General features: G+C 39.3%; 1 protein-coding gene across 1 annotated transcript; it reads left to right on the top strand.

The window, feature by feature from the left end:
- The first annotated feature begins 52,549 nt into the window (after window positions 1-52,549).
- On the top strand, window positions 52,550-286,569 carry LOC149184180 (Alkaline-phosphatase-like family protein). Its single transcript, XM_089417414.1, is given in 17 exon segments — window positions 52,550-52,895; window positions 52,977-53,061; window positions 98,893-98,937; window positions 99,077-99,244; window positions 99,378-99,462; window positions 99,588-99,694; window positions 116,419-116,499; window positions 180,213-180,265; window positions 180,392-180,494; window positions 201,911-202,057; window positions 231,742-231,838; window positions 248,267-248,498; window positions 248,658-248,757; window positions 248,916-250,055; window positions 285,102-285,194; window positions 285,360-285,649; window positions 286,059-286,569. Coding segments are annotated over 17 exon segments (3,084 nt in total). The 5' UTR covers window positions 52,550-52,773; the 3' UTR covers window positions 286,195-286,569.
- The last annotated feature ends 1,789 nt before the right edge of the window (window positions 286,570-288,358 follow it).

Raw genomic sequence — 288,358 nt, 5'->3', positions numbered from 1 at the left:
CTAAGTTTTGGTCCAAGTTATTTGGTCCATGGTATTTTGATCCATGGTATTGGTCCAAGGTATCTGGTCCGAGGTATTGACCCCAGGTATTGGGTCCAAGGTATTAGTCCTAAGTGTTTTGTTCCATGGTATTGAGTAATGTCTAAGACTATAAAAGGAAGGGAAGATCATTAGGCCAAGGCACTCAAGTATTGAATATCTGATGAAGAGTAATATCTAGTATACAAGTTATTGGGTTATGGTGCATAGCTGGATCTGAATTGAGGATGAACCTTAGCGCTTGATGAAGGATAAGATCTAATGATGGGTGAAGATCTTAAGGCTTGAAGTGAATTATCTTTATGTGGTTTGATCATTTATCTGAATAATTGGCGCATGTTGTAGTCTGTAAATATGATGATCTAGGTATAACTGAAGTCTGGAATTGTTGTAATGTTTAAATCATCATTTACATATATGTACGCAGGTTCACTTTATAAAAGGCGCATATACACGCTGGTTTTGCATATCAAAATAGTGTATACATCATAAATTTGATTTACAGATCTATATGCAAGTTTGCCTTGAGGAAAGCGCGTATGCACGCAGGTTCAACACATGGAAGTAGCGTATACCTTCTAAAATATGTTTTAGTTGTTTCTGTTTGTTGCTGCAGTATTCTGGGTTCTGGCTTGGGTTCTGGTTACTGTATTCTGGTTACAGTATTCTAAAAGATCAGATTGAAGGGTTGCCAAAGTGATTGATTGATTCAGTTGTGGTTGGTGCAAAGGAGATTGGTTTATGCAGATATATTTGATGATTTAATGATGGATCCAGTCTGAAAATTTATGAAACTTGGTCCTTGGAAGAAAAGACAAGGTTGTAGTCTTATGTAGGCTGGCACCTACGTACTAATAAATATATCAGCTAGTACACGAGCTAGGGGGTTGTAGCTCCCTTCCAGTAGAAGTTAGAGAATGAGAGAAGGTTGTAGCCTTCTGCAAGTAGAAGCTTGCATACTGGTATAAGACTGCACCAGTACAAAAATTGTAAACAGAATTTTCTTATTACTAAAAGAAGATAGAGACGATTGCAGCAGGTGGTTTTCACCCACATTGGGTTTCCACCTTATATCTTGTGTTCATGTGTGTGATTGTTTGTTATGTTTTTACTGCACCTGGTTACTGTTATATGGTTCTGATGCACTGATTAAAGATCAACATATGATGAATTAACTGAATCATAAGTTTGCTGGATATATGCCAGTTGCCTTGAACACAGTTGCGTATACACGCGAATTCCATTAACTGAAGTAGCATATATGAATCTAATTATGGAAATGAAAAATTATTGACTTGCTAATACTGATTCACCCCCCCTCTCAGTATTATTTCCAAAAATACATATATAATTCTTCAAAACAAGCCTTTATTATGCTTCAGATCTTCAATTACAGTTCTTTCCAACCCTACACACATAATTGCAAGAGCCTTCCCCTTTTCCCAAGTACAAAATAGATAAAACAGACTCAGATCATGCACTATGCTTCTATGCTTCTTCTATGACTCCTCTATGACTTCCTTTTATATTCTTCTTCATTATAATACCATGGTCCGCGAACCATGGGCGGGTCTCAAAACATCTTGACTCTTAAACAACTAGGGGAATTTGACCTTCTAAAAGCCCCTTTGACTCCTATTGACCTACGCTACTCACGCTCCACTCCCCAAAATGTAGAGACTTTACAATATTTAACAAAACTTTACAGAATTTGACCTTGGCGACCCTGTCCCAACAGTTTCCTTAACCTTTGACATCAAACTAATAGATCCTCATGCAAGAGTAATACATAACTTGAAATAGACCTACTCTTGTCCAAATCACCTCCAAAATATGAATCAACATAACCGCATACAAAATCACTACTAATGTTAAAGGTGACGAAATAGTCATTTTGCCTCTAAGATGTCGAAGCAACCATTTCACTGTATCATAATGTTCTCTTCCTAGATTTTCCATTTACTTATTGACAACACACATTACAAGTGAAATATTTGGTATGGTATATCACATGCATCAAACTTTTTACTGCATTAGCATATGTTACACTAGACATATAATCATTTTCTTCCTCACAACTATAAACATGAAGAAATACTATCAACCCTGTGGAGGAAATTTTGCTGACAAATGAATTGCATATAAATTATTTCTTTTGGGATATTATTGGCCTTCTCTTTTCAAAGATGTCAAAGAATATGTCAAGAGATGTGATAGTTGTCAAATGATGGGAAAACTTATGCAATATTATGAAGTGCCTCTACAACCACAGGTATTAATAGAGCTTTTTGAGAAACGGGTTCTAGGTTTTGTTGGATCCATTAATCCTCCATCCAAGAAAAAGAGGTACATACTAGTTTGCACTGATTATGCTACTAAATGGGTAGAGACTAAGCCACTAAATTTTGTTATTGAGAATTTTGCTTTTACATTTCTTTTTTAGAATATTTTCACTCGTTTTGGTGTACCATGAGAAATTGTGGCAGATAAGGTTGCACAATTTACATCTAATATTGTGTAGAAGATCATTGAGCAATAAGACACTAGGAATTGCATATCCACTCCAGATCATCCACAAGCTAATGGACAAGTGGAATCCATAAATAAAGTTCTTGAAGCCATTCTAAGCTAGACCATGCATCTACATAGAAGAAATTGAGTAGATAGACTTCCAGGATCACTTTGGGCATACAATACTACATGCAGAAATACCACTGGACATACTCCTTATGAACTTGTTTATGAAAAGCATTTTACCTCCTATTGAATTCCAAGTGGAAACATACAAAACAACAACAAATCGAGGTTAGATCTCTCTTAAGCTCAAAAGAAAAGATTGGCACAGTTAAATGATTTGGACAATATTAGACAAGATGCCATTTAAAAGTCAAGCATAATTCAGCAACAAAGGACAAGATGGGATGACAAGTTTATCGAGGTCAAAAAGTTCAAACCACGTGATTGGGCCCTTCTCTCTGATTCCAAATTTAAATATTTTCAAGAGAAATTCCAAACACATTAGTTAGGCCTTTATGAGATAAAAAAATAAAATAAGAAATATTTTGATAAGGATCAAGACCATTGATGAAGAATGAACCACTTTTCTAGTTAACAGGCATAGATTCAAACTCTATCAAAAGCTCTTGACAAGAGAAGAATTTGTTCAAAATTTGCAAAAAAAGTTATGACTTGAAATTGGTAGAATAAGGGGATTTTTATCTTATACCAACAAAAGATATTTAACTTCTTTTATATTAAAAAAATGACAAAATTGATAAAAACACGATGATTAAAAAAAAATGAAGATAAAAATGAAAATGCATAGTTATGAAAACCAACAATGTTCACATAAACTATGCAAGAAATCCTTGTTGAAAACCAAGACTCTTGGCAACTTGGATTTCCCCTTTGCAAATAAAATTATAGTTCAAACTAATTAATTTGAAGACTTTGTTTCTCTTTTAATAAGATTTCATCAGCATCAAGTTTCCCTGAAGAATTTGAAGCAAATCTCAAATACTGGTAACATTTCGTAGCCAGGGAAACATTATGTAGTTGATTCATTCTAAGGACAAGATAAGAATTATCTTTAGACCCGAAAGCAAATAAATTTCAAAGGCACAGTGTGAGGTAACCTGAAAGGTAATATCATGTATCATTGGTCAATTTATTAAAGTTGAACTAGAGGCCTTGAGATGTATACATGGACTAATTTACCAATATTTTTCATAAAATCTTAAAGAGAAGGTTTATGAGAAGCCTCAAATCCTAATGATGTCTTAAATAAATTCACATTTCACCGTCGTATTCCATAAATCCTAAAGACTCCTTATCCCATTCGAAAATTACAAGATCAAGCCTATATCACAACTCAAAGAAGTTTTAATAAAGTGACTATGGGTAATTAATATGGGAGAGTCCTATTTTATTACTTCCACACAATCTTATCATAACCCTTTCTCCAATATTATCTATCATGCTTTGTGTTCATCTTAATAAACCATTTTGGCTCTCACCATTCCTTGCAACAACTCTTGAAGTGTGATTCTGAGGTAAAGCTTACCTTATAGCCATGGGTGTCATAATTTATCATGAACATGAAGGAGTGAAGTTTTGGGTTGCTTATCCAATGGTTAGAAAGCAATTGTAGAAAGTTGGTTGGTTGAATTTATTTGAGAATTTCAAAGGTCATGATACAAAGGTCACAAGAGTATTCACAGGGGGGTTGGATGGAGTTGAGGCCGAAATTGGGGAAATAAGATTGAAGGTGATAGAATTATTCTTAGTAGAGGCTACAAGGCTCTCAAGAATCAGAGAAAACTTATTAAATGCCAAAAACTTAAAGAATAGACATGGAAGTCCTTCCTGCAAAATCCAAACATGGATGTCTCGACATTTAGAAAAGGTATTGTAGTATTTGCATTCAAAAGAAAATGGTGTTATTTGTTACTTTTTCTGCAAAAAAATATTACATGTAAAGGCATACATGGAGTCATCTTATTTTATTGTGCTCGATTGATGATGCATTTTATAAAGGGTAAAGAGTTAAATTTTCCATATTATATGTTGAGTAGTTTGAGGAAAATGGCCTTCAATATTCAAAGAAACTCAAGAAATGTTGATAGGGTTCTTTATCATCATGGACTAATCAAAATTATTGTGGAAGTAGAAATGAAGGCTCGAAATGACAAATGGAAAGAGTTTTTGGTGAGAAATCACTTTGTCAATGTCTCAGATGAAGAAATTGGTCCAAAAACAAGAAAAATGAGAACTAGGGTTTCTCCAAACCCTAACCCTCAGAAGGAAAATCCAAGAAATGAATAAATTCCAGTATAAGAGACATAAAACATTGATGTAGTAGAGACATGGGATATCCATACTAAATAAACAAAGAAATTTTCCACACGAGGAAGTCCACTAAAAGGGAATTCATATATAGTTGAACCGAAAAAGAATTCAAAAATGCCAGATACTCTAGTGAAACCGAAAAGAGGGAGGCCTGAGAAGAAGCAGGATGTAAAGAAACAAAATGAATATGTACCAAAACTAACCAAAGAAGTTAAAGAAAATAAATCAAACATCATTGTTTAGCCCAATCTCGAAAGTGAAATATCAAGAGAAAAAAAGTTCAAGAACCAAAAGAGTCAGAGCATGGAAAAAAGTGTCGAAGAATTACAAAGAGTATGTTGAAACAAAATGTTTTCTCTTCATCAGAGGTTATCGACCTCTAGGAGTCAGAATCACTAGAGCCACTAGTTCCAAAAGAAAAAATTCGAGAGGTACATATCATTCAACAACAGACACACGATAATTTTGACTCTTTGGAGAAGCAACCACATCAAGATAATGTAAATCCTTCTTTTGAACATAATTTCAATGGAGTGACGTTCCAATATTCAATAACCCTATACAAGATGATAATATTCCTTTTCATATGGAGCAAGAAAATATTAAAATGCTAGAGAGGAGATAATTGAGCTTGAATTACTAAAAAATCATGTAAAAGGAGAGAATCAATTGCTCAAAGAGAAGAATGATAGATTTATCAAACACCTATATCATTGGTATCGAAAGAATGTAAAACTTAAGAAATCCAACAAGTTGCTCCAACATAAAGTTAAAGGATTGAAGGCCATAATATTGATGAGGAAACCCAAGTGGTCATTTTCCATGTAGAGGAAAGGAGTTCATATTAACTTGGACATCTTAATCCAAGCCTTTGAAACAATTCTTTGAAGATCAATGCTATTACAATTTTGAAATTTTGCTACCAATAGGTGCATGCGAACATACAATACCCTAAGTGTGGGGGAATGTTGGGTCATGGGAGTTGCATATTTTTTATGCCCTTCCCTTTCACTCATTTTCCACTTATACTTACATCACTACACTACTATTTTGAAATAAAAATCCATCGAAACCCCATAAACAAGCAATATAATAAAGGTCCATTATTCTCTCAATTATGTATGTTTTGCTTTATAAACTTGACTCACTTTGCATGAGTTACATAATTTGAGACATTTTGTATCCTTGATAACATTTTGTAGTTGAATCCAAGGTTTGAATAAATCTCATGGAAGACATACCATCCAAAGCACATGGCAAGATGTCAAATTGTGCCTACATGGATTTCCACCTATTGGGTGCAACCAGTAGAATCTTAGTTTACCACAATATCAAAGTCAAACTTTCGATCAAATAATGACATGGCGCATTCGAAATACACCAGGCAATAACAGAGTATCAAGCAAGCGAGATCACAAAGGATTTGAAGGATGGTGATGTGTTTCTCACATGATTCACTTCCTTGATAGTGAATAACGTGAATTAGAATTTTAATGGAAATCGAAGTTTGAGATGTCGATTCATAGATCTAGTTTTTAGCAATCAGTTTCTCGTGGTAGTTATTTTAAAAACGCTATAAAATGCTTCACTAAGAAGTGAACCATATGTTGGATATGTTCATTAAGCTCATATGCTATTGTTTTTGAATACTAAGTAAAGTTCACGCACTTCTGAGTTAATATAATCATTTTTTATGGTTGCACCTTCATGAAATGATTTGGTGTTTTATCAGTAGATTCACTACGTTTTTCCACTTCTTGTGCACCTTAGGAGGGTCCCTTGTTGAGTACAAGTATATATTAGTTTTCCTTGTGTTTCATTTTTGCAAAATAGATTAGTGTCCTTTATGCTTATTTTCTGCAAGGTTTATTCTATGTATTTAATTTGAATGATTTGTTTTGCTTTGTTCGTTACACGTTGTCTTTTACTTATCCAATTCTTGTTCTTCTGCAAATACAAGTGTTGAATAAACCTCTGAAAACAACAAAAACATTTATCAATTGTTTCTTGTTAATAGTCTTTTACCTATGTATTTAACTTAGTCTCATATTTATAGATATTATGCAGACATGAATGAGCCCTAAACTTTGAACACGCACACCAGTGAATTTAAGCTTACTTTGATCTTGTAGATATATTTGATTACAACTTTATTTCTTAGAAAAACATCCGCTCATTTTTATAGGATGAGTTGTCTTTATTTCCCTAACATAGAGTTCAATTGCTTCTTAAAAAAGAAAACGTTTAAATTCTTTCCTAGAACAGAGTTTTCAATTAAGTTTCATAAAATAGATTATGTTTGCTTTCATAAGTAGATCTACTTTCATGTTCATCAGAATAGAATATGAGAGTTTGCATAGAGTAGACTTAAGAACATATTTTTAATGCTTTCGTAAAAATAGAAATTAGAAGTATTTCATAGAGTAAAGTTTGACTGCTTTCATAGCATAAGAATCTAGTTTACGAGAGATTTTTCGGCGTAAATAACAAGATCTATCATTTATCGACGCGTTTCGACCAACTAGTGTGGTTCATCGTCAGGACAAGTTGAAGAACCAGATCCAGCTTTGCATGTTAAATAGCTTGAGCAGAGCCTCCAACGGCTAACTAGGCCAACGACTAAATTGGACTAGGGACCTTATATAAATAATCTAAATTAATAAGGGACTTTGCCTCTAAATAAAAATATAAATAATTTAATTTAATTGGTTGTTAATTTAATAAATATATAAATAATTTAATTTCATTGGTTAATAATTTAATAGTTAGTTAAAGGGGGATTAACTAATAAATACAAAGATACTTTTTATTTTTATTTTTAATATTTATTTTCTTTGTATTTATTAGTCCATTCCCCTTTAACTAACTATTAAATTATTAACCAATGAAATTAAATTATTTATATATTTATTAAATTAACAACCAATTAAATTAAATTATTTATATATTTATTTAGAGGCAAAGTCCTTTATTAATTTAGATTATTTATATAAGGTCCCTAGTCCAATTTAGCCGTTGGCCTAGTTAGCCGTTGGTGGCTCTGCTCAAGTTATTTAACATGCAAAGCTGGATCTGGCTCTTCAACTTGTCCCAACGATGAACCACAGTAGTTGGTTCGAAACGCGTCGATAAATGATAAATCTTGTGATTTACGCCGAAAAATCTCTCGTAAACCTGATATGGATCACAGAAGCCTCAATTCAACAAAAGAATCTAGTTGTCTTTTAGAGCATAAAATTGGTTTCGTAGAATAGAATCATGTATATTCTTCACAAATCAAAATTGTACTTTCATTTTATTTAGATTAAATTTTCATTGCTTTCTAATGTATTGCTTTCTTTAGATCAAATTTCATTGGATCCCTCGAATAATTTGCATTTTGCTTTCATAGAATAAATTTCTAATTTTCATAAGAAAGTGTGTGTGTGTGTGCTCATTTTGGACATCATTTCATGAGTAAGATTTTCAATAGATTATTTCCTTATTATTTTAGTCTTTCAATTTCTTTCAATAGACTAGATTTCCTTTTAAAAATTGAAAGTTAATTTCCTAGCATATATTGTGCAAGTGTGCTTTGCAAGTGTACGAACTTGGATTGAAAATTTAATGTTAAGTAATTTACCTCACAATTAAATTACCCAATAGTTTTCAAAAAGTGATAAGTAATGTCTTGGTCATCCCTTCCAAAGAACAACTTTTCGCTCTTGCATCAATCAAATCAACTAGCAAGTCTTTGAATAATTTATTAAAGTCGTGATTGATCCTTTCTTAAAAAAGGAAAGGGATATCTTTTAAAGGGAAATTTTTCAAAGTCGGATATAAGTGTTTCCCCTGTAACTTTACCAAATGTTTTAATTTTTTTAATTAGTGATTTTATTTTTAATTGAAACATGAAAAACTACAAACCTTGATGCTATATTAACGTGGTGCAAATAGACTTTAATATGAAAACAAATTCAACTATTACATCTCTCCCAAACAAAAACAATATATTTACCCTTACCTATTCACCATAAAGTAATTTGAACCAAAGTTCCCATCAACTCAACTTTAGATGCCCATCAACCTAATTTTATACTTTTGCAATAAGTTTATGTTGTAGTAAATTGATCCTCTATCAATGTAATGTTATTGTGTCAACAAACACTCTACAACCTAGTATGGGGTATCTATGTAGACGTTAAATGTAATGTAAGAAAGATTGTATGTCAACATTTTTAATGTCGTTTATACTATAACTAATAATAATAATAACTTAAAAAAAACAACACAATTTAATATTGGTTTCAATATAAAAAACTAAATATATAAATATAAACCATACAACAATCTCTCAATCACTTAATCGTTTGTCTATGCACAAGAGTAGGTGATAAATAGTTGCAAGGGCTCATTACTAGGCACACACAATCTAAGCAATCTTTTTTGTTAACTCTACTAGGTCAAATGTCTTGACAGAGTTTGCAGCAGTTTGCTGCCACTGCGGTTTTTTTGGGGCAATATTGAAATTAAACCAAAATTTAGTTTTGCATTTTGAATGGTTAGATTCAAGTGAACAGATTGAATATTATTTCACTCTTTCCATTTCTTATGCCTTTACCGATTTCACAACCATTTCAAATCATTTTGACGAGCCATACACAAAAGTGCAATCCCGATTTTAAATTTATTTTTTCCGTAACCATTTAAATAATTTTTATGAGTCATCTGAAAAAGTGTGATTATGTTTTTTAAATTTATTTATATTTTTATTTTGAAGGTTGTTCATCAAATCTAATGACAACGTAATGATTGCTACTCATTAAGAAGTGATTACAACCACAAAATTCGACCCACACAACGAGCTCGCCCATCTCTCCTCTGCAACTCACACAAAACATAAAAAGAAAGAAGTGAGAGCTCTCTGATTGCAGAAACCCAAGTAAGTGGCTTATATAATGGGCACCAACAAATGCAATCTATGAACCTAAAAGGCAAAAATAATGTATGAAGAGGTCGAATAGGTGAATTTAATAATGGAGTATCTTACTAAAAACAGAGAGTAATGGAATGAAATTTCTGTGACAGTGGGTACATTGTTTTTAGTTGAGAAAATAATTGAAAACATTTGCACAATAGAGCGGTTAAATTAGGATTAGCCATGAATTCCAACATTTTATTTATGTGTAGCGCATATTCACTTCCATAGCGATACCTTAGAACCTTTGGATCTTTATGTGGAAACCATAATTTATTCCAATGTAAGGTTGTTTTGATTATGTATCACCAATTAGAGCGATCTGGTGAAGCTCAAAATATATAGTTATGGTCTTAATTTAAAGAAATCAATGATAACTGCATTACATCTTTTTAAGGATGAAGGTTATGTATGACGCTCTCTTCGGATAGAAAAGGAAACATTATATATATATATATATATATAAAATGTTATTTTTTTTTAATATTTTTTTGGTGTATATTAGGATATATATGGGAGGGAAGAACAAAGGCATAGAGAGATAGAGGTGGAGAGAGAGGGAGTAACAAGGTAGAGATGTAGAGGGAGTGAGGGAGAGAGGAGAAGAGAGAAGAGAGAGAGGAGAGGAGAGAGAGAGGGAGAGAAGGGGAAGAGATAGAGGGGGGAGAGAAGGAAAAAGGGAGGGAGATAGTGACATAGTTGGGGAGAGAGGGGGGGGAGGAGAGATGGAGTTGGAGGGAAAGAGAGAGGGAGGGAAGAAGAAGGACATAGAGAAAGAAAGGTGGAAAGAGAGAGAGAGGAAGTGACAACGAAGAGATGGAGAGAGAGAGTGTATGTATTGGGGGTGAGATAGAGAGAGGGAGGAGAGGGGAGGGGAGATAGTGCTAGAGTCGGAGAGAGTGTGTGCGTGTGTGGTGGGGGGAGAGATAAAGTGAGGTGGGAGAGGAAGGGAGAGAGATGAAGGAAAAGAGAGAGGAATTAAGAGAGGGAAGGAGAGAGATGGAGTTAAGAGGGAAAAAGGGAGGGAAGTAAGAATAAAGATGTACACAGAGAAATGTGGAGAGAGAGAAGGAGAGAGAGGGAGAGAAGGGGAAGATTGAAAGCGACGCATAAAGATGGAGGGGGGAGAGAAGGAGAGAGGGAGGGGGATAGTGACATAGTTGGAGGGTGGAGAGGGAGAGAGAGAGAGGGGGAGGTAGGAGAGAAAGGGGGAGAGAGAAAGTAAGAGAGAGAGAAAGAGAGAGGGAGATAGAGAAAGATATGGAGTTGCAGGGGAAGAAAGAGGGAGGGAAGAAGAAAGAAATCAAGAGAGAATGGTGGAGAGAGAGAGAGAGGAAATGACAAGGGAGAGATGGAGAGAGAGTGTATATGTATGAGGGGTGAGTGAGAGAGAGATAGAAATGGGGGGAGAGATAGAGGGAAGTGGGAGACAAAGGGAGAGAGATGAAGAGAGAGAGATGGAGTTGGAGGGGAAGAGGGGGGAGAAAGAAATATGTACATAGATAAATGTGGAGATAGAGAGAGAGACAAACATAAGGGAGAGATGGAGAGAGTGTGAGGGAGAGAGGAGAATGGGAGGGAGAGAGAGAGAGAGAGGAAATCACAAGGGAGAGATGGAGAGAGAGCGAGGGAGAGAGGATAGTGGGAGGGAAGAGAGAGAGGGAGATAAGGGGAAGGTAGAGAGAGAGAGAGGGGAAGGTAGAGGGAGGGAGAGAGAGATGGATAAATATGGAGAGAGAGAGAGAGAGAGAGAGAGAGAGAGATTGCAAAAGAAGTCGGATCTAAAAATCCATGATTTTTTGGGTTTTTAATCGAAATAGATACATTGATTGTAGTGTGGATGTTGATTCCTAATCCTATTTGATTGATTGAACTGGATGCATTGATTTTAGTGTAGTTGTTAATTTCTAACCCTATTTGATTTCTTGCACTGGATGCATTCTTTGCAGTGTAGATGTTGGTTTCTAATCCTATTTGATTGCTTGCACTAAATGCATTGATTTCAATGTAGATATTGATTTGTAATCCTATTCGCTTTGTTGCACTAGATGCATTGATTTGAGTGTAGATGTTGTTTTCTAATCCTATTTGATTGCTTGCACTAGCTGCATTGATGTCAGTGTAGATGTATTTCTAATCCTATTATATTTCTTGATTTCTAATTTGATGTGACTAGATGTATGATGTACATTAATTATAGAGTAATTAGATTAATTGTGTGCATTGATTTTAGTGTAAGTACAAAAAAGATTGACAACATGGACTAAATTATGTGTTACAATAATTCAATCATAAATAAAATACTTGAATTTTGATATTAAACAAAATGTTCACTTACCGGAAATATTTGGTTCTTGAAACTATAAACTATTTATAATTGACTATATCCTTATTATTCTCATTTTCCATCATTCAACATTGATAGTAACTTTGCATTCAAACAAGGTAATAGAAAACAACCACCATTAAAACTTACTTGGGGCTTAACACTCCATACATCACAATGGTAGACTTTGGAGAAAGCTACTATTAAAATTGGAGAGCAAGAGAGACAAGGTATGATGTTTACTACGATAGCTCAAGTTAAAGATTTGAATGGTTTACAATTTCAACTACCCTTTTCATATGATCGATACGAAAAGATGGAAAAACTAATAAGTGTGATAATAGAAATAGAAGAAAATAATTGAGATTGATAACAATGAAGACTAATTGTAATTGACTATATTCTTTTTAGTAACAGTTTCTATCATTCAATGTTGTTACATTGTAGCTTTGCATTCAAATTTTTTATTTCATAATTTTTCATCATTCAAGTTATTAACAATCTATTTCATCTCAACAAACTTAGGTAACTAAGCAAATTTAAATAAAATGACTAGATTAATCTTAGATATATTTAGTGTATTTAAATTGATCAGAATAATTAGATGTTCAATAAATTTTCTGTGATTGTGCATGACTGAAACCAACCTAGATCCATCTTAACCCCAAATCTATCAAGCAGTAAGAGGGATCAAATATCTCTAGGTGTAAACATTTCCTCAAATTTTTCACTCAAAAAAAAAGTTTGCACCTCGAGAGATTTGATCCCTCTCAACACTTGATAAATCTGAGCTTAAAATAGATCTAGACTAATATTATACATCTCAATGTAATGTTATGTTATACATTTCATCAACATTAAAATGTAAAATACAACTTGTTTTTCTCAATACAAAAATCACCAATAAAATATTGGTTCAAAGGGTAAAGAGGGTGTTACCTACCTCTACCACGTTTTAAATCTCTTAGTAATATGATTTGCCCCTTGTGGGTCATCTCACATATGTAAATAGGTTATGTTACCTACCTCTACCACGTTTTAAATCTCTTAGTAATATGATTTGCCCCTTGTGGGTCATCTCACATATGTAAATAGGTTATCTCGCAACTTTGTACGAGGATGGTGTTAATTGTAATTTTTAAATAAATTTGAAAAAAAAATATAAACTTAGTTGTGATTATTATACACATGATATACAATTATATGATAAAAAGGGTCAATGAACAAGCATAGTCCTCTGGGTAGTTTGTTAATTGCGAGGACACTAATATGGAGACCCATTACTTTATGTATTATCTAATATATGAGAAACTAATGAATAAGCTGGTAACGTCTTGTTTATTTAATAGATTTTTTCCACAAATATGACAAAGATTTTCTCCACAATTTTAGACTTAGAAAAATTACAATATTGAGATGTCCAAATGGGGATTAAGTATTTTATTTATAATATTTTTATCTTTTGATATTTTTTTAAATGAAGAGCAATAAATCTTTTAATATTTTTAATTTTTTAATTTTTCACGCAACAATTCTTGCTTAAATTAGAATTTTTGATTGGATGAAATTGGTGTTCCTTATGTATAAATAGATTTAGCATAAATATAATCAATAGCCTTGAACACCCTTACTGCAATTGGTTATTATTTTTTTTTCTTTTGTAAGTTGGGTGAAGACTTTATATGGATTATCACAAAAAAAAAAGATAGATCTTTTGTGGTTACTAACTTTCAATTTGTGAAACTAAATGTAAAATCTTTTTTTTCTAGACAAGCAACTCAACCAAAATACCCAAAACAAAATATCGCAACAAATGTATTTAATCAATATAACATATATATTTATTAATACCACTGTAAAATTTCTTCTCTCTAAACAAATAACTCAACCATCATACCATAAGCAAAAATACCACCACAAACTAACTCAACTAATATATTGTGATCTATTTTATTAACCTAACTTGGAATTACATGTCGAAGCAAGCTTTCGAGTTACAAACATAGATTTATGAAAGCCCATAAATAGTCATGGTTAATGGCATGATGTTTTAGGAAAATACAAGATGATGACAATGTTGGATTGTCCTATTACACGACTGAAATTACTATTGGAGTAGATTTGATGGTTGGTTCAACCCTTCCTTTTGATGTCGTGACCTAGCAAATGATGCCTCAAACTGCTGAGAATATATAAACTGCAGATGGAAAATATGACCAAGCAAGAACAGAGTATCAAGCAAGCGAGATCACAAAGGATTTGAAGGATGATTATGTGTTTCTCACATGATTCACTTCCTTGATAGTGAATCATGTGAATTAGAATTTTAATGGAAATCGAAGTTTGAGATGTCGATTCATAGATCTAGTTTTTAGCATTTAGTTTCTCGTGGTAGTTATTTTAAAAACGCTATAAAATGCTTCACTAAGAAGTGAACCATATGTGGGATATGTTCATTAAGCTCATATGTTATTATTTTTGAATACTAAGTAAAGTTCACGCACTTCTGAGTTAATATAATCATTTTTTATGTTTGCACTTTCATGAAAGGATTTGGTGTTTTATCAATAGATTCACTATGTTTTTCCACTTCTTGTGCACCTTAGGAGGGTCCCCTGTTGAGTACAAGTATATATTAGTTTTCCTTGTGTTTCATTTTTGCAAAATACCTTAGTGTCCTTTATGCTTATTTTCTGCAAGGTTTATTCTATGTATTTAATTTGAATGATTTGTTTTGCTTTGTTCATTACACGTTGTCTTTTACTTATTCAATTCTCATTCTTCTGCAAATACAAGTGTTGAATAAACCTCTGAAAACAACAAAAATATTTATCTATTGTTTCTTGTTAATAGTCTTTTACCTATGTATTTAACTTAGTCTCATATTTATAAATATTACGCAGACATGAATGAGCCCTGAACTTTGAACACGCACACCAGTGAATTTAAGCTTATTTTGATCTTGTAGATATATTCTATTACAACTTTATTTCTTAGAAAAACATCCGCTCATTTTTATACGATAAGTTGTCTTTATTTCCCTAACATAGAGTTCAATTGCTTCTTAAAAAAAAAACGTTTAAATTCTTTCCTAGAACAGAGTTTTCAATTAAGTTTCATAAAATAGATTACGTTTGCTTTCATAAAGTAGATCTACTTTCATGTTCATCAGAATAGAATCTAAGAGTTTGCAATAGAGTAGACTTAAGAACATATTTTTAATGCTTTCGTAAAAATAGAAATTAGAAGTATTTCATAGAGTAAAGTTTGACTGCTTTCATAGCATAAGAATCTAGTTTACGAGAGATTTTTCGGTGTAAATCACAAGATCTATCATTTATCGACGCGTTTCGAACCAACTAGTCTGGTTCATTGACGGAACAAGTTGAAGAGCCAGATCCAGCTTTGCATGTTAAATAGCTTGAGCTGAGCCTCCAACGGCTAACTAGGCCAACGACTAAATTGGACTAGGCACCTTATATAAATAATCTATATTAATAAGGGACTTTGCCTTTAAATAAATATATAAATAATTTAATTAAATTGGTTGTTAATTTAATAAATATATAAATAATTTAATTTCATTAGTTAATAATTTAATAGTTAGTTAAAAGGGGATTGACTAATAAATACAAGTATCTTTATATTTATTCTTTACAAATCAAAATTGTACTTTCATTTTATTTAGATTAAATTTTCATTGCTTTCTAATGTATTGCTTTCTTTAGATCAAATTTCATTGGATCCCTCGAATAATTTGCATTTTGCTTTCATAGAATAAATTTCTAATTTTCATAAGAAAGTGTGTGTGTGTGCTCATTTTGGACATCATTTCATGAGTAAGATTTTCAATAGATTATATTTCCTTATTATTTTAGTCTTCCAATTTCTTTCAATAGACTAGATTTCCTTTTAAAAATTGAAAGTTAATTTCCTAACATATATTGTGCAAGTGTGCTTTGCAAGTGTACGAACTTGGATTGAAAATTTAATGTTAAGTAATTTACCTCACAATTAAATTACCCAATAGTTTTCAAAAAGTGATAAGTAATGTCTTGGTCATCCCTTCCAAAGAACAACTTTTCACTCTTGCATCAATCAAATCAAATAGCAAGTCTTTGAATAATTTATTAAAGTCGTGATTGATCCTTTCTTTAAAAAGGAAAGGGATATCTTTTAAAGGGAAATTTTTCAAAGTGGGATATAAGTGTTCCCCTGTAACTTTACCAAATGTTTTAATTTTTTTACCCCCTGTAACTTTACCAAATGTTTTAATTTTTTTAATTAGTGATTTTATTTTTAATTGAAACATGAGAAACTACAAACCTTGATGCTATATTAACGTGGTGCAAATAGACTTTAATATGAAAACAAATTCAACTATTACATCTCTCTCAAACAAAAACAATATATTTACCCTTACCTATTCACCATAAAGTATTTTGAACCAAAGTTTCCATCAACTCAACTTTAGATGCCCATCAATCTAATTTTATACTTTTGCAATAAGTTTATGTTGTAGTAAATTGATCCTCTATCAATGTAATGTTATTGTGTCAACAAACACTCTACAACTTAGTATGAGGTATCTATGTAGACGTTAAATGTAATGTAAGAAAGATTGTATGTCAACATTTTTAATGTCGTTTATACTATAACTAATAATAATAATAACTTAAAAAAAAAACAACACAATTTAATATTGGTTTCAATATAAAAAACTAAATATATAAATATAAACCATACAACAATCTCTCAATCACTTAATCGTTTGTCTGTGCACAAGAGTAGATGATAAATAGTTGCAAGGGCTCATTGCTAAGCACACAAAATCTAAGCAATCTTTTTTGTTAACTTTACTAGCTCAAATGTCTTGACAGAGTTTGCAAGCAGTTTGTTGCCACTGCGGTTTTTTTGGGGGCAATATTGAGATTAAACCAAAATTTAGTTTTACATTTTGAATGGTTAGATTCAACTGAACAGATGGAATATTATTTCACTCTTTCCATTTCTTATGTATTTACCGATTTCACAACCATTTCAAATAATTTTGACGAGCCATACACAGTGCAATCCCGATTTTAAAATTATTTTTTCTGCAACCATTTTAATAATTTTTATAAGTCACTGAAAAAGTGTGATTATGTTTTTTAAATTTATTTATATTTTTATTTTGAAGGTTGTTCATCAAATCTGATGAAAACGTAATGATTTCTACTCATTAAGAAGTGATTCCAACCACAAAATTCGACCCACACAACGAGCTCGCCCATCTCTCCTCTGCAACTCACACAAAACATAAAAAGAAAGAAGTGAGAGCTCTCTGATTGCGGAAACCCAAGTAAGTGGCTTATATAATGGGCACCAACAAATGCAATCTATGAACTTAAAAGGCAAAAATAATGTATGAAGAGGTCGAATAGGTGAATTTAATAGGAGTATTTTACTAAAGACAGAGAATAATGGAATGAAATTTTTTGGGGCATTGGGTACATTGTTTTTAGTTGAGAAAATAATTGAAAACATTTGCACAATGGAGCGGTTAAATTAGGGTTAGCCAGGAATTCCAACATTTTATTTATGTGTAGCGCATATTCACTTCCATAGCGATACCTTAGAACCTTTGGATCTTTATGTGGAAACCATAATTTATTCCAATGTAAGGTTGTTTCGATTACGTATCACCAGTTAAAGCAATCTGGTGAAGCTCAAAATATATTGTTATGGTCTTAATTTAAAGAAATCAATGATAACTGCATTACATCTTTGTAAGGATGAAGGTTATGTATGACGCTATCTTCGGATAGAAAAGGAAACATTATATATATATTTATATTTATATTTATAGTATGTTATTTTTTTAATATTTTTTTGGTGTATATTAGGATATATATGGGAGGGAAGAACAAATGCATAGAGAGATAGAGGTGGAGAGAGAGGGAGTAACAAGGTAGAGATGTAGAGGGAGTGAGGGAGAGAGGAGAGGAGAGAAAAGAGAGAGAAGGAGAGGAGAGAGAGAGGGAGAGAAGGGGAAGAGATAAGGGGGGAGAGAAGGAAAAAGGGAGGGAGATAGTGACATAGTTGGGGAGAGAGAGGGGGGGCGGGAGCGGAGGGGGGAGAGAGATGGAGTTGGAGGGAAAGAGAGAGGGAGGGAAGAAGAAGAAGGACATAGAGAAAGAAAGGTGGAAAGAAAGAGAGAGGAAGTGACAACGAAGAGATGGAGAGAGAGAGAGAGTGTGTGTATGGGGGGTGAGATAGAGAGAGGGAGGAGAGGGGGCGGGAGAGAGAGAGGGAAGGGAGGAGAGGGGGGGGGGGAGAGAGAGATGAAGGAAAAGAGAGAGGAATTGAGAGAGGGAAGGAGAGAGATGGAGTTAAGAGGGAAAAAGGGAGGGAAGTAAGAAGAAAGATGTACACAGAGAAATGTGGAGAGAGAGAAGGAGAGAGAGGGAGAGAAGGGGAAGAGAGAAAGTGACACATAAAGATGGAGGGGGGAGAGAGAGGGAGAGAAGGGGAAGAGAGAAAGTGACACATAAAGATGGAGGGGGATAGTGACACAGTTGGAGGGTGGAGAGAGAGAGAGAGATGAGGAGAGAGATAGAGGGAGGTAGGAGAGAAAGGGGTAGAGATAAAGTAAGAGAGAGAGAAAGAGAGAGGGAGATAGAGAAAGATATGGAGTTGCAGGGGAAGAAAGAGGGAGGGAAGAAGAAAGAAATCAAGAGAGAATGGTGGAGAGAGAGAGAGAGAGGAAATGACAAGGGAGAGATGGAGAGAGAGTGTGTATGTATGAGGGGTGAGTGAGAGAGAGATAGAAATGGGGGGAGAGACAGAGGGAAGTGGGAGGCAAAGGGAGAGAGATGAAGAGAGAGAGAGGAATTGAGAGAGGGAAGGAGAGAGAGAGAGATGGAGTTGGAGGGGAAGAGAGGGGGAGAAAGAAATATGTACATAGATAAATGTGGAGATAGAGAGAGAGACAAACACAAGGGAGAGATGGAGAGAGTGTGAGGGAGAGAGGAGAATGGGAGGGAGAGGGAGAGAGAGGAAATCACAAGGGAGAGATGGAGAGAGAGTGAGGGAGAGAGGATAGTGGGAGAGAAGAGAGAGAGGGAGATAAGGGGAAGGTAGAGAGAGAGGGGGAAGGTAGACGGAGGGAGAGAGAGAGAGAGATTGCAAAAGAAGTTGGATCTAAAAATCCATGATTTTTTGGGTTTTTAATCGAAATAGATACATTGATTGTAGTGTCGATGTTGATTCCTAATCCTATTTGATTGATTGCACTGGATGCATTGATTTATTGTAGTTGTTAATTTCTAACCCTATTTGATTTCTTGCACTTGATGCATTGATTGCAGTGTAGATGTTGATTTCTAATCCTATTTGATTGCTTGCACTAGATGCATTGATTTCAATGTAGACGTTGATTTGTAATCCTATTCGCTTTGTTGCACTAGATGCATTGATTTGAGTGCAGATCTTGATTTCTAATCCTATTTGATTGCTTGCACTAGCTGCATTGATGTCAGTGTAGATGTATTTCTAATCCTATTATATTTCTTGATTTCTAATTTGATGTGACTAGATGTATGATGTACATTAATTACAGAGTAATTAGATTAATTGTGTGCATTGATTTTAGTGTAAGTACAAAAAAGATTGACAACATGGACTAATTTATGTGTTACAATAATTCAATCATAAATAAAATACTTGAATTTTGATATTAAACAAAATGTTCACTTACATGAAATGTTTGGTTCTTGAAACTATAAACTATTGACTATATTCTTATTATTCTCATTTTCCATCATTCAACATTGATAGTAACTTTGCATTCAAACAAGGTAATAGAAAACAACTACCATTGAAACTTACTTGGGGCTTAACACTCCATACATCACAATGATAGACTTTGGAGAAAGCCACTATTAAAATTGGAGAGCAAGAGAGACAAGGTATGATGTTTACTACGATAGCTCAAGTTAAAGATTTTAATGGTTTACAATTTCAACTACCCTTTTCATATCATCGATACGAAAAGATGGAAAAACCAATAAGTGTGATAATAGAAATAGAAGAAAATAATTGAGATTGATCACAATGAGGACTAATTGTAAATGACTATATTCTTTTTAGTAGCATTTTCTATCATTCAACATTGTTACATTGTAGCTTTGCATTCAAATTTTTTATTTCATAATTTTTCATCATTCAAGTTATTAACAATCTATTTCATCTCAATAAACTTAGGTAAATAAGCAAATTTAAATTAAAATGACATTTGTTAAAGAGAAGTTCCATCAAGTATCGCTCTGCACAAGCTGCTGAGGATCGGATCGAACCCTGCAGAGGGCTTCCTTCGCGCCTATAGGTTGGGCGCTGGCCATTGTCGCAGAGGTTAAGAAGGCGTTGAACCCTCAGGGTGAGGTTACTGTAAATCTCACGCAGGAAGACATCGGCAGGAAAAATAGTAATTGGGTCAGGTCAAAATTATATTTGGTTGGATCCGCACCCCCGCATGGAGGCGCTGCTACTGACCTAGCAGCGCCAAGCTAGCCTTTCTAACTTCGAGAGCTTTAGACATGGATCCTGGTGGGGGCTCTGTGGCTACCCCCCCATTACCTCCAGAACTAGAAGCGTTCAGATCCCTAGTTGCAGCATCTGGGAAACGGACGACTGGCTCTCAGTCCAAGTTTGTCAAAAAACTAGGAAGTATTCCCACGGTGACATTGCCGGTGGAAGAAACATGTAGAACAGCGCTGAATCTCGCCGAAAGAGGCCTCATCGGTCAGTTCACAGGGTTATGGCCATCCCCGAAAGCTGTTGAGGAATGGGTAAGGCGAAACTGGACACCCCTGGTCAGAGAAGGTATAAAAAGTCATTTCGTTGGCAAGGGTTTCTTTGTGTTTGTGTTCGAAAATGCGGAGGACAGAAGCCTGATATTTAGAAACGGACCATACTTCATGGGTCCTCAAGGGCTCTATCTGAACAAATGGTCTCCTGACTTTGATCCAGCTCAGGATGTGCCCACGGCGGTACCTGTGTGGGTACGCCTTCCACATCTCCCCCTCCACTGCTGGAGCCAGAACTCACTGCAATCCATAGGTAACGCCCTTGGCAGATACATAGACCAGGCGCCGAGGAAGGATCAATACTCCTGTGCCCGCATCTGCGTTGAGGTCGATCTTGAAGTTGGATTACCAGAAGCCATAAAACTCTCAGTAGCGGACTGGACCCATATCCAAGAGCTTGATTATGAGCAGTTGCCTTTTAAGTGCCGGCACTGCCATGAATATGGGCACTTTGCAAGATATTGCAAGAAAAAAAACGAGGAAACTGCAGAGAAAGAAAAAGGAGAGCAATGGAAACAGGTAAAGAAACCAGCAAATAACAGGCAAAACAATAAAAACAAAGGCAAGGAGACAGGAAACAAAGCAGGGCAAGAAAATGGAAGCACACAAAATGCTGGAAGCAAGGAAACCATCAGCATAGAGGAGGACAAAAACCCTTTTGAATCTCTCATTCCATCCTCAGATCCTCCAGAGGCAGAAAGGGAAGAACCTCCCCAGCAGAACAACACCGAGCCATCAGATCCAGGTAACACCTCAAATCCGAACCCATGCAATATTTCATCCCCCTCATATGCTGATATAATCAAACAAAAGAAGAAGAATGTCGAAAACGAGGGCTCATCGGATGAAGAAACCCTAGAAAGGACATCAAAGCGAGCGGGAAGGAAATCAAACAGAGAAGCTAGGGAGGAAGAATCAGAAAGACAAAAAACCCTGGGAAGTCAAGCCACCATAGAAATGTCTCTTGGAAGGAACACCAGACCAAGGGTCCCTAAGGGAGGTGGACCTACCCCAACAAGTCATAAATGATGCAGCTGGTCTCTTGGAACTGCAGGGGTCTGGGGAATCCCAATAAGGCAGAGGCTATTAGAGATTTACTGAAGATGGAAACCACATACATACTTATGCTCCAAGAGACAAAAATAGAAGGGGAAACCCTTCTTAACACAAGCAATACAAGATGGAAATTTGATTCAGGAAAGGTAGTCAGCGCAAGAGGTTCGGCGGGAGGAATAGGCACATTCTAGTCCAAAAACTTCTTCTCTTTAGAGAGCTCCCATGTGACCCAGCACTGGATATATACAGAACTGCGCCACATAGCAAGTAATTTCAAGCTAGCCCTGTTTAATATGTATGTACCTGTGCATTATGATGAGAAGAAAGATTGCTGGAAAACTCTCTTGGACTACTTGGAATTGCATAACCCTTTGAATATAGTCATAGGGGGAGATCTGAATATAATCTTAGACCCCAAAGAAAAGAGAGGAGGGACCAATCTGAGAGATCCCTTCCTCACCACAGTGGAAAATCTCATCCAACAATGGGACTTAGTAGATTTCAAACCTGTAAAAGGAGAATACACCTGGACTAATAATAGAACAGGGGAACAGCACATCTCAGCAAGGCTGGACAGATTTCTCACCAGCAGTTCTATTATGCTGAATAAAAGAATTGTTTTCTCTAAGATTCTTCCGAAATTAACCTCAGATCATAAACCAATCTTACTATGTCTAAAGGAAGAAGAAGACCTCGGCCCTCTCCCATTCCGTTTCAGCCCTCTTTGGACAGAAAGGGAAGGGTTCCACGAAACGGTCCAAACAGCATGGAGAACAGAAGTATCAGGCTCCCCAAGTTACGTTTGGGAACAAAAAATGAAAAACACAAAGAAGGCTTTAAAAGAATGGATAAAGAAAGTCACAGTCACTCCCACTAGTCAGAGAAAAGATGCAGTCAATCAGCTGGAAGATCTCCAAGTGGAAATGGAAGAGAAAGATATCTCAGCTATGGATCTAGATAATGAAAAAATTGCACAGAGGAAAACATACAATTCTTTTAGAATCGAGGAAGAATATTGGCGCATCAAGTCACGCAGCTTGTGGCTCAAAGCTGGGGACAGAAATACTAAGTATTTCCACAGACAATACAGGGCTCGTCTGTCGAGAAATCACATTGCAGAAATCATCACAACTAGGGGCCAGGTATGCAGAGGATTTGATCAAATCAAGGAGGCCGCTGTGAACCACTTTCAAAACCTACTCAGCGCAGAAAAGGACGGGAGTGAGGAGGATGTTGAAGAATTCCTCACAAACATTCCACAGCTTGTCAGCGCAGAGGACAATAACATTCTTTTGAGCCCCGCCACAGAGGAGGAGATTGCTAATATTGTCTGGTCCATGGAGCCAGATAAAGCACCTGGGCCAGATGGGTTTTCAATCCACTTCTACAGAAAATGCTGGGATCTAATTAAAACTGATCTCATCAGAATGGTTCACGGTTTCATGAGGAAGGCAAAGATTGGAGGAGGCATAAATTCTACCTTCCTTGCACTAATTCCAAAGGAAGCAAGCCCAAGCTCTTTTGACAGATACAGGCCAATCTCCCTGTGTAATTCGTCCTACAAGATTGTGGCCAAACTGTTGGCAAATAGAATCAAACCTCTTCTGCAAAAATTAATTTCTCCCGCCCAAGGGGGGTTTGTGAAAGGAAGGCACATTCTGGACAATGTCATTCAAGTCCAGGAAGCTCTACACTCTAGCCACTCACGCAAAGAACAAGGTATGCTCATAAAACTTGATATGTGCAATGCATTTGATAGAGTAAATCGTTCCTATTTGTACATGGCACTTTCATCATTTGGCTTTAGTCAGGACTTCATCAATCTTATCAAGGCATGCCTGGAGAAGATGTGGATCGCGCCCATGATAAATGGTAGACCTGCTAACTTCTTCATGGCCACCAGGGATTTGAGACAGGGTTGCCCCCTCTCACCATTTCTCTACATTTTGATGGCAGATTCCCTGAGCAGAAAATCAGAATTGTGAAAGGCATAGACCCGGTGAATCATGCCCTTTTCGCCGACGATTCACTATTGCTTGGAGGGGCCTCTCCAAGAATAGCTAAATCTTTCAAAAGCATACTTCAGAAATATTGCAGCATATCAGGAGCACTGGTAAGTGAGAGGAAAAGTGTTGTATATGGGTGGAACACTGAGCAGCACAAGATTGAGACAATTGCAAACGAGTTGGGGTACACAGGACATGCAGATTGGGAAAAAATAAAATATTTGGGCCTCCCAATAACACTGGGATCCAACAGAAACCAACTATGGGAGGAAGTTATCTCGAAATTCAAAAGGAAGATCACTGCGTGGGGAGGCTTTTGGCTAACCACAGGGGGAAAATTGACGCTCATCAAATCAGTTCTCTCTGCTCTGCCCACGTTCCAAGCGTCTCTCATGCTGGCTCCAAAACTAATTTCAGACCAAATTTCCAGACTTATGCGCAATTTCTTATGGAATGGTGGAAGAGGAAACACAAATAGATTTCATTTAGTAAGCTGGGATTTGGTGAAACGGCCGCTGGCAGAAGGCGGACTTCAAATCCGCGACCCAGTCCATGCAAATTTAGCTTTGGGATGTAAGCTGTTATGGCAGCTCCACGCAGAGCCGTCTCATCCAGTGAGTCAGATCTTCAAACTGAAATACCTGAACAATCAGCCATTAAAAACACACAATATTGAGAAATCCCCAAAAGGAACGCAGGTCTGGAAGCTGTGTAACAGAAGCATCGAATTTTTCAGATCCCACTTGTACCGAATCCCTGGTAATGGTAAAAACACAAAACTTTGGAGAGACAGCGTTATGGGACATCGCCCTCTAGCAGAAAATCACGAGATTGCAGAAATAAGAGTCTGGCTACAGTCGAAAGGTATAAGGAAACTAGAGGATATCTCCAGTTGGGACAGAAAAGGGAACTGGCAATGTTGGACTTTTCCCAGAATTCCAGAACATCTAAACACTCAGCTAGACGCTCTTCAAGCCGCAATCTCTGATTTTGGCCCAGTTCACAAAGAAGACGAAGATGTTTGGGGCTGGGGTAAGACCGGGGAATACATAGCTAGTCAAGGATATTATCAGATGCAGAGCAAAAAGGATTCGCCACACCTGGAATCCGTGTGGAAGCAGATTTGGGACAGCTTCAGCATCCCCAAAATCAACTTCTTTTTCTGGACATTGTTCCACAATAAAATTTTGACAGGAGATAATCTGTGTAAAAGGAACATAGCTGGACCACATAGATGCGTCCTCTGCAAAAGAGACTCGGAAACAACAAATCATCTGTTTTTAACCTGCGAATTTGCAAAAGCGGTCTGGTCATTCTTTTTCACCGGGCTGAGTGTGCCTCCTCCAACTCAAAACTCGATTGACACCATGTTCTCCTCCTGGAATGACAGTTATCCCTACAGCATAGTAAGCAAATCACTTTGGCAAAAGGTGTGGATAGTTGTACCAAAGTATGTTTGCTGGAAACTTTGGTTAGCACGGAATGAAACAATATTTAACAACACTGAATTGCCCGCAGCAAAAGTGGCGGAACAGGCAAAGAACCTCCTCTTAGAAACATTGAACCACTCCTCTGTCAAAGACGACAACTCCTTGCGAACCGAAGAGAGGGAGTGGTTGGATGCCTATACAGGAAAGGCTAACCTACCAGCACCCAACCGAATATTGCACAAAGGAAATTGGCAGATTCGAGAATCAGAGGACAGCTTTCAGCAATGGTGGAAATCACAGGCCAAGTGCACCATTTTTTCGATGGAGCCTCAAAAGGCAATCCAGGGAGGTCCGGAGCAGGAGGAGCGATCTTCTTCCAAGATGGGAAAAAAGACGACTTCAGCTGGGGCCTTGGAACGAAAACCAACAATCAAGCTGAAATTCTCAGCCTCTTGAAAGCCTGCCAAATGGCCAGAAAAGGAAATCCAGAAGAAATTCTAATCTTTGGCGATTCTGAATTGCTGATCAAAACGATGGTAGATAAGAAAAGACTCAAGGACCCAGTGCTAAACAAACAACTTTCAAGAGTGACCAGAACTCTGAAAGAATTTCAATCAGTGCAATTCTTCCACATTCTCAGAGGATTAAACAAGGAAGCAGACAGATTGGCAAATATTGGATGCACTTTACAGGAAGGAATGATCAGCATAAATGCAGAAACAACGATCATGGACATCATCCCTTAAGCAGAAAGAAAGTCAATGTAAACTCTGAATGTTGTAATGGTTGATTAGGCTCTGCCCAACCTGCTTTCTATCAATAAAACATAACCGTTTCAGTTAAAAAAAAAATGACTAGATTAATCTTAGATATATTTAGTGTATTTAAATTGATCAGAATAATTAGATGTTCAATAAATTTTCTGTGACTGTGCATGATTGAAACCAACCTAGATCCATCTTAACCCCAAATCTATCAAGCACTAAGAGGGATCAAATATCTCTAGATGTAAACATTTCCTCAAAATTTTCACTCAAAAAAAAAGTTTGCACCTCGAGAAATTTGATCCCTCTCGACACTTGATAAATCTGAGTGTAAAAATAGATCTAGACTAATATTATACATCTCAATGTAATGTTATGTTATACATTTCATCAACATTAAAGTGTAAAATACAACTTGTTTTTCTCAATACAAAAATCACCAATAAAATATTGGTTCAAAGGGTAAAGAGGGTGTTACCTACCTCTACCACGTTTTAAATCTCTTAGTAATATGATTTGCCCCTTGTGGGTCATCTCACATATGTAAATAGGTTATCTCGCAACTTTGTACGAGGATGGTGTTAATTGTAATTTTTAAATAAATTTGGAAAAAAAATATAAACTTAGTTGTGATTATTATACACATGCTATACAATTATATGCTAAAAAGGCTCAATGAACAAGCATAGTCCTCTGGATAGTTTGTTAATTGCGAGGACACTAATATGGAGACCCATTACTTTATGTATTATATAATATATGATAAACTAATGAATAAGCTGGTAACGTCTTGTTTGTTTAATAGATTTTTTCCACAAATATGACAAAGATTTTCTCCACAACTTTAGAGTTAGAAAAATTACAATATTGAGATGTCCAAATGGGAATTAAGTATTTCATTTATAATATTCTTATCTTTTTGATATTTTCCTTAAATGCAGAGCAATAAATCTTTTAATATCTTTAATTTTTTAATTTATCTTGCTTAAATTAGAATTTTTTATTTGATGAAATTGGTGTTTCTTATGTATAAATAGATTTAGCATAAATATAATCAATAGCTTTGAACACCCCTACTGCAATGGGTTATTAATTTTTTTTTGTAAGTTGGGTGAAGACTTTATATGGATTATCACAAAAAAAACAAATAGATCTTTGTGGTTACTAACTTTCAATTTGTGAAACCAAATGCAAAATCTTATTTTTATAGACAAGCAACTCAACCAAAATACCCAAAACAAAATATCGCAACAAACGAATTTAACCAATATAACATATATATTTATTAATACCACTGTAAAATTTCTTCTCTCTAAACAAATAACTCAACCATCACACCATAAGCAAAAATACCACCACAAACTAACTCAACTAATATATTGTGATCTATTTTATTAACCTAACTTGGAATTACATGTCGAAGCAAGCTTTCGAGTTACAAACATAGATTTATGAAAGCCCATAAATAGTCATGGTTAATGGCATGATGTTTTAGGAAAATACAAGATGATGACAATGCTGGATTGTCCCATTACACGACTGAAATTACTATTGGAGTAGATTTGATGGTTGGTTCAACCCTTCCTTTTGATGTCGTGACCTAGCAAATGATGCCTCAAACTGCTGAGAATATACAAACTGCAGATGGAAAATATGACTTCCGAAACATCCCACGACCTTTGGCTATCCCCGCGACCTAGAAATCAAATGAATCTTTAGTAATAAATACCTATGAAATATCTACGTGATCTTTCCTTTTGATCAGCTAGGGTGGAATTATTTCACCATCGAAACCATTTCTCCAAGGGTTTCACCCTTAGCATTCCAAAGCCACAAGAGCTCTCCAAATGGATACGAGGAAATGATTATGTCTACCGAAAGAGTGAGCTCCAATCTCTTCTTTATCATCATAATACTATGGGTCTCTCTTTTATAACTTTTTTCCCTTTTTTACTAAATCAGTGTCACATTGAATAGGACATTACAGTGCTCCCTTTTCGAGAATTATTTCCCTAAAGCAACTACAAACTAGGATGTTGCAAAATATTATCTCCTTCCCATGTATTGTCCTCTACTAGCAAGTCTTTCCACCTGATAAGATACTCTTTTTTATCACTTTGCTCCTCGGTTTCTAAAATATCCGTAGGGATCAATACCAAATACCTCTCCTCCTCTAGTGAAGGTAACTATGTGACGTAATAAACTACTATCCCAATGCATTTTTTAGGCATGATGCATGAAAAAAATTATGAATCTTGCTCCCTTTTGGCAACTCAAGCCCATAAGCTACTTCCCCAACTCTCTTGATTAATCTGTAGGGACCATAAAAGTGTGGTTTCATCTTTTATGTACCACTTTTCTTCAAAGAAGATTGTATGTATGGTTGCAACCTCAAGATAACCAAGTCTCTTACCTCAAAACTGCACTCAACCCTATGCATGTTTACATAAATATTTTGTTGGTTCTAGAAAATTTGTAAGTTTTTCTTGAGGATATTAAGGATACTTTGGCTTTCATGTATCCAATATTTGGCTCTAGGAGCCATGTTAAACCCAAACACCAAATCCACAAATAAGCAAGAAGCATATCCATTAAATGCTTGAAATCGGGTCATACCAATGGACATGTGGCATGTGGTGTTGGTATGTTCTCCTAGATGCAACCACTTAATCCAAGCCTTTTTTTGTCCTAATACATAATTATGTCGATATCCCTCAACTCATTTGTTCACGATATCTACCTAGCCATCTGCCTGAGGGATATAATCTATCCTAGGAGTCATCTTGGTGCTATCCAATATGAAGGACTCCTTCCAAAATGCATTAAGAAACTCGTTGTCCCAATCACTAATAATGTACTTAGGTAGTCCATGGAGCCTAAAAAACTCCCTAAATAACAACTTTACCACCTGAGTTGCCTTATACTCCGATAAAATCAAGAAGAAATGATCGAATTTGGTCAACCGATCAACAACTAGATAAATCCAATCTCGACGCTTCACTTTTGGTAGACTTGTGATGAAATCCATTAACACCCTTGCCCACTTATGTTCTAGAATAAGAAAAGGTTGTGATAAACCTATAAGATGAGCATGCTTTGAATTATTATGTCTACAAGTTGTACACTCCATCACATGTCGCAACATATTGTCCTTGACTCCCTTCCATGAGAACCTCTCTTTAATTTTCCTGTTTGTTTTGAAGTGTACACTTCAATAACCCTCATAATCTTCTCCTTAAGTGTGGACTCAGGGACTATATAGATTATGTCCTTGTAGAAGATAACATCATCCACCACTCTATACCTGTCATCCTAAATGTGATCGTCCAACAACTCACAAGAAAACTCATTCTTGGAATATTCCACCAGGAGGTGTGATTTCTAATTAGCTGAAATCTCCATAAGGGAACATGCTGTCAATTTCCTAGAAAGGGCATCAACAACAATATTTTTATTTCCCTTTGTATACTCAATGTCAAAATTATAAGCTTGTATGTTGCTTACCCAATTTTATTGTCTCTCATTTAGGTCCTTTTGTTCCAAGAAATACTGCAAACTATGGTGGTCAGTCCTAACCATAAATCTTCCATCGACCAAATAATGTTTAAACTTCACCAAAGCATGCATAATGGTGAGAATCTCCTTGTCATAGATGGAGTAGAGCCTCTCTGGTTCCCTAAAGTTATAACTCTCAAACACTATCAAATGTTTGTTCTACATCAACACAACTCCTATACCCTCTCTCAAAGCATCACACTCAAGCACAAAGGGTTGAGTGGAAGTGCTAATACTAAAGAAGTGCTCATCACCTTCTTGAGCTTGTTTAATGCCTTATGAGCTTCCTCTATCAACTTAAATGCACCTTTATTTGTAAGATCTGTTAAGGGTGCAACTAACTACAAAAACCCCTAAACAAAGCAGCTATAATAGCTACATAATCCAAAAAATCCTCGTAACTATGTAAGGGTCCAAAGTGTTGGTCAATCTAATATGGCTTAGATCTTCTCCTAATGTACTGACACCCCTTATGGACTTATCACATGGCCTAAATGTAACAAACCGAAATCACATTTGATGCCTTAGCATATAATGGTTGTTCCCCAATAATACCCAATATCTCATCTAAATGCCAAGAGATCCTCCCATGTCTTGTTGTGTATAAAGAGATCATCAATGAAAACGAACAAAACTTTCACAATTTCTTGTTAAAGATGTCGTTTATGCAGGACTAGAAAGTGGTAGGAGCATTGGTCAACCCAAATGGCATGACCAAAAACTTGTAGTGCCCATAATGACACCTAAAGGCAGTCTTGTGAACATCTTGTTCCCTAACCCTGATTTGGTGATATCCTCATCAAATTAATATCAATCTTTGAGAAGTAGACTTCCTCATGTAACTCGTCCAACAACTCGTCGATCTTGGGAATGGGATACTTGTTTTTTATTGTTTTCTTATTTAGAGCCTGATAAGCAATACACATCCGCATAGTGACATCCTTCTTATTAACCAAAACTACCAAAGAAGCAAATGGACTGGAGTCTAATATGTCCCATCTCTGACAAATCCTTGATTTTCTTCTCTTTCTCATCTTTGAACTCCTTCAAGTGCCCGCATGGAGTAGTTATTACAGGTTTGGACCCTTCTTCCAACTCAATGGTGTGTTTGAAGCCTATGTTAGGAGGCCTCCCTAGAGGAGTCTCCCTTAAACCCAACCATGTTTGTTGAACAATGATTGAATGTATATATGAAAAGGTTGGTAACCATATGAAGGTTTTAGTGTCGTAATCAAATAGTCTGCTACACAAGATACATCACCATGCCTTCATATGCTTTACATTTGCTTGGTTATAACAATATTAGGGGCACCAATGGACATGCCCCTCAAAATTACCCTCTTATCATCTACTATAGTGAATTCCATCTCTATTTTTCGGTAATTCTTCAAGTATTTCCCTATAGCATAAAGCCATTAAACACCCAATACAACATTTGTCTACCAACTCAAACACATAAAAGTCATCAGGGGCAGCGTAGTTACCCATCATCAACTCCAACCATAGAACCCTTTTTGTGCATGTCATATTGTACCCATCAAGTACCACAGCATTGAATCCTTGAAATTTCTCCATGGGAATGCCTCTCCTAGCCACCAGAGTTGTGTTAATGAAGTTGTGGGTTGCTCCACCATCGATCAAGACAATGACACGATGTCCTTGTACTACTACCCTAACCTTGAAAGTGTGATATCTAGGGGCACCTGATAGAGCGGCTATAGTTCCACCCTTAGTCTCCACACGTGGTTTCTCATCATTCATACGGCTATGCTCATGGCCCAGAGCTTGTCTTGCCTCCTCTTCCCCATCACTATATGAGAGCACCTCTATGTATTGCACCTTTTCTTTTCCCATGTACTTGTGACTCAATTACCAAGGTTCACAGCTAAAGTAGAGTTTCTTCCTTTTCAATTCCTTTCAAGTGTCATGATCCAATTTTTCTCTCCCAGTCCACTCATTCTAGAAGGGATTATTGTCTTTACTTTTATGAGGAAGAAAGGGTTTGGGAGAAAATTTATTCTTTGGTACTACATCTTCCATGTCTTGGGTTCTAATGATAACACCCTATATTGATTCTGGTTTGAATGTGTTAACCCAACCATGTAGGAGTTTGGATAATCCTTCAAAAAATAACATAATCATTTTGTGCTCCAACATATCTGTCAGCATGATTGCGAGTATATGAAATTATGAAATGTAAGCATATGATGTACATGTCTGTTTGAGCTCTGTTAATTCTCTAAAATGTATCTCTAGGTCCTTCTTATCAAATTGGGAAATTAGTCTTTGTGTGAAGTCCAAGTAAGAGGTAATTCCAACATGCCTCAAGGTGACTAACCCGTGATACCACCACTCATGAGCCTCTCCCTCCAAATGCAATTTAGCAAATTTTACAGCCTTTAGCCCCAACATAGGGTTGAGTTGGAAATATGCGTCCAACTTTTTGAACCCATTCTCTGATAGTTCATTTGAATGAACCATCAAAAGAAGGGATGGACAATTTTCCCAATTTTCATGGAAAATCATAATTTTGTGAGCCCTTGTTGTACTCTATTGTCTTGTTCCTATATTTAATGGTACACAAATCTTGTAAGGACATGGTTGCATGAAATTCTTCACTAAGAGCTTGATACTCCCTCAAATAATCAGAGAACCCTTCACCTTGTCCTTGATGTCCTTGATTTCTTGTTGGTTGTTCTTCCAAAAACTAAAATAAGATAGGTCTAGGAGTTACTCTACTCATTGTTTGAGGGTTATTCTAAGCTAGGATATGGGTGTTTCTCCCTTCAACATGGTTCCCATTGTTACCATTTGACCCTCTTGAACCATTGTTTCCAACATTGTTTTGATTCCCTTGATAATTTTCTATAAGTTGGGTGTTAAGCTAAACCAATTTTTGTTACCCCCTTGTAAGGTCATTTAGAATATTTATAATGCTTCCTCTAGATTGTTCATTCCTATCCCCTGCCTTTGCATCTTCTTTTGCTTCTAAGTGAATATTGTTATCACCCATCCTTTGTTTCCTATAGGTGATGTATTTCGTCCTTCAGAGACATCAAGATAACATCACTCACAATATAACAATAAAACCCTCACTCCGATACCGCTTCAAAATCCCCTATTTTTAGACAAGAAACTAAACCAATATACTCGAAACAAAATATCATGACAAATAAATTAAACCAAAATAAGATATATGTTTATTAATACCATTTGTAAAATCCCTTATTGCTAAGAAAATAACTCAATCATCATACCGCAAGGAAAAACAATACAACAAACAAACTCAACCAATATATTATGAGCTATTTTATTAACTTGACCTAGAATTACATGTTATAGTAACCTTTTGAGTTACAAAAATAGATTTTTGGAAGCCCATAAACACTCATGTCTAATGCTGTGATTTGATGGAAAAATAGGAGATGATGTTAGCGTTGGAATGCCTCCTTACACGTCTAAAGTTACTATACTATAGCATATTTGAAGGTTGGTTCGACCCTCCCTTTTTAAGCCATGACCCAACAAATGATAGCTCAAATTGCTAAGAAAGTATAAACTACAGATGGAAAATATGACCTCCCAAAAATCCCACGATCTTTGGCTGTACCCATGACCTCGCAATGAGATGAATTTGCTGGCATTATGACTAATGTTTTGTCCTCGATGGCAACCTACTTGATGAGTTGTCTTTTGATGGAAACCTACTTCATTAAGATGTCAACAAGATGTGTCTGCATGTGACAAAGAGTTTGGTCAAAGGAATAATAGTTTAGAGACATATGAATGATAAAGATGAAGTTTCAAGAAGTATACGAGGGTTTTGTGAAGAAAAGTTGTGTAGATACATGAGTATGAAGAAGAAAAGGGATGTATAGTTTCTGCACCATGGTATTCTAAATACCAAGGGTCTTTAACAAAATATTGACCCATGGTATTGAGCCCAACAACGGATATTTGATCCCATAAAATAATACCATTGGCATTAGCGTGGTTTTGACCCGTGGTATTGGATAAGGGCTAAGCTATATAAAGAGATGAAGATAAAAGTACTTGGAGTGTGTAAAGTGATGAATATTTCATGAATAGTTAGATTTGAAGCAAGTGTGCCTGTAATGGATAATAATGAATTATTTGATCTGAAACTAAGTATGCACCTGAGAATTTGATGATGGATCAGATCCAATAGATCTGAAATGACTACATTGATAATGGATTGATTTGATTTGTAACATTTATGTCTAATGCATGTTTTATTATGTATGCTAAGAGATGGCTTTTGTTCTGAAGGTCTGATGTGCAGCAAAGCTATAAGTTAATAATTGCATATATGTACGTGGGTTTGATAACCTTAAAGGAGAGTACATATGCAAGTTTAATGTTGGTAAGTCACTTATCTATTCAAATATGTACATGAGTTTGATTCCTAAAAAGCGCGTATAAAGCCACAAGTGTTTTGTGGAAAGCGCGTATAAAAGTTATGGTTTTGCTGAATAAGATTTTTGATCAGTCTAATCAGTCTTGTTGTGTTTCTGTTGTCTGTCAATAAAGTCTTACTTGATGATTTGGGCTTAATAGTGATGTTTGAAGATGAATTAATTGAGGATTGGTATGTTGAAAATTGATGATTCTACTAGTTATTTGTGAGTGAGGAAGTGATGGTTTTGTGATTATTTCATAATGATTTAGTGGTTTTGTGTGTGACTCAGTGTTTATTTTAGTATGACAATGATTCAGTTTTAGGGTTCAGTGTTTTGAGATTTGTACGTGAGTATGCTTTATGGAAAGCACATATATACGCGGATATGCTTAATAATAGTAGCGTATATTTTTTTATATATGGTTGATCAGGGTTTGCAGTGATAGAATCTGATTTCTGTAATGAACCAATATGTTGATTGGTATTCTAGTTACAATGATCTAACTGCTTTGGTTGTTTGAGAATAAGTTGATTGATTTAGGTCTCAATTGGTTCAGTGATTGGTTGATTCAGTTGGTTCAATGATTGAGTGATTTATTTCAGTGATCAGTTTTAGTTTTGATATTTGGTATTGGGCTTAAATTATGGTAGTGGTTCTAGTATGAAAATTTGATGAAACGTGACTTACAGATTTAATGTTTTTGTTCAGGTGGATCCAATGTGAAAATTTATGAAACGTGGTCCACATAGAAGTTGAAGGTTGGAGCCTTCAGTGAGGGTGTCAAAGCTTCCTTCCAATGGTAGTTGGTAAATCAGATGAGGGGGTAGGAGCTCTCTTCCGGTGGGTGTCTGGTAAATAAGATCAGGGGGTTGGAGCTCCCTTCCAGTGGGTGCTAGAAAACGAGAGAATATTGCAGCCTTCTATCAGTGGGTGTCTGCATGCTGCTATGAGTCTACGCCAGTACAAGATTGTAAGATGTTTTCTTTATAATAAAAGATAAAGATAAAGACGACGACAACGATAGTTTTTACCACATTGGGTTTCTACCTAAAAATCTTGGTGTTCATGTGTTTCTTATGTGTAATGGTTTATCGTGTTCTTACTGCACATGATTACTGTTTAATTAATGCCTAATGAAGTACTGATACATTGGTTCAAGTTAAACAGGTAATGGATTAACTGAAAAGTTAGTTAACTGGATATACTTTAGTTGTCTGCATAAAATTTGCATACATACGCAGGTTTCTTTTAGTAAAGTTGTGTATAAAAAAATGAGTAAGAAAAGAAAAAGTTTAAGTGATTTTTAAATATTGATTCACCCCCCCTCCCTCTCAGTATTTTTCCCAACAATTGCAATCAGAGCAGGTCCTTCGGAAGAAGCTTGACCGCTTGAAGGAAGTTTCATCAAGATGAGTAATCAAGAAGGGAGATAATCTATCAGGCCACCATTTTTCAACGAAACCAATCTAGCTCTAGAAGGTAAGAACAAGAGCTTACTTACAGTCACTTGGAGCGATGTGTGGGGAATCGTTGAAGGAAGCTATCAATATCCATCCTCCATTCCCACAAATGAAGCAAAAAAGAACAAATATGAGATAAATTCAAATGTCTTTCTACATGTGATTTACGCCGAAGTTATTCTTTCAACTATTATGGATCACAGAAGCCTCAATTCAACTATAAATTCAAAGGTTTTCAATGCTTTGTTAGGAAGCTTGACAGAATCAGAATTTGTCAAAGTCATGCAGTGGAATACGACAAAGGCTATATGGGACAAGATCATCCAAAGCATGAAGGTGACACCAAGGTAAAAAGTGCCAAACTTCAAACTCTCAAAATTCAGTATGAAACTCTCATAATGCACAATGATGAAAGTATTGCAAGTTTCTTTCTTAGGGTAGATGATATTGTGAATTCTATGAGAAATCTTGGTGAAGAAATAAAAGAATCATCCCTGGTTGAAAAAATATTAAGGTCTCTAACTCCTAAAATTGATTCAGAAGTTTCTTCCATTAGAACAAATGCAAGACTTGAAGAATCTTACTGTTGTTCAACTTCATGGGATTCTAACAGCCTATGAAATGAGAAAAGTGGGTCCCTCAGATATCAGAGAAGTTGCATTCAAAGCTATTGCAAAAGGAAAAGAAAAGGAAGAATCAACGTATGTATCAGAAGAAGAGGCAAACTTCGTAAAGAAACTCCAAGTGGGTATTGGAACATTCAGAGGTAAGCTTCCCTTCAAATGTTTTGCTTGTGGTAGAGTTGGTCATTATGCTGCTAAGTGTCCCTATAGAGAAAATCATGAGAAAGGGAAAGAAGCTGCAAAAATTAATAAGAGAAGGTTTGAAAACAAGAGAAGTTTTTATACACATGAAGATAGTGACAGTCTTTCAAATGATGAAGAAGGTGAGTGTGATCAAGAATGTCAATTACTTATGGCATTTGAAAATAGAAGTAGTGATGAGTCTGATGCCCTAGAAGAAAAGGGTATTTTATCGAAAACTTTGACAGTGATATATCATATGTAGTGAAAGTTATAGATGTCAGCAAATATTCAAGTTTGGGAGCACCCCGCTTTGTATTGATCAAAGAAGATGCTAACAAAGAATTATCAGGTATGGGATTTTGTTCTAACTGTGATACATTTCCTTGTCTATATAATAATGATAGGGATGATGACAATAAAACAACAAAACTTGCACTTATGGGTAAAAGTGAAAGTAAGCACTCTAAAGAGAAAGCAGATTAAAAAATGATTCCTGTAGAAGCAGAAAATCAAGGCAAGTTAGAAACAATGGACAATGTAGATGTGCCTATGCTGAGCAAAGATAACTATCATCAATGGAAAGAAAATATGAAGTTTGATCTAATGAATCTTGATGTTTGGTACTTAGTATGCAATGGCTACACCAATATTCCTCCATCAGAGGAGGAAGTGAAAAAGAACAGTGAGGCTTTGAGTGACATCTTTTGTAGCATACATGATTCAACATTAAATAAGGTTATGCATTATACAAATGAAAATCAATTGTGGGATAAGCTACAAGCAATCCATGAAGAAATCCCAAAGAAAGATTCCTCATCAAGGGAAATACCCGGTAATCCTATCCCTAACAATGTGTCCAAAATGTCAGATGCAGTTGCTTATTCAAAAGAAGACAGGATATAATTTTTTTTTTTTTGGTATCTTAGAACAAAATTTGATCTTGCTTTGAAAAATATTGTTAATCTTAAAGATAAGTTGCAAGCATATGATAACAAGGATCATATTAAATCAGTAAATGCTACTATGGAATATAAACAATATTGTGAATATCTTGAAGTTGAGATCATCTCCCTAAGAGCAGATCTTGAAAAGTCAGATAACCAAAATGAAGAACTATTTCATGCATTTGAAGAACGAGAAAATGGGTTGAAAGGTGAGATTCTCAAATTAAAGGAGCAAGTTGAAGAAGGAAGAAGGGTTGGAGAAGGTATGAGGAAGCATTATATATAAAAGGAAAATCAATTTCAAAGAATGGAGGTTGAGGTAAACATCCTAAAAGGTAAATTAGAAGAAACATATAAACATTTGAGATTTCAAGATAAGACTAAGATTTTGGAAAGTACTCTTAGTAGTCAAAGGTCTCCTGCCATCAAATCTAGTCTTGGTTTTAATGAAACTGTTGAAGGAGAATATAGTTCACAAGCTAATGCAAGGAATTTAAAGGGTAACAATGCAAAACCTGAAATGCTCAACAAAGAGATAAGAAGTCAACTTGATAAAAAATCAAGGAAAGTGAATCTTCAAAGAAAATCATTTACTCCTAATGTTAATCGATTCTCTCCTCTAATCAATAATGTTGAATGTTTTATATGTCATAATTATGGACATGTTGTAGCTAATTGCAGAAGTAGATTGCTTCAATCACAAGCAAATAACCGCTTCACAGAAAGATCATCAACTTCCTGGTACTCAATCTTCTTTAAAGGATATTATATTTCTTGCAATATGTATGGTCACAAAGCTATTGATTGCAATAGAGGGAATATGAAACATAAATATTATGATTCCTCTACTAACATAAGATGTTATGCTTGTAACAAGTATGGGCATGTAGCAAAAGAATGCAGGAACAAACCTATGTATCGCCTCAGACAACATGGAAAGCAACCATATAAGAATATTGATTTCAGAAGCCCTGAAAAAGTTGTATCCACAAAAATTTCTCATAACAAGCAGAAAAAAGAAGAACAGATAAGGAGCGGTCTTTCTCTCTCCTCATTTGAAGAAGAAGATTAATGGTAAATAGATAGCAGATGCTCTCATCACATGACTGGAGACAATAGTAAGATGGATTCTCTCAAGAAAAACCAATATGGTAAGGTTGTTCTTGGAAATAATGCTCCAGGAAAAGTTCTCGAAAAGGGTAGAGTGAGAATTAATAAATATAGAGGAGAAACTGATACTTTATTACTTCAAGGGCTAAAGAAATATATTCTAAGTGTAGATAAAATGGCAGATAAAAGAAATATAATTGTGTTTACATCAACCAAGTGCAAGGTTATGGATGAAGAAACTGGAAAAGTCATAGCAAGAGGATATAGAAACCCAAACAAATTATATGTGCTTGAAGAACATAATTCTCGCAGATATGAGGATTCAGACTCAGAATAAAAGAAGATGTTGCCCATTGCAATCCATTATTTTTATGAGAATAATTCTAATAGTGGCTATAAAAGTGACGTGAGGTACATGAACTCATAAGAACAAAAGATGATCATCAGGTCCTTAAGATCAGTGATGTGTAATCTCAGGGGGAGTAATACACATGTTTTCTCTTGATGATGATTCCCATGATTGTTTTGATATTCACATTGCTTATATTACCGACAGTGCATGGTGTAGTAACAGTGAACATGTACATACAATACAGGCTCAGGGGTAGCTGAAACTATGAGATATCAATATTTTACTTTTTGTACGTGGATCCTATGAAGACAAGTCGCGTATGTACGTGAGTTATGATCTGAATAGTCGTGTATGTTTTGCTATGATGAAGAAACAATGGGATAGATTCAGGAAAAGGCTCTAATATGCTTCAGACAATCATTATTTGGTTTTCATGTTCTAATGATTGATGGTTACAGTCCGTTGATGCTATTTAGAAGTGGTTTTGGCTTTTATAAGCTGTTGATGCCTTGATGGATAACCGATTGATGAATATGTTTTGATGTCCTAACTAATATATGAGATGATATGATCATACCTGACAGTGAACAGTTGGCATAGGTTCAGGGGAAGCATTTTCTATGCTTCCAATAATGCATTGTTGGCATTATGTTTGCTTTAGAATTCCACGGTACATAATGATGCTTATCAATGGTGTTGTTGTTTATGTTGCTAAATTTATTGAATCATGATGCATGAGTTGCTAATTATGGTTGATGCTTATCAGATGTGGAATGATAGAAAACTATCTAGTGATGATACATGTATGACATGTTGGGGATTGTTGTGGAAAGAACATGTAAACCTTGCTATGATTATTTGATGGTGATGCTATTGTCATGGATGATGCCTATGGTGCTTACACAAGCTGCATGTACATGATATGATGCAAATGGTTTTGTGAAGACATGGTTATTGATATTTTACGTCTATATCTGTTGGATGATACCTGGAGACATGAATGAAAATATATGTTGCTTTGATGAACAAGGACTGAGTCTCTTCCTACTAAGGGAAAGAGTAAGTTGGCCTTGATGAGGTCAAGAGGATGAGGTGATAGTAGATCTTTATGGAAAATATTATGATGCATACTTGGTCACAGGTTGATGATGTTAAAACTACGTTGTCTTATATTGCAAATTAATGATGAAAATGTGCATATTGCTGCTAACAGATGCTTATGGTGCATATCCTATATGGTGTATGATAGTTACTAATGACTATCATGGTCTTATTAAGGTCTCTTGTTTTGGTTATAAATGCCATATCTCTCTTTTGATGTAAAGGTCATGTAAATACCTATGTTATAAATGATTGTAAAACTCAGTCATTGTTCAAGTCATGTAATCACATCTTTCTGGTCAAGTGATGTAATTTGTAACCACATTGTGTTGGGTGATCTATGTAAGTTTGAGTCCTTGGTTTCAGGAGAAGGAATATTCAGTTGAGTCATAGAGTCATGTATTTCAATGCAAATCTTCTAGAATTTGCTAAGGTGGAGCATGATCAATATTCAGTATACATACTCAACAGATCAGATCTACAACGCTCATGTCAACAAAGGAAGAGAAGCCTTCATTCAACATTGGTAAGCCCTTTGCCCTTGATTTCAAAGAGGGAGAGAAGCTTTTGTGTTTGGAGAATGCTTGGTATATCTACATACGTGTTTACTCGTATCTACAAGTGGTGGTGACCAAACACCAACGTGGTTGCCACCAAGTCCAAAGGGGGAGATTTTTGGCATTGTGACTAATGTGTTGTCCTTGATGGAAACCTAATTGCTGAGTTATTTTTTTATGGAAACCTACTTGATGAATATGTCAACAGGATGTGTTTACATGTGATAGAGAGTTTGGTCAAAGGAATCACAGTTCAGAGACAGAGGAATGATAAAGATCAAGTTTCAAGAAGTATACGCGGGTTATGTGAAGCAAAGCCGCGTACATATGCGAGTATGAAGAAGAAAAGGCACATACAGTTTCCGCACCATGGTATTCTAAATACCAATGGTATTTACCATAGTATTGACCCATGGTATTGAGCCTAACAATAGATATTTGATCCTGTCAAATAATACCATCGACATTAGTGTGGTTTTAACCTGTGGTATTGGATAAGGGTTAATCTATATAAGGAGATGAAGATCAAAGTACTTGGAGTGTGCAAAGTGATGAATATTTCATGAATAGTTAGATCTGAAGCAAGTGTGCATGTAATGGGCTAGTAACAAATTATTTGATCCAAAACTAAGTATGCACCTGGGAATTTGATGAATGATCAGATCTAATAGATCTTAAATGACTACATTGATAGTGGATTGATTTGATCTGTAACATTTATGTCTGACACATTTTTTATTATGTATGCCTACAAATGGGTTTCGTTTTGAAGGTCTGATGTGCAACGAAGTTATAAGTCAACAATTGCAGATCTGTACGCGAGTTTGATAACCTAGAAGGTGCGTACATACACGATTTTAATGCTGGTAAGTCGCATATCTATTCAGATATGTACGTAGGTTTGATTCCTGAAAAGCGCATATACATGCGAAATTGTTTTGTGAAAATCATGTATAAAAACTAGGGTTTTGCTGAATAGGATGTTTGATTAGTCTAATCAGTCTTGTTGTGTTTCTGTTGTTTATTAATGAAGTCTTACTTGATGATCTAGGCTTAATAGTGATGTTTGAAGATGAATTAATTGAGGATTGGTATGTTGAAGAGTGATGATGCTACTAGCTGTTTGTGATTGAAGATCAATGATGGTTCTTTGATTATTTTAGAATGATTTAGTGGTTTTGTGTGTGACTCAGTGTTTATTTCAGTATGACAATGATTCAGTTTCAGGGTTCAGTGTTTTGAGATTTGTATGTGAGTATGCTTTATGGAAAGCATGCATATGCACGGATATGCTTGATAACAGTAGCACATATATTTTGATATATGGTTGATCAGGGTTTGCAGTGACAGAATCTAGTTTCTGTAATGAAAAATGTTGATTGGTATTCTAGTTACAATGATCTAACTGCTTTGGTTGTTTGAGAATAAGTTGATTAACTTAGGTCTCAGTTGGTTCAGTGATTGGTTGATTCAGTTGGTTCAATGATTGAATGATTTGTTGCAGTGATCAGTTTTAGTTTTGATATTTGGTATTTGGCTTAAATGATGGTAATGGGTCCAGTATGAAAATTTGATGAAACATGGCCTAAATATTTGATGTTTTGGTTCAGGTGGATCCAATGTGAAAAATTATGAAACGTGGTCCACAAAGATGTTGAAGGTTGGAGCTTTCAATGAGGGAGTCGAAGCTTCCTTCCAGTGGTAATTGGTAAATTAGATCAGGGGGTAGGAGTTCCCTTCTGGTGGGTGTCGGTAAACAATATCAGGGGGTTGGAGCTCCCTTATAGTGGGTGTTGGAAATGAGAGAAGGTTGTAGCCTTTTGTAGGTCGGTGTCTGCATGTTGGCATGAGTCTGCACTAGTACAAAATTGTAAGATGTTTTCTTTATAATAAAATAAAAATACAGAGACGACAACAATGATGGTTTTTTGCCACATTGGGTTTCCACCTAAAACTCCTAGTGTTTATGTGTGTTGATGTGTTGCCTATGTGTAATGGTTTATTCTGTTTTACTGCACATTGTTAATGTTTAACTAATGCCTAATGAGGTATTGATACACTGGTTCAAGTTAAATAGACGATGGATTAACTGAAAAGTTATTTAACTGGATATATGCTAGTTGTCTGCATAACAGTATCATACATAAGCCTCTTTCAGTAAAGATGCGTAGAGAAATATAAGTAAGAAAATAAAAGTTTAAGTGAGTTTTAAATACTAATTCACCCCCCTAGTATTTTTCCCAACAAAATCTTCAACAATAAATACTTGTGAAAGATCTTGGTGATCTTTCCTTCTGATCAACTAAGGTGGATTTGTTTCATCACCGCAACTAATTCGCTCAAGGGTTTCACTCTTAACACTCTAAAGCCACAAGAGCTCTCCAAATCAATATGAGGAAATGATTATGCATGCCAAAAGAGTGAGCTTCAATTTTTTTACCAATAGAGAGTTACAAAGGATTTTGCATTCATTTGATCCCTTAACAAGGGCTGTATGTGGTGGCCATGACCAGAATGACCCCGACCATGACCAAATTTGGCGCTTGGGTAGGGCGCGCTAAATGACAAGGCAAAAATATAAGAAAGGTGGTGACGACAATTGAGAAGGACATGCCTCAGAATCACTGGGGTTACCTAGAAGATTAGAGGTAATGGACAAATACAATGAAAGGGGAGAATGAATGACAGGTTTAGGGGGAGAGTAACCAAGGAAAGTAAATTGGGATGACAAAGGAGAGGGGGTTGCCTTAAGCTCACAGCTAGAGAAGCCCCCACACAAAAGCTATAACAACAATATGTGTTAGGCAAGGATAGGGTAGTAAACTTACCTAATACATAAATAAATATGAGTGGCAAGCCAAACAATTGAGGTTCTTATAACCAATGACCTCAGTAGCTTTTTTCGTCGCTATCATGTTAACACCATGCAAAGAGGTTGATCTACAATAATGACGGTAGTCGAAGAAAACAATAATTGAACTAGCCTAAACATAAACTAAAAACCATCACCCCTCTTCATTGTACGTAAACTACACTATCACAAGGACTGATTAAGGCACACAATAGCATTAAGATGATGATGTGTGAGAGCTTTGGTGTACTCAACGACCATTATTTAATTATATCATTTCATTAATTTAAAATAGTTCATTGTAAATTTCAAATTGAAAATATTTATTTCCCTTTCCATTATTGAGCCGAGAGGCTCATTCTACAATGCAATAGGAGGTGGATGTGTAAGTTTATCCGTCCGTTTGTGCCCCTTTAAAATACAAATAAAAATTATGTTCTAACTAGAAAAATAATCTTGTCCTGACGATGAACCACACTAGATGGTTCAAAATGCGTCGACAAAACTTTCATGATGTGATTTTTATCGAAAGTTTTCTTACTTTAGAAAAATAATGTCGACTATAATAATAAAAAAATGAATATGCTATAAAGTAATTAGAAGTAAAAAATGTGTGAGTAAAATGTTTAAATCTTATGCTTTTCAAAAATATTTCAGCACTCGATTTAGATAAACTATTTGAAGATCTATGTTAACTAATTTATGTCGATATCAACTTCATGTATATCTATATATAGAAAATAAATAAATTGTTAAAATAAAATATTTTAATGTTGTATATAAAAAAAATACTCAAAGTGGGTTATCAATAAAATATTTTAATATGAATTAATATTGACATATTAATAATAAAATCTATTTTAATTTGCACTATAAAATGTCTCGATATAAATGTTATGTAAAATACTTTAATGTTAATTATGTATATTTTATATATCATTTAAAAAAACTATGTATAAATGAAAAAATTAAGTTTTTTTTTGGTTAAAATGTATATTTGGTCCTATATATACTCTATATAGCATTCAAAAATACAATTTAAACAATGAAAACTAACACTATTTTTTTTACACTCTAAAAAAGTTTGTAAATGAAGAAATTTGATCCCTCGCCTTATATTAGATCCATACTTAAGATGGACCTATCATGGTTAGTATAAAAGCTCCATTTCATAACATTTTTTTTAACTATTTAAAGAATGACATGAAGATAGGGTATTCTTCTTTTTCATATTCTTTATTATTTTGAAAGATTACCGAAAAAATGATATAGAAACCTAATTCAAAAATTAAAAAGAAAGAAAAATAATGATTTTTGTCGATATAGAAGTTAGTTTGCAAAAAAGAGTTAGGCAACTTACAAGCTAATAATTAAGAAGGCCGCATAGTTAGCGTTCCCTGCAACTTAGTTTAATTATTGAACTTTGAAAGGTATAACCTAAAAATAAATAAAGACATGCATGAATGGATAAACAAAGTGTTTTTCAGCAACCATACAATATTGCTAATGACCTCGAACTTATAGTATGTAGACCATGGAATGAAAATCCTAGAACCAAAAAATGTTTTTACCTTATTACAGTAAGAGAATATTGAAAAAGTGGCAAAAAAATATTGTTATGTTGCATTCAAAATCTAACAACTAGAATTTCAAACAAACAAACATATATTTATAGACACATACATATTACTTCTCATCAAATTCTATTTTTGCACAATATTACATATGCATGAATACATAAACATAAATATCACAAATATATAATAATCATAAAGATAAATATAATTTCGTTTGTTTTGTAAGCGAGGAGAAAATAAAAACAAGAGAAATATGTAATGTTAATTTAAAATTAATGAAAAGTCAGATACCCATGACTTCAACGTATAATATTTATTGATTTTTTTGTTAAAAATTATGTTTAACCAACTTCAATTATATTAAAAAACAATATATAAATATATACGTTGTAGTAATTAATTATAAATGGTTTTAGTTATTATTTTAAAAGTGATGAATATATAATTTTGTTTTCAATAATAAAAAGTTCTATTCAATTATGTTTAACCAACTTATTTAATAATTTATTAAAATTTAATTGCCAATTTAATATTGAAAATAGTTATTATTGATTTCTAATTATTAGTTATAAACTATAAATTATAACAATTATATAATGAAATTGTAATGGTCATTATTTAAAAATAAATAAAATCAAAGTTTAATACCTTTATCAATATGCTTTGCATACATTGAATTTATGAAATGAAATATAAAACTAAATAAACAACGAAAGATTGATGTTCCATTTTTTTATGTAAAGTTGTCATGAACATCTTGTATGTTAATGGGATGACCAACTTGAACCAATTATTTCCACTAGGAAATCGTGACCATTCATTCTATTGCTAGGAGAGTACGATGGGTTTTGCGATAGTGGGAAATTTGGAATACATCGGTAAACTAGATACGCCCATGTTTTATTGATTTGATTTGAATGATTTGAGTGGGTCATAGATCTAAGGTTTGTTCTTCATTGAGAGGGTCCAAAACGATCGAACTATAATAAGGTAATGATCCTTTTTTACTTGGTTTTGTTCAGAAAACGCACAATACGCAAAAATTTCAAATAATTATGTCGACGATCAAAATAATTCAGACGAATTCAAATCTAAGTATGAAACTTGTACATATCTTAAATCAAATCCTATATGTAATCCTATATGTAATGCAACACTGTAGGTTATTGAAAATTTAATTATAGATATGACCCATAGACTGCTCAGTGTGGACGATAATATACTTTTTTTCACGCCACCTCAGTTACCTAACATAAGTCCGCTGTGAGCACAACAAATAGAGTTATATAATATATATATATATATATATATATATATATATATATATATATAGAGAGAGAGAGAGAGAGAGAGAGAGAGAGAGAGAGAGAGAGATTTGCTCGTACGATCTTCATTAAATTTTATGACTGCTGGTGAAAAATTCAATAATTGCATAATAAAACCCAATTGCTCTTATAACCAATAGAAATGGAAATAAATAAATTAAATTAACAATAAACAAAATAAAACAAAATACTATAATGTTAACTTTGTTAAATTTCGTTTAATTTTTGGTCAGCCACGAAACTAATTGAAATTCAACTCAAAATCAATTGCGTTACTACATGGTCAATGGTTAGAAGTAATTTGAGTGGTGTGTTTGGTTTAATGTGGGGATTTTTTTCATTAATTATTTGAGAAAAATTGAAATATAATCAAAATATAATATTTGAATTGAATTAATGACCAACACAATTATATAAATTAAATGATTAATAAATTTCAATAAGCATTTATTCATGATAAACATAAAAACAATTCATAATACATCTCAAATTGTTAAAATTTTTAAAAAATCATAAAATTAACTAAATTATAACTTTATTTCATATGGATTCTATGAGGCACACCAAATGATGACAAGTAATTTGAATAATGTGTCTCACCAGATAATGATAAGTAATTTGAATAGTGTGTCTCCTTTAATGTGGAGATTTTTTTCATAAATTATTAATTTTGGGAAAAATTGAAATATCATAAAAATATAATATTTGAATTAATGACTAACTCATTCACATAAATTAAATGGTTAGTAAATGTCAATAAACATCAATCCATGGTAAACATCAAAACACTTCATAATACATTTTAAAATTTAAAAAAGCGTAAAATTAACTAAATTATAGTTTTATTTTAAATTACTATTACTTTTATTAATTATAAAAATAATAATATATAAGTTAAACATATATACATTTTGAAGAATCATGGAATAAGATTCTTATTTATGGAGATTACCCCTACTTTATCATTGAGATACTTAATCTATAAATAAGCTTTCTTACAATGTCATGGACCAATACCAAGTCATATCAATATTACGTGAAAACCATAATTTATTTAATATGAAATGATTTTATTTTAAATCAATTACTTTAATTAAAAGACATAACTACTTTGGAAATTAATCATAATATTTCATTTGTGTATACTATTTAAAAAATATTCTAAAATATTTGATGAAATTAAATCTTTATTATCCATCTAACACTTATGGATAATTAAATTAAAATTTTAAAATTTTTATTCCAAATATTCCAAAATAAACATGCCTATGAATATAATTAAGCAAAAACTGACCCAAAATAAAATTAATTAAACCCTAAAAAAAACTCCACCCAAAATACTTGAATCAAATCGTATGATGTGAGAGCAACAACAAACTCATACTGCTACCATTTTCGTATTTACCATGGAAAGGGAAGCCTCCAACAGAGTTCTAGGACCCATGATGGCTGTGATAGTTGGGAGTTGTCTTTAGTAAGACTTTTTGGAAGCTTTTCCGTTAGGTTTTTCTAGTCTAATTTTTCTAAAATCCGGCAGAAATTTACTGAAATCACAAGTTTGATGGGTAACCATGCACAATCGAAGTGCCCTTGGGGTTTTGTAGGGTGCTGAATCCATATATACAATGAAAAAACTAGTTTAAATAACACAAATCAAGATTTCACCTCAATTTTTTCCGTCAGATTGGCACCAGAAAGTCCAAAAAATCACACTAAAGACAACTCTCGGTAGTTGTGCCACCCATTAGAAAACCACACATTCACCAAACGCAAATCGATGAATACGCTTGTGATCAAACCAGAAAAACGCGATTGAATGACTGATATGAAAATTGAACAAATAAAAGATCATAAGCATGTGTTGATGATGAAGATAGATTTTGGATAATTGAATAGAGACTAGATAAATCAAGATACATATAAAAATTTAAAATATAAAATAGTTAAATTTGATATGTCTGTGGAATTTCAAAACAGATGATTGTAAGATCTTCATTAAATTTTATAATGACTATTATAAAGAACAATAATAACATAATAAGACTCAATTGCTCTTAACTAATAAAAAAAATTAATAATAAACAAAAATAAAACAAAATATTATAATTTTAACTTTATCAAATTTCATTTAATTTTGGTCAGCAGCGACGGAACTAATCACTGATTGAAATTTAACCGCAAAATCAATTAAATATTTTTTTTAACAATAAACGAAAATAAAACAAAATACTATAATGTTAACTTTATTAAATTTAGTTTAGTTTTTTGTCAGAGGCGGAACTAATTGAAATTCAACCGCAAAATCGATTTCGTTACTAATGCATGCGGCAGGGTAATAACAAATATCATAATTTAGTCCAAGCGGAACTTGGAAGGTCTTATATAGTCCTATAGTGTTAACTTTACTATTTAGTTTAATTTTTTTTTTTGGTCAGAGGTGGAACTAATTGAAATTCAATCGCAAAGTCGATCTCGTTACTAATGCATGCGGCAGGGTAATAACAAATATCATAATTTAGTCCAAGCGGAACTTGGAAGGTCTTATATAGTTCTAGTAATTAATGATCAAATTTGAAGGCCTGCTCTTAATTTCATCTAACTGTTCAAGGATGAAAGGTTATAAAAAAAATTCATTTCTACTGAAAAGTATATATTAAATGAACCCCTAAAAATTATTCCACAATGAAATAGTGCCATTATAAATCCTTAAAATCTTTAAAATTTAAAGAGTGGCTTCAATAAAACACTATAAAACGTTAATATAACTAGTAAATGAACAAAAAAATTCTCAAATTCCATTAAAAAAAGGTAAACATATGTTTCTTCTATTCATTGGATGATCTTCAAAAGTATTTGGATTTACATAATTGAAAATATAAATATATTTTCCCAATGGAAATGGATTTCTAGTTTTCATTTATTTCCATACATCATAAGTAGCATTCCAATCTACCTCATTTAGAGCATGATGTGCATTTAGAGATAGAAACATTAACATATGTAGTGTCTCCAATAAAATTCTTTATCTATCATCATTTTTTATCCTGTTTATTTTTCAAAAGCCTCTTTCACACACTGATGTGGTTGTTGGGATAGCAAGAATAGTTTTCCATAATTGCATCAAATATGGAAAGTCTTCAAACCATGCATATTCATCTCCACATAGGCCTCATGCCATACATATGATTTTTATGGTATGATTTACAATTAGCACAAATAAATTCATTCATTTCACCCAAATATCTAGCAATGTCCACAATAGATGATTCCCCAATGCTAAATTTTTTCACATAAACATTTCAACTATTTTTTTATTGGACAGTGTATATCACTCAATTTTTCATAATAATGTTGAGAATTGAAAAACTTAGCCACATTAAATACATGTAAATCTATGAATCTCCTATCTAAAGATTTAGTCACTTTTACAATAAAACATTTTCCCAAAAGAATACAATCATATAATAGCCCCGAATATTTTCATCTTTGGAAAACTTTCAAACCTCAATGGATGTAAATGTACCATACCTGTGCTATCTGCAAATTCAAGGGTTCCTCTTTATGCTTTAACTAAAAAAGAAGACATATGCACTACATCTACACCAAAAATGCTTTCCAAAAATCGTTTACAAAGCATGCTAATAAAAACATCTAAGGTAGTGTCAATATATGTAATATCAACATGATCCTCTTCGAAGTTTTGATTCAACTTATTTAATTCAATGAGCATGTCTGCAAGTATATGGATGCAAATTTGCACTTGAAATATTGTTGCCAACTCATACAATTTTTTCTCCCCTAACTCCCAATCCTAACAAATAATGCATGAGTTTAACAAGTTCGTCCATGACCTTTCCACTTGAGAGCCGCCTAATTTGATGAATTTGTAAGACCACTAGCTTAGTGATTTAAAATGTATACATCAACTATCTCAATTTTCCATGTCCTTTAGTTGATTTTCCAAGCCATGAATAAACTTTGTTTCAAATTTGTTAATATATTGCAACTCTAGAAAATGAGATGAAGCCTCATTGATTGTCAATGCTTCCCTGTGAGCTATGCAATGGATAACTAATAAATCAGGAGCATACGAAGCTTAGGAGATAAACCTTCATGAATACCTCTCATGGAAGATGCACCATATGAACCAAAACCAACAAAATTAATCAAATATAAATCCATTTATGCTAAAAGAGTTCTCACTAGATCATACATACATTGAGCTATTCCATCCTTTATTTGAAGTAAACATATAAACTTTGTTAAACATTGACCTCTTCCTCCATTCGTCAATTATGTAATATAAAAAATCAATTGGTGTTCCATAATTTGATGAGTGTTTTCATCAACTGAAATTGAGTAAAATGACCTATGTAAAATCTTCTCTTTTAGATTGTTCCAATACACATCTTTAACAACTTGAAGAAAATATTTTCTTGGTGTAGTATTTGTGTATGCAGAAAATTCATCTGTTAGAAGCGTGGAGTGAATTTATACCAATTCAAGTCACATATTGACTTATACATTTCTAAAGATAAATCATGTATAGTAACAAAATACATGTTTTCAATCATTGATATAATTTTCTCCTCCCTAACATTTACCATTAGTTCTACATGTTTAGTGATTGGAATATTGATTCAATCACTTTTTCCCTCCAAAAGTTGTAAAACAAAAATTGAGCTTTTGATTTTGCATGGCCACTTATACCACTAACTTGAAGAGTGGCAGTTCCGTCTTTTGAAAATGGAGTCTCACTTTTAAATTTAACATGTCAAGAACATTTTACCCTTTCATTACTAGTAGATGTTTTAAAACATAAGCCCATGGAAACCTTGTATTTCATTTAGATTTGAATATTATTTTGTTTTTCTTTGATGGGTTTTCTATTTCAATAAGCTCTAGAGTATTTGATTCATCATATTCATGTAGATCAACGCCAACTTCATTTTGAATATTATATGGTTGATTAGAATGTTGCATAAGACCAAATGATTCAACAATTGACAATTGTATTTTATCCTTCTTAGGATGACCAATAGGAGACATTTTTCAAGATTTACACTATTAAATAATTAAAAAAATTGAATAAGTAAATGCATAAATTAAAAATCCCTTAGCAAGATTGAGATAGAAAAAATTCAACCTTAGCAAGATGCCATAGGATTTGACTATAGATTTCTTGATAGGTTATTCATTGATTAGTTGAATTATGTTTGGTAACATTCAAGGAAACTTGTAGCTTTATGATAGAGAATAAACACTTCATGAAAAATGGTACTTGGATAAGAAATCTATATGGATTTAAGCAACGAAGCAAAATAAGCAAGAGTTTGAATGAGAGCATTATAGTTGTGGAATCCCCCTCGATATACAATAAATATTCTTTCCATAGTTGGTAGATTCATATAATTATGACAATAGAAATTTGCACCATTAACAATGTAGAAAACAACTCAACCACCCATGCATGGAATGGAAGGATGACAAGCAGTTGCATTCAGGGTATCTAGCCATAATGTTGATTTCCTAGGGTGTGGATTCTATGGTGCCTAGGATACATTGGGTGACCACGAAGGCTGCCATTACTTTGAAGAGTGTTGCATTAAAGAATCCACAGAATGAAAAACCAAATGTTAATGAAGATACGAGGAGGATAATGAAAAATGCCTTATAGTCTAGTGTCGAACGATAACTTTACTTCTGTGGATGATGAGTTCCCATTCAAATGAAAATGGAAAAAATGGACGCAGGGAAAGCGCACTCGAGGATAATCACAGAGGAGCGAGAGAGTGTGCATAGTTGCTGAATGGTTATTCAATGTGCTATGCTCCCTGTGCTAGGTGTAATAGTACCATCACTGTTGCATGTCTTATTTTTGCAAGTTGCATCATGTTAGCGTAAGTTGGGGGCCTCAAGGAAACGTCCCCAAACCATGACATAACTATTAAATTGTATGAGGTCATTTGGACTTTGGTTGGTCTCTTATACGAAACTATCACTAGTCACAATGATTTATGCACTAGTACAAACTCAAAATTATTGTAAACATAAAAAAATATTGACAGGTTATTAGAAATATTTCCTTTCTTTTGAAATTTAAAAATTTAATCTAACTTTTGTAATTGACTTTGAGTGATTTTGATATTTGAGTGGTTTTGATATTTTAAATTTTTTTGGAAGTGTAATTTTTTTTAGACTTCGAGGAAGAAGAAGGGCTAGGAAGGGTTGAATTTTGAACGCTGTAGTAACCTTCCTTCTGCTGTTTCAGGGCAGACCCGGTACGTAATACAGTTGACATTGACCGTCATCTTAACTGTCTCGGATCCGGGGAGTACCACCGGGAGTGATTGAATCCTCTGCCGCCGAGCTTCCAGAGTTCAAATAATCACAGTTTTCTTTCTTTATTTATGCAATCAGTTTGAACGGAGAACGGTTCAGAATGAGCTTAACGTGGCAGAGAGTCGCAGGGATCACGTTACTTGCAGTCCTGATGCAATCTGTTGGCCTTTCTCTGTTCGTGATCGGCTTTTTTCCCGTCAAACCTGCTCTCAGAGGTGTAGGGTGGGTTAATTACCCAGCGGAGGCATGAAATTTAACAACCTCGGCCATGCATTTGATTAACTGTGCTTTTTGCCTTTGCAGTGGCGTGGAGAGCTACGAATCTGGCTGTAATTCGAACGAAGAAATGGAAAACATGCCGCCGGATCGGCTGCGTTCACTCTATGCCGTAAGTAGTCACCTTAAATATTGCACTCTAAGTTCTTGGGATTTGAACTTGCGACCGTAACTTTGTGATTAGAATGCCGGATTAGAAGTCCCAAAAGCTAAAAGGTCCAAAAGATTTATTTACATGATGAGGATAACAGGTTTCTGAAGCCGGCAATGCAAGCTTAATGTTGCTCTTTTTATTCTCTAAACAGGGTGTTCTCTTCCTTAAATGAAAGTAATTTCTTCCTTTAACAAATGCATTCTTTCAATCCGTGCACTGGGCGGTGGTTTAGCCTTAAACTGATTGGGAATTTACAGAATTAGTCCAATCTCTGTTCTCGGCGCATTCTTGTATAGACTTTCTCTGAGAATCTTCGAAATCACATTTTTAGGAGTTTTAATAACACTCCCGCCAAAATTTGGGTGGGAAAAGCACGTTCTTTCTATCGTGGCTTCAGGGTTATTATGTTACAATTCATTCTAATGGTCACTAGCCAAAATTATTGCTTAGTATACGTTAAGATATTCACCAAAAGGTAGATATCTCTGACTGTTGTTTCTCCTGGTTAGGGCTCTAATTAAGAGTTGTACTTGATAGAGCAAGCGGCAAGACAGTAGTGAGCGTGGTTTTTCTAATTAGGAGAGCTACCCAATAAAGTAAGCATTATATATATATATTGAGAAATGCAGGCCAACTTGAATTTAGGTGGAATGTAAACCTACATTTAAATGGACACGTTCACGGCTTTGCCACCCATCTTTCTCGGGGTTGGAGATGTGCATTCATAGCGATACATACACAAATGAATGAAGTGTTGTCTGATCTCTATGTGCTTGTACTTGTCATGAAACATTGGATTCTTAGTGAGTTTGATACAACTCTGATCATTAGAGTAAATCATTCTGGGATTCAATCCCTCATCAAATAAACTTGCAATCAACTTGTAAAGCCAAATTGCCTCACAACTCATTGTACTAGCTTCCATATGCTCTACCTCTGTTGAGCTAAGTGCCATGGAAGTCTGCTTCTTGCTGAACTAGGATATCACCACTTATCCCAAGTTAAAGCAACACCCTGAGGTGCTCTCCCTATTTGCTGCACTACCTACCCAATCTGATTTGTATACCCTTGCAACTTCACTTCACCATCTCCAAGATATCTTAGATCATATTCCATTATGCCCCTCAAATATTTGAGCACATGTTTTGCTGCTACTCAATGGTCCTACCTTGGCTCCACCATGAACTGACTCAAGGTGTTCACTACAAAACATATATCTGGTTCGGTGTTGACCAAATAAATTAAGGAACCTATCAATTGCCTATACAACATGGGATCCATTGATTCTGAATCTAAAGCTATCACCTTCTTCATATTGGTGATCATGGGTGTGGCCATAGATCTGCAGTCCACCATACAAAATATCTTTAGGATCTCAAGTGCATACTTACCCTACCCAAGGAATATCTCCCTTGGTTTTTGCCAAACCTGCAAATCCAAGAAGCATTGCATCAAGTCAATTCCTTCATCTCAAACTCAACTGCCATATTTGCTTTGCACCTTGCAATGAGCTTCTTTACACCTATAAGAAATGAGTCATCTACATACAACACTAAAATAAGTAGATCGGTGCCAACAAATATATAATATAATTTAGGATTTTCTTCACTTTTGAGGAAGCCCATACTTAGCAAATATCCATTGATCTTGGAATACCATGCTCTTGATGCTTGCTTGAGTCCATGTAAGACTTTCTTAAGCCTACACACATGGGTCTCCTTCTCATTTACCTCAAAACCCCAAGGCTACTCTGTATACTTATTCCTCAATAATTCAATTAAGGAAAGTTGTCTTCACATCCATTTGACATATCCTCCATCTCATAAATGAAGCTAAAGATATAATGTCGTTGTTCTTCTAAGTTCTCCACCATGGCAACCCACCATACTTGCTGGGTTGCTACCTCCTGAAAAATGGAAGGCTTGGAATGAATAATGCTACGTATCAGTGCTTTGTAAGTAGGAAACTTCTTCAGAGGCCTATTTTCCCTAAATATGTTAGACATACGCTTGAGCATCCTTCCATGTTTGTGTGAACCATCAAGGTCTCATAATAGAATTGGAAGGGGCTAATATCTCCCCCTCCTCACTTGAAGGTTGTCATCTTGAATTGCAAATTGTTGGTGTCTTTGGTGACCTTGGCTTAACCTTTGAAGCTTCCTTCTCCTCATCATCTATCATTTGAATGGGCTCATATGACTTCATGAATGCAAAGTATTCCTCAAACTTTACATCCCTGCTCACAGTTGAATTTTCATCTAGGGCAAAACTTAGAATAATTTTCATGTTTTTCACAACATCAAAACATTATTAGCATTATCTAATTACTTCTTCATACAATTATAAGGAAATTATTCATAAGCATGGAAGAACAGTAGAAAATCACAGTAGAGATATCAAAAAATCATGAGACACAAGACATAAATTAGGCACACAACTAGGGCAAAACCCGTAAGGGGAAAGCCCAAAAAAGTCTTTCCTTATGCGAGAGAGAGTTCCAAATTCATCAATACATCAGAAAATAATGATAGCAAGATAATAACCAAACTAGTAACCAAAATCATGATCAAGTGCCATTTCAAAATCCAAGTCCCTGAAATTTCGGCCCTCCCTAGAATTTTGTCCTCCTCTTGAATTTTTGGCCTTCTCCTAAAATTGCGGCCCCCCTATAATTTCGCTGGATCAAAGATGCATGAGACCAACTTGATGTGTCCAAATGATCCCCTTTATACAACCTTCATGTGGGGGTCAAATGGGAGCCTCTTAGGGGCCCAGTCGACCTAATAAATTTGGAGGCAAATTTAAAAAAAAAAATCAAGTTTCCATTTCCTTTTCAAGATGAAAATACCGACCATGACTACCATTCCAACACTCCCTCTTAGCCTGGGAGGTACTTTTCATTCTCTCTCCCAAGATCAATCTTCTTGATCAATCTTAGGTCTCATAGCCCACAACCCATGGAAGAGATCACAAATAAAAATCTCTCTTTGTCAGGATCAATCTCCCCAACCAATCATAGGTCTCACAACCCACAACCTAAGGGAGAGATCATCAGTCTCATCATAAGGAAAGATACATAGCATCCATCTCAAATCATCTCCCTGACCATGAGGTCTCACAACACACAACCTAAGGGAGGAACCAACAATACATCTCTCGAACCACAAGGTCTCATGACACACAACCTACAGGAGGAATCAACAATACATCTCCTGGACCACAAGGTCACACACAACCTACAAGAGGAATCAACAATACATCTCCCGGACCACAAGGTCTCACGACACACAACCTACAAGAGGAATCAACAATACATCTCTTGGACCACAATGTCTCATGACACAACCTACAAGAGGAATCAACAATACATCTCTCGGACCACAAGGTCTCATGACACAACCTACAGGAGGAATCAACAATACATCTTTCAGACCACAAGGTCTCATGACACAACCTACAGGAGGAACCAACAATACATCTCCCGGACCACAAGGTCTCATGGCACACAACCTACTGGAGGAATAAACGATACATCTCCCAGACCATAAGGTTTCACGGCACAAACTACATGAGATGGTCCATAATATGATGCTATGTAATGCTCCCTCTTCAAGGGGATTTTTAGTATTCTAGTTTCTTCTCATAAGCAATCAATTCAACATCAGAAATGTAGCCATGGTGGATCTCAAATATTTCAACAAACAATATTCAACTTGTTCATTCAACTTTCGTTGGGGCTTCTCTTAGAAACAAACATCAACAACTAATGGTAGACTTCAACAGTGGCTTCTCATAGAAGCAATCATTGGCAACCATAGTAGAGTCCAACAGACAATAAGTGGCTTCTCACAAAAGCAAATATCAATATCCATAGTCGAATCCAACCGATAATAAGTGGTTTCTCACAAAAGCGAATATCAGTATCCATAGTTGAATCGAGCAGAGAATAAGCATGCATCAACAACCATAGTAGAATCCAACAGACCATATTTGAGTCCAGCAGGTAATAATAGATTTCAACGGAAACAAAACATCATTAGATAGATCAACAAACCAATAAGAGAATCAACCAAGTCAATATCAGAGTCTTGCAACTTCTTCAAATCATTCATTGGGGAAATGTTGATGGACCTGCGGTCCATTGTGCCAAAGATATCACCAGGCTCATGCCTCAAAGGGCAACTCCCTCTTAGACAAAAATCCTCTACATAGTAGAAAAATCATGGGCTCATCTCTAGCATATGTAGATCAACATCAATCTTCAAAACTTCTAGCCACCTTCATGGAAATGTGCTTCAATCAGGATGATCTTGTTTGCTTCCTCTGAGTACAAAGCTCATCACTAATCTTCTAGTCACATTGTTCTTTCATCATATCCAATGATTGCCACACCTTGGCAGTCTTCACTATGTACATGCAATCCTCACTAGGAGGCTACGGGAGAACAAGAACGACCAAGCAAGCCAAGAGACTAATAATGAAATAATCAAGATAATACTTATCTTTTAAGAGTGTGACAACTCCCTCTTGATCTTAGCCTTCTTCCGATTCAATCTCATCACATCATTAAGGAGTCCATACCATCATCAAAGAGTTGACATCATTAAGGAGTCCACGTCATGAAGGAATCCACATCATCATTAAGGAGTTCTCATTATCAACAAAGAGTCCACAGAGTCATATCTTCATCATCATCATATCATCACGAAGTTCTTGTCATCATCAAGAAGTTGACCATATCATGATTCATCACCATATCATCATCAAGAAGTTGACCTTGTCCATATCACCAAAGAGTGCACATAAGTAGTACATATTATTCATATTATCAGGGAGTCCATATCATCATCAAGTAAAAATCATTATCATCAATATCATTAACGAGTCCACATCATCATCATCATCAAGGAGTCTCGTCCAATTCATCATCGATGAGTCCACATTATCATCATCAACATCATTAACGAGTCCACATTATCATTATCAACATCATCAATGAGTCCACATCATCATCATCATCAAAGAGTAAGCATCAAGGAGTTCAGATCACCATCAAGGAGTCCAATCACATCATCCATGTCATCAATGAGTCATACATCATTGTCAGCAAGGAGTACTTATCATCATCAACAAGGAATACACATCGTCAACATCATAGAGTACACATCATTTATCATTATGGAGTCCACATCAACATCCTCAAGGAGTCCATACCAGCATCAAAGAATTCACATCATCAAGGAGTCTGTAATCCACATCTTCAAGGAGTTTACATCAACATTAATAAAGAGTTCACATCCACATCATCAAGAAGTCTATGTCATTAACGAATCCACATCATTAACAAGTCCACATCATGAGTTCACATCATCAACAAACCTACATCGTCATCATTATCAATAAGCCCATATTATCAACAAGTCCATATCATTATCGTCAAGTTCATATCATCATCATGAAGTCCACATCATCATCATCAAGGAGTCTTTTGAAAACATGCCAGCTCCCTCTTAAACTTTAGTCCTACAAATCAAACTCATAAAGATGTTAGATCTTCTAAGATGTAAGGTTCCTCTTTTAAGCGGAAGCAATCAGGTCAAGGGTTTGATCTATAATCCCTAGGCTTTCTTTTCCAAACCCTGCCTAGGGTTTACAAACGCTAAGCAAGTCAATTCTTGAAGCTGGATAGGATTTTCAAATTCGTCAATACTCATTGTTATAATATTTCCATATCTGGAATTCTTTTTAAGAAAATCTACCACTCAAGTAACATCCTTAAGATCAGGACCCTTTAGTAAAATTATGATTTTGACTTGATATTCAGGACTAGTCTTAGACAATCTTACTTATGAATCATGGTTTCTTCACAATTTGAACCTTCAATAAATGAATGATACCCTTTAGATTCTTTAAGAGATCTTCCTTCAGATTTAGATATAACCATAGAAGGGCAACAGATCAATCTTTTAGGAGGGACCTTTTGCGATCAATCCTTTGTGTAAGGAACAAAACTTCTTAGATCAATCTTATATCTTTTTCTAAAATCTTCAGGATCATGAAACAATAGCATATGGAGTAATCTTGGCATCTTTGCAACTATTTCCAATGAACTCCTTTAGTTTAAGAAACTTTCTCATCATAAAGAATTGTCTTTGCTGTAAATTTCATCATAAAGACCAAATATTCATGCCAGCACTGACTTGGTTCAAACACCAATTCTATGCAACTGATTGCTGTAAAGAACAATACTCAAAAGGAGGATCATCAAACATATGTTAGTGCCTTTAAAAATATTTTACACAATCCGGATTTGCAATAATATAGAGAAGACAGGTGAGGGTGAATCAGTAGTGTTACGAAATTATACAACTCTTCACAATTCATAATCGTCAATCACATTGGAAAAAACAAATTCCTATGAATTCAAGTCCACAACAAATTGCTCTGCCCATGAATCTGAATCAACAACTTTGTTCTGCGTATTAGTTAAACGCTGCCACCAGATTAGTTTAGTTTCCTTGCTTATACGTTATTATTTTGATTATAGTTCTTTTATGAATAGAAGGGAGTTCATCAATTATCAATTAAAAAACAAGCTCAGTTCAAGCTTTAGAGACGCAAATCATAAAAATCACAGTAGTATCAGATTCCACAGGTATTCTTATCATGTTCCAACACTTGTTAGTTATATTCATTAAGCGTATGCCTTCAAGCTTTAGATGTTTTTCAAAGATTAAAAAGAAAATAGTAAGATTGGACTGGAAATTTCTTATCTCTGAGGAGTAATAATAGTCTCCCTTCATGAAAACATTTTTGGTATTACTGAGAAATGTTAGACAGAATCATGGTCTTGAAGGATCAAACCAGAACATAATAAGCTTGGGTCTCCCCTCCTTTGCTCTGACTATGGACTAGAACATCTCAATCTTCGGGCATCACCATATACTTATGCACAGAGAACAAGCAGGTCTCTTGTTATAAAACTAGGCCTCAAACATCATATTGGATCTAAGTTGCATGGAACGCCAAAACGGCGACGACCCGAAACGCGACCAAAACGTCGTATATCTATATATATATAAAATAAATTATAACACATTATTTTGCAAGACAAGAAGTAATGAGAAATATAAATGGCATTTTAGAAGGAAATCCAAATTTATATTAACTCCAACAGATGATTACATGATGCAAATATCCAAAATTAGCCTTTATAGATGAGGCTTTACATTCAAGACTCCAAAATCAGCCTTTATATGTGAGGCTATATGTGCTAAAACTGAAATAAAACATGAACTAAAGACAATCATGGCTACATTAACATATCATTACTAATAAAACTCCTCATCCTCATCAACAAAGATAGAACAAGATGCTTGTTCAGCAGAAGAGGCAACTCTACTAGTGCTTCCAGTTGCACTTGCATCACCACTGGCACAAATATCAAGAGCAGAAAGAGAGAGCTCTAAATTTGGGCATTCTGCATCCACATCCCATTCTTTATGAGGTCCACAATGTGTGAGAAATGAGTGAATGAAGTGTTTTTAAAAAAAAAGAAGAGGCTCATAGGGTTTCTAGAGAATTCAATTCTTCTCATCTTCTAGAGAATTCCATTTGTAATTTTTTTTTTACTAAATTTAGCTAACAGCCACATAAAAATTAGTTTATTAGTGTGTTTTGGTGTTAGATGGAGCCCATGCCCTCTTTCCACTCCTTGAGATGGCAAAAAGAGGCCCAAAAAAATTTCTATTTTTCTTTTTGGTCACTGAAACTTGGCCTGTTGCGGCCGAAACTCTGCTGAAACATCGTCGGCCATATCGTCCGACGTTTCAAGATCCCGAAATGACTTACGGTACGACCGGCGGCGTTTCAATCAAGTTTCGGCGTTTCGGGCCGTCTCGAGTACTGGTACGCCACTAACTCTGGCATTTCCTGCAACATAGTATTGGATACATGTCAAATGCAATAATACAATCGAGTTCATATATAACATGAATTTCACAGAAGAAAGAGAACTCAGATCACCGGACTTTCCACAGAGGCTCTGAATCCTATATTAGGATCACCGAACTTTCCGCAGATGCTCCAGATACTATATTAGGACTTGACATATTGCCAGGATTGGTAATAAAATTACCACAAATGGTTCAAATTACGTCTGTATGTCTGTATAATGATACAATACCTCTGGTCTGCAAGGATTCACAGAAAGATGGGTGCCTTAGCTTCACCAATTTTTCCACAAAAATTAGGTGATCCAAGGTTTGCAAGAAAATGGATGATTTCCATAGGATTGAAAGGAAGACTTCTTTAATGATCTTCCGTGTAGGCCTTCGCATAGAATTCTGTCAGAGAGGTAAAATTCCTTAGGAACTTTGCATATCAACCAAGAGACTATGCCTATTTCTATAGAGAATTCATGTTCTGTTAGTCCTAGAGGCAACTAGGCCTTAATATTACCAAGGGTCTTGACCTCGGATCATCGCCAAATAGCTTCAGATTATACCTCAGATCAATGGATCAATGCAGCAAAACTAGGTTGAATGATATAGAGCCCGGACTAGACCTCAGATCAATACCTTATAGCTCAGATCAGTGCAATAGACTCTGATCAAGCCTCAAAACTTCTGCAAACGAGGTGTTGCAATTTCAAAAGGATAATATAAGACGCTCACAAGAATGCTCACATGATAGAAAAATATTTGCATGAAATGAAACGTACCTCAAAGAATTTTTGGTCTTTTATCTCAACAGTCAATTACAGGACTAGACTTTAGATTTTGTCTACCTTACTGAATGCCCAGAGCTTGCAATAAATTCAGCCTGTCCTTCTCTTCAAACTGTTCTTTATGCCCCCTAGCTCTGAAACCATGTTGAATTCTCATGTAGGGCATCACTTAGAATATTTTTCATGCTTTTCACAACATCAAAACATTATTAGCATTATTTAATTACTTCTTCATACAATTATAAGATTTTTTTTTTTTTTTTTTTTGAATGCGACTAATTCTATTATCATACAAAACAGAGATACATATAGAATACAGTGGGCAAGGCTAAGAAGTTTTGCCTATCAGCTCTTTCCTTGCCCTGCTTCCAGCTCCAAAATTGAGCAGATTCAAAATTGGAATTTGTTGCTTGACCACTGAAGACACATTAACAAAACCCATAGTAGCTGAACAGACACCCGGGCCATGGACTGACCCGTACAAAGACAGACAGACATCTGGACTATTACAGCCGACACAAGAACAATTACATCCGACACCTGAACAATTACAGCCGACACATGGACAAAGATGTAGAAAACACTTGGCCGAGCCATACATTGAGAACCCAAAAAACCAGCAGAGGTTACCGGGGGCGAGTTCATTCGTCATCGGTGGTCTGGGGCGCCTCTTCAATTCGACACCCGAAATGGAGAGAGTCTTCGGAGTCAGAGAGCTGGATGACCGCGTCAGGGCTTCCTTCCGGCGCTGGCTTGCTTGGACCAGCCAACGTTGAAGGGCCGGCAGCATGGTCACAATTTGAAGCTGGGCGCGCCGTGTCAGATCCAAGCTCACGTCCAGGGGCCAACCAACTTGTTCCTACCCCAACCGGAAGGCACGCAATAGGGGATTCCTCTCTGCTAGAGCGATGCCCCTCCTGTAAAGGCTCTGCCTCTGTGTTCTGAGAAACATCCGGCTCAATCGTAATAGAAACAACCAGAGTAGAATTAGCTTGAGGGCAGGGGAGCCGATACCTGAGCGTTGGGATCTCCATCTGACCCTCCTCTGAACGTGGGCTTCTGCCATTAAAACCACCATCCTCCTCATTGCTGCCTTGGTACCTCTGAGGTATTGATGTTACTTCGATGGAGGAGGAGGGCGAATTGTAGTCTTGCTGCTGCGCGAGGGCCCTGCCTCTTGTTCCCCCACGTCTGCTGCCCATCCGCGGCCTCTCCCTTGGCATTTCTGAGTTTTCTAAATGCTGCCTTACCCAAGCACCCTGAGCTCCTTCCGCTATGAAGACCAGCACAATCCCAACACAGTTGCAAGGTGTGCTCTTTCCTGACCCGAAAACCAGCGAAATGCACCTCAAATCCTTACTCTCATTTCCGTCTGAGCGTAGCAGGGCCTCAACACATTGCTTGCCCATATTCCTCTGCACATCAAACACTCTCTCATTTAAACGCTCCATTGCCTCGATCTCCATCCTCCTCCCGCGAGCAGAGAAGACAGGCATTAATGCCTTCAGTTGTCTTAGTTCATGCGGATTAATATCCCGCTTAGCGTGGTACCTCTTGACCACGCGGGCCTGCCACCTGCCCACGTGATGGCTCACGCCATTACCATGTTGCAACCGCACCCGCATCCGAGACAATTATAAGAAAATTATTCATAATCATAAAAGAACAATAGAAAATCACAGTAGAGATATCAAGAAATCATGAGACACAAGACACGAAAATTAGGCACATAGCCAGCGCAAAACCCACAAGGGGAAAACCCAAAAAAGTCTTTCCTTATGCGAGAGAGAGTTCCAAATTCATCAACACATTAGAAAATAGTGATAGCAAGATAATGACCAAACTAATAACCGAAGTCATGATCAAGTGCCATGTTAAAATCCAAGTCCCTGAAATTTCGGCCCTCCCTAGAATTTCAGCCTCCTAAAAATCGTGGCCCTCCTGTAATTTCACTAGATAATAGATGCATGAGACCAATTTGATGTGTCCAAATGTGGAGAAATTATTTTCTTTATATAGCCTTCAAGTGGTGGTCGAATGGGTGCCTCTTAGGTGCCCAGCCTATCTAATAAATTTGGAGGCAAATTTAAAAAATTCAAATTTCCATTTCTTTTTCAAGATGAAAATACTGACCATGGCTACCATATTTTTTGACACTCACGAATGTCTTCCTTTGCTTTGGATTATAGTCCCTATATGCCTTTGAAGTCTCACAATAACCCACAAATAAACCCTTCCTGCTGGAGTGTTCCAACTTGGTCCTCTTTTCTATAGGTACATGGATATAGACTAGACAACCAAAGATGAGGAAATGTATTGTAGACCTAGGGTTGAAGCAACCCTATTTTCATGAATTATGGCCTTAACAACCTGTTGACCACTACCGGTCAACTCCCCATGCAGTACACCCCCTCTTTTCTTGGCAGAAAGGGGCAGCACTTGATCGACGTGTCCGTGCCATCCTGCAGTCATCAGCAGCTTGATCAAGTTAATTGTAAACCCAGTCTGCATGTATTAATTGTAAATAATCTTAGCAGATATGAGTCGTGTATGTGAATTGCCTAGGTGGACCTAACTTTCTAGTGGTAATCTACGTCCTGGAAGGTTTTTCGTCTCACTGATCCATGGATCGGCAGACTTTTCCTTCAAACCTGACCCCGAAGCCGGGATGGATTTTGTCATTGGAATTTTAGGAGAATCCTAGTGTGTTGATCTGCTAGATTATAGTTGTGTCGCAGAACTGGGTGATTTGTGAGGGTCTATGTTAAAGGGGTTTTCTCCCTTAAGATGTAAATTGTAAAAGTCATGATGTAATGTGTCCTGAGGGTCGAAAAATGTTTTAAATCCCCTCATGAGTCCTAAGTCCTAGGTCCTAGGTGATGTTTCCGAAGGCTTAGTTCGATGATCCATTTTAAAATAAATTAAGAAATTAAAAAATGAATAAAAATAATAAAATAAATAAAAATTAAAAAATGAAATAAATAAAAAAATAATAAAAAAATTAAAAAAATAGAGCAAAAACCCTAACTAATAAAATAATAATATTTTAAGTGAATAAATCGACGGATGAGATCAAGAGATGTCTTGATCCTCATCAACGATTGAGATCATTTCTACATGGATCACTCGAACTAGCCGTTGGGATCATTTCCTTTAAATAGGGTGCTAGGGGTCATTTTCAGTTCATGGGATCTGTGAATCTGATACTGAAGAAGCTCTCTTGTAAATCTGTTCCTGGTTAATAAAAGAAGACTTTGGGGTCCATATCTGGCTGGTGTTACTCTCTTGGAATGCTGTGAGATTGTTTAAATTTTCTGCATATGTTATTTTCAGCCGTTAATAATAGTTTTTTGTAGAGTATTGTGAGCACAGGTATCTTGCTCACTTGCTAGGGTTTGAGTGCTGTTAGGATTTCTGAAGTAATGGCAGGTATCTCCATTACTTTCTGAGATCTAGCAGCATTTTTGCCCTCTTTACTGATGGTTGTTTTGAGTTGTGCAGAAAATTTGTGGGCGTTCGGGGAAGTTCTCGGCTGAACCAGCCAACGCCCGCAAGCATTTTTTGCTGAGCCCAGTTGGATTTGATCCTGGGTCTATCATTCGGTTTATTTTTCTAAGTTTGCATGAGAGATTTTCTGAAGTTCTTCACAGTGACAATCTGAAATTTCTGTTCTTTAAAATGTTTTCCGTGCTTATTGCTAAATCTGGCTGTTAAAGGGGCCAAATTTGTACATTAATCAGTTGTCTTAGGGTTTCAAATTTTTCTGATCTAGGGTTTTGTATGTTTACTTTACACAGATTTTTCATTAGGGTTTTGTTTTCTTGTGTTTGCAGGTATAAGGTTTTGAGAAACTCTTCAGGGGTTTTCCGGAGCGGGAAAGATTGAGAATCTTGTGATCAAAGACAAACACGTTTACTCCACCAGCGTTAAGCAGCGTTGGGTATTTTATTCATGTGAAAAACGGCTGACGTGAGGGCATCGATTTATACTGATCGAATCCTTTGACTTTTTGAAATCGCATGAAATGTGGGCGTATCTCTCTCACTGTTCTGCCTTCAGAGATCAGCTGTCACACTCCCACTTCTATTCACCTCAGCGTGATCTTGTGTTAGCGTCGGCATAATTTCAGATGCATATTGCATAAAAGGAAAAAGAAAGAAGGAGACAACAAAAGCGCTCAGATTTCGCTCAAATTTTTCCATCGAAAGCAAAAGCAAAACCGATCGAAGCTTGCTGTCAAGACATAGTTGCTCAGCGTTTATCTGTCGTCAAAATCCTTTGCTGCGTTGTGCGTGGAGGTGGATCGAAATCGCCAGGGTTACGGTACGTCCTTTCTCCATGGGCTATGATCTTTCAACGCATTACTGTTACATTCGTAAACACTTCAGGTGAGCTTCTGCACTGTTTGATATTTGCCATTGTCGCTGCCTTCACGTGTGTTTGCAAGCTCAAATTGATTTTTTTTAAATCGCCGTCAGCTTCTCTCATTCACTCATCGATTTTTTCCTCATGGTTATGGTCCTGTCATCGCATTAAACATATTGCCTTACGCCATTCGATTTACGTGGTTTCTATTTGCGCATCTATTCCTTCGCTGAGTCAGGTTTATGGTTCAGTATATCAGCATATTGTGTCTGGCGTATTTCTTTAGGACGATTCGTTTTTACCCGTTCCCTCATTCGAAGCGTCCTCTGGTTTTGAGCCTGTCTTTTGATTACCGTGAGCATATCACATTACGCTCAGTGCATCGTATTTCAGTCTTTTCTGCCTCCGCTGTCTTCGTGTCTATCTTTCGGCGTGAATATGAGGGTATACGCAGTCGATTGTTTACATGGGTATTTATACAGCTATTCGATGCGTTCCTCAGGTGATTCTAGCGTAGTTTCGATTTAGGTTTTATGCGTTGATCCCTTTGCATATTTCGTTTTCCCTTTATAAAAAGAAAAATTCGATGCGTTTTGGTTTTTGTTATTTATCTCATGCTAATAGCGTAGGGTTTAGTTTCGGTTTTTTTTTTTGAATTTTATTATGGTTAGATTTTAATTGTATTGTAAAAAGGTCTGGGGCTATCATTTAATATTAAACTCATATAAAAAAAAAATGTCGTATTTTCATTTTAGGATTTAATTTTTTAGGTTTTATATTTTTATGTTAAAAGTTTTGTTTTAAGTTAGATTTCGATTTGTTCTTTTTTTTTTAAATTTAGAGTTTTACAAATTTAGATTTTTAAATTTTCATTTTTTATTTAAAAAATAAAAAATATAAAAATTTGGAAAATTTTCTTTTTTCGGATCCAGTTTCAGTTGTCTATCATGTTATATCTTTCATGCTGAATTTTCAAGTCGAGATGCGAAGTTGATATCTGGTTAATGGTTTATGATTCGTGGTGGTTTAAAGCATTCATCTTTTTAAATTTTCGGTTGCTGGATATCGTTTTGATCATTCTAAGAGCATTGTGATGACAAATGATTGCTGTTCACGGTTTATGTTTCTATGTCATCTAACAAGTAATCGTTCTAATAATAATCTCTTAAGGCACTGGTCTGCTAATTTAATCAAATCATTTTAGTGCTTATCTTAATCGTGTCTCGTGTCTCCCAACCAACTGGTCGACAGTTGGTCTCATCATCTCACAGGGACTACCCCCCTTAGCCGCGGGAGACAGGCTTAAACGGAGGGATCGGGGATCAGAGTGACAGCCCCCGGTCTGAGGGTTGTCGTGTCAATCCGCGCGACAACACAACCCATGATGGATTGATTCTTTTGCTATGTAACCCCATTCCATCGTGGGCTGTATGGAATTTTCAGCTCCCTTTTGATTCTCGCCTCCTTCTAGAAATCCTTGAGTTTGTTGTAGGTATGCTCAGTCTCATTATCCAATCTCAAAAGAGCAACAATTTATAACAGCAACAAAAGAGCCCTAACCAAAAAAGTCAACGCCGGTCAACAGGGCAGATTTGACCCTCAAAGATCCGGTCAACTTCAGTCAAATTCAGCCTCCAAACAACAAGATGAAACAACCCTCAAAACAACCGAAGTCTGCCTAGTCAAAGTCAGGTCAAACAGTCAACCTGCGGTTAGCCCTAACCACAGTCAACGCTGGTCAAACAATCAACTAATTGCCTTGATTTCCGTGCCTAGAAATGCGGCCTACCCAAACAGAAATTCCTCACACAAAACCGCAGTCAAAGATGGTCAACACATGGTCAATGCAGCCAAAACAACCTCCTGAAGTTTTCGGTCAAATTTGGTCAACACAGGGACAATAAGAAAACAATCTTTCCTTCGCACGTGTGGAGAGAGAGTGAAGCCCAGAAATCCGTACTCAATCATGTGAGGAGAGAGAGATGTGTGTATATGAAATGTGTCTAAATGAGGATGAGGCATCATGTATTTATAGTCAAACATTGAGGATGAATAGACGTGATTGTTGGGCTTCTGAGCCTACATGTGTTTGCTGGTCGACCTTGGCAATTTGCCCATAATCAAAATAAATTCATATCTTCATTTGTGCATGTCAGAATCGGATGATCTTTAGATCAATCCTACACCTCTCGGAGAGAGGAATCCAAGAAAAATATCAGCTGTCATAAATAAGATGACCCATGTGGAGTTTGGCCCTAGTTGCCAATTTTAACACTCCCTCTCAACTAGGGAGAACTCCATCTGCTAATCCATCTGCCAATCTGTACTATCTCTGCCATCAATGCACTGCTCTGCTCTGCTGAACTATGAAGAAGAAGAAGTGATCGAGAATGTATCATACCATTCTCTACTGACCCGAAGTCAGTCCCAATCAAAAGAGAGTGTCTCATACCACTCTTACTGACCCAAAGTTAGTTCCAATCAAAAGAGAGTGTCTCATACCACTCTTATTGACCCAAAGTCAGTTCCAATCAAAAGAGAGTATCTCATATCACTCTTACTAACCCGAAGTCAATTCCCATTGATCCCAGATCAATATTGGTCATCCTAGCATAGGGAGTAATGTAGTACACGATGTGTCCATCGGTAGTACTATGGTCCCTATCCTCATTTCCCTACTCATTGGCCAGATGAGAGGTACTTCCCATGAGTCCCAGACTGCATGGGTAGTGTTGGAATTTCTAAGTTTAATTCGTTAGAAATTCTTCCTGTACTATCTGGTTTATTTCTTCCTACTTGTTTAATTACTTAACAAGTTATTTACCATGTAAACACTGAAAATAAACACAAGTACAATATCAACATCTACAGATCATCAATTGAAAGAAAACAAGCACACAAGTGACACCGTTATTTTTGGACCAATGTCCTCGGAAAAACCCAATGCAGGAAAACCGGTGCAGCTATTTAGAGGGTTTTATTATTATGCAGTTTTTCAGAATACAACCAGGGTGCCAGAAATGGCTCACCCAACAAAGAATGCCCTCGGCAGTAGTACCTCTCCTCGGAGATAGATATTCCGGCTGATTAATCACCGGGTGAATGATCCCACAACAACAATTGCAGCTTCCACTGCTCTACGTCGCTCTGATAGGGACTGCGTCACCCTATCAGGCTCACCAACGCCTAGTCTGTCCCACGAAATCCTCCCAGCACTGCCTCTTGGCCCTGCGTCAACTCTGCTAGCCTCTGCGTAGCTTCTGCATCAGCCCTTAGACCCTCTGCATCACACACGTTGGTCTCTCATGGCCTTGCGCAGCTCCTGGCTGCCTCTGCGTAGCCCCCAGCGGCCTCTGCGTAGCCCCCAACTGCCTCTGGATCAATCTCTCCGGGCTCTGCGATGTCTCTCTGGTACCAACTTTGCCTCTTTGCTATGTATTCATTGCCCCTCGCTGCTGATCACTAATTCTATCTCTCTTAGCAAAACCTGCTCTAGAGAATATAATGACTGATCACTCTGGTGTGTTCTCCAACTGACCCTTAAGCCTCCTCTTATACTTTTCTCGTTGCTCCATCAACGACTAAGATTAAATCTCTAATCAACGACTAAGATTAGATTTGGCTTGATCCATGACTTTTGGAACCTTCTAACCCAGTTTTATATCAATAGCCATTAATATTTTATCTTTCCTAAGTTTAGACTTAGGAACCCCATTAAAAATATTAATTATTTTAATATCTCCCAAACTGGTTAGAATCTGCCCAAACCCTTTTTGGGTCTTGGAGATCTCATGTGCTTTAGCCTCTCCACCAATTTTCTTGGCTAGAGCACATCCGATGCTACCCCAAATTAACACTTCCTCTTAGCGAGGACTGTGCTCTAGTAATACTCCTCACTGAGTATCACCCTGATTATCCAGCACTGGTCCTTGTGCTGATGCTAGGCCTCCCTGCCTAACATCCTTTGCACTGCTGCATCTTGTACTGTTGCCCATGGCCCTGCCACTGCCATTACTGCATCCGTACGATAACTCCCTCTGCTTTCGTGCTGCTGCTGGTCCATCCTCCCAACACTGCATCTGCATTGCAATTTGCATCCCCTCTCATCATGCTGCATCGTGCTACTGCACTACAACTCATTTACTGAGAAGTAAGTAACTGATCCAACCAACTTCTAACATCCCTGTCAGGCTAGAAACACTCCCGATGCTGAAGCTCCCTCTGCCGCTAACAAGTGCTCCCTTTACTGACCTCTGTGCTGTTGCAACAACTCCTTGCATCTCACACTGTTGCACACCTCTCTATGCCATCCTGCACTGTTGCAACACTTCGTGCCTCGCACTATTGCAACCTGCTAGCCTCGCGCTGCCCGGGGACTCCTGCAATGTAACACTCTCTGCCGCTTCATCCGCATCCGTTTCTACCCATATCCGCCAGTCCTGCTACTCCTCTCGGGGCTCCTGTAGCCAGGTATAATCCAAGAGGTTGGGTAACTCAAGGATCCTGCCCCTCATCGCCTATAGTCTGTTTGACTACAGCTCGATGTCTCCCCACTTCTTCTCTTGTGGCACATGAGCACTCATGGCACAATCGTCATCCTCCTCGACTTCTTTCTCCGCCCTTGCTGGCGTTGCCTTGGTCTCAGAAGCCTCTCTCTTACTCTTCTTCCTCAAACACTGGTTCACAAAATGACCTAGTTCCCCACAATGGAAGCACTTGACCTTGGAGAGGTCCTTCTTCTTCTACTTCTCTTGCTTTCCTGCAGATGCTAGAGACACATCCTCTTCTTCCTCCTTCTTGCTTCTGACCCCTTTACTGCTACTCCTTGCCTTGGTCAGCCTTCTGATCTCTTCGTGACGAAGTGTCGCCCACAATTCTTCCCAATTTGGAAGCTTCGACTTGCCCAGTATGCTCTGGACAAATACTTCCCAATCCTTGGAGATTGCGTTCAGTGCGGTCCTCACCAACATCTACTCATCCGTCATGGCCCCTATGGAAGTTAGCTGGTCTCGGATCTCCTTCAATCGACCGAGGAAGACATCTATCTGCTCTCCCTTTTGCATATGGTATGACTGCAACTGATTTTTAAGTAACATCGTCCTCTGCACAGAAGTATGCTGGTACAATTTCTTTAGGGCCTCCCACATCTAATTTGCCGTGTCCTTCTCGACAATATGCAGCACCACATGATCCTTGACCCCATCAAGGATGATGCACTTTGCCCTAGCCATTGCCTCCTCGTACTTTTCATTTTCAGCTGGGTCAACTGGGATTGCTATTGTTTTCAAGGCGAAGTCCTTGATGTGATATCTGTCTAGAATGGACAAGATCCTGGCCTTCTAGACCACGAAGTTGGATGCTCTGTCCAACCTATCCTGATCTCTCAGTCCATTCATGGCCATTATGCTCCTCTTCTTTCGACTCCTCCGAGTCTCTCTACTTCCCTCCTAGAAGTCCTTTGTTCGACCCCTGCTGAGTCTCTCAACTTCCTATCTGGAAGTTCTTGGTTCGACTCACTCTGTGTCTCTATTTCCCTTCTAGAAATTCCTCTGCCAACGTGAAGTTGCCCCACTCCAATTGTCTGTGCAACGACACCACTGATTTGGATTCCTTGGTTAGAAATCCGTCTCGGCAGCAACTCCCTTCTCCTTGGTCTTGCCTTGTTAGGTACTGTCCTGACCACAGTACCCCACTAGCTTCGCTTCGCAAATTACCCACAACCTCACGCAGAGCCACTTGGCTCGGCGCGACCCCGACACCAACAAATAAGCTCCCCTAGCCAACTGCGTCAACCCTCCTAGCCTTTGCGTGGCTCTGCGTGAGCCTGATTCTGCCTCCCTTAGCCTCTATGCCGCCTTTCTGCACGGATCAACCCTGTCACTCATGACAACTGAATCTGCTTCTATTTTTCTACTAGTTGATGCCTTTAGTTATCCTGTGATCTGCAACCACGCTTTGATACCATGTTGGAATTTCTAAGTTTAACTCATTAGAAATTCTTCCTGTACTATCTGGTTTATTTCTTCCTACTTGTTTAATTACTTAACAAGTTACTTACCATGTAAATACTGAAAATAAACACAAGTACAATATCAACATCTATAGATCATCAACTGAAAGAAAACAAGCACACAATTGACACCGTTATTTTTGGACCAATGTCCCCGGAAAAACCCAATGCGGGAAAACTGGTGTAGCTATTCAGAGGTTTTTATTATTATGCAGTTTTTCAAAATACAACCAGGGTGCCAGAAATGGCTCACCCAACAGAGAATGCCCTTGGCAGTAGTACCTTTCCTCGTAGACAGATATTCCGACTAATTAATCACCGGATGAACGATCCCACAATGACAATTGCAGCTTCCATTGCTCTGCGTCACTCTGATAGGGACTGCGTCACCCTATCCGGCTCACCAGCTCCCAGTCTGTCCCACGAAATCCTCCTAGCGCTGCCTCTTGGCTCTGCGTCAGCTTTGCTAGCCTCTGCACAGCTTCTGGAGCTTCTGCGTCGGCCCTTAGACCCTCTGCATCACACATGCTGACCTCTCCTGGCTCTACGCAGCTCCTGGTTGCCTCTGTGTAGCCCCCAGCTGCCTCTGTGTCAACCTCCCCAAGCTCTGCGCTGTCTCTCTGGTACCAACTCTGCTTCTGCTATGTATTCATTGCCCCTCGCTGTTGATCACTGATTCTATCTCTCTTAGCAAACCCCGCTCTAGAGAATAGAATGACTGATCACTTTGGTGTGTTCTCCAACTGGCCTTCAAGCCTCCTCTTATAATTTTCTCGTTGGTCCATCAACGACTGAGATTAAATCTCTAATCGATGACTAAGATTAGATTTGGCTTGATCCATGACTTTTGGAACCTTCTATTCCAGTTTTATATAAATACCCATTAATATTTTATTTTTCCTAAGTTTAGACTTAGGAACTCCATTAAAAATATTAACTATTTTAATATCTCCTTATCTGGTTAGAATCTGTCCAAACCGTTTCTGGGTCTTGGAGATCTCATGTGTTTTAGCTTCTCCACCAATTTTCATGGCTAGAGCACATCTGATGCTACCCCAAATCAATAGGTAGGATGTCTCGGCAAGAGAAGGATGAACCACTCGTCCTGCCTACATGTCGCCAGGGGGTATCACAGGGGAAGGATGAACCATTCACCCTGTACACAAAAACCACTAGGGAAAGGCTGAAACACTCACCCCATGGTTGCTCATCGCTCCAAGAAGTACCCCAAGCCCCCCATGGCTCCCAAAGCTCAATGTCCATCTCATACAATATCCTCATAAGAGAGTATCTCCACGACTCCAAGTCGTTGTCGGAAGGCCAAGAATTTGACCTTTCCCAGGGGCTTTGTTAGAATATCGATGACTTGCTCATCAATCCCAATGTGATGGAGCCTTATTGCTCCTCGTTGTATCATGTCCTGGATAAAGTGATACTTGATATCTATTTTCTTGGAGCGATCATGAAACACGAGATTCTCTGATAATTGGATCCCACTCTGGTTGTCGCAGAGGATCACGGTGGTATCTAGCACATGTCCAAACAACTCACTGAAGAGCTTCCTCAACCAGACAACTTCACAGGAGGCCATACTAGCAGCTATGTATTCAGCCTTGGCGGTGCTCAAGGCAACCGATTTTTGATTCTTGCTCATCTAGGATATCAAAGTAGAACCCAAAGAAAAACAACATCTAGAAGTGCTCTTGCGATCCACCACACTGCTAGCCCAATCAGCATCAGAATAACCATGCAACCTCACATCTCCGTCAATGTATCTTAGTCCATGAGTGATTGTGCCCTGAAGATATCTCAGAAGATTCTTGGCGACAATCCAATGTATATGATGAGGCTCAACCATGTATTGGCTTAATGTGTTAACTTCAAAACATATGTCTAGATGGGAGTTCACCAAGAACATCAATGCTCCTATGAGTTGACGATACTCAGAAGCATTTCCCAATTCAGGTCTAGCAAAACTACCACATAACTTCTTAAAGTTAAGTTCCATCGGAGTAGTCACAAGCTTGCAGTCCACCATCCCAAATCTTTCCAATATCTTCACAACATATTTTTCTTGAGAGAGGAAAATTTCCCCTAGCTTTTGCCAAACCTCCAACCCTAGGAAATAGTGCACCGGTCCTAGGTCCTTCATCTCAAATTCAGAGGCCAACTCCCTCTTATATTTGTGAATGAGAGGGTCTGCACTTGTCAGAAAGAGGTCATCCAAATAAAGTACCAGAATGAGAGGTTTATCATTTTCAACCTTAAAGTAAAGGTTTGGATCGACTCTTCTAGTGAATCCCAACTTCATCAGATAGCTATCGATATTTTCATACCAAACCTGGGTGCTTGCTTCAATCCATAGAGATCTTTCTTCAACCTGCATACATGAGATTCCCGATCATGAACTTCAAACCCCTCAGGTTGTTCCACATAGACTTCCTGTTTGATTGAACCATGCAAGAAAGTGGTCTTGACATCCATCTGATGTAGGTTCCATCCTTGCGAGGCAGCAAGGGCTATGATCGAGCAGATGGTGGTGTATCGGGCAACAGGTGCAAATATCTCATCGTAATCTACACCTTCCTTTTGAGAGAAGCCTCAAGCAACAAAGCGAGCCTTGAACTTTTCTGCACTTCCATCAACTCCATGCTTGATTTTGTAGAGCCACTTAGAGGTGACAACTGATTTGTCTTAGGGTTTAGGGACCACATCCTAGACATCATTCTTCATAATTGACTCGTATTCTTCATTCATAGCATCCTTCCATACTTGTTGCTTCACGGCTTCTTCAAATGCTGAAGGCTCATTTTGAATGATAGTGCTCATGGCAGTGAAATATCCTTGATACCTGTTCAACTTCTTGCTTTCACAAAAAGTCCCCCTTGGTGCAATGTGTCTCTCGACATCTTCGAGAGTCTCCCTTAGCCATGAGGGTCTCGTCTTGGAGGAGGAAGGCTCATGAGGAGAAGGATCAATAGGATCCATAGTTTCATCAACATCAGGCATCGATTCGTCCTCTTTTTCACCTTGATTTCCTGTGTCAGCTTCTTTGCCCTTCCTCAGGATGGGAAGGTTGTTGATCTTCCTGAGGGCCATATCTTCGTCAAAGGTGACATCATGACTTATCTCAACTTCCTTTTGACCAGCCACATAAATTCTATATCTCTTAGAATTTTCACTATAGCCCACAAAGATTCCTTTCTTCCCAGATGCACCAAATTTGCTTCTTTTCTCTTTCGGCACAAGAAAATATACTGGGCTTCCAAAAATTCTAAAATGAGAGACATCAGGTTTCTTACCAGTGAACATTTCTTTGGGAGCCTTGGAGTCCAATGCTTGATGAGAGCATCAGTTTTGAACATACACGGTGGTATTTGCAGCTTCAACCCATAGAAACTTCGGAAGGCCTTGATCATGAAGCATGGCACATACAACTTCTACAATAGAGCGATTCTTCCTTTCAGCCACACCATTCTGCTTGGGAGTGTATGGCGTTGTAGTCTCCCTCTTAATGCCAACTTCTCTGCAATAATATTGGAATTCATTAGATTCGTACTCAGTCCCATTATCAGTCCTTAATATATTGATTTTCTTCTTGAATTGGTTTTCGATCAAGGCTTCGAAATGTCGGAACCAGGTGAACACTTCATTCTTCTTCTTCAAAAAGTAGATCCAGGTCCTGCGAGAATGATCATCCACAAAGGTGAGATAATATAGGTATCCTCCCAAGGAGTTTACGGGCATCATACCGGATATGTCAGAGTGGACCAATTGCAATATGTACGTGGTCTTGCTATTACTTGAGGGGAATGGTTCCCTTGTAAGTTTTCCTTCGGCACATCCCGGACATACACCTTCATGCTCTTCTTTGAACTCGGGCTTACCTGTCACCATCTGTCTCACATCAGGTAGGGCCTTATAATGAAGATGGGCGAACCTCCGGTGCCATAGTTTAGATTGTAGAGATGTGTCGCAAGACATGGCTCCCAATGGACTTCCTCCAACTTGATACAAAGTGTCAACCCTAAACCCAAGAGTAAAAGTATCTTTAAAATTTCTCTTCCAAACACGTACCTTTCAATCGATAAAAGCCACCTTGAATCCTTTATCTTCCATTGCTGAAATGGACACGAGGTTCTTCTTGAGATCGGGTACATATAGTACTTCTTGCAAATGAATAATGTTACCTTTATTCAATTGAAGGGTAACATTCCCTACTCCCTTCATAGGATAGGTGGCATTGTCTCCAAGGATGATCCCCAAGTTTGTCTCCTTTTCTATCAGATTAGAGAGGGCTTCCTTGTATCTAGTGAAGTGCCTTGAGGCACCACTATCAATTAGCAAATTTCCCAAAGTGTCCGGAGGAGAGGCAGTGGAGAGGGCCGATATAAGATAGTACTCTTTTTGCTTATTGTTAACAACATTGGATTCATCATACCTGGAGTTCCTTGATTTCTTGGAGGGTCGACCATTTCCTTGATGTCCCGCATTCCTTTTTCCTTTGCCATTGGTCTTGCTATTCCTTTGATCATTGTTGTTGCCCTTGGAATGATTGTGATCATCATCATGCGATGTGTCCCTTCTATTTGGACACTCCCTTGCATAGTGGCCAAACTTATTACAAACAAAGCATCTTCCCTTCCTTCCATTTTTGAATCCCGGTCTTCCTTGACTTTGCTTCTTTGAACTTGCATTGTTCTTCCTCTTGGCATGAGCGGAGAATGCAGTGGGGTTGCTTCTATTAGAAGGCATTTCTTGCTCCACCATTCTTGTTTCTTCTTGAATGCATCTTGACACCATTTCTTCAAACCCTGGAATTCGATCATTGTTGAGTATAGTGGTTCTAAATATACATACCACTCAGGTGGGAGTCCTCCAAGGGTAGTGAGAGTAAGTTTCTTGTCAGGAATGACTTCTCCAATCGAGAGTAGATTATTCTTGATCTCAGTAATCCTCAAGAAATAGGATTGGATGTCCTCGTCCTTGCCCTTCTTAATATCCTTCAACTTATTCTTGAGAAAGAGAATTTGATTAACATTACTAACCTTGAACATGCCAACCAACCTGTCGTAGATTTCCTTGGAGGTCTTCAATTTAGAGATATAGGCCACCAGATGCTTGTCAATGGAATCCCTGATAATCTTCTTCGTTTTGACTTCAGCCCTATTGTACTTGGTCTTCGCAGTAGCTGGTGCATTTGAAGGAGGTTCAGGGATTTTACCCTGCACATAATCCATCACTTCTTTTTCTTCCAAGGTCAAATCAAGAGACATCTTCCATTCATGATAGTCAAATTTATCATGGAGCTTGTCTTCAGCCAAGAAGTAGGATGTGGAACCCATTGAATCTTTTGTCCAACTGTCTTTAGTGATTGCTCTTTCACTCTTGCTTAGGCTTTGTCTTCACATCAGCTCTGATACCATGTTAATTTTAGGCAACAATGGTACTTTAATTTCTTTATTAGCCCAATATCAATATCCAGTTTAGCAATCACATCAACATGATAATAAAATGCAGATAGAACATAAACATAAACATAAACGAGAGAAGACAAACCAAGACAAGAGGACACAAGATGTGGCACTAGCCAGGGACAAACCCCATTGTGGGTAAACCCTTGATCAATTCTTCTTTTAGTCTTCAATAGTTCAACAGAGAGAGATAGTACAATTTATAAATTCTGACAATTTATAACAGCAACATAAGAGCCCTAACCAGAAAAGTCAACATTCATCAATAGATTTGACCCTCAAAGATTTAGTCAACTTTGGTCAACTTCAGCCTCCAAACACCAAGATGAAACAACCCTTAAAACAGAGAAATTCTGCCCAGTCAAAGTTTGGTCAAACAATCAACCTGTGGTCAGCCCTAATCTCAGTCAACGGATTGCCTCGATTTCTGTGCCCAAAAATGCGGCCTACCCAAACAGAAATTCCTCACACAAAATCGCAGTCAAATATGGTCAACGCAGCCAAAACAACCTCTTGAAGTTTTCGGTCAAATCTGGTCAACGCGGGGACAGCAAGAAAACAACCTTTCCTTCGCACGTGTGGAGAGAGAGAGAAGCCTAGAAATCCATATCTAATCATGTGAGAAGAGAGAGGTGTGTAGATGAAGTGTGTCCAAATGAGGATGGTGCACCATGTATTTATAGCCAAACGTTGAGGATGAATAGACGTGGCTGTTGGGCTTCTGAGCCTACATGAGTTTGCTGGCTGGCCTTGGCAATTTGTCCATAATCAAAATAAATTCATTGGCACAAACGCATTCAAATACTCAACAAATTCATATTTATTATTATTAAAAGATAGAAGATGATTACAATTTGTGGGAGGCCCTTGGCTTTATACTGCCTTGGGTGCCTCTTGGTGAATGGGCATGATCTTTGATCATGCCCTTTGCCTAATAACTACTAATTAATTATTTTTTTATATAACATTGCCTCCTTCCCAAAATGCTTTGTCCTCAAAGCATACGTAACGACGGATGTTGTTGACGAAATGCTTCAGTCTCCCAAGAAGCTTCTTCTTTTGGTAAGTCCTTCCACTTGATCAAGTATTCCTTGATTACACGAGATCGAAGCTTCTTTTCCCTGGTGGATATGATACCTTTTGGTTCTAAAATGACCCTTCCTTCATCATCTAAGGACGGAAGCGTTGTTTGTGCTGATTGATGGTCGCCTAGTGCCCTTTTAAGGCAGGATACATGGAAGACGTTGTGAACTCGACCTTCATCTAAAAGTCTTAAACTATATGCAACTTGGCTGATCTTTTTGTTGATCTAGTATGGTCCATAGAACTTTGGTGCTAATTTATTTTTTCCTTTTTGTTTCAAGGACAACTGTTTGTATGGCTGGAGCTTGACAAATACCCATTCTCCCGCTTCAAATTCTCTCTCGGTTCTGTTTCGGTCAGCTTGTTGCTTCATACGGTTTCTTGCATTATTTAAATTTTCTTTTAGGGTTTGGATGATTTTTTGGGTTTCTTCTAGTTGGTTTTTAACAGCTGGTAGATTTGTTTGGACGGTAGCTAGATCCTTCCATTTCAGAGGTTCGTACCCATACAAAGCTTGGAATGGAGTCATTTTTGCTGACGTATGATAAGTAGAATTATACCACCATTCAACAAGATGCAACCACTGAACCCACTTATTTTGTTTTTTTGTAGCGTAACAACGTAGGTAGGCTTCCAAACATTTATTGACAACCTCCGTTTGTCCATCTGTTTGAGGGTGGTAAGCGGAACTCATATTTAGGTAGGTTCCTATATGGTTGAACAATTCCTTCCAAAAATTACCCTTAAATTTGGCATCTCTATCACTCACAATGACTTTCGGAAAACTGTGTAATTTATAAATATTTGTGCAAAATATCTCAGTGATTTGTTTAGTTGAGTCTGATTTCTTCATTGTAATAAAGTGAGCATATTTGGTGAGTCTGTTGACTACTACGAAAATCTTATCCTTGCCTTCAGATGCAGGTAATCCCTCAATAACATCCATTGATATTTCTTCCCATTTTTGATTCGGAATGTTTAAAGTGTGAAGTAATCTAGGGGTCGTAATATTTTCACTTTTATTTCTTTGACATTTGTCACATTCTGCTACTACATATTTCTGAATATCGCGACTCATCTCCTTCCAAAAGAATGATTGACGTGCATTGTAGTAAGTTTTAAAGAATCTTACATGTCTGAATGACAGTGAATCATGTGACTCCTTGAGTATCTTGGATTTAAACTTGGAGTTTGAATTTAGATAAATTCTTCCTTTGTACCATAGAATATCATTCTTCCATTCAAATTTTGAGTTGTTTGGAAGTTTATTGATTATCTCAGTTATTTCTAGATCCTTGGCATACTCACTTCGAATCTCATTAAGCCATTCAGGAACAACAACCGAGACTGCAAGTAATGTTGGTTCTTTTTCCTTCCTGGACAAGGCATCTGCTACTACATTGTCTTTTCCCTTTTTATGTAGTATCTCCATGTCAAAGGCGACAATTTTTTCAATCCATTTTTGTTGTTCTTCGGAAAGTGTTTTTTGTTGAAGGAGGTGCTGGAGATTGTTATGGTCTGTTCGAATGGAGAACTTACTTCCCAAAAGATATTGTCTCCACTTGGCCAGTGCATGCATAATAGCGAGCATTTCCTTGTTGTATGTGGACTTAAGACGTTCTTGTTTATTGAGCTTCCTGCTTTCAAAAGCTATTGGATGCCCTTCTTGCATTAACATTGCACCTATACCAAACTCGGAAGAATCACACTCAATGATAAATGGTTTAGAGAAATCTGGAGTTGCCAATACCGAGGCGTTAGACATAACTTCCTTCAATTCTTCAAAACACCTTCCTGCTTCCTCATTCCATTGAAATGAATTCTTCTTTAAAAGGTTTGTTAGAGGTGCAGTTATATGTGCATAGTTTTTAATAAATCTTCAGTAATATCTAGTCAATCCTAAGAACTCTCTTGGCTTGGATATATTAATTAGGGTCCACTTTTACGCCTTCATGGGATATAATGTGTCCGAGATATTCTACTTCTTCCTTTCCAAAGGTGCATTTGGATTTTTTTTGCGTAGAACTGATACTCTTTCAGTAGTGTAAGAACTTTATCCAGATGTTGTAGGTGCCCCTTCCAAGTTTTACTGTAAATTAAAATATCATCAAAGAATACCAATACAAACTTCCTAAGATATGGAAGGAATAACTCGTTCATAGTGGCTTGGAATGTTGTTGGTGCATTGGTTAACCCAAATGGCATTACTTTAAATTCATAGTGACCTTCGTGTGTTCGGAACGCTGTTTTTGGTATGTCTTCCAACCTGATTCTGATTTGGTAATACCTTGACATTAAGTCCAATTTTGAGAAGTATTTTGCGCCATGTAGTTCATCCAGCATTTCATCGATAAAGGGAATTGGGAATTTGTTTTTAATCGTTTTGTTTAATCCTCTATAATAAATGCTTTGCTTGAATGATCCATCCTTCTTCCTTACCAATACCACTGGAGCAGCATACAGACTCTTACTTTTCGAGATGATCCCACATTTTAAAAGGTCTTGGATTAATCTCTCAATTTCGGTCTTTTGGTGATGTGGATATCGATACGACTTGATGTTGACGGGGTTTGATCCTGCTTTGACTTCTATTGTATGCTCGATTTCCCTGTTAGGAGGCATTTTCATGGGCAGGTCTTGGAATACCTTTTCATGCTTCTGAATTAGCTCTTGTACTTCTGGTGACTCTTCGTTGATCATGTTTGCAGATAACATTTCTAATTGGTGACATTGTACTACATAAGCTGGTGCTCCTTTTCAAATCATCTTCATCATCTGGGATGATGACACGATTTGATTTTCTGGTGCTTGGAATCCATATAACTTGTACCTCTGCCCTTCCCAGTTAAAGCTTATGAACTACTCTTGATGGTTGGCGGAGTACGTGCCTAAGGTTCATAGCCATTGGATACCTAAGACCACATCTACTCCTCCTAATGGTACAATGAAGAACAGGGATTCTAAATTAAAGTCTTGAATCTGCAATTTGACCTTATGGCATTTCCCTACCTTTTCAATCTTCTTACCGTTGGCTACCATCACCTTCATGTTGGGCAAGGGGAATGAGAAAATGTTGAGTCTCTTTGCCATGGTTGCATCTAAAAAATTGTGGGTGCTACCGAAGTCGATGAGAACCACTACGTTGTTCTTCTTTATATGTCCTTTCAATTTTAGAGTCTGGGGTTGTGATATATTTGTCATAGCTGATAGTGACACTTGCAGAATACTTCCGTCATCTAATTCTAAAGAGAATTCTGGGGCATCTTCTATTCCTTCTATGTTTGATTCTTCACTGTTTGAATCATTAGTTGTTTCACAATTATATAGGTTCTTTGATTCTTTTCCTTTAGCACATCTATGTTTAGGGTCCCACTTCTCGCCATAGCGTATGCATTTGCCTCCTTTTATCCTTTGCATTTCCACGTTAGATTTTTCGCCCTCATGAAGATGTGGTGGAACATATCTTGTATTATTCGTGTTGACCACTACGTGTCAACCACCCATAGCAGTACACCCCCTTTTTTTCGCAAAAGGGATAGCGCCTGATCAACGTATCCGTGCCGTTCAACTATCATCATCAGCCTGAGGATCATCTTATAATGTAAACCCAGTCTGCATGTGTATAATGTAAATAATCTTAACAGATCCGTGTTGTGTATGTAATCACCTAGGTGAACCTACTTTTCTGGTGACGATTTACATTCTGGGAGATTTTTTGTCTCGCCGATCCATTCTCGGATTGGCGGCAGAGTTTTCCTTTAGCTTTACCCCAAAGTCGGAATGGATTTTGTTACTGGCATCTTAGGGGAGTCCTAGTGTTCTAGATCGAGTCTATGTAAAAGTGATTTGGGAATAATCCTAACTATTTGTTTAGATTCTTTTATTACAAATTGATTGATTTGCTAGATTATATTTGTATCGTAAAACTAGGTAGTCTGTGAGGGTCTTTTTCAAACGGGTTTTTCCCCCTTGAGATGTAAAAAATGTAAAAATCGTGATGTAAAGTTTCTTGACGGTTAGAAAAATAATTTATCCCCTCATAGGTCCTAGGTCCTAGGTAAATTTAAATTTTCCAGTGGTAAATTTCATGGATCCTTAAAAAATTAAATCTTAACAGGTCCAGGGATTAAGGTTAATTGATTATTTTGCTAAATTTTATGCCTTGGGTCCCTAGGGTTAAGTCAAAGTCAAAATTTTGAGGAAATAAATGCAAAATTTTAATTTTTGAATTTATTAAAATGCATTTAATTGAAAAATTCGAAATTTCCTCAATATTTAAAATTTCAACGGATGAGATTAAAAGAAATTTTGATCCTCATCAACGATCGAGATCACTTTGACAAGGATCACTTGAACTAGCCGTTGGAAGATTTATCTTTAAATAGGAGGTCATTTGTCAGTCAATATTATCTGATCTTTTGATCGTGTACTAAGCGAAAAGCTCTCTTGTAATCTTTTTTATGAGCAATAAAGAAAGACTTTGGGGTTAATTTATGCTGGTGTTACTCTTCATGGAAATGCTGTAAGATGTATTATTTTCGTGCGTAATTTCTTTTTTGCCATTAATAATAGTTTCTGAAGAGCGATTTGAGTACAGGTATCTTGCTCAGTCGCTAGGGTTTGAACGATAATTTAAATTTTGAATATAATAACAGGTATCTCTATTAGATTTGAATTTTATTATTGTTTTCTCGCTATATGTTGACGGCTGAATCGAGTTTTGCAGGAAAATCCTTGATTATTAGTTCATTGGGCGTTCGGGGAAGTTCTCGGCTGAACCAGCCAACTCTCGATCCGTGTTTTCTGAAGAGCCCAGTTTGAATTTGACCCTGGGCTTATCATAAGATATTTTTATGGGTGATGCATGAAGGGTTTTGAGCTTAGTACCTCCTCTAAAATTAAAAAAAATTTATTTTTTTTGTGCTAAATCGTTAGATCTAGCTGTGAAGAGCCTCAGATCATCAGATCTGGGAGCGGAGTTAGACTCACACTCTCTAGATCTGATAGATCTGCCATTTATGTACATAGATCTGTAATTAATTTTAGTTGTCTAACTTAGGTTTTCGGGGTTTTAGTGTTTTTGGGTCATTGTGTATTTCGTTTGGGTGTTTTTTTTTTTTTCATTGTCTTGCAGCTACAGATCTGAAGCTGAAAGTTGTGTAGAGTCCACATCTAGGCCTTGGAGGGTAAGATATGGATTTCTGGTTTTCATCAGTATCATTCTAGCAGGTATTATGTCCAGATTCCGAAGTCCAAAGGTTTAAATTTAAATTCAGAGCTGGAAATTTCGTGAGGATTTCAGGGTCAAATCTGAAGCAGGTTGATTCAAATTTTAATTAAGATTTCTGCAAATTCTTTAAGAAAATCTGGTGGATTTAAAGAGGTTTTGGGCCCCCCCTTTTTGGTTTGTTGCCTGGGTTTTCAATTTTCTGCTGTATTCTTCTTTTCTAGAAAATTTCGAGGTCCTTTTTGAGGGTTTTTGGAAAATTTCAAAATTATTTTCTGAGTTTGGGTTTTAAATTAAAAAAAAAATCTGGAAAAAGCTTGGGTTTGTTCCTGAGTTTTCTGACCAGATCCTCGTTGTCCACCTTCGCTGCCTCCAGCTTCAAACCCTTATGCTCATCAACCCGCAACGTTGAGCCTCCATCCCTCTCATGTTGTCTCTAAACCCTCGCTGCTTAGTCTTTTCATCAGCTCCCCATCGAGCTCCCATCCTCACGCAGTCTTTCAAACCTACATTCTCCTCACTGCTGTCCGCAGCTCCAATGCTGCCATACCCCTCTCTTGGCTCTCTCCTTGCTGCTGCATATCCATCTCTGCTCCACACCTCTTCGCTACCATCCCTCTCCGTCCAGCTCGTTGCTTCCAAACTCCTCTCCACGCAAACCCGCAGAAGTCAACTCTCCTTCACGCAGTCCAAACTGCTACCACTCCGTAGCCATCTCCACCTTGCCCAGCCTTCCTCCGGCTGTTCTATCAAACCCACCTCGCTTCCTATCCGCAGACATCTCCCTTGACCTCTTATCTATGTCTATCCCTAACCCTCTCAATGCCATCTATCCTATGCTGTCGCAGCCCCCATCTCCTTCCTGCAGCGCCATCCACCTGCAAAACTTTCTAGCCTGCTCCATCTCGCTGCCTCTGTGGCCTCTTCTACTCCGTCCCTTCTTTCTATTGCCCATTGCTCAAACGTTGGGCTCCCTCGGCCTTCATTCCCGTGGCTCCATACGCTGCCTCATTCTGTTATCATTCCCACTCTGCCGAAGCTCTGTCCCTTCATCACTTCTCCATTCCTTTGCCATCTCCATTTGTTGCTCTAAAACCAACCGTCCCTGCATAAATCCGCGGACCTACAGCTCAGCTATCCTCTTTCCGCTACCATTGCAGTTCCCTTCTTCTCATGTTGCACTTCCCCTTGCTCCTCAATCCTTTCTGTGGACCTCATCTGCAAATCCAAACACAAAGCAGCATTTCGATGTTTTTTTTTTTATATATTGTATAGTCATATGATCAAAATTAGTTTCCTTACGGTGTTAGTGTTTGTGTATAGTTAGACTTAGGGTTAGGTTGGGTTTAGATAGATTTCGATTTTGGCTTGTATGGTTAGTTTAGTCAGCTCATTCAATTTTGTTTTATTTTGTGTATATATTTAGGTTAGTCGCATTCCCCTTTTATTTATTTATTTCACTCATATATTCGTTAGCTCTCATTTTTATTTAGTTAGCATATGATTTTTTCTCATTTAGTTTCATTCGATTTACTTTTTTTTTTATTTCATTTAAAAATGAAAATCTCAAAAAAAAAAAAACTTAAAAAACTCTAAAATCCTAAAAATTAAAATTTCTAAAAAATCCTAAAACATTAAAAATCCTCAAAATCCTAAAATTTTAAAAAAAAGTCTAAAAATTTTAAAATTTTGGTGTCGAATTTAAGAACGAAATAAATTAAAGGATTTACGCTTAGACATCAAAATTTTTAATTTGGCTCATGGCCCATTAAAAATTTCAATATTTTAACCCTTTGATTTGTTTTTCACATTAAATTAAGTTCCCAAGGAATAATTAAATTTTTTTAACCTAAAGTTCCTTTGTGTTATTTGGTCATTCAATGCATTTTTATGATTTTCCTATGGTCAAAGTACGATAAACGTTTTGAAGTTATAGTGATTATTGGAGAAAATTATGTTAATGTCCCAACCTAACCCCCTTATTTATGTAGTAGGATCGAGTCCTAGTTATAGTTAAGTAAAGAGTCAATAAAGCCCATATTAATAATTGTAAGCGGTTAACCCGCACTTAATGACGAGACCACAGTTAATTGCAAATGGGCCATGGTATTGGATAGATGGTATTAATAAGAACCATGGTATTAGATAGATGGTATTAATAAGAACCATGGTATTGATCCATGGTATTGCATGTATGAGTCATATATAAAGGATAGAGACTCCCTGCGAGGAGCATCGTGTCTTATTTTGTAATCAAACTCTGCTCTATTGGAGGTTGCCCCCTCGAAGAGGCAAGTGAACATTGCTTTTTGAATAATAAAATACTTGCTGTTGTTTCTCACTATTCTATGTTCTGGGTATATTTCTTCGCATATTCTGTATTCTGGTATCGTCTTGCAGGTTAAGAGCATAACAAGTGGTATCAGAACTCTTTCTAGGGCCGGTGGGATCTCCATTTCTTAGCAATTTTTTTTTGGCTAGAGACATGTTCCAGCGTCTTTAAACCACGGGATCTGTCGTTGAGCGCATAAACCTGCGGATTTGGGGAGGCATGCACGCAGGAAATACAAGAGGTGGTCACGCTTGTTGGACTCCCTTGTAACCCCTGTGGGTACCCCTTCGAGTAGTAGCGCATTAGACAGAACCGCGCACGGACTGTCTTCCAAGTACCCTCTAGGTATATCGGAAGCCCCCTAGCTCCCTTGAAACCTCGCCATAGATAAACCGTCGGCCGTCTTGCTGCTATAGTACACCGAGAACAACACTTGGAGAGATTACTCGCCCGTACGATAGGGTAGTCGGGTTGTACGACTAAGGGTACGGTTGATCCTCCTTAGTTAGAGCCTTGAAACATTGGGCCGAGTACTACTGTCAGACCCTTATGTATATTGCGATCTGTAGCACTTGACACTCCTCGAGACCATAGTTCCCTTTTCTATCTCGGGATCACGCATAATCTCTGCCAGATCAGATCTCGCAAGTGGGGTTGCAGCAGCAGCAGACATCAGTCCCGCAGTTTCGAGTTAACAGAACAGGCATTCCGATCTATTAGATCCATCAGATCCGCAACAACAATCTGTTCTGCCGCTCAGAGCTATCCGATCAGCCATTCAGATCTCTCAGATCCACTAGATCTGAGTAGTTGTGTGGGGTTCCTATACCGGGGCGTGATTTTCGCAGGACTTTTGGCAGCATTGACATTTTGGGGATTCAACTACTGCAGTATTCCTAAGTGTCTGAGACCCCTTGTGGCGCTTATTGGTGATCTAGCCCATAAGAATCAGGATGATGAGCTGAGCAAGGTGGTACCGTTCAGTTGTTAGTGAAAAAAAATTCGGGCGGTCCCAAATTTCAAGTACATCGGATCGGTGCATGGTAGAAACTAGAGCTCAAGCCATGGCTAGTGAGAAGATCGACAAACTGGAACAATCCTTGAAAGACATCCAAGATCAGCTCGACAAACTAACTAACGCACTCTCTAAGGGCAAGGCAGAAGCCTGCGAGGAGGCGTATATTGGCAATGAACACAGTGAGGGTGAGTCTAGCCACTCTCTTCACCTCTGGGGCACCCACCAACAATCCCGTCCGTGACCTCCCAAGCTGGATATGCATAAATTTGATGGTTCTCACCCAGCAGCATGGGTAGCACAAATGGAGCAGTATTTCAATCTGAATTACATCTTAGATAATGAGACTCAGCTTATGGTGGGGAGCATGTACTTGGACAATGAAAGATGGCAATGGTGGCAATGGCATCAACGTTGCAATGGAAGTTTTTTGACTTGGGACGCCTTCAAAAAAGCTCTTACAGAGCGCTTTGACCATGACTCTGCTTTTTTGGGTTGTCTCACTAAGCTCCGATAGACTAGCACAGTGGATGAATATGTTACAGCCTTTGAAGCCTTAGCTTTCCGCACTAGGGGTCTCCCAGATGCGTTCTACACGGAATGTTTTATCAGTGGTCTTAAAGAGGCCATACAAGCCCACGTCCGACTGCACCACCCTCCCACATGGTCGGAGGCTTGCAAGGTAGCTCGTAACGTGGAACGTGCGTTAGCGGCCCAGTCCATTCGCCCAAATTTCACCGCCAAGGGTCGTCCCCCACAGTCTCACAACACGACTCAAACACTTAAGGTTCAAAAGGTGTCACCTGCAGAAATGGCCGAAAGAAGAAAGCAGGGATTATGTTACTACTGTGATGAAAAATACTCCCCAGGTCATAAATGCAAGGAGCCCAAATTCTTTCAAATTGATGCCACTGATTACAGCTCATCGGAGGAAGCCCCACCACTTGAGGAACCTGAGGAGGCAGAAGAGGACAACCAAAAGGACAATGTCCCTGATGAATCAGTTATCTCGTTGCATGCTTTGGCAGGGATTTCTTAGCCTCAAACTCTCAAAATCAGAGGTTTCATCCATCAAAGAGTCGCGGAAGCAGTGCATTGTTTTGTACAAGCAGTTTCTAACTTACAAGTCCAAATTGCGGATGGGGGAACAATGAAATGTGAAGGCCGCTGTGAAAATGTCAAACTTCAAATGGGGGATTATCAGTGGAAGACCCACATGTTTGCCATACACATGGGAGGGTGCGACATTGTCCTCGGTGCTGAATGGCTTCGCACTCTTGGGCCAATCACAATGGATTTCCAGGAGTTATATATGAGCTTTAAGCAGAACAACACCACACATACCCTCCGCGGACTCCAGGCGGGAGCTCCCTCTATTTTCAGCTCACATAGGATGGAAAAATTGTTAAAAAAGGGCCATCAAGGAAGTCCTCGTCAAGTGGAAAGACACCTCTCCAGAAGATGCAACGTGGGAACCAACCATTATTCTTCAGCAGTTTCCGCAGCTTCAGCCTTGAGGACAAGGCTATTCTTAAGGGGGAGGGCATGTTAGGGTCCCACCCTAACCCCCTTATTTATGTAGTAGGATCGAGTCCTAGTTATAGTTAAGTAAAGAGTCAATAAAGCCCATATTAATAACTGTAAGCGGTTAACCCGCACTTAATGACGGGACCACAGTTAATTGCAAATGGGCCATGGTATTAATAAGAACCATGGTATTGATCCATGGTATTGCATATATGAGTCATATATAAAGGATAGAGACTCCTTGCAAGGAGCATCATGTCTTATTTTGTAATCGAGCTCTGCTCTATTAGAGGTTGCCCCCTCGAAGAGGCAAGTGAACATTGCTTTCTGAATAATAAAATACTTGCTGTTGTTTTTCACTATTCTATGTTCTGGGTATATTTCTTCGCATATTCTGTATTTTGGTATCGTCTTGCAGGTTAAGAGCATAACAAATTAATTCTAGATCTTGATCATTAACGATAATCATCTTAAATCTGGAATATCTTGCGTGATACAGTTTTGGGCATTTATTGATTATTCATGATTGTCATTATTCGTCACACATTGAAAATCGTTATGGACAACTTGTTTTATTTAGTTGATGGTTAATTCAAATATTAAAGGCACTGGTCTATAATTGTTTCTATCTTGTGATCGTGTCTTGTTTACGTTGTTGTTTAATCTATTCATCTGATTTAATCGTTTAGATTCATCAAGTTGTTTATCATTAAAATCTCCTAGAGCCCGTGATCCACAAGCTTTCTCATCTATTTACTTTAGGGACTACCCCCCTTGACTTGCCTAGGAGAGAGTCTAAATGGAGTGAGTAAGGATTAAGAGTAACAACGCTTACTCTGAGCGTTGTCGCGTTGCCTAGACACTTTGTGCGACAACAATCCGTATTCACAGACTGGGGCATTCTTCGTCTCGAATATTCTTTTTCCGATTTTGACCACAGTACCTGTTCAAATTTCTTTTCAATAGCTTTTGCTTTTTGTCTTGCTACTTCTATTGACGTAATGTCATGAAGCTCTAGTTCTACTCGTAGATGAGTTTTAAGTCCGGAGATGTATGATTGAATTATATGAGATTTTGATAACCTAGGTACTTGTGTTGCTAAGGTCTCCCATTCTCGAGTGTATTCATCCACATCTCCTTTTTGTTGCAATTTGATGAGTGTTGAAAAGAATTCTTCTTCCTTTACACCTTGGACTCTTTTAAAGAACGCATCCTTAAATTTTCTCCAACTGATAGCGAGTGTCGTTTTCTTCCACCACATATACCAATTATATGCTTTGCCTTCCATTTTCATGGAAGCGTGCCTAATCTTTTCGTCATCATTGTCAATATTGTAAATCTCGAAATATTCTTTAGCTTTATTCAGCCACACAACGCTGCATTTTTCGTTACCATTGAATTTGGGTAGCTTAATTTTTGCTGTTCGTTGATACATTGCTAATGGTGGAGTGAAAAGAGGGTATTGATTGGCGAATGAATTCTACCGCTGCTTATTTGAAAAAGTCACGTTACTATTTTCTTGACGGTGTGTGGATGATTCTTTTGGAGACAGTTTTTTCATGAGAATCTGCTGAATTTGTAGAATCTGATGAAGTGTGCGGTTGATTACCTCCATCATCCTGGAGTAGTTGTTCGGGTGTAAATTTTATTTTGTTACACAAAATGGTCAGAATTGCCATTGTCTAATTATGATTCATTTCGGATTTGATATGGTTCTGCCCAAGCTGTTGTTCTATCCAATTTGTCGTATCTTGAAGCTTCTTGATGTCGTCGGAATGTCCGGTAACCTTACTCTCGAGATCGACTAATTTTTGGTTAAAATCATCAGAATGGCTAGTAATCCTATTTTCAAGATCAATCAATTTTTTGCTGAAATTGGTCATTGTCATCGACGACATTGAACGGGTTTGTGGGGGTGTATATTTGTCTGCCAGCTTAACTTTCTTCCTTAATTCATTTTTTTAAAATAATATATATATATATATATATATAATTAATTAATTAAATTGTATTAAAGTTTATAATTAATATAACCTACTATATGACCCAGTCACTTATGCAAAGTCAAATTGAAATGTGCGTATGAAACCTTCCACAACGTTTGATTGGGTTACGTCGTTGATCGCCGGTTAAGACAACAGATGCTGGTAGCGGCTACGGATAGTGCGGATAACCAATAATACGCAGCAGATGCTGGTAGCGACTACGGACAATGTGGATAACCAAGAATACACAGTGGATTGCGCCAGGTTTACACGACACCAACGAGCACAGGCAGATCATGTGAATGGAACAGCGGACGCAGCGGAGGGATCGAGTAGGACGTGGGAGCACGCCAGCGTTCGAAGCAAGACGTGGAAGGTGTTCAAGTTTCTAAGTGTACTTAGTTAGAAACCCTCCATGCACTTTATCTGATTTATTGTTACCTGCTTGTTATTTTCCTTAACAAGTTATTTACAATGTAAACACTGAAAATAAACACTAGTGCATGCTCAACATGTTACAGATCAACAACTAAAAGAAACAAGAACAAACACACCACATGGCACCATTATTTTTGGACTAATGTCCCTGGAAAAACTCAATGTGGGAAAACCGGTGCAACTATTTGAGGGTTTTCTTATTAAGCAATATCAGAGTACAATTTGGGTGCCGAAACTGGCCTACCCAACAGAGAATTTCCTTAACAGTGATACCTCTCCGTTTCTAACAAATAGACTGGTTGAAGCCCCGTATAATCCTTCCGGCAGCTACTTAGCACCAATCTGCCCTAGAAACTCCAGCGTCTGCCCAATCTGGACTGCGTCAGCCTCTCCTAGCCCAGCGCTAGCCCTGCGTCAGCCTATCTTGGTCTACGTCAGCCCCAGGAGGCCCTATGTCAGCTACGCTGGCCCCTCTGGTGCTCTGCGCAATGTTTCGCTGCCTCTGCGTGGCCCTGCGTGAGTAGTGACTGCTCTGTTGCTATCCCGGCACTATCTCTGCTCTTCGTACTCAATGCCCCTCAACTGCTCTCCCGATCACTGATTCTATCTCTCTTAGCAAACCCCGCTCTAGAGAATAGAATGACTGATCACTCTAGTGTGTTCTCTAAGTGACCCTCAAGCCTCCTCTTATACTTTTCTTGTTGACATATCAACGGTCGAGATTAAGTCCCTAATCAACGGCTAAGATTAGATCTGGCTTGATCCATGTCTTTTGGACCATTCTAACACAGATTCATATTAATACACATTAATATTTTATTTTCCCTAAGTTTAGACTTAGGGACTCCATTAAAAATGTTAATTATTTTAATATCTCCTGATTTGTTTAGAATCTTCCCAAACCCTTTTTGGGTATTGGAGATCTCATGTGCTCCAACCTCCACCAAATTTTGTGGCTAGAGCACATCCGATGCTACCCCAAATCAACACTCCCTCTTAGCGAGGACTGTGCTCTAGCAATACTCCTCACTGAGTATTACTTTGAATCATCCGTCATCGGTACTTGTGTTGATGCTAGGCCTTCCTGCCCAATATCCTCTGCACGGCTGCCCATGGTTCTATCATTGCCACTACTGCATCTGTACAACAGCTCCCTCTGCATCCGTGTTGCTGCTAGTCCTTTCTCCCAGCACTGCATCCGCACTGCACCTCCTCTCATCATGCTGCCCACTGTTGCATTGCAACTCAGTTACTGAGAAGTAAGTAACTGATCTCCCAATTGACCTCTCCCTGTTGGGCTAGAGACACCTACTGATGTTGAAGCTCCCTTTGCTGCTGACAAGTGCTCCCTCTTTGACCTCTGTGCTGCTGCAACAACTCCCTGCATCTTGCACCGTTGCACACCTCTCTATGCCATCCTGCACTGGTCGACAGGTCAAAGTGTTGACCCAAGAAGCCCTGCAACACTCCTGTGCCTCTCGCACTGTTGCAGCCTGCTAGCCTCGCGCTGCCTCGGGACTTCTGCACTGTAGCTCTCTCTGCCGCTCCATTCGCATCTATCTCTACCCACTTAGCGAATCCTGCTACTCCTTGATGGCGCTCCTGTAGCAAGGTCTAATCCAAGAGGCTAGGTACCTCGAGGATCTTGCCCTTCATCGCCTGTAGTCCATCTGACTACAACTCGATGTCTCCCCACTTCCGCTCAAGTGGCGTTTGTGCACTCATGGCATAGTCATCGTTTGTCAAAACTTCCTTCCCTGCCCGTGCTGGCGCTGCCTTAGTCTCGGAAGACTCTCCCTTACTCTTCTTCCTTGGACACTGGGTCGCATAATGACCCAGCTCCCCATAGTGGAAGCACTTGATCTTGGAGAGATCCTTCTTCTTCCGCTTTTCCTGCTTTCCCTTAAATGTTAGGGCCACGTCTTCCTCCTCTTGCTTGGCTTTGATCCCCTTGCTGCTGTTGCCCATCTTTGACTGCCATCTGATCTCTTCCTGGTGAAGAGCTGCCCACATCTCGTCCCAAGGTGGAAGTGTCCCTCTCCCTAGTATACTCTGGACAAATACCTCCCAGTCTTCTGAGATAGCATTCAGGGCTGTCCTTACCATTAGCTCCTGATTCAGTGTCACCCCTGTAGTGTCAACTGATCTCGGATCTCATTCAGTCCTCCGAGGAAGGTGTCAATCGATTGTCCCTTCTTCATCTGATACGACCTCATCTGATTCTCGAGCAACATTCTTCTCTGCACAGAAGTATGCTGGTACAACTTCTTGAGAGCCTCCCACATCTCAAATGTCGTTTCCTTCTCGGCTATGTAGTACTACATGATCCTTGACCTCGTTAAGGATAATGCTCTTGGCCCTTGCCATCACCTCCTCGTACTTATGATTATCACTGGGGTTGACTGGGACAACTATTACCTTCAAGGCGAAGTTCTTGACATGATTTTCGTCAAGTGCGGATAAGATTCTGGCCTTCCAGATTGCGAAGTTTGATGCTCCGTCCAGTCTATCCTAGTCTCTTACTCCGTGTAGTGCCATGATGCTCCTCAACTTCCCTCTTGGAAGTTCTTTGTTCGACTCCTCTGAGTCTACTTCCCGTCTAGAATTGATCTTCTGGACTCCCTCTGAGTCCTGATTTCCCTCTTGGAAATCCTTCTGCCGCTTGTCGAGATGCCCCCTACTTTGATCGTCTTGTGCAATTGTACCACTGATTCTAGTTCCTTGGCTGGAAACCCTCGGTAGCAACTCCTCTGGCCTTGCTTTGTTAGGTACTGTTCTGACTACAGTACCTCACCAACTCCACTCTGCAATATTCCTGCAGCCTTCTAAACCCCAACAACTGCCTATCTGTGGACTGCGTCAGCCCCTCTCTGCCTCACGCTGGCCCTGTGTCACCCCGGATGGGTCTGCGTCAGCCCTGGGAGGCCTTTGCATCAACCCTCTGCGTCAGCAACGCTGGCCTCCCTGAGGCACTGCGCAGCTCCCGGTTGCCTCTACGTGGCCCTGTGTGAGCCCTGGCCGGCTCTGCGTCACACTCATTGGCTTCTGCACTGCTAGAAACAACTTTTGTCACCTCGAGACAACTATTTTCTGCTGCTATTGCTCTGCTCGGCTGATGTCTTTTAGTCCTCTTGTGATTTGCAATCATGCTCTGATACCATGTTGAAGTTTCTAAGTGTGCTTAGTTAGAAACCCTCCATGCACTTTATCTGATTGATTCCTACCTGCTTGTTATTTTTCTTAAGAAGTTATTTACAATGTAAATACTGAAAATCAACACTAGTGCATGCTCAACATATTACAAATCAGCACATCACATGACACCATTATTTTTGGACTAATGTCCCCGAAAAAACCCAATGTGGGAAAACCGGTTCAACTATTTGAGGGTTTTCTTATTAAGCAATATCAGAGTACAATCTGGGTGCCGAAATTGGCCTACCCAACAGAGAATTTCCTTAGCAGTAATACCTCTCAGTTTCTGACAAATCTACTGGTTGAAGCCTCGGATAATCCTTCCGACAGCTACTCAGCACCAATCTGCCCTAGAAACCCCAGCGTCTGCCCAATCTGGATTGCGTCAGCCTCTCCTAGCCCAGCGCTGGCCCTGCGTCAGCTCTCTGAGCCTCTGCATCAGCTACGCTGGCCCCTCTGGTGCTCTGCGCAGCACTTAGCTGCCTTTGCGTGGCCCTGCGTGAGCACTGGCTACTCCTACGTCTCTCTCTCTGGCTGCTCTGTTGCTATCCCGACACTATCTCTGCCTCTCTGTCTCTTTATACTCAATGCCCCTTAGCTACTCTCCCGATCATTGATTCTATCTCTCTTAGCAAACCCCGCTCTAGAGAATAGAATGACTGATCACTCTAGTGTGTTCTCCAAGTGACCCTCAAGCCTCCTCTTATACTTTTCTCGTTGACATATCAACGGTCGAGATTAAGTCCCTAATCAACGACTAAGATTAGATCTGACTTGATCCATGTCTTTTGGACCATTCTAACACAGATTCATATTAATACACATTAATATTTTATTTTCCCTAAGTTTAGACTTAGGGACTCCATTAAAAATATTAATTATTTTAATATCTCCTGATCTGTTTAGAATCTTCCCAAACCCTTTCTGGGTATTGGAAATCTCATGTGCCCCAACCTCTCCACCAAATTTTGTGGCTAGAGCACATCCGATGCTATACCCCAAATCAACAGAAGGATGCGGTGGAATACACAGTGGAATGCGGTTTGGTGAAAATGCAGCGGACTGCGCAGTGCAAAACACAGTGCGATGAGACAGTGGGATGCACAGTGGGAGTAACTGTGTGCAGAAAAGTAGTGAGGCTTTCCAGAGGCCCCAAGTGCTCTGATACCAGATGGCACAAACGCAGTCAAATACTCAGCAAATTCATATTTATTATTATTAAATGATAGAAGATGATTACAATTTGTGGGAGGCCCCTAAATTTATACTGCCTTGGGTGCCTCTTGGTGAATGGGCATGATCTTTGATCAGGCCCTTTGCCTAATAACTACTAATTAATTAATTTTTTATGTAACATTCATATCTTCATTTGTACATGTCAGAATCGGATGATCTTTAGATCAATCCGACACCTCTCGGAGAGAGAATATCAGCTGTCATAAATAAGATGACCCATGTGGAGTTTGGCCCTAGTTTCCAATTTTAACATTATATCTTTTTGTTGGACAACCAACGGCCTAGATTAACTCCTAATCAAAGGCTCAGATCGTTTTGGCTTGATCTCCGTCTTTTTCTAGAAGTTACACCCACAATTAGATTAATACCAATTAATATTTTAATTTTCCTAAGTTTAGACTTGGGAACTCCATTAAAAATATTAATTATTTTAATAAAATCGTCTCTGGGTGGAATTTCCCAAAACGCTTTCTGGGTTCTTTGGAATACATGTGCCCAAGCCTCCCTGCAAAATTTGAGGCCTAGAGCACATTTGGTGCTACCCCAAATCAACACAATGATCCTTTGGCAAAATAGCCACAATTGTAGGATATCTATTTTGCTAAAATTGCCTAGGACTTGCACTTGGCCATAATTGAAATAAATACCCCACTTACATAGGTGTGTTTGTCCACTAGCTGGAACATTCCACTTGGGGGATTTGAACCTAAGTGGGATGAATAGAAATTCCCTTCTTTCCCAATGAGCCAAGCCCCCGTTGACATCATTTACTATTCATTGATTGCATTGGTGTGAACAACCTCACAGTGGGCACCATGTTCAAGTGGTCAACAACATTCTCTATTCTGATTATATTAATGCTAATTACAGGAATGACAAGGCATTGAAGCTGCAAATTTAAGAGACAGGAGCGTGTGGGTTTTGGCCACACTATTTTGTATCTTGGTTGGGACATGAACATTGCCATGCTAACATTGCGACATCATTAGTGCCACGCAAATTTACCGTGTCAACATTGCCATGTCAATGTTGTGATGCCGACATTTGACACATGTACAGGTGGAAGATAACATTTAGAAAATTAGTTGAGTGGATCTAGTGTATGCGATCTTTGATGAAATATGATGTGCAGATGACCAGCATGATCTGCAATTAGTTAAGATAAGATTTTATACATGCAAACTAATTAAAAGCACATGCACAACAGTTGGTGAAGATTCTTTAGGTTTAGATTGTAAGGAAGAGAATTCAGTTTTGAAAACCTTTAAGCTGTGTTTTTTTTGGTAATTGTCTTAAAAATATAATATGGTTTCAGAGATGTCGTGAGCCTGTCATACTGTGAGGTAACTGTAGCCTTGTGTAAAGAAAATAATCAATCCTAGATGAGATAAGATAAGTATATTAATGCTCAGCAAGTGACCAAAAATCGGTCAGTGTGACTGCATAGTAAAAATGTGATGATGCAGACTGGGAGTGCTAAGGCCACTCCTATAAAAGCAAAAACATCACTAATCTATAAGAACTAAGCTCTAATATTGAAAAGTTGCAAACTAAAAGGAAATACAATGCTGTGGAAGATGGCGCAAGTAAAAGGGCCTCATGGTTCAATGACGCTGTCATGAGAAGAATAAAAAATCTTGCTTCACCCATGAGTGTTAAGACAACATGATGGAGAAAGGCTAGAAGTTGGGTTTAGAGAAGGAGAGTTGGACCATAAAGTCTATGAACTTCTTGTTTGAAAAACTTATTTAAGTCTAGGGGGAAGCTTTAGAACTAGGTCTGAACTAGTTTTAGAGCATCGTTAATATTTGAGGAATAGTTATCTTTCACATTATGAAGATCGAAGCCAGTTGCTATAGATCTAATCTTGTTTAAAAGATGGCGGGACTATTCAAAGTGCTATATGGCCAAACTTAAATTATCTTAATGGCGGAAGCCTTGTCATTGAAAATTCAAAAGAAACATTAGTATGGCTAGAAAACTGTGGAGCATTGTAGATGGAAAGAAATTGAGGCCAAATAATGAGGACAATGTGTCTTATTATGAAGCTGCACTCAATGTAGTTATGTTCCTGTTTGAGGGTTTAAAATTGTAATGATTTTCAAGGCCTAAATTGAAGCTGAGATCGTCAACAGTGATCAGCATGCATTTCAAGTATTATTTTGAGTTTTTCCAATTCTGGCACAATTTTATTTTAAACTATCATACTTATATAAATGGCTTGACATGAGTTGGATACCTTCAATTTCTTTGGCCATTCATTTCTACTTTCTCTTATGATTCCACAAACAATATGCGTTAATTAAAGCCATTTCGATCCATTTCTGTATTTAATGCATACTATGCATATTTTTCTTGACTTAGTTTTATAGTTCCAGCGAATCTATTAAAAGATATTTCACTTAACTGTAGGCCAATGACCTTATTTGATGACTATAAGTATAAACTGCAAGGGTTCATGTAAAAGAAATGAAAAGGAGGGTAATATAGAAAGAAACTTTTAGTGTCCTTGTAACTTAGAGAATTGTGGCATTAAGCAATATAGAGGATGCTTAAAATATAAGCCCTTGGAGGTTTGGACGAAAGACAAGGAGAGCCTCTCTCAGTTTGTTAACGGCTAATTCCTTTTATATATAGTTTAGTGCAAGTTTATATTACCCAAGAAACGTCTAGAAAGAAGATAAAGATGGCTGGCATTTGGAATTGGGAACGAATCTTACTATCTGCAAATGCATATCAATAAAACTTAGGAATCAAAATGCTTATAAATTTTCAATAGAACTTGGGAATCAAAGATGATTTTCAAGAAACAATGAAAAATATTATGAGGTCTTGATTTCAAATGAAAATACCTCAATTCCTTTTTAGATGCTTTAAATACTGTATGCTTGATCTATATCTTCCCTTAAACCTAGAAAATTTGTAAATTAACAACATTCTTCTTTCATTATTGGCTATCATTAAAATGTAATCTTGTTTACGTGATTGCCTTGGATACTTGTAGACCACTTATCTAGTTGGGAAGGGATGCTGATCTCAGCTTTGTAATCCCTGGAACATGATATTTCCAACACTTCTTCTAAGGTTTTCTGTTTTTAATGCATGTCATTCACATTTAGAGCAACGGTGTTAGTTTCATACATACATAATTTACAATTGTACCTGGTCTCTGCAGGAGAAATCAGGAATCCCCGTGCAGTTTGATCGGCTAATTTTTATGGTACTCTTTGATAACTTTGCTGAATGATGTATTTCCTATCTTGAATTTCCATGGTGTAAATTGATTTATTTTTTCCTTTAGAGAGTGTACCTGTATTGGAGAAAGAAAATGATTAGTTTATCATGGATTAATTGGACAGGTCATTGATGGTTTGCCAGCTGAGTTTGTGATAGGCAAGGGAAGGGCTCCCCCACCTGAGATGACGAGGGAAGCTATGCCATACACACAATTCTTGTTATCCAGTGGAAGGGCATTTGGATATCATTCAAGAGCCGCACCTCCAACAGTGACTATGCCTCGCCTTAAGGTGAAAAACTTGTATTATTCACTGTTGCTGTCAGTGGTTAGCCTTAAATATTGTTTCTGATTTTTCTTTTCATTTCATCTCTATAGCATTTCTTCTGTCTTATATTGCTAGTACTTTGGATGTGTCACTGAAGGCAATGACCTCGGGAGCGATTGCAGGTTTCCTTGATGTTGCATTCAACTTTAATACTCAAGCATTTTTAGATGACAATATTCTTGGTAAGTTTTAAAAAAGAATGTTCTGATGATGTCTGTAGGATTGTTTATCAAAATCTTTCCTGGGACATTCATTTTCTCTGTATATACTGGATTTGATGGGAACATTGTCTTTTTGGCTCTGTCAGGTCAGTTAGCTAGAGTAGGCTGGAAGATGGTAATGCTTGGGGATGAGACATGGCTTAGATTATTCCCTAGCCTGTTTATGCGCAAAGATGGTGTTAGCAGCTTCTATGTATGGCATTAATTTCTAATTTTTTGTTCCTAGATTTTTAGATAATGAATCAAAAGATGATCGTTTCTTTTCTTGCATTCTCTTATAACATAAGTTTATTTCACCCATATTACTATGGGAAAGAAACCTATCTCTAAACCCATATTAAGAGGAAGATTGCTATATTGTTTTTCCAAGGAAAATTTCACAGAGAAACCTGGAGGATGCTTCCCCACATTCATAGATGTCATTCCTAGTAAACCCATCGGTGCAGTCTAGTGCACTTAACCTAGGGGGATTCAAACTGGGCACTAGCTGGCATGGAACTAGCCAAATACCCAACAGCAATGGCAACAACTGGTTATGTTAACCCATTGGCTACTAAGAGAAAGATTGCTATTATTTGGAATAGTGAGAATTTAACTTTCAAATGGCTCAACATCATTTTACAATGTTTTATGCCATCCTAATCAAAACCCAGGTACACATATCTTTAGCATTAGCAATATTGGGCTGCAGTGTGTTGGGAAGCTAAATTTTCACTTATTGGATAAATAACTTGTATGTTTATAATATATAGTTTTTGAGAAATATGTCTTATACAGTCTCTTTGGCTAAGGCTGCCTTGCTATGAGGAGCTTATGTATGCCATAAAAGTTGCCCTTATCTGCACCCACTTGAGGGAGTTTTAAAGTTTATTTGGATCCCAGTTTACCCTTGGCATGGCTGCATTATTGTTATGGGTAGATTTAGGTGTTAGGTGACATTAATTGCTGCTGTTGGGTGGTTGGTGCTGTTATCACCCAAACCTGTGATGCACAATGTAAAGTCCCAAATGTCAGTCAGAGGAAGCTCGGTGCAACACTAGGGGTTGTTACCTAGCGTTTACCTCTATTGCCTTAGTTGGCACTTATCTAGCTGTGATTCCCTAGGTTTCTACTTTGAGCTGCAGGTCAAGCTTGGAAGCGGTAATACAAATCAGAGGACGGAGAAATTAATGAAAGTTAGGATGGATCAGCAACACTGCTGCCTCTACTATGGGCTGTGAAGTCAAATGCAAAATTGAAAAGTGGTCCAAGTGAGTGTGAAGAAGTCCAATAGGGCATTTGTCTGAGATGAATCCCAATGAATCAATACATAATACATATTGATCACCCTGTCAATGTTGGGCAGACAAATCTGGTTATCAAAGGAAAGAACTCTACAGACAATCCTGTGCATTTATTCAAACTCAAGTCAAAACCAAGAATTTCATCAAATCAAAGCTGCAGATTTAGCAAAGTCTGATTAATGACAGAACTCGATACAGCCTCTAATACCGTGAACCTTGGGGGATTTGAATCACAATTTGAGTTCAGAAGTACTTCATACAACTAGGGAAAGGTATATCCACTGTAGCATATGATCTAAAGTAGGTTTCCAAGGTACTTGGGTTTCCGAATGACACTCTTTGAAATAGGGCTTTTGGATTTGTCAGGGGTACACTGTGTCTACCTATCTATCTATCTATCTATGTGTGTGTGTGTGAAAACATTTATAAAATATATATTTTTTAAAACATACACGTTGCATAATATTATTTTTAGCAAGAAACTACAAAAACATGCACATTGCTGTATTGCATAATAATGATGTCTAATTCTATTAGGATTTATCACATTCATAATTCTAGTTCAAAATTGATTCGTTGAAGTTTTGAACAATCATAAATGATTAGAAAAACACTGAATAGTCGATTTGATCTGTATCATTTGAAAATTGATATCGAAATTAATAGGTCTCGAGTTTTAAAATGTGAAAGGAGTGGCAAGAAAAGATCTTTGAAATCATTTCTCTGTCTATTGCCATCCGCAAATTTTCAGCAAGAAAAGAACAATGGAATATCTGCAATGTGAAAATTTCACTACCGAAATTCTATTCCAGCAATTGGAATTAATTCTTCTAACTGTAAATTAATTTAGCAATTTATTGCTACAACAACAATGAATTAATCACACTGCAATCTTCACAAAAATAAATATTGTGGAAGACAAATTGGAAACTGAGAAAATACTAACACACGCAAAAATATAACACCGCTATTTTTGGACAAAAGTCCTCGGAAAAACCCAACTTGGGAAAACCTGTGTAGCAGCTGAGGGTTTTTATTATTAAGCAACAGTGAAAAATTAATTCTTCTAACTGTAAATTAATTTAGCAATTTATTGCCACGACAACAATGAATTAATCACACTGCAATCTTCACAAAAATAAATATTGTGGAAGACAAATTGGAAACTGAGAAAATACTAGCACACACAAAAATATAACACCGCTATTTTTGGACAAAAGTCCTCGGAAAAACCCAACTTGGGAAAACTTGTGCAGCAGCTGAGGGTTTTTATTATTAAGCAACAATGAAAAATTCTGAACAATCTGTGGATGCCCATCTGGTAATCCAATCAACAAAATAATCTGGCCAAAATATTTGCGAGGCAAATACCTCAACACTACGCCTGATCCAACTCCGATAACTGGCAGAACTAGCTAGTCGTACAACCTCTGCATGAACCTCTGCATAGTGCTTGCGCAAACTCTAACTCGCTAAGCCCCGAAACTACTGGAAAAGATGACATCTTGGCTGTCTCTGCCTCTGGAAGGAATTCACTTGGCCTCCTGGAGAATTTCCGGACCAACTATAACTGAATCACCCTTCCTTTCAGCAAAATCAATCTCCCTCTGAAGCTAACTGTGCTGGGTTTGCGCTGCCTCATTGGGAAATACGACCCTTCTGTTGTTGACTCTCCAAAACTGGAAAACTTCTTTTGGACTCACTGTCTATGCCCCTCTCTGTCTCTGCTTCCCTACTTTGGCTCAAACTCTTTTTGCAGAATGTTGATGCTCTCTGGAAAATCAAACTGCCCAAGGAAATAAATCTCAAGTGTGCTCCTCCATCTACCCATTGACTTCTTATAATCTCATTGTGGGGTTCCAACGACCAAGATTAAATCTTAATCAATGGTTTAGATTATTTCCTATTTGATTTGTGTGAGTTTCTAGAGAAATCTCACCTTCCTCAATTAATCATTGTTAATCAATCATTTTCCCTAAGTTAAACTTAGGAAAAATTTAATTTTTGATTAATTAACTTAATTAAGGCATTTGTAGGTGGATTTTCCTGAAACCTTTTTTGGGTTATGGAGTCCTAGTGTTTCTTAGCCTCTCTAACAACTGTCGAGACTAGAACACCATTCAATGCTACAGAAACTAACACTCCCTCATAGCAAGGAAGGTGTTCTAGTGTTGTACTGTTACAACACCCTGTCTCTGCATCATCCTCTATACAAATTGTCGATGTCTGGCCTCTGCCTACCAACCACTGCGCAACTCTGATGCTACATCTGTGCTGCTGCTGACACTGCGATACTGTTGCCAACTCTGCATCTGCACAAAAACTCCCTGTCAACTGTTGCTGCTGCTATCGCAACTACTCAACTAAGAAGCATCTGAAATACTGAATCAACTATGTCTCTGGGTTGCATCTGTCTCCTGAGAATATGACTGCGACAAGGCTCTGCACTATCCACTGGGGAATCTCCACTGCTACTGACTCTGCTACTAAGCCTCCTGCTCCGCTATCAACTTTGCTCCGTGCTCCTTAGCATCTGATTGCAACTAGTTTGCAACTGCCACTCTGGAATCTGATTGCATCACTGATACTGATTCTTCCTGCCACTGAATATTGTGGGCCCCTGTAGCAAAGTAACGATCTATGAGGACGACACCTTAATGGACCCTGCCCAAACCTCTATGCATCTCTAGGATTATAACTCTGTATCACCCCACCTTACTCCTGGAGGTATAGCTGCAAACATGGCAAAATCTTCCTCTGGCCTGGAGGACAACTTGTCTATCTTTGTGGATGCTGCCGCCTAGTCTTTCTTCTCCTGCTTGTCCTTCTCCCTTCGAGGACATTGAGTAGTGTAGTGGCCAAACTCGCTACACTTGAAGCACTTGACCTTAGATAGGGCCTTCTTTTTATTCTCCTCCCCCTGTCCTTGACTGGGACCCTCTGATGCAAGGGCCGCATGCTCTTCCTCTTCACCTTTTAGACCCTTGCTGCTGCTGCCACTAATGGAGATCCTTTTTAATGCTTGCCTCATCTCATCTTGCTGTAGGTCTGACCACACCCTGTCCCACCCTGGTAATGTGTCTCGTCCCAAAATGCCTTGGACAAAGACTTCCCATTCCTCTGAGACACTGTTTAGGGCCAAACACACAAGCTCTGTAGGTTGAGGTGCTTCCCCAATGGCTGCAAGCTGATCCCGGATTTCCTGAATTTTGGTGAGAAAGGGATCTATGCCTTCACCCTTCTCCTACCTGATGTTCTCAACTTCTCCTTCAAGAACATCTTTCGTTGCTCAAAAGGATTCTGAAACAACCCTGCGAGAGCATCCCACATCTCCTTGGTAGTGTTCTTGCCAAATATATGCGAGACTATATGGTCTCGAACTCCATCCAGGATCATCCGCTTCGCCTTGGCCATTTCTTTCCTATATTCCTTCAACTGATCTGCATCAGTTGGTACTGCCACAACATTTTCTGAATAGGTCTTCAAGCTGAATTCATCTAGCAAGGACATCCTGGCCTTCTAGATGACATAGTTGGAGGCTTCCTCCAACCTATCCTAATCTCTAACCCCAATTGTGGCCATCTCTGAAACTGGAACGAAAATCTCCCTCTTTCTCTTGCTCAGCTGCTGAATTTGCTAATTGCACTCCCTTTTGGTATGAGAAAATTTGTTTACATCTACTGTCGACGGCAACTAGAAATTTGGATTTTTGAACTAGAAACCCTCTAAGAGAAATTCCCATTGTGTGTGTGCACTTTCTCTTCAACCTGACAAGGATCTCGCTCTAGCAACTGCTGCAAAACTTTTTGTGGCCGGATCATGAATTTGCTTTGCGAAAATCAGAGCTACTCACCTCTACCTGTGTATGCACTCACGACTTTTTTGTCTGTACTCACCTGCCTCGTGACTATACAGAGAATTAACGCGCGACTCGTGCGGCTGTTCTGGGTGATCTTGCGCGAATCTCGTGGCTTGACTGAGCGAACCTGCACTGCCCTCCGAAAAAATCCTTTTCTGCAGGTTCCTCTGAGTCATGAATTTTACCCTTCACTTCTGAGTTTTGTGTCCATCAAATACGCTTTGATACCATGTGAAAATTTCACTACTGAAATTCTATTGCAACAATTGGAATTAATTCTTCTAACTGTAAATTAATTTAGCAGTTTATTGCTACGACAACAATGAATTAATCACACTACAATCTTCACAAAAATAAATATTGTGGAAGATAAACTAGAAACTGAGAAAATACTGGCACACACAAAAATATAACACAGTTATTTTTGGACAAAAGTCCCTGGAAAAACCCAACTTGGGAAAACCGGTGCAACAACTGAGGGTTTTTATTATTAAGCAGTAGTGAGAAATTCTGAGTACAATCTATGGATGCCCAACTGGCAATCCAATTAGCAAAATAATCAGGCCAAAATATATGTGAGGCAAATACCTCAACGCCATGCCTGATCCAACTCCGACAACTAGAAAAACTAGCTAGTCGTACAACCTTTGCATAAGCCACTGCGTAGTGCTTGCGTAGGCTCTAACTCGCTAAGCCCCAGAACTGCTGGAAAAGATGACATCCTGTCTGAAGGAATTTGCTTGGCCTCCTAGAGAATTTCCGGACCAACTGCAACTGAATCACCCTTCCCTTCAGCAAAATCGATCTGCCTTTGAAGCTATGTAAAATTGGCAACTAGGCCCAAATTCCTCCCTGGGACAACTCATTTGATGAAGATGATGATTGTATTGGATTCCTCTTTTTGAGAGGTCAAAGGTTGATATAAGATCATCTCATTCGGACAAGCAAAAGTGTGATTTTGAATTTATGCCCACACAAGTGCAAATTGTTCAGGTCAACCTCATCATCATGTAGGCTCAAGAAGCTCAATGGATGTGTGTCCACCCACAACGAATTGTCTAAATACAAGAGACCTCACACGTCATTTGGCACATTCATCACTCACACATTCTTCTCTCTCTTCATATGATTGGTTTGTACAACATTGGGTAGCTTCTCTCTCTCACACGTGTGGCAAGGAGGACGAGTTTCTGGGCAAAATCGCAAACCTAAATTTCAAAGTTATGGGATAGGTTTGACAAGCATTGACCAAGGACTTGCTCACTGAGTTTGACTGTGTTTTTGGGGTCAAAGGTTCAATTTTTCTACGCTGCATCTCTGGGCACAAAAATCGAGAAATTCTGACTGTTTAACCTGCGTTGACTTCAGGGTTGATTGCTGTTTGACCGCAGAAAAATTATAGCAGTTTTCTCTCTCCTTTGATTGAGTTTGACTGAGCTATTTTGTGTGAAAATTCTATCACTGCAACAACTGATTTATTTTACCTACTTATTTTCCATTAAGTTATTTACGAAAACTTTTCAGTAAATATTAAAAGAAATTCTATTGTAGATATCACACCATAATACAGAAACAAATACATGCACAAGAATCAAACACATCAACACATATATTTTTGGACAATTGTCCCCGGAAAAACCCAATGTGGGAAAACCGGTGCAACAGAGGAGGATTTTATTATTAAACAACTTTTCTGAGTACACTGGGTGCCAAACTGGCTCACCCAACTGAGATAAATTCTCCGGCACCTCTCCTAGGCTCAGCGTCAAACCAACTAGCCTTTGCACAGCTCCCAGACCCTCTGCGTCAGCACTGGGCCTCTCTGCGTCACCCACGCAGGCCCTCCAGTGACTGCGCAGTCTTGCTGCCTCTGCGTCTCCTTGAGTGGCTTTGCTTCTGCCTTTCTGACCTCTGCGCTGATCCTCTAGCACTGTCCCTGCCTCTCAGCTCCGTACTCACTACCTCTTGCTGCAATCCAGACCTCTAGTTCGAATTTCTTAGCAAATCCCGCTCCAGAAATCGAACTGACTGGTCTCCCTCAGTATATCTCTAACTGACCCTCAAGCCTCCTCTTATACTTTTCCTGTTGATAAATCAACGACCGAGATTATGTCCCTAATTAACGACTAAGATTAAAATAGACTTGATCTTCGTCTCTTAGAAGCTTCTCATCCTTATCCTTATTAATACCCATTAATATTTTTATTTTCCTAAGTTTAGACTTAGGAACTCATTAAAAATATTAATTATTTTAATAGCTCTTCTTTCGGATGGAATTTTCCAAAACGATTTCTAGGTTTTGGAGATCTCATGTGCTTTAGCCTCTCCAATTTTCATGGTTAGAGCACATCCGATGCTACCCGAAATCAACATTAGATTGAATTTATCCTCCTGATTAGGCTGAGTTTGACTAAGGAACACTGAGTTGCTTTGAGGATGATTTGGTGCTGTTTTTGACCAGTGTTGACTTTCTGGTTAGGGTTGAAGTTTGACTGCAGTTGATTGTAGAAATTTACAGGGTTGTTTTGACTTTGTATTGGGAAAGTCAATTTGACTTTTGTACTCTCTTTCTCTGCTGAAATTTTGATTTAATAATAAGAAGAATTGATCAAAGGGTTTTCCCCATATTGGGGTTTTCCCCTGGAATCTGCCAAATCTGGTGCCCTCTTGTTTTGACTTGTCTTCTGCATTTAATTTTATGTTCTATTTGCTTTTATTGTCAATGTGATAATTGTGATTGCTATTGAAATTGGAAATTGCTATTGGGCTAAGGAACATTGAAGTAAATTGTGCTAAGCATAGAACATACCATTGTTAACTAAAATTGACATGGTATCAGATCCCAGGTGAAGACAAAGCCCAAGCAAGAGTGAGAAAAGAAATCACTAAGGAAAGTTGTTGGACAAGAATATTGGTCTAGATTCAATGACGACCATCATACTTCAAATCCGAGGATAAGCTCAAGGACAAATCTAACTATCATGCATGGAAGATGACTTTGGAATTGAATTTGGAAGAGAATGATGCTACGGATTATGTAAAGGGAAGAGTAGTGGAGCCTCATTCAAATGCACCTGCTGTTGCAAAAACAAAGTACACGAAAGGTGAAGTCAAATCTAAGAAAATTATTGTAGACTCCATTCAAAAGCATTTGGTTGCCTATAATATCCGTTAATATTTTTATTTTCCTAAGTTTGGACTTAGGAACCCATTAAAAATATTAATTATTTTAATAACTCCTCATCCGGGTGGAATTTCTCAAAACGATTTTTGGGTCTTGGAGATCTCACGTGCCTTAACCTCTCCTCCAAATTTCAAGGCTAGAGCACATCCGATGCTACCAAAAATCAAAATTCCCTCTTAGTGAGGAATGTGCTCTAGCAATGTTTCACTATAGAAACATCACACTGATCTTCCGAATCGTTACCTATGCTGATGCTTGGTCTGGTGCCTCACATCCCTTGCACTGCTGCTTCCTGTACTGTTGCCCATGACACTGCCATTGCCGTACCTATATTGCAGCTCCCTCTCAACATGCTGCATCATGCTGCCCATAGCACTGCCACTGCTAACTGTTGCACTGCAACTCCTAACACTTATCCATTTCTGCTACTGAAATGGATTCTTTACCATCCCCATCTTCTCCCTGAAATAAACAAACTTTGTTCTTCCTAGAGCCTTAGTGAGGATGTCTGCCACCTGTTCTCATGTAGGAGTGTATCTCAACTGTACTGCCCCTCGTTGGACACAGTGTCTGACAAAGTGACACCTGATATCAATGTGCTTCGATCGATCATGAAATATTGGATTCTCAGAGAGCTTGATGCAACTCTGATTATCACACATGATCTTGGTTGATTCCATCCTTCTCCTGAATAGATTCACAAGCAATTTCCTAAGCCATATGGCTTTGCACGAAGCTGTGTTAGCTGCCATATATTCTGCTTCAGCTGAGCTCAGAGCCACAAATTTCAGTTTTCTACTGCACCAGGAGGTCATTCTTGATCCAATGTTGAAAAAATACCTAATTGTACTTTTCCGATCTACTGAACTTCCACCCTAACCTATGTTAGTGAACCCACTCAGCCTGATGTCATTGCCTTTGGTGTATAATAGTCCATGCTCGACTGTTCCTTGTATATACTTGAGAACATGTTTGGCTGCTGCTTAGTGCGCCCTCTTAGGTTCCACCATGAACTGACTGAGGGTGTTGATAGTGTAACAAATTTCTGGCTTGGTATTGACCAAATACATTAGGGACCCTATAAGCTGTTTGTACAAGGTGGGATTTACGTCTTTATCTTCGGATGCATCAATCTTCTTCCAGTTGGTGATCATTGGAGTAGCCATAGGTCTACAATCCTGCATCCTGAATCTCTTCAAGATTTCTGTAGCATATCTCCCTTATCCAAGGAAGATCTCACCCTTCTGCTGCCAAACTTCCAACCTCAGGAAATAATGCATCTACCCCAAATCCTTCATGTCGTATTCTGTGGCTAGGTTCTTCTTATAGTCTTTGATGAGCTTGGATGATCTTGTCAGGAAGAGATCATCCACATATAACACTAGGATTAGAGGCTCATTCTCTACAACCAAATAGTAGAGATTAGGGTCTGTGTCCCTCTTGACAAACCCCATCTTCTGCAAGTAGCCATCAATTCGACTGTACCATGCCCTAGGTGCCTACTTAAGCCCATACAAGGCTTTCTTTAATCTACATACATGAGATTTCTTCTCATGTGTCTCAAAACCTTATGGCTGTTCAATGTATACTTCCTCTTCTATTACCCCATTCATGAATGCCGTCTTGACATCCATTTGATGAATCTCCCACCCCATCTGTGCTGCGAGAGATATCACGGTTCTAATAGAAGTATACCTGGCTACTGGGGTGAAGGTTTCTTCGTAGTCTATCACTTCCTTATGAGCATACCCCTTAGCCACAAACCTAGCTTTGTATTTCTCCACACTGCCGTCTACAACATATTTGACCTTGTAGATCCATCTCGAACCTACCACTGATCTGTCCTAAGGCCTAGGTACCACTTCCTAGACATCATTGACCATTATAGAGCTGTATTCCTCCACCATAGCATCCACCCATACTTGATGCTGAATGACCTCCTGAAAACTAGAAGGTTCCCCAACCTGAGCTACTAAGGCCTGGTATCTGTCTGGCTGTCTTTGCTCCCTTTTACTATTCCTGGGTGCACCAATGAAGTCTTCTGCATCCCGTAGAATCTGTCAGAGTTCTCGGCTCGTTCTTCCACTGGTAGTAGGCACATCTATCAGCTCTTCCTCTTCCTGAGATTCCTCCTGTTCTGAAGCTTTGTCTTCAGGAGAATTTTTGGTACTAGTTTCCATTGGTTGAAGTGGTTTGACCAATGGCTCGTCTTTCGACTGCTCCTTGGAAGGCATTTCTCGGGATTTCCTGAAAGCTCTATCCTCCATGAAATTTACATCCCGCCGAATGACTACCTTCCTACTCCCTGGAAGATAGACTCTATATACCTTAGCATTCTCGCTATATAGTATATCCCACAAGATATCCTTTCTCAACAATTTGATCTAATTTCTCTCTTCTCTTCGGGTATACGACAATATGCTAAACTCCCAAAAACCCTGAAATGATTGACTTCAGGTGTCTTCCCGGTGAAGACCTTCTCCAGAGTGATTTTGCCCAATGCCCTGTGAGGAGTCATGTTCATGACATAAATTGCCGTGTTGCATGCTTTTTCCCACATGAATTTAGGCATATCTTGATCATACATTATTGCCCTAACTGCTTCCACAATAGTCATGTTTTTCCTTTCTGCTACTCCATTCTGCTCCAGATTGTAGGGAGTTGTCCACTCTCTTTTGATGCCTTCCTTAGCGCAAAAATCGGTGAAGTCCTTGTCAGCATACTCTCCACAATTTTCTGAGTGCAACACTTTTATCTTCTTTCTCGTCTGATTCTCCACTAGAGCCTTGAACTCTTTGAATCGACTGAAAACCTCATTCTTGGATTTCAGAAAGTAGATCCAAGTCTTCCTGGAATGGTCATCGATGAAGGTGACAAAGTATTCGGTACCACTAAGAGCTTTTGTGGACATCGGTCTGCAAATGTCTGAGTGTATCAATCCTAGCACACTCTTAGCCCTATTGTTACTTCTGGAAAACGCTGCTTTGGCATACTTGCCTAGAGCGCACCCTCTGTATACATCATATTGTTCAATACTTAGACAATGGTGGAGAGTATGATACTGTTTTCCTGAGAATTCTCAGAGCCCCATGGTGTAAGTGTCCCATCTTCCTGTGCCATAGTTCATTCAATCTTTGTCTCCATTACTGCCTATTAGTGCCATTGGTGTTACTAGCTGCAACTTGTACAACCTGTTATTTTTGATTCCAATTTCGGCCATTTTTTTCCAACTCGAGTGTTTGACACATACTTTCTCCTTAATGAAGACAATGTCATAGCCCTTGTTTTGAAGTTGAGATACAGAAAGTAAGTTCATCCCCAATCCTGGCACATGCAACACATTGGTTGATTGAAGCCACTCTCCTGCTTCGGTTTGAAAAACTATAATACCTCTTCCTACTGGAGTACATTTTGCCTTATTTCCCATGGTGATATGAAGATTCATTCTTTCTTCTTGATAATCCGAAAAGCATTCTCGGATTCCTGTCATATGCTAGGAAGCTCCACTATCTATATACCAAACCTCTGAGGAGGCAGAGCTTGCTAAGCAAGCGAATTCTTCTTCCAATCTGGAAGCTAACATAGAATAGTTGTAATTTATATCCCTTGTGCATTCTTCTGGAAATCTGTGCGAGTCCCCTTGAGTGGATGCCTCTGCATCATGCTCTTGACCCATAATTGATTTTCCTCTCCTGTTGCCGGATCTCTCCTTGATACCATGTGAATATTTCTAAACTGAAATTCTACTACTGTAGCAATTGATTTATTTCACCTACTTATTATTCACAACAAGTTATTTACGAAATCCCTTCAGTAAATATTAAAATAAATTCTACTGCAGTTATCACACGAAAAAATACACGCATAACAACCAATCACATCAACACAGTTCTTTTTGGACAATTGTCCTCGAAAAAACCCAATGTGGGAAAACCGGTGCAGTAGATGAGGGCTTTATTCATCTTCAACAACAATTGCTTTTACAAGGAATGATTTTACAGAGAAACTGAAAGGAAACACCTAAGACTTTTCCTTTGAGACATTCTGACACTTTGGAGACCCTGCTCCCACTTTTGTGTCACCCTTGCATCACTCTGCGTGGCCTAGCGTGGTTCTACTTGCCTCTGCGTCAGCCTGTGTAGGCTCTGAGTCTCTGTTAGGTCCCTATAATACTAGTGATTCCCCCATTACTATTGTCATTGTAGCCCTTATTTTTATTGTTGTGCCCTTATTGTCCCCATATTGTTATTATTGTGTTCCATAAAAGCCCACTATTGTTATTGTTGTGCGCTTATATTATCATTGTTATGTCGGCTTTGATTATATTGTGACCCCTTAGACTCCTATACATAGAAAGGAGGTTTTGTCATTTGTATCATCCAAGAATTATTCATTTGTGTAATGTAAAGGAGGTTGCCCCCTCGAAGAGGTGGATTTTGAAGTCGTTTATCTATCTTTTCTTCTATTTTGTGTGCTGGTTGCATAACATTTGGTATCAGAGGTTTGGATTCTAGGGTTTCACTGCTCCAAATAGGTCATTGCGGCATTTTCGCTATAACATTTTTTCTATGATGTTTCAGAAGCTAAAATTAAAACCAATTAGAGCCGAAATCTTGATGAATTGTGAGTCCGAATTCCAGATATTTTCTCGCTACATTTTCGGAGATATGATCCAAGGAAGTTAGGGTTTTTGCAGGCTCCCGAATTACATCCCAAACAGGTGACCTTGGGAAAATTGTCATAAATTTCTCTCTGAGTATTGGATTGAAATTTCGTAAGACGTTACAGAAAGAGGACGGACTATAGTTTTCCATGTATCATTTTCAGATCCGAAGGTCGAAGACTGACGCGTGGCACTTCGTACAAGTTCGCTCTACTGAAAAAGTATATAATCAAGTCATCTTGGGAGATTGGGCATAACTCTTTCTTGGAGAATCCAATTTCGATAAGATTGGTGGCATTGGAAAGAGGACTCAGAGGGCTACCGCAAGACGAAATTTTAGACCTTGGAGATCCGCAATTATAGAGATACAACAGATTCAATATCGAGCTCCTACAAAGCGAAAAAATGTGTGTAGTATTTTTAAAATTTTGCATAAGTTTGGGTTGAAAAATTAGTTTGAAGTGATTCAAAGGGCATAGTGAAGCATAATTATCATTAATTGATGCCACGAAGAAAGAAAATGGAAACACCTAATAAGCAACCTGAAAGCTCTAGCATGACTCATGAAGAAGATGAAGAAATGCAACATGATATATCAAAATTACGAGACCAAGTGCAACAAATTTCACTCTCACAAAAGGTAACAAAAGCTAATATGGATGGTTTAAAGAAAGGCGTGGAAGCTAAGATGGATGGTGTGGAAGTTAAGATGAATGGCGTGGACGCTAAGATGGATGGTATAAAAGAAAAACTAAAAGGCAACATGGAAAATTTGGAGATAGATTTGACAAAGTTGTTACAAGAAATGCTTACTAATGGCAAAAGGGTAGTAAAGGAAACTCATGATGATAACAAAAGAAATGTTAATCATGATTTCATAGACTCTAATGTTGGATTGAAGACCCACCATGTTCCAAAGATCGATATGAGGAAGTTTGATGGCAAGGATGCTGTAACATGGATACTACAGATGGAGTAATATTTCGATCTCCATAATGTGCAAAACACACAAAAGGTACGCATTGCAACATTATATTTGGAACCAAATGAGTTTGTATGGTATCGATGGCTTTGCTCTCGTAAACAAATTGTCACTTGGGCAATTTTTACGGAAGAAATGATAGCACATTACAAGGATACAAAAAGCAACACCTTTTTTAGCCAATTGATAAATCTCAAACAAAAGGGTTCAATGATGGAGCACATTGAGGACCTCCAAAAATTGAATATAAGGGTAAAAGATATTCTAGAGGAGCATAGGATTGATGTGTTCATAGGGACTTTAAAGGATAACATCCAACATGAGGTTCGCCTTTGGGAACCTGATTCATTGGAGAAGGCATTTAGGGTGGCGAGAAAAATGGAAAGCAAAATTATGGCAACAAGGAAGCTGACCACTCACAACTATAAAGATGGAAGTGTTGTTGCTCCTAGCCTTCCACAACCTACAAGTTTGATACCACAACAATTGAAAGAAAAAAGAGCAAAGGGCTTTGTTACAGTTGTGATAGCAAATACACTAAAGGTCATAAGTGTGCCGAGAAGAAATTATTTTACATAGATTGTGAAGAGGAGGAAGAAAAGGAACAAGAAACGTCAAAAGAAGAGGATATGCACCAGGAACAAACCCTAGAGAAAGAAGAAATGAATCCGACCATATCTTGTAATGCATTGGCCAGAATTACCACTCCTCAAACTATCAAGATAGGACATATCAAGAAGAAAAAGGTAATAGTGTTGATTGATTCGGGCAGTACCCATAATTTTATTCATTGTAAGATAGCCAAGGAATTGAATTGCTTCCTATATCCAACACCAGAGTGTCAAGTGATAGTTGCAAGTGGAGGAACCATAAATTGCTCTGGAAAGTGCCATAATATCAAGCTATCCATGGGAGAATATGTATTGAATAGCTTAATGCTTTCCATTCCAATGGGTGGTGCTGATGTTGTACTAGGAGTCCAATGGCTACAATCTTTGGGTACAATAACTTTTAATTTTCAAGAACTTTTCTTGAAATTTTTTTTCGGAAGGAAAGGAAGTTGAATTAAGGGGTATCGCAGGGAAACTGAGAACGATAATAAGCTCTAACAGAATGACAAAGCTTCTAATGAAAGAACAACGATGTGTAATTGCACAATTATGTTCGCTAGAGGTTCCCACATCGAAATCATCTATTTCTCTAGATCTCCAAAAAGTCTTGGACAATCATTTCAAGGTATTTGAGACTCTCAAAGGCCTCCCACCTATTCGTGATCATGATCATGCTATTCATTTGATTCCAGGAAGTGTTCCTCCAAACATCAGGCCTTATAGATATCCCTATCCCCAAAAGAGTGAAATTGAACGTATGGTTGCAGAAATGCTAGAGGCTGGTATAATTCAACCTAGTCAAAGTTCTTTCTTTGCTCTAGTAGTATTGGTGCACGAGAAGGATGGATCATGGCACATGTGTCTAGATTATAGGGAGCTCAACAAGCTTACTATTAAAGATAAATTTCCCATTCCTATCATTGATGAATTATTGGATGAATTGCATGGATCAATTTACTTCACCAAGTTGGATCTTCGTTTAGGATATCATTAAATCAGAATGAAGACTGAAGACATTCCGAAAACAACATTTAGAACTCATGAGGGTCATTATGAATTTTTGGTCATGCCTTTTGGCCTTATCAATGCACCTTCTACATTTCAAGGTTTGATGAATTCCATTTTCAAACCATTCCTTAGAAAATTTGTGTTAGTATTTTTTGATGGTACACTAATTTACAACAAGTCTTGGAAGGATCATGTTCAACATGTTGACAAGGTGCTCAAACTATTGGAGAAGAAACAATTATATGCAAAAATCTCCAAATGTTTCTTTGGAGTACAAGAGGTGGAATATCTGGGTCATATTGTATCTCATGAAGGTGTTAAGGTAGACCCTAGCAACATTAAAGCCACTAGGGAATGGAAAATTCCCACATCCATAAAGCATCTACGAGGATTTCTTGGGTTGACAGGGTATTATTGCAAGTTTGTTAAGAATTATGGGAGAATAGCAGCACCTCTAACAACATTATTGAAGAAAGATGCATTTTCATGGACTCTAGAGGCAATGCAGGGATGGTGTCTTTCATTCATATTAATCTCATATGGTGAATACATATGCATATCGATTCTAGAAGGAGAAGCTGTATTTCAATTTGTCATAAGGAATGAGTTGGAGAAGCTGTGTTTCAATTTTCGTGTAAGGAACAACTCATGTCTTATTGCATCATTATCACCTTGTCTTAACATCTCATTTAGTTTTCTCTAACTTTATTACATCACTAACTTTGTAACTTAACGCACTGGGCCCATATGACTTAGGTCTTACAAAATAAACACTATTAATTTTCTGACTGTCTCGTATCCCTATGTCCTTTGACATATGGAGGGTCTCTCTACTATCTAGTCTTCCCCAAAACCTGTCTAGCTCTCCACAAAAAACAAAACATGGGTGACAAATAGACTAATAGACATTCAATTACCATTTTTAAGGAGTGTGAGGATTTATTCATCCAATATGGCACAAGTATTCTGATAGAAAAAGAGAGTAATTGAATGAATGTGTAATGATCGTGCTTTGTAACACTTTTTATGATTCTAGAGAACGCTATGGTTATACATGGGATTGATGAATGATATATGCTTGGGCAACAATTTTTTACTGTTTTATATGTTGTAAATGATACATCAACATTCTACATAATAGTACTTAAGGTCTTAAGGGTGGGAAGTTTCTTTTGATTTTGTAGTATCTTATTATAAAATCCACATCTCTCTTTAGTTTTTCATATTCTGGTCACTTATTCCTCTTGTATCTATAATGGATTTCTTGCTTTATTTAAATTGCAATTTTAGATTTTCTTGAAAGTGAATGTATTATTTTGTGAAACAGGTAAAAGATACCGTTGAAGTAGATAGAAATGTTACTCGACATGTGGAGGATGAGTTAATTTCTACTGATTGGGACCTCTTGGTATGATTCAATCGACATACATTTGTTATCAACTTGTATATTTGTTTGTTTGGATTTGTACTTCATAGACAAGGCATTTGATATTTTCAAATAAATTTCATTTGCACAATATAGTAGTCACAATGGCTTATAAATTGATATTTATTTGTTTATTTGGAGTAATGTACTCTTTCTTTTCCAAGAAGATATTGTAATTTGAATTCAGGTATGCATAAAAATCACAGGCTTTAAAAACTACTTAATTCAATTCTTGGAAAACATGAAAAAAATAGAAGTTGAAAAGTTCTGGCAACCTCCAACAATAGATCACCTAGTGGCTTGAAATGTACATTATACAGAAATCCAGCACCTTTCATCTAGCCTATTGCTGGTGAGGAATTACATTAAACCCGTAGATGCTTAATCTTTTGATCCATGACACAATTTAATAAAAGATGGAGGACCTGAAATTTGGCAAATTTATTCGACCCTGGCCCTTATAAGATGAGAATAAGAGAAAAACAACACATCGCACTACAGGAATCAGAATTACACTGCCAAGCAGCATAAAAAACCTCCATGGATCAAACTTACAATTTGCAACACACCAACCTACCTAGCAGTCTCAGCTGTTGGATTTTCCTTAGGCCCTAGATCTGGTCTGAGGCTAATCACGCATACAAACACACTAGAAACCCTGAACTGACAAATAAGTTGCACAGCGAAAATATACAACAGTGAAATCAATAAAGGACACAGAGATATTGAGCCCAAAGCTCAATTTTTTATTAGTACATCAATAAAGGAATCATGGGGCTCTTGTACCATGGATCATGGCCCTCGATCACTATTACAACTAGTATACATAGCGTACAAAACTAGGGCTTGTGATCTGCTTCTTTAGTGTTAACTTTCCATGAAACTCTGCAACTACTTGGATGAATGATTGAAAACGGAAACTAGTTTACTTTCACCAAGATACAAAGTTTCTTAACAATTCATATGTAGCGGAATAAAAACAGAGATAAAAACACATCACACAAATTGACACACTTGTATTCTCAAGAAACCCAACAGGGAAAACCCTCTCCTTGATGTGGTATTTATTGACTGAGCAATTAGATCAAATACAAAGCAATCTGTCGCTTGAGAACAAAGTTGTTTTCCTGCTGATCTAGCCTAGACTTGGCCTGGAAAAAACTTGATCACAACTCCTGAATCCTAGCGCACTTGTGACCTCCTATCACTTAGGACACAAGTGTTAGAAAATGTAAATAGGTTCGGTCGTCATAATGATCTTTGTACTTATATCATTGTATATTTTATGTAAAAGAAAAAGAAAAAGAAGAATTTATTATTATTATTATTTTATTAGATAAGCATGTTCCTCATGCTTCTAGTTTTTTTTTTCCAAGTTGACCCTGACTGTCAAGTCGACCTTGCCCCAAAGGACATGTCTATTCACACCCTCTGGACAGTATAAATAGAGGATGATTTGAGCTTATTTGGACACACATTTTCGCTTGACTGGTTCTGAAATTTCGCAGAAGGAGGGCCGAAGTCTGAAAATGAAAAAGGGTTTATGGAAGTTCTGCCTCATCATATTTCTTGTTGAAGATTTGTTGTTGGTCTCTTGCTGTTGATGAATTTGTTGTGCAGAAGGAGGGTTTGACTTGGCATCTAGAAGGTTGGTCATGGGTCTTGGATATCTCACTTTGATTTGATTCTATAAGAAGAGAATTTTTCCGGGTTTTCCCCTTGGAGGGGTTTTGCCCTAGCTTGGAGCCTATATCTTGTGTTTCTTGTGTATTGTGATCTTGATGTTTTTACATTTGATAATTGTTTGATCAAGAAGAACATAATTAAATTAACTCTGTTACACGGGAACCGCTCCCAAGAGTTGGGAAACCAGTTCCAATGGTTCTTGCGCTCCCGGGAGCTTTGGAATTGTATGGGAACGTTCCCTTTCAATGGAAGTTGCAATGGGAGCTTGGGAAAGTTCCGAGAGCTTTGAAGACTGTTTGTTTTGGAGTTCCCACGTTCCCTGGGGTTGGTGAATACAAAGCCTGTAGAGAAATATGCTGAACTGCCCACAAACATGAGCCTAAGTTGAAACCTTCGCAGGAAGAAAGGCCAAAGACATCCTTAATACCGATATCCTTAATTGAGAAACTGGAGCAATCTCTTGATGAGTTAAGGAAGTGTGTGGCACCTCGATATAAGGGCGATATTTGGGATGTCATGCTGATGACTATTTCTTTTGTTGTTTATGTATATATATGGCAGAAGATTGTGTGTGCATATTGTATGTGCCAGTCAATCCTTAAAAATTAGAGTTTCCTTACTTTTTCTCTTAAGAATAACTAGAAAAACATACGTAAATTTGTTCCTTTGTATTTTTAAGCCAGATTGTTTCAAAGACTCGTCATATGTCATAATGAACTTAACATTTTAATATTTTATATATGTAAAAGGGAGAGACTCAGGGTGGGAGACACCCAAAGAAGAGAGATTATATATTTAAATTGATTTTAATATTTGAATATTTTGATTCAATATTAATTTTTATTTATTTATTTATTTATTTATTCTAAATAAGATTAATCTATTAACATAAAGGGAGTAAAATTACAACGTGACCGAAGTCAAAAACACTGCCCTGAAGAGAGGCAAGTTGTCAAGATAAGCATGGAATGAGACTGCCCCATTTCAGGGAGCTCAGTCTTGAACCATTTACTGAGTTTACAAAAATTCAAAAAAGAACTGAGAATCCATATAACAGTCTGAACAAAAACTTGCCCAATAGTATGGGCCGCATGGTGTACTAACATGTCAACAGAGAGCAGGCTAAACATCTGGAGGTTCTTCAACAATCCGGCACCAACCTGTATCAGGCATGTCCCCTTCAAGAGCTGTTGTAGAGCTGGAGGGACCAGGGTCAGCCGGTGCCATTACCACATTCTGAGCGTTGCGGGCTTGAGCATCTGGAATTTGCAAAGACGTGCTGCCAATCCCCATCTGGACGTTCGAAGCCGGAACAGAAACAGAGCCCGGGCCCTCCTGAAAAGAGCTAGACTCTCCCTCTTGGGCTTCCTCATGGAAAACCACCGAAATGTGAGCGGTGATCCTAGGGCGGTTCAGAGAGCTGCAGAAGGTGAAGAGCGCAGAGCCATACATGGGGCGCCCTCTCCCACTTCGAGTGCGCGGATAGTGCCCAATGGAGAAATCACTTGAAAGGGAGGGCGACTCGGAGGAAGGGCTGGAAGGCACCCGCCTAGGCTGACCTCGGCGAGACCTCATTCTGTGGCGACGGCGAGGCATTGGGTAGACCGAAGCAACGGGAGGAGAGCGTGGCGGGGCAGCAACAATAATCAGGCCAGAGGAAATCAGGAAAACGACCATGCGCAGGCCTGATGCCCAGGATAAGAAACAAAAGGAAGACGGAGGCAGCTCTCCCGAAAGACAAGATCCAGGTTTCAGAGCAGCCTCCCCGTTCAATCTACCAGAGACATCAGAGAGGATGAGACCCACATGATAAATACAGAGAACAGAGCTACGTCCAGACTCTGGATAATTCTGCATAAGAATCGACGGACTTTGCTCCCCCGCTAGCTCATAACTGAGCCTTAAAGCTTCAACCTCCTTCAGGCCTCGAGATACATCCATCATAACTGCAGCAATGAATGGAGCCGAGGTCTGAGATGAGCCGGAGCGTGCGAGAGCATAGACCAGGGTGCCGGACAAGGTGGGGGATTCAGAGCCGCTTAACATCGAGCAAATGAACTCTGCACATTCCAAATTCCGAGAGCCTCCATTCATAAACCTTTTAATTATACTGTACTGGGTGGGCAGGTGTCGTCCCTCCTCGCGCCACCCCTGTCCCATCCTAATTGAAACTTGTTTAAGCACCCGCATCTGGGGATTCAATATTAATTTTGATTATTATATAAATTATATAATTAAAATATTTTATTTTTTTATTTTTTTATTATATAATATTACTGCTCCGAATAGCCATTTCATGTAAATTTGGGGAAACCTTTAGCCGTTCCCGACACCCGTACCCAAGTTCCCAACGTTCCAGAAACTCATGCAACATAGGAAATTAATAAGAAGCCAACAAAATTTCACAAGCAATTATCAAAGAAAGAGAAATCTATTTTTATATGCAAGCCTCCCGATTTCTCAACATGGTTTAAGAGCTAAGGTTTGAAGTAAGAGGCAATTTGAGGATCACTCCAGTTGAAATTCGTTGGCACTGAAACAAAGCACGAAGGTCAATTTCCCTGTGAAGTTTCTGTGGAGGTCTCGATCCGAGATACCTTTCTATTCCTGCGGGTTAATCTTAGCATGAATGTGCATAATACAAGTTTCTGCTTGCCAAACAATGATATATAAAGTGAGTTTTTGTGACTAATTGAAACTTGTGATACATAATCCATAAGTTCTGTGATCCGAAGGCTTATGTGGTCCATCCAAGCTGAGTCTCTTCTGCTGGTTGATGTGAGCTCATACAAAGGAATTTGAGTCATCTCTCAAAAAGGAATGATTGTAATGAAGTTGTTAATACAAGTTTTTCTTGTGACTACAATTCTGAGGAAGTAATGTGAATATATACTACTAGATGATGCGATTCCCTATGGAGACATAACGAGGGATTTTGCGAAGGCATAACTATAATTCGAGTCATATCAATTGTAGTTCGAGTTATCGCTTCTATGACAGTAATATGAGTTTATTAAACATGGATGCGAGTTTCTTACTGAACAAATAATATGGGTCTCTTTTCGATCTGTAATGCGATGATGCCTCTCTGTGATATGATGAATCCTTGAACCTAGATGAGAGACACTTCATAATATTGTGATAGGTACTTCTACAATGATATGATTATAATGCAACTTCTGTAAATGATGCGTGTTGAATTTCCATGACCTTGGGTCTAGGATAGAGTCTTGAAATCTTTGACGCTACCAAACCAAGAATCTCAACCATAAACTTCTTTGCACAGTGGAATAAAATAGCAGTAAATCACACATGCATAGAACATAGACAACTTTTTGATTTTTCAACCCAACTTCGTTATATTAACAACATATAATACAACAGTCTAGGGCTCTCGTACTATGGATAATTGCCCTCAATACAAGATACAAAACTGGGAGTTGCTGTCAGTCCATCAACAACCAATCTGTCCTCAAAAAGATACTTTGACCATCTGGCTGTCACATGCTCTCTTAGCTCCTCTCGGTCATACCCTGTACTTGCCCAGTCCTGCGGCTCCCGATCTGTAGCTCCTGCCTCTATTAATGCTCCAAGTTCATCTGGCCAGTGAATCTCGGCTATCCAATTTGCTCACTGGTTGATCGCTTGTCCATCAATGCATCAACACATCGACACTCCTATTCAGGTTTTCATAACTCCGATTGTGAACAACTCTCAATCTGTCCACTGCTGCTCTTCAACTAATCAGGGACTTAACCCACTATGGTCTTCTTGCGCTGCTCTGATGAAGACCAACATAGGGAACATAGGACTGCCAACTATCACTGCAAGATGTCCATCTCCCACAATGAACACAGGCTGGGAGGATTGCCCATCATCTGTTGTAGAAGTCCTTCTCCACACACAAGTTTAGGGCTGCTCAACTACTTCACTGGTTCGTCAACCCTTGAGCTCAACAACTACCAGGCTAGCAGTCACCTTTGTCCATCAAGGTGCTGCACTTTGGCTCCAACTTGGACACTATCATGCTGCCCTCTAGCAAACCATAAGTGCCCAATATCGTCCACACTTGGTCCTCTCTCACGCTACCCTCCAACAATCCACGAGAGACCAAGTCAACATTGTAGCATTTGCATCTAGTTAGGGCATCCCCACACCTAGGAGACCCTTACACATCGCTGCCCAAAGACTCCACCAATCTGCCCTTTGCTTTTGCAATAGAGGAGCTATTGCACAAATCTAGGCACCATTAATATGTCCTTGTTTAGGACACCAGCAATCCATCATACACGGGTCCATCTGCAACACACCTTGCTGTTGTCCTCTTGGCTTCCGATTTGATGTGTTTGTTGTCACCTTGGTTGCTTGGTAGGGCTCCCAACAATCCACGTGGGCTCCTCCAAACAACTCCTAAGGCCTCCTCAAGCTGCCCATCAACTAATCCACACAATAGTCAACACTTTGACCCAATACATGACAAACTCTCACTCCAAGTTTGTTGCCCAATCACTGTGGAAACTATCACTGGTCTAGGGCATCTAACCATGAGATCTGCCCTCTCCTCATTGACTTCCATAGGCTGCCTTAACACGATCCAAATCTGATCCTAAATTAGTATCCAACACCTACAAGAAATGTCATAAATAACATACCTTAGTTCGTTGTTTGTGGTCTCCTTGACTGCTGCATTCATGAACTGGTTAGGGCATCAGTAACAGTCCTACCATACCTCACACATCGGTTGCAACAATCCTTCTAAGGCTGCGGTCACCCTTCTCCAGCACTCCCTAAACCCCATGTTGTCATGCCATCCACCAACACTCCCAAACAAGCCTTATGCCTTCCTTGCTGGCCTTAACACAAATCTGTGATTGTTTTAGGCACTGCGGCTTGCTACCACAAGCCTATCCCTTGCTGCAATAGCCCTTTCCAAGGGACCTAACCCCAAAAAACGACACCCTTTCCCTTCCGTCCTCAAGAACAGGCTTGCGGCCTCTGAGACAGCCTTTCGGCCTCCACCAAAGTGACCCAAAAAACAACCACTGCTCCAGTAGCTCACTCGGCCTCCATCAAGGAACTCAGACCTCCTCCACGTTGTCTTAGAGCCTCCCTCTCTTGCTACGGCTAGGGCAATTTCAGAGCTATCTTTCTTGCCTTTTGTTGCACCAAAATGGATGCCTAAAATGAATCATCTCACCCTCCTTTTATAGGCTAAAGAGGGGCTTCACCGAATTAATGAAGAGACCCTTCTATTGGAGTTATTTACATCAAGCCTACATGACTTGACAACCAATAATTAATTAGTCAACTTCAAAAATTCATTTCTCTCTAACGACAACTCGGAATTGGATGATTCTCGTTGCGTTGGAATCGTCTCGCCAAGCACTATCATCCTCATCAATTATATATCGTAAATTCATCATGGTTTTGGCCCAAATCACGATGGGTGCAAAACCCCCAAGCTTGGGTTCTAAGCCCACAAGCCTACTTGTGGTGCTTTGACCTCCAACCCTCGAACACTAGGGCTTGGAGTACCTCCCAAGCTACACAAATCAACAATGTGAAGGTTTGATATGGTGATCCGAGCTCCTGAAATAGTCTAAATTTTGCATCTGAGCTCCTGAAATAGTCTAAATTTTGCATTAATGCAAACCTATGGTAAGGCTGAACCTGTGATAGTCAGAAACATTGGTGATGATAACAATATTCTTTGGGCTACCAACAATGGGAAGTTATGACAACAATGAGAATACAAATTACACTTTCAGAAAGGTGACCAATAAAGTGATTCGTGATGTTATCCACTTGAGCTCTACAATGTGATATAAAGTAATCTAAGTAATGGCAGAAATTCGAAGGCCCTTCCAATACATGAAAGCTAGATTACCTCTTCTACAAAGAGACTGTGATTCAATTCTCATCTACAGCAGTCCATGATAATGGTTCCGAACTACAAAGTGATGCGAATCCTTCCCAAAAGTGAAGCAAGTCATACAAGCGTCTTCCTGGGTTTGGCATATTAGCGATACAAGTTTCTGAGTGATGTACCCAAGGCAAAATAACAGTGATATGTCACTTGATGAGACAATAATACATATGACTATATCTTCAAGGTAATGATACCCTATGACATGACCTTCATCTAACAATATGCCACTAAAACGGAGATGATGTATGGCTTCTCTAAGGTTTGTATCATCACAATCTTCGACAATCAAGGATCGTATATAAATTTCGACATCTATGGCTCGCATTTAGGATTACAGTGGTTCACTTTACAGTCATCTCTATGGCTTAAGGACTCGAATATCCTCCTGAGGTGTGATACAAGCTATAACAATCATATGAGATTTCCTTCAAAGCATGACAATAATACGACTTATCTTTGGAATAGGACTAATATTTAACTTGACAGTGAGTTATATGGCAGTCACTGTGATACATTGGGCAATCAAAAACAATAATTAAAGAAGAACAAAAATTTGAAAAAGTATCATATGTTTAAAAGTTCATATGGCAAGTTTGATTGGAAGAAAGAAGTTCATCGAGATCTAAATCATTGAATAAATGTGCTGAATATGTATGGATCATCTCTAAAGACATGAAGATATACTAAGCAACATTTTTTGAGTTTATTACTACCACAATGGAGAAGTTTGTAGATATTGACTTGAAGTTTTCTCTGCAACTTCAGTACATGAAGCATTCATGTTATCCAAATCTTACTCTTTATACATAATAGAAGAAAGAGTGACATTAATGAAACCGACTTGAAGTTGGAAAGAAATGATGTTGTCTCTTTTGCAGAAAATTGTTTAGTAACAAATCTCTGCAAAGAAGAAGTAAGGTAAAGTTGCAGAGGTATGTATAATTGTTATGTGCATTTTATGATATGTGTCAAGCTTATAATGGTCATTTGAAAGATAAAGGGTCTGCATATAGATTAAAGACAGTAATATGAAAGTGATTGATGCTATGTTGAAGACTAGATCTTGAATGAAAGACATTAGTTTTTTCTTTTCAATATGCTAGTTTGCAATGCTTGGATGACAAGTCTTTATGATTTTGATGGTTCTAGGGTTTGCATAAGAGTTTGCATTTTCTAATGTAACAAGATCTTGAAGAATCTAGGGTTTTGCAACCAGCTCTCTTGGGTGATCTTAGAACTTTACAATTTCTAAGTGATAAGTCTTGACATCTAGGGTTTGTAAGCCCTAGAACAGCGTGGAATAAAAGAAGAAACCCTAGAAATAAAAACCCCATCTGATTATTTCCGCTGTGAAAGGAAAAGGAACCTAGTTCTTGAGAATGACAGGTGGTATGTCATGATGATGTGAAGACAGACTTGATGAAAAGGATCTAAGAGTAAGAGGGAGTAAACCTTCCTCCTAAGATAAGTATTTAACATTTTCTTGATTGGTACTGATGCCATTGTCCTTATATTTTGTCTCCCGAAGTCTTCTAACCAAGGTTGTAGGTCAAGGCAATTTCTATGTAAAGCTTGAGTAAACATATGTAAGACTTGAAGGAACATAGCATGAAGTCTATGAAGGAAGGAACAATTTGATGTATGCATCAAGAAGGCTAGCTATCATATGTCAAGCAACAAGAAGGAATAGAGAGTTGTAGAAACCCTGATGATTATGATACTGAAACCTGTTGATTGGTGATTAAGCATGAAGCAGAACTCTGTTACGTGACCATACAAAGGAATGTTGACTTTAGAGGGAGCAAGTAACAAAATTTGACACTTTGACTTAAGGCCATTGTAATTTGATAATTCTGATATTTGATGATTTGTTTGAAATATGATTTGGCTCCCTGGAAAGACATATTGTAGAGGTATATGTAGAGGTTGGAAATATAGCAATTGAGATATTTTGTTGGATGATATTGATGTACCTATAACTGTGTGACTTGATCATGGAACACATGGATTGTGTGAATAGCACTATTAATGGCTTGGATAATCATGAGAGCATAATTGATATTGGAAAGCTAATATCACTTATAAGGCAGAACTCTATTATGAAGGAAGAGGACATGTGCTAGCAATTGTGAGGAAGCTTGGTTCCTTTATAGAAGGCAAATGAACCAATTGATGACAATGTTTGACAAGATCTAGGAAGCTCGAAGTTTGATATGACATGATGCGGCTAGGAGTTGAGAAATCTTGTCATGAAGATATGTGAAAGAAGGTCGAAGCTCATATATGATGTATTGCGAGTCATTGCAGCAGATGAGGGTTTTATTAATCTTCAGCAACAATCACTTTACAAGGAATGATTTTACTGAGAAACTGAGAGAAAACACCTGAGGCAAGGTTCATCCATTTCCTGGAAACTTTCTGACACCCTGGAGACCCTTCTCCCACTTCTGCGTCACTCTGCATGGTTTTGCATCCCTCTGCGTCAGCTTGCGTGAGAACTGCATCCCCTGGAGTGTGTCTCCCTCTGCGCTGTCTCTTAATACCCTTGTGTCACCTCCTCCTCAGTCACTGATTGCTACTGATGCCCTCCTCTTCCTCCACCCTGCAACACTCCCTCTGAAATCAATCTCCTTCTCTTTGAGAATTGATTTTCCTTGGGATACTGAGTATCCATCGGTGTCTCTCCAAATTATCCTCAAGTCTTTTTTTATACTTTTCTTGTTGATGAATCAATGACTAAGATAAGAATAGACTTGATCCTCGTCTCTTAAAAGCTTCTCACCCTTATCTTTATTAATACCCATTAATATTTTATTTTCCTAAGTTTAGACTTAGGAACCCATTAAAAATATTAATTATTTTAATAGTTCCTCGTGCAGGTGGAATTTCTCCAAATGATTTTTGGGTCTTGGAGATCTCATGTATTCTAGCCCTTCCACAAAATTTCGGAGCTAGAGCACATTCGATGCTACCCAAAATCAACACTCCCTCTTAGTGAGAATGTGCTATAGCAGTGCTTCCCAATAGAAGCACCACACTGATCCATGGCATCGATCCTCTTCCTCTCATCTACTACACTGTTGCAATATTGCTGCTCATGACATTGCAACTGTCACTGCTACATTTGTACTGCAGCTCCCTTTGAATATGTTGCATCAAGCTGCCCATAGCACTGCCATTGCTAACAACTGCACTGCAACTCCCGATACTATCCATTTCTGCTACTGAAATGGATTCTTCACCATCCCCATCTTCTCCCTTAAATAAACAAACTTTGTTCTTCCTAGAGCCTTGGTGAGGATGTCTGCCACCTGTTCTCTTGTTGGAGTGTACCTCAACTGCACTGCTCCTCGTTGGACACAGTCTCTGACAAAGTGACACCTGATATCAATGTGTTTCAACTAATCATGAAATACTGGATTCTCAGAGAGCTTGATGCAATTCTGAATATCACACAAAATCTTGGTTGCTTCCATCCTTCTCCTGAATAGATTCACAAGCAATTTCCTAAGCCATATGGCTTCGCACGAAGTTGTGCTAGCTACCATATATTCTGCTTCAGCTGATCTCAGAGCCACGGATTTCTGTTTTCTACTACACGAGGAGGTCATTCTTGATCCTTTGTTGAAACAATACTCAGTTGTACTTTTCAGATCTATTGAACTTCCAGCCCAATTTGCATCACTGAACCCACTCAGCCTGATGTCATTGCCTTTGGTGTACAATAGTCCATGCTCGACTGTTCCTTGTATATACCTGAGAACATGTTTGGCTGATGTCCAATGCGCCCTCTTGGATTCCACCATGAACTCACTGAGGGTGTTGACGGTGTAACAAATGTCTGGCTTGATATTGACTAGATACATCAGGGACCCTGTAAGCTGCCTGTACAAGGTGGGATCAACGTCTTTATCTTTCGATGCATCAATCTTCTTCCAGTTGGTGATCATTGGAGTAGCCATAGGTCTACAATGCTGCATCCTGAATCTTTTCAAGATCTCTGTAGCATATCTCCCTTGTTCAAGGAAGATCTCACTCTTCTGCTGCCAAACTTCCAACCCCAAGAAATAATGCATTTGTCCCAAATCCTTCATATCAAATTCTGTGGCTAGGTTCTTCTTGCAATCTTTGATGAGTCTAGATGATCCTGTCAGGAAAATATCATCCACATATAATACTAGGATTAGAGGCTCATTCTCTATGACAAGATAGTAGAGATTAGGATCTGCGTCACTTTTGATGAATCCCATCTTCTGCAAGTAGCCACCACCGTACCATGCTCTAGGTGCCTGCTTAAGCCCATACAGGGCTTTCTTCAACCTGCATATATGAGATTCTTTCTCATGTGTCTCAAAACCCTCTGGCTGTTCAATGTATACTTCTTCTATCAACCCGTTCAAGAATGCCATCTTGACATCCATCTGGTGAATCTCCCACCCCATCTGTGCTGCAAGGGATATCACGGTTCTAATAGAAGTATACCTGGCTACTGGGGCGAAGGTTTCTTCGTGGTCTATCCCTTCCTTCTGAGCATACCCATTAGCCACAAACCTGGCTTTGTATTTCTCCACACTACCGTCTGCAACATATTTGACTTTGTAGATCCATCTCGAACCTACAACTAACCTGTCTTGAGGCCTAGGTACCACTTCAGACATCATTGACCATTATAGAACTGTATTCCTCCACCATAGCATCTACCCATACTTGATGCTGAACGACCTACTGAAAACTAGAGGGTTCCCCAACCTGAGCTACTAAGGCCTGGTATCTGTCTGGCTGTCTTTGCTCCCTTTTATCATTCCCGGGTGCACCAGTGAAGTCCTCTGCATCCCATAGAATCTGTCAGAGTTTTTGGCTCGTCCTTCCACTGGTAGTGGGTACATCTATCAACTCTTCCTCTTCCTGAGATTCCTCCTATTCTGAAGCTTTGCCTTTAGGAGAACTTCTGGTACTAGTTTCTGCTGGTCAAAGTGGTTGGACCAACGATTCGTCTTTTGAATGCTTCTCGGAAGGCATTTCTTGGGATTTCCTGAAAGCTCTGTCCTCCATGAACTTTACATCCCGCCGAAATACTACCTTCCTACTCCCTGGAAGATAAACTCTATATGCCTTAGCATTCTCACTATATCCCACAAGGTATCCTTTCTCAACAGTTTGATCTAATTTCTTTCTCTTTTCTTCGGGTATACGACAATATGCCAAACTCCCGAGTATCCTGAAATGACTGACTTCAGGTGTCTTCTCGGTGAAGACACTCTCCGGAGTGATCTTGCCCAAAGCCCTGTGTGGAGTCCTGTTTTAGACATAAACTGCCGTGCTGCATGATTCTGCCCACAGGAATTTGGGCATATCTTGATCATATAACATCGCCCTAGCTGCTTCCACAATCGTCCTGTTTTTCCTTTCTGCTACTCCATTCTGCTTCGGATTGTAGGGAGTTGTCGACTCTCTTCTGATGCCTTCCCTAGCGCAAAAATCATTGAAGTCCTTGTCAACGTACTCTCCACCATTGTCTGAGCGCAACACTTTTATCACCTTTCCTTTCAGATTCGCTACTAGAGCCTTGAACTCTTTGAATCGACCAAAAACCTCATTCTTGGTTTCAGAAAGTAGATCCAAGTCTTCTTGGAATGGTCATCAATGAAGGTGACGAAGTATTCAGCACCACTAAGAGCTTTTGTGGACATAGGTCGACAGATATCTGAGTATATCAGTCCTAGAACACTCTGAGCCCTATTGTTACTTTTGGAAAAAGCTGCTTTGGCATACTTGCCTAGAGCGCACCCTCTGCATACATGATCTCGTTCAACACTTAATTCTGGAACTCCTGATACTGTTTTCCCAAGAATTCTCAAAGCCCCATGGTGTAAGTGTCCCATCCTCCTGTGCCATAGTTCATTCAAATCTGTATCCACATTGTTGCCTATCAGTGCCATTGGAGATTCTCGCTGTAATCTATACAACTTGTTACTTCTGATTCCAATCTGGGCCTTCCTTTTCCAACTCGGGTGTTTGACATAGAATTTCTCCTTAATAAAGAAAATGTCATAACTCTTGTTTTGAAGTTGAGATACGGAGAGTAATTTCATCCCCAATCCTGGCACATGTAGCACATTGGTTGCTCGAAGCCACTCCCCTGCTATGGTTTGAAATACTACAGTCCTCTTCCTACGGGGGTATACTTTGCCTTATTTCCCATGGTGATCTGAAAATTCATCCTTTCTTTCTGATAATTTGAAAAACATTCTCGTATTCCTGTCATATGCCAGGAAGCTCCACTATCTATATACCAAACCTCAGAGGAGGCAGAACTTGCTAAGCAAGCGACTTCTTCTTTAGTCTGGAAGCTAACATAGAATAATCATGATCCATGTTCCTCGTGCTTTCTTCTGGAAATCTGCGTGAGTCCCTCTGAGTTGATGCCTCTACATCATGCTCCTGACCCATAGCAGGTTCTTCTCTCCTGTTGTCGAATCTCTGCTCTGATACCATGTGAAAATTTCTAACCCGAAATTCTACTTCAGTAACTGATTTATTTCACCTACTTATTTCTCACAATAAGTTATCTTCAAAATCCCTTCAGCAAACATTAAAATAAATTCTACTGTAGTTATCACATAATTACATAGAGAAAATAACAGTGATATACAAGCACAAGAAGCAATCACATCAACATAGTTGTTTTTGGACAATTGTCCCCGGAAAAACCCAATGTGGGAAAACCGGTGCAACAGATGAGGGTTTTATTAATCTTCAGCAACAATCGGTGTACAAGGAATGAATTTACTGAGAAACTGAGAGAAGACACTTGAGGCAAGGTTCATCCCTTTCCTGGAAACTTTCTGACACCCTAGAGACCCTTCTCCCACTTCTGCATCACTTTGTGTGGTTCTGCGTCCCTCTGTGTCAGCTTGAGAACTGTGTTTCCTGGAATGCGTCTCCCTCTGCGCTCTCTCTCAATACCACTGCGTCACCTCCTCCTCAGTCACTGACTGCCGCTGATGCCCTCCTCTTCCTTCACACTGCAACTCTCCCTCTGAAATCGATCTCCTTCTCTTTGAGAATCGATTTTCCTTGGGATACTGAGTCTGTCGGTGTCTCTCCAAATGATCCTCAAGTCTTCTCTTATACTTTTCCTGGTGATGAATCAACGACTGAGACTAAGTCTCTAATCAACGACTAAGATTAAAACAGACTTGATCCTCATCTCTTAGAAGCTTCTCACCCTTATCTTTATTAATACCCATTAATATTTTATTTTCTTAAGTTTAGACTTAGGAACCCATTAAAAATATTAATTATTTTAATAGCTCATCATTCGGGTGGAGTTTCTCCAAACGATTTTTGGGTCTTGGAGATTTCATGTATTCTAGCCCCTCCACAAAATTTCGGAGCTAGAGCACATCCGATGCTACCCAAAATCAACATACATGTGATTGTAACTTGTGTTTGTAGGACATGGTTCATCCTTTCCCTACTCTCGATGATTTGCACATGTAGGATGTGGTTCATCCTTTCCCTACGTGTGATTGTGATGTGTGATTGTAGGATGTGGTTTTTCCTTTCCCTACATGTGGTTGTGAGCAGGATGTGATACATTCTTTCGCTGCTATTGATTCAATATCATCCTACCCATGTAGTCCGGGACACATGGGAAGTAGCTCTCATCTGGCCAATGAGTTGGGAAAAGTGGTTAGGCACCATAGCACTACCGATGGATGTATCGGGTACTACCGTACTCCCTGTGACTAGGATGCTTGGTGTTCTTCAACTTGATTTGGGATCAAGTTTGATTGAGGTTTTACCTTTGGATTGACTTTTGTCAGTGGAGAGTGGTAAGGTCTTGTGACTCACTCTCGATCAATTCTTCTTCATTATTACTTCAGTGTTCAGCAGAGCAGAGTAGAGCAAAGTCGAGATACAAAGATGGTTCATGATGGCATGATGATCAGTGACATAGTTGTTGGTTTGATAGGTGGAATTCTCCCTAGTTGAGAGGGAGTGTTAAAATTGGCAACTAGGGCCAAATTCCACTTTGGACAGCTCCTTTGGGGAAGATAATTATGGCATTGAATTCCTCTTTTCGAGGACCAAAATCGACCTAAAGATCATCATATTTGGATAAGGAAAAGTGGGTTTTTGAATTTATGTTTTCTCACATGTGAATTATCAAGGTCAGCCTCACCTATATGTCGGCTCACCTAGTCCAATGGTCACGTCTCTTGACCCCCACCGAATGATATATATAGAGGTGCTTTCTCCCTCATTTCACACACATCAACTTGCTTGAATATGTGTCTGAGGCAGCCGAGGTCTTGATGGAGGTCTACGAACAATTTGTTTTTGGGTTAGGGCCAAAATTCTCCATGATGGACAGCTGCAGGTCTGGACAGATTTGTTTGGGCAATCTTTACTTGCTAGTTCGAGTTCAATAGCAGAAAGGGAAGCCAAAGTTGTATGGAGAAAGCCTGGGAATAATTCTGGACTCATTTCAGGTCCAAGTCTGAAGCAGAGATTGTCGTTTTGCATAAGGGTTGATCTTACAGTGTTTTGGGCATAGTCCTTGGGGCTTATATCTCCTTGATGCAGGCCACACTTATCTAGGTTACCTCCAGCCAGGCCACAGGCCTTGAGATCTCTGTTCTGGAGGCCAAGCATCTACAGAAGGGAGGCCGCAGTCTGCTATGCTAGATCAGCCAGCTATATGGTCCATTTTGGAACCTTAGAAGAAGGATAAAGGGCATCAAATTGTTGGAAGATTTGTTTGAAGGAAGGCCACTGTTCATAGAAGGTCTGACGAGTATGGATAGGGTGTTGTAGCTAACTGTGCTTGTGCCCTAACCTGTATTCAGAATTGCAGTATAGAAATCTCCAGCCCTTGGTGCCAGTATTACAGTTTCATTGAGTCATCTTCATGTTTAAGGGCTTTGATGTCAGATCTTCTATTTGGCAAGTCAGTATTGACTTTAAATCATTGTACTCTATCTCTCTCTCTCTGTTGAACATTTGATGATTAATAATAAGAAGATTCGATCAAGGGTTTTCCCCATCTTGGGGTTTTTCCCTGGCTTGAGCCATATTCTTGTGTTCTTCTGTCTTGGCTTGTCTTCAGCATTTATCACTTATGTTCTTTCATTAGTTACTGTGTGATTGCTAATGGATTAATGGGCAAATGGATGTATAGAGTAACTAACCTAAGCAAAGAACATGTTAAACTTAAAAATTAACAGAAAGGGACCCCCTTATTGAAAGCATTCATGAAGGCCTCGAGGATATGCTGAAGAAGGTCATAAATTGGAAGGCATCTACTCTGAGGATGAAGATGAGGATCTTGAATCTGAAAGCCTCCAAATGCTGCAAGAAAGGATTGATGAATATGACGAATCTTGTTGGAAAATGTAACTAGGTTCGGTCTTCATTAATGTATTTGAGTCATCATGTAATGTACTTGTCAAAAGAATAAAGAAAAGATTATTATTATTATTATTATGACTTATTAAAGCCTGGGTTTAATGCTTGGGTCATCATATTTTAGGTCAAAGTCCCCATTGAGGACTTCTAGGATTTATTTTGAGTTAATAGAGTCATTGTACTTTTGAAGAGACCCTTCTTGGGCTTTTGAATCATGTAAAAAGGTTTAGTATTGAGTAAAAAGTGAATTATGTTACCTCCACACCAAGTCAGTCTCAAGGAGGGCTATTCGACCACATCTAAAGGGTATAAAAGAAGTAGTTCGAATTGCTGTGCTGCTAGAGGTTGCTGGAGGATCGAAACCTGTATTGTTGAAGGTTGCTGGAGGATTGATTTTATGCTGCCTAGAGGATCGAAACTTGTGTTGCTGGAGGTTGCTGGAGGATTGATTTTATGGTATGTCGATTTTTTCTGAGCAAGTTTGGTGGCATATGTTACGTTGACTGTTGCGGTATTATTATGTTGCAGTATTTTCCTCCTCACATTCTTCGGTCCCCTCAATGCTGTCACGGTGGCATCTGAGAATGCTGTGGTGGTCTTCAACATAAGTTCTTGCTCCCTATTCTGCAGCCTGGGAGTGAACCCCACAGTGTATGAACTGGATGAGGAGCACAGTGGTATCATACCTCTTCGTTGGTTAACGCCTCCTCCCTGGTTTGGTGTGGCTAGCCCGATCCTTACCTCCCTCCACGCTGCATTTTACATTGACCACGCCCAAAACATTGCTCCGAAAACGCGGCTTCCAAACGCTGCATACGCCCCTCCCATATAGTCGGCCCTCCCTCTGTGCACTGTCTCGGCCCTCCGTTTCATAGTTGGACCTCCCTCCTGCATAGTCAGCCTGACATACGTTGGCTCGACCCTCCTCCTCCCGTGGTAATACGTTGAATACAGTGGCCTAATTGATGTTGCATACGTTGAACAACTATTGAATAACATAACTCCTCGCTTGTGCGATCCCCTCCTCATTGCATTGCTTTTATGGTCACTGCGGTCCCCTCTCCATTATGTTGACCTCCATATAAAACACTGCTTCCATAAACTCAGCTTCGAAACGCGACTGTCCAAACATGGCAGTGTGTTGTGTGTTACATCGCTTCCTCATCCTCCATACGTTGACTCCCCCACAAACCCCCTCCCCCAAATACTCCCTCCATATATTCCCTTCTCCATATAACCCTCCCCCACATAATACCTCTGTCCAAAAAATAAAAAATAAAGAAATACACCAGAATAGAAGTGAAATTTTTCACAGTACTAGCAGAGGTGCAATTTCTTATAGTCTATTGGCAGCAAAAGTGTTTTTTTTAGTACACATATTTTAAAATGCATTCATTGATATCTATTGTGGGAGTGGTTCTCAACGGGAAGGAGAACTATCCTGAGTGGTCTCGGAAGATCAAACACACTCTCAGTTTTAATGAGTTGTGAAAAGGAGTTTGTGTAGGAGAAGGAGATAATGAACGACAAAGCCTACTTCAGGCAAGGAATTCGCAATTTGGGAAAACAAGAACAACAAGGCCTATGCCTTAATTGTAGCATCTGTAAATGAAGAGGTGAGTTGCCATATTTCACCATTTTCGAATGCTTTTGAAGCCTTACAAAAATTGAAGGAACTCTATGACTCACACTCCGCGCTTGAAGTTGTCCAACTGATGATTAAATTGTTCAGCCTTGAATTAGAAAATGATGATCCTCTTGCTCTTGCATCAGAAGTAAAATCTATTATGCATGATATCAAAATCACTAATGTTGGACTAGAAATTCCTCTGATAGCTTTTGTCAAGGCACTTTATCCAACTTATTCAAATTATCTTGAGTCATTGCAAGCAAATGGAAACCTCAAAGAAATTACCTTTGACTCCCTTGTAAATAAATTTGTTGAGAGAGAGAAAGCTTTTGGGAAGAAGACAACTCCTCAGTCTTCTGAAGAAGCTATGTGTCTTGCACATAGAGAAAGGAATCATGCTCAAGATTCTTCCAGAGGAAGAGGTGGTTGAAGAGGAAGAGGAAGAAGAAATTTCAGAGGCAAGGGGGGCAGACACTCTCAAGGAGAAAACTTTGATCTTCATTCCATACATTGCAATAGAGATGGATCACATGATGCATCCACATGCAAGTTGCCTTGGGACATAATTGAGCAGGAAAGAAATCAACCCAAAGGTAAAACCAAAGACAAAGAGAAAGGTAAAGCACCTTAATTCGCTCACTATGTTGTGGCACATTGTAATATTGGAGTAAATGAAGAGTTGTTTAATGCTTCACTTGCTTCTTGGAAAAATGATTGGTTGCTTGATTTCAGAGCAACTTGCCACGTGACTTTTAAAAAAGATTTTTTTGAAGAATTTACTGACAGTGTTGATGGAGTAGTATACTTTACAGACAAATCAAAACTCAAGCCATCAGGGCTTGGCACAATCGGGCTCAAATTGCCTGGTCTTCCAGACTTTCTTCTGCATGATGTTTTATATCTCCCACAGTTGAGGAGAAACTTGCTGTCCTTGGTCCACATCCGCTAGCAAGGACACTCCATTGATATGTTTGATGGCAAGGTTGAGGTGAGAAAAGCGTCAGATCACTCACTTGTCATGACGGGGATAGAAGAAAAAAGACTTCTCAAGCTGCAAGATACCTTTGCTCGTGCACAAAATTTCTCATATAGTTCTCATTGTGCTGAAGGTTCATTTCCATCAAGTCTATTATGGCATGCTAGATTTGGACACTTGAACTATGACAATGTTCGCTTGTTGAAGAAAAATGGTGTTACTGGTTTGCCTACAATTCCTAGGAAACTTAAGCAATGTGATGCTTGCATTCTAAGAAAGCCTAGCAAACAATCTTTTTATGATTCACATTCCAGAGCACATAGAAAACTTGAACTCATTCGTTCAGATTTATGTGGTTCAATGCCTGTTCCTTCTGCAAATGGAAATAAATATATGATGACATTTATTGATGACTACACCAGAATGTGTTGGGTTTATTTATTGAAGAACAAATTTGATGCTTTTCAAACATTCAAAAACTTTCATACATGGATTGAAAATGATATGCAATCTCATATTGGCTCTATTCACACTGATAATGGAAAATAATACACCTCAAATGAATTTGAAAACTATTTTCGCCAGCATGGGATCAAACATCAAACAACTGTGCCTTATAATCCCCAACAGAACGGATTAATTGAAAGAATGAATAGGACAATCTTAAATATGGTACGTTCCATGATGTTTTTCAAGAATGTAAAATTGATGTTTTGGGCTGATGCAGTTCTATGTGCTGTATATGTAAAGAATAGATGTCCATCTAATGCTATTAGAAACAAGACTCCTTATGAAATGTGGTATGGCCACATTCCTTCGGTAAAGCATCTCAGGGTCTTTGGTTCCACCTATTATGCCTTGATACCAAAAGTACATAGAAACAAACTTGGTGCAAGGAGTCGTAAGTGTATCTTCTTGGGGTATTCAAATACCTTCAAAGCATACTGTCTCTATGACAAAGTTAATAAAAAGTTTGTTGTATCTAGAGATGTAAGCTTTCTTGAATCTTTCAACGCTAACAATGTTGTTGAGCGGCAACTTGATCGCTTGGATAGATTCCGACATGCAAAATCATTTCAAGAATTTGATAATCAGATTCCACATCTTTGGTGTCCATTGATTTATGTTCTATTGCTTTGGTAATTGCTTGATGAACTAAAACGAAAGAATACATTAAAGGAAATCTAATAAGAAGTAAAGAACATCACAAGTAATTATCAAATATAAGAAAATATTTTTGCCCTTCCAATTTTCTGACAAGTCTTGCATGGAGCTAGTAGGAAAATATAAATGCAAAGATCTGCACTTTCATTTTTGTGAGCAAGGAGGAAAGCTTTATGATCTGCGACGTGAATACGAGAAGAATCCTACAAATGCCCTTCTCCTCGAAGTTTATTACCAGAATTATGTGGTAAACACTTTGGGTGATATTCTTCAAGAAAAGGAGAAAGAGGAGCTCTCCCTGCCTAACAGTGAAGTCTGGGATGATCATGACAATCAAGGCGATGAACATATGGATGAGTTATGGTCTGCATGATGGGGGATTGAATCTGAAGACAGAAAATATCTTGCCCCCTCTAGTAGATAATATTGGTCTATATGAAGTTACTTATGAAGTCCATCCTAATGATTGGAAAGGTCTTTCTTTGTGTTTCAAAATGATGATAATCTTGTCAAAGAGGATCTTTCCATCATTGTGGATGATTCCAATAGCTCTAGTGTGAAAGGGATTAAGAAGGATCCTTCTTCCAGCCACATCACTAAGAAAAGGTTTTTCTTCAAGTTTGAGTAGTCCTCCCCTTGTTGTGATGTTTGTGATGAGGTTCATTTGCCTAATTTTGAGGAAGAGTTAGTTTCCCCTCTTGAAGGTGGGGAATCTTGGTTTTCCCCTATGTATAATGATGGTTTCATGCCTTACATTTCCAATAACCAAGATAGTATCATTTTTGATGTGTTTGAGCCATGCCTTGAGGATGATATGCTTGAGGTAGCTCTTCATCAACAGTTCATGAGCTTGATTATCAACATTTCCATCTTTTGGTTAGAAGAACAGATTCAATTCTGCAAATTGATGTCCTTCCCTTCGTCTAGAGTTCCTTTCTATGATGGATGGGTCTCTATTTTCCCACCTCTCATCCTTATGATTTTACCTATGATTCTTCGTATCTTTACTTTTGGATTTATTACATGAATAATCATAGAGGTAGGGGTTCTTACACTAATCTACTAATATGTTGGTTGCATTGTCTATATGATTACACTTAGCATTTCCATAATGTAGCCATGCATGTTAGAGTAGGATCCATTGTATATTGATTTTTGCATTAGAATTTAAGTTAATATTATGTTATCATGTTAGATTAGGTGCATTCTAGACTAGATTTTATTTCATGTTGATTTTGTGGACTAACAAAAGCATGGCTGATCAAAGGATGTCGTCAAAACACATTGCCCCCATTTGCTTTGTTTGTGATGTGCAAGTTGCAGGTCTACGGTCCCAAGAGATTGCTTGTGTTGTCATGACCTCCCTGTTAGTGTACATGGTTCATGCACTCTATTAAGAGCTCATGTCCTAGTTGGAGATAGATGTTACCCACTACTAGTGGGTGACCCCTATAGGAGAAATTTTCTCCTATATTTGTGTTCAACTGACAACTAGCAACTCCTTGCCGCCACCTAATAACTCAATGTGCTACTATTCTTCGCCACCTGAGCCAACGATTCTGTGCCTTCTCTCATCTGTTATGATTGTATGTTTGAAAGTGGGCCATCCAACACAGAAGGTATGATTTTATCCTAGATTTGTGTTCAGTTGACAACTAGCAACCCCCTGCCGCCACCTAATAACTCAATGTGCTACTATTCTTCGCCACCTGAGCCAACGATTCTGTGCCCTCTCATCTATTATGATTGTATGTTTGAAAGTGGGCCATCCAACACAGAAGGTATGATTTTTCATTATGTAATTGGGTGCTTATGCTTGCTTTTTTTGGGCACATTTGGGCATGGATTAGTGGGGGGATTTGGTAGAAAGAAAGGGCCTTGACTGTACTCTTGTTCCTTTATGCGGAACCTTGATTTTGGTTGCATGGTCCTACTCCCGAGGGTCCACCTTGGGCCGGGCCAACAACGATGCCTTGGAGGTTGATGCAACTGTAAAGAAAGATAGAAGCATAATTTGGCCACATTCAATAGGAAATGCACCACAAAAAGCAAAAGAGGGTAGGGACAATAAAATTTAGCACGTGGGAAAAAACCAAATCAGAGCTCTACCCCCTATCCTTATGGCCATAACGCTAGTTCCTGGGGCTCCTATGAGTGCCCTCTACATCATTGAGGAACCCATGATTGTCCCAGCCCCTGGAGGGCAATGAACTTCCCCACCTTAAGGAGGTAATCACTACTACATCTTACATATCATGCCCTCATCCCCTTTGAGCCCCAAGTAGTAAAATGAAGATAAATCAATAAAAGGAAAAATTAATATGAAGAAGGGTGGAAAAACAAAGGCTGGGGAACTCATGTACCACGATCGCTCCCTCTTACATTCATACACCCAAAGTGTGGGCCTCCTTCATCATATCTACCCATGTAACAAGGCATGTGGCTTGGAGCCTCCCCTTTGTCCCACTTCGTTCCATCATTATTTCACATGACACCTACCATTTGATGGATGTACCATGGACCTGTCATTCCCTTAGAAGATGAAACCACCTAATAGGGTCCTTTATTAACCTCTCTTGTCAAGGAAGGTAACACTAGTACATGTTCAAAGCCCATTTGGAAGGGCATGCCACTATGAAGTGTCCACTTTTGCCCTTGATTAGCAAGCATATTTACTCAATTGCACTAATGAATTGTTGTAGTGGAAGGTGAGGAGACGCATTGGATATCATACAGTATTGCAGATGGGTTTCACCTTGGACTTGGCGTCCCTATACGGGATCCAAGCCTTCCGAAGGTTCATAATGGCACTTGTAGGGTGAGCATTGAGAGCGATGGGCCTCCAGACGTGTAGAGCATTCATTGCCTCGCCACAGGCTTCTTTAGAACCATTGCATTGCTTGTTCGTGACCTAGTTATATAGAGATGATGATGCACTTGGACCATGTTGCCCAACCAGCTACACATTGCACCCGACACTTGGCAGCTTAACCAGGGCCTAGAGGAGGCTGTGTCTTTTCGAGAGAGACATGGGAGGGCACGTGTCATCTCCTAGCCTTGATTGATGGAACATCGACTTGATTATGAGCCACTTAGGGACCCATGATACCATTGCTTGTGCTCGAGAGCCACCCGGGTGCACCACGTGATGTTTTGCTTGGAGATCAGGGGGCCAGCGCCTTTAGCCATTATTTGCGGAGCCTTCTTTATCATCATGGGACTTGAGGACTCAATTAGGCCTTCCAACCGCCCTTTGCACCATTATCTTATCATTTCGGCTTCATTTCGATGGCTTATCTTACACATTTGAGCTATTTGGTGCGATTGTCACCAAGGTTTGTTGATTTTTCACGATCTTGGGTCAAGGATAGAATCTTAAACTCTCTGACGCTATCAAACCAAGAATCTCGATGATACTGCTTCGCACAATAAATCACACATGCACAGAATATAGACAACTTTTTACATTTTTCAACCCAACTTCGTTATATTAAACAACATATAATACAATAGTCTAGGGCTCCTGTACCAGGGATAATGGCCCTCATACATCCACTAGTACAAGATACAAAACTGGGGCTTGGTGTCAGTACATCGACGACCAATCTGCTCTCAACAAAAGACTTTGACCATCTGGTTGTTGAAATCGACTCTCTCAGCTCCCCTCGGTTGTACCCTTTACTTGCTTGATCCTTCGGCTCTCGATCTGCAGCTCCTGCCTCTATCGATGCTCCATGTCCATCTGGCCACTGAATCTCGGGTATTAATCTGCTCACTAGTTATGCCTTAGTCCATTAAGTGCACAACACATCGAGACTACTATCGAGTTCACAACTCCACTTGTGAACACATCTCAACTGCCCATTGTTGCTCCTCAGCTACTCAGGGTCTTCAACACACTATGGTCTTTCTGCGCTACTCCAAGGAAGACCAACATAGGGCACGAAAGACTGCCACCTATCACTGCAAGATGTCCATCTCCCACAATGAACACAGGCTAGAAGGACTGCCTATCATCTCTGTAGAAGTCCTTTTCCACATACAAGTCTAGGGCTGCTCAACTGTTCCTCTGGCTGATCAAACCTTGAGCTTAACTTCTACCACTCTAGCAACCACTTAAGTCCATGAAGATGGTGCACACTGAGCTCCAACTTGGACACTATCACGTTGTCCTCCCATAGACCATAAGTGCCCAATCCACGTTCACACTTGGTCCACTCTTATGCTGCCCTCCAACCGTCCATGAGTGGCCAATCCACGCTGTAGCATCTGCACCTAGCTAGGGTATCCTCTCACCTAGGAGACCCTTCTATTGGCTATGAACAAACTTCTCCACATTTGCCCTTTGCTTTGCAATAGAGGAGTTATTGCACAAATGTAGGCTCCAATGTACTGCTGCAATATCTACCTACTTATTAGGGCATCCGACAGTCCATGTCAACCCAATCACTTGGCTGCTACAATCTTCCGAATCTAGTCCTCTCCTAGGACATCCACCCACCATGAGCTCGCCTCCTAGTTGGGGTATTGAACACTTCATGTTAACCCCAACACGTGGCACCCACAAGCTGCTATCAACCGATCCAAAATAGGTCACAAACTATGAACCAACACAAGACAAAACTCAGTCAAAACATACCTTTTGACTGCTGTTTCAACTTGAAGTGAATTGCTATGATGAGGTAGTCTGGTTAGGGCTTCCAACAACCACTTGTCAGCCCATCCAAGCACCCTTACTAGCCTCTTGAGTCCTACCACTACGACATGGTGGCTTATCCTTGTTGCTGTCCCACACTGTCATATAGAGCTATGATCAACCCTTATACACACCTAACAACCCTCTGTTTAGGGCACGACCTTCTTGCATACCATCCTGTAGCATAGGCTGCCCAAACAGGGTTAATTCCAGCAACCAAAACCCTTCACAACAGCCTAGAACAGACCTCCTCTGCCTCGGTCCTCTAGGGAGGCTCCTCGGCCCTCCAGAGTCCAAACTACAACTCGTCCTCCCCACGGTGACCCTGAAACAAACTTTCCCCTTGTTGGTGTATCCCTCTCCTTGCTGTGGCCAAATTAGAGAGCCTCTCCTCCAACGAGCTCCTTAGGTTGCCTTGTGTTACTCCAAATGGATGAGCAAAAGTGCTCCACAACACCTCCTATATATACACACAAAGGAGGGCTTCTTCCAACCAATGTCACAATAGGGCTTGAACAACTGTCATAAGCTTAAATAAACTTATGCCGACTTTGACACCTCATGTGCAAAACCCAATCATAAATTCAAAAATTAATATCACCATTTCTACAACTCAGAATCGGATGATTCTTGTTGCGTTAGATTCGTCTCACCGAGAGCTATCATCCTCATCAATCACATGACGAAATGTGCTAATGGTTTTGGCCCAAATTTCGATGGGTGCAAAACCGCATGCTTGGGTTCCAAGTCCATAAGCCTACTTGTGGTGCTTTGCCCTTGAAACCCCGAACACTAGGGCTTGGAGTACCTCCCAAGCTACAAAAATCAACACTCCCTCTCAGCGAGGGAGGGAATTCCAAGACTAGGAAGTAACCATCATCATCTCCGACAACAACACTAGCCCATCTGACGTCCATCACTACAACATACCTCGGTAGTGCCTTTGCCTCATCACATCCGAACTTGAAGATCCCAATACTCCATAGGGTTGCTCCCTCTGAGGCTAGACTCATGCAAGTCCCACCAATCTCAGATATGCAACATCACGATCCGATGAAGATTCTAGCCTTCCAATATCTAATCCATCACTTGAAGCCATCTCGATCAACTTCATCTCTTCCATGCCAAAGAAACCCTCAAGCTGTCCCAACCATCCATGGGAAATCAATGGAAGTCCATGATCAAGAATCTGCCCTACAACAAACTGTTGTTCACCAAGCTCACCACCAATCCACCAGAATTGCCAGCTAATCCCGTTGCCAATCCAGTCAAGACCACATATCCATGTCTTTAGCTGAACTCTCTGCTCCATGATCTAGACACTGTCAACTCCCTCTGAGTTGCTTCGCTTTGCACACTCTGATTCACTGTCCCTCAAAGTAGCTCAGATATGCTCTGATACCATGTTGATTTTCCACGATCTTGGGTCGAGGATAGAATCTTAAAATCTTTGACGCTACCAAACCAAGAATCTCAATGATATTACTTTGCACAGTAAATCACACATGCACAAAATATAGACAACTTTTTATATTTTTCAAATGAACTTTATTATATTAAACATTATATAATACAACAGTCTAGGGCTCCCGTACCAGGGATAATGGCCCTCATACATCCACTAGTACAAGATACAAAATTGGTGCTTGGTGTCAGTACATCAATGACCAATCTGCTCTTAACAAGATACTCTGACCATCTGGTTGATGAAGTCGACTCTCTCAGCTCCCGTCGGTCATACCCTGTACCTGCTGTTGATTTGGGGTAGCATCAGATGTGCTCTGGCCACGAAAATTGGTGGAGAGACTAAAGCACATGAGATCTCCAATACCCTGAAATGGTTTGGGTAGATTCTAAACAGTTTGGGAGATATTAAAATAATTAATATTTTTAATGGAGTCCCTAAGTCTAAACTTAGGGAAAATAAAATATTAATGTGAATTAATATAAAACTGTGTTAGAAGGGTCCAAAAGTCATGGATCAAGCCAGAGTTAATCTTAGCTGTTGATTAGGGACTTAATCTCGGCCATTGATTTGTCAACGAGAAAAGTATAAGAGGAGGCTTGAGGGTCACTTGGAGAACACATCGAGTTGATCAAGAATTTGATTTTCTGGGGCTGGGCTTGCTGAGGAAATCAAAGGAGTGATCAGATTTGCAGCTGAGGAGCAGTGAATATAGAAGCAGAGAGGTAGAGATAGTACCAGGAGGATCAACGCAGAAGCCGGGAGAGGGACGCAGAGCTAGCCAGAGGTTCACGTAGAGCCAACCAGGGCTCACGCAGAGGCAGCCAGGAGTTACGCAGTGCCTCAGAGAGCTAGCGTGGGTGACACAGAGGCTCTAAGGGCTGAAGCAGTGCCTCTAGAGGCTGATGCAGGACGAGCTAGGGTGACGCTGGGCCAGAAAGGGGTGACACAGTTCCTAGAGGTTGACGCTGGGGTTTTCGTGGGGCAGATTGGAGCTGGGAGCTGTTAGAGTGTTTATCCAGGGTTTCAGCCGGAATATCTGTCTCTGAAGGAGAGGTACTACTACCGAGATTATTCTCTGTTGGGTGAGCCGGTTTTGGCACCCAGATTGTATTCTGAAACTGTTTAATAATACAAACCCTCAGATAGTTGCACCAGTTTTCCTGCATTGGGTTTTTCCGGGGACATTTATCCAAAAACAATGGTGTCACTTGTGTGCTTGTTTTGTTTCCTTCAGTTGATGATCTGTAATGTGTTGAGCATGTACTTGTATTTATTTTCAGTATTTGTTAATTAATCAGAACAAGTAGGCAGAAATAAATTAGAAAGTACATGAAGGGTTTCTAACAGGTTAGACTTAGTAATTCCAGCACGGTATTAGAGCGTGGTTGCAGATCACAGGAGAACCAAGGGCATCAACTGAGTAGAGCGGCAGCAACAGAAACAACTGTCCCGAGTGACAGAAGATGTTCCTAGTAGAGAAGCAGCAAGGGGTGACGTAATGCCTGTGTCATCAAGTTTGAGCCGGGAAGAGGATCAACACAGTCGCAAAGGGAAGCAGACTCGACCTACACATGCTCGATCATCTTTCTCAGTCAGGAAGGATTGACGCCCGTGGCGAGGAGGTGCAAATTTTGCGGGTGTCGAGATTGCGCAGAGCCTAGAAGCTCTAACCTTCATTTGGCTGGGGCTTAAGAGGCTGTGGGTAAGTTGCAGAGTGAAGCTGGTGGGGTACTGTAGTCAGAACAATACTTAACAGGGCAAGACCAAGGAGGAGGGAGCTGCTACTGAGGATTTCTAGCCAAGAAATTCGGATTAGTGGTGCAACTGCACTAAGGATCAAAGTGGGGACATCTCGACATTGGCAGAGGGGTTTCCAGGAGGGAAATCGAGCCTCAGAGGGAGTCACACAGAGAACTTCCAGAAGGGAACTAGAGGAGCAACGAGATGGTAGTGAACGGGGTAAGAGACCAGGATAGACTGGACAGAGCCTCAAACTTCGTAGTCTAGAAGGCCAGAATCTTATCCGTTCTAGACAGGAACCGTCTCAAGCACTTCGCCTTGAGGACAATAGCGGTCCCAGTTGAATCGGTTGATAACGATAAGTACGAGGATGCAATGGCGAGGGCCAAGAGCATCATCCTTGACGAGGTCAAGGACCATGTAGTACCACACATTGCCTAGAAGAATACGACAAATGAGATGTGGGAGGCTCTAAAGAAGTTGTATCAACATACTTCCATGCAAAGGAAGATGCTACTAGAAAATCAGCTGTGGTCATACTAGATGCAGAAGGGAGAACAGATCGACACCTTCCTTGGTCGATTGAAGGAGATCCGGGATTAGCTGACTTCTATAGGGGCCACGCTAGATCAAGAATTGATGGTGAGAACAACCCTGAACGTAGTCTCAGAAGACTGGCAGGTGTTTGTCTAGAGCATACAAGGCAGGGTGACCCTTCCAGATTGGGAGGAAATGTGGGCGACTCTTCGCCAAGAAGAGATCAGAAGGCTAAGCAAGGCGGGAAGCAACGACAAGGGGATCAAAATCAAGGAGGAAGAGGAGGATACTGCCCTAGCATCTGAGGGAAAGCAGGAGAAATGGAAGAAGGACCTCTCCAAGGTCAAATACTTCAACTGTGGGGAATTGGGTCACCATGCGAGCCAGTGTCTGAGGAAGAAGAGCAAAGGAGAGGCTTTCGAGACCAAGGTTGCGCCAACACGGGCAAAGAAGGAAGTGGAGACAGATGATGACTGTGCCATGAGTGCTCACACGCCACTTGAGAGGAAGTGGGGAGACATCGAGCTGTAGTCAGACGGACTACAGGTGATGAGGGGCAGGATCCTCAAGGTACCCAACCTCTTGGATTATACCTTGTTACGGGAGCCCCGAAGAGGAGTAGCAGGACTTGTGAATGTTGGTAGAGACGGATGCAGATGAAGTGAGAGAGGGAGCTACAATGCAGGAGTCCCAGGACAGTGTGAGGCAGCAGTGTGAGATGCACAAAGTTGTGGCAGCAGCGCAGAGGTCAGAGAGGGAGCACTTGTCAAACACAGAGGGAGCTTCAACATCGGGAGTGTATCTAGGCTGACAGAGATGTCAGAGTTGGGAGATCAATTACTTACTTCTCAGTGGCTGAGTTGCAGTGCGGCAGTTAGTAGTGGCAGTGCTATAGGCAACACGATGCAGCATGATGAGAGGGGTTGTAGTGCAGATGCAGTAGTGGCAGTGGCAAGGCCATGGGCAGCAACACGGATCTAGAGGGAGCTGCCGTACAGATGCAGCAGTGGTAGTGGCAGGGCCATGGGTAGCAGTACATGATGCAGCAGTGCAGAGAATGTTGGGCAGCAGGCCTAGCATCAGCACAGGGACTGATGCCAGATGATCAGGGTGATGCTCCATGAGGAGTATTACTAGAGCACAGTCCTCACTAAGAGGGAGTGTTGATTTGGGGTAACATTAGATGTGCTATAGCCACGAAAATTGGTGGAGAGGCTAAAGCACATGAGATCTCCAATACTTAGAAATGGTTTGGGCAGATTCTAAACAGTTTGGGAAATATTAAAATAATTAATATTTTTAATGGAGTCCCTAAGTCTAAACTTAGGGAAAATAAAATATTAATGTGAATTAATATAAAACTGTGTTAGAAGGGTCCAAAAGTCATGGATCAAGCCAGAGTTAATCTTAGTCGTTGATTAGGGACTTAATCTCAGTTGTTGATTTGTCAACGAGAAAAGTATAAGAGGAGGCTTGAGGGTCACTTGGAGAACACACTGAGTTGATCAAGAATTGGATTTTCTGGGGCTGGGCTTGCTAAGGAAATCGAAGGAGTGATCAGTGTTGAAACTGAGGGCAGTGAATATAGAAGCAGAGAGGCAAAGATAGTACCAGGAGGAATAGCGCAAAAGCCGGGAGAGAGGGGCGCAGAGCCAGTCGGAGGTTCACGCACAGGGAGCGAGGGCTCACGCAGAGTCAGCCAGGAGCTGCGCAGTGCCTCAGAGAGCCAGCGCGGGTGATGCAGAGGCTCTAAAAGCTGACGCAGTGCCTCTAGAGGCTGATGCAGGGCAAGCTAGGTTGACGCTGGGCCAGAAAGGGCGGACGTAGCCCCTAGAGGCTGACGCTGGGGTTTTCATGGGGCAGATTGGAGCTGGGAGCTGTCGGAGTGTTTATCCGGGGTTTCAACTGGAATATCTGTCTCCGAAGGAGAGGTACTACTGTCGAGATTATTCTCTGTTGGGTGAGCCGGTTTTGGCACCCAGATTGTATTCTGAAACTATTTAATAATACAAACCCTCAGATAGCTACACCGGTTTTCCCGCATTGGGTTTTTCTGGGGACATTGGTCCAAAAGCAACGGTGTCACTTGTGTTCTTGTTTTGTTTCCTTCAGTTGGTGATTTGTCATGTGTTGAGCATGTACTTGTATTTATTTTCAATATTTACATGGTAAATAACTTGTTAATTAATCAGAACAAGTAGGCAAAAATAAATCAGAAAGTACATGAAGGGTTTCTAACGGGTTAGACTTAGAAATTCCAGCACCTGCCTGGTCCTTTGACTCCCGATCTGCAACTTCTGCCTCTATTAATTCTCCAAGTCCATCTGGCCACTGAATCTCGGCTATCAATTTCCTCACTAGTTGTGCCTTAGTCCATCAAGGGCACAACACATTGAGGCTCCTGTCGAGTTGTTCACAGCTCCACTTGTGAACAACTCTTAACTGCCCACTGGTGCTCCTCAGCTACTCAGGGTCCTCAACCCACTATGGTCTTCTTGTGCTACTCCAATGAAGACCAACATAGGGCACAGAATGCTGCCACCTATCACCACAAGATGTACATCTCCCACAATCAACACGGGCTAGGAGGAATGCCCATCATCTGCTGTAGAAGCCTTTCTCCACATACAAGTCTAGGGCTGCTCAACTGCTCCTCTGGCTGATCAAACCTTGAGCTGAACTTCTGCCACTCTAGCAACCACCGAAGTCCATGAATATGGTGCACACCGGGCTCCAACTTGGACACTATGACGTTCACACTTGGTCCACTCTCACACTGCTCTCCAACAACGAGTGGCCAATCCATGTTGTTCTCCAACAGACCATAAGTGTCCAATCTACTTTCACACTTGGTCCACTCTAATGCTGCCCTCCTGTTGAAAGAATGAAGGGCACTAGTGTTTGTTAGGATTCTTCACTACTTGATAACAATTTGTGATGCACTTTTACAATTATCTTAGCATGATCATCTTCTTCCTATTATAGTGTGTGTTTCATCAAATTGCTATCAAAATAAAAAAGACAAGAACAAAAATGTTGGCCCTCTGTTAGGGCCTAAACCTCTCTCGTAGAGAGGAAAACCCTTCGGTAAGTTTCTCCTATTGAATCTTCTTATTGACTAATGCCAAACCCTAGACCCTTGACCAGGATGTCCTTCAAGCACAAGTCAAGTCCTTCCTCTTTTTTGTTCTATGTTCCCCGACACATAAACTTCCTTCTTCTGACACTTTGCTCCCTAGCACTTCGTCCTTTTTCTTCGTTGCTTTGTCTAGAGATAGACCTTGGTTATGTCAGCTTCTTGATGAGATATTCTTCTTCCTTTCTTCGAGATGTTCTTTCACTTAAGGAGACATCCTTCTCTTGATCCAACGAGATTCTTCTTGAGATAGGTTTGCAAACTTGATGTGACTGAACATCAGCCCTAGTTTGCCACGTATGGTAGGAACCCTATAGAATTAGGGTCCTTTTCCTTCGCTAGAGAGATAGGCTCCTTCGTTAGGGTTGGGAGTCCTTGTAGACTTGATTTCTCACCCAAACAACGATATTTCATGAACTGTTCTCTAGCTGTTGTTATGCTGCAGCCTTACCCTCCTCTTCTTCGCAAGTGTGACTGTTTCTAGCCCTAGAAATAGTCCTTTTCACTTCAGCTTTCTTCCTCCTTCCTTCGCTTCTCTTCGAGACCCTTTAGACTAGGTTTTTACCTCACTTTCTCAGCTACTTTTCTGATTTCAGAGATTGATGGAGGACGTTTAGGGGGAGTGGACAACCTCTATATATAGAGGATGTTCCCTCCTTTAGGCCGATTTGACTATTTCTTCATCATTTTCATCGTTTAGCTTCCTTTTGGAGGACGTTGCTGCATGGAGAGAACTTGCACTCGTCTTGGAGGTATTCCTTTGACCTTATACAATATTATACATAGTGTACCATGCCCTCTAAGGGTCTTACATAAATACATTGACACTTTGACTTCCTAGAAACACTTAAACATGTGCTTGACCTACTTCAATGAGCAAGAAACTCATTGACAAATAATATAATTTTTTTTTCTCTTTTCTTCAATAAATACAAATGTCAAAATTACATTTATGAAGACCGAACCTGGTTACACTTACTACAACACTCCCTCTTAACTAGGGAGGTATTCATAAATCATTACAAGTTGTTTGGCTATTTTTCAATCTTAAAGAATTCACCTAAGAGAAACCAGATTGACAATCCATATGTTATAGCATCATAGTGACCAACATTGTTTCCACAACAAGGCCTTGACTGACGAGTCTATCTCTCAATAGATCAGAGCACAATGTGGCTGAGACCAATGACTTATAGACACCTTAGTCATTTTCTCTCAAGGTACATACCCACATGGGTGTTCACTGAGTATGACCTTCTAGGACTATTCTTATCTTGGGTTCCCAACCCTCAAAGAATATCGGTCCTCTTGCCTACTCTTGTCTTGGATGCCCTACACATCCTCAAAGAGTATTGGATGCCGAATGATTACCCAATCCTCCCATTCTTTCTTCCTAAGTGAAGACAAGAATGTTGTGTCTACCACTTCCTCTCAATTGAGGAAAACATGCCCAAGTATCTTCTGACAAGGTACTTGTCCAATTTCCTTTGTAATTGGGAACTTGTTATAACTCCCTCTTAGCTAGGGACTTGTCCATTCATCAACAACTTCTTCTTCGTGGGTCCTGCAGCTGGTTGATCTCCTTCCTTTCTTTGATGCCATGAAGTCTTTGGTTGAACTTCTTCCTGGTAGCGCACCATCCATCGATCACTTTCCTTCCTGGTTTGTCATGTCATTGCTTCCTTCATGGAAAGTGGCCTTCTTGTCATATATCAGGTTCTCTTGTCATCTGGTTATTCCTTGTCATATTGTATATGCTTCAGACTACTCTTCACATGGATGCTTCTTTGTACTTGTTTGTTCCCATGCTTTGATCTAGTAGCCCTTCATGACTTCATCCTGATATTGCTTCAACATTAAATGGTGCTTTTGATGGATGGCTTCTTCATCATGACATCTTCACAGGGTAGAATCAGTTATCTGCACCTTTCATATCTCCAAGGCCTTCACTGGTGTCAAGGGTCCTTTGATCTACCTCTTTGTTAGAATTGTCATGCCTTCTTTCGGGAGATGTCTTCAAACTATCTTGTCAGATAGTGTTTCTTGATGATCATGGTGTTCTTCACATGCTTGATCTCTTTCTTGACTTACTTCTTCTTGGATAGATTGGTCAACCACCTTATGCTCCTTGTGAGAGCACTTCTTCATTGCTTGCTTCTAGGACTAGTCAACATTCCTTCTTCACTTGCTTCTTAGTCAACAAATTTATACTCCTTATGTGAGTATTTTTTTTGTTGACTTTCACTGCATTGTAGTACATGCCTTTGAGCATGTCATTGGTGAAAGAGATTCCTTCATACTCGATCATGTCATAGAACTATTCCCATGACTCAATAATATACATAATATAACATGACTAAACTTGATGCATACATACCTCATATTGATTCTCCTTTGATCATCTTAGCTTCATTTGGTTGTCTTGGTGTGGCCCTTCTTGCTTCATCTTAGCTTTCTTGCATATCATCCTTTTCTTGAATCCCATGAATGGGATTCCCAATGAGACATTTGCCTTTGTTTTTGAATCTTCTTTTGAAGATTCCATCATAGGATCTTGAAGACCCTTACTCTGTAAATGTTTCTTTCCTTTTAATGATGGAGGTCTTCTAAGATTCTTAATTGTGATCAATTTTCTTTAATTGTGGATGAGGTCCTCTACTAGGTATGCTCCTTCTACATGAATATCTTGAGCTATATCTACCATGCCCCTATATTCTAGAAGATATTTCTAATAATGCATTTTGTTCTTATTTATAAATGCTCTTTCTACATGAGTATTTAGAACTCTATGTACATCATGCTTCTAGATTCTAGAAGATGTTTCTAGCCATGCAATTTTATTCTATTCCTACATGCTCCTATCCTACTCAAAACTTTGAAAGAAGACTTTAAGTAAAGAGTTTGACTTAGTCATAGTAGAGATCCGAAGGATCTTCCTTCTTTTTCTTCTTGTCTTCTTCTTTCATTTCTTGAGTCACATGAGCTTCTTCCCTTTTTCTTTTGTTGTTGTTGTCCTTCTTTAGTTTAGGACAATTCCTCTTGTAGTGTCCATATTCTTGGCATCCATAGCATTGGATTTTGGACATATCTTTGTTGTTTGTTCTTCGTGGACCAAATTTGCCAAATTTTCCCTTTCTCTTGGCCATGGTAGCAAATGCTTGCTCCTTTGATCCCACATCTTCCTTTGCTTTAAGTCTTGTTTCCTCTATCTTGCATAGAGACCACATTTCACTTAGTGGGGTGGCTTCCTTCTTGGCATATATGCTTGATGTGAAGTTGCCCCAATCCTTAGGTAGAGCATTGAGTACTACGATTGTTATTTCTTTGTCAAACATGACATACCCTAGCTCTTGAAGTTGATCGCTCATCTTAGAGATATTCATGAAGTAGGGAGCTATTCCTTCCTTTGATATCTTCATCTTGTACAATTCATTTCGTAGAGATATCACTTCTCCAACTGTGGTTACTGAGAATAGCTCTACTAGTTTGTCATAGATTTCTTTGGATGTCTCCAACTTGGAGACATAAGGAATGAGAGAGTCTTTGATGGATTCTATTAGAATCCTTTGAGCTCTTGTCTCATCCTTATTATACTTGGCTAAGGCTTGAGTTTGTTCCTTAGTAGGAATAGTAACATTCCCTTTGATGTGTTCTAGGAGTTCATTCTCCTTGAGAAGTAAATCAGTCCTCTTCTTCCATGCAAGAAAGTTATTGGTACCTACCAATTTATTGCTTTCCTTGCAAAAAGACATTGATGTATATTCAGAAGGGGACATATACTTGATAGATTTTGAGATGTAGTAGACTTGTTTTTTTTTTCCTTGAAGGCTTGATGGCTTGCCTACCTTAGATCATGATGTTCTTAAGTTGCTTTCTCCAAGTGGATTTGACTTGATGATGAGAGTTGCTTGATGACTTGTAGCTTGATGTAGGTTCTTCTTTGATGTGTTCTTCTTGTAGGTGCCTTTATGTAAGGCTCTTCTTGCTTTGTAGTCTTCCTTGATGAAAGATAGATGGTAGACCTTCTTGAAGTGATTGAGACTTCTTGGCTAGATGCTTCAACTTTTGTAGATGTCCTTCCTTGATGAGTGTTCTTGAGTTGCCATTTCCTTGATGTGTCACCTTAGCTCTGATACCATGTTGAAGAATGAAGGGCACTAGTGTTTGTTAGGATTCTTCACTACTTGATAACAATTTGTGATGCACTTTTACATTTATTGTAGCATGATCTTCTTCTTATTATTATAGTGTGTTTTTCATCAAACCGCTATCAAAATAAAAAAGACAAGAACACAAATGTTGGCTCTTTGCCAGTGCCAAAACCTCTCTCTCTTAGAGAGGGAAACCCTTCGGTAAGTTTCTCTTATTGAAGCTTCTTATTGACTAATGGCAAACTCTAGACCCTTGACTAGGATGTCCTCCAAGCACAAGTCAAGTCCTTCCTCTTCTCTGTACTATGTTCCCCGACGCATAGACTTCCTTCTTCCGACACTTTGCTCCCCAACACTTTGTCCTTTTTCTTCGTTGCTTTGTCTAGAGATATACCTTGGTTATGTTAGCTTCTTGATGAGATATTCTTCTTCCTTTCTTCGAGATGTTCTTTCACTTAAGGAGACATCCTTCTCTTGATCCAGCGAGATTCTTCTTGAGATAGGTCTGCAAACTTGACGTGACTCAACAACAGCCCTAGTTTTGCCACGTATGGTAGGAACCCTAGAGAATTAGGGTCCTTTTCCTTTGCTAGGCTTGGGAGTCCTTGTAGACTTGATTTCTCACCCAAACAATGATATTTCATGAACTGTTCTCTAGCTGTTGTTATGCCGCAGACTTACACTCCTCTTCTTCGCATGTGTCACTGTTTGTGGCCCTGGAAACAGTCCTTTTCACTTCGTCCTTCTTCCTCCTTCCATCACTTGTCTTGGAGACCCTTTAGACTAGGCTTTTCCCTCACTTTCTCGGCTACTTTGCTGATTTCAGAGATTGATGGAGGACGTTGAGGGGGAGTGGACAGCCTCTATATATAGAGGACTGTCCCTCCTTTAGGCCGACATTAGGTGGACATGATGTCTTTAAGCCGACTTAACTGTTTCTTCATCATTTTCATCGTTTAGCTTCCTTTTGGAGGACGTTGCTGCATGGAGAGGACTTGCACTTGTCTTGGAGGTATTCCTTTGACCTTATACAATATTATACATAGTGTAACATGCCCTCTAAGGGTCTTACATAAATACATTGACACTTTGACTTCCTAGAAGCACTTAAACATGTGCTTGACCTACTTCAATGAGCAAGAAACTCATTGACAAATAATATAAAAATATTTTCTCTTTTCTTGAATAAATACAAATGTCAAAATTACATTTATGAAGACCGAACCTAGTTAGACTTTCTTCAACACCTCCAACAGTCGACAAGTGGCCAATCCACACTGTAGCATCTGCACCTAGCTAGGGATCCTCTCACCTAGGAGACCCTTCAATTGGCTGCCAATATAGTTCTTCACATCTTACCTTTGCTCTGCAATAGAGGAGCTATTGCACAAATCTAGGCTCCAATGTACTGCTGCAACATCTGCTCACTGATTAGGGCATCTGACAATCCATGTCAACCGAATCACTTGGCTGCTACTGTCTTCCAAATCTAGTCCTCTCCTAGGACATCCACCACCATGAGATCTGCTCCTAGTTGGGGTATTCAACACTCCATGTTAACCCCAACACGTGGCACCCACAGGCTGCTATCAACTGATCCAAAACAAGTCACAAACTATGACCCAACACGAGACAAAAGTCAGTCAAAACTTACCTTTTGACTGCTGTTCCAACCTGTAGTGAATTGCTGTGATGAGGCAGTCTGGTTAGGGCTTCCAATAGGCACTTGTCAGCCCACCCAAGCACCCTTAATAGCTTCCTACAGCTGTGACATGGTGGCTTATCCTTGCTGCTGTCCCACGCTGTCATATAAGGGTAGAACCAATCCTTAAACACACCTAACAACCCTCTGCTTAGGGCACAACCTTCCTGCATACCATCCTGTAGCATATGCTGCCCAAACAGGGATAATTCCATCCACCAAAACCCTTCACAACAGCCCAGAACAGACCTCCTCTGCCTCGGCCCTCTAGGGAGGCTCCTCGGCCCTCCAAACAACAACTCGTCGTCCACATGGTGACCCTGAAACAGACTTTCCTGTCGCTGTTCTGTCCCTCCCCTTGCTGCGGCCAAATCAGAGAGCCTCTCCTCCAACGAGTTCCTTAGGTTTCCTTGTGTTGCTCCAAATGGATGAGCAAAAGAACTCCACAACACCTCCTATATATACACGTAAAGGAGGGCTTCTTCGAACATCACAATAGGGCTTGAACAATTGTCATAAGCTTAAATAACCTTAGGTCGACCTTGACACATAATGTGCAAAACCCAATCATAACTTCAAAAATTAATATCTCTATTTCTACAACTCAGAATCGGATGATTCTTGTTGCATTAGATTCGTCTCCCTGAGAGCTATCATCCTCATCCATCACATGTCGAAATGTGCTCGTTCTTTTGGCCCAAATCCCAATGGGTGCAAAACCCCATGCTTGGGTTCCAAGCCCACAAGTTACTTGTGGCGCTTTGCCCTCCAAACCCCAAACACTAGGGCTTGGAGTACATCCCAGTTCTACCCTTGATTAGCAAGATATTTACTCAATTGCACTAATGAATTGTTGTAGTGGAAGTTGAGGAGACACATTGGATATTATACAATATTTCAAATGGGTTTTCATCTTGGACTTTGCGTCCTTATACGGGATCCAAGCGATCCGAAGGGTCATAATGGCACTTGTAGGGTGAGCATTAAGAGCCACGGGCCTCCAGACATGTAGAGCATTCATTGCCTCGCCATGGGCTTCTTCAGAACCACCACATTGCTTGTTCGTGACCTAGTTATATAGAGATGATGATGCACTTGGACCACGTTGCCCAATCAACTACACATTGCACCCGACACTTGCAGCTGAACCAGGGTCCAGAGGAGGTTGTGTCTTTTTGAGAGAGACATGGGAGGGCATATGTCATCTCATAGCCCTGATTGCTGGAGCATTGACTTGATTATGAGCCACTTGGAGACCCATGAGACCATTGCTTGTGCCCCAGAGTCACTTGGGTGCACCACACGATGTTTTGCTTGGAGATTAGGGGGCCACCACCTTTGGCCATTATTTGTGGAGGCTTCTTTTTCATCATGGCACTTGAGGACTCAATTAGGCCTTCCAACCGCCCTTTGCAACATTATTTTATCATTTCGGCTTCATTTGGATGGCTTATCTTACACATTTGAGCTATTTGGTGGGCTTGTCACCAAGGTTATTGTTAGTTTGCACATTAAAATAATACTAGGGGCATTTTTAGGCTAATTCAAGTTAGAGGAGGCTCATATAAATAGAGCTAAGCCTCATTCATTTTCATCATCATCACTTAAACTTGGATATCTCTTCTAGAGAATTCACTTTTATTTCTTGGTTGTCTATTGGAGATCTCTTTATGCATTTCGATATTTATGGAGCTGAAATTTCGTTATCTCTTGGAGCCATTTTCTTGATCTGCGATTGGATATAGCTATTATTATCTTGTAAGTAAATCTTGTTGAAGATTTGTTTTACATGAAAAATGTCTAATGTGTGGAAATTTTGTAACTAGTTCATTCTCTTGGGCCCCAATTATTGAATATCATTGTAAAGAATTGTTAGATTGAAATTTGTACATGTTACTCATTGATAACAACTAGATGAATGTTCCAAGTCGAGTAGAACTCGTTTTGTTTCCATGAAAATCCATAAATCTTGGGTGGGTAAATGCTAGAGAGTGCTTGCTAGGGCATCATTTTCTAGCCTCCTTGAAGACAATTTCGGTCAAATTTCGAATCACATAGACTCCATAACCCAAGGACAAGGCAATGATCTGAGTAAATTTGGTGATCACTCCTTCCCTTCTTTTTTTATTTTCCAAAATTTTCTGCCTCCAAACCTAGGCGACTTAGCTAGGGCTTCCTACGAAATTCATTAGGGGACGAATTTATCACATCCACTTGGATAAAGTACTGCGTTGGTGTCTCCCTTAGGGTTCCTCAAGGTTTCACGAAATTTCCATGGTTCATTTGCAAGAAATCGTTTGCAAGAAATCGAAAGCCTTAGGTCTATCCTTGGAAACTCATCTTGAACGTTTAGGTGTGTTGGCTTTCTTGAGGGTTTTGGCGTATAGTATTCGGTGAAATAAATCATTCAAACCTTTTCTTTCATTCCACATTGACCTAGAGTATGCTTTGAAGAGTCATCTCCCAAGATTATACATAAACCCTAGGTCTCGTGTGGTCCCATCCTAGGTCCTTCTCAAGAATAGAAAAAGTTGATGTAAAGGGATATAACCATTTTGCAAAGCTTCTTGAAAGGTCCCTATAATATTTGGAGCCTTGACTTTAGGTCTTTTGTCATCATTGAATATCATAAGCCCTAGATCTAGATCTCCTCATAGGTCTTTCTTAAAGGGTCTTTTTGCTTCTCTCGGACCATTAAACCTTTATTTGCTCCTCTCCTTTGAATGGGCCTTGGAAATCACATCATAAATTGTCATTGATCCAATCATTATTGGTGATATCCATCATACCAGGACTCCCCCAATCGGTGAAAGTCCGTAAAGTGTAAGGGACACAATTTTGATTTGCATGCTTCTTTAAGTAAAGATTTTGAATCTTCCCTCTAAAGCTTTTTGGCCGATGAGCATTGAACAATTTCGATTTTCACAGAATCTGGCAAACCACTTAGAATGACATTCATTGCTTTTGTATTATACCTTCTTGATTCATCTATAGATGCGTTTCTAGAAATAATTGAATTCCATACATCATATCTAAAAGCACCAAAGCGATTCCCATATTTCATGGCTTTTTCCCTCGAACAAAGGAACTGGAGCAACCTCTTTCTCTTTCTCAGCTGTAACAAATTTTGAAACTATTGCAATGGCGGAGATTTCCTTTGAGCATTTGGAGGCGTGCTTCTTTGATCTTCCCATCTCTGTTCTTCCGAGATCTTCCTTCCAGCTATTAGGCTGCAATTGAAGGAACCTTCTCTGGTATCAATTGTTGGAATATTCACGATTACTGAGAGGGGGGTGAATCAGTACTGGGCACTTTTTAACATTTTAATGATATCATGCAAACAATAACAATTAACAATACCATTCAATAATGCATAACATCACACACAATACATGAGATTTTTACGTGGAAACCTAAACTGGAGAAAACCACAAAATGATTTTAACCTAAGTAACCTGACACGGGTTTCAGGATTCGTAGGATACGGGGATTCGAGTGTTGGATTCGGACACGTTGACCCCCCAGAACAGGACACATAGGATTCGTTATATATATATATATATATATATTAAAAATTAGATATTTCTTACACAAATTCTCATTAATTATACAAATTCATTGATTTCAAACATAGATCTTCATCTAGATGTTAGTTTTACTGTTTACAAAGTAAGTTAGTAACATTATAGCATGCATAGTACATACAAAATTCAAATACATGTCACTATCACATAAATCATAAATGATAAATCAATGAATCATAAATTCTAAATTCATAAATGATAAATCATAATACATATTCAATTCATCAATGATCCAATAGGAGAAAGACAAGATAGTAAGATAAAGACATTGACAACTGTAGTTTTCTCATTAAGTCATCAAATCAAAATGTGTTACATAGCTAGTGCAATGCCAATGGAAAATAGAAATAGAAAATATATAACAACTACAGATATACAAGCCTCAAGGCAGTAGGTAGCCCATGACTCATGAGTCATCAATCCTCATAGTCATCATCAGAATCAACATCAATGTCCTCATCATCATGATCACCACTACTCTCCTCTGCATCCTCCTCCTCCCCTATATCCACAGTCGCCTCTACATCCGCTGATGTGGAGGATGACCCCTCTAGCACTAGATCATTGAGATCCATGTTGGCCAATGCCAACTCAACACTGCTGTCCAGACCCATATCATCAGGAAAGACATCCCACATCTTTTTCTTTCTCTTCAACCACTCTTCCCTCTGCTTGTAAATAAGACGAAGGTTGGTGTGCACATACACCATTGTCTCTGCCCTAGATTGCTCAAGCCTGCTCTTCTTCACACTATACAAATTCCCATATGTGCTCCAATTCCTCTCGCAACAAGAGGATGAAGTCACCTGAGAGAGGAGCCTCATGGCTACTGTTGAAGAGGAGGGCTTGTTGCCCCATGATTTGCCCACCAAGAATAGGGCTTCTTAGCTCCCCTGTCTCTAATCACATCATATCCTGCAAATCGACCAGTGCCAGTGGAAAACTCTGCAAAGGCATCCTCCACCTCATCAAGCAATTCTCTATCCTGAAAAACCCGCATGAATGCATCCTTCCTCCCCTGTGAGATTTCACCATCCATGTGAGGAGGGAATCTGCGGGAAGGTCCACCATTCAACCACTCATGGCTGTAGTATTTTGGGTTCAATAAGTGAGCCAAACAATGTAAAGGTGTGCAATTCTTGTCCCATCTGCTGATAGGAATATCTTGTATAGTACCATAGAAGGCCTCTGGTGATGTCTCGTACTCGGGGCACTCACTCTATAGAATAATGCTCCTCACAGACTCAATCATGGAATCCCATTCCTCATAAACCTCTCCTAGGATGGGTTTGTCTATATCTGCAAATTGAAGCAAAGAAATGATAGGGTCCATGATCTGAATAATTAGATCTACCCTCTCCCACCAAGCATCATCTAGCACTGTGTCCTTCACTCTTTTAGAGGCTTCTTGATATGTCTTTCTCCAAAAAGACCAAAACTCAGAAATAACCATGGCCCCAAGAGCGCTCTTGACCTCCTTCAACCTCTTCAACATGATGAATAAAGAGGCAAACCGTGTATCAACAATCTTCAACAATGATAGATTGATGTACTCCTTGTAGATAGTGAGAGCATTTGTATAATTTTGCACAAAGTTATGGATATGTCGTGCATCCTCAATAATGTTACCAATCCAAAGCACATCAGAAGCAATGGATTTCAGTGCTAAGTTCAATGAATGGACAATGCAAGGTGTCCAAAACACTTGTGGATATTTAACTTCCACAATCATGCCATCAGCCTTGCAAATAGGTGCATTATCTGTAACGATTTGCACACAAGAACCAACACCTACATCTTCAATAACTTTAATAAATAACTCACCCATAAATTGTACATCCTTGTATTCTCCAAGTGTATCCACTGCATTCAAAAAACTAGACCATTCAAGGAAGACACCATGAAGTTGATGGGTGGGTGTCATGCTGGATCTATCCATCCATCAAAAACAATGCTAACCCCAGATGTTGGCCATGATGCTTTAATAGGCTCAAGCATTTTTTGCACCTCTTTTTTTGCCTTCGTCAACAATGTGGTTCTAAGCTTCTCTGAACCAAGAGGCACATACCATGATGGAGACCCGTGAGTTAGAGCTCGACACATCTCAATAAATAGAGGTGAGCGTGCAACATTAAAGGATATGAAGTTTTGATAGAAAAAGAAGGAATGGTGAGATCAATCTCTTCCCATTTCTCTTTTTGAAAAATCTTGTCCATTGGACCAAGTGAAATTGCCTTTCTTTTTGTTGCTTGTCCCCCAATAGAACTCTCAAATGGAAATTTGGTGGTGCCTTTCCTCAAAAATGGAAGGGGGTCATCATTCTTGGTTTTTCTTGATTTTGCAACCACATTTTCCATACCAATAGTGAACTCTTTTTCCATTTCTTTCCTCTTTTGTAAAGGAACAACTTTACAAGCTCCAACTCCACAACCTGGTAAAGCCAACAAATGGCCTTTCACACGGTAATATGTGCTTGTGAAAGAACTGTGGCAAAAGTTGCATCTCCAATGCACATTGCCTCCTCCCTTCTCCTTGGTGCTTGGCCCATCCTCTCTTGTGACATATTTCCACAAGGGATATTTCTCAATGTTGTCTTTAGGAGGAAGTCTTCCCTCAACATTACTTGCAGTAGACTTTGATGATAATGGGGGAGGAGGGGCATCTCCAATGGGGACATTCTTCCACTTCCTTTGCCCCCTACCTACCGCCCTTGATTGAGCCATGAATACTGTAAAAAATAAACAAAACATGCACAAATTTGTAAAAGAAATGCATATACAAATTGTTGTAATAGAAATCCAAAAAATTAGAGATGAACTGCACTTACCTGGTGCTTGAATCTCCTTGCCGAATGCTCCAAACCCTTAGCTCCTTGCCCACAGCTCACTGTTTGCAAAAAGGAATGAGAGAAATGGTGAAAAAAAGGAATGCGTTGTTTTAAAGCCCGCGGGTTTCACTTTTACGGGATTCAAATCCCAAAATTGGGACACGATGTGTCCTAATGGGACACGACTGGGATTCGATCGTGTCCCGTTTTTGGGATTCGAATCCCCTAGAATCGTGTCCGATTCGTAGGATTCAGTCACTTCACCCAAAATGGATGAATCTGGTTTCAGAGCTTTTAACATATATATGTCTTAAAGATTACATCAAAAGGAAGCACCAACATCCAAGATTCTCCATCACCAATTGGAAGGAGGCATCAACCCCTTGGATTTATTAGCTTGAATTGAAATGATGCACCGATCCCTTGCAAGCACCAACTTGCTGCTCTGACACCACCTTGGCACCCTGAATTGTTCTTAGGCACCAACCTGAAGGAGACTTCAATCTCCGCCTTGCACCGCCATACCACTCGTAAGAAGGAAAGCTTGATGAATATAATAGATCACATTGGTCACCTTGCTCTGTCACTTCACCTGATCATTGCACTTCATAACCTTTGCTCTGAATACTGTCCAACCACTGCTGTTAATAGTCCTATCAACACAGTTGTCTACACCACACAATGTCATTGCATTGTCTCTGCTTTTGTTCAATAATGACTCACTGGTACACTGTCATAACACTATCACAATAGCACCTCCAACAACAACAATGTTTTACATTACATCAAACCCTGGCTGGCATCACTTTGATACTTAAATGTTCATTTAGGACAACAAACACCACAAACATCAACAACCAATTCTCAATGGTAGTTCTACAATACTTGTAACAACATTTGAGCATATCATCAAACCTCACTATCAACACCAATCAACATACTTGTCAACAACAACCCAATCACTAGCATAGTCCTTAGTACATCATTTGTATCCAAGTCACTTGGTCATGCCTTTTCTCAATAGCTGTTATTGAGTAGCAACAATGACATAGGCAACCCCAACAACACCTCTGAATTCTCTGAGCTAGAAGGTAATTAAATCAATGTCTAAATAATTTCAAGATTGGCTTGTGCAAGTTTTAATGTTAATAGCTCGGTCTGTCCTGTCAACACTATGATTAGTTCCGATTCTGTCATACAAGTAACCTTACATTCATGCTACAGGGGCATGCCCTTTTATAACTTTGATCATTACCAAGTATAGGTTCCAAAATTTTGGTCGAGCAGATACCAACAGGTTTTACTCAAAACTCTGGCACGTCAATAACATATTCAACATTTAAATTACATGGCCACTCATATTTCAAAAGGACAAGAACAAAATCATGTCTACACCAGAGCAAATCCAAATTGACACAAAACTTTAGATCACATGATAACTTGATTTGTATCAGAATTATGTGATCGATCATACGAAGATCTGATTGGACATCCCCATGCCTTACACACTAGGTCTTATCAATTAAACACTAGAGTAATTGGACATCTAAATCGATCTAATATTAACACTGAGATGCGCTTGAACAAACATTATCACAGGCTAGATCGAATTACTATAAACAATAGGTCAATACCAACCCTTATCCATGCTTGAGTACGATTTCATCAACCATGGTTACATGATCACTATTAATCACAATCTTGTGCCAAAGATGATATCAACTCGGGATCCACACACTCAGATGTATTACATGCCAATGCCTAGACAAATTATGAATAGTCGACGCATAGATGTGTTCATTATAGACTCAAAACGTACTTGATCCAATCTTCAAAGTAGAGTCCTTGGTCAAAGTATGAGATCTCATTCCATACGTATATCAGCTTGATACCTGAGCACATTGCATTGCACTATGCATTTATTAATTCAGGCAAACTCATCCTTATGCTTGGACTATCGCACACACCAACCATCAACATTAACGGGCAACTTCAATCTAACAATACCCATCGCCCACATTTAGATCCACACTACACTAAACCAGATCAACGCATATGCACCAAGGTTATGGATGTTGATTTTCTAGTGCAATTAAGACTAGTACAATTTTTCAACTTGACAACTACTTCCAATGATATAATTTGACTTCTTATGGTATTCTAATCATTAAGCAGTTATACATGAAAATTTTTAACCATTCACTTTCATCAATAGAGCAATAGAGATCACATTGAACAATAAAAGAGGAGACAATATACTAGAAATTAGGTTAGCAACCAAGGCAAAACTGGTTGAAAAATGTGTAACTAGGTTTGGTCTTCATAAGTATGAAATGTAATTTTTGATTCTTGTAAATTGTAAAATGAAAGAAAATTATTATTATTATTTTTGGAGCATGGGTTTCATGTTCAAAGTCTTTTATTTTATAGGTCAAGCACCCATTGGTGCTTCTAGGGTTTGTCCTAGGTCAATAAGTCAAAAGAGTCATTGTCATAAGTTGAAGACCCCTTTGGGCACACTATTAACTTGTAAAGAAAATTATTTTTGTCATTAAAAGTGTCAAAATACCCTTCAAGACCAAGTCGGCTTGGCAACTGGCAAGTCGGCCTAAAATGAGGAGCCACGTCCACCTTGAAGAACCTATATAAGGAGGAAACCTGACCTCCTTGAAGCACATTCATCACTCACTCAATCTAGCGAAGATGGAGGAAGAAGGCAGTGAAGAAGGAAGAGGACAAAGAAGACTTTGGTATGTTCTATTTCTCTCTCACATGTGCAAAGGAAGGCTAAGGTTTATGTGGCAGATCTAGGGTTTTCCTCTACAAGTTTGATCTTGAAGGAGAGAAGGCAAGAAGGTCAAGCAAAGGTCACAAGAAGCCATTCTCAATCTTCAGAAATCAGAGAAGGCAAGTGAAGGTCGAAGGAAGACCTGGGAAGCTAAAAGAAGGTCACACATGTGGCATCAACAACTGTTGGAGGGCTGAAAATTTCAAGTCTGCAGTGGAGGCTGAAATTCTGCAGCTGGAGGTCGAAATTATGCTACTGGAAGAGAATTGAATGGGTTTGACTTAGACAAGGAAAGCACATCATGCAAAAAGGTTGGACTTGGTCTTGGAGGGTATTTGTCTTGGTCTAAAGGTCTTGGAATTCGTCAATTGAAGAATCTATAAGGAAGAGAAGAGATTTGCGGGTTTTCCTCTCAAGTGGAAAGGTTTTGGCCCTGGCTTGCAGCCTATATTCCATGTTCTTATTCTTCTTGTTTTGGTAGTTGGTTGATGATACACAAAAATAACGATAATAAGAGAAGCAAATAAGTAAGATAAGTAAAAAGACATCACAAGCAATTATCAAAGAAAGAGAGATCACTCTAATCATTGCCCTATAGATTTATAAACATGGTTTTAGAGCTGAGGTTGGTTAAGGGCGTAATGAAGATCTCTACTACATTGAAGAAGTTTCTCAAGATGTGTTCAAAGGTAGCAAGCCATCTCAAGAAAGGCATCAAAGAAGTATAGAATCTCCTATTTACTCCAAAGAAGGAAGTAACCGAGACAAAAGACGAAGGACTCTTCTCAGCAATCACATGCACATTTGAAGATGAAATCATTTGGGTGATCGACAGTGGAGCATCGAGGCATATGACTGGGCATCACAAGAAACTAAAGACACTACAAAAGGAAAGTTTTCTTACTCTGTAGAACTTAGAGATAATAAGAGCTATCCTGTGCGAGGAATTGGATTAACCTCAATAGAACTAGAGGATGGAGGTAATATTCATCTCAACAACATCCTATTTGTTCGAGGTTTGCATAAGAATTTACTCTCCATTTCAAGTCTAGAAGATGAAGGTGATAGAGTGGCTTTCATTGATGGAAAAGTTGTAGTAAGGAGTAAGAACTCACGCATAGAAAATGCTAGAGTAATTGGTATTCGTGAATGAATACTTTATCGGTTGATATCTCCTCTTGCTCAAGCTTTGGTTCACATTGAAATCAGCCCATGTGAACTCTGGCATAGAAGATTTGGTCATCTCTTTCAAAATCCTTCCAACTCTAAGTTCTATAGTAGATGGAATCTCCGAATTGAAAGAAGATCACAAAGGAGTATGCAAGGGATGTGCATTGGGTAAGAACACCAAGAGACCATTTGGAAGCAATGCTCCACGGTCAAAAGAAATATTGGCTCTTATTTATTTCGATGTCTGTGGCCCTATGACTGCTTGTTGAAGTTTCTAAGTCTACCTGTTAGAAACCCTCCATGCACTTTATCTAATTTATTCCTACCTACTTGTCCCGTTACTTAACAAGTTATTTACAATGTAAATACTGAAAATAAACACTAGTGCATGCTCAACATATTATAGATCAACAACTGAAGGAAACAGAAACAATCACACCAAATGACACCGTTATTTTTGGACCAATGTCCCTGGAAAAACCCAATGCGGGAAAATCGGTGCAACTATCTGAGGGTTTTCTTATTAAGCAATATCAGAGTACAATCTGGGTGCCAAATCTGGCTAACCCAACAGACAATTTCCTTGGCAATAATACCTTCAGTTTGAGACAAATGTCCCTGCTGAAACCCCGGATAAACCTTTCGGCAGCTCCTTAGCTCCAATCTGCCCTAGAAACCCCAACGTTTGCCTTTCTGGACTGCGTCAACCCCTCTCTGCCCAGCGCTGGCCCTGCGTCACCCTGAATGGGTCTGCGTTAGCCTTAGGAGGCCATGCGTCAGCCTTCTAGCCCTCTGCGTCAGCAATGGTGGCCTCTCTGAAGCTCTGCACAACTCTTGCTTGCCTCTACGTGGCCCTGCGTGAGCCCTGGCTGCTACTGCGTCACTCTCTGGCTACTGCGCTGCTCTTTCGATACTATCTCTGCCTCTCTGTTTCTCTGTACTCAATGCCCCTCAGTTGCAACTCCGATCACTGATTCTATCTCTCTTAGCAAACCCCACTCTAGATAATAGAATGATTGATCACTCTGGTGTACTCTCCAAGTGACCCTCAAAGCCTCTTCTTATACTTTTCTCGTTGACATATCAACGACTGAGATTAAGTCCCTAATCGACAACGAAGATTAGATCTGGCTTGATCCATGTCTTTTGGACCATTCTAACACAGTTTCATATTAATCCACATTAATATTTTAATTTTCCTAAGTTCAGACTTAGGAACTCCATTAAAAATATTAATTATTTTAATTATCTCCTGAACTGTTTAGAATCTGCCCAAACACTTTTTGGGTAGTGGAGATCTCATGTGCCCCAACCTCTCCACCAAATTTTGTGGTTAGAGCACATCGGATGCTACCCTAAATCAACACTCCCTCTTAGCGAGGAGTGTGGTCTAGTAATACTCCTCACTAAGTATCATCCTAATCATCCGGCATCGGTTCCTGTGCTGATGCTAGGCCTGTTGCCCACCATCCTCTGCACTGCTGTATCCTATACTGCTGCCCATGGTTCTACCACTGCCACTGCTGCATCTGTACGACAGCTCCCTCTGCATCCGTGTTGCTGCTGGTCCTTTCTCCCAACACTGAATCTGCACTGCAACTCTTCTCATCATGCTGCATCGTGCTGCCCACTGCTGCACTACAACTTAGTTACTGAGAAGTAAGTAACTGATCTCCCAACTCTGACCTCTCTGTTGGGCTAGAGACCCTCATGATGCTGAAGCTCCCTCTGTCGCTGACAAGTGCTCCCTCTTTGACCTCTGCGCTGTTGCAACAACTCCCTGCATCTCACACCGTTGCACATCTCTCTGTGCCATCCTGCACTGGTGCAACACTCCCGTGCCTCTCGCACTGTTGCAGCCTGCTAGTCTCACGTTGTCATGGGAATCCTGCACTGTATCTTTCTCTGCTGCTCCATCTGCATTCATCTCTACCCGACTCAGCCAGTCTTGCTACTCCTCTTCGGGGCTCCCGTAGCAAGGTCTAATCCAAGAGGCTGGGTACCTTGAGGATCCTGCCCTTCATCGCTACTGTCCGCCTGACTACAACTCGATGTCTCCCCACTTCCGCTCAAGTGGTGCGTGTGCACTCATGGCACAGTCATCGTCTGTCAACACTTCCTTCTCTACCCTTGCTGGCGTTGCCTTAGTCTCGGAAGACTCTCCCTTACTCTTCTTCCTTGGACACTGGGTCGCATAATGACCCAGCTCCCCATAGTGGAAGCACTTGATCTTGGAGAGATCCTTCTTCTTCCGCTTTTCTTGCTTTCCCTCAGATGCTAGGGCAACATCTTCCTCCTCTTATTTGACTTTGATCCCCTTGCTGCTGCTACCCGTCTTCGACTGCCGTCTGATCTCTTCTTGGCGAAGAGCAGCCCACATCTCATCCCAAGGTGGAAGTGTCCCTCTGCCCAGTATACTCTGGAAAAATACCTCCCAGTCTTCTGAGACTACATTCAGGGCCATCCTCACCTTCAATTCCTGATCCGGCATGGCCTCTATAGCAGTCAACTGATCTCGGATCTCATTTAGTCCTCCGAGGAAGCTGTCAATTGGTTCTCCCTTCTTCATCTGATACGACCTCAGCGGATTCTCTAGTAACATCCTTCTCTGCACAGAAGTATGTTGGTACAATTTTTTTAGGACCTCCCACATCTCATATGCCGTTTCCTTCTCGCCAATGTGTGGTACTACATGGTCCTTGACCCCGTCAAGGATGATGCTCTTGGCCCTCGCCATTGCATCCTCATACTTGTCATTCTCAGCTGGGTTGATTGGGATAGCTATTGTCTTCAAGGCGAAGTGCTTGACACGATTTCTGTCAAGTATGGATAAGATTTTGGCCTTCCAGACTGTGAATTTCGATGCTCCGTCCAGCTTGTCCTGGTCTCTTACTCTGTGTAGTGCCATGATGCTCTTCTACTTCCCTCCTGGAAGTTCTCGATCTGACTCCCTTTGAGTCTTGATTTCCCTCTTGGAAATCCTTTTGCTGATGTCAAGATGCCTCCTACTCTGATCGTCTGTGCAACTGCACCACTGATCCGGGTTTCCCGACTAGAAACCCTCAGTAGCAACTCCCTCCTCTTGGCCTTGCCCTGTCAGGTATTGTTCTAATACAGTACCTCACCAGCTCCACTCTGCAACGTTCCCACAGCCTTCTAGACCCTAGCAATGTGATGGTGAGAGCTCCTAGGCTCTGCGCAATCTCGACACTAGCAACCCGGCCTCCTCATCCAACTGCGTCAGGTCTCCTAGCTTTGTGTGGCTCTGCGTGAGGCTCCATTTGCCTCCTTAGCCTTTGTGCTGCCTCTTCCTGGCTCACCCTTGATGACCCAGGCACTGCGTCACCCTTCCCTTATTGCTGCTCTGCTAGAAACAACTTCTGTCACTCTGGATAACTGTTTTCTGCTGCTATTGCTTTGCTTGGTTGATGTCCTTAGTTCTCTGGTGATCTGCAACCACGCTCTGATACCATGTTGAAGTTTCTAAGTCTACCCGTTAGAAACCCTCCATCCACTTTATCTGATTTATTCCTACCTACTTGTCCCATTACTTAACAAGTTATTTATAATGTAAATACTGAAAATAAACACTAGTGAATGCTCAACATATTACAGATCAACAACTGAAGGAAACATAAACAATCACACCAAATGACACCGCTATTTTTGGATTCATGTCCCCAGAAAAACGTAATGCGGGAAAACCGGTGCAACTATCTAAGGGTTTTCTTATTAAGCAATATCAGAGTACAATCTGGGTTCCAAATTTGGCTAACCCAACAGAGAATTTCCTTGGCAGTATTACCTCTCAGTTTGAGATAAATGTCTGGGATGAAACCCGGGATAAACCTTCCGGCAGCTCTTTAGCTCCAACCTTCCTCGGAAACCCCAACGTCTGCCTTTTTGGACTGCGTCAGCCCCTCTGCCCAGCGTTGGCCCTGCGTCACCTTGAATGGGTCTGCGTTAGCCTTAGGAGGTCCTGCGTCAGCCTTCTGACCCTCTGTGTCAGCAACGTTGGCCTCTCTGAAGCTCTGTGCAACTCTTGGCTGCCTCTGCGTGAGCCCTGGCTGCTACTGTGTCACTCTCTGGCTATTGCGCTGCTCTTTTGACACTATCTCTGCCTCTGTTTCTCTGTACTCAATGCCCCTTAGCTACAACTCCGATCACTAATTCTATCTCTCTTAGCAAACCCCGCTCTAGAGAATAGAATGATTGATCACTCTGGTGTACTCTCCAACTGACCCTCAAGCCTCCTCTTATACTTTTCTTGTTGACATATCAACGGTTGAGATTAAGTCCCTAATCAACGGCTAAGATTAGATCTGGCTTGATCCATGTCTTTTGGACCATTCTAATACAGTTTCATATTAATCCATATTAATATTTCAATTTCCCTAAGATTAGACTTAGGGACTCCATTAAAAATATTAATTATTTTAATATCTCCTGAACTGTTTAGAATCTGCCCAAACCCTTTCTAAGTATTGGAGATCTCATGTGCCCCAACCTCTTCACCAAATTTCGTGGCTAGAGCACATCCGATGCTACCCCAAATCAACACTCCCTCTTAGCGAGGAGTGTGCTCTAGTAATACTCCTCATTGAGTATCACCCTGATCATCCCGCATCGGTTCCTGTGCTGATGCTAGGTCTGCTGCCCACCATCCTTTGCACTGCTGCCCATGGTTCTACCACTGCCATTACTGCATTTGTACGACAGCTCCCTCTGCATCCGTGCTGTTGTTGGACCTTTCTCCCAACATTGCATCCGCACTGCAACTCTTCTCATCATGCTGCATCGTGCTGCCCACTGCTGCACTTTAACTCAGTTACTGAGAAGTAAGTAACTGATCTCCCAACTCTGAACTCTCTGTTGGGCTAGAGACCCTCCTGATGCTGAAGCTCCCTTTGCTGCTGACAAGTGCTTGCCCCCTGACCTCTGCGTTGCTGCAAAAACTCCGTGCATCTCACACCGTTGCACACCTCTCTGTGCCATCTTGCACTGGTGCAACACTCTTGTGCCTCTCGCACTGTTGCAGCCTGCTAGCCTCGCGCTGTCCTGAGAATCCTGCACTGTATCTCTCTCTACTGCTCCATCCGCATCCATCTCTACTCGACTCAGTCAGTCTTGCTACTCCTCTTCGGGGCTCCCGTAGCAAGGTCTAATCCCAGAGGTTGGGTACTTGGAGGATCCTGCCCCTCATCGCCTGTAGTCCGCCTGACTACAGCTCGATGTCTCCTCACTTCCGCTCAAGTGGTGCGTGTGCACTCATGGCACAGTCATCGTCTGTTAACACTTCCTTCTCTGCCCTTGCTATCGCTGCCTTAATCTCGGAAGACTCTCCCTTACTCTTCTTCCCTGGACACTAGGTCGCATAATGACCCAACTCCCCACAGTGGAAGCACTTGATCTTGGAGAGATCCTTCTTCTTCCGCTTTTCTTGCTTTCCCTCAGATGCTAGGGCAACATCTTCCTCCTTCCGTTTGACTTTGATCCCCTTGCTGTTGCTACCTGTCTTCAACTGCCGTCTGATCTCTTCTTGGCGAAGAGCAGCCCACATCTCATCCCAAGGTGTAAGTGTCCCTCTGCCCAGTATACTCTGGAAAAATACTTCTCAGTCTTCTGAGACTGCATTCAGGGCCGTCCTCACCATCAATTCCTGATTTGGCGTGGCTTCTATAGCGGTCAATTGATCTCGGATCTCATTTAGTCTTCGAGGAAGGTGTCAATCGGTTCTCCCTTCTTCATCTGATACGACGTCAACTAATTCTCTAGTAACATCGTTTTCTGCACAGAAGTATGTTGGTACAATTTTTTTAGGGCCTCCTTTCCTTCTCAGCAATGTGTGGTACTACATGGTCCTTGACCCCATCAAGGATGATGCTCTTTGCCCTCGCCATTGCCTCCTCATACTTGTCATTCTTCTAGACTCCAATAACCTGAAGGTGAGAGCTCCTAGGCTCTGCTTAATCCCACAACCTTCTAGACTGCCACAGACTTCTAGACTCCAACAACCTGAAGGTGAGAGCTCCTAGGCTCTGCTTAATCCTGGCACCAGCGACCCAGCCTCCTCAGCCAACTGCGTTAGGTCTCCTAGCTTTGCATGGCTCCGCGTGAGGCTCCCTTTGCCTCCTTAGCCTCTGCGCTGCCTCTTCCTTGCTCACCCTTGATGACGCGGGCACTGCATCACCCTTCCCTTGTTGCTGCTCTGCTAAAAACAACTTCTGTCATTCGGGACAACTGTTTTCTGTTGCTATTGCTCCGTTCGGCTGATGTCCTCAGTTCTCCTGTGATTTGCAACCACGCTCTGATACCATGTTGAAGTTTCTAAGTCTACCCGTTAGAAACCCTCCATGCACTTTATTTGATTTATTCCTACCTACTTGTCCCGTTACTTAACAAGTTATTTACAATGTAAATACTGAAAATAAACACTAGTGCATGCTCAACATATTACAGATCAACAACTGAAGGAAACAAAAACAATCACACCAAATGACACCGCTATTTTTGGACCAATGTCCCCAGAAAAACCCAATGCGGGAAAACTAGTGCAGCTATCTGAGGGTTTTCTTATTAAGCAATATCAGAGTACAATATGGGTGCCAAATCCGGCTAACCCAACAGACAATTTCCTTGGCAGTAATACCTCTCAGTTTGAGATAAACCTCCGGCAGCTCCTTAGCTCCAATCTGCCTAGAAACCCTAGCGTCTACCTTTCTAGACTGCATTGGCCCCTCTCTACCCAGTGCTGGCCTTGCATCACCCTGAATGGGTCTGCGTTAGCCTTAGGAGGCCCTGCGTCAGCAACGCTGGCCTCTCTGAAGCTCTGCGCAACTCCTGGCTGCCTCTGCGTGGCCCTGGCTGCTACTGTGTCACTCTCTCTAGCTACTGTGTTGCTCTTCCAGTACTTTCTCTGCCTCTCTGTTTCTCTGTACTCAATGCCCCTCAGCTACAACTCCGATCACTGATTCTATTTCTCTTAGCAAACCCTGCTCTAGAGAATAGAATGATTGATCACTCTGGTGTGCTCCAAGTGACCCTCAAGCCTCCTCTTATACTTTTTTCGTTGACATATCAATGGCTGAGATTAAGTCCCAAATCAACTGCTAAGATTAGATTTGGCTTGATCCATGTCTTTGGGACCATTCTAATACAATTTCATATTAATCCACATTAATTATCTAATTTCCCGAAGTTTAGACTTAGGGACTCCATTAAAAATATTAATTATTTTAATATCTCCTGAACTGTTTAGAATCTGCCCAAACCCTTTCTGGGTATTGGAGATCTCATGTGCCCCAACCTCGCCACCAAATTTCGTGGCTAGACCACATCCGTTGCTACCCCAAATCAACACTACTAAATCACTTGGAGGTCATTTATATTGTCACATTTATAGATGATCATTCAAGAAAAAATTGGGTTTACTTGATGAAATCCAAGGACGAAGAATTTACTAAATGTCAAGAATTCAAAGCTGAAGTAGAGAACCTTATAGAAAGAAGAATCAAGATACTAAGATCCGATAATGGAGGAGTGTATATTTCCAAGGAAATCATAGCTTTCTGTAAGGATTCTGGGATTAAGAGGGAGCTAATAGTTCCATATAATCCCAAACAAAATGGAGTTGCAGAACAAAATAACCGATCCATTGAAGAAAGTGTAAAAGCAATGTTGCATGATCAAGATCTACTGAAATTTCTGTGGGGATAATCCATGAAGACAACTGTGTACATTCAAAATCGAAGTCCCCACAGGTCACTAAATAACAGAACTCTCGAAGAAGTATTCACTAGGAAGAAACCAACTGTGGATCATCTTTGAATCTTTGGTTGTCCTGTATATATTCATATACCGAAGGATAAAAGAAAGACGCTGGACCCTTTAGGCATGAGAGCAACATTTGTTAGGTGTAGTAACTCTTTTAAGGCCTATAGGTTCTACATAAAGGAAGGACACCATATATAAGTTAGTCGAGATGTTATATTTACGAAAGTATTGCATTCAAGAAATCAGAGGAACTTGCTATAGACTCTGATGATGAAGAAGTTCTAGTATTTGAAGAAGAAGTTAGTAGCGAAGAAGAAGAATCTAATCATGAAGATTAAGGTCCCAATGAACCTATTCAACCTGTGGTCATCCCCAAATCAAGAAAGAGACCTTTGAAGTCTACTCTACTTGATTCAGAAGGTCATGGGGCAGCTCAAGGCACATTTAGCGAAAGCAAGAAGCCCAAACGATATTCTGGGTATGTAGCCTACATGGAAAAACTAATAGAAGTAGCGCCATCCACATTTGAAGAGGCTGTCAATCATCAAGAATGGAAGGATGCCATGAATGAAGAACATCAATCTATAATGAAGAATGGAGTTTGGGAGATGGTACCTAGGCCCGAAGTCGAATCTGTGGTAACTTCCAAATGGATCTATAAGATCAAACATGCAATAGATGGAAGTATTGACAAGTATAAGGCAAGATTTGTGGCTAGGGGCTTCTCTCAACAATAAGGCATCGATTATGAAGAGACACTTGCTTCGACAACAAGGTATACAACTATACATTTGTTGGTCTCTTTGGCAACATCAATGGGATGGATGTCAATACTGCATTCCTGAATGGCACAATTGATGAGGGAGTCTATATAGAACAATCCTTGGAATTTGAAGTTAAAGACAGAAAGGCATATGTTTGTAGATTGAGGAAGGCATTATATGGCCTCAAGCAAGCACCAAGGGCATGGCATGCTAGGATGGATGCAATGGATGTCAAGACTGCATTCCTGAATGGCACAAACGATGAGGGAGTCTATATAGAACAACCCTTGGAATTTGAAGTTAAAGATAGAAAGGCATATGTTTACAGATTGAAGAAGGCATTATATGGCCTCAAGCAAGCACCGAGGGCATGGTATGCTATGATGGATGCATACCTACAGAGATTAGGCTTCATAAAGTGTTTTGCTGATCCGAACCTTTATATTAAGGTCGTGAATGGAGAACTGGTAATCATTCTTCTGTATGTAGATGATCTTCCCTTAACAGGTGTAGAAGGTCGAATTGAATAATGCAAGAAGCAACTAGCAACAAAATTTGACGTGAGGGTTCTAGGGCTAATGCACTACTATTTGGGACTGGAAGTCTGGTAAGGACCTGATGAGATCTACGTAGGTCAAAGAAAGCACGTGATCAAGATGTTGAAGAGGTTTGACATGATAGATTGCAAACCAATGGCAACTTCGATGATCACAAACCTGAAAAGACTAAGGAGTTCCGAATCAAGCCCTGTGGATCCTTCCAAGTATAGACAACTGATTGGCTCGCTGATGTACTTGGTGAATACTCAACCAAACATATGTTTTGCAGTAAATGTTCTCAGTCAATTCATTGGATAACAACAAAACATATACTGAGAAATCTGCAAGGAACCATCCGTTACTGCTTGAAATATGATAGGAGGAATTATGTCCACTTGATGGGATATATAGATTCCCATTAGGAAGGCAGTGAACAGGATGGAAGGAGCACTACAAGAGGGTGTTTCAGATTGGGATCCTCCATGATCTCATGGATGAGCAGAAAGAAAGATACAGTTGCTTTGAGTGGTGTTGAGGCCGAGTATATTGCAGCCTGTGAAGTAAGCAAAGAAGCAGTCTGGTTAAGGAAGGTGCTATCTGACCTTGTTTAAAGGACCAAAGGACCCTACATTGATAGATTGTGGTAACACCAGTTGTATTTGATTGTCTGAAGACCCAGTGTTTCATGGAAAGACAAAGCATGTCAACAAGTATCACTACATTCGTAAGCTAGTACAAGATGGTGTGTTGCAGCTACAGTATATCTCCACTGATTAGCAGGTCGCTGACATATTGACGAAATCACTTCCTAATAAGAAGCTTGTGTATTTGAGAGACAAGCTTTGTTTGGTTGATGTATCTTCTCTAGTTGAGAGGGAGAGATAGGCACATTATTCTTGTCTTCACTTAGGAAGATAGAATGGAGGATTGGGTGAGCATCTGACATCTGATACTCTTTGAGGATGAGGTAGGGCATCCAAGATAAGAGTAGTCGTGGACCGATATCTTTTGAGGACTAGCTATCCAAGATAAGATTAGTCCAAATAAAGTCATACTCTGTGAAGATCCGAGTGGGGTATGTACCTTGAGAGACAATGATGATGGTGTCTATAAACATTGGTCTCACTAGCATTGTGCTCTGATCTTGTGGAGAGATAGAGCTGTTAGTCAAGGCCTTGCTATGTGACAATGTTGGTTGATATGATGCTAAACAGATGGGTTACCAATCTGAATCTTCTTATGAGATCTCTTTAGATTGAGAATGTCCATGTACCATTTATGAATCCCTCCCTAGTTAAGAGGGAGTGTTGAAAAATGTGTAACTAGGTTCAGTCTTCATAACTATGAATTTTACTTTTGATTCTTGTAAATTGTAAAATGAAAGAAAATTATTATTATTATTTTTGGAGCATGGGTTTCATCCTCAAGGTCTTTTATTTTATAGGTCAAACACCCATTGAGTGTTTCTAGAGTTTTTCCTAGGTCAAAAAGTCAAAAGAGCCATTGTCATAAGTTGAAGACCCTTCGGGCACATTGTAACTTGTAAAGAACATTAATTTTGTCGTTAAAAGTGTCAAAATACCCTTCAAGGCCAAGTTGGCCTTGCAGTTGACAAGTTGGCCTAAAATGAGGAGCCACGTCCACCTTGAAGAGCCTATATAAAGGAGGAAACTCGACCTCCTTGAAGCACATTCATCACTCACTCATTCTAGCGAAGGAGGAAGAAGAAAGCAATGGAGAAGGAAGAGGACAAATAAGACTTTGGATTGGGATATTTCTCTCTCACACGTGCGAAGGAAGACTAGGGTTTCTGCAACAGATCTAGGGTTTTCCGCCACAAGTTCGATCTTGAAGGAGAGAATGCAAGAAGGTCAAGCGAAGGTCACAAGAAACAATTCTCAAGCTCCAAAAGTCAGAGAAGGTCAAGTGAAGGTCTAAGAAAGTCCTGGGAGGCTAAAAGAAGCTCAGACGTTTGGCAGCAAGAACTACTGGAGGGCCAAAACTTTCAGGTCTGCAGTGGAGGCCGAAATTTTGTAGCTGGAGGTCGAAATTGTGCTTCTGGAAGAGATTTGACTAGGTTTGTCTTAGACAAGGAAAGCACATCATCCAGAAAGGTTGGACTTGGTCTTGGAGGGTATTGGTCTTGGTCTAAAGGTCTTGGATTTTGTCGATTGAAGAATCTATAAGGAAGAGAAGGGATTTGTGGGTTTTCCTCTCAAGTGGAGAGGTTTTGGCCCTTGCTTGTAGCCTATATTCTGTGTTCTTGTTCTTCTTCTTTTGGTAGCTGTTTGATGATACACAAACACAATAATAATAAGAGAAGCTAATAAGTAAGATAAGTAAAAAGATATCACAAGCAGTTATCAAAGAAAGAGAAATCACTTTTTATAGATTTCTCAACAAAACCCACAGAGAGAAAACCCAACCAATCTTTCCTTATGAGAGAGAAATTCTTTTCATCAAAAGTACGTCAAAATATTCCAACAAGATTCCAAAATTCTAACCTCGACAAATACCAAGTCAAACCAGTCAAATGAGAGAGAAAGTGCAGTCAACGTTGGTCAAAGTCAAGTCTGCAACAAAGGGCCAAATTTCAGCCTGGGGTAGTTCAGAATAGACGACCAAAATTCTGTCAAAACCACAGTCAACGATCCACTATAATTCTCGGTCAAAGTCTCAGGTTTGACCTGCGGTCAATGACCCAAAAACAAAAGTAAAATCTCAGTAAAGCAGAGTCAACAGATCCTTGGAATTTTCAGCCTTCAAAACCGTTAAAGAGCTTTCTATCCCAAGTCCATGCTAGTTAACGGAAGAATAGGGGCTGGTCAACGCAGAACAAAAAGACTTCTTGACTGCTTGGCACGTGTGAACTTCTCCTTGCTATTTCAGATTGAATGTGTGAGTGATGTGATGCCAAAATGATCTTCAACGAACTTGTATTTATATGCCTTAGGAGGAGGCTTTTCATCATGTGGGCTCAACTTGTGTTCTTTAAGCTGACTTTGTCAAATATCAAAATGCGAATTTTCTCCTTTGATTTGCAAAGAAAATACTGACCATAGCTACCAATTTTCAACAATGGATCCTTCGATCAGATCACCGGATCACCATCATGCTACAACTTGTACGAGCTAGCACTTGGATAAAGATAAACAAAATGTGACCTCGACCTGCCAAACAAGATTCTAACTTTGTTGCCTCAGATATAGCCTCAGAATGGGGCCTCAGACGTGGCACAAATTAGGCCTCACAAGCCTCTGCGATTTTCTTTAGAACAGGCCTCAGAAACGTCTGTGATTTTCCTTAGATGGACAACCTGATCTGCGAGTCACAAACAAAAACAAGAGACAAAAAAATAAATAAACCCCATAACAAAACAACTTGGCCCTTGCTATAGATCTTCTTTTACTGACCTTGGCCTTAGAATTTCATAGCAACAACATGAGAGTCGATGCCTCCAAATGCAAGACGTGTGCCTCCTTTTATAGTTGTCAAGGGGGGACAAAAGGGGGGCCGACCTACCCCTTTTTTTGAATTTTATTTTTTATTTAAAAAACACACCCTTAATGTATAGTGATGTGTGGTTTGATGGTAAGTCTACTTGGGTGAAGCTCAAGAGACCACGGTTCAAAATCTCATTGAGTACATGACCTGCTGTACGGCTCGAGAGCAAATTCCCCACCCCCGCCTTGGCGGCACGAGAGTCTCGCTTTGCTAAAATCATAGGATCTTAGTATATCGACTTGCAGGTAGTTGGATGTACTCTTGGTGTTATAGTGGCAGCTACGAGGATTGATCCTGGGTCTCCCATAGATTAGGACTGGCAGTTACCGATTCACCATGTGGTTAAAAAAAAAAACACACCCTTAATATTTGGGCCGTCTTCATCTATTTAATGAAGTTTGTTTTATAAAATTAAATTCCTGATTTTAGGGCCGGCCTGTCCTTGGAATATTGGATTTAAAGTTTATACCAATTTTTGGGACCAAAGTGTAGTGTTGCCTTTACCATACATTTGGGGCACTTTGATCATGACTTTGGGGCTTCAACTTTAGGAGGGCATATCTCGTCAACTGTGAGGAACCATGTGACGTACCACCTATTGATGGAAATGACATGATGAGTACTATCAACCTATGGTAGTCTTGCTTGCAAATTTACTATTCTTCCCATACATTTACCTCAGCAATTGCAGGGCATCTTGATAACATAGCTGAGTCTTCTAGAGTTTATGTTTCCTTTCCTCTCTTTGGGGTTTCTTGTCCATTGGTACTTCCAATTATTGTAATCCATTTACATATATTAAAAGCGTTCAGGTTAAAGCATTTATGTCAAGGCTTTCCTTCTTTCCTTCACTGCTTCCAAAGATTATGCACTCTTTATGTTGATCACCATTGGCTGACTTTGACATCAATGAAAACACCATTCAACATAGATGGCAAATATCAACTTGGAAACTTTCTACAGGCTTCTAGAGGTAAATCGACCTTATCTCAACTAATGTCAATTACTTATCCACTTTTCTTGTGTCTAGACTTAGGAAATATTTAAAAATCCTAATTGATATAATTAAGATCTTTTTCCTAGGTGAAAATTAGGTGAAATTACATGGCTTGGAGATAATTAGTTCCTCTGTGTTCCTAGCCTCAATGACACCTCCCAAGACTAGAACACCTGTCCCAATTACTATAATTAACTGGTTCCACCACAAGAAGACTAATGGTTATGATTCTTGTCCACTAGCCTCTCCATTGGCTACTTTATTTATACTTGTCCTTAGGTCTTTTACGAAGCCCCTCTTCCCTTCAAGAAACCTCCAACACAGCCTTAACAATAAATTAGATTATTAAATGCCTTTTTTTTGGGTTCCAAGTCCACTCACTTTTGGTTTGAAACCTCGAACTTGGGTGCAAAGCCCACACATCACATATTGTGGGCGGTTCTCTCTAACAAGCCTAGCATCAAGGGCATGTGAGAGTACATCCTCATGCTACCCAATCTCAATATTTATTGCAGATCAACGGGTTATACTGCATATTTGTGGTGCTTTTTCACCTGGTAATTCATGGTTGAAGCCTCAAGTCATCTAGGCGGAGCTCCCTCAAATTGGCGTGCACATTCCGATTTGGGAGACCGTTTGATCAGTGACGGGGATGGACTTCTTGATGGTTATGTAGATACTGTTGAGTATTTCCTTGAAAGATATTTCTAGGTGATGACAACACAGTGTGCTGACCTTGAATGGAAAAGATCATTATTGACAGCACCTACAGCATCATCATTGTTGGTTCAACACTTTTCTCTATTGTAATTATAATGCCACATTTTTTATCTTCAGTTTGCTGTGTTATTCATTATGTTATGTTAAATGGTGATTTTTAAGGATAGAGAATTGGTAATGCTTTTTTGGTTATATCTTGATTAAATGACATTCTTTTCTAGTGTTTTGAAGTTTTCCTAGAATATTATGTATATTATCCTTTTTGTCCTTGAAAAATACTTATTATTAAGTGAAAGAAGAAAGGTATATTATGTATCTATAAACACACTTGTGTCATTGAGGCTCAAAGTTGTGATATAATTCTCTCTTTTATTATGGGGTGCTAATGCATGAACAATTGTTTATAGAAGAAAACAAACTTGGAAAATTATTTCTAGAAAGACTAGTAGTAAATAATCTAACTTTCTAGTATGCATGGATAAGGGACTGTCTTTTTCAGATGATGAATAATTATCAATATGTTTCCCAAAATTTCTAATGTCAGAGAACTATAAATATTTCATTTTAGATTAAGAGGCTGATTATTGCGTGACGTGTCTTTGGTAAGATTTGTTTAGTTGTGGCTAAGGAAGTCCATGTTCTGTTTGTAACACTGATTTGAATATATAAGGCCAAGACTATTTATAATTCATACGTCTATCCTATTCTAAAGAATATGTTGAAAACCCAGCAATCTCTTTTTGTTGACTTCTTGATTTATGTCTGTGCTTATGGAGAACTCTTCTTTGTTATGAGTATAGATTCTCCACTACTTGGGATTGGATCACGTAGGACATACTGGTGGTCGTACAAGGTAGTTAATGGCCTTCTCTTCTACATGGGCATCTTTCCATAAATTTAAATTCTTGAATGTTTTGTTGTTTTATACACCAGAAAACTCATACTGTAACTGCAATGCTCACTTGATTGTGTTTTATAGTTCTTTGATGGGCCCAAAGCTGTCGGAGATGGACAAAATTATTGAGAAGCTTCACATGTCATTGGTCATAAAATCTAATTCAACAACTCGACGCACCTTACTGGTTTGTTCTATTATAGTTACACACTCTTTTCTTTTAAATTGTAAGTAATTGTAGGAATATAAATTAGAATATCACCTTTATGTCCTTTCTTCAACTAAGGTTTGAATATCTTTTGAAGGGCCACACCATTATTGGTGTTATTTTGTTCATTCTTTCCATGGAGCAAAGTTCTTGAGGGAAGGATGGGACATGTTCATTCTTGGACATCAACAATCTATATTTTCTTATGACCTAAACCATCTACTGTTGGTGTTGCTCTTATGGACCAACTTATTTTTGTGGAAGATGTGATTTCATAAAACCTTGCTTATTATGTAGGGGGCATTACCTCCACTGGGAAAAAAATCTCCTAAAGGGGATTAGGTTCCAACTAAATTTCTAATGAACTTAATTAAATATTTTAAACATTACTGTTTATTATTAATTAGGTTTCCATATGTTCACATGTTAACATTATGACTTGCTGTTATGAATATGATATATATAAAAATAATAAGTATAATAAAAGTAGTAATAATCATAATAATGATTAATCATTAATTATTGAAGCAACATGTCCGAAAGGACATGACTATTCGTGACAGGGCACCTTGCTCAGTGTATAAGCAGAGCCCTCATTTATAACCAGCCATATCTATCATTCTATTTTCTTAATTCATATATATATATATATATATCCTCAATGTATCTCTTCATATTCCAAGTGTTCAGGGTTATTTAAACTTGAGTACGAACCTTGTTCGTTACATTGGTATCAGAGCTGTTCGACCCAAGGTTGTTTGGGAGTGGGAGTGGGCAATGACATTTTCAAAAGCTCTTGGGTTGGGAGCGAATTTTTATATATTTTGATGCATATATGCCAACAAAACATGTAAAATGATGAAGTAGATATAAAAACCATAAAAACATGAATTAAACCATATAATATCAATCATCTAGAAGTTATAATCTTCATCAACCTCATGTCCATAAGTTACAAGTTCTCATTTATATAGCATGTAAGCTTGCACATTGTTGAAAAAAGTGTAACTAGGTTCGGTCTTAGTAAATGTACTTTTGATATTTGTATTTATTCAAGAAAAGAAATATTGTTTTGTTATATTTATCAATGAGTTTCGTGCTCATTGAAATAGGTGTAGCACATGTTAAAGTGCTATAGGTGAGTCAATGAGTCAAAAGAAAATGTTGAAGACCTTAAGGGAATGTTACACCGTGTATATATTTGTATAAGAGTCAAAGAATATCTCTCCAAGCAAAGTCAAAGTCCTCTCCATGCAATGACATCATCAAAGAAGCAATTCCGATGCAAAAGAAGTGAAGTCGGCCTACTGTCCTCAAGTCGGCCTAAAGGAGGGACAATCCTCTATATATAGAGGTTGTCCACTCCTCCAACGACAAGCCTACAATACCTCTGAAATCAGCGAGAAGGAAGACGAGTTAAGGGTGAAGGGAAAGCGAGTTTAAGGAGCCTCTAGTGCAGCGAAGAAGGAGAAGTCTAACAAGGAAGAAGTCTAACTGAAGTTGAATGGATTGTTTTTAGGGTGAAAAACAGTCACATGTGCGAGAAAATAAGGGCTGTCTGCGGTCATAACAGCAGCAAGATCACAGTCATACATATCTTATTGTTTGGGCCAGTAAATTAAGCCTATAAGGCTTCCTACTCAAGTCTCAAGCGAAGGAGAAATGAGCCAAAAGTATAAGGGAAACCTCCCACACGTGTGAGAAACTAGGGCTGCAGTGCTGTCACATCAAGTCTGCAGCTACACATCGAGAAGAAGCTCGGTTGGACAAGAGAAGGAAAATATTTTCATAGGTGAAGAATCTCACTAAGGATCAAAGATAAGTCTCTCTTCTAGAGCTCACATAACAAGGTCTATCACAAGTTGCCGGAAGAAGAAGGAGGACGAAGTGCCGGGAGACAAAGTGCAGGAAGAAGGAAGGACTTGACTTGTGCTTGGAGGATATTCTTGTCAAGGGTCTAGGGTTTGGCATTGATCAATAAGAAGGTTCAATAAGAGAAATTTACGAAAGGGTTTTCCTCTCTAAGAGAGAGAGGTTTTGCCCTGGCAGAGAGCCGACATCTTGTGTTCTTGTTCTTATGTTTTTGGTAGCATTTTGATGAATTTAACACACATGCATTAATAATAAGAAGATGCAGATTAAGCTAACAAGATAAATTGTAAAAGAGCTTCACAAATTGTTATCAAGTCAAGAAGAATCCTACTATACCTAATTGCCCTAGATTCTTCAACATGGAATCAGAGCTAAGGTGACACATCAAGGAAAGGGCAATTCAAGAACACTCATAAGGTGACTCATCAAGGACAAGAAGGTCTACCATCTATCATTCATCAAGGAAGACTACAAAGCAAGAAGAAAAGCCTTATATAAAGGCACCTACAAGAAGAGCAAATCAAAGAGGGACCTACATCAAGCTACAAGTCATCAAGCAAATCTCATCATCAAGCAAGTCCACTTGGAGAAAGCAACTTGAAGAACATCAAGATCTAAGGAAGGCAAGCCATCAAGTCTTCAAGAAGAGAGCAAGTCCACTACATCTCAAACTCTATCAAGTAAGTATATGTCCCCTTCTGAATATACCTCAATGTCTTTTTGCAAGGAAAGCAACAAATTGGTTGGGACCAATAACTTCCTTGCATGGAAGAAGAGGACTGATTTACTTCTCAAAGAGAATGAACTTCTAGATCACATCAAAGGGAATATCACTATCCCCGCTAAGGAACAAACTCAAGCCTTAGCCAAGTACAATAAGGATGAGACAAGAGCTCAAAGGATTCTAATAGAATCTATCAAGGACTCTCTCATTCCTTATGTCTCAAAATTTGAAACATCAAAAGAAATCTATGATAAACTAATTGAGCTATTCTCGGTAAGCACAGCTGGAGAAGTGATATCTCTATGAAATGATTTGTACAAGATGAAGATATCAAAGGAAGGAATAACTCCATACTTCATGAAGATCTCTAAGATGAGGGATCAACTTCAAGAGCTAGGAGAAGTCATGTCTGACAGAGAAATAACAACCGTAGTACTCAATGCTCTACTTGAGGATTGGGGCAACTTCACATCAAGCATATATGCCAAGAAGGAAGCTACCCCACTAAGTGAACTATGGTCTCTATGCAAGATAGAGGAAACTAGACTCAAAGCAAAAGATGATGTGGGATCAAAGGAGAAAGCATTTGCTACCATGGCCAAGAGAAAGGGAAAATTTGGAAAATTTGGTCCACGAAGATCAAGCAATAGAGATATGTCCAAAGTCTAATGCTTTGGATGCCAAGAATATGGACACTACAAAAGGGATTGTCCTAAACTTAAGAAGGACAACAACAACAAGAGAAAAAGGGAAGAAGCTCATGTAACTCAAGAAGTGAAAGAAGAAGACAAGAAGCAGAAAAAAGATCCTCTAGATCTCTACTGTGACTAAGTCAACCTCTTTACTTAAAGTCTTCTTTCAAATTTTTGAGTAGTATAGGAGCATATAGAAATAGAATAGATTGCATGGTTAAAGGTATCTTCTAGAATACAGGAGCATGGTGTAGATATAGCTCAAGATATTCATATAGAAGGAGCATGCCTATTATAGGACCTCATCCACAATGAAAGAATAACTGATCATGATTAAAATTCTTAGAAGGCCTCCATCATCAAAGGAAGAAACATGTGCAGGATAAGGGTCTTCAAGATCCTCTAATAGAATCTTCAAAAGAAGGTTGATAAATAAGGGAAGATGTCTAATTAGGAGTCCAATTCATGGGATTCAAGAAAGGATGGTATGCAGGCAAGAAAGGATGAAGCAAGAAAGGCTACACCAATCAAGAAGAACCATCAAATGAAGCCAAGATGATCAAAGCAGAATCAAGATGAGGTATGTATGCATCAAAGTTTAAGTCATGTCATCATATGTATTATTGAATCATGGGAAATGTTCTAAAACATGATCAAGTATAAAAGGATCTCTTTCACCAAAGACATGCTCGAAAGCATGTACTACAATCAAATGAAGGTCAACATGAAGAAATGCTCTCATAAGGAGTATGAGGTTGTTGACTAATCCAAGAAGCAGGTAAAGAAGAAGTGCTCTCATAAGGAGGATGAGGTTGTTGACTAATCCAAGAAGCATGTTAAGAAGAAGTGCTCTCATAAGGAGTATGAGGTTGTTGACTAAACAATCCAAGAAGAAGCAAATGAAGAAAGAGATCAAGCATGTAAGAACACCATGGACACAAAGAATCATTATCTGACAAAGATCTGGTATAAGACATCTCCCGAAAGAAGGCATGACAACTCTGACAAAGGAAGAAAAAGATCAAAGTAACCTTGACACCTATGAAGGCCTTGAAGATAGTAAGGTGCGGATAATTGATTCAACTCTACAAAGATGTTATGATGAAAAAGCCATCCAAAAAAAACACCATTTGATGTTGAAGCAATATCAGGATGAAGACATGAAGGGCTACTAAATCAAAGTATGGGAACAAGCAAGTACAACTAAGCATCCATGTGATAAGTACTCTGAAGCACATGCAAGATGACAAAGGAGTAGCCAGATGACAAAAGGACCTGATATATATCAAGAAGGCCACATTCCACGAAGGGAGCAATGACATGACAAATCAGGAAGGAAAGTGATCGATGGCCGATGCCCTACCAAGAAGAAGTTCAAACAAAGACTTCATGACATCGAAGGAAAGAAGGAGATCAAGTAACTGAAGGACCCACGAAGAAGAAGTTGCTGATGAATGGACAAGTCCCTAGCTAAGAGGAAGTTCTAACAAGTTCCCAATTACAAAGGAGCTTGGGAAAGTTCCTTGTCAGAGGAAACTTGGGCATGTCTTCCTCAATTAAGAGGAAGAGATAGACGCAACATTCTTGTCTTCGCTTGGGAAGAAATAATGGGAGGATTGGGTAATCATCTGGCATTTGATGCTCTTTGAGGATGTGTAGTGCATCCAAGACAAGAGTAGGCAAGACGATCGATATTCTTTGTGGGCTGGGAACCCAAGAAGAGAATAGTCCTAGAAGGTCATACTCAGTGAACACCCGGGTGGGTATGTACCTTGAGAGACAATGACTAAGGTGTCTATAAGCCATTGGTCTCGCCAACATTGTGCTATGATCTTATGAGAGATAGAACTGTTAGTCAAGGCCTTGCTATGAACAAAGTTGGTTACTATGATGCTATAATAGATGGATTTCCAATTCGGTTTCTCTTATGTGAATTCTTCAAGATTGAAAAATAGCCAAACACCTTGTAATGATTTATGAATACCTCCCTAGTTAAGAGGGAGTGTTGAAGAAAGTGTAACTAGGTTTAGTCTTCATAAATGTACTTTTGATATTTGTATTTATTCAAGAAAAGAAATATTATTTTTGTTATATTTATCAATGAGTTTCTTGCTCATTGAAATAGGTCTAGCACATGTTAAAGTGCTATAGGTGAGTCAAAGAGTCAAAAGAAAATGTTGAAGACCTTAAGGGAATGTTACACCATGTATATATTTGTATAAGAGTCAAAGAATATCTCTCCAAGCAAAGTCAAAGTTCTCTCCATGCAACGCCATCATCAAAGAAGCAATTCCGATGCCAAAGAAGTGAAGTCGGCCTAAAGGAGGGACAATCCTCTATATATAGAGGTTGTCCGCTCCTCCAACGACGAGCTTGCAATACCTCTGAAATCAGCGAGAAGGAAGACTAGTTAAGGTTGAAGGGAAAGCGAGTTTAAGGAGTCTATATTGAAGCGAAGAAGGAGAAGCCTAACCGAAGTTGAAGGGACTATTTTTAGGGTGAAATACATTCACACGTGCAAGAAAAGAAGGGAAGTCTGCGGTCATAACAGTAGCAAGATCACAGTCATACATATCTAATCGTTTGGGCTAGTAAATTAGGCCTACAAGGCCTCCTACTCAAGCGAAGAAGAGGGTCTCTTAAGCGAAGGAGAAAGTAGCCAAAAGTATAAGGGAAACCTACCACACATGTGAGAAACTAACGCTGTAGTGCTGTCACATCAAGTCTGCAACTACACATCAAGAAGAAAATCGATTGGACAAGAGAAGGAAAGTATCTTCATAGGTGAAGGATCTCACTAAGGATCAAAGGTAAGTATCTCTTCTAGAGCTCACATAACAAGGTCTATCACAAGTTGCCAGAAGAAGGAGGAGGACGAAGTGCCTGAAGGAGGAGGACAAAGTGCGGGAGACAAAGTGCAGGAAGAAGGAAGGACTTGACTTGTGCTTGGAGGATATTCTTGTCAAGGGTCTAGGGTTTGGCATTGATCAATAAGAAGGTTCAATAAGAGAAATTTACGAAAGGGTTTTCCTCTCTAAGAGAGGATGGTTTTGCCCTGGGAGAGAGCCAACATCTTGTGTTCTTGTTCTTATGTTTTTGGTAGCAATTTGATGAAGTAAACACACATGCATTAATAATAAGAAGAAGTAAATTAAGCTAACAAGATAAATTGTAAAAGAGCTTCACAAATTGTTATCAAGTCAAGAAGAATCCTACTATACCTAATTGCCTTAGATTCTTAAACACACATAACCAAAATAACATCGAGAGCAATCCATCTCTCAATAGAAAATATATCAATAAATAGGATCTAGATGGTCTCTAGCATCCAAAATATTCATGCTACAATAAATACCTATATATCATCAAAATCATTGCCTATTTTGGGACCTTTGTCATTAATATCACCCTCTAAGCATTAACATAAGATAGAAAAAACTTAGCATGTCAAGTCAAGATTTTGCTTGAGTGATGGGTACATTTTTAGTAGGGCCATGATAGAGTAGTTCGACAACCAATGTAACTAACATCAAGGTACACAGAGGGCTTGAAGCTCTTGATTAAATACGAGTTCCATACCTTAGTATATGATAAAATCCAATCGAAACATCGTAATCCCCCCAATCCTAAAATCCTGAAAAACTGACAAGTCTGCTTGTTTTTGAGTGAAATTTGAAATTCTACTTTGTCCATATGAAATCCAATGAGGTCAGAACCACTCTCAATCATCCTAAGACATTTGATGGTAATGTTAAAAATTTAATTAAAAGGATGAATTTAACATTACCATGAATTACATATCAATACTGTTGAAATGTGTAACTAGGTTTGGTCTTCATAATGTCTACTGTAATTATGTTTTTATGTATTTGATGAAAAGAGAAAAATAAGTTTATTATTTTCATTCTTGATACATGGGTTTCATGCTCAAGGTAAATTTATTTGTAGGTCAAGCAACCATTGAGTGCTTTGAGGTTTGTCATAGAATTATGAAGTCAAAAGAGTCATTGTCATACATATAAGATCCCTTTGTGCATGTTGTATCTTGTAAATAATTTTTTTGTGAAGTAAAAAATGTCATAATGACCCTCCAAGACCTTGTCAAGTAAGTCAACGTACATGAAAGATCAAGTCGGTTTCATGGAAGCAATTCATACCCTTGGAAAGCCTATATATAAGAAGAAACTCTACCTCATTTGGAGACACAAGAAGCAAGTTCGATCTCCTCAAGCAAGACGCTAGAAAAGGACGGAAATCAAGGATAAGAAGAAGAAAAGCAAGATCGAAGTTTTTGGGCCTCTCTCTCTCTCTCTCTTATGTTAAGGTTTCTATAGTTGTTGGAAAGTTACGGGGCAAGTCGAAGTTGTTGGAAAGCTGGTGGGCAAGTCGAAGGACTCGAAAGTTGCTGGGCAAGTCGAAGTTGCTAACAAGTTGCTGGGGGTTGAAGTAGCTGGAAATTGCCGAAGTTGTTGGAAGTTGCTAGGTCAAAAGTAGTTGAAAGAAAAGTTCATTAAGAAGAAGTTTGACTTGGTCTTGGAGGGGTCATTAACAAGGGTCTTAGGTCTTGGAATTCGTCATCTGAACATTCTATAAAAAGAGAAGAATTCTAGTGGGTTTTCCTCTTAAGAGGAGAGGTTTTGGCCTTGGCTGATAGCCTATATCTTGTGTCCTCTTGTCTCATTGTTCTTTATTGTTTGGTTTTGTTTGATGATAAGAACACTAATTATATTCAAGTGAAAGAAGAAGCTAATTAAGTTAAGTAAAAATACATCAAAAACTGTTATCATTGGAGGGGTCATTAACAAGGGTCTTAGGTCTTGGAATTCATCATCTGAACATTCTATAAAAAGAGAAGAATTCTAGTGGGTTTTCCTCTTAAGAGGAGAGGTTTTGGCCTTGGCTGATAGCCTATATCTTGTGTCCTCTTGTCTCATTGTTCTTTATTGTTTGGTTTTGTTTGATGATAAGAACACTAATTATATTCAAGTGAAAGAAGAAGCTAATTAAGTTAAGTAAAAATACATCAAAAACTGTTATCAAAGTAAGGGAAATCACCTAATCCAGTTGCCCCTAGATTTCTCAACATGGTATCAGAGCTAAGGTGACAACAACAAAAAGAAAAGACAACTTAAAGATCATCCAATTAAAGAAGGATACACAAGGGATGAGCTCAAGGAGATCATATCATCTAGACATCATCTTGAAAGAAGAAACTCTTGGAAGAAGAAGAAGACCTCGAAAAAATCCCTACCTCCATTCGAATAAGTACTCTACATTTGAAGCACCTTGGAAAGCCTCCACATTCTACAATCATCATCCAAGGAAGCAATAAGAAGCGTTCATCATCAAAGAAATGAAGGTGATCTTTTCACATTGAAGCAAAGATCACATCTCAAACATCCTTGAAGAAGATCATCAAGAAAGCAACATCATCAAGAAGGCATCAAGTTGAAGATATCATCTTCAAAAGAAACATCTTCACTTGACAAGTAAGTATCTTTATATTTATGTCTGAATCTACTATCAAAATGACTTCATTCTACAAGGAAAGCAACAAACTGGTTGGGTCATCAAATTTCCTTGCATGGAAGAAGAGGATAGATTTGATCCTTATAGAGAATGAAGTTTTTGGACATGTTAAGGGTTCAATCTCCAAACCATCACAAGAGGAAGCTCAAGCACTATTGAAGTATATGAAAGGGGAAATAAGGGCTCAAAGAATCCTCATAAAATCAATCAAGGATTCCCTCATCCCTTATGTAGCAAAGTTGGAGAAATCGAAAGAAATCTATGATAAGTTGGTAGAATTGTTTTCCATAAGTACTGCAGGAGAAGTTATATCTTTGAGAACCAAGCTATACAAGACGAAGGTATCAAATGAAGAAGAGACAACCTCATACATTATGAGATTATCACAAATAAGAGGCCAACTACAAGAGTTAGGGGAAATAATGTCCGATAAAGAAATGACCACCGTAGTGGTCAATGCACTACCTGATGAATGGGGCAACTTTGTATCAAGTATCTATGGAAAGAAGGAAACCACTCCATTAAGGGAAATTTGGTCATTATGTAAGATTGAAGAAACTAGGTTGAAAGCAAAGGGCGATGTTGGGTCAAATAAACAAGTTCAAGCACTTGCTGCCATGGCCAAAAGAAAAGGAAAATTTGGAAAGTTTAATCCTCAAAAAAATAAGATCGATATGTCAAAGATATAATGCTATGAGTGTAATGAATATGGGCACTTTAAAAAGAATTGCCCTAAAGTTAAGAAGGACAACAAGAAGAGAAAAGAAAGAAATGCAGCTTATGTCACCGAAGAAGTGGAAGAACCTGAAAAGGAGACAAATAAGGAGGAGGTGAAAGACCTCTATTATGACTAAAATATACTTGAGACCTTTTCAGTTTTCAAGAAGATAGCAATCTTGATGGAAATCATTACAAGCATCAAGATGCATTAGGGTTAAAATAGAGATGACATTGTCATAAAAGCTTGGAGGGATAGCTGAAGTAGAAGTCTACACGGTTGTAACAATCATCATGGTAGAAAGAAAGTAGCTCATGGCATCTCCATTGGAAGCATATAAGGACAATCGAAGTAGATATATATATGGTTGAATGAGAGTGATCTAGCATGATAGAAGATAAAGAAATCATCATTCATCACCATCATTAGAGAGGAACATTTGCAGAATAGTGATCATCTAGATCCTCCACTAGAATCTTTATAAGAAGGTTCACCTCTACTTGGAAGAAGTAAGTGTCTCGTGTTAGTTTTTGTAGCATCGGATGTGTTCTAGCCATGAAATTTGGTGGAGAGGCTAGAATACATGAGATCTCTAAAACCCAAAAATCGTTTCTGGAAATTCCACCTAGTGATGACTTAATTATATTATTAGCCAATTTTTAAATATTTACTCAGTCTAAACTTAGGGAATATGACTGATTAATCAGAATTAATTAAGTCAAGGTGAGAATTCTCTAGAAACACACACGGATTGATCTCGAAATGATCTGTGCCATCGATTAAGATTTAATCTTCGCTGTTGGAGTTCCAACAGGAAGATATACGAAGGGGTCGATGTGGTGATGGAGAATGCACCAGAGTCACTTGGAGAATTCAATTTTTTAGAGTAGTAGCAGTCAATTGACGAAGAGTTCGAGTTTCAGTGAGGCAACAAAGATAGCAAGGGGTAGGGATAGTGATCCGGAGGGGCAACAGCAAGAGTGCCCAGTTATTTCCTGTGAGTCCGTGCAAAGGACTGTGTAGTTGCTTCAAAGAAGCAGTTCGATTTGTTGGAGAGAAATTCGTTCTCAGTTCTAGAGGTTGGGCAGAGGGTCCAGAGTGTCGGAGAGGCGATTTCCTCAGCAGAGACATGCATAATGACTTCATCAGAGGCAGATTGGAGGCTTGATGTCATAGGGTCTGCGCAGAGCAGTGCAGAGGCTGATTCAGAGGGTCTAGGAGGCCAAATTTTTTGAAGGAAGTTGTGTTGGGATTGCTTGTGGAAGGAGGGTAATTTCCTTAAAATAATTTTGCCTAGATTTTATTGCTGTTTGGATTGCCAGTTGGGCATCCATATATTGTACGCAGATTTTCATTACTGCATAATAATAAAAACCTGCACTGCTGTTCCAGTTTTCCCAAGTTGGTTTTTTCCGGGGACATTTGTCTGAAAATAACGGTGTCATTTTTATGTGTATGTGTGCTAAATTTTCTCAGTTTCCAACGCTATTTTTTCCGCAGTTTTATTTGTGAATGTTGCAGTATGTTTATTTCGATGTTGCCATAGCAATAAACTGAATAATTATTTTATCAGTTAGAAGAAATAATACCAGCTGTTGCAATAGGATTCCGGTAGTGGAATTTTCACATGGTATCAGAGTGTGATTGATTGGCCGGGAAGCTTAGGAGCTTAGAAGTTCAGAAGAAAATTTTACTGTTCAGTGGGAGCAGTTGGCCGAAATTTTCTGGTATTGCACAACGCCTGGCCAGGCAGTGCGAATTGTTGGGCAAGGGTTCGATTTTCAGTTGCAGGGTTGCAAAAATATAGATTTGCCTAGAATAGTGATTCCAGCAGGTAGAGGGAGCAACAACAACTCAGATTTTCGTTGAGCAGATTCCTTGGTTGGGCACAGAGGGTTTTGCAGCAGTTGCTAGAGTAGAATTAGTGCTGGGTGGAAGAGAAAAGCACACACAACAGAGGGGAAATTTCTCTTAGGTGATCTCGAGTTTTAGAGAACTAATTTTACCAGTTTCATATTGGCAGTAGAAGTGAGCAAATATTCTCACTCCAGAAAGGAGTGCGAGTAGCAAATCCAATAGCCAAGCAACGGGAAAGAGGGAGATTTTCAGGTTTATTTCTCCAGATATTTGAGATTTGCAGCATTGCAGGGATGTCCGTGTGAAAATTCCTGAATATAACACATCAAAAACCCCTACTGCAATTACTTGTTTACACTCTCCTACTTGTTCTTTACATTAACAAGTTATTTAATTGCATAAACATCGAAGTAAACACTATTGCAAACTTCACAAATATATAGATCATGCACTGAAATAAACAGAAACAATAACACAAGGGACACCATTATTTTTGGACAATCGTCCTTGGAAAAACCCAATTCGGGAAAACTGGTGCAACATATAAAGTGTTTGTATTATTAAGTAGATTTCGTGAATACAACTAGGGTGCCAGAAATGGCTCACCCAACATGGAAAATCCTCAGCAGTAGTACCTCTATCCAGAGACAGATATTTCGGCAAATCAGCAACCGGATGATCAAACCCCACAGCAACTCCGGCTGTTCCCTATGCTGTACAGCGAAAGCTGCTCCAAGTACTGCTCAGGAACTGCGTCACCCTATCTCGACTCAGAATCTGCTGATTTGCTCCTAGTCTGTCCCACAGAATCTCCCCAGCGCTGCCTCTGAAGCCCGCTATGGCTTCTGCGTCAGCCTCTATGGCTTCTATGTCAGCGTCTACGTCCCTCTACGTCCTCTGCGTCAGCTCGTACGGCCTTTGCGTCAACCCTTCTAGGGCATGTGCTGTCTCTCCCAACACTTCATTGCCTCCTTGCTATGTATTCTTTAGCCTTGGACGAAAATCCCTTGCTGAACTGCCCCTCACTGCAACTGATCAGTAACTCAATTTCCTCAGCAAACTTCGCCCCCAGAAAATCGAATTCTGGATCTCTCTTCGTGTGTCTCCAACTAACCCTCAAGCCTCCTCTTATACTTTTCATATTGATGAATTGACGACCGAGATTAAGTCCCTAATCAACAGCGAAGATTAGAACTAGCTTGATCCTCGTCACTTAACTTTCTCACCCATATTTTATTAATACACATTAATATTTTTATTTTCCTAAGTTTAGACTAAGGAACACATTAAAAATATTAATTATTTTAATAACTCCTCATCTGGGTGGAATTTCTCCAAACGATTTCTGGGTCTTGGAGATCTCATGTGCCTTAGTCTCTCCACCTCTTAATCTCTCCACCAAATTTCATGGCTAGAGCACATCCGATGCTACCCAAAATCAACACTCTCTCGATTTCCTCAGCAAACTTCGCCCCCAGAAAATCGAATTCTGGATCTCTCTTCGTGTGTCTCCAACTAACCCTCAAGCCTCCTCTTATACTTTTCATATTGATGAATTGACGACCGAGATTAAGTCCCTAATCAATAGCGAAGATTAGAACTAGCTTGATCCTCGTCACTTAACTTTCTCACCCATATTTTATTAATACACATTAATATTTTTATTTTCCTAAGTTTAGACTAAGGAACACATTAAAAATATTAATTATTTTAATAACTCCTCATCTGGGTGGAATTTCTCCAAACGATTTCTGGGTCTTGGAGATCTCATGTGCCTTAGTCTCTCCACCTCTTAGTCTCTCCACCAAATTTCATGGCTAGAGCACATCCGATGCTACCCAAAATCAACACTCTCTCTTAGCGAGTAATGTGCTCTAGCAATGCTTCACCATAGAAGCATCACACTGATCCTCTGCATCGGTCTTCTGTGCTGATGCTTGCCTTGCTGCCCCACATCCATTGCTTTGCTGCTTCCGGTACTGCAGCCCATGACACTGCCATTGCCACTGCTACATCTGTATTGCAACTCCCTCTCAACAGGCTGCATCATGCTGCCCATAGCACTGCGACTGCTAAGTGCTGCATTGCAACTCAGTTACCAAGCAGTAAGTAACTGACTTCACCCAAACACTGACATCTTGGTCAGTTTGGAAGCCTCATGATGCTGAAGCCGCCTCTGCTGCTATCCTGTGCTCCCTTTACTGCCACTGCACTGCTGCAACCTCTTATGTGCCTCTCGCACTGCTGCAACCTCCATTGCGCTGCTATAGACTTCTGCACTCTAGCACTGCCTTGTCGCTCCATCACACCTTGCTCCACCCGACACTTGTCATCATGCTACTGTCTTTAAGGGCTCCCGTAGCCGGATGTGATCCAAGAGTTTGGGCACCTCAAGGATCCTGCCCCACTTCTGTAGTCCTCTCGACTACAACTCTATGTCTCCCCACCTCTTCTCTAGAGGCGCATGAGCACTCATGGCACAATCGTCATCAGTATCGACATCCTTTTCCTCCTTTGCTGGAGCGGCCTTTGAGTCAGAAGCTTCTCCCTTGCCTTTCTTCCTGGGGCATTGAGAGGCATAATGTCCCAACTTCCCACAGTTGAAGCACTTGAACTGGGAGATGTCTTTCTTCTTCCTCTTCTGTATTCCCTATTGTCCTGCTGATGCGAGAGCTGCATCCTCCTCCTCTTTCTTGATTCGAACTCCCTTATCGCTACTCCCCGCCTTGGTCATTATCCTGAGCTCTTCATGTCGAAGAGCTGCCCACATCTCCTCCCAACTAGGGAGAGTTGCTCTACCCAAGATACTTTGGGCAAATGTCTCCCACTCCTTGGAAACTGCATTCAGGGCAGTCTTGACCATGAACTCTGGATCCGGTGTAGACCCCATGGAAGTAAGCTGGTCGTGAATCCCTTGCAACCTGAGAAGGAAGGGATCTGTCTCCTCTCCTTTCTCCATCTGATATGACCTCAACTGATTTTCCAACAACATCTTTCGTTGCACGAAAGAGCCCTGGTATAAGGTGGTCAGGGTCTGCCACATCTCCCTTACTGTGTTCTTCTCAACAATATGTGGTATTACATGATCCTTGACCTCGTCTAGGATCATGCACTTCGCTTTGCCTGGGCCTCTTCATACTTCTCATTAGCATCATAGTCAACTGGGAAAACTATGGTTCTCAAGGCATAGTCCTTGATGTGATGTTTATCCAGGATTGCTAGGATCCTGGCCTTCCAGATGAAAAATTGGAAGCCCTGTCCTATCTGTCCTGATCTCTCAATCCATTCACTGCCAATCTCTGCTCCTCTTCTCTAGACTCCCTCTGATTCCTGATTTCCCTCTCAGAAATCCTTCGGCCAATTGTCGAATCACTTCTCTTCAATCCTCCTTTGTAGCTGCAAAGTGGATCTAGATTTCTTGGCTAGAAATCTGTCGAGGTAGTGCTTCCCTCTACCTTGGTTCAATGTCCTTAGACACTGTTCTGCACTAACAAAAACAACATCCCACCAACTCCTCAAATCGAAATATGCTCAGCTCCCTTGGCCCCGACAACTAAAGAATTTGAGCCCTTCTGGCTCTGCGCAATCATAGTGAGACTCGATCAGCTCCTCCTGGCCACTGCGTCAATCCTTCCTGGCTCAGAAAGATGAATTGGCACTGCGTAATCCTGATCTGCCTCCCTCTGCCTCTGCGCTGGCTTGGACAGTTGACGCAGCTACTGCGTGGGCGCCTCCCAGCTACTGCGTCACCTTCACCTGGCTTAGAGTGCTGACGCAGGCACTGCGTGAGCCTCTGTGTCACCTTCTTTGCACTGCGTCACTCCTATGTCTCTGGCTCTGGAACAACACTGCCACTAAGGACAACTGCTTCTCTACTGCAAATTCTCCAGATTTCTTGGCTGGTGTCTTCAGTTGTCTATGATCTGCAATTGCTTTGATACCATGTGAACATTCCTGAATCCAACACATTAGAAACCCCTAATGCAATTACTGGTTTACACTCTTCTATTTGTTCTTTACATTAACAAGTTATTTAATTGCATAAACATCGAAGTAAACACTATATTAGCCTTCACAAATATACAGATCATGCATTGAAATAAAAGAAACAATAACACAAAGGACACCGTTATTTTTGGACAATCGTCCTTGGAAAAACCCAATTCAGGAAAACTGGTGCAACATATAGAGGGTTTGTATTATTAAGCAGATTTCATGAATACAACTAGGGTGCCAGAAATGGTTCACCCAATAGAGAATATCCTCGGTAGTAGTACCTCTATCCGGAGACAGATATTCCGGCGAATCAACAACTGGATGATCAAACCCCATTTGAGAGAAGGAAACTGTTGCCTCATGAGCAATTGTACTCCGTGTATGACAAGGAGATGTTGGCAGTGATGCATGCACTGGCCAAATTCAGACTGTATCTAGTGGGCAACCGGTTCAAAGTGAAGACTAATCACAACAGTGTTCGATTCCTCCTTGAGCAACAATCATTAGAGAGGCAACAGAAATGGGTGAGTAAGCTCTTGGCTTACGATTTTGAGATTGAGTATGTGAAGGGTAAACACAATGTGGTAGTCAATGCCCTCTCTAGGAGATCAGCAGCGCTGTCTTTGATGGATGTCATGCAGGATTGGAAGGCTCAACTATTGGTTGAGTACTCCAAGGACAGGCAGGCTTGCGATATTTTGGATGGCACACACAAGGATGACCAGTTCAGGGTGATGGACGATGTGATTTACTATAAGGAACAGATCTATTTGGTACCAGGATCTCAACTGAAGGAGAGGATCATATAGGTAGCCCATGATTCCCCCCTAGCAGGGCACCCAGGCTTCCTCAAGACATACCGTGTTGTTAGGGAGAGATTCTCTTGGCGGAGGCTCAAGGGAGATGTGTTGAGGCATGTGAGGGAGTGAATGGACTACTAGAGGAGCAAGGTGGAGTTGATCCACCTGGCTGGTTTGTTACAACCGCTTCCCATTCCGAAGAGGAAGTGGGAGAGCGTAACCATGGACTTCATAACTGGGCTACCAGCTACACACGGGTGAGACTGCATCTATGTGGTGGTCGACAAATTGACCAAGTTTGCCCACTTCTTTTCCATTTCATCGAGATCTTCAGTCGCCCAGGTGGCTGAGTTGTTCTTTCGGGAGGTTTTCCAGTTGCATGGTCTTCCCAAGACCATTGTGAGTGACAAGGACAGTTTTGTTCTGGCTAGTGGGGACAAAGCTCACACCCAACACTAGGTATCACCCCCAAACTGATGGGCAGACAGAGATTGTGAACAAATGGTTGGAGGGGTACCTGTGCAACTACGTGACTGGGCAGCAGAGAGTGTGGGTCAAGTGGCTACATCTCGGGGAGTTCTGCTACAACACAACTTATCATATGTCCATTGGTATGTCCCCTTTTCGAGCTCTTTATGGGTATGATGCTCTTACTTTTTCTGACATGGTGTTTGGAGATAGCAGGGCCCTGGGGGCAAAGGATTGGGTTCAAGAGAGCCAAGAGATTCTTCGAGCTCTCAAGAACAATTTGCAGGTGGCTCAAAATCAGCAAAAGATATATGCTGATAAGCATAGGGTGGAGAGACAGTTTGAGGTAGGGGACATGGTCTACCTACGCTTGCAGCCATATAGACAGTCTTCACTCAAGCAAAAGGGTGCAAAAAATTGTGGCCCCGCTTCTATGGGCCCTACCAGGTGGTCAGGAGGGTAGGTGAGGTGGCCTATGAACTTGAGTTGCCTTCAGAGAGCCGGATTCACAACGTGTTCCATGTTTCATGCCTGAAAAAGGCGTTGGGACAACAGGTTGTAGCAGCAACCGAGTTGCCTCCATTGGATGATGAGGGGCATTTGATTTTGACACCAAAGCTTATACTGGAGACCCGGGAGAGGAAGTTGAGAAACAGGGTGGTCAGGGATTTTTTGGTCAAATGGAAAGATTTTCCAGAGGAGGACGCTACATGGGAGAATGAACAAAACTTATAGCCTTAAGTTTTACAGTTGCTTGGGGTCAAGCAACATCCGAGAGGGGAGTAATGTAATCTTCCTTCCTAAATTTTCCTAATGTTGGGAAAGTAAATTTTGTCAATTTTGGTTAATACTAGCTCAAGGAAAATTTTGGTGAGGAACATAGGAGGAATGCTTTATTTGCATGCTAGTGGAATATGGGGCCCACATGAAATACACACTTGGGAGGAAGGAATTCAAATTCCTTGGGGCAAAATCGAACTAGTGGAGGGAGCCACAAGGAATGCATGGCCAACACTTATAGAAGGAAGGAATGAAGGAACAAGAAGGGTCTTTTGTCTATTTGGAAATCGAAATTGCCTTAGCTGTTCAGCGGAGCCAACATTATGCTGTTTAGCACAAGAGCTTCCCAAGGAGAGAGGCTCAACCTTTCTTCGGTGGACTTTGAGTGCCACCCAAGGAAGGCTTTCCTTCACCACCGAGACCCGAAGAAGCATCATTCACAGGTCACACACATTTCTAGAGCATAACACGCAGTCCAGGGACCACCACTGCGCAGAGGGAGAATTTCACTTGTTATTTGTGGAGTAGGGTTGTAGGGAATTTGTCCGGGGAAGCTACAGCAATATGCTTTCATCAGTTTTAGGAGTGTAGAGCTAGATTACAGACGAGAGGGCCATCCCACAGACAATTCTCTTTTGTTACACCAGGTTTGCGTCATCTCCTCCATGACTGTGTAGTCATTGCAGTGAGGATCTTTTGGGCAGCATTGTTCAGGGGAATTTGGAGCTGGGGAGCTGGGAGATCACTTGGAGGGCCATTTGAGGAGGATTGCTGGGGTTGGGAGACCAGAGGTGGACAGGTTTAGTCACAACGACGAATTTGAATTTGGAAGAGGGCCAGGTTGTGAGGGGTCAGTTTTTGAAGGTTGGAACCAAGGGACACCCTTTCTGGGTTTTTCTGGGTTTTGGGCAAGGATCACATTACCAAATTACTAGAATTTTTTGGGCACTCCAGAGTGGGAAAATCAAGGGTTGAAGTGAGGCAGCAGTGTAATTTTGGAGCAACAACGCAGTTTTCTGGAGGTGCTGGTTATTACAACTGTTGGGCTTACTTGTATTCATCACCTGGTGCTTGTAGCTTGCCTTGTGCAAGCTCAGGTGCACTTACCCCAACTCTTTTGTACCATCGCTGATATTATTAATAAAATTTTGGCTAGTCTGGGGATTTGTAGAAATTTATGGTTCATGTGTATTTATTTCTGAAAATTCATGTGTTATTGTATTTGCATGTCTTTGTTATCATTGTAAAATTCCCACTAGGAATATTACACCTAGCTCCATTGCATGTGATGATGGTTCCCTTGATAAAGTATGAAGTTGTCCACTTTCTCCCATCATATGTCTTGAGGCTCCACTATCAATGTTCCATGATTTGTCATCATCAAGAGTACCTGTAAGTGCAACTAAGAACCCTTCACTTTTTACTCTCCCAGATAAATTGTAGATGATTCTTCCAATCCAGGTTCCGGCAATTCTCTCGATATCGAATTCCATCTTCAAGTAATTTTCCATAGAGGGAGTGACCTTTTCTTCGAAGCCAAAAAAGTGATCTTCAACCTTCTTTGACCTTAGCTCTAATACCATGTTGAGAAATCAATGCTTATACAGATTAGGGTTTCATTCCTCTTTCTTGATAATTACTTGTGAATTATGTTGGTTTCTTTTACTTCTTTATTAGTTTATCTTTCATCAAGCAATTACTAATTATATGTATATGAAGATCCTAAGAACAAGGGACACAGGATATAGGCGCCCAGCCAGAGCAAAACCCCTTCAAGGGGAAAATCCAGTCTAACTCTTCCACGCGTAGATTCAAATCAAGATGAGACTCTCCAAGACTTCCTAACCTAGACAAAGACCTTCTCCAACCACCAAGTCAACCCTTCTCTTCAATAGATGATCCTTGTCAAAGTCTCTAAGTAACAACTCCCTAGCAGCAACATCAGTCCATAATTTCAAACCCCAGCAGCAAAACTTCAGCCCCCAGCAACAGAGTTTCGGACCTGCAGTAGACACAAAATTTCGGCCCCGACAACTGCCCAAAAAATTCGCATGTGTGAGAGATAGATAGCCCAAAAGCTCGAATTAGGTCTTCTCAGTGAATTTTGTGCTCCTTCAACTACTTTGCTCTTTTTTTGCTTATCTTTCTTGAAGATCAAACTTGTTGAGTGAATGCTCCAAATAGGTCGAATTGTCTCTATATATATAGGCTTTCTGTTGGGTCAAGTTTCCCTAATGTAGGCCGACTTCATGGGGATAGGGCTGACTTTGTGTGGAGGTGACAAATAACCTTTTTGACCCAAAAATAATTATTTTTACATGTTACAAAAGCCCAAGAAGGGTCCAACAAAACTGACAATGGCTCTAATGACTCAATATAAATCCTATAAGTCTTCAATGGAGGCTTTGACCTAGAAAACATTGACCCAAGCATGAAATCCATGCTTTAATAAGTCATTTTCTTTAACAATAAAATTTCTTTTTGACAAGTACAATTATGAAAACCGACACTAGCTACATTCTTCAACAATTCTTTTTGTCTCAAGCTATTGTCTTTATGAAAGAACAAAAGTTGTATTGAAGTATGATGGCATAAATATGTTGAAATGCTTGAAATTAAATGATGAAAGGAACTGACATGTAGAACAATCAAATAGTAATGGGTGGCTCAGTATCTCAATTAAGAACCATTAAGAGATGAACAAGTTGCAAGTCTGCAAGTGAAAGAATTAGTGTCAAGACATTGTTTTGGAATCTCAAGTGTTGAACAAGGGCTGCAAACTCTTTTTAAGAAGATCTGCTAAGTCTAAAAATGTTACCTGCCTTGAAGACCAATGCCTCTCTTGATAAAGTCCTAAATAACTAAGAGCTTGTGTGAATATTTGAGTGTAAACCTTAGACCTGGATGATGGAATTTATTGCAAGATCAGATGCCGCTGTTGTGATAAGAGAGTTTCTTGATCTGAAGATCATTGCAGGCATGTAGCTTTGGACATTGGAAATAAACGCAAGGATGTCAAGGTTACACCATTTGCTAAGCAAGGTGGAAATAATAAGAAGTCGAAGCTCCCCTTCAAAACCTGAAGTCTGATCAGATTATTACTGAGGATTTGAGATTTGGTGAGATTGCAAAATCTAGGGTTTGGAAGATTGAATGTTTTGCATTTATGAGTCCCTCATTTGTATGATCATTGTGGGAAGCCTAGAAGTTTGTTTCCCCGTTGGTCAACTGGATTTTTTATAAAAATTGCATGATGGGATCTGGCTCAGCATTCCATTTGGAATTGGTTTGTCATGGTTAGTGTATTGCAGAGGATTCAAGGTACTAGAGAATGCTGGCTCATTGGAAAGCTTTGATGTCATTTGATAAGCCGACTATAATTATGGGGTTGATTTCTCTTCACTCTCTCTCCCCCATCTCCCCTTCCCTCCCCCATCTCTTTCTCTCTCTCACACACAATCATGCTATAGCTAATCTCAGAGGCTTCCTAACTTCACAAGACTGATCCAAAATAAGAAGAAAATATGAAATATCTATGGCAGTTAAGGATTTTTTATGAAACTTAAGAGGTTATCAAGCTTTAAATTCTTTTATGAAAGCTTGTCACACACTGTACAGAATCCAGATAACATGACAATAAACTGCGACATTAAGTTTCTAGCTTTGAAGTGTCAAGAAGCTATTGATGGATATTTTAGTGCTAGAATGTAACCCTTTACAGATATTGGCCTTGTTTTTCGCTCATGAATCTTTTCACATAATCTCAGCTTTTGTGGCACGTAGGTATTTTGGATCTGTGTTTTTAATTTGACAATATAATTTTGACTTGTTTTTGGCTTGTTATATAATAATTTATTGTGTACTATGAAAAATCTTTGCAACAATTTAATTGATACATGTTTAACATGCTTATAAAACTTTGTTTTTCTTATATTCTTTTTTGGTGTATGCATAATTAGATGGTTGTCAGTGACCATGGCATGACGGATGGAGGTAACCACGGAGGATCATCTTTTGAAGAAACTGATGCTCTAGCTATTTTTGTTCCTTCAGATACTGCACCAAGCAGAGATGTTACATCTGTACCTTTACATTCAGCTTTCCAGGTAAAAACATTTTTTAATTAATTGGTCAATCTCTCCAACTTTCAGAAGAACATGGTTAAGGAATATCAGCTAGCTAATCCTACCTCCGGTATCAGGACTTACCACTCATTTTCGTTGAAAGTATGTCAATAACTTGAAAAATACCAACGAACCCTGTTTATGACAAATTTGAATAAAAGGTTATTATTGTCATTCCCTACAGTACTCGACATATTGTAGTCATGATATGGCATTGAGCCTTATAGGCATGAGAAACAAAGAAATGAATGCCGTGCTTGTGAATACCCTACTGTTGGACCTGTGGTCCAGAATGAAGAATAAAGTGGAACACCCTTTTTTTTTAAGAACTCCTGGCAATATGTGAATCAACTACTGTTTCTGTTCAATTGTACTCAAGTCTGTTACTATCTTCTACAAAATTTATGATAAAAATAGTCAAAGCCAAGTGCGAGTCATAACCAAGAGGCTGGAGTCTAATCACAAAATTCCAAAGTTTTTCCTTGCTGAAATTAGTAGGGTAGAACATCTTTCCTAGGATATATTTAATGTATGATGTTGTAGAAAGGTTTGATATTGTTTGTCTGCCATTCAACTTCATTGCCACTAGGAGAATAGACTTCATCATCATGGGGCTTCTGCTTGTAATTTTTTCATGTTTACCACTGCGAGAGCTGCCATGGATTTAAATTTTTTTGGATGGAAGTATAGCCTGTTACTTTTCAAGTAACAAATGCAAGAAGCTTTGACAACTGGAAGAGAACAGGTTTGTTTTTTATCTGGATTAACTGTTTAATGACGTATCTAAAGATTGAACTATGAAGCTCTTGAAGAAATACAGGAATCGAAGATTTTGAGGAGAAAGATCCCATGAAAACAACAGAAGACTGTTTGGTATTGAAACCTAATCAGAAAGTAGGAAAATGGAAATTTAAGATTCCTTGACAGCTTACCATTAGAATGGAGTAATGAAGAAGCCATTGAAGATTATAAATGGAATTTAGTATATATTTAAACAGCAAGCCTCAGCAAACATATTTAAATTTCAAGTACATTCAAATAAAACTATTTAGATAACGGGGCACTAAGTCAATGCCAATTGCTAAGATACACTGAAATGGATACAGGAACATATACAGATACAGGGTTTGAAACAGATATGACAAATTTTCAAAAATTTTGCATACGATACGCCAAGGAAATGACAGATATATATATTTATATTTCATATTGTCATTCATCTTTTAGTCTTTGGAATCTAGATTTTATATTTAAAAATACATAATCATCATCATGAATTCAACATAAACAACTCATCATCATCAATTCAGTATAAATATTGTCATCATCATCATCAGTGATTATAATTTATTATAACATTCAAGTTGGCACATTTGATTAAAACGACAACACCCATTCATAGTTTAAAGGAATATGAGATTGTTTTCAGAGTCACATCATACTTCATGAAATTATATATTTTTCTAATGAATTTGATAGCACTAACACAAAGGAAACATAGTGAATTTGACTTTGTAAACAGTATGTTGCACAGTATCTTGGTCTAGACTCTAAAGGGTCATGACATAGAACTATTGTTTAGTACCACTGAATATAATGTAAATTTAATCATTGTAAATAACAACGTCTACACATTATAAATTGGACTGTATTCCAGTGGCTATAATAGGAGATGCTCTGAAATTCATAAAAAGAAGTAAGATGGATTTATTTATTCACAACCTAAGATCATATGACGAAGAATCAAGATACCACATTTTAAGCAATTAAGTATTGTGAAGTATGATACTAGTAAAGAATGTTGAAAAGTGTAATTAGGTTTGGTCTTCATAATGACATGTAAATTGTGATTTTATGTAGTTGATGAAAAGAAGAAAATAAAATTATTTTTGTAGTACTTGAATCATGTGTTTCATGATCGAGGAATTTTATTTTAGTTAAGGTACCTGTTGTCTCCCAATAGCAGACTAAGGGGGATAGACCCTATGGAAATGGAAAAATGAAAGAATAGTTGGGAACCAACCAACCTCCGAGACACAGCTAAGTAACCAATACTTGTTTTAGATTGTGCAAAGTTTTAAGGATTCAAATTGATTTAAAGAAAGTGATACCAGTGCCTTCTGGAGTCAACTATCTTGCGAAGAAAATAAGGTTCAAGTAAAGGATGAGAAAGTGCTGCTGAAAAGACTCGACTGTTTTATATGCAAATGCAAAACTTAAAACTATGTGAAATGCAGGGACTTGATTAATTTTAGTTACATGAGAGTCTAAAATTATTTTTAAAATACGTCTTAAATGTCATTTAACTTAAGGCTCAGAAAGGTGGTGATCTAAATGTGAAAGAGAGTATTTATACCAGCACTGCAAAATGTAAAATCTGCACAAATAATCAATGAAATGCACAATGGACTGAAATGTAAAACGCTAGAATAAAACATTTTTCAGTTCAAAAATTCATTTGTATAAAATACTCAATCAAGATCATTAGATGCATAAGTAAAACTAGATTAGTCCTACTTGCATAAAAATGTAAAAACAAATGAACTTAAAAAATTAAACTAAATGTTTTAAACTCAGATCACATTAATGAAAGTGTAGTAATCTTCTCTTACATCAAATGTTAAAAACCAACAATATATTCTAAAACAACAGTTCTGTAACCATGCAATATTCATAAATTTCTATGTATAACAACAAAAAATTTTAAATGACAAACTGATAACTACAATTCATAAAATTTCTGAGTTTAATTCTTTCTAATCTATTAATGTATTTAATTTAAAAAACTCAGAAATAAACTATCGAACAATAATAAAACAATTTTCAGAAATTTGTTTGCAAAAGTTATTGAAACTAGCTTCTATTTCTGCTATTATGCAACAATGAAAATGTAAATTAAATCTGCTGCTAAATTCAAAAAATTTCTAAGTTTAATTTTTTCTAATCTATTAATGTATTTGATCTAAAAACTCAGAAATAAACTACCGAACAACAATAAAACAATTTTCAGAAATTTGTTTGCAAAAGTTACTGAAACTAACTTCTATTTATGCAATTATACAACAATAAAAATTGTGAATTAAATCTGCTGCTACATTTAAAAAAATTCTTAGTTTAATTCTTTCTGATCTATTAATGTGTTTGATTTAAAAACTCAGAAATAAATTGCCGAACAACACTTGAACAATTTTCAGAAATTTGTTTGCAAAAGTTACTAAAACTAACTTCTATTTCTGCAATTATACAACAGTAAAAATGTAAATTAAATCTGCTGCTAAACTCCAGCTAATTGCAAATCTATGCCAGTATTAACCTTGTTTTCAAAATGGAATGAGGAAAGGTTAGAGGGAGTGCACTAGTCAACGCTTAGGGGCTTGAAGACACTTGGAGGTATGTTGCTCGAATCACTAGAAATCCTCCAATTCCAAATGCCAAACTCAGAAAATTTTGTTAAAATTTTTGGGAAATTTTTGGAAAAATTTATTGAGAAAATTATGGTGAAGAAGGCTGCAAAGATGAGAGGCCTGAGGGTGGAATGATAGAGGCGGAGAATAAGGTTGGAGATGGCCAGCGTGGGCCTTAAGGCCCTAAAAAAATTGGCCCACGCTCCTTTTGAAATTTCTTCTCAACTTGCAAACAAAATGGAGAAGCCCTCTGGGGCTCAAATATCTCTAGAATCCACAAAAATCACCTGCAATTTTCAAATTTTTTCTAGCACAAATAAAAGATAGAAAACCCCAAAGCATGTATATACAAAAATATGAAATACCCAGAACCCCAATGAATTATAAATTTGCTATTTACAAATCTACATTAATATTCTACAGTTCTAACAGATCTGTAGATCAAAGCCTTCTATTAGCTAGATTTAAACAAATTTTGCACAATATTTAGAAATAAACTTGAAATTTTAAAGTGGCACAAGCCCAAGAAATTAAAAATACAGTGGGCTCTTTTGGATTCTGCAAACTGAGAGTCAGTTGGTTCAGTTGAAGACTTCCCCAAACGCCCGAATATTGAATGATAACTTCTGCACACTTAGATTTGGTTGTTAGATTAATAGAGATTTAAAAATGATCATAAAATCATCAAGAAATAGAGATACCTGCTAATTCTATCAAATCAAAATGATATTCTTAAAACCCAGAAATCTGTGCAAGATACCTGTACATAGATCAATCCTCAAAGGTTATTAATCAACAAATGCAAATAAAAACAGCAAAGTATTAAGAACAAAATTACCACATAAATCTGAAAGAGGAACACTACGATCTGAAACCCAAATGTGTTAGGCCCCTATAATACTAGTGATTGCCCCATTACTATTGTCATTGTATCCATTATTGTTATTAGTATGCCCCATAGAAATCCACTATTGTTATTTTTGTACCCTTCTGTTATTACTGTTATGTCGGCTTGATTATATTGTGACCCCTTAGACTCCTATATATAGAAGAGAGGTTTAGTCATTTGTATCATCCAAGAATTGTTTATTTTTGTAATGTAAAGGAGGTTGCCCCCTCGAAGAGGCTGAATTCTAAGGCGTTGATCTATATTTTTTATCTTTTTGTGAGCTGGTTTCCTAACATTTGGTATCAGAGCTTTGGATTCTAGGGTTTCGCTGCTCCAAACAGGTCATCGTGGCATTTTTGTTATAACTTTTTTTCTATGACGTTTCAGAAGCTACAAAAAAAACCCATTTGAGCCGAAGTCATTCTGAACTTCGCGTTCGAATTTTAGAGCTTGTCTCACTATATTTGCGGAGATATGATCTGAGGAAGTTAGGGTTTTTGCGGACTCCCCAATTACATTCCAAACAGGTGACTTGGAGAAAATCGTCATAACTTTTGTTTTGAGCATCAGATTGAAATTTTGTAAGAAGTTTCAGAAAGTGGATGGTCTGCAGTTTTCTATGTATCAGTTTTAGATACTAATGTCGAAACAGTGACACATGGCACATCGTACAAGTTCGCTCTACTGAACTAGTTTATAATCAAGTCACCGTGGGAGATTTGACATAACACTTCCTTGTTGGAATCCAATCTTGATCAGACTTGTGGGGTTAGAAAGAGGACTCAAAGGGCTACTGCAGGATGGGATTTCAGATATTCGAGATCCGTAGTTACAGATATACAACAGATTAAATATCGAGCTCTTACAAAGTGAAAAAAAGGGGTGTAGTTTTTTTTTTAAATTTTGCATAAGATTGGTTTGAAAAATTAGTTCGAAGGAATTCAAACGGAATAGTGAAGAATTATTAGCACTAATTAATGCCCCAAAGAAAGAAAATGGAAACACCTAGTAAGCAATCTGAAAGCTGTAGCATGACTTGTGAAGAAGAGGAAGAAATGCAACATGATATATCAAAATTACAAGACCAAGTACAACAAATTTCACTCTCACTAAAGGTAAATGAAGCCAAGATGAATGACGTGGAAGCTAATATGAATGGCATGCAAGTTAAGATGGATGGCGTGGAAGCTAAGATGGATGGCGTGGATGCTAAGATGAATGGCATGGACGATATGATGGAAGAGTTGAAGATAAATTTGAATAAGTTACTACAAGAAATGGTCACTAATGGTGAAAGGGTAGTAAAGGAAACTCATGATGAGAACAAAAGAAATGTTAATTATGATTTCGTAGACTCTAATGTTGGATTGAAGACCCACCATGTTCCAAAAATCGATATGAGGAAGTTTGATGGCAAATATCCCAAAACATGGATGCTACAGATGGAGAAATTTTTCGATCTCCATAATAAGCAAAAACACAAAAGGTACGTATTGCAACTTTATATTTGGAACCAAATCAATTTGTATGGTATCGATGGATTTGCTCTCTTAAACAAATTATCACTTGGGAAATTTTTACGGAAGAAATGATAACACATTATGAGGATACAAAAAGCAACACCTTCTTTAGTCAATTGATAAATCTCAAACAAAAGGGTTCAATGATGGAGCACATTGAGGACTTCCAAAAATTGAACATAAGGGTAAAAGATATTCCAGAGGAGCATAGGATTGCTGTGTTCATAGGGACTTTAAAGGATAATATCCAACATGAGGTTCGCTTTTGGAAACGTGATTCATTGGAGAAGACATTCAAGTTAGCAAGAAAAATGGAAAAGAAAATTATGGCAACCAGGAAGCCTACCACTCACAACTATAAAGATGGAAGTGTTGTTGCCCCTAGCCTTCCACAACCTATGAGGTTGACACCACAACAATTGGAAGAAAAAAGAGCAAAAGGGCTTTGTTACAGTTGTGATAGCAAATACTTGAGCAGAAATTATTCTACATAGATTGTGAAGAGGAGGAAGAAAAGGGAAAAGAATGTCAAAAGAAGAGGATATACTCTAGGAACAAACCCTAGATAAAGAGGAAATGAATCTGACCATATCTTGTAATGCATTGGTTGGAATTACCACTCCTCAAACTATCAAGATAGAAGGACATATCAAGAAGAAAAAGGTAATAGTGTTGATTGATTCGGGAAGTACCCATAATTTTATTCATTGTAAGATAGCAAAGGAATTGAATTGCTTCCTATATCCAACACTAGAGTGTCAAGTGATGGTTGCAAGTGAAGGAACCATAAATTGCTCTGGAAAGTGCCATAATATCAAGCTATCCATGGGAGAATATGTATTGAATAGCCCAATGCTTTCCATTCCAATGGGTGGTGCTGATGTTGTACTAGGAGTCCAATGGCTACAATACTTGGGTACAATAGCTTTTAATTTTCAAGAACTTTTCATGAAATTTTGTGCGGAAGGAAAGGAAGTTGAATTAAGGGGTATTGCAGGGAAACTGGGAAAGATAATCAGCTCTAATGGTATGACAAAGCTTCTAAAGAAGGAACAACGAGGTGTAATTGCACAATTATGTTCACTAGAGGTTCCCACATCGAAATCATCTATTTCTATAGATCTCCAAAAAGCCTTGGACAATCATTCCGAGGTATTTGAGACTCCCAAAGGTCTCCCACCTATTCGTGATCATGATCATGCTATTCATTTGATTCCAGGAAGTGTTCCTCCAAACATCAGGCCGTACAGATATCCCTATGCCCAAAAGAGTGAAATTGAATATATGGTTGCAGAAATTCTAGAGGCTAGTATAATTCAACCTAGTCAAAGTTCTTTCTTTGCTCCAGTAGTATCATGCATAAGAAGGATGGATCATGTCGCATGTGTCTGGATTGTAGGGAGCTCAACAAGCTCACTATTAAAGATAAATTTCCTATTCCTGTCATTGATGAATTATTGGATGAATTGCATGGATCCATTTACTTCACCAAGTTGGATCTTCGTTCAGGCTATCATCAAATCAGAATGAAAACTGAAGACATACCGAAAACAACATTTAGAACTCATGAGGGTCATTATGAATTTTTGGTCATGCCTTTTGGCTTTACCAATGCACCTTCTACATTTCAAGGTTGGATGAATTCCATTTTCAAACCCTTAGAAAATTTGTGTTAGTATTTTTTGATGATATACTAATCTACAAGAAGTCTTGGACAGATCATGTTGAACATGTTGACAGGGTGCTCAAACTATTGGGGGAGAAACAATTATATGCAAAAAGCTCCAAATGTTTTTTTGGAGTACAAGAGGTAGAATATCTGGGTCATATTGTATCTTGGTGGCTTGGGTGCAGGCGATATGGACAAGCGGCCGAAACCTGATATAATTTCTTCTAACTCTGGTTGAATTTCTCCTTCTGTTTCAATAGGTGTATCAGTCATCTATTGTTAGACTGACTGCTTCATGAGTTTTTCCTCTGATCACCCCAACCCTTGTTATCGGGCACAAATCATATCATATGCCTGTTTTCCTCCTTTCGGACTATAATTCCATAGGAATTATAATAATATACTAGCATTGCTTTAAAATGAGGAAACTGCGTTTTAAACACAAAATACACAGTTGGCAGGCTTCTGTTCCAAAGGAACAGAATAACACTATCAGCGCTTTTAAAACCACTATAGTGTTAATTCCAAAGAATTACACTATCGGCGCAAGACTTCAAAGAAAAGCGTTATACCCAGATAACACTATCGGCGGTTACAATCAGCCCTTCCAACACTCCTTCCTTCGATGCGATAACACGTAGTGTTATCGGAGATCGCAATCGGCGACTCCAATATTCTAAAGGCTTGGCTCCTCTCACTCCGGTCTTGCGATGTGACAAGTCTTGCGGACCCGATAACCTATCCACCCTGCTCTATAGCATTTTGGGTCCGAGCTATCGGAGTTTTGGACTTCAACGGTTCCAAAGGTCCTTTGACGGTTCCAAAGGTCCTTCCTGCTCCCCTATGGTTCTGTGATGCGATAATTGTTTGGACCTGATACGGGTATGAACCAGATTTAATAAAATATCAGGTCCAGAACTTCATTCAACTAAGTAATTACACGGGTTTTCCTGTGTAAAACAGAGTTTCCGCTTGGAAGCTCAACAATGCTTATAATGGAAATAAGGTGTGCCAATATAAGGGAAAACACGTTAATAAGTTTAAAGCGAATATTAATAGGGAAAACAGAGCCAAATCACCATTAACAAGGTTCAGAAGTAAAGAACCGCAACTAAATATACATGCAATTACCAATTAACAGAGAACCATCCAATTAGACGCACAGAGAGAGTTTTCAATATGACAATGTCTCCGGGATCGACTAACTCAGAGAAGTCTCGTTATTTCCTTTTTAAAATAATAGATAAATCCCTCTCGGTCCTTATCCCTTACAAAAGCATGCCAATTAGATAGAGCGATTAAAGCAATTTTTCATAAAGCTTATCCAATAAGAGATTATTACAACATGATCTTTATTCTTAAATTTTATCGTTATCCTAAGTTAGAAAAGCATGGAAATTGATGGCTAAAGGACCCCACTCCCTTGCCTGTAGATTTTTTTTTTGGTTTTTGGAATAAGTTTGAAGATTTTTTCCTCCAAGTCGCATGCTCCTGTATCATATCTCATGAAGGTGTTAAGGTAGACCCTAGCAGAATTAAAGCCATAAAGGAATGGAAAATCCCCACATCCATAAAGCATCTACAAGGATTTATCAGGTTGACAGAGTATTATCGCAAGTTTGTTAAGAATTATGGGAGAATAGCAGCACCTCTAACAACATAATTGAAGAAAGATGCATTTTCATGGAATCCAGAAGCAACAAAGGCCTTCGAACATCTTAAAGGGGCAATGTGCCAAGCACCTGTCTTAGCTATGCTGAACTTCACAAAAACCTTTATTGTGGAATGTGATGCTTCAGGAAATGGAATTGGTGCTGTTTTAATGCAAGATGAAAGATCCATTGCTTTCAAAAGTTGTCCAATCAAGGGAATGTATTTACACAAAGCTATTTATGAAAAGGAAATGTTGGCAATACTACATGCACTTAAGAAATGACGACCCTACCTAATGGGAAGACATTTCAAGGTAAAAACGGATTATGATAGTCTTAAATACTTTTTAGAACAAAGATCATCCTTTGAAGAGCAACAAAAATGGGTCATAAAGATGTTGGGTTATGACTTTGAAATCATCTACAAAAAAGGGAAGCAAAATGTTGTGGCAGATGCACTCTCAAGAAAGGATGAGGATGTGGAAGCATTGTTGTGTGCCATTTCTATTATCCAACTAGATTGGATAAATGAAGCAAGGGAGGAATGGAAGAATGACGAAGAAGTGTGGGCACTCATTCGAAAGTTACAACAAGATCCCAGTACATCTGATACATTTAACTGGAAAAATGATTCATTATGGTACAAAGATCGCTTATACCTATGTAAGAATTCCCAACTCAAACAAAAGATTCTTATGGAATTGCACACTTCTCCCTTAGGAGGGCACTCAGGATTTTTGAAAACTTACCACAGGGTTAAGAAGGAAATTTTTTGGGATGGTCTTAAATCGGATATTCAAAAGTTTGTGGCAGAATGTTTGGTTTGCCAACAAAATAAAGTTGAAACAATCAAGACCCCATGTCTATTACAACTTTTATCCATTCTAAACCAACGTTGGGAGGAGGTTTCAATGGATTTTATCACAGGTTTACCCACGTCCGAAGGAACGAGTGTCATCATGGTGGTAGTGGACAGACTTACCAAGTATGCACACTTTTGTGCATTATCACATCCATTTAAAGCCAGTATAGTTTCTACTGCATTTATGGAAACAATTCAAAAGCTACATGGAAACCCAAAGATTATTGTAAGCGACAGAGATCCCATTTTCACTGGAAATTTTTGGATAGAATTATTTTCTTGTCTCGGTACTCAACTCATAGCTCATCTTATCATCCTCACTCTGATGGGCAAATTGAGATAGTAAACAAATGTTTGGAAGGATATCTTCATTGCTTTGTATCTGATAAACAGACACAATGGGTCAAATGGTTGCCTCTGGCTGAATGGGTGTATAACACTTCCTTCCATACTGCAACAGAAATGACCCCATTTATGGCAATTTATGGATATCATCCACCATCCATCACATCATATTTAAGAGAAAATTCTAAGGTTCAACCAGTGGAACATCACATCGAGCATCAACAACAAGTTCTCCAACTCTTAAAGGATAACCTCACGTTGGCATAGAATAGAATGAAACAATAGGCAGATCAACATCGCAGCGAAATAAGTTTTGATGTAGGTGACTGGGTATTCCTACGGCTACAACCATATAAACAAATGTCCCTCAAGCAAGTTAAGAAGGATAATAAATTATCATCAAAGTATTATGGGCCGTACAAGGTGTTGCAAAAGATTGGTACTATGGCATACAAATTGGAGCTTCCTGCAGCTTCCCAAGTGCACCCAGGTTTCCATGTTTCATGTTTAAAGAAGGTTATAGGTGACAAGCTCCTAGTTCAAACAATATTGCCAGAACTTGACAAGGAAGGAAAAATCATATTAGAACTGGAAGTAGTCACAGAAACAAGAAATCGACAGCTACGAAATCGATCAATTTCAGAGTATCTCATCAAGTGGAAGAACTTATCCGTTGAAGATTCCACATGGGAGGATGATAATTTTATACAAAAACATCTAGAACTATTCAAGCGTTGAGAACAATGCTTTTCGGAAGGAGAGGGGCATGTTAGGCCCCTATAATACTAATGATTGCCTCATTACTATTGGCATTGTATCCCTTATTGTTATTAGTATGCCCCATAGAAACCCATTATTGTTATTTTTGTACTCTTATGTTATTACTGTTATGTCGGCTTGATTACACTGTGACCCCTTAGACTCCTATATATAGAAGGGAGGTTTAGTCATTTGTATCATCCAAGAATTGTTCTTTTGTGTAATGTAAAGGAGGTTGCCCCCTCGAAGAGGCTGAATTCTAAGGCGTTGATCTATCTTTTCTATCTTTTTGTGAGCTAGTTGCCTAACAAAATGCTTTGCGTTTTATTAACTAGAAAAAGTTGCAGGAACTTTATTAGAGCAAGCACATGATTCAAAAATCGGATCAAATAATGGAGAGAGGCCTCTCATTTATAGAAGAATTCTCCAACGGCTAGTTGGCTTGATCTTCGTCAAAGTAATTTCAACCGTTGATGAAGATCAAATGATATTTCAATCATCACCATTGAAATAAAGTTATTTTTTGAGGAATTCGAATTTCACTTTTAATTAACTCAAAAATGATTATTTTGAGTTAATTGCTGCAAAAAGTTGACTTGAACTTAACTGCTATGGCCCAAGGGTTCAAAATATCTTGAAATTTTCAATATTCCCTTGGCCGTGGACCTCAAAAAATTAAGAACTTTAAAACCCACTAATTTTAAATGTTGGAGAATTTAATTTTTTCTAAGACCTAAATTAATTAAATTTCTGGCTTTAGCATTTTAATTTATTTTAGCAAGAAATTTTAATTAATTGACTCATGAGGGGATTATTAATTTTTCCAACCCTCTAATATTTAACCATGGTGTCTAACTATGAGGGACCATGCATTAAATATTTTTTACGTGAAATATTACAATTCTAACCCATGAAGGGGGAACATCCATTCGTTATAGACCCTCAATAATTACCCATTTCTGCGACACAAAATATGATCTAGTAGACTAAGTGACTTGTAATAAAATAATCTAACCAAATAGTTAGAATTATTCCCAATTCACTTTTACAGAGACTCGATAAATAACACTAGGACTCATTTAAAATCCCGACGATGAAATCCACCCTAGCTTTGGGGTGGGGCTGGAGGGAAAAACTCTGCCAATAATCTGGGGTTTAGAAACACACATGAATCGGGGAGACTAAAAACCTCCTAGGATAGAAATCATCATTAGAAAAATAAATTTACCTAGGTTGTTACATACATTTGTCTTACTAGGATCATTTACATTACAAAATGCAGAATGGGTTTACAAAACTCCAGTGTACATATAACTAATAATGATGAATCTGTGGATCATCTGAATGCTCAGACATGATGGAAATCCATGCGCGAAAAAATGTACAACTATGGGGTAGTTGACATGGAGTGGTCAACAGTTCCCATTCTGAACCTTTAGGTTTTGTTATGTAGTCATACAAGTCAATGCCATGTATGAAGGACCCTTCTTGGGCATGTTACATTTTTGTATGAGTCATTAAATGTATAAGAAGGCTCTCCAAGGCCAAGCAAAATTACCTCCTACAAGTCGGCTACAAGATGGAATAAAATATCTTCACCAAATGACATGTTGGCTCACCCTCTAACAAGTTGGCCTAATTGATGGGGAAACAACTATAAATAGGGTAGTTCAGATTTCATTTGGTGCAGAGATTTTCGGTCAAGCAAGTTTTAAATCAAGAAGTGCAAAGATCACTTGGGAAGGAGCCTAATCATCACGAAGAGAGAGGGAAGAAGAGCGAAGTCTTTGTCATCATTTTGGATCTGTTTTTGGGTCACTTTGATCTCACACGTGCGAAGAAAGGGACTGTCTATATTGCAGAAGAGGCCGAAGTATTGCAATCCTATTGGAAGGTAAAGTCAAGGAGGTAGCAAAGGTGCATCTGAAGCCAAGTTGCCAAGTCTACCTAAAGTGAAGGAAATCAAGGTTCTGATCTTGATTATTCACACGTTCTATGGTGTCTAAAGGAAGCCGAGAATTGCAGGAAGTTGAAGTCTAAGGACCAGCCGAGAAGGAAAGAAGAATTAGCAGATTGACCATCGTTGACTCAAGGAAGGAAAGGGTCAAGCTAAGAAGCTTTGTGTCTTGGTCTTGGAGTGGAAAATAAGTCAAGGGTCTTAGTCTTGGAGTGGAAAATAAGTCAAGGGTCTTGGTCTTGGTATTCGTCAATTGAAGTCTCTATAAAAGAAGAATTTGTTCGGGTTTTTGTTAAGTTATGGTATGTTCTATGCTTATAACAATTTACTTCTTTTTCTTATTATATTCCATAGATTAGCAATCACATGTACATAAAGTAAAGTGCAGATAGAACATTAAACGATCGACAAAAAACAAGCCAAGACAAGAGACACAAGATGTGGCGGCTAGCCAGGGACAAACCCCACAATGTGTGGGGAAACCCTTTGATCAAATCTTTTTTTATCTTCAATAATTCAACAGAGAGAAATAGTACAATAAATCTGATTTATATCAACAGTAGCAAACCCTAGATCAACAGCATCAACATTAGCGGCTTCATCATCAAACTAGGGCAGACGATATCTCACAAACCGACCGTCGGATCGACATGATTCTACCACCAAAAGTTGTGGCTTCCATAGGAGGTTCAGATGAACCTACAACGCAGTTCAGATGAAGAGATCTTCTAGTCCACGTAGGTCAATCTTTACTTCTGCAGTTGCAGCTTCAGTTTCGGTAGCTTCCGGCTTAAAACTAGGGCAGTCGATATTTTGTAAACCGTCCGTCGGATTGACTTGATTCCACCACCCAAAGTTGCGGCTTTCAGAGGAGGTTTAGATGAACCGACAACGCAGTTCACATGAGGAGATCTTCTAGTCCACGCAGGTCAATCTTTACTTCTGCAGTTGCAGCTTCAGTTTTGGCAGCTTCCGGCTTCAAACTAGGGCAGTCCATATCTTGCAAACTGTTCGTCGGATTGACTTGTTTCCACCACCAAAAGTTGCGGCGTTTAGAGGAGGTTCAGATGAACCTACAGTGCAATTCAGATGAGGAGATCTTCTAGTCCACGCAGGTCAATCTTTACTTCTGCAGTTGCAGCTTCAGTTTCGGTAGCTTCTGGCTTCACATGTGTGAGAGAGAGACCCTTTTCTGCACAGTAGAGAAGAGACTCTTTTCTACGCAGTAGAGAGAGAGAGAGATGTGATGAGATGAGTGAGTCCAAATGAGGAAAAGTCCTCCTGTATTTATACACAACGTTGGTGTTTGAATAGATGCGACTGTTGGGCTTCTGAGCCTACATGAGTTGTAGGTCGGCTTGATAATAATTCCATAATCAAAATAAATTCATATCTCCATGAATACTTATCGGAATCGGATGATCTTTATATCAATCCTACACCTCTCAATGAGAGGAATCTAATAAAAATATTATCAGCCATGAATAAGATGACCCACATGAAGTTTTGCCCTAGTTGCCAATTTTAACACTCCCTCTCAACTAGGGAGAACTTCATCTGCAATCTATCTATCAGTCGTTACTATTCATCCATCAAATGCACTGCCCTGTACAGCCTGACCCTTGCCCTGCTCTGCTCTATTTTTCCTGTTCTGCTTTGTCTTGTTTTGCCCTGTACTGATCTATATTGTTTTGCTCTACTCTTACATTGTTCTGTTCTGCTCTGCTTTTGTCCGAATTATGAAGAAGAATAAATGATCGAAGATGTATCATACTGACACAAAGTCAGTCTCAGAGTATGTACCACTGGTCCCAGACCAGTCTCAACCAACCCGAAGTCAACGTCATAGTGAGTACAACTCCACTTGTCTCAGACCAATATCATCCTCCATTGACTCAAAGTCAGTCTCGGAGTGCGTACCATTGGTCCCAAACCAGTCTCAACCGACTCGAAGTCAGCTTCATAGTAGGTACCATTCCTACCACTAGTCCCAGGCCAGTATCGCAGTCTCAAAGAGTGTACCACTGGTCCCAGACCAGTCTCAACCATAGTTGCAGGAATCGCCCCCCCCGGATCCTAGGCCGGAATCGCGTCCCGTACGGAAGCGTTCCGGAACCTCCAGGCGAAGCGCGATTCCGGTTTTTTAAAACGATTCCTGGTTTTTGGGTTGCGTTGCCCCGGATCTGCGCTTCGGAGGGCGCTTCGGGCCTCTGGAAGCGCCACGCTTCTGAGGGCGCTTCGGGCCTCCGGAAGCGCCACGCTTCGGGCCCGGAAGCGCACGCTTCCCGAGCGCTTCTGGAAATTTCCGCGCGGGCAGCCAATGAAACTTAAATTTTTTTTAATTTTTTTTAAAAGTTAACTTAACTTAGCATGAGGGGGTGGGTTAGGGTGAGTTTAGGGTGAGTTTAGGTGAGGAATGAAAAGCATAAAGCTCCCATTCATTCCTCATTTTCTCACTTTGAGTTTATGAGAGTTGGAGAAGAGAAGAGAGGAGAGGAGAAGAGAAGAGAGGAAAGGAGAGGAGAAGAGAGGAGAGCTTGGAGGAGTGAAGAAGGAGGAGCTAGGAGAAGGAGGAGGAGCTTGGAGCAAGAGCTTGGAGGACTTCATCTACAAGAGCTAAAGAGGTAAGTTCAAACCCCAAACTCCCTTGTTTTTTTGAAAAAAAAATTGTATTTTTCTCCTCCCTCTCCTACTCTTTCCCATTGTTTCTACTTGCTCCTTTATTTACAGGTTGTCCACCACCTATATCCATATTCCAAGATGGTGTTCTTTTGGCTTCTATGTATCATTCCACTCTTGGTTTTAATGATGGCAAGGGTGAGGAATAGAGGGGAAGAGGAAGGGGATGAACTTGGTCCTAATAGTAGTGACCCAATGTATGATGAGGAGGAAGGGTTTGAAGAGGAAGGGGATGAACTTGAAGGGGACACTGAAGCACAAGATGGGAAAGGTACATCAACACCCTTGTGGAACTATGTGACCAAACTTGATGGGGGAAAGGGTGGTGGATCTTACAAATTTGTGTGCCCTCATGGTTGTCATGGAGGAAAACCATATACGGGTTCATATACCCGTCTGAGGAGGCATCTTTGTGGGGTGCTGGACAGTGATGAAAAAAAGGGTTCTATGGGGGTACAAATTTGCCCAAACATTTCAACTGAAGAAAGAAGAAAATACATCCAAATAGAGATGGCTGCACAACAAAAAAACAAGAAACAAAAAACTCATTCTGAATCAAGTGCAACCTCTAAATTTGGTAGTTGCCCATCTCCTCAAGGTACTTCTGCAACCTCTGGAGGTAGAAGAACAATAGGGGATTTCCTTAATGTTGCTGGGAGGGATGATGTGGATGGAAAGATAGTCCGTTTTCTTTGTGGTTGCGGTGTACCATTCAATGTGCTTCGCTCTCCCTATTGGCATGACATGGTAAAGGCCATCAATGAAGCCCCAAAAGGATACAAGGCCCCCAACTATGAGAAAGCTAGAACAGTGTTATTAGAAAGAGAAAAAGCTAAGTTTCAAAGAGCTTTGACACGTTTTACACATGAGTGGGTGGATTCTGGGGTATCCATTGTATCAGATGGGTGGACAAATATTAGAAACCAACATTTGATAAATGTTCTTGGTGTTTCTTCTAGTGGTGCAGTATTTATTGCATGTCATGACTCCTCCTCCATCAGTGCAACTGCACAAAACATTGCAGATCTCCTATTGAAATCAATCAAAGATGTTGGTCCGAATAATGTGGTTCAAGTGATCACAGATAATGCAGCAAATTGTAAGGCAGCAGGAAAAATTATTGAGCGTACTCATCCACACATCTTTTGGTCTGGGTGCCTGGTTCACACATTGAACCTTTTGATGCATGATATTGTGAAACACAAAGATTGTGGGTGGATTGCTGAGGTTTACAGGAAAGGGAAGCAGCTCATTAAATTCATCACAGGGCATACAAGGGTAAACTACTTCTATGGCACTTACTCCAAGTTGCAATTGCTTAAAATTGCAAAGACAAGATTTGCTAGTTATTACCTCACCTTTAGGCGGCTAGTGAGGGTGAGACAAGCTTTAACTAATCTGGTGTGTGCTGAAACATGGGATGAAATTAACACTGACTCAGATGGTGCTAATGCAGTCAAGGACACTATTCTTGACAGTTACTTTTGGTCACAGGTTAAATATGTTTTGCAATTCACCAAACCAATTTATTACATGATCAAGTTTGCAGATTCAGATCGACCAGTAATTGGGGAGGTGTATGAGCAAATGGATAGCATGTTGGGGCAGATTAAAGACATTGTTGAGCCTAGAGATACCACCTTGTACAATTATATTCGTGAAGAGGTGCAAAACCGATGGGAAATGCTAAATATTCCATTGCATGCATTAGCATATGTTTTGACACCTAAATACTATCATCCATCATGGCTTTCAACACCAGCACCTGGGGGGGGGAAGCAGGAAAAAACCACACCAAGATAGAGAGGTTCACGAAAAATATATGGCTGCATTGAGTAAATTAATCCCTGATGAGGAGGAGGCTGCATTGGTACGGAGACAGGTGAGCAACTATACGCTCAACAGTGGTCCATTTGGGAGCATGCATGCAATTCAAGATCGAGAGACTTTTTCTGCTCTTGAGTGGTGGAACATGCATGGAGGGGGTACTCCACTTATACAGAGTTTGGCATTGCGGGTGCTATCACAGGTGGTAAACACTTCTTCTGCAGAGAGGTGTTGGAGCTCTTATTCTTTCATCCACAGTGTTAAAAGGAACAGGTTGAATTTAGACCGGGCAGAGAGCTTGGTTTATGTTCATTACAACTTGCGATTGTTGTCCCATTACTGTGAAGATGCAAAGTCTAATAAAGACTTGTTGATTTGGGACAAGAATCCAGAGGAGCCCAATTTGGAGGATGGAGTGTTGCGACTAGAGCAATTAGAGGATGCTCTTATCCAGGTATGTCCATTGTGGTATGAATTTTCCAATTTTCCCTTATAAAGCATTTCTCTAATTCATGTTTTTAATTTTTTTGTTAACTAGTGTTTTTTTTTTTTTGCATGAATTTTTTGAGCGATTCTAGGATGATGATGACCGTGTTGATATGCCACCACCCCCACCCCCATCTGGTCCCTTGGTTCCTAGGTTCCATGGTTCAACACCAACAGCAGGGGGTTCTTCTTCATCAGTTTCAGTGCCACGACTTACACAGGGACCATCTTCTTCATTGCCACCACGTGGAGGCCCGCCATCACGTTCTATTCGTGGTGGAAGGAGGAGAGATTAGTAGATATATTCACAATCTACTAGTTTTTGTCATAGATTACTCATTAGACTTGTAGACTTGTGAATTTGAATTTTGAACCTTTTTGGCTTGGCGGTGACCAAGTGACATATTTTGTAAACATTATTATTTGAATTTTGGACATGACAAATGTTGACAGTTGCTCACTTGCTAGATAAATCATAATATGCTCTATGTTTTATGTTTTATAATATGCTTAAATGTTTTATGTTTTATAATATGCTTAAAAATTTGATGTATGTTTGTAATAGCTAGAATATAGATGATTGTTGTACATACTAGTAACTACAATGGAATCATGGATGCCATATCTATCTTGATTTATGCAAAAATATGCATGTTTTCATGTCTTCTACAATTAATTTGGTATTTGGGATGTTTGTTTTGAGTATAAATGCAAAAAAATATAAAAAAAATATATATATATAGCAGAGGCTTCCGCGGACGCTTCGCTTCCTAGATTTTTGGAAAATGACGCTTCCGCGCTCCCGCTTCCGCTTCCGCGCTTCCGCTTCGCTCCCGCTTCGTGCAACATTGGTCTCAACTGACCTGAAGTTAGCGTCATAGTATGTACCACTCTCATTGGTCCTAGACTAGTACTGCACTGACACGAAGTCAGTCTAAGAGTATATGCCACTGGTCCCAGACCAGTCTCAACCGACCCGAAGTCAGCGTCATAATATGGTACAACTCCTACCACTGGTCCTAGACCAGTATCATTGATCCAAGATCAATGGAGGTCATCCTAGCGTAGGGAGTACGATAGATACAACGATGCGTCCATCGGTACTACTATGGTCCCTAACTTCATTTCCCTACTGATTGATCAGATGAGAGGTACTTCCCATGAGTCCCAGACTACATGGGTAGGATGCCTCGACAGGAGAACTAATCAATCTTATCCTCACAAGAGAACACATCAATCCTGCTACAATTGCCATGGAGAACACATCAATCCAGGCTGCCATGGAGAACACATCAATCCAGGCCTCACAGGAGAACACATCAATCCTGCTACAATCGCCATGGAGAACACGTCAATCCAGGCCTCACAGTAGAACACATCAATCCTGCTACAATCGCCATGGAGAACACATCAATCTAGGCCTCACAGGAGAACTTATCATCCTGCTACACAGGAGAGCGAATCATCCTATTCCACAAGAGAGCGAATCATGTTGTCCCACAAGAGAGCTAATCATCTTGTTCCAATGCGCACCACCAGGGGAGGGTGAGTCACCCTGTGGTTGTATGTTGCTCCAGTAAGAACCGCAAGCCCTCAGAACTCCGAGAGCTCAATGTGTGCAACATGCAGGACCCTTGTACAAGGGTTTCTTGACGACTCCAAGTCGTTTGGGAAAATCACAGATTAGATCTTTCCTCGGGGCTTTGACAAGGTGTATCGACTTCTACATCATCTTAATGCGATGGAGCCTCCTTGCTCATCGACTTACCATATCCCAGATGATGTTTATCTGTTGGAGCAATTGATGAATACAGGATTCCTCAATAATCGAATCCCACCTCTGGTTGTTACAAAGAATCACAATGGTATGTGTTCAAACAACTCACTGAAGAGCTTCCCCAACCAGGTAGCTTCATACGAGATCATACTCGTAGATATGTATCCAGTCTCAGTGGTGCTTATGGCAACCGACTTCTGCTTCCTGCTCATCCATTATATCGAAGCATAATCCAAAGAGAAACAACACTAAAAAGTGCTTCAGTGATGCTCCACACGACCTGCCTAATCAGCATTCAAATAATCATGCAGTTTCATATTTTCGGTAGTGTATCCCAATCCATTAGTAATTGTGCCACGAAGATATCTTAAAAGATTCTTGGCATCAATCCAGTGAGGCTCAACCAAATATGAGTTCACAATGCTAACTGCAAAACATATGTTTGGACGGAGGTTCACTAAGAACATCAATGCGAATGAGTTTATGAAACTTAAAGGCATTTCCCAAATCTGGTCCGACATCACTACCATATAACTTCTAAAAGTTAAGATCCTCGAGGTAGTCACAGGGTTGCAGTCCATCATACCGTATCTTTCCAATATCTTTACCACATATTTTCCTTGAGATAGGAAAATTTCCCTTGGCTTTTGCCATACTTCAAGTCCTTGGTCCTTCATTTCAAATTCAGAAGCCAACTCCCTCTTACATTTGTGAATGAGAGGGTCTGCACCTATTAGAAAGAGGTCATGCACATACAACACCAGTATGAGAGGCTTGTCATCTTCAACCTTAAAGTAAAGGTTAGGATCGGCTTCACTCCTAGTGAATCCCAGCTTCATCAAGTAGCTAACAATCCTCTCATACCATGCTCGGGGTCAAGGATCATGTCGTACCACATATTACCGAGAAAACATAGCAAAGGAGATGTGGGATACTTTGATGACCTTGTATCAGGCACTTCCTTGCAGTGGAAGATGCTATTGGAGAATTAGTTGTGGTCGTATCATATGCAGAATAATCAATGAATGAATTGAAGTGATTTACAATGAGCAATGAAGCTCAATAAATAATACAACTGTATTTACAGAAACAACAAGTTTCTACTAAGAAATAGAAACAACAAGAAACTGCTAATAAGATCACAAACATACATAAATGAGCATTAAACACTAAAATAGCATTATTCTAATACCCTCCCTTAATGTTCAATCTATTTACAACACCTATAGAACCTCTGAATTTTACAAACTTATCAGGACCAAGGGGCTTGGTGAAGATGTTTGTTGGCTGCTCCGTTGTGGGAACATACAACAACTGAATGGATCCGTCTTCAACAAGCTGTCGAATGTAGTGACAATGGGTTTCCACATGCTTTGTTCGTTCATGGAAGAGTGGATTCTTGGCGAGTTTGAGAACTCCCTGATTATCACAGAGCAAGGGAGTAGGACCTGCTTGGGAAACATGCATATTCGCAAGCATACGTCGAAGCCAAACTACCTCACAAGATGCCTTAACTGCTCCCCGATACTCTGCTTCTGTCGAGGAGAAGGCCACTGCCTGCTGCTTCTTACTAGTCCATGTGATAGCACCGGATCCCAGGCTAAACACATACCCAACTGTAGATTTACGGTCATCAACCGAACCTGCCCAGTCAGAATTTGTGTAACCACTGAGTGTAGGATTTGAACTCCGAGTGTACAGAAGTCCATAATCAGGAGTGCCACTCACATAACGTAGCACACGCTTTGCTGCTATCCAATGATCAACCTTAGGAGCTGTCATGAAGGGTGAAATGTAGCTCACTGCAAAACTGATATCAGGTCTAGTGGCAGTGAGGTAGATGAGGCTGCCCACTAATTGCTTGAATAAAGATTCATCCACAAGTGGTGAGGATGACTGAGCTGAAAGTTTGAGCCCTGGTTCCATATGAGTCATGGAAGGTTTACAATGCTGAATTCTAAACCTGTCCACTAGACTTCTGGCATACTTGGACTGAGAGAGAAAGATGTTGTTCTCAGTCTGCTAGACTTCAACCCCCAAACAGTAATGAAGAAGTCCCAAATCTGTCATATCAAAAGTGCTGCACAAATCCTGTTTGATCCCATGGATCAAATGTGCTGAACTGCCAGTAATGATAAGGTCATCCACATAGACAACCACAAACAGAATATCATCACCAGTATGCTTGATATACAGGTTTGCATTAGATGGACTCCGCTGAAAGCCATGATCTGTTAGGTACTTATCAATTTTCATGTACCAAGCCCGAGGGGCTTGTTTCAGACTGTAGAGTGCTTTGACTAATCTACAAACTTTTTGTTCTTGACCGGCAACCTTGAATCCTGGAGGCTATGTCATGTAGACTTCTTCCTGTAAATCACCATTCAGAAAAGCACTCTTTACATCCATCTGATGGACTTCCCAACTAAACTGAGCTGCTAAGGCAAGGACGAGCCGTATGGTACTCATCTTGGTTGTAGGAGCAAAGGTCTCCTCATAGTCTATGCCTTCCTTCTGTGAGATCCCTTGAGCAACAAGGCAAGCCTTATACTTGTCTAGGGTTCCGTCAGCTTTGTATTTCACTTTATACACCCATTTGCAGCTAATGGGCTTCTTCCATGCAGGAAGATTAGAAAGGGTCCAAGTGTGATTCTTCTGAAGACTCTGGAATTCGACTTCCATAGCCTGTTCCCACTCAGGTCTTAGCCTCTAAATAGTTTTGAGGCTCAAAAACACTGTGTAGGTTAACCATAAGAGCAAAATTTACTGTAGGCTATTGTTTGCTCTTATTTCTGGAAGTTCTACCTTCAAGGAGCTCATTATCCCGGAGATCACCAATAGTTTTAGCCCACCATTTAGGCCGGAGAGTAGAAGAACCAATATCTGGAGTAGGTGGAGGAGGCTCAGGAACAACAGGAGCAGTGAGAGGAGGATTATTTTCCGGAGGGAACTCAGGTAGTGCATCATCAAATACTGATGCTGCATCATCCCTCCCATCAGGTGGACCTAACGGAAGAAGAACATTGTGAGGCTGATCCTCAGAACACTGCTCAGGAGGGGACTGAAAGAACCCTGTCTTCATCAAATACTATGTCCCGACTAAAGATAAGACAATCAGTGTCTATATCTATCAGCCTATAGGCCTTGTGGTGATCACTGTACCCTGTCATCATGAGTTTCTGGCTTTTGGAATCCAATTTAGAGTGCTTAGCAGCTGGAATCCAAACATATGCAACCGAGCCAAACACTTTGAGGTGACTGATCTTAGGCTTACGGCCAGACCAAACCTCTTCTGGAGTCTTCCCCTTAATAGCCTGAGTAGGTGATCAATTAAGAAGATAGACAACAGTAAACATTGCTTCAACCCAAAATTTATTCGGAACACTCCTGTGTTGTAACATGGAACGAGCCATTTCAACAACTGTACAGTTGCGACGTTCGACAACACTATTCTTAGATGCGCACCAAGATTCTCCATCTTTGAATGAAGACTGATGTTGCTTGCCAGCTTGATAGGCACCGCACACTCCCAAATGCTGAGTCTGAATATCAAGTAACCCTGACACAAGTCCCTCTCGAGATAGCTGAGAGAGATGCTGAATGTTTTGATGCCCATATCTCTGATGCCATAGTGTGCTGATGGGAGAAACATGAGCTGCTAGAGCCACTTCTGGAGAATCACCAGTGTCAAGAAGCTTGTATAGGCCATGATCCTCTAGGCCAACAACAACCGTAAGACGAGTTTCCTTGTGAATAATGGAGCACTTGTGCCCACTAAACACCACATCGAGCTGAGGAGAGTTCCTCATAATCTGGCTGACAGACAACAAATTAAGTTCCATACCAGGAACATAGTACACATTCGGGAAGATGAGTGTGCGCCCCTCAGACTGGATCTGAACTGTACCTTTGCCAAACACTGTGTACTCCTCACCTCCGCAGAATACCACGGAATCGTTGAAAGATGAGAAGTCAGTAAAGATGAGAAGTCAGTAAACCAATCATGCCTGTGAGAGAAATGACGTGATGCACCAGAGTCAATGTACCAGGCAGAAGACGAGGCATGATCTAAGGACCTTTTATCCATAAAGGCGTAAAAGGCAGATTCCTTCTACTCGGAATGTTCTGCAACATTCGCTTTCTGATGAGACCCTCCCTGCTTCTTCTGTTCAGAAGCAATCCTCTCTCTGCAATCTTTTCTTCATGTGGCCAAACTTGTGACAGTAATTACACTGTACATTTTTCTTCTTACCAGGATCAGAAGGCTGAGAAGAACCTTTTTGCTGAAAGCACTGAGAGGACTGATATTTGGTAGCAAAAGCATTTTCTGAGGAGGCTGATGAAGCACCGCTACCAAATTGCTGTTTCCAACGATCCTGCTGCAGGATTTTGGTGCATAACTTCAGAAACTTCATATCAAGATTAGTGGAGGTAATGTTGTGTGTTTCTATGAAGTGCTCATAAGGTTTTGGTAGACTTTTCAAAGTGATGACTACCATATCTTCTTCTTCCATGGTTTGACCAATGGCTTCGAGCTGATCTCAAACGTCTTTAATCTTGTTAAGATGTTCCTATAAAGACATATGTTCGTCCATCATGATGGAGAACAGCTGATTCTTTAGAAAGAAAGCTCTGCTCTTGTCAGATGTCTCGTGCAATTACTTCAAATGTTGCCAGATTTAGGCAGTTGTCTTGCCGGAAGGAATCTGTGGTAATTGATCATCAGTCATAAAGAGTTTGAGAAGCATAACAACCTCTCGATTTCGATCATCAAACTTATCTTGATCTGCACCAGGTGTACTAGGACTGAGCTCTTTGCCCAAAATGAGCTGGTCAAGATGCCTATATTAAAAAGTGGTCAACGTTCTCTGTTTCCAGATGTTATAATTGGTGCCATTAAAGCGCTGACTGCCTTCCAACATTAGGTTGGTTAGTGAGGCCATTGTCCGATAACTTAGATCACTGATCACAGAAATTCCTTTGATGCACAGGTCCAGGATGAAGCCCCAGAAACCTAAAAAATGAACAAAATAAGAAGGAGATTCACGGTATATAGATCAAAACCGATAAACTCCACAATTCAGCTCAAAAAATACGGATGATCAGCCAAACGTCAGCAATCCTTTTCTTGATCGAAAAAAGAATAACAGAAGGAAGTCCGATGCAACTAAAATTCAATGCCTAAAACAACATTTTACTATCCACAATGACTACTGCAATACCAAAATGACAGGACATGCAGGAAAGTGGTAGAAACAACAAGATAGAAGGCGCAGACTTGGAGATCTGTTAGAGAAAAATCAGTAAATGATGAAAAGTTGCAATCTGAAAGATCAGTGTATCGAAAACAGTATTTCATGAACTACAATACGTCAATTGTGGGAGAAACGAGCAGCATTCTGGAAGAAATCTAGGTAGGTTATGATGAAGAGATGCCCCATAAGATAAGTTGAGTCACAGGGGATCAGAGAAAACCATATGCTATGAAAACAATCGCATCTGGGAACCTAAGGAGATAACTCGTCAAGGGAATTAACAATAGGAAGAAAGCAAAAATCCCGTCCTTTGGACTTGAAGATGGTGAATCTTCGATCGCTCGCAAATATATCTTTGCACGGAAACGCTGTTTCTTTAAGCCTTGAACCTGCTGAAGAAATTTTCAGCATCAAATTTACCGCCGAAAGAATCCTTCGCAAGTAGGAGGCGACAAGTACGCACAATTTTGTCTTATCATTCACAGCATGGAGAAGCTTTTTAGACCAAAAAAATCGTTCCAACACTGGATCGATCAACAGGGTTTCACACCATACTCACACGCCAAACACGAAAAAACCAAAAACTGCGGCTCAAAAATTGTGACGCCCAGTAATTTTTTTTTTTTTTTGACTCCTAGAGAGCAATTTCGAAATGAAGCACGAAATTTTTCAAACAATGAAAAACTATTTCGAAAAAAATACCCAAGCTCTCATACCATAATCAATGACTAAATTGATTTACAATGAGGAATGAAGCTCAATAAATAATACAACTGTATTTACAGAAACAACAAGGTTCTACTAAGAAATAGAAATAACAAGTTTCTAATAAGAAATTGCTAATAAGATCATAGACATACATAAATGAGCATTAAACACTAAAATAACAGTATTCTAATACAGAAGGGGGAGCAAATAGATCTATTCCTCCTCAGATTGCAGGAGATTCGTGACCAACTTACTTCCATAGGGTCTACATCGGATCCAAAGTTCATGGTGAACACTGCCTTGAATGCAGTCTTTGAGGAGTGGGAGACATTTGTCCAAGGCATTTGGGGCAGAGCTATTCTTCCAAGATGGGAAGAGATGTGGGCAGCGCTTCGCCAAGAAGAGATCAGGCGGTTGACCAAGGTGGGGAGTAGTGGCAAAGGAGGTCAAATCAAGAAAGATGAGGAGGAAGATGCGGCTCTAGCATCTGCAGGATAGCAGGGGAAGAGGAAGAAGAAGGATATCTCCAAGGTGAAGTGCTTCCATTGTGGGTTTTTGGGACATTATGCATCCCAATGTCCCAAGAAGAAGAACAAGGGAGAGGTTCCTGACTCCAAGGCAACTTCGGCTAAGGCGGTGAAAGAAGTTGAGACTGATGATGACTGTGCCATGAGTACTCATGCACCTCCAGAGAAGAGGTGGGGAGACATCAAGTTGTAGTCAGGAGGAATACATACTCGGGGCAGGATCCTTGAGGTACCCAAACTCTTGGATCATATCTGGCTATGGGAGCCCTTAACGACAGTAGCAGGATGACAGAGGTTGGGTGGAGCAAAGTGTAAGGGAGTAGCAAGGCAGTGATTGGGTGTAGGAATATGAGGCAACACAGTGGAGGTTGCAGCAGTGCGAGAGGCACAAAGGTGTATGCAGCAGCGCAGTGGCAGTAGAGGGAGCACAAGATAGTAGCAGAGGCAGCTTCAGTTTCATGAGGCTTCCAGACTGATCGGGATGTCAATATTTGGGTAGATCAGTTACTTACTTCTCGGTAACTGAGTTGCAGTGCAGCAGTTAGCAGTGGCAGTGCTAGGGGCAACATGGGCAACATATTGAGAGGGAGCTACAGTATAGATGTAGCAGTGGCAGTGGCAGTGTCATGGGTAGCAGTACAGGAAACAGTTATGCAGATGATGTGAGGCAGCAGGCCAAGCATTAGCACAGGTACCGGTGTAGAAGGATTAGTGTGATGTTCAGTGGTGGAACATTACTAGAGCACATTCCTTGCTAAGAGAGAGTGTTGATTTGTGGTAGCATTAGATGTGCTCTAGCCATGAAAATTGGTGGAGAGGCTAAGGCACATAAGATCTCCAAGACCCAGAAATGGTTTGGGGAAATTCCATCCGGTTGGAGAGATATTATTATAATTAATATTTTTAATGGGGTTCCTAAGTCTAAACTTAGGAAAATTAAAATATTAATGGGTATTAATATAAAGCTGGATGAGAATGTTCTAAATGACATAGATCAAGCCAAATCTAATCTTAGCCATTGATTAGGGACTTTATCTCGGCCGTTGAAGACTCAACAGGAAAAGTATAAGAGGAGGCTTGACGGTTAGTTGGAGATACACCAAGATTGATCAGTCAATTCGATTTTCTGTAGCGGGGCTTGCTGAGAAAATTCGAACTAGTGGTCTGTTGCAGCGAAGGGCAATGAGTACATAGCAGAGAGGCAGGGATAGTGCCAGAGGGTCAGCATAGAGACTGAAGAGGCTGACACAAAGGCAACTGGAGCTACGCAGAGTTAGCTAGAGTTACACAGAAGCAATTGGGGACTGCGCAGAGGTTGAGGGGTCTACGTGGGTGATGCAAAAGGCAAGAGAGCTGACCGAGAGGGCCAGAGAGCTGACGCAGAGGGCTAGAGAGCTGACGCAGAGAGCTAGGAGGCTAACGTAGAGGCTTCAAGAGATGAACTGAAGCTAGCAGGGTTGACGCAGGGCCAAGAGGAAGCGCCGAAAGAATTTTCGTGGGGCAGACTAGAGCTGAGAGGCTGAATATCTGTCTCTGAGAATAGGTATTACTACTATGTGACAATCTCTATAGGGTGAGCCATTTTTGACACCCTAGTTGTACTCAAGAATCTGCATAATAATAAAACTGTTAGAAATGCTGTATCGGTTTTCCGGCATTGTGTTTTTCGGGGATGATTGTCCCAAAATAACGGTGTCCCTTGTGTGTTTGTCTCAGTATTTCAGTTGTTGATCTGTATATGAGTTAAGACTGCATTTGTGTTTATTTCAGTATTTATATTTATAAATAACTTGTTAATAGAATAAACAAGTAGGAGAAATTAAACCAGATAATGCAGTAGGGATTTCTAATGTGTCAGACTTAGAAATTTCAACACTAATTCAAACTGTGAAACTGCGGATGGCTCATTAAGTCAGTTATAGTTTTTTTGATGGTTACCTGGTTGATCCTGCCAGTAGTCATATACTTGTCTCAAAGATTAAGCCATGCATGTCTAAGTATGAACTAACTCAGACTTGAAACTGCTGATGGCTCATTAAATCAGTTATAGTTTTTTTGATGGTTGCCTGGTTGATCCTACCAGTAGTCATATGCTTGTCTCAAAGATTAAGCCATGCATGTCTAAGTATGAACTAATTCAAACTGTGAAACTGCGGGTGGCTCCCTAAATCAGTTATAGTTTTTTTGATTGTTACCTAGTTGATCCTGCCAGTGGTCATATGCTTGTCTCAAAGATTAAGCCATGCATATCTAAGTATGAACTAATTCAGACTGTTAAACTGCAGGTGGCTCATTAAATCAGTTATAGGTTTTTTAATGGTTACCTGGTTGACACTGCGAGTAGTCATATGCTTGTCTCAAAGATTAAGCCATGCATGTGTAAGTACGAACTAATTCAGGCTGTGAAACTGCGGATGGCTCATTAAATCAGTTATAATTTTAATATACTTGCTTATATGCATTAATTGTTGGATTGTAGGACCCCCCATGTCTGTATCTCTAGATGTTGTTCAGTGTTCCCGCTTGTATCAACCTTATCTTGCCTCTTAGTGTTAGATATTGTAATAATTATAGATTAGGTGACCAGTGCCTAATGCGAATAAAGGAATCTCCTAGACATATATATGATGCCATCTTATATAATTGATTATACATTTTGAAACAGTACATCTCTCTTATTCATTGATATTCTCTTGCCTGTCTCTCATTTTCTTCATAGTTTAACACCTAGGTCAGAATTAACGCAATATTTGGTCATTCTGGTTTATTTACTTTTATCCTCCCTACTAAGATTTTGATGCCTCATGTTGTAATGTTTTTGGAGAAATACACTTGATTTTATTTCTGTCTCACGTTGTGCCTGGGTTCAATGACCTTCCTATTACATGAAGGAGATCATCAAATCTAAAGGACAACCACATCTACTCGACAGACAGTCATCTGGCTTTTTACTGTAAGAATTGAATCTTATCCGAGGAAGATTAGTTTATGTATGTGATTGAATTGTTGGATAACGAGTAAGAATAGTTTATTCCTAAACCTGGCTTCACTCAGTATTGTATAATTCAGCTTCTCTCCTTTGTGTTTCTTTAATAAAAACACAAGTGTAGACATGGTCAGGCATTGGGATGGGATTTGCTATTTTTCTAACAATAACCTTTCCTAGATCAGAAAATATCTGGAAGTCTATTATAAGTAGGACGAAAAGGCCAACTATAGTGATAAATAAACATTGAAAATCATTATTTGAATCTGAAAACTTATAAATACGGAAGTTGGTTCATTGAAGAAAATTTATATGTACATTTCTTAGGTGTTGTTTCAAGTAATCTGAGCTTTTAATTCTCCAGGTTGACATTGCACCAACACTAGCTCTTCTATTGGGTGTTCCAATACCAAAAAATAGCGTGGGTGTTCTACTTCCACAACTTTTCCATTCATTCACTGGTGAGTTATCAATGTATGATTTTCCCAGCCATCATTTTTTCATGTTCTTGGAATTTTAGATTTAACATATATTACTTCTGTAATTTTCTTTATTTCATTGTTCTATGTTCTAAAACAGTGTGCTAGCTTAGAATAACTTATTTTCCATTTTACCAGAAGGGTCTTACTAAAAAGTAATTTATTGAGGAAGAAGCACTGTGCTCTAAGAATACTTTATTGAATGCATGATATTTAAATATGCTTTGCTAGTATTTCTCTTTTTTCTGTTGCTTGCTTTTGGGCATTTCTGATGTGTACTGCTTGCTGGTAGTCAATTGTTTTGATCATTTTTGGGAAAATACATCTTATATTTCATTATTAAACAATAAAAATATCTGTTAATAATGGTGTATCATGGGGCCAAAGGGTGATCACATAGGTTCCCCAAATGTACGTAAGCAAGGATAGCTAGCATGCCTGGTTTGGCTTTTAACTCAAGAGATATGGCATCTTTTGTTGAAAAGTAGTAGCTCAGTGGGTCCTTCTTCTTCATGGTTTGATGTCTATCATGGAGGGGACACTAAGTTGTCTCTCTAGATGTACTTTTTGATATAAAGTGAGTTTATATTTTAAAGTGACTTTTGTACTTTATAAAGTGTATTTAAGTGGGTGACTTAAAAGTGCATTTAATGCAGGGTTGCGGGGGAGCGGTTCCCTCTCCCCCTGAACCTGCTCCCGACTCGTGCTCCCTTTGGGAGCGACCAGGGAGCGCGCTCCCAAAATCACTCCCGCATGGGAGCGACTTTTGGGAGTGAAATTTTCGCTCCCTAGCCTTTTTTGCAATTTTTTTTTTGTAGTAACATTCCAAATGCAAATTTTTTTCAAAGAATTAAATAATTTTTTAGTGTGGCAGCCTAATTATCAAGCCTATGGCCCTAATATTGATATGCGATTTATTTTAATGTTCAATTCTTAAAGTAAAAGTGACATTCTCCTTAATCTTCATTTTCATCCTTTTACTTAAATTTTTAACATTACCATGAAATGACTCAGGATGTTTGAGAGTGGTTCTGACCTCATTGGATTTCATATGGAGAAAGTAGAATTTTAAATCTCATTCAAAATCCAGCAGACTTATCAGTTTTTCAGGATTTCAAGATTGGGGGGATTGCAATGTTTCCATTGGATTTTGTCATGTATTAGGGTATGGAACTCGTATTTAATGAAGAGCACCAATCCCTCTATGTACCTTGATGTTAGTGACATTGGTTGTCGAACTCCTCTATCATGACCCTACTAAAAATGTAACCATCACTCGAACAAAATCTTGACTTGACATGCTATGTTTTTTCTATCTTATGTTAATGAGGGTGATATTAATGACAAAGATCTTGATTTTCCAACAAGACTCAAAAATTAGACATTTCTCGTGGCGGCAAGAGACCCAAGCATTAGCAATAGATAATAGATTTACATGTCTTTTCTAGTTTCTAGTAGTTTTTATAATTGTTGACTCTTTCATATTTATTATGATATTTATTGTAAACAATATATGATAATTTAAGTTTGAAGTTTGAAGTTGAAAATTATAACTCATTGTAATAAATTATGAATATGATGCTTCGTGAAAGTTGAAAGTTGTTTCATTTCATTTCATTTTATAACATTTCATTTCATGTTAGATATTATTTGTTGTAATGGTTACACTTAGCTTATGAGTACAACTTTGGTGATCAATAATCATAAATGTTATATATTGAATTTTGAAAGCTTGAAACTTTAAAATTGATGAATCATGATTCAAGAGACTCAATATGTTGTATGTTACTAACTTGTGGATGTGGTTGATGAAGATTATAACTTCTAGATGATTATTGTTATATGGTTCAATCTATGTATTTTATGGTTTGATATCTAATTCATCATTCTACATGTTTTTGTTGACATATATGCATCAAAATATAAAAAATAAAGACTCTTCAGGATTCGCTCCCAAACCAGGAGCTTCTAAAAATGTTGCTCCCACTCCCGTTTTTGCTCCCGCTCCCCATTTTCGCTCCCACTCCCAACTTCCAAGTAACCTTTATTTAATGAATATTAAAGCGTATTTAATATGAGAGGTTAAATGTGAGCTCTAAATCAAATTAAGTCACAGCCATTGAAAACGTTAGTTAGAGAGGTTAGGGTTAAGTCAATGAGAAATAAAGTACAAAAAGACATTTAGAGAGGAGAGACATTAATTAATGTGTGTGATACACATGTAAGAGAACGGAGAGAAACCAGTGAAGAAGAGTGTGAGAATGTTCAGCAGAAACAAGGCACAAATCCGAAGAAAGTGAGCCATACAGCAACAGTAGCAAGGGAACAAAAATCAAGGTAGTCAAAGGGCACAATTTTTGAGGAAGTCAATAGATTCTATACAGTTCCATACAGCATGGACAGACTGTAATCAGCAGTGTTCAAGGTAGAATATTGTTGTACCTGACTGAAAATTATGGATTTTTGAGGTACGTACAGCACAGAAATTGAGGGAAGTATTTTTCAGGCAGCAGGCACTGTTTTCAAGGCAGAGAGTGGGATGATTGTGAGATAAGTCTATGTATTAATTATTGGTTATTTTTTGCTGATTGTATCTGTTACGAACAAAGTTCATACTCTGCAATAATATTTAGAACACTTAGAAGACAAAGACATCCATTGTAGGACAAGTAATTGTATATAAGAACATTTGAATATAAGTGAGATGATTTGATTACAATTGAAGGCCCTGTATATATAGCTAGGCAGGTACCCTTTTACGAATGGTCATGTCCATAAGACATGTCTCCTCAATAAATAGTTATTGTTTAATTAACTATTACTACATTTATTGTTTATTTATATAGTTATATTATTTATGTATTTTTTATTCATAACATTGCTTTCCCCTTCAAAAAAAAATTGTCCTCAAAGCTTATTTCTTGATAAAGTGTGTCATCCATTTATTTGTCTTTTAATCTTTTCGTATCTTTCAGATTTCTTTGAATTGTCATCTTCGTTGATACATGATGATAGGATCCTCTGAGTGATAAAAAATTGTCGTAATGAGAAGGGCTTTGGCCATCCTAAATCAATCTTCTGTGGAACCTTGCAATTACTTGATAGTTGGGATAAATTGTTATTGCCAGATAGGATTGTGTTGACATCTATATTCTTTGGAACTTGAGTTTGTTGTTTCTGTTCTGAGTGATACAAATAAGCAGACTAATCGACATGTCTGCTCTTGTGACTGAGATGTCGATAAGGAGTTCTAGTGATTTGATTTTCCCTTATCTTGTTTGTGTCGTTTTCTTGATTTCCTTGAAGTATCTGATTTTCTTTAGCTCTAGAAGTTGCATGGTTAATTTCTGAATCTTCACTTGAAACTTCTATTGCTTGAATTGCAACTTCTAAATATGTCTTCACTTCAACTAGTTTATCCTCTTCTTGAGTTAATTTCTGAATCTTCACTTGAAACTTCTACTGCTTGAATTGCAACTTCTAAATACGTCTTCACTTAAACTAGTTTATCCTCTTCTTGAGTTGAGATATTGATTGGATTGGCTGTTATTCCTTTATCTTCAATTTGGACTGTTACGACTAGAGACTTCAATACTTCTTCTTGAGTAAGTTGTTCTAACCTGTTTGTTAGTGACTTCTTGTCCTTTTTAAGCTTCTTAATTTGCGTTAATAATTTTTCACTATGGTCTTTAAGCCAAGAAAATTCTTCATTCTTGTCAACTTCTTTTTGCATATTTTGTAGCACTTTTTTAGCTTGAGTATTCCAAAGGGATTGAATTGAAAATTCTGACATAAATGTATATTCTTCAATGTTTAATTGTAAATTGGTTATGTCATATTGTTCTTTATTCCATTGGTCAAACTTTTCGATTACATTTGACTCAGGAATCACCAATTGGTTAGTAAGGTTAGGGTTTATATAATTTTTTTCTTCAATGGGAGATAGAAATAGTAATATTATTTTTGTCATATCCCCATAATTAAAGTTGTCTATGGAGTATTCCCAATTTTGCAGTTTTGTTTCCTACTTAATTATTGTGGCACTTGGACTTAGGAATTTTGGGTTAGAAGGCTTGGGAATTAAATTTTGCAAAGGAAAGGAAGGCAACTTAGGAAAAGTGGGTAAAAAGTTAAAAGGGTGAGTTGTGGGGGCCACACAAAAAGGGAAATCAAACCCTTAGGAGGAATCTGACCCACATGGAGAGAAAAACGCTCAAGGGCCTCGATTTGGTGGGGACCATATGAGGAGGAGGGAAGCAACTACAAAAGGAAAATACAAACTTGTGTTTGGGGTTCCTTGTTCATTCATCTAACTTAGAGTTTGCTTGTGCTGATAGCCAAGTCAATTGGTGCTTTGAGCATAGGAATTTTCAAGGAGAAATTCCAGTCTCTCTTTCGGTGGACTTAGAGTGCCACCCTAAGGAGGAATTTCTGAATTCAGTGGAGGAGAAATTGCTGGAGTTCATGGCACCTTTCAACCCATTACTCATCCAGTTCAAACTTCTAGGGAGGACACAAGAGCTAAAGCTCTACCACTGAATTGGGGGACATTAAAGGGTTTTTTGGTCGGAAGAATTAACAAAAATTTCACTCATACTAGACCAACAATAGTGGAGGTTTTTGGGGCTGGAAGTTGCATTTTTTGGGAGAGCCCAACATGCTAGTTTGAGGGCCTACTCAGTAGTGTTTCTGGGCAAAATTCATGGAGCTGCGCTCAACTCCTTTGGGCCTAATTCTGGGAAGAGATTCACCCATTTCTTACGGGAGAAATTTCCGGGCCATCCTACAACTATTTTCAGGAGGGGAAGTGAGAAATCCAACAATTGTGGTTGTGGGGGATGCAGTTTCTGCCAAGGAGGGCGTAGTATAAAAAATTGGGTAATTTCAGGAGGTTAGAATTATCTCAATTCCTTTCTAGGCTTCGCTGGACTAATTTCAAGGAGCACACAGCTAATTTTTGCAGAATTTTGGGAGGTGTTTTGGGCCCTCAAATTCCAGATCTCCTATAGTAGCAGTGCAAAAAATTTCTGGGTGGGGCGTACAACTTGTTGGAGCCATTTATTTGGGGATTTTAAGCTATACTCGCCTGGGTATTTGCTTGCTTACATAGCAAGCCCAGGTGCACACTCTCCATACTCTATTGTAACCATATTCCATGATTTCTTAATAAAATGGCTCAGATTCCTCATTGCTGCCCTATGGAGTTTTAATTCCTGTTGCATGTGTTATTTTCAGAATTCTATGGTTTTTCTTTTTTGCATGCTGAAGCTAGTGCATGTCTTTGGTATTTTACTATATATTTCTATTAGGAATATTACATTTTCCTACAAGAGTCCCTTTAATTCTAAATAGCACGAGAGCATAAGTTAATGGAGTTTCTGGGAATCTACTCTTATCCTCGATTATATATTCCATTTTTTTTCTTTTTTCGAGATGAACTTTTAAACTTTTAAAAGTGAAAAATTACTAATTCAAATTAAGAAGCTTAAGAAGGACAAGAAATCGCTAAAAGACAAGTTAGAACATTGTACTCAACAAGAAGTATCGAAGTCTCCAGTTGTAATATCTCAAGTTGAAGACAAAGGAACGAATACTGTTCCAATCAATGTCACAACTCAAGAAGAGGATAAATCAATTGAAGTGAAGATGTACTCAGAAGTTGTAGCTCAAGCAACGAAAATTTCAAGTGAAGATCCATAAATTAATCACACAACTTCCATAGCTAATGAAAATAAGATATTTCAAATAAATGAAGAAAATGACACAAACAAGAAAAGGGGAAATCAAATCACTAGAACTCCTTATCGACATTCGAATCACAAGAGCTAACATGTCAATCATTATGCGTATCTATATCACTTGAACATAAACAACAAATTTATGTTCCGAAGAATACTGAAGTGTGCACAATTCAGTCCGATTGTAACAATTCATCACAAGTTTCAAGCAACCGCAAGATTCCACAAAAGATTGATTTAGGATGGTCAGATCCCTTCTCATCTGGTTGAGAAGCAAACTACAAAGACATGTGGGATACTTTGAAGAATTTATATGAAGCAAAATATGAAATAGAAATATGGCTCTCACAGACAAGCTACACAATGTGAAAATGGCCAAAAGATAGAGTGTGGCCTCCTACCTTACCAAAGTGGCTTAGGTAAAGTATGAGTGGGCAATTGTAGGGGAAGTCATCTTAGACTTAGAGTTGGTGTGGATGCCTTATAAGGCTTCACCAAGGAGTGGGATGCCTCTGTGAAATGTATGGTGTGTCAAGAAAAACTTCTAGACTGGAGCCCTTTGTAGGGAAAACTAGTTCTATAGATGAGTAATTTTATTATTCGTCAACAGTCTTATAATTGAAAATATTACAATTTCTTGTTGTAAATTAGCAAACCTTCGGAAAATTATTTTCTTCACTCCAGTTAGTCGACTCGACTTCCTAGAAGCAACTTGTCCCCTTTGATTCAATTGCTCTGGGTCTTTGAAATGATCCTCAGGTGAGGCCTTGGTTGACCTCTTTGGCAAACTTGCATTGGCTAGGAAATTAACTCGGTCTCCTCTGGAAATTCAACTACTACTGGAAAACCCATCTTCTCTTGTGCAAATCAATCACTCTGGAAAATTTCTTCTTGCTCTAGCAATTTGGCCTCTTTGAGTCAATTTAGACGGCTGGGAAACTTGGCATTTTCTGTAGATAAAATCGATCTCCCTCTGTCTCCAAGGAACTAGAAATCATTGTGAAGAATTTTCTCTAGAAAACCAGTTTTCAATCACTGTTGATCTGAATCTGCAGCACCCTCATGCTATCACTACAGCCTTTGCTCTCACCACAAATCTATGTCTGGAATGTGATCTCCAAATGCCTATCGACCTCCTCTTATAATCTCTCATTGAGCTATCAATGGCCACAACCGAACTCGAATTAATGGCTATGATCATCTTGACTTCTAAAAATGACTTTTCTACAAGTCACTGGAGGAGAATCAATTTTCCTCAATTAATCTTGATTAATTAAGCCATTTCCCTAAGTTGGACTTAGGAAATAATTAATCTGGTTAATTAATTCTAATTAAGACATTTTTCCTTAGAAATTTTCTTTGGGTATTGAAGAAAATTAATCCATTGTGTTCCTTAGAGTCATAGACACCATCTAAGACTGTTATGAATATAATTCATAACAATTAGCTAAATAAAATAAGTATAAATATTAAATAATTAAATATTAATTAGGTTAATTAATCATTAAATCAAGTGAAAAGGCCATTCACGAAAGGTCACCTGCTGAGGTATAAAAGCAGGGTCCTCATTGTACATTCAAATCATCTCATACATTTTATATATATTAATAAATAATTATTTTAAATACCTGTGTGTATTTTTAACAATTAAATCTACAAGCTATCAGCAATTGTGTTTTAGCATACTTTTTATCAGTGTTGATAATATCGGTATCGGGAAAATATCAGCGAGGGTCCAAAAAATATCTTATCGGCAATATCGGCGAAAATATCGGCAAAATATCGGCAAATATCGGCAAGCATAAAAAATGCATAATATATTCATTTTTTTTCAGATTTTTAAACATATAAAGCAATAACAACATGAAATAAACACATTGGCACATAAATATGAAGAAAACACTGATATATATGATGTCAAATAGAAATGATACATCGAAGGTGATACCAAATCCTGTTGATCCCTGATAATTGTCCATTCAAGGACTCAAATGTGGAGAACCAATAAAAAATAACATCGCATATATAAAAGTATCTCATCATCATGAGTTGTATGTAGCACAACAAATAAAACTAGCAACTATCTATCTGAAATCACTGCCCTCTCCCCCTTTTACGGGAAAACATGATGGGCTGTTTGCCAGGCCTGCCCCTAATAGTAGGAGGCCCTGACCCTGCCTCTGCACCTAATATCAAATAATGAGTGCTAAGTATGGGGCTATGCTCTCCTATATCTATAGCAGATGGTGTTGATGCTAATGCTCCCGCAGTGTCCTCCTCCTCCTCCTCCTGCGCCTCCTCTAAGTGCTGCTGCTCCTCTGACTCCGAGTCCTCCTCTTGCTGCCCCTGCTCTAATGGATCATTTGCCACTGGCTCTAACCATGAAGGTGACTCCTCCAAGAGGGGCTCCTCAAACTCCACCCTCCACGGAGACCATACATCAATATTGTCTAAGCTAAGTCACATGACACGAGGACACGAGACACGGAGGACACGTAAATACAAGTATTCAATACGAAACACAACGACCTGGAAACAAGACACGGGGGACACGTTTTATATATATATATATATATATATATATATATATAGTTTTTTATCCATATTAAATTGCAGGTTGCAGCTTATCTAATCAAATTAAAATATAATTACTTCTCAAAGTTCATAGTTCACTTTAAAAAAATAAATAGAATCAAAATTTACTATTTAGAAATTAGAATGTGATATGCTTGGTCTTGATTCTTGAATATTCATTGTTCATTGTTCATGTACAACTTACAGGCACATAAGAAAATAACTAAAGTCTAATCCTATTGATTTCCTCTGCCCCTCTTGCGAGAAAATGCCACAGCTTTCCCTTTCCCTCTAGATGTAGATGCTGGTGCTGGTGGAGTTGGCAGTGGAGTTTGCTATGATCTAGAAGCTAAAGAACTAGAAGTAGGAGCTATAGGAGGTAGACCACGTCCTCTACTGGTGGCAGGGGTAGCTCGGGCAAGTGGTGTCACCTGGAAACATTACAATCTCCCAATCCTGAAATCCTAAAAAACTGATAAGTCTGCTGCATTTTGAATGAAATCTAAAATTCTACTTTCTCCATATGAAATCCAATGAGGCTGGAACCACTCTCAAACATTCTAAGTCATTTCATGGTAATGTTAAAAATTTAAGTAAAAGGATGAAAATGAAGATTAAGGAGAATGTCACTTTTACTTTAAGAATTTAACATTACCATGAATAGCATATCAATACTAGGGCCTAGAACGCTCAAACCCTCCTTGGCAGCAACCACATAGCTCTCCCCTTCTCCGGCAATCAGAAATGAAAATGATATGAAAAAAAACCAAAATCGGATTTTTATAGGCCGTGCAAAAAAAATTTACAATCACCGGGCGATATTTTTGATTGTCGCGCAATATTTTCCGAAATATTGGCGATACTTCGGAAATCGCGCGATATTTTCAAAAGCCGAAAATATCGCGATATTTTGTCGGCGATATATCGGCTCGCCGAAAATATCGCGATATTTCTGAATAGCGCCGATATCTCGGCGATATTATCAACACTGCTTTTTATACTACAATGGTATCAAAGCCATGGTACACGATATAATCACGCAGCCCGAGGACTCTCCACTAGCATCTTTCCCAAGTCAAATAAGTTGTTGTAGTGTAGAAGATGATGCAAATTTTGATACAATCCATGATTCTGTTGAGAGTTCTGAAATAGTAGCGAATGGTCATGACTTTAACTTGGAACCGACCCAATTTTTAGCCTCTAGTTTCTTTCCTATTGAGGAGGCTTCAGAGAAAAGTGACATGTCTGTTAACAACAAGGAATCAGAAGATAAATCTGTTCCCGTTGAGAGAACAAAATCGGTGATGTCATCAGATTATAGTCAGTCTTTATCCATAGAAATTCAAATGAAGTTGGGAGATCTTAAGATTTCTCTATCATGGTTGTGCGGTTTTGTAGGAGTTGATCCACTGCTTGTACCTTTGAGCACCCATTGATATAAGATGTAGGGGAAGGAGGGAGTTGACCATAAACTGCTTCATAGGGAGTCACTTTGGTGGTGGCATGATAGTTGGTGTTATACCACCATTCAACTAGAGGTAACCACTGTACCCAAAGATGTTGCTTTTCTGAAGTGAAACACCTAAGGTAGGTTTCTAGACATTTGTTGACGGCTTCAATTTGACCATCCGTTTGTGGATGATAGGAAGTACTGAGTTTTATTTGGGTGCCTTGTAGCCTGAAGAGTACCTGCCAAAAATTACTGGTGAAGATCGGGTCACGATCAGACACAATAGAAGTGGGCATGCCATGCAATTTGAAGATCTGATCCATGAAATATTGAGCGACCAAAGTCGGTATAAAAGGGTGGGGTAGGGCACAAAAATGAGCATACGTAGAAAGTCGGTCCACAACCACCATGATGACTGACTTGTTTCCTGACTTTGGAAGACCTGTAATGAAATCCATAGAAACCTCCGTCTATGTTGATGCCGGGATGGGCAATGGTTGTAATGTACCTGGTGCTTTGACTGTCTCCCCTTTGTGGCGCTGACAGATATCGCATTCCACTACAAAAGTAAGGATGTCCTTTTTCATGCCTGTCCAAAAAAATGATCTTCTAGTGCGAGCATACGTCTTCTGAAAGCTTGAATGTCCTGCAGTGGGGGATGAGTGCAATTCCGCCAAAATGCGGCTTTTAAGGGTGGATGTTGGTGATATTACAACTCTGTCCTTGTAGCAAAGAATCTCATCCTGCCACGAGTAGCCCTTGGTGGAATTTGGATCCGCCTGCAATTGAGTAATGAGTTGGGAGAGCCAGGGATGTGAAAACCATTCCCTGCGAGCCTCTTCAATCCATTCTGGAATGGGAAGGGAAATTGCGAGCATGGTACTTTCCTCCTCAAATTGGCGAGATAATGCATCTGCTACAATATTTTTGCGCCCTTTCTTGTAAATGATCTCATAATCATATCCCAACATTTTGGCGAGCCATTTATTTTGTTGTGGGGAGGATAGGCGTTGCTCCAAAAAATATTTAAGACTGTGATGGTCTGTTCGGATTTGGAAACGTTACCCCAATAAGTAAGGTCGTCAGGTATCTACGGCATGTAAGATGGCCATCATTTCCTTCTCATAGGTAGATTGTCCCAGATTCTTCCCACTTAGTTGTTGGCTTGTGAAGGCCAAGGGTTGACCTTCCTGCATTAAGACCACCCCAATACCTGTACCCGAAGCATCACATTCAATGACAAAAGATTTGGTGAAGTCAGGTAGTGCTAAGACTGGAGTGGAACACATGGCATTTTTGAGAGTTGTAAATGCCTGTTGTGCTTCCTCATTCCAGAAGAATGAATTTTTCTTGAGGAGTTGAGTGAGGGCCTACGCAATGCGACCATAATTGCGGACAAATTTGCGATAGTAGCGTGCGAGACCCAAAAATCTTCTCAGGCTCTTCAAGGTCTTAGGTTGAGGCCAATCCTGCATGGCCTGGATCTTTTTGGGTCCACCTTGACACCTTCACGCCCCACAATGTGGCCCAGATACTCAACTTCTTCCATGCCAAAAGAACACTTGGACATCTTAACAAATAATTTATGCTTGCGAGCAGTTGCAAGTGTAGATCTACATGCTGAAAATGTGCGGCCCAAGTGTAACTGTAGATGAGGATGTCATTGAAGAAAACAAGGACAAATTTCCTGAGATATGGTTTGAGAAGGTGGTTCATAAGGCTCTGAAAAGTAGATGGGGCATTACAAAGACCGAATGGCATGACCAGGAACTCATAATGGCCTTCATTAGTTCTGAAAGCAGTCTTTGGAATGTCGACCTCCTTCATGCGAATTTGGTGGTAGCCTGAGCGAAGATCCAAATTAGTGAAGAATTGAGCCCCATTGAGTTCATCCAGCAAATCATCAACAACCGGGATGGGAAATTTATCTTAGACTGTCAACTTATTGAGAGCCCTGAAGTCTGGACACATATGCCATTCCCCATCTTTCTTGAGCACCATGACCACCGGTGATGAATAAGGACTAATGCTGGGATGAATGAAGCCTGCTTCCAAAAGTTCCTTGATTATTTTTTCTATTTCATTCTTTTGGGTGAATGGATATCTGTATGGGCGCACATTGGGTGGTTGGGCCTTTGGAACCAAGGTGATGCTATGATCATGTTCCCTCTCGAGGGTGGAAGCTCATGAGGCTTGTCAAAGATTGGCAGATGGTTATTTCAAATTTGTTGCATCTCAGGATGAATCGGCAGAGACTTGGGTTCGACTGCCTGGATGGCATTAAATTGAGCTATAACTCCATGATGGCCCTTTTTAACAATTTTTCCATCCTATGTGAGCTGATGATAGAGGGAGCTCCCGCCTAGAATCCGCGGAGGGTATGTGTGGAGTTGTTCTGCTTAAAGCTCATATATAACTCCTGGAAATCCATTGTGATTGGCCCAAGAGTGCGAAGCCATTCAGCACCGCGGACAATGTTGCACCCTCCCATGTGTATGGAAAACATGTGGGTCTTCAACTGATAATCCCCCATTTGAAGTTTGACATTTTCATAGCGGCCTTCACATTTCATTGTTCCCCCATCCGCAATTTGGACTTGGAAGTTAGAAACTGCTCATACAAAAAAATGCACTGCTTCCGCGACTCTTTGATGGATGAAATTATGTGTACTTCCACTATCAATGAAAACTACTACTGGGAGATGCTTAATAAAACCTCTGATTTTGAGAGTTTGAGGCGAAGAAATCCCTGCCAAAGCATGCAGCGAAATAGCTGGTTCATCAGGGACATTGTCCTTTTGGTTGTCCTCTTCTGTCTCCTTAGGTTCCTTAAGTGGTGGGGCTTCCTCCGATGAGCTGTAATTAGTGGCATCAATTTGAATGAATTTGGGCTCCTTGCATTTATGACCTGGGGAGTATTTTTCATCACAGTAGTAACATAATCCCTGCTTTCTTCTTTCGGCCATTTCTGCAGGTGACACCTTTTGAACCTTAAGTGTTTGAGTCATGCTGTGAGACTGTGGGGGACGACCCTTGGCGGTGAAATTTGGGCGAATGGACTGGGCCGCTAACGCACGTTCCACGTTACGAGCTACCTTGCAAGCCTCCGACCATGTGGGAGGGTGGTGCAGTCGGATGTGGGCTTGTATGGCCTCTTTAAAACAGCTGATAAAACATTCCATGTAGAACGCATTAGGGAGACCCCTAGTGCGGAAAGCTAAGGCTTCAAAGGCTGTAACATATTCATCCACTGTGCCAGTTTGTCGGAGCTTAGTGAGATGACCCAAAAAAGCAGAGTCATGGTCAAAGCGCTTTGTAAGAGCTTTTTTGAAGGCGTCCCAAGTCAAAAAACTTCCATTGCAACGTTGATGCCATTGCCACCATTGCCATCTTTCATTGTCCAAGTACATGCTCCCCACCATAAGATGAGTCTCATTATCTAAGATGTAATTCAGATTGAAATACTGCTCCATTTGTGCTACCCATGCTGCCGAGTGAGAACCATCAAATTTATGCATATCCAGCTTGGGAGGTCGCGGACGGGATTGTTGGTGGGTGCCCCAGAGGTGAAGAGAGTGGCTAGACTCACCCTCACTGTGTTCATGGCCAATATACGCCTCCTCGCGGGCTTCTGCCTTGCCCTTAGAGAGTGCGTTAGTTAGTTTGTCAAGCTGATCTTGGATGTCTTTCAAGGATTGTTCTAGTTTGTCAATCTTCTCATTGGCCATAGCTTGAGCTCTAGTTTCTACCATGCACCGATCCGATGTACTTGAAATTTGGGACCGCCCGATTTTTTTTTTCACTAACAATTGAATGGTACCACCTTGCTCAACTCGTCGTCCTGATTCTTATGGGCTAGATCACCAATAAGCGGCCCGGGGGGTCTCAAACCTTTTTTTTCTAGGAATACTGCAGTAGCCGAATCCCCAAAATGTCAATGCTGCCAAAAGTCCTGCGAAAATCACACCCTGGTATAGGAACCCCACACAACTACTCAGATCTGGTGGATCTGAGAGATCTGAATGGCTGATCGGATAGCTCTGAGTGACGGAACAGATTGCTGCTGCGGATTTGATGGATCTAATAGATCGGAATGCCTGTTTTGTTAACTCGGAACTGCGGGACTGATGTCTGTTGCTGCTGCAACCCCACTTGCGAGATCTGATCTGGCAGAGATTATGCGTGATCCCGAGATAGAAAAGGGAACTATGGTCTCGAGGAGTGTCAGGTGCTACAGATCGCAATATACATAAGGGTTTGACAGTAGTACTTGGCTCAATGTTTTAAGGCTTTAACTAAGGAGGATCAACCGTACCCTTAGTCGTACAACCCGACTACCCTATCGTACGGGCAAGTAATCTCTTCGAGTGCTGTTCTCGGTGTACTGTAGCAGCAAGACGGCCAACTGTTTATCTATGGCGAGGTTTCAAAGGAGCTAGGGGGCTTCCGATATACCCAGAGGGTACTTGGAAGACAGTCCGTGCGCGGTTCTGTTTAATGCGCTACTACTTGAAGGGGTACCCACAGGGGTTACAAGGGAGTCCAACAAGCGTGACCACCTCTTATATTTTCTGCGTGCATGCCTCCCCAAATCCACAGGTTTATGCGCTCAACGACAGATCCTGTGGTTTAAAGACGTCGGAACACGTCTCTAGCCAAAAAAGTTTTGCTAAGAAATGGAGATCCCACCGGCCCTGGAAAGAGCTCTGATACCACTTGTTATGCTTTTAACCTGCAAGACGGTACCAGAATACAGAATATGCGAAGAAATATACCTAGAACATAGAATAGTGAGAAACAACAACAAGTATTTTATTATTCAGAAAGCAATGTTCACTTGCCTCTTCGAAGGGGCAACCTCCAATAGAGCAGAGCTCGATTACAAAATAAGACACGATGCTCCTCGCAGGGAGTCTCTATCCTTTATATATGACTCATACATGCAATACCGTGGATCAATACCATGGTTCTTATTAATACCATCTATCTAATACCATGGTCCATTTGCAATTAACTGTGGTCCCATCATTAAGTGCGGGTTAACCACTTACATTTATTAATATGGGCTTTATTGACTCTGTACTTAACTATAACTAGGACTCGATCCTACTACATAAATAAAGGGGTTAGGGTGGGACCCTAACACTAATAGATGATCATGTAACCATATTTGATGAGTTCTATAGCTTGTCTCTCCACACTTGAAGCATAAGCACATTAAATATTGGGTTTATTGTCTTGGTTACATGCAATACATGCCTACATAATCAAAATGATATCAGTGTAATGCTCAATTTGTATATCATCTGCATAGTGAATGGTGTAACAATGCAATTATGCCTTGTGATCACCCAAACTAGCAGGTTTGCCAAGGTCTTTGCAAGCTGCTAAGATGGCACACACAAGACAAGTGCCCACTATCACCTCGGCATGAGTTCCCACTCTTTAAGCCCAACTTCCTGATGGCACAATTGATCACAAAACCCTGGGCTTTGACATCATTTCAATATATGCACAAGATTGGCTCATATGCTAGAAAAAAGCTCGTGAAAAAAAATGAAGTACTCCAGAAGTGAAGCTGAGGGGTAACACTATGCATTTTTAACACAACTAGGGGCTTAGCATTCATATTACCCAATAAGAAAGGATTATTGATGGGAACTAGCCCCCAATTTGTTATTCGAACAATTTGTGAAGCCTTCTCCATGACATTTGTGAAAGGAAAGGCTACAATCCTCCACTTAAGTCATTGAGTAGTTCTTTGTGTTCATTTGAGAATGCATTTATATAATGTCTTATTTGTTAATATGTGCAGAACTGTTGTTGTCAATGAGTGGGAAATCACAGAAGTACTACCTTTAGTCCAAGGTGGAGAATATCCTGGGAATGCTAGCTTGAAATGAGCTGGCCGATGAGCATTGGAGCCAAACAAACTGTTGGATTGTGTAAAGACGGCTTCCTAATGTGGTCAATTTTAATGGTTCCATACCTAAAATATGTATACCTTCTATAATATTCTGCATGCAAATGTATCCATGTATAGAAATCATTTTATTTTCAGTTATGCAAGGGCTACAGACTGGAAGTTATAATACAACATGAAGATGACCAATATTGTTAGGAGCCTGTAACAGATAAAATATATAAATAATATAAATATAATGTAAAAGATAATAATCATAAATAATAGTTAGTTAAGCTAGTAATTAGGTTGAAGAGGCATGTATAATAGGACATGACTCTTCATGAAGAGACCCTTGCTTGATATATAAGCAAGCCTCTCGTTCTCATTGTAAATCAATTCATTCTTATTCTTATTCACATATTTAACAAATAATATTTGTATCCTCATGGATATCTTTATATTCCTAGTTTTCTGAAATAATTAATTTATAGATGGAACTTTGTTCGCTTCAAAGCCTCATTTGGCAACACACTTTCATTTAGCCTATTCAAAGCTTTGATTCTTCCTGTTGCATGTTTTGGATAAATCAAGTATATTTTGTTATTCCTTGCCCAATCCCTGTTTTTATATTGTAATCATACATGAAGTACAATATATTGTAGTCTTGCCTAAAACTACGTTCTACATACAGGTAACTTATATATGTTATTTTCCTCAGTAGACTCATTTTTCTTTTGATTGCAGATGAGCAAAGGCTTCGAGCACTTCAATTAAATTCTTGGCAACTGCTGAGACTACTAAAAGCACGTTTGCCCAATTCGAAGTGTATTATATCATTATGCAATAAGGAAACACATAATGAATATTTGGAAAGAGAAATGGGTGGTGAACCAATGGATGCAAGACTATGCTATTTATTTACAAGAGCTATTTTCCTGCATGATTCTTGGCAACAGCAAGAAAGCTGTCTAGATTTGTAAGTACATTTACCAAAATATTATTTCAACTTGAAAAATTTTGTTCCTTACTTTCTGGAATATTCTTGTTGAGAAATAAATCTATCTTTTAATATTAACAAATAAGCAGTCGTATTAAGCTGGACTCCAAACTCACACCTTTGCATCACATAAAATAGTGATCAGTGCATTTATGATAAAGATCCAAAACTCGCAGTGGAGGCCTATACTGAGTTCTTAAAGACTGCATCGGAATATTTAGCAAGAGGAAACACTGAGGTATGACAACCTGCCAATTCTTTCATTATGCATCTGCCGATATATTCTTGCAGTATACTAGATTACATGTTTTTCTTACTGGGATCTTGTCCTTGGTAGTAAGAGTAACATGATGTGTACCCTGGAAAGTTTGAAATAATATTTTGTTTGTGCTGCAGAAGCCATCAGTTTTGCTCGCATTGGGAGGGTTTTTAATGTTTGGATCTCTGGTTTTGCTTCTTGGTATTTCATTCAGAGTGTGCCAAGCATTAAGTGAAATGTCAGAACGCCTTTCCCTTAAGATTGAGGAACGAAATCATACTGGAAATCTAGAAAAAATAATAGCTATTTTTGGAATTTGCATTCATGTGCTTAGTCTGGGATCTAGCTCATTGGTGGAGGAAGAGCAGTATACGTGGCATTTTCTATTATCAACATTGTGCATTACTCTTATACACAGAACATGTCAAGTTTGGAATTCTTAATCAGAAGAAAAATTTGAATTTTTCTGGTCTCAGGACCAACTAAAGTTGAGAGAGAATCTTAATTTTCAATGCCATAGCAGCAATATGGAGAGTCCAGATACAACTTTGAGATTGAATTGTGAACGTGCAGGATCATTACATGCTCAGCAACTTAGCACTTGTCAGTTTTTAGCTGTCATCCTTGTGCTGATCGCTGGAAAACTTTTAAGATCATGGCATCAAGGTGGTGTCAATTGGGTCTATTTGCCAGACATTGCAAAGTGGCTAGATTACAGCGGCCCTCATGTTACAAAATCTTTACAGATAGCCTCAGTTCTCTCAGTAATGTTGATAGCGTTTTCCTTTTTCCTGGCAGTTAAACCAAGAAAGTTTTTTCATTTTTTTGTTGCTACAAATTTCTTGATGTGTGGAATTTCAATTTTACTGTTCATATTATGGCACCAAGACCAAAACATGCCATCATTGGATTATTGGCCAACACTGATGGCCCGCTTGGTATATGTTTCTCTTGGTTTAACGGCATTAACAACACTGCTAGTTTTTCCTTGGACCATATCTCTGCCAAGTTCTAGTAGCCTTGTTTCTAAAAGCCAAAAGCCAGAGATATTAGTTGTTTCTCAGTTCTGCTCTGGTATTACTAAAAACTGCATTGAAGCAGGAACAAGAAACTGCATTTCATTTGTTGGAATGGTCTATATATTGTGCTGGTGTCTTCTGCAGCTACTACTTCAACAACCAGTAAATGCTTGCCCTATTTTTATTCTTCTGTTGCAACTAATTTCTGTGGCAAACTACTTTTATAATGCCAGTCTGCACCAAAAAGAATGGATCATGGTAAGTAATTTACATGCCTCATTAAGAGTTGCGGATCATTTGCTTTTACAGCTGTCCAAGTCCAAATATGATTCCATTGGAAAAAGTAAAAGCTAGAGTGTTGTATCTTCAGATGAATTATTTTGGGACTACTTATTCAAAAAAGTATAGTTTGTTGATCATATCGAAATAGTTAGACTTGAATCATGTACAGAAAAATACTTAAAGAAGCTTTTGCAATATGCATTTTTCTTTTATTTGAAATTTCTGCAAAAAGGCTTCCAATTTATGAACTGAGACTTGTCAGGACTCACTTAAAAATGTAGAAGAAAGAGGGAAAAAAGTTATATTAATGTCCATAGATGACCAAAGTAGGTCAATGAGACTCGAACTTACATCCAGTTAAATAGAGATGAACTAGTGTAGGACTAAGTTGCACTAAAATGGATATGGGAACATATATATGCAATTTCCAATTTCAATCATCAACATCATCACCAAAATTAATAATGCTATATGCACACTACATAGTGAAAATTACCAAATGAACTATGACTGGCAGTCTACTATCATATGACATATTATGGTATTCAATGTTCATTGTTCAAAAGTTTAAAACATCATCATAAATTACACTTACATATCTCAAATATGTCTTCATCCATGTAATTAAGATCCACATCATCATTTGGATCCTCTCCATGAGTGGGCGCATTGCTGCCATGTCCACTTGAAGATGCAATTAATGGTTCCTCCTCATCAAACAAAGTCATATGAGACATGGAATTCAATGTCATATTCAAGTCTAGAAACTCTGGAAATGGATCCAAAACCCTTAAAAATGCCTGAAACGTTTCAAAAATAGGATGTTGTTTCCAAAAAATGGAAACGTTTCAGAAATAGGATCACGTGTTTCCAAAAAACTGAAACTTTTCCATGCCGTTTCCATGTCGTATCGTACTTGTTTCCGTTTGCGAAACGCCAAATGACGTTTCTGGGGTTTTGGAGGGACGTTTACGGTAACTTAGGTGTAGGAAGAAAAAGGACCTCTCAATTGTGGTCATACCAGATGCAGAAGAGGGAGCAGATAGATCACTCCCTCGGCAGGTTGAAGGAGATTCGGGACCAACTGACTTCCATAGGGGCCACGCCAGATCAAGAGTTGATGGTGAGGACTGCCCTAAACGCAGTATCCGAGGAGTGGGAGAAATTTGTCCAGAGCATTCTGGGTAGCACGAATCTCCCAGATTGGGAAGAATTGTGGGCAGCTCTTTGCCAAGAAGATATTAGAATCTAGATGGTTGACCAAGACGGGAAGTAGCAACAAAGGAGCCTGGGTCAAGAAAGAAGAGGAAGAGGATGTAGCTCTGGCATCTGCGGGGAAGTAGGAGAAGAGGAAGAAAAAGGACCTCTCCAAGATAAAGTGCTTCAACTGTGGGGAACTGGGGCATTATGCGAACCAGTGTCCGAGGAAGAAGACTAAGGGAGAGGCGTCTGACTCTAAGGTAGCGCCAACAAAGGCAGAGGAGGATGACGATTGTGCCATGAGTGCTCATGTACATCTAGAGAAGAGGTGGGGAGACATCGAGCTGTGGTCAGGAAAACTACAGGCAATGAGGGGCAGGATCCTTGAGGTACCCAAACTCATGGATCATACCTGGCTATGGGAGCCCCGAAGTGAGAGTAGCAGGACGGCGGATGTCGGTAGAAATGGATGCAGATGAAGCGACAAAGAGTGCTAGAAGTGCAGAAGTCCCATGCAGCGCAGAGGGGGGTGCAACAGTGCGAGAGGCACAAAGGAGATTGCAACAGTGCAAGATGGCACAGAGAGGTTTGCAGCAGTGTGAGAGGCACAGAGTTGTTGCAACAATGCAGAGGTAGGAGAGGGAGTGCGAGATAGCGACAGAGAGAGCTTCAACATTAGGAGTGTTTCTAGCCTGATAGGGATGTTAGTAGTTGGGTGGATTAGTTACTTACTTCTCAGTAACTGAGTTGCAGTGTAGTAGCAGTAAGCAGTAGCACGATGTAGCATGATGAGAGAGAACTGCAGTGCAAATGCAGTGTTGGGAGAAAGGACCAGCAACAGCACAGATGCAGAGGGAGCTGTCGTACGGATGTAGCAGTGGTAGTGGCAGAGCCATGGGCAACAGTATAGGATGCAACAATGCAGAGGATGTTGGGCGGGGAGGCCTAGCATCAGCACAGGTACCGATGCCGTATAATCAGGGTGATGCTTAGTGTGGAGTATTACAAGAGCACGATCCTCGCTAAGAGGGAGTGTTGATTTGGGGTAGCATCGGATGTGCTCTAGCCATGAAAATTGGTGGAGAGGCTAAAGCACATGAGATCTCCAAGACCCAAAAAATTGTTTGGGCAGACTCTACCCTGTTTGGGAGATATTAAAATAATTAATATTTTTAATGGGTTCCTAAGTCTAAACTTAGGAAAATAAAAATATTAATGGGTATTAATATAAAACAGGGTTAGAAGGTTCTAAAGGACATGGATCAAGCCAAATCTAATCTTAGCCATTTATTAGAGATGTAATCTCGGCTGTTGAAGGACCAACAAGAAACGTATAAGAGGAGGCTTGAGAGTCAGTTGGAGAACACACTAAAGCGATCAGTCATTCAATTTTCTAGAGCGGGGTTTGCTAAGAGAAATTGAATCAGTGATCTGAGTTACAGCGAGGGGCAGTGAGTACGAAGCAGAGAGGTAGAGATAGTGTTGGAAGACCAACGCAAGAGCAGAGAGGCAGAGATAGTGCTGGAAGACCAGTGTAGAGGCAGAGAGGCAGAGATAGTGCTGGAAGACCAGCGCAAATGAAGAGAGGCAGATGCAGAGCCAGAGGGAGCCACGCGAAGGTCAACAGTGACTACGCAAAGGCCAGAAGGGCCTGCGTCATCCACGCAGAGGCTGCAAGAGTGACGGAGAGGGCTAGAGAGGTTGCACAGAGCCTCAGAGGGCTAACACAATGCTTCAGATTGTGCCGGAGAGGGTTTCGTGGGGTAGACTTTCAAAATATTTGCTTCTGAAGAGAGGTATTACTGACATTTTTTTTTATATTTGTCGGATGAGCCAGTTTGGCACCCAGTGTACTCAGAAAAGCTACTTAATAATAAAAACCCTTAGAACTGCTGCACCGGTTTTCCCAAGTTGTGTTTTTTCGGGGACGATTGTCTAAAAATAATGGTGTCACTTGTGTGTTTGTCTATTTCTTTTAGTTGTTGATCTGTAGATGGTTGAGATTGTATTGTGTTTATTTCAGTGTTTATATGGTTAAATAATTTGTTAGTAATTAAGCAAGTAGGCGAAATAAACCAGAGACTACAGATAAAATTTCTAATGGGTAATACCTAGAAATTTCAACAGGATCAATAACTTCGACCTTCCAACAAATTTGACTTTTCCCAGCAGTTTCTGTTGCAACTTTGATTTCCTAGCAATTTCTTTTGCGATTTTTACTTCCCAGTTGTTTCTTCTACAACTTCGACTTTGTTGTAGTAAGGTTGCCTTAATCTTTGCATGTGTGACGAGAAGATAGCCCAAAAACAATATTCAAAGATTTCTTTCCTTTAGTCCTCCTCTTCTTCACTCTCTTTCTCTTCCTTGATTGAATTTCTTATGTGGTGAGTGAGTGCTCTTCAAGTGAGGTCGAAGTCTCTTATATATAGGCTTCACGAGGCCAACTTTCTCTTTCATGTAGGCCAACTTGTTGTTGCTTGTCTGACTAGGTCTTGGAGGGTATTTATGACATTTTTGACATTACAAAAAAATTCTTTACAAGATACAACATGCCCAAAGGGGTCTTACATGTATGACAATGACTCTTTTGGCCTCATAATTCTATGACAAACCTAGAAGCACTCAATGGGTGCTTTGACCTACAAATAAATTTACCTTGAGCATGAAACTCATGCATCAAGAATGTGACAATAATAAATTTCTTTTTTTCTTTTCATCAAATACATAAAATCATGATTACAATAGACATTATGAAGACAGAACCTAGTGACACTTTTCAACACTCCCTCTTAACTAGGGAGGTATTCATAATCCATACATGGTACTTGGACATTCTCAAACTGAAGAATTCTCATTAGTAGAGTCGGATTGGTAAGCCATCACATAAGCTATTATTTCAGTTTATCTCATTGCATCTCATCATGCTTTTCATCATGATTGTAATCTTCTACAAAACTGAAAAGAACTCAAGTATATTTTAGTCATAGTAGAGGTCTTTCACCTCCTTCTTTGTCTTCTTCTTTTTAGGTTCTTCCACTTCTTCGGTGACATGGGCTTCATTTCTTTCTTTTCTCTTCTTGTTGTCCTTCTTAAGTTTAGGACAATTCCTTTTAAAGTGCCCATATTCATTACACTCATAACATTGTATCTTTGACATATCGATCTTCTTCTTTTTCCGAGGATCAAACTTTCCAAACTTTCCTTTTCTCCTGGCCATGCTAGCATATGCCTGAACTTGTTCATTTGATTGAACATCGCTCTTTGCCTTCAACCTAGTTTCTTCAATATTACATAATGACCAAAGTTCACTGAATGGAGTGGCTTCCTTCTTTCCATAGATACTTGATACAATGTTGCCCCATTCATCAGGTAGTGCATTGAGCACAATGGTGGCCATTTCTTTACCGAAAATTATTTCCCCTAACTCTTGTAGTTGGTCTCTTATTTGTGATACCCTCATAAGGTATGAGGCTATCCCTTCTTCCTTTGATACCTTCATCTTGTATAACTCGGTTCTCAAAGATATAACTTCTTCTGCAGTGCTTATGGAAAACAATTCTACCAATTTATCATAGATTTCTTTCAATTTCTCCAAATTTTCTACATAAGGGGTGAGGGAATTTCTTTGGAGATTGAACCCTTAACATGTCCAAAAACTTCATTCTCTATGAGTATCAAATCTATCATTTTCTTCCATGCAAGGAAATTTGATGGCCCAACGAGTTTGTTGCTTTCCTTGCGAAATGAAGTCATTTTGATAGTAGATTCAGACATAAATATAAAGATACTTACTTGTCAAGTGAAGATGCTTCTTTTGAAGATGATATCTTCAACTTGATGCCTTCTTGATGATGTTGCTTCCTTGATGATCTTCTTCAAGGATGTTTGAGATGTGATCTTTGCTTCAATGTGATAAAGATCACCTTGATTTGTTTGATGATGAATGCTTCTTCTTCTTCCTTGGATGATGATTGTAGAATGTGGAGGCTTCCCAAGGTGCTTCAAATGTAGAGTCCTTCTTCGAATGGAGGTAGGGTTTTTGAGGTCTTCTTCTTCTTCCAAGAGTTGCTTCCTTCAAGATGATGTGTAGATGATATGATCTCCTTGAGCTCGGCCCTTGTGTATCCTTCTTTAATTGGATGATCTTCAAGCTGCCTTTTCTTGTTGTTGTTGTCACCTTAGCTCTGATTCCATGTTGAGAAATCTAGGGGCAGCTAGATTAGGTGATTTCTCTTACTTTGATAACTGCTTGTGATGTATTTTTACTTAAACATGATTGACTTCTTCTTTCACTTAATTATTATTAGTGCTCTATCATCAAACAATTACCAAACGATGAAGATCAATGCGACAAGTAGACAAAATGTAGGCTGTCAGCTAGGGCCAAAACCTCTCCTCTTTAGAGGAAATCCCACAAGAATTCTTCTCTTGTAGAACTTCAAATGACGAATTCCAAGACTTAAGACCCTTGTCAAAGACCCCTCCAAGACCAAGTCAAACCTTCCTTTGATGAGCTTCTCTTTCCATCAATTTCGACCCCAACAACTTATCTAACAACTTCTCCAACAACTTTGACTTGCCCAACAACTTTCCAACAATTTCAACTTGCCCAACAACTCTCAAGCAACTCAACTTACCCAACAACTTTCCAGCAGCTCGACTTGCCAACAACTTTCCAGCAACTCAACCTGCCCAACAACTTTCCAATAACTTCGACTTGCCCAACAACTTTCCAACAATTTCGACCTTCCTAGCAACTTCATTAACTTCAACCTTCTAGCAACTTCCAACAACTTTGACCTTCCCCAGCTATTTCTTTTGCAACTTTGATTTCCCAGCAGTTTCTTCTGTAATTTTGAGTTCCCAGTTGTTTCTTTTGCAACTTCGACTTTGTTGTAGTAAGGTTGCCCTAATCTTCACACATGTGAGGAGAAGATAGCCCAAAAACAATATTCAAAGATTTTGTTCCTTTAGTCATCTTCTTCACTCTCTTTCTCTTCCTTGATCAAATTTCTTGTGTGGTGAGTGAGTGCTCTTCAAGTGAGGTTGAAGTCTCTTATATATAGGCTTCACAAGGTGGTCAAATAGCCCTTCATGAGGCCAACTTTCTCTTTCATGTAGGCTGACTTGTTGCTACTTGTTTGACTAGGTCTTGGAGGGTCTTTATGACATTTTTGACTTTACAAAAAAATTCTTTACAAGATACAACATGCCCAAAGGGGTCTTACATGTATGACAATGACTCTTTTGACTTCATAATTCTATGACAAACCTAGAAGCACTCAATGGGTGCTTGACCTGTTGTCGCCGAGACTGTACAAACATCACGACAATCACTCAAGGCAGGGGCTGTCACTTTGATCGCTGCCCACTCCGTTCTAGCTGTCTCCCAACAACAGGCTATGGGGGGTAGTCCCTATGGAAATGAGGTGAAGGAAAACAAGTTGGGAACTAACTTGTTTGGGAGACACGGATGAGTGGCCTAGCTACTTGGTTAAATTTAGCAAGATTAATTATTAGATTAACTTTTAAGTATGAGACAAGTGCCTTAATGGAATCACAGTTCTTGTTTATGGTAAATTGAAACCAAGTGATCGAATGGACACCTGTTGCTTGAATGATTAACTAACCTATATGATATGCAAGTCCTAGGAACTATGTGAGATGCAGAGATCTCGATTTATTTTAATTATTTGCCTAGTCTAAATATGGCCTTCCCTTAACTATATTGAAGTTGGACTCCAAGATAGGTTGTCGAAAGGAAGCCAACAGGAAGCGGGCTAGGGCTTGATTAACGATACCTTCTGTTATGCTCCTATCACCCGATACCTCTGACGTTGCAGAAACTGTGACTCTGACGACTGCAAGGTCACTATGTTAACCACCGAAGAGTTGCCAAGCCCCTCAAGCCAGGTGAGAAGGGTTGCCCTAGATTTCTATCAACCTAGCTTATGCTAGGAGGTAAGTTTTGATGCAATCTAGATCTAGGATGCTTATGCAAGAGATCATGAGTGAGCTTATCTTGATTTAAGATTGTTTATGTTACTTAAGTACTTAGTGTGAATTAACTTATAGTGAGAGTACTTAATAGTGATGAGATGGCAATTTTGAACAAGATAAATTGTTTTAGAGACACAAGTGCAAAACTTCAACAGCTTCTCAGAAGATGTAAAATGCCAACTTTTCAACAATGTTCGATACCACTTTAAGATAAACCAATCACCATTCAAGATAGCCAAGTGGAAACTTAGATGCCAAGACTTAGAGTGATTATCAAATACAAAGATGTTAATTATATTCCAATTATCACAAGATCAGATCTAGAGCTTAAATGTAGGAGTGTTTTTAGGTGCCAAATTCCGGAAATTTTATTAATTCAAAATAAACCACACTAGTGTTAGATCTCAACAGTTAAATCAACAGTAGTACTTCAGAAAATTTCAACGCTTATTAATGTTATGACAACAGTAGAAAAATCACTGCAAAATTTGCCCAACATATGAAGTACAAAACTTTCCAACGACCAACAAAAGTAAATTTATCTGTCTAGTTTACTTTATGAAGATGTACTCAGTAATATTTCAGACCTGTAATAAGTTATTACAACAGTAAATTGACCCAGAGATGAACAAGCAAGAGATGTGAGAAACAATGCTCAATATACCCAAAAATAGTAAAATTCACCCAACTTGAAAAAAATCAATTTTTAGGGTTTTTAGAGGGCGTGATTAAGAAAATTTCAGATCTGATCTATTTACTACAACAGTGAATAATTGATAGATTAGCAAGTTAATGAAGTTACAATCAATTCCAAAATTGCCTAGAAATAGGAAAATTTATCGGAAACCAATTTTTTTTAGTTTTTAATCCAATTTAGGTGTATGCTTTGTTAATTTCAGATCTGAAAACTTCAGTATGCATTAAATTCTAGTAAGTATAAAAGTTAGATCTAGGCTAGATCTAGGATGCCCAAGTGGCCAAACTTCATGAAAATTAAGATTTTGCAATGCTAAACAATTTTGACCATGTAGCATGTGATTTTAGGGCTTAATTGTTAGTGATTAGATTGTTGTAATAAATCAGAGATAAAACTAGGGTTTAGAGGTCAAACCGTAGGCCCAAGGCCTTGATGATTCTTTTGTCAAAATTTGTTGAAACTTTGGGATCAAGCTGCCACCTAAAAACAAAATTTTTGAGCCTCAAAACTTGCAAAACCACCAAGTATTCAGTGCTGAAAAATCAGAGGAGGGTTTTAGGGCAGATTAGGGCAAAAGAGGCCAAGAAAAGGCAACACTAGGCCAAGGAAGGCCAATGTTTGGGGATAAGGAGGCTAGAAAGGTAGATCAGGGGTCAACAAGGCTAGAGGAGGCCACAAGAAGGGAACACTGAAGGAGGAGGAGCCTCAAAGGCTTGACACAAGGGAAAAAGGGCTAAAATGCTAGGGTTTAAGGGCCAAAAATCCTACGACAAGCCTAGAAGGCTGTCATCTAGGGTAAAGGAGGCAAGCCAAAGCCTCTTAGGTCCATGATCAAGCCAAAAAAGGCCTAAAAATCTTGACACAGGGTGAAATAGGGAAGGTCGAAGCCCCTAGAGGCTACGACCAACCGTAGAAGGGCCTAAAAATGTGACCCGAGGGCTCTGGCGATGACGTTGGCCAAAATAAGGCTGACGCTGGGCTTGGAAGGGCCGGGTATGGTCCTGGGAAGGCCAAAAATTGAAACCCTTGTCTCAATTTTTTTCCTGATCTGGATCTGAATTTTGCCGAAAAATATTCAATGAATGGCCCTGCAAAATTGTCTAGAGACTAGATCTTACCCTCAGGGGCCTAAATCTAGCTCTTCTTCCACTTGATCCCTTGATCCAACTTGCAAAAATGAAAATAAGACACCCAAACCCCAAATATATACAAAATACTAAAAATTTCCAAAACCCAAGTTAGAAAAAATAATCTACAAGTTAGATCTACAAAATTATTCACAAGATCTAAAAGTATACAGGGATTTTAAAAAATTTTAAAATTTCGAGAAAATATTTTTATGAAGTTTTTTCCTTTGAAGAATGGCTAAAAATACTTTAGAAACCCCAATGTATACTATAGCTTTAGCAAATATTTAATTCACCATATAAATATTTGGTATCCAAACAATAGTTATTTTTGCCCAAGTTTGTGAACTTGGAGGCCAAGGACTGAAGTACTTGCAAGCACTATGAATTTATCTCAAAATAATTTGTTAGATTACATGGGGAATCAAACCACTTAAGATTAGCCCAAAACTATCAATAGTATGGTTTTATCTCTATCTAATGAAGAAACAAACCTTACCAATATTCAACACAACATAGAGATGCCCGTAGTCAGCAAATACCACAAATCAATAAGAAATAACACCTTGAATTGCACCCCAAAGTCTTTATTATGATTGAAAGAATAGTTCCCGGTGAGACAATAGTTACAAAGCTGGTTTAGCAGAAATTTTCTAGCTAGAGATCAATATGCTAGAGACTCAAACAGCTCTCTAATTTATAGATTTATCCTCCAAGTAGAAAAATAATGGCTAATTTCTTTGATCCTTGTCAAAATAATCATGGCCGTTGATAAATACTTCAAGATCTTTTAATCCTAGCCCTCTATTTTTTATTTTTGATGAATTTTCGAATTTATCATTTAATTCCATTTTTATTAGCTTAGAATTAATTATTTTGAACTAATTTCCTCAAAATTTTGATTTTGACTTAACCACCAAGGTCCAAGGGTCGAAATTTTCTCGAAATATACAATATTCCCTTGGTGGAAAACCTTTAAAAATTGATTCCTTTAAGACCCACGAATTTTTCTACTTGGAGAATTATTTTTCCTAAGACAATCTAATTTTGACTCTATTAATTAATTTACTAGCTTAAGATTTAATTTTATTTTGCCAGAAAAATTAGTTAATTTACACATGGGGGATTTAATTATTTTTCCACCCTCTAATACGTAAGATTTTACATTTACAACTCTTAAAGGAGGAATACACAATTGGCTTAGACCCTCAAGACACTTAACCCATCTGCGATATAATATGATCTAGTAGACCAAGTGATTTATAATAAAATAATTAAGCCAACTAGCTTAAATTATTCCCAAATCACTTTTACATCAGATTCGACTAAAAACAATAAGACTCACCTAAGATTCCAACAATAAATTTCACCCTAGTTTTGGAGTTTAAGTTGGAGGGGAAAAACTCTTATGATTAGCCGTGTCTAGAAACACAAGTAATCAATGAGGTTAAAAAACCTCTTAGGATGAAATTCGTCATCAAAATTATAAGCTTACCTAGGTTGTTACATATACTCAAGGTCTTACTAAGATCATTTACATTATATAACTTGCAGAATGGATTTACAATGACATGTAAATTGCTGATATATGACCCGATTATGTTGAAAAAGTTTGGTACTTCTTCTTCCTTGGAACTTTGACAAAATGTGTGCAACATGACCTACAAATGAATTTACCTTGAACATGAAACCCATGCATCAAGAATGACAATAATAAATTTCTCTCTTTTCATCAAATACATAAAATCATGATTACAATAGACATTATGAAGACTGAACCTAGTTACACTTCATTGGGAAAAATACTGAGGGGGTGAATCAGTGTTTAACAAAAACTCACTTGAACTTTTCTTTTCTTATTCATATTTTTGTACGCGACTTTAATTCAGTGAACCACGTATGTACACGACTGTAATGAGGATAAGTAGCATATATCCAGTTTACTAACTTTTCAACTGATTCATCATCTATTTAACTTGAACCAGTGCATCAGTACTTCTTTAGACTTTAATTAAATAGTAATCATGTGTAGTAAGAACAGAATAAACCGTCACACATAAGCAATACATCAACACTAATGAGCACCAAGATTTTTAGGTGGAAACCCAATGTGGGAAAAAACCACTGCTGTTGTCGTCTCTGTCTTTATCTTTTATTATAAAGAAAACATCTTACAATCTTGTATTGGCGCAGACTCATACCAGCATGCAGGCACCCACCTGCAGAAGGCTACAACCTTCTCTCGTTCTCCAACACCCACTGGAAGGGAGCTCCAACCCCTTGATCTCATTTACCAACACCCATCAGAAGGGAGCTCCAACCCCCTGATCAGATTTACCAGCTACCACTGGAAGGAAGCTTTGACTTCCTCACTAAAGGCTCCAACCCTCAACACCTTTGTGGACCACGTTTCATAATTTTCATACTGGATCCACCTGAACCAAAACATCAAATCTGTAGGCCACGTTTCATCAAATTTTCAAACTGGACCCACTACCATCATTTAAGCCCAATATCAAATAACAAACTAAAACCAATCACTGTATCAAATCACTGAACCAACTTAATCATCAAATCATTGAATAAACCAATTACCGAATCTCAAACAACCAAAGTAGCTAGATCATCTCAAATCACTATATACTCTTCATCAGAATGTCAGACCACTTATTGTTCATCATAGAAACCAGATCCTGTCACTACAAACCTTGGTCAATCTTATGTCAAAATATATATGCTACTATTATGAGACATACCCACGTATATACGCGCTTTCTCTTCAGATAACCTGTGTACAAATCTCAAAACATTGAACCCTGAAACTGAATCACTGCACTACTGAAATCAATCATTGAAACACATACTGACCTTGTCATAAATCTTTGAACCAAATACAGATCATCACATAGCAACATCATCTTTAGTCAACATATCATTCCATAAATCACTTAACTCAACCAGAACTGTCACACACAGATTATCATGAAAGAGACATCATTGACAGACAACACCAAACATAACAGAATAAATCAACCATAATCATCAACTCATACTGCAAAACCCTAGGATATATACATGAACCTTATAAGACACTTCATGCGATCTTTCTGAAGAAAACTTGGAACATATCTGTAACTATTGAATCATACCTTCGCTGCACAACAAAACATCAATCAAACCCAAATCTCGGCATACACTGTAAAAGACACATCATAACATCATCATCACAGATCTATCAACCCATAAGCAGATTATTCAATGTGTAGTCATTTTAGATCTATAAGATTTGATCCATCATCACACTCCTGGGTGCACACTTATTTTAGATCAAACAATTCATCAATAACCCATATCATGCACACATAGCACTTTGATCTCCATCTCCTTATATAGCTTAGGCCTTAGCCAATACCTTAGGCCAATTCCGTAGTTATTGGTATTCTTTGATGAAATCAAATATCCATTGTCGCGCTCATTACTATGGTCTAATACCATGGTAAAAACCCTAGTATTTAGAATATATGGTGCGGAAACTGTACGCAACTTTTCTTCACTAAACCCGCTATGTACGTGGCTTTGCTTCACAGAACCCGCGTATACTTCCTCAAACTTCATCTTTATCATTCCTCTATCTTTGAATTGATATTGCTTTGTCCAATCATTCTGTCACATCTGTACTGGCTTGAATACTCATACTGCTACCATCATGTTGCTATCTTTATTAAGTAGATTGCCATCAAGGACAACACATTTGTCATAATGCCAACACACTTTTCAACATGCCCTATTCAAGGATGTAGGTAATGTTGAAGAATGTAGGGCAAATTAAGTTAATGAGATTCTTCTTGCCATGATAACTATTTGTGAGCCATTTTTAATTTTTCCTTAGTAGTATAATCTTCTCTGGATATTATTAGAGTGTGTCTTCTTAGTTCATCAAATAGCTACCAAAAGAAAAGAGATAAGGGCACAAGATGTTGGCTTTCTGCTAAGGCCAAAACCTCTCACTCTTTGAGAGGAAAACCTGCACATAATTCATCTTATAGAGATTCCAATTGACGAATACCAAGACCATGACCCTTGACCTATTATGCCACTCTAAGACCAAGAAACCAATCCTCTTCTTTGTCACTACTGAGATCATTCATCATCATCATCACTGCTGCTTCACAATGGTCATCATTACTGCACCACAAAGGTCATTACAGTTGCACCATTGTTGTACCTTCACCTAGATCATTGCTACACTCATTGAGATCATCACCATGTCACTGATGTCTCTATACTGACCTTGTCTTCATCGAGATCTTTATCATGACCTTGATTCCATGTCTTCATCAATGCATCGATATCTTCATCATGACCTTGTCTTCATTAAGATTGAAATCATGATTGCCATTATGTCGAGATCATGACTGTGTCTAGTATGCCGAGAGTGTATTACTGTGGGATCTCAATTATGGCGAGATAGTGATCAGTGTCAAGAGAGTATGCCAAGAGTGTATAATATCAATCTTCTTCGTCACAAATATGTTGAGACAATGACTAGCACTGAGATATTCTTCATCACAACTATACCGAGACAGTGACTGTGTTCTTTCCTTACACCGAGATCATCATCATAGGTATGTTGAGACTGTCACCACCGAGGGGGTTGAGACTGTAATTCCTCCCTGTAATTATTCACAAAATTGCAGAGGCATCCGAGATTGTGTCCTCTTGTATTGCATATTTTAGACCTCTATACCCATCCGAAAAATTAAGAGAATTCGAGTTCCTGTTTTGTACTTTTGTGCAGACCTTAGCTGGGTATTTATAGTAGTTTGTCCACATATTAAGCCCACATGACAGAGTGAACCAATGTGTTTCCTTATATGAGTCGACATGACTTCTTTTTATATCGTTTGTAGGCTGACTTCTTCAAGAGGGATTGTTCCTGTCTTTGGAAGGCTATTAGACATTTCTATAGACGTGTATATTGAACATAGGCTCAAGAAGTGCTTCTTCATACATGACATTGATTCTTTGACTTATTAATAAATCTTAAGGCTTTCAATGGAAGCCACTAACAAATAAACCTCTTGCTCATGAAACCCATGTAGTAAGGCATACAAAAATAATTTTATTTCTTTTATTTCATCATTTACAAAGATCATGTCATTATGAAGACCGAACGTAGTTACACTTTCTTCAACACTCCCTCTTAACGAAGGAGGTATTCATAATGGTACTTGCTCATTCTCAATCTGAAGAATTTCTCATAAGAAGAATCGAATTGGTAACCCATCTGTATAGCATCATAGTAACCAACATTGTTTCCATAGCAAGGCCTTGACTGACAACTATATCTTTCATCAGATCAGAGCATAATGTTGGCAAGACCAATGACTATAGACACCTTCATCATTGTCTCTCAAGGTACATACCCACATGGTGTTCACTGAGTATGCCCTTCTAAGACTATTTTTCTCTTGGGTTCCCTGCCCTCAAAGAGTATCGATCCTCTTGCCTACTCTTATCTTGGATGCTCTACAACATCCTGAAAGAGCATCGGATGCCAGATGATTACCCCCAGGTGAAGACAAGAATGGTGTGTCTATCTCTCCTTCTTAACTAGGGAAGATGTGCCCATTCCTGTAAAGGAACGTACCCAAGTTCTCCCTGACCAGGAACTTACCCAAGCTCCCTCTCAATTAGGGACTTGTCAGAGCTCCCTCTTAACTAGGGACTCTCCTTTTCATCAGCAACTTCTTCTTTGTGGGTCCTTCAACTGCTTGATCAATTTCTTTCCTTGATGTCATGAAATTCAGTTGAGCTTCTTCCTTGTAGGGCATTAGCCATCCATCACTTTCCTTCTTGGTTCGTCATGTCATTCCTTTCTTCATGGAAAGTGGCCTTCTTGATACATATATGGAACCTTCGTCATATGGCTACTTCTTCATCATGTTTCTTTCAGAGATTTCCATCCACCACATGAGTGCCAGTTGTACTTGTACTTACAACTCTTGTTCCAATAGCCCTACATGAACTCATCCAAATATTATTCAAGAAATCAAAACATCACATTAAATCAAATCGTACCTTATGAGATGGTTCTTCATCATGACATTTTCCTGTAGGTATCAGCATCTTGCATACATATTGACACATCTCCCAAAGATATCCATTGTCAAGTGTCTCAATCTTTTCATATTCTATCAGAGTCTTCATATCTTTCCAAGAGATTTCCTAGTCAAGTCTTGGTCTTTTGGATGTCGATTGCCTTTATTAGGGTTGCATATCTCACAATTTCTTCCTTTCTCACACATTCCATTCCCAGGAGCTTTCAATCAGAGTTTCTTAATTATAGTCAACCACCTCATACCTCATATGAGGACATATTATGTTGCTTTCATCTAGTGTGACTTATGCTTTTTTGCACCATTTCAGAGGAGGAGATCCTTTTCCCTTGATCATGCTTCTCAAGATAGAAGTAGTGATCCATGTTACCTGCAACCATACGACATGACATTATAATATTAAACACAAGCATACATACCTCATTTTCCTTTACGTCATCTAGGCTTCTTCTAGCAGCTTCCTTGATTGAAAAGATCTTCAATCCCTTTATCTGCTTCATCTCTTATGTCATCATAACATCATCCATGAATTCCACAAGTTGGAGTTTTTGATGAAACACTTGCTTCCTCTTTAGATTAGTGAACCCTCTGATGAGGATTCCAACAGAGAATCTTGAGGATCTTGTATAGCCCCTTCTGGAAGATGTTCCCTTTTTACTTGATGTATGATGAGCCTTGTCCTGGATGCTTCTTCCTTTCCTTCAATGTCTAATGAGGTTCCCAAGAGCTATATCCTTCATGTTTGATTCCCATGGATTTTGTCCTTCATGTTTGATTGCCATGGATTTTGTCCTTCATGATTCCCATGGTGATGTCACGAGCTCTTTCTTCTAATGCTTCCATGATGCCATGATGCATCTTATTATCATGGTCATATCTATAACACAAGATTTAGGAGCTTATGATAGGACCTTTTGTGAGGGATACCATCTCAATCATAGTAGAGATCTGATACTCCCTCTTTCCTTTTTGCAAATGTTTTAGTCTTTTAACCTTCAACCCTTTTTCCATCAACTTGTCTTTCTCTATCTAGTATAGAGACCACAAATTATTGAATGAGGTAACCTTCTTGTTCATGGACATTTTTCACTTTGCTTATTAGTTAGAACAATGATGATTATCTTCTTATCATCTCTCCTAGATCTCTCAATTGAGATCTCATGAAGATATTCCTTCATTCTTTGATACCTTCAATCAGGTCTAAGTGATATGACTTTCTTCACTGCATTTCAAAGAGTATATCTTCTATCATTTCATATATCTCTTTTATGTCTCCTTTCCTGCTACATAGGGATGAGAGGACCTTAAGAGTTCCCTCCCATGAATTCAAAGGACACCTTTTTCCTTGATATGTTCACTGAATTCTCTTATCTATGAGGATTATGGCAATCCTCCTTATTCCATGCAAGGACCTTTGATGACCCATCCAACCTATAGATCTCCTTGCAACCATGAAGTCATTTTTACCAAATTGATTAATGAAAATACTTACTTGACATGTGAAGATAAAATCTTCACCTTGATCATGTTGAAATTTGGTACCGGAGGACAGGTGGTTCCCTTAGGCTTTGATATTTGGCCTAGGGAAAAGTGTCCAAAAGAATTTAATTTTTCTCCTAAAGTGACTTTATAATTTTATAAAGTTAAATCTAATTTAAAAGTGACTTTAAGTGATAAAGTTACTAAGTCTAATTTTAAAGTGACTTTTATAAAGTCAATGAAAAATTAGAAAAGAAAAGTGACTTTGGAAATAAATGACTAAGTGGGTCTTTATTAAAGTGGGGTGAATTAAAAAATAAAAAGTGAGATTTAAATGGGCATTTAATCTCAGCCTTAGATCTCAATCTATTTCAGCCATTGGATTTAGGGATCACCCAAAAGTCACTTGGATCACCCAAAAGTCACTTGGGGTTAGATTAAATGAGGAAAAGGAGGAAAAGGTCATTCATTCTTTCATGAGCAGATTGAGAGAAGGAGAGCAAGAGAGCAAGGGAGATTTCTGGACAGTGAGCTGCGGAGTTTCAACAGCGGAGTTTCAGCAGGGCGGAGTTTCAGCAAGTCTGTACAGCGGAGTTTTAGCAGGGCGGAGTTTCAGCAGGGCGGAGTTTCAGCAAGGCTGAGTTTCAGCAAGGCTGAGATAAGTTGTAAAAGTTTGCTTGCTGATTTTTGCTGAATATTTCTCTTACTGTAAAAAGGCATTTTCCAGAAATAAAGAAGAGCTCTCAAACTAGTTTTCCCCAAGAGTTGTAGGGGGTTTTTCCAGGGTCACATTGACCAAAAATCTCAGTGTTTAAATGTGTTTTAATGGCTGTTTATTACTGCTGATTTTTATTTCTGCAATTTCCAGCATTCTGTAAAATTTCCAGAATTTGTGTTTTCAACAAATTTATTTTTTCCAGCTTGTTAAATGTATGGTTATGGGAAAGGGCATTTAACTATATGGAAGAAATAAGGAGAAACTGAAAACCGGGGTGGGAATGAGAAATTTCTACATGGTATCAGAGCTTGAGTGCTGAAGGACAATTTGGGACAGCAAAAGGAAAAATTACAGCTACTGATTTTTCACTCAGAAAATTCCAACAAGCTGATTTTTTTCATAAACAACAGTTTTATCTTTACTATAGCAGTGCTATTTTTCAGTTTTAGGACAACAAGATGTCATTGGGATTGAGGGTGGAGGATAGGCTGGATGGGCATACAAATTACAGCGTTTGGAAGGAGAGAATGCAGAGTATTTTTGAGGAAGCAGAAGTCTGGGATATCATGGTGCATACCACACAGAACCCTGTTGTTGTGCCTACTGATGCTACTCAGTTGGCTGAGTATAACAAGAAGAACAATAAGGGTAAGAGGCTGATTCTAGATGGAATCAAAGACCATTGCATTCTTCATGTGAGAGGAAAGAGCAATGCCCATGAGATGTGGACAGCATTGTCCAATCTCTACCAGAGTACCAATGAGAACCGGAAGATGGTCCTGAAGGAGAAGCTGAAGAACATTAAGATGGGTAATGATAGTGCAATTGGATATCTCACAAAGTTTACTAATGTGAGAGATGAGTTGGCAGTGATTGGAGAGGCCATTCCACCCACTGAGTTGGTGCGGATTGCAGTGAATGGCCTCCCCCGTTTATGGTTGAACTTTGCTGATGGGGTTTGTGCACGTGAGACCCCTCCCACATGGGAGAGGTTTTGGGATGATTGCATTCAGACAGAGATCAGGAAAGGTCAGCTTGGGGTAGCCAAGCCAGTTGAGCAGGATGAGGATGTAGCACTGGTGGTAGGAGGCAAGAAAGGCAAAGGGAAGAAGCAGGCTTCCACAAGCAGTGGTGGGGGCAAAGGCAAAGGTAAAGGTAAACAGGGGAACACACAGAAGGACTATTCCAAGGTGAAGTGTTGGAATTGTCAAAAGATGGGACACTATGCAGTTGTGTGTCCGAAGAAGAAGAAGAAGGGGAAGAACCAGGACGTGGCAGCTTCAGTAGAGATTGAGGATTTTGCAGGTCGTTTTGACCGGGAGTTTGCATTCACTACGTGTGAGTCCTCTAGTGTAGGATCATCTGCCACACAGGTTCAGAGGGAGCATGCTTTTCCCTCGATTAGCTGAGCATCTTCAGGTATCTGGTATGTGGACAGTGGGGCTTCACGTCACATGACAGGAGTCCGTGAGTACTTCTCAGAGCTTTCAGAGAGTGGCACTGATATAAAGGTAGTACTCGATGATGACAGAGTTGTTAGAGCAGTCGGGGTGGGGACACTGACATTTCAGAGGGAGTCCAAACCTCCCTTGAAAGTGTCAAATGTTCTTTATGTGCCAGGGATGAGGAAGAACCTCATATCCGTCTCAGCTTTGGAGGACAGGTGTTGATGTATCCCAGGGGCACTCCAGCTGATTCGGCTAGAGTGATAGGTGTACGCCATGCAAAGGTGTACAAGTTTGCATTCCAACCCCTTTTGGCATTGAGCAGTAGTACCGATAACAGAGCTAGCAGTTCTGAGTTGTGTGAGATTTGGCACCACAGGATGGGACATATGTATCATGGAGCCTTGAGGACATTGCGGGAGATCACTACAGGTGTGCCAGATTTCTGTACTGATCACTTTGATACTTGCAGAGGTTGTGCGATGGGCAAGTTTGCCAAATCCCCTTTTCCCAGCAGTGACAGCAGAGCAATTGGGATACTTGATTTGATTCATTCCGATGTGAGCGGTTGGATGTCTCATGTTTCCTTGAGTGGATATGAGTACTATGTTTTATTCATTGATGATCACTCCAGGAGGACCTGGATTTATTTTTTGAAGACCAAGAGTGAGGTCTTCAAGCGGTTTCAGGAGTTCAGAGCTTTTGTGGAGACACAAACAGGTCGAAAGATAAAGTCCCTGAGGTCGGACAATGGAGGAGAGTACACCCTTGGAGAGTTTTTTGACTATTGTGCAGAGGCAGGCATTAGGAGGGAGTTCACTGTTCCTTACAACCCCCAGCAGAACGGGGTTGTAGAGAGGAAGAACAGATCCATCATAGGGGCTGCCAAAGCCATGTTACATGATCAGGGGTTGCCATTGTTCTTGTGGGCAGAGGCCTGCAACACCGCTGTTTATTTGCAGAATAGGAGTCCGCATCGTGCCTTGGGGCACATGACTCCGGAGGAGGCTTTCTCTGGGAAGAAGCCTGATATTGGTCATCTTCATATCTTTGGATGCATTACATACTCCTATATACCCAAGGAGAAGAGGACCAAACTAGAGCCCACCGCAGAGAAGGGTATCTTTGTGGGCTACAGTGAGACCTCAAAGGCCTTTCGGATTTTACATTCCTGCACAGAGGAGAGTTGTTGTCAGACGGGATGTGAAGTTCGAGGAGGACAGGGCCTTTAGGAGGTCACGGGAGTTAGAGTATCTGGATAAGCCAGACCCTCAGCAGCAGTTGAGTCAGTAGCAGGGATCCAGTGGGCAGGGATCAGGAGGATCAGGAGGATCAGGAGGTACATCTATGAGGATGTCAGGTCCTTCAGTGAACAGTGGCTCACCGAGCCAGAGGGGTGTTGCTCTGGGCAGCATGCAGAGCAGTTCACTAGGGAGTCCACTGATGGACAGTTCACACGGTACCTCAGCTTCTACAGGTTCAGGTGCAGGCATGAGGACAACAGACAGACAGTCAGGAGGTCAGGCTCCTGATGATGATGAGGAGGAGGAGTTTCATTCTCCGGTGGGAGAAGTGCGCTCAGGGAAGAGGAAGCCCAAGTGGCTTCAGGACACCTTGAGAGATGCCTCATCTGTTGCTGAGCCGAAGAGGCCGGTCAGAGAGAGTAGACCACCTGAGAGGTTTTGTAGCTATATGGCGATGGTTACCAACATCCTTGACTCTGAGCCTTCTAGCTATGAGGAGGCAGTTAGCCATCAGGTCTGGAGAGAGGCCATGCAAGAGGAGTATTCTTTTATCATGAAGAATGATGTTTGGGAGGTGGTGCCGAGGCTTGAGGGCAAATCCGTGGTTACTTCCAGATGGCTTTACAAGGTAAAGCATGCTGCAGATGGCAGCATTGAGAAATTCAAAGCAAGGTTTGTGGCTAGAGGGTTCTCCCAGGTAGAGGGAGTTGATTATGAGGAGACCTTCGCTCCCGTGGCTCGATATACTTCGATCCGCTCCATTATATCGATAGCAGCAGAGATGGGTTGGAAGATCCACTAGATGGATGTGAAGACTGCATTTCTCAATGGCTTCATATAGGAGGAGGTATACATTGAGCAGCCACAGGGCTTTGAGGTGCATGGGAAGGAGTCCCATGTGTGCAGACTGAAGAAGGCCCTTTATGGCCTGAAGCAAGCTCCCAGAGCTTGGTACTCCAGGATAGATACATATTTGCAGGGGATGGGTTTCATAAAGAGTGAGGCAGATCCGAACCTTTACTTTATTGTGATTGGTGAGGAGCCTCTCATTCTGGTGCTGTATGTGGATGACTTGGTCATTACAGGTGCAGAGAGACTCATAGAGCACTGCAAGAGAGATCTTGCGACGGAGTTTGAGATGAAGGACATTGGCTTGATGCATTACTTTTTGGGCTTGGAGGTGTGGCAGGAGGAGGGGCATTTCTTCCTGGGGCAGGGGAAGTATATTGTGGACATCCTTAGCAGATTCCACATGGAGGATTGTAGACCCATGTCGACACCGATGATCACCAACTGGAAGAAGCTTCATGCTTCGAAATCCGAGTTGGTGGATACCACATTGTACAGGCAGCTGATTAGTTCCTTGATGTATTTGGTCAACACTAGACCAGATATCTGTTTTGCAGTCAACACGATGAGTCAGTTTATGTGTGAGCCTAGGAAGGTTCACTGGGTGGCTGCAAAACACATTTTGCGGTATTTGCAGGGGACAGTGGATTATGGTCTGGACTACAGGCAGGGAGATGGAGTGAGATTGGCAGGATACACTGATTCTGATTGGGAAGGTTGTGCTTCTGATAGGAAGAGCACATCAGGGTGCTGTTTTGGGTTGGGCTCAGCAGTAGTGTCATGGTTCAGCCGGAAGCAGCAGTCAGTAGCACTGAGTTCAGCGGAAGCAGAGTATATGGAAGCCAATCTAGCTAGTTGTGAGGCTATCTGGCTTCGCAAGATGTTGTTTGGCTTATTTGGTTAGTCGTTGAGACCTTCAATGGTTTACTATGATAATCAGAGTTGCATTAAACTCACGGAGAATCCAGTATTTCATGACAGGTCAAAGCATATCGGGATCAGATATCATTTCATTAGAGACTATGTTCAGAAGGGAGCTGTGAAGCTTGAGTATATTTCCACTGATGAGCAGGTTGCAGATATTCTTACCAAAGCCTTACCACGGGGCAAGCATGTCTACTTCAGAGACAAGATGGGTGTGGTGAGGAACACCTTCCTCGGTAAGAGGGAGTGTTGAAATTTGGTACCGGAGGACAGGTGGTTACCTTAGACTTTGATCTTTGGCCTAGGGAAAAGTGTCCAAAAGAATTTAATTTTTCTCCTAAAGTGACTTTATAATTTTATAAAGTTAAATCTAATTTAAAAGTGACTTTAAGTGATAAAGTTACTAAGTCTAATTTTAAAGTGACTTTTATAAAGTCAATGAAAAATTAGAAAGGAAAAGTGACTTTGGAAATAAATGACTAAGTGGGTCTTTATTAAAGTGGGGTGAATTAAAAAATAAAAAGTGAGATTTAAATGAGCATTTAATCTCAGCCTTAGATCTCAATCTATTTCAGCCATTGGATTTAGGGATCACCCAAAAGTCACTTGGGGTTAGATTAAAGGAGGAAAAGGAGGAAAAGGTCATTCATTCTTTCATGAGCAGATTGAGAGAAGGAGAGCAAGGGAGATTTCTGGACAGTGAGCTGCGGAGTTTCAGCAGCGAAGTTTCAGCAGAGCGGAGTTTCAACAAGTCTGTACAGCGGAGTTTCAGCATGGCGGAGTTTCAGCAGGGCGGAGTTTCAGCAAGGTTGAGTTTCAACAAGGCTGAGATAAGTTGTAAAAGTTTGCTTGTTGATTTTTGCTGAATATTTCTCTTACTGTAAAAAGGCATTTTCCAGAAATAAAGAAGAGCTCTCAAACTGGTTTTCCCCAAGAGTTGTAGGGGGTTTTTCCAGGGTCACATCGACCAAAAATCTCAGTGCTTAAATGTGTTTTAATGGCTGTTTATTACTGCTGATTTTTATTTCTGCAATTTCCAGCATTCTGTAAAATTTCCAGAATTTGTGTTTTCAGCAAATTTATTTTTTCCATCTTGTTAAATGTATGGTTATGTGAAAGGGCATTTAACTATATGGGAGAAATAAGGAGAAACTGAAAACCGGGGTGGGAATGAGAAATTTCTACAGATCATGTTGAAAGTGGTTGAAGCAGATGCATTGATGCTTCGTCCAGATGAGATCTTTGTTGTAATGATAGGAAGCTTGACTTATACATCTGATCCTTATGATTTGAGATGGCACTATATTGTTGTCACACAAGTGAACCTTGTAGTATGCAGCATCATGTAGAATCATAAAACATCAAGGTTACTTGCTACGATCACCTTATAGTACCTGGACCTATTTTTGAGCTCTATGCTGTAGATGATCCTCTTCAATATGCCATCGAGTATCATGAGTCTGAGTTTTCGAGACTGCATTCTTTATAGAAAAGGATTCAATTTGAGGTAGTGACTATCACTGGTATGATGAGATCATGTTATTATTGAGATCACTGTATGACATAGACCGAAACTGTGGGAGACACCAAAACTGTTGCCATGTACCTGAGTTCTAAATGTTTCATCTTTTGACTGAGATTACTTGATCCTAGAACTTTAGATAAGGATCCAAATCATTGTTGCTATAGGACTAAATCGTCTTGCTATTGTAGACTGTCTCCTTGATTATATAGACAAAAGCTCATGCCATTGTATACTACTGTTGTAGACTGATCCTTTAATCCTTGATGTAGGTTTTGAAACACAAAGCCCTTCAACTTGTTTTGATGCCCTACTTGAAAGCTGATCCTTGAATGTCTCTTTTTGCTGCTCTTCCTTTGACTTCAACACCTTAGCTCTGATACCATGTTGAAGAATCTAGGCCAAATTAAGTTAATGCGATTCTTCTTGCCATGATAACTATTTGTAAGGCATTTTTAATTTTTCCTTATTAGCACAATCTTCTCTTGATATTATTTCAGTGTGTTTTCTTTATTCATCAAATAGCTACCAAAACAAAAGAGACAAGGACACAAGATGTTGGCTTTCTACTAGGGCCAAAACCTCTCACTCTTTGAGAGGAAAACCAACACATAATTCTTCTTATAGAGATTCCAATTGACGAATACCAAGACCATGACCCTTGACCTATTATGCCATTCCAAGACCAAGACACCAATCCTCTTCTTTATCACTGCTGAGATCATCATCATCACTGCTGCTTCACCGAGGTCATCATTACTGCACCACAGATGTCATTATAGTTGCACCATTGTTGTACCTTCACCTAGATCATCGTTGCACTATCACTATGATCATCACCATGTCACTGAGGTCTCTATACTGACATTATCTTCATCGAAATCTTCATCATGACCTTGATTCCATGTCTTCATCAATGCATCGAGATCTTCATCATGACCTTGTCTTCATTAAGATTGAGATCATGATTGCCATTATGCCGAGATCATCACTGTGTTTAGTATGTTGAGAGTGTATTACTGTGGGATCTCAATTATGTCGAGACAATGATCAGTGTCTAGAGAGTATGCAGGAGTGTATCATCTCAATCTTCTTCATCACAAATATGTCGAGGCAGTGATCAGCACTGAGATTTTCTTCTTCACAACTATATTGAGATAGTGACTGTGTTCTTTCTTGTTGATTTGGGGTAGCATTAGATGTGCTGTAGCCATGAAAATTGGTGGAGAGGCTAAAGCACATGAAATCTCCAAGACCCAGAAATGGTTTGGACAGATTGTACTCGGTTTGGGAGATATTAAAATAATTAATATTTTTAATGGAGTTCCTAAGTCTAAACTTGGGAAAATAAAATATTAATGGGTATTGATATAAAACTAGGTTAGAAGGTTCCAAAAGTCATGGATCAAGCCAGATCTAATTTTAGCCGTTGATTAGAGATTTAATCTCGGCTGTTGAAGGACCAAGAGGAAAAGTATAAGAGGAGGCTTGAGGGTCAATTGGAGAACACACCAGAATGATCAATCATTCGATTTTCTAGACTGGGGTTGCTAAGCAAAGTCGAATCAGTGATCAACAACAAGGAGCAATGAATACTGGATAGAGAGGCAAAGATAGTGCTGAGAGACCAACGCAAAGGTAGAGAGCAAGACGCAGCAGCCAGAGCATGCCACACAAAGCCCAGCAGAGAGTGCAGAGGCCAGAGGGCTGGCGTCATCCACATAGAGGGCTGTCGGAGTGATGTAGAGGGTCCTAGAGGCTGCGCAGTGCCTCATAGGGCTGACGCAGAGGGTTCTGAGGCTGACACAGTGCTTCAGAGTTGCTGGAGAGGGTTTCACGGGATAGGTTTTCTTAATACTTGTTTCAGAATAGAGAGGTATTACTGCCGATTGTTTTTCTTTGTCAGGTGAGCCAGTTTGGCACCTAGTTGTACTCAAGTAAATATTGCATAATAATAAACCCCGAAAATAGCTACACCGGTTTACCCGCATTAGGTTTTTCCGAGGACATTTATCCAAAAATAACAATGTGACTTGTGTGTTTGTTTTCTATCGGTCGTTGATCTGTGATTCTGTAGATGTTGAGGCTGTATTGTGTTTATTTCGTTATTTATATGTTTTAATTTTTAAATAACTTGTTTGAATTTAACAAGTAGAAGAAATAAACCAGAGGAATACAGATTAAATTTCTAATGGATAGACTTAGAAATTTCAACATGGTATCAGAGCGTGGTTGCAGATCACAAGAGAGGTGAAGGCATCAGCTAATCAGAGCATTTGCAGCATAATTAGTTGTCCCGAGTGATAGAAGCTGATCCTTGTAGAAAGCGACAGAAGAAGGGTTGACGTAGAGGGATTCCGTCATCAGTCTAGGCCAGAGAGGCCAGAGCAGAGGTTGAGGAGGGCAGAAAGAGGCTCACACAGAGCCACATAAAGACCAGGAGGGTTGATGCAGTTGACTGAAGGAGCTGTTTTTCTAGTGTCGGGATTGTGTAGAGCCCAGAGGCTCAGTCCTTCAGTTGCTGGGGCATAAGAAGCTGTGGGCAGTTTGTGGGAGCGAAGCTGGTGGGGTACTGTGGACAGAACAATACCTAACAGTGAAAAACCAAAGTAGAGGGAGTTGCTATCGAGGCAGATTTCTAGCCAAGGAATCTGCATCAGTGTTGCGGGTGCACAGAAGATCGGAGAGGTGCAACTTAACAATTGGCAGGAGGATTTCTAGAAGGAAAATCGTGACTCAGAGGGAATCCAGTAGAGAACTTCTAGGCGAGAAGTAGAGAGACTCAACAGGAGTTGAAGAGAGAACTTCCGAAGGGAAGTAGAGAGACTCGGAGGAGTTGACAGAAGAGAAGAGAGATGGTCATGAATGGGCTGAGGGATCAGGATAGACTGGACGGAGCGTCCAACTTTGTGGTTTGGAAGGCCAAGACCCTGTCCATTCTTGATAGACATCGCATCAAGGCCTTTGCCTTGAGAACTATGGTGATCCTAGTTGACCCGACTGAAAATGAAAAGTTTGAGGTGGCAATGGCGAGGGCGAAGTGCATCATCCTTGATGGGGTCAAGGATCATGTGGTCCAACATATTGCCGAGAAGGAGACGACAAAGGAAATGTGGGATGCCCTGAAGAAATTGTACCAGCATACTTCCGTGCAGAGGAAGATGTTACTTGAGAATCAACTACGGTCATACCAGATGCAAAAGGGGGAGAAGATAGATCACTTCCTTGGTCGGTTGAAGGAGATCTGGGACCAACTGACTTCCATAGGGGCCATGCTGGATGAAGAGATGTTGGTGAGGACCAAACTTAACGCAGTGTCCAAGGAGTGGGAGACATTTGTCCAAAGCATATTGGGCAGGGCGGATCTTCCAGATTGGGAAGAATTGTGGGTGTGATTCAGGTTATCTTTTGTTTATAGATGCATTAAAAGAATTACATACATAGTTTGTAGCTTAACCAAAGAGAAACTTTAAATGTGCACATGTGAGAGAAAGAAGAAAAAGAGCATAAGAAACAAGAAGACAAGAACTTGATAACAGAGTTCGTCCCTCCTGGACTACATCTCTGGGCCCTGCTCAATCAATGGGGAGGCCTTCATTCATTAAAAATGGCATCAAAAGCAGTTACATTCATTAGTGACGAAAATGGAGCATTATACCTCAATGTTGACAAATGCCCGAAAATTGGAGAGCTCTGTTGCAGAAACTGACACCACCAATGGATTCCCGTCACCGAGAGGTGTAAAATCCATATAAAACTTGCTCAATTTTGAGTTTGGACCAAAATCACCCTCCTGCAAAAATGTTGCTCAAGTAAGGCTCCACCAGTGTTTCTCAGTGCTCAGGGTTCCGCCACCTAGTCTCAAAATCCGTGCCCGTTGATCTCTCCCCTTGAAAATGGTAAAAGAATGAGTTTAAATAACTTAGGCAGATTAAACCATAATGCTGTTATGGTTTATTTTTACCAAACCCCATTTTTAAATAACCATATAAAAAATGCATGCAAAGGTCAGGATGTTCAAAGTTTTACAGAAGAATTTAGGAAGCAAGCACTAAATCTGGGTATTGCACTTGATACACCTGAAATTGTAACTAAATACATTGGATCGTTCCATAATTATATTAGACATTCATTGTTATTGTTTGAACCAACCACCATTGGTGCAGCTAGTGTAAAGGCCATTCACATTGAGAACAGGGGAAAATATGATAGAAATGACCAATCAAAGAGAACGGCAGCAGTCAAGAGAAGGGGAGCAAAGCCCTCTTGTACCCATTGTGGGAAAGAGGGGCATGATGAAGAGAATTGTTGGAAGCTGCACCCTGAGCTGAGACCTAAAAGGAATGACATAAATGGGAAACAGAAGGCCGTCGCCACCGTACAACAAAGCCAAGATTCTGAGTCAGAGGAAGATGAGAAAGTCACAGCTATAGGATTTGCACGAGGTAGGCCTGTTGACTTGGGGTCTGATTCTGGTTATGAATCAAGGATTTCCACCAGAACACTTCCCTCGGCAGGACGCCACGAACTTAAGGAAATTAACCACCGCATCCAAGCAGAGATTGCAAAACTAAGGAGGCTTCTACAGGAGACGAGGGAGGAAAACCAAAGGTTACTACACGAGTTGCAAGCCAAGGATGGGGCCTTGCAACAGCCGCAACATAGCTATTTGGAGGTAAAAAGCGATTTTCCAATTTCATATGATTCTCATGATGATGAATTTGCTGCTTTTGAAAACCATACTACAAGGATTGGATCCAAATTAATGAAGAAAATGGGATATCAAGGAAGAGGCCTTGGCATCAAAGGCCAAGGCATCATCAACCCCATAGAAGTCAAGAAGTTTCCGCGTCATGCAGGACTCAGATACACCAAAAAGGAAATGAGGGAAAGCTCCAATACAGCTAGTAGCCAGGCAATGATAGACGATCAAATTCCTTCCTCACAGTCCAGCGATAGTGAGGGCTCCATGAACACCTTTCAAAGAAACACCAAGGGGAAGTGCCCCAAGGCAGCCCCGAAAGTTTGGAGGAGAAAGAATCATTGTAGTCATTGCAACAAAGAGGGACACCAACAAATCACATGTCCGATGCTCCATGTTCCAGAAACATCGCCAAAGGAGCCGAAAGATGAACATGTTCAACAAATGAATCCGCACCAGTCACAATGGTCTGCTTTGTTAAGATGGTTTTTTTAGGAGTAGTAGCTTGTTATGGCCACCATTGTAAATCATACGTTGCAATGTAAAAATGATGACGTGTTTCCCATCACTTCAATATGCAACGATGATATTTTGGCATTTCCTTATTAATATTTGAGGCATTAATTACTTTTTATGTAATCCTTGGCCAATGAGTGTGTGTTATGAACTCTTGGCAAGGAGGGGTTGTTGAGTCATGTGTGGTGTGCATGATTGCAAGAATGTACCAGTTACACGTACAGGAGATTGACAGTGTGAATTGATAGTGTGCTAATGCTTTTGGAGGACCAAAAGCTCCTTAGTGGGGAGGATTGATCTAGGACGATCTCGAGACAATAAGGGGATGGATAAGACTCGAAATTCAAAATGGCAAAAAGGAGAATTTGGTGGCATCATTTGAGAGGGCTCGTCTTCCTGATCGCGATGGTGTGAACGATTTGTCAATCCGAGCTCGTATGCAAAAGATAGAGCTCTTCAAAGATTGGTATGGCAGAGGAAAAATGGGGCTCACAGTGCACCACATGGCATCCCAATCAACACATGGGACCCACATGGCAGCCCATCAAACGCTGACACATGCCAGCCCGTCATTAGCCTCCTAAACCTACACAAGAAATATTGAGGTTATTATATCAAAACCAAATCAAGAAAAAATATATATAATAATAACGATATAATAATATGGTTATACCATACATGGTAAAAAAGTTATAACCATAAACCAATATAAAACAAATAAATGAACTATATATTATAGCTCATAACCTTATCCCCAAACCAAAACACATATACAAATGGTTATAAAACGGTGGACGTATATGGTTTAACCATATACCATATAAGGTTATGGTGGCCAATGTATGGAGGCATACATGGCAAACGTATGGTGGTTATAACAAGTTGGAAACCCAACGAAGTTCAAATGTTCAATGCATGAAGATTGTATGGTTACAATGTATGTCATAACAAACCACCACATATGGTAAAGTCATAAACCATATGAAATCAACGAATCTCAACGTATGGTGCACAAGGGTTATAACCATATAACGAAGTTCCATATAAATGCAACGGTGAATGAAGAAACGGATATGGTGAAGATTCCATGGAGATATGGTGGTTGGGGGGGCAGCCACGTGGTGGTCCCGTCCCCCCCTCAGCTTCAACGTACAAACCTGATTTAATACACGATTCCATAGGTAGATGGACTCGGTGAGTGTGGTCCCGTGGAGTACGGGCCCACTCCCCAATGAAATTTAAAAATATATATTATGTATTTAAAAAAAAGGCATGTAGTTTTTATATGGTTATTTAAAAATGGGGTTTGGTAAAAATAAACCATAACAACATTATGGTTTAATCCGCCTAAGTTATTTAAACTCATTCTTTTACCATTTTCAAGGGGAGAGATCAACGGGCACGGATTTTGAGACTAGGTGGCGGAACCCTAAGCGCTAAGAAACACTGGTGGAACCTTGCTTGAGCAGCGTTTTTGCAAGAGGGTGATTTTGGTCCAGACTCAGAATTGGGCAAGTTTTCTATGGATTTTACACCTCTCGGCGATGGGAATCCATTGGTGGTGTCAGTGTCTGTAACAGAGCTCTCCAATTTTCGGGCATTTTTCACCATGGAGGTATAATGCTCCATTTTTGTAATTGACAAATGTAACCTCTTTTGATGCCATTTTTAATGAATGAGGGCCTCCCCATTGATTGAGTAGGGCCCAAAGATGTATTCTAGGAGGGACGAACTCCATTATCAAGTTCTTGTCTTCTTCTTTCTTATGCTCTTCTTCTTCTTTCTCTCACATGTGCACATTTAAAGTTTCTCTTTGGTTAATCTATAAACTCTGTATGTAATTCTTTTAATGCATCTATAAACAAAAGATAACCTAGATCAGGGTGGCTCTTCGCCAAGAGGAGATTAGGCGATTGAGCAAGACGGGAAGTAGCAATACAGGAGTCGAGATCAAGAAGGAAGAGGAAGAGGATGCAGCTCTGGCATCTTCGGGAATACAAGAGAAGAGGAAGAGGAAGGACCCCCCGAAAGTCAATTGCTTCCACTGTGGGGAATTGGGTCATTATGCGAACCAATGTCCAAGGAAGAAGAACAAGGGAGAGGCATCTAACTCTAAGCTAGCGCCAGTGAACGCAAAGAAGGAGGTCGAGGAGGATGCTGATTGTGCCATGAGTGCTCATATACCTCTAAAGAAGAGGTGGGGAGACATCGAGCTGTAGTCAAGAGGACTACAGGCAATGAGGGGCAAGATCCTTGAGGTACCCAACCTCTTGGATTATACCTTGCTATGGGAGCCCCGAAGAGAGAGTAGTAGGACTGGCGGATGTCGATAGAGACGGATGCAGATGAAGTGGCGGAGAGTGCTACAGTGCAAGAGTCCCCGGGCAATGCAAGGCTAGCAGGCTGCAACAGTGCGAGAGGCATGGAGAGTGTTGCGCTAGTTCAGGATGGCACAAAGAGGTGTACAACGGTGCAAGATGCAGGGAGTTGTTCTAGTAGCACAGAGGTCAGTAGAGGGAGCACTTGTTAGCGATAGAGGGAGCTTCAGCATCTGGAGTGTTTCTAGCATGACAGGGATGTCAGTAGTTGGGTGGATCAATTACTTACTTCTCAGTAACTGAGTTGCAGTGCAGTAGCGGTTAACAATAGCATGATGCAGCATGATGAGAGGGGGTTGCAGTGCAGATGTAGTGTTGGGAGAAAAGACCAGCAGCAGCACAGATGCAGAGGGAGCTACCGTACGGATGCAACAGTGGCAGTGGTAGGGCCATGGGTAGCAGTACAGGATGCAGTAGTGCAGAGGATGTTGGGTGGGGAGGCCTAGCATCAGCACAGGTATCGGTGCCAGATAATCAGAGTGATGCTCAATGAGGAGTATTACTAGAGCACAATCCTCGCTAAGAGGGAGTGTTGATTTGGGGTAGCATCGAATGTGCTCTAGCCATGAAAATTGGTGGAGAGGCTAAAGCACATGAGATCTCCAAGACCCAGAAATGGTTTGGATAGATTGTACTCGGTTTGGGAGATATTAAAATAATTAATATTTTTAATTGAGTTCCTAAGTCTAAACTTAGGAAAAATAAAATATTAATGGGTATTAATATAAAATTGGGTTAGAAGGTTCCAAAAGTCATGGATCAAGCCAAATCTAATCTTAGCGTTGATTAGAGATTTAATCTCGGCCGTTGAAGGACCAATAAGAAAAGTATAAGAGGAGGCTTGAGGGTCAGTTGGAGAACACACCAGAATGATCAATAATTTGATTTGCTAGAGCGGGGTTGCTAAGCAAAGTCAATTCAGTGATTAGCAGCGAGGGGTAGTGAGTACTAGATAGAGAGGTAGAGATAGTGTCGAGAGACTAGTGCAGAGGCAGAGAGTGAGATGCAATAGCCAGAGCAGGCCACACAGAGCCCAATAGAGATGGCACAGAGGCTAGAGGGCCTGCGTCATCCACGCAGGGGGCTGCAGGAGTGACGTAGATGGTCCCAGAGGCTGTGCAGTGCCTCAGAGGCTCTGACACAGAGGGTTCTAAGGATGACGCAAAGCAGCAGGAGGCTGACGCAGTGCTTCAGAGCTGCTAGAGAGGATTTCGTGGGACAAGTTTTCTAAATACCTGTTTTCGAATAGAGAGGTATTATTGTTGGTTGTTTTTCTCTGTCGGGTGAGCCAGTTTGGCACCCAGTTGTACTCAGGGAAATACTGCATAATAATAAACCCTCAGAATAGCTGCACCAGTTTTCTCGCATTGGGTTTTTCCGGGGATATTTGTCCAAAAATAATGATGTCACTTGTGTGTTTGTTTTCTTTCAGCCGTAGATCTATAGATGTTGAGACTGTATTGTGTTTATTTCGTTATTTATATGTTTTAAATAACTTGTTCAAATTTAACAAGTAGAAGGCATAAACTAGAAGAATACAAATTAAATTTCTAACGGATAGACTTAGAAATTTCAACATTTCCTTGCACCAAGATCATCATCATAGATATGCTGAGACTGTCACCACCGAGGAGGTTGAGACTGTAATTTTCCCCTGTAATTATCCACGAAATTGCAGAGGTATCCGAGATTGTCCTCCTATAATGCAAATTTCAGACCTCTATACCCATCCAAAAAATTCAGAGAATTCGAGTTCCTATTCTATTCTTTTGTGCAGACCCTAGCTGGGTATTTATAGTAGTTTGTCCACATATTAAGCCGACATGACTTCTTTTTATATCGTTTGTAGGTCGACTTCTTCAAGAGGGATTGTGCTTGTCTTTGGAGGGTTGTTAGACATTTTTATAGACTTGTATATATTCAACATAGGCTCAAGAAGAGCTTCTTCATACATGACATTGGCTCTTTGACTTATTAATAAATCCTAAGGCTCTCAATTGGAGCCACTAACAAATAAATCGCTTGCTCATGAAACCCATGCAACATGGCATACAAAAATAATTTTATTTCTTTCATTTCATCATTTACAAAGATCATGTCATTATGAAGACCGAACCTAGTTACACTTTCTTCAACAAGTAAGAGGGTGCTAAATCCCAATGAAGCAATGACAAGTTAGACCCAAAAAATGGAAATGATATAAAAAGGCTTAGAATATGACATGGAAAGTGTCAAGTATGGTGTAAGGGATAGTGAAAATGCTTCTTCAATCCAAGTCTTCTAAGTAGTGCCCCTCCTATAACCCTAAGGCCTCAAGGGACGTCCCACTAGACTAGGGCTAAGGAATCACTCCCTTGGTAAGGTGAAAGAACAAGATTTACAGTCAAGATCAATCAATTTTCCACGCCACCCTTTTATCCATAGTAAATGCCCAAAACATCAAGTATAAGCACCCGATTGCAAAATGATCAAAGTACTTGTTGAGTAGAAACCCACCTTCATTTAAGAGGAATGTTGGATGGTGAGAGGTGCATGGTTGTGGTTGAGGCATATGGCATATCATTATCAAGAAGTGAATCTCATGGATTGTTGGCTAGTTGGCTGCCAAATGTAGGAGAAAAGTTTTCTCCTATGGGGTTTCCCATTTTGGTGGGTAACATCTAGCTCCAACTCGAGGACATGAGCTCACCGTAGAGTGCATTATCTACATGCTCAAACGGGGATTTTATGAGAACTCCAACAATCCCTAGGCTCGTAGAACTATTACCTACACACTCAAATCAATTTTTTTGGAAGCATGTGCACTGGGTGTTGATTGTCACCCTTGTTTTATATGACAATAAAATCCATACAAAAATAAAATCTAACTAAATGCTATCTAATCTATGATGCAACACAACAATATGAAGAATGCAATAGTTAGGATGCTCACACAATATGCAATGCAACTAACTACATAAAACATTAATTAATTTCCATTAAACAAAGTGAGGTATTTCCCTCCTACTAGTGAGGGAAAGACTTCACCATCAAGTTTAGCAATATAAAAGTACCCAACCCCAACCTTACCATGAATTCTAACTAGGATAGGGTTCCTATCGATGAGAAAAGGATCAGCTGCTTGGTATTCTCTGCTTGGCCTCTAAACCCATTATTTCTTTTGAAATGTCTGTTTCTTATGGATATTTTTGACATGACAAACATTTTGTGAAATCTACTTCCTTCAACTTTTCAGGGCCCTTTGACTTGAAATGACTTTGATCTACACCATTAGGAAATTTGGTAACCTTTGGTTTTCAAACAGTCTTAGGGAATGGGAAAGGCTTCATATCCTCCATATGTTCAAGCATGTGTGGTTTGTTGTAAAGGATAAATGGGGCTCCATCAATGGTAGGTATAGTGGCATATGGCATATCCATTTGCAATTGCCGTCTGATTGAGGAACACCATTTCCTAGACGATAACATTCCCTAGGCATTTGGCATATCTATGACTACAATATCCATCAACACATAAATATCTTTATTAGCAGCCAAAGGCACCTTGACATTCTTCATGAGGCCAAAGACAGCTATAGATTTGGAGTCAAAACCACATACATTCTTATATGATCTAGTGATCTCCATTTCCAATTGATTCATGCTACTTAGAGGCATTACATTGGCAGAAGCACTGGAATCAAGCATACAAGTTGTTTACCACTAGAGACAATAAGAATGGCTCATGCCCTCCACTTCTTTTATCATTATACATGTTTTGTGGGATAACTGGAGGATCCTCAAGCCCATTAGGGTCCATATGTCCTTTTGATGTTATCATATAAGGGCAATATTTTTAGAATTGCAATGATTATTTATTCACAAATGTATAGAGATGTGATGCATCGAGATCTATTAATATTCACACCTTCCTCATTTTCACAGTTTTGTGGAATAATTGTGTGAAATTTCAAGTAGGATTAGGTGTTGCTTGAAACGAGCATATTAATTAGAAAGGACTGCTTATTTTAAGTATTGTGTTTTAATGGAATGGCTTTTGAAATTTTGTCTTCAAATTAATCTGTATTTACATTGATTCTGAAATTTGCATTATTTTTGGAAAGGTCATCACTATGTACTGGTTAGGGATGTCAGGCCACTTTGGGCTTGGAAATAGCAATTCTCTAGCTACAGTTGATGTGGCAGGGGCATATATTGTAAGTATTGGCATTCATATGATTTTGTAAGTTGTAAGATTAAGTCCGTTAAACCCTGGGTAGCCTGGCACTTCTTTTAATATAGTTCATATTTCTTATGCAAGCTTCTAGTTTCACACTGTTCAATAATAGTGACTTCCGTTCATTCTTAATTCTGTTTTACAGGGCCTATCGAAGCATTCAACAGTCCTGTCAGGCATATTGCTATTCATTATTACCTATGCATCACCATTCCTGTTTCTCTTTGGCTCGCTGCTTTGTTCATCTTTCGCAAAGGGACAAAACAACACATGCACTGATAAAGAAGATGGAAATTCAGGATATTTCGTTCTAAAGTCAATTGCCCTTCCATGTATTTTGCCATTGGCTTTGAATTCTGTTGTGCTGGTTGGCTTCACAGGCATATTATTTCTCATGAGAAATCATCTATTTGTTTGGAGTGTATTTTCTCCAAAGTACGTAACAATTACTACAGGCATCCATTGGATCTTCTTGCACATACAAAGTATATGTTTATGAATCTGATTATCAGAGGGGGAACCTTAAATTATCTATTCTGTAACTGATTTTTTTACATATTACATCAGTGAAAAGATCAATTTTTCTAGGAAGATAGAAATAGTTCGTTGGAGCAAACTTTGCATGGAATATTTCTTCTTTAGCTTGTTACCCAGACAGACTAATCATAGGCATATGAAGTATGCACATCTTCGTTGCCTGTCTTTCTATGCTTGTGAAATGTCTGTTAAAACTTAAAAAATTCATCTTCACTGTTGTTGCTTCTTCATAATTATCGTATAAATCTTGGAGAGCGTATTTAACATGAATAGAATCTAATCCATATCATTCTTAATGGTTTTACAGGTACTTGTACGTTTGTGCAACAACAATCTGTGTTTACATCGCAACATCTTTTATTGCTATCACTGGATTCTATGTGAATTTTGTGATGTTTGTGAGGTCAAAATCGTCTTTGCTTTGGATTCATATGAAGACATGAAAGCTTAAATTATGAAGTGGACACAAGAAGTTTTGAAGTTGGTTGAAGAGTACCATTACCTTGGGAGCAAGAGGTCACTGCTCTTTTGTTTTCATATGAACCTTTCATCCAGAATGAGGAAAATTATTGTTGCAGATCTAAAAATGAAAAACTGCACCTTTGTGAAGATAAGGGTCTTTGCGGTTTTCTCTTTGATTTAGATTCACATGTACTTATTAGTGTAAAGCTATTGTGTACATCCTAAAATGTAAAACCTATTTTTCCTCAGCATCAATGTTTTCAAAACTAAACTAGTTGGCACCAGAAACTGGAACTGGTAAAAAAAACAGAGAAATGGTCAACCAAAAAATATATAAAATATTCAATTTCGTTTTATATGTATATTCACGTAAATCCATGTTAATCCAAACCATGAGACACAGATATACAAAGTTTTCTCATGTACATAGCAAGGGTGCATACTGCCCATAACCAAAAAAGCACAGAGTTCAGTCCATGTCTGCACCAAATTACATAAACAAAGAGGCTTTAAATGGCCTTTATCATCCAAAAATAAGCATAATATTAAGTTTTAACTAATAACTTCAGACTCTACAATCTAATCAAATGAAGAATTCATCTAGAGATTCCTCCTCTTGGCCTTGTTTGCTTGGAAGTTTTCATGATAACCTTGCATTGTGCCTGTTAGTTCATCGGAGGCTTCTTTGCAAGGTTTTATATTCTTCTTGCATGTGCTAAGTGTTGTTTCAACTTGTGGAAACCTGTCCACAAATTTCCTTCTGACAATTGTTACCTACCATTTTACCCCCAACCAATCAGCAATGTTCCTGTGCCAGATCCTTCTTTTTTTGAGCCAGGCAATTTTTTTATCAACAAAAACATCTCTGTGAATGAAACCTGGGGATTTCATAATTTCTAGGAAAAAACAGTGATGTTGTTGTAAAGAAAACTAGGTTTACAAGAATAGATTTAAACTTTTACATACCTTTACAAGCACTACAAATGAAGACTGCAAATTTGAACTTTGAATCAGAAAAACAGCAGCTCCAAATCAGCCCAAGAAGCAATATGAACCAGCAAGAAGAATGATATCAAATTGAAATGAACACTTGGCTCAAATTCCAAATCGATCTAGTGAAGGGTGTGAAACAAATAGAGTTGAGAGGTGTGCAAGAGGGATCTCATTAAATACAATTACAAAAAGGAGGGGTTTATAATTAGGTTTAGGTTTTTGTTTTCTTTAATTATTTTTTTCCTTTTTTACTGTTTTAAGTTTTAACTTTACAAGTGGGCCCAAGTGCATTTCTTATGGAATCATACGTAACCAGCCAGTTCAGACCAAAAAAAGTTGGTTCCATAAGGAATCTGCTAGTTACATTATGGAACCAGACAATTCCGTACAGAACCAGCCATTTCTAGTCAGAATCACCAGTTCCGACAAGAAAACCTCCAGAACTGTTTCAACAAGTCAGTTTGGCTGGTTCTGAGCCAGTTCCAATATCATTGCTCAGCATCTCCATAGGTTGGTGCATATGGAGGATATATCCAAGTCTCAGGGTAATGAGGTAAAGCCAGAAAGGGTAGTGTTAAGAATTAATGTCAATCTGTTAAAGTAGTATTCGTTAGAGGTTTTGGTTAGTGGTTTGGGTATGCAATTTTTTCCCCTGTGGTTTTGGTAGCATCGATTAATCCTAATGTGGCACACCAAAAATAATACTAGTAGAGGGAATGCTTGTATTTGAATAATCATCTAATGTTGAATACAAGTGGTTCTGTTTTGGCATGGCTGTTGTTCTGTTTGTGTTTCATGTTATTTCTGATTTTGCCTTATTTGTAAATGGCCATTTTGGAACTGCCAATTGACAGTGATAATGTGGGTGCCTAATAATTATGGGGTTACATTTGAGCTTTGAGATTTGCCAGCTCAAAATAAAAAATCAAGATACTTAAGGGGACTAAAATCAAATCCTTGTTGGATGCTAATCCTTTCCAATTTGTATTTTATGAACAAAGGATTTTTCCAAGATCAGATGATATATGTATCCCCCAATCCAGGTGGCCTTACAACTTTCAGCTCCCCAAGGCTTTTAGCCTGTCTCACTGTCCTGTTTATTACTGAATCAAGTTTACTATATTGAACACTTTTAACTTTTAAAGGAACAAG

This window comes from Pinus tabuliformis, chromosome 3_2 (assembly GCF_031772625.1).
Source record: "Pinus tabuliformis cultivar Carrire ecotype Pingquan chromosome 3_2, CPIR1, whole genome shotgun sequence".
NCBI classification, from domain to species: domain Eukaryota; kingdom Viridiplantae; phylum Streptophyta; class Pinopsida; order Pinales; family Pinaceae; genus Pinus; species Pinus tabuliformis.
Note: the sequence above shows the minus strand (reverse complement) of the source record. Positions and strands in the feature narration are given on the sequence as shown.